The 288,358-nt window shown below is 37.8% G+C and overlaps 2 protein-coding genes across 14 annotated transcripts; one reads left to right on the top strand and one right to left on the bottom strand.

Annotated features, from left to right (window-relative positions):
* The first annotated feature begins 9,639 nt into the window (after nucleotides 1–9,639).
* On the top strand, nucleotides 9,640–223,347 carry DNAH11 (dynein axonemal heavy chain 11). Of its 4 annotated transcripts, XM_070727462.1 has the most exons (82): nucleotides 9,640–10,101; nucleotides 12,991–13,131; nucleotides 22,376–22,572; nucleotides 24,927–25,116; nucleotides 29,048–29,147; nucleotides 30,004–30,215; nucleotides 31,478–31,711; nucleotides 34,438–34,605; nucleotides 36,310–36,426; nucleotides 41,987–42,124; nucleotides 42,217–42,341; nucleotides 43,208–43,403; nucleotides 43,947–44,051; nucleotides 48,431–48,826; nucleotides 50,096–50,428; nucleotides 50,550–50,804; nucleotides 50,910–51,079; nucleotides 53,036–53,258; nucleotides 53,981–54,097; nucleotides 54,193–54,279; nucleotides 55,131–55,289; nucleotides 59,732–59,815; nucleotides 60,543–60,701; nucleotides 61,893–62,015; nucleotides 62,964–63,086; nucleotides 63,482–63,706; nucleotides 67,193–67,284; nucleotides 67,812–67,938; nucleotides 68,064–68,213; nucleotides 71,347–71,580; nucleotides 72,055–72,186; nucleotides 73,130–73,290; nucleotides 74,604–74,760; nucleotides 75,580–75,725; nucleotides 77,348–77,464; nucleotides 79,203–79,341; nucleotides 81,919–82,011; nucleotides 82,812–83,006; nucleotides 85,971–86,048; nucleotides 89,133–89,265; nucleotides 90,591–90,718; nucleotides 92,591–92,739; nucleotides 94,128–94,278; nucleotides 96,132–96,263; nucleotides 97,008–97,181; nucleotides 98,798–99,002; nucleotides 100,948–101,113; nucleotides 104,380–104,482; nucleotides 108,385–108,624; nucleotides 113,158–113,319; nucleotides 114,430–114,623; nucleotides 115,732–115,894; nucleotides 120,226–120,349; nucleotides 121,523–121,665; nucleotides 123,557–123,718; nucleotides 138,046–138,279; nucleotides 143,101–143,247; nucleotides 146,887–147,000; nucleotides 149,526–149,669; nucleotides 153,180–153,362; nucleotides 156,585–156,686; nucleotides 166,868–167,002; nucleotides 172,329–172,502; nucleotides 172,957–173,192; nucleotides 174,841–174,963; nucleotides 185,425–185,629; nucleotides 186,474–186,638; nucleotides 193,008–193,148; nucleotides 193,800–193,970; nucleotides 196,475–196,597; nucleotides 197,043–197,236; nucleotides 199,356–199,504; nucleotides 201,811–201,938; nucleotides 205,616–205,843; nucleotides 207,372–207,563; nucleotides 209,146–209,265; nucleotides 215,662–215,904; nucleotides 216,614–216,796; nucleotides 216,943–217,058; nucleotides 217,593–217,705; nucleotides 219,015–219,155; nucleotides 222,247–223,347. In XM_070727462.1, exons 1-82 carry the CDS (start codon nucleotides 9,868–9,870, stop codon nucleotides 222,492–222,494), a joined length of 13,413 nt encoding a protein of 4,470 aa, XP_070583563.1. In that variant the 5' UTR covers nucleotides 9,640–9,867; the 3' UTR covers nucleotides 222,495–223,347. The 4 variants fall into 4 exon arrangements, with proteins under 4 accessions (XP_070583563.1, XP_070583564.1, XP_070583565.1 ...); XM_070727463.1 differs by lacking the exon at nucleotides 153,180–153,362; XM_070727464.1 differs by lacking the exon at nucleotides 48,431–48,826.
* On the bottom strand, nucleotides 222,707–233,824 carry CDCA7L (cell division cycle associated 7 like). 10 transcript variants are annotated; one of them, XM_070727468.1, is made up of 10 exons: nucleotides 233,677–233,770; nucleotides 232,991–233,041; nucleotides 231,367–231,443; nucleotides 228,648–228,779; nucleotides 227,680–227,973; nucleotides 227,049–227,219; nucleotides 225,902–226,030; nucleotides 224,977–225,126; nucleotides 224,652–224,788; nucleotides 222,707–223,192 (listed from the first exon to the last, which is right to left on the bottom strand). In XM_070727468.1, exons 3-10 carry the CDS (start codon nucleotides 231,376–231,378, stop codon nucleotides 223,168–223,170), a joined length of 1,050 nt encoding a protein of 349 aa, XP_070583569.1. In that variant the 5' UTR covers nucleotides 231,379–231,443; nucleotides 232,991–233,041; nucleotides 233,677–233,770; the 3' UTR covers nucleotides 222,707–223,167. The 10 variants fall into 10 exon arrangements, with proteins under 10 accessions (XP_070583569.1, XP_070583570.1, XP_070583571.1 ...); XM_070727469.1 differs by having other exon boundaries at nucleotides 233,488–233,770; XM_070727470.1 differs by having other exon boundaries at nucleotides 233,646–233,764.
* Nucleotides 233,825–288,358: the final 54,534 nt, after the last annotated feature.

Consider the following 288,358-nt stretch of genomic DNA (forward strand, 5'->3'; position numbering starts at 1 on the left):
GCAGTTTTTTTCCTCCCAAAGTAGGATGAAAAATCAGCCACGTCTTATGGAGCGAAGATGCAGGCAGGGAGGGGGGGGGGAGGCGCTGGAGCAGAGGGGGGCGGCGGCGATATACTCATCTGGAGACCGCCGCCTCTGTCGCCGCCTCTCCCCTTCCCAACCCCGAAGAGAGCCGCGCCTTTCGGCCTCTGGAAGTGCTGGGCCGGGGGACGCCTCCACCCCGCAGGTTTAGGAGGCGAAGCGGCACCGGAGGAGCGTTGGCGGTTCCGAGCCTTTGGGAAGGCTACGGGAATCGCTTCAGGAGGCGGGGAGGTCTCGAAGACCCAAAACCCAGCCAGTCGCTCGCAGCCGGCCGCCGCCTGTGCAAAGTTTGGCTGCGAACTCGGCTGGCTAGCTGCTGCCTGGCCCCCTCCCTCCCGGAGGAGGGTCTCCCTTCGCACCACCAGCGGCGCTCCCCCCGCCAGCCAGCCAAGCCCCGCGCCCGCCGGAGCCGGCTCTTCGCTCTTCCCCCGCTGCCCGCTGCGTTTGCAGGAGGTGGGGAGGGTCGCCAAGGCCAGGAGGGACGCCGCTGCCCCCCCGGAGAGAGGGAAGGGGGGGCAGCGGCGTCCCTCCTGGCCTTGGCGACCCTCCCCACCTCCTGCAAACGCAGCGGGCAGCGGGGGAAGAGCGAAGAGCCGGCTCCGGCGGGCGCGGGGCTTGGCTGGCTGGCGGGGGGAGCGCCGCTGGTGGTGCGAAGGGAGACCCTCCTCCGGGAGGGAGGGGGCCAGGCAGCAGCTAGCCAGCCGAGTTCGCAGCCAAACTTTGCACAGGCGGCGCCTGTCAGAGGAAGCTGCCCTGTCCCGGCCAGGATCCGGGGGCGAGGTCGTCAGGGTTTGAGGGGCCCTAAACCACCCACAGCAGAAAAACAGAAAAAATAAGGGAGAAAGAGAGAGAGAGAAAGGAAGAGGAGAGATAGAAAGGGGGAGAGAGAAAGAGGGAGAGATAGAGAAGGAGAGAGAGAAAGAAAGAGAGAGATACAAAGAGAGTGAGTGAGAGAAGGAGAGATAAGAGAGAGAAAGAAAGAGGGACAGTGAGAAAGAAAGAGAGGGACAGAGAGAAAGAAAGAGAGGGACAGAGAGAAAGAAAGAGAGGGACAGAGAGAAAGAAAGAGGGACAGAGAGAAAGAAAGAGAGGGACAGAGAGAAAGAAAGAGAGGGACAGAGAGAAAGAAAGAGAGGGACAGAGAGAAAGAAAGAGGGACAGAGAGAAAGAAAGAGAGGGACAGAGAGAAAGAAAGAGGGACAGAGAGAAAGAAAGAGAAGAACAGAGAGAAAGAAAGAGAGGGTCAGAGAAAGGGAGAGGAGAGATAGAAAGGGGGAGAAAGAGGGAGAGATAGAGAAGGAGAGAGAGAAAGAGAGAGATACAAAGAGAGTGAGTGAGAGAAGGAAAGAGAAGAGAGAGAAAGAAAGAGGGACAGAGAGAAAGAAAGAGAAGAACAGAGAGAAAGAAATAGAGGGACAGAGAAAGGGAGAGGAGAGATAGAAAGGGGGAGAGAGAAAGAGGGAGAGATAGAAAGAAAGAAAGAGAGGGTCAGAGAAAGGGAGAGGAGAGATAGAAAGGGGGAGAAAGAGGGAGAGATAGAGAAGGAGAGAGAGAAAGAGAGAGATACAAAGAGAGTGAGTGAGAGAAGGAGAGATAAGAAAGAGAAAGAAAGAGGGACAGAGAGAAAGAAAGGGACAGAGAGAAAGAAAGAGAGGGACAGAGAGAAAGAAAGAGAGGGACAGAGAGAAAGAAAGAGAGGGACAGTGAGAAAGAAAGAGAGGGACAGTGAGAAAGAAAGAGAGGGACAGAGAAAGGGAGAGAGAGAAAGAGAAAGAAAGGTAGAGAGAAAGAGGGAGAGATAGAAAGAAAGAAAGAGAGAGGGGGGCTTTTTTGTATATTTTCCCAATTCCCCTAGGGCAGTGTTATTGTAATAAATATTTTAGCCTACTTTTTGGCTCAAAATATTTTTTTTCTATTTTCCTCCTCTAAAAACTAGGTGCGTCTTATCAGCAGGTGCGTCTTATAGAGCGAAAAATACGGTAATAGGAGAATAGAACCAGTAGAAAATTAGTTCCTGTTTTCAGTGTTTGTTCTACTGATGACCTCTATAACATATTCCTACTCGAAATGAAAATTATTATCAGACTTCATGTACCTCTAACATGTACCACAAACAAAAAAAATAACCTCCCCATCTCAATAAGAAAATTACAAACAAGAAAAAAATATCTCTGGAGGAAAAACAAAAAAGGACAAGTTTCCAACTTCAAAAGCCGATGTAAAAGCATTTGCAATCCAATAAAAGCAGAATGCCTTAACTACTACAGCAAACGAGGAAAACCTCCTACGCACCAAATCTAATAGAGCCTTCTACAACTTTGTCAACAATAAACTCAAAGACTCTAGACCTATCCCACCTCTCAAAAGACCCAACAACAAAGAATACCACGAGGATTCATCCAAAGCTAACCTTCTCAACTCTTTCTTTGGCTCTGTCTTTGTTAACAGCAATGGCTCATCCCCCAATTTCATCAGTTGCACCTCAAACTCCCTCAACGACCTAACCCAAGTAGACTTCACTGAAGATTGAGTTGAAAAAGCATTACGTGACCTTAAACCTTCTCTATTTCCTGTTCTGTCGGGCTCTCTGGTAGAATCCTCCCAAAAATTCACAGGTACAAATTTCAGACACACACACGTTTGAAAATTCAAAACAATGTTCTTTATAATGAAAATTCACTTAAACTAAGCCCTCTTTTGGTATAGCAAAGAGCACTCCTCTCCAAACAAACTGGTAATTTGTACAAGTCCCTTATCAGTTCTGTGATACTTAGCTTGCAGCTGTGAGGCAATTCACAGTCCTTTCACAAAATGAAACACACTTTGCTCTGGTTTAGTTTCAAAGCGGGGAAAAATCAGCACACAAAAGGTCAAAGTCAGTAAAGCAGTCATGAAACACAACAATCAGATAATCATCCACAATGGCCAAACCCACAGGCTGCTATTTATAGCAGCCTCACTAATTACCACAGCCCCACCCAATCACAGGTGGCCTCATTTTCTTTGATAATAATCTCTCAGTTGTTGTTGCCTATGCATCGCTCTCCGCATGCATGGCTGTATCATTAACTCTTGTTCTGAATCCAAGGAGGAGCTAGATAATTGATCTCCTTCTGAGCTGTCTGCCACTCTCCTCCCTGTCACTCATGTCTTCTTGGTCAGAGGAGCCTTCATCAGCAGATTCCACTGGGGGCAAAACAGGCCTGCAACATGTGGATGTCTCCCCCACATCCACAGTCCTTGGGGCAGGAGCAGGGCCAGAGCTAACCACAACATTCCCTAAAAAAGCTTTCTTCTGCCATAGCTGAACCACTAAGCATAATTTTCGAAAAATCCTTCAGAACCAGGGCACTTCCTAAGCTATGGTCGAAAGCAATGGTCATCCCCATCTTCAAAAAAGGAGACCCCTCTCTTGTTGATAACTACAGACCAATATCACTGTTGCATCCCATGCAAAGTCATGGAATCAATTATTCTCCATCTAGAAACATAATTAGTTCTCAAACAAACAATTTGGATTCAGAAAAAAACTATCCTGCAACCTGCAGCTCCTCCATTGCAAAAATATATGGACAACTCATCTAGATCAAGGGAAATCTATAGATAAAATTTATATCGACTTCTGCAAAGCCTTTGATTCAGTGGTCCATGACAAACTACTCCTAAAACTCAAATCCTATGGCATCTCAGGATCCCTCCACAGCTGGATTACAGCATTCCTGTCAAACAGACAACAAGTGGTCAAAATAGGAAGCACCATATCTACCCCCGTCCCAGTTAAAAGCGGTGTTCCCCAAGGTAGTGTACTGGGACCAACGCTCTTCATTCTCTACATCAATTACCTTTGCGATTACATCACAAGCAACTGTGTCCTCTTCGCCGATGATGTAAAACTCTTCAACACCACCAATAACACAACTACTCTCCAAAAAGACCTGAACTCTGTTTCTGAGTGGTCTAACACATGGCAATTTCAAATCTCAACTAGCAAATGCTCTGTCCTACACATTGGGAAAAAGAATCTGAACTCCAAATACGAACTAAATAATCAAATTATCACAGATAATCCCCACTCGTTTAAAGACCTCGGCTTACTAATAACAAAAGATTTAAGTGCCAAAGCCCACTGCAACAACATAGCCAAGAAGGCTTCAAGAGTTATAAACCTAATCCTACATAGCTTCTGCTCTAGCAATCTCTCACCACTTACCAGAGCTTACAAAACTTTCACCAGACTCATACTCGAATACAGCTCATCTGTTTGGAACCCATATCGCATCTCAGACATTAACACTCTTGAAAATGTCCAAAGATACTTCACCAGAAGAGCTCTTCACTCCTTCACTCGAAACAGAATACCCTACGAGACTAGACTTTCAATCCTGGGCCTAGAAAGCATAGAACTAAGACGCCTTAAACATTATCTAAGTATTGCCCACAAGATCATATGCTTCAACGTCCTGCCTGTCGGCGACTACTTCAGCTTCAACCACAGCAACACAAGAGCACACAACAGATTTAAACTTAATATTAACCGCTCCAAACTTGACTGTAAAAAATATGACTTCAGTAACCGAGTTGTCGAAGCGTGGAACTCATTACCGGACTCCATAGTGTGATCCCCAAACCCCCAACATTTTACCCTTAGATTATCTACGGTTGACCTATCCAGATTCCTAAGAGGTCAGTAAGGGACGAGTACAAGTGCACTAGAGTGCCTTCCGTCCCCTGTCCTATTGCTCTCCTATATCTCCTATACCTTACTTCTATTCCTATATCTCTTCTATTCTTTAATTGATACGTTTTATTTCTATATCTTCTATTCTTTCTTAGATATATTTTACTATGGGTATATCCTCTATAACCTTCATTATGTTACTATCTTGTCAGCATCACCTAAGTATCACTTCTTTAGACTTCTCTTCATCTTGACCCACTCGTCTTCTTTGAAATGTTTGTTTTGCAATGTGATGCTTATTCTCTCTACAAGATACTTCATTAGTCCCTTGATATTCAAGCTACATTCATTCACCACCTAGTCCAGTGATGGCAAACCTTTTTTGGTTCGCGTGTCAAAGGGGTGTGTGTGAGTGTGTTAGCATGTGTGCACATGCCCAGGTCTTTTCCATCTCCCCCACACATGTGTACATCCCACACACACACTATTCCCCATGCATGCGCACAGGCCTTTCTGAAGCCTGGTAGGCAGTGGTGGGTTCATACCAGTGTGGTCCAGAGAGGCACATCGGTGTGAACTCACTGATTTTTGGTGGGTTTTTTTTCCTGGCAGAAAGAAGAAGCCTTCCTGCCCCAGTGTCCCCCCGCCCCATACATTTTAATGCTGATCTTTATTCTTTGTCCGAAGCACAGCTGAGGGCTACTTCCACATGGACATGCCGGGGTGAGGGGGAAAAAATCACCAAAAATGCCTAACCTGGCAAACTGGAAGTCGGTTTTTCCTACTTCCAGTTTGTCTGTTGGGGGATATTTTTTTTGCCTCTGAGGCTTTAGGGAAGCTTCCCTGAAGCGTCTGGTGGAAAAAACTGTCTTTCAAAGTCGAAAAGTCAGCTGGATGCGCTGGAGCTAAGACATAAAAAAGTCTCACGTGCCTTCCCATATGGCCCCATGTGCCAGCTATGGCACAAGTGCCATAAGTTCGCCATTATGGACCTAGTTATTTCAGTACCTCGTTCCTTCTGCATCTTATTTTTATGTTTTGCTGAGCAATTACTTCTAATTTCCATTTAACAAAATGGATGGAAGTATGATTTAATAAGCCTTTGTTAAACCATATACTATCTATTACTTTTCTGCCACCATTTAAACATTTTAATATCACCATCTCCAACAAACATCAAATCAAATTCCACATTTTTATTTCTATTCCATCATGTATGTATAACTTGTGCTAGTTCACTGCATTAGGAAGGTGCAGCTATTTATGCAAATATACCATATTTTTTGGTGTATAAGACGCACCATTTTCCTCCCTAAAATAGGCTGATAATTAGGCTGCGGCTTATACACTGAATGTAGTTTTTTTCCCCCAGCCCTAACTAGCTGCTAACGATCTTCCCAGCTCTTACCATGCAGGCTCTCTCATTGTTTCTCTGTGAAGAATGTTTTCCAAGCCCTAAGTCTTTGCAGGGTTTGTTTCATTACTCTAACGTGCTCTGAGGAAGGGTGGGGGCGGCTGCAATCCCGGCAGCTTCGGGGGGCTCCTTTCCTCATTGCTTCGTCTTATTACCTGTAGGCAGCTGTACCAACTTTCTCCTTCCCGGCGGCAGGAACGGCGGCGGCTTCCCTTCGAGTAGCAACAGCGCCGGGAACGTCACGTGATGAAGGGAAACCGCCGGAGCCATCTCAGCAGTTGCCGCCACTCCAGCAGCTTCCCTTCATTACGTGATGTTCCCGGCGCTGTTGCTACTCGAAGGGAAGCCGCCGCCGTTGCCGCCACCAGGTTCTTTTCTTTTGAAGAGAGAGAGAGAGAGAGAAGGGGGCGGGTGAATAACCAGCTTCTCTAGAGAAAGAAATGTATATCTCCCATCATTTGCAATGTAAAGACAGAAAGACAGAATTACAAAGAAAATTAAATATTTAGGAATAAATTTAACTAACAGATACTCATCAATAAAAGAAGATAACTATACAAAATTAGTAAATCAAATCAAAGTAGAATTAGGAAAATGGGGAAACCTACAACTATCATTGATAGGAAGAATAGCATCTATTAAAATGAGTATACTTCCTAAATTTATATTTCAAACCATCCCAATAAAACTGGACTCCAAATTTTTTACTGAATTAAATAAAATAATATCTAAATTTATATGGCAAGGTAAAAAACCTAGAATAAAGATAGTAGATTTACAAGATGAAAAGAGTAGAGGGGGATTTGAAATGCCAGACTGGAAAATGTACTATAAGGCAGCTTCATTGATATGGATAAAAGAATGGATCAATCTAGACAATAAACAAATTTTACAATTGGAAGGCAATGATTTAGAGAAAGATTGGCATGTTTATCTATGAGACATAGGAGATAAAACACCAAAATATTTCAACAGACATTTAATTAGACAATCTTTATTGAAAACATGGAAAGAAGCCCTCATATACCCAAGTACAATAAAAATGACAAAAAAAATTGAGTATAAAGAAATATTAGATACAACCTGGCAGGGGGTGACCCAGGGAGGAGAGCACAGAAAATGCGAAGCAAATTGTCGCCCCAGCAAGCGACACTGGTAAGGTTGTAAGTCGAGGACGTAACAGTTCACTTGAATGATGATGATCATTTAAGCCATTCCCACCTGATCACATGGCTGGCAAGCCACTCCTTCCCAGTCACATGACCATTAAGCCACACCCACAAAATAAGCCACACCCACAGTGTGGCAGTAAAAATTTTGACTGCCCATTACTGCCCCCTCCCATTTGCTAAGTACTCAATGCCTAAACTAGTACTTGTCAGTGTTGGCTGTGTACTTCTACCCTCAAAACAATGCTATAAAGCACTGCACACCAGAACAATTAGACACAAGAAATGTTTTTTGCCAAATGCCATTACTCTGCTAAACAAATCATTCCCGCAACACTGTCAAAGTATTTACTAAGTCTGCACTACTATTAATCTTTTCATTGTTCCCATCACTCATCTCCTCCCACTAGTGACTGTATGACTCTATCTTTGTTGCTTGTATCCTTACAATTTATATTGACTGGTTCCTAATATAATTTGATTGCTTATTTGTACCCAGACTATCATTATTTTAGTGACAATGGCAAAAGTGGAACGTCAAAATCAATGCAGGAAAGTTGAACACAGTGAAGAATGAAATCCAACTACTACAAATTGCCATCTTAAGCATCAGCAAATTGAAATGCACTAGAGTCAAGCACTTTTAGGCAGATCACATTGTTTACTACCACTGGTGGTAGACTTTAGGAGAAACACCTCTTACAATACTAGACAGTAGAGAGCTTCAATTTTTTAGGTTCAATATACTGCAAGATCTAAAATGGATACCTAACATCAAAAACATGATCAAAAAAGCACCAGCCCAGGAAGCTCAAACTGCCCAAGGAGCTGCTGATACAGTTCTATGGAATTACTGAGTCTGTCATCTGCACCTCTATAAATCTCTGGTTCAGTTCTGCAATCCAACAGGACAAATACAGATATCACAGGATAATTAGAATTGCAGAAAAAAAATTGCTACCAACCTGCCTTCCATTGAGGACCTCTATACTGCACGAATCAAAAAGAGGGCTGTGAAAATATTTACAGACACCTCACATCCTGGACACAAACTGCTTCAACTCCTACCCTCAAAACAATACTATAGAGCACTGCACACCAGAACTAGACATAAGAACAGTTTTGTCCTGAAAGCCATCACTCTGCTAAACAATAATTCCCTCAACACTGTCAAAGTATTTACTAAGTCTGCATTATTATTAACCTTCTCATCGTTCCCATCACCTATCTCCTCCCACTAATGACTATATGAGTGTAACTTTGTTGCTTGTATCCTTACAATTAATAATAACTGGTTCCTAATATGATTTAATTGCTTATTTGTACCCAGACTATCATTAAGTGTTGTATCTCATCCATCTATCCATCCATCCATCCATCCATCCATCCATCCATCCATCCATCCATCCATCCATCCATTGGATTTATATGTTGCCCCTCTCTGTGGACTTATGATTCTTGACAAACCTATCTTTTCTTTTATGTACACTGAGAGCATAAGCACCAAGACAAATGCCTTGCATGTCCAATCACACTTGGCCAATAAAATTCTATTCTATGTGACTTACTATGTTATTTCTTATGGCAAGGATGTCAAACTAGCAGCCTTTGGGCCAGCTGCATCACACGGAGGCCATACGAATCCATACGAGCTGACTCAAAATAGCAGTAGGATGGGGATTGTTTGAATCTCAGGAGGAAGAGTTTTCCAGAGAGAAGGCACTGTTACAGAGAAGATGTAGTATTTAATTGAAAGAAGCTGGAGCACACCGCAAAATCAGACTATGCATAAAATATAATTTAATTTTAATATTCCCAGCTCCGTGAATGGGGAAAATGTTGCGAAAAATCACCTGACGGCAACTTGTGCCTTATGGGGGGAAATTATTTAGGATTCATGGGTTTTGGTACTCATTGCACCTGCTGGAACCAATTAACACCGAGTACTGAAATGCCATTATAGATAAGTGAAAACAGATCATATTTTAAGTCATACTGTATTTATGCAGATATATTGAAAATTCAAAAGGATTCACACATTTTTAAGCACGACATTGCATTTTGCCACTTCATCAAAAGCTTAACTGCATTCCCTTCCCCGACTTTTTTTTTTTTTTAGGGCTGGTGTTTCCTTTATCAAAAAAGAGTGGCTCTAATTGGCTAAAAGCAGTGATTTGTTTTCCTTCAACCGCAACTTCGGGTGGCCTGCGTGTGACTTAGTTGGTCCCCGGGGCAACAGGACGCGGCTGTCGCCGCGGTAATGGAGGGAAACTGAAGGAAACTCCTGCGCTGGTCTTGGAGGAAAAAAAAGAAGACTCGTGTGGGAGGGGCGGTCGCGCGCAGCGGAGGTAGGTGAGCTGTCCGGAGTCAGACTTCGGAGGACAGGAGAGAAAGCCAAGGTGTAATTAAGGCGTCAAAGCGTCCGGAAGGGATCCCAAAGGTACGAGGCGCAAAAGGGCCCCCGCGATAAGCTTCGTTGTAAGGAGTTTCACTCGACTCTCCCGCTTGTATTGCTCCGGCTGGCCATGGAAGACGAAGAAGATGAGACAGTGCAGGAAAAAAGTTTTGCTGAGGACGAGCGTGTGCAGTTCGTTGGCCTTCGTCTGGCCCATTTGTTAAGGCTCAAAGAAGACAAATGGAGCAAGTTTCTGGAAGAGGAACCAAACCAAAAGCTCGTGACGGACTTTTTAGAGAGTAATCGTCCGGCTTTCTTGGCCTTCTACATCTCTGTAGCCGGAGGATTGACTGTGGAGACAAAGGTAAAAGGAGGGAATGTAGCTACTGTTCTTAAACTAGTTTTTCGGTTTCTGTTTGGGGGCTATTTCGGCATCCAATCACATGGATTTAAAAGGGCGGAGGAATGGGGAACTTAATAAATAAGCAAATGCATAAATTCACTTGCAGGCACTAGCTACTGAATAATGGGATATAATGTCCCTACAATTAGAAGGGCAATTACTTCTCCCTATGAAAGACAAATTATCACTGATCGGACACTGCTAGACTTGTTGGTGTGGACTTGTCCACTTGCAATCTTTCTTTTACAGTAACAATAGGTAATAAGTAGAAGATTCTTTTGTGGGAATCCCTCCTAAAATATTATCTCTTATTTGTTTGATGTATTTAACCTCAATCCCTTGAACTCTACTGAAAATAAATCATATACAGTATTTTTATTTGGTTATTTTAATGTTATAATTTCTTGATAGTAAAACAATCCCAGTTTCCCCAATTATGGTACATTCAAACCTTTAGCCCAATCAACTTTCTCAAATTTTTCCACCTTTAAACAAAACAGTTCATATCTAATTGTTTTGGAACATTTTGTAAGACTGCTTGCTGTGGCTTTCCTATTACACATAATTCAGGGCAAGATTTTAAACAATTTGTTTAGGTTGGTATTGGCATTAGATTACATTGATTACATAAATTCAGAGTGCACAAAATTCAAAGAAATGAAATTCAAAGAAGTGGGATCGCTATGATTTTTGAATAGGTAAAACCAATCAGTGTCCAATAAATTTATTAACCCGGTTTGCGTTTTACATTTAAGTTGTTTATTCCAAAGGTCAGTCTCAAAAAGTTTTATTCTACTATCACTTCCCCATATTCTGTACAATTCTTTATACTAGAAGTTGTGGTTCATTAGAAAGTTATTACTTTACAGCATTAGTTAGTTTATAGAGTAAAATTACTTAAATAATTAAAATGACAAATTTCCCAGTTTGGTCTGCAAAAAGATAAAAGGTATTGCTAGCTTCTTGCAGTTATATTGAGACAAAAAGTTGAAAATCAGATGTTCTTTATGTTATGATTAAATGTCATGCTTTTTAAAAAGCCAAGAAAATTTCTGGATACCCCACAATCATTTTAGTTACCCTTGATTAGTTCAACTTTGGAATTTAAAATTCCTTGATTTTTGTGCCTAGCATATTAAATCTTTCTCTTCCTTAGAACAGACAATTTCCATCCATTTTCCCACTTTCTCCTTTTAGAGAAGGTGGTGGAAATAGTGATTTAGTGCAACTCCGGAACATCCTGAATGAAATTGATTATTTGGGCCCTTTTAGGCAGGGGTCAAGCCTGATTATGGGACAGATACAGCATTGATCCTGCTTGTGGAATGATCTTTGGCAAAAGTAGGGTGGGGATAATGAATCCATCCTTGCTTTCCATGACTTTTTGTCAGATTTTGGGACCATCAAGTATGGTATCCTTTTGGATGGCAGAATATTGTGCTGGTCACACAGTATTGCATGGCCACTCCCTAGTGAGATGCCACAGGCCTTTCTCATTTTTAACATCTACATGAAACCACTGGATGAGGTCACCCAACACTATGGGATGCTGTACCATCACTATGTAGATGACATTTAGGCTTATATCTCCAACTGTGGTGATCAAAGTGACACTATGGCTTCACAGTGCCTAGAGACTGCAAGGGTCTGGATATGAGTCAATAGGCTTCAGCTGAATCCTGGTAAAGTAGAACAACTGTGGGTGTAGGAATCCAGTTTTTTATTATCTTTAGTTCTGGATGGGTTGCACTACCCCAGAGAGACCTAGTGTGAAATCTAAGGGTTCTTGTAGATGCCTGGTCGAAAAGCAATATACTTTGCATGGGGCTACCTTAGAAGAACATGCAATAGGTTCAGCTGGTGTAGTTAGTGGCGTGGATAGTTCAGAGGGCCCCTAAGATGATATATATAATACGACAGTTGCATGTTACCAGTTTGCATCTAGGTCCAATTCAAGGTGTTGGATATTATATATAAATAATGATTAGCCTGCCTCACTCACTCACTCCAGGAGAAGTAGCTTCCTGTATGCACTTGTACCCAACAGCACCCGTTTTGTAAGCCCTACACTAGTCCCACAAAGTTCAAATTGTATGGGGCCAAAATCTTTGGATTTTTTTAAGAGCTAAAGGAGTTTAAGGCATCTACCACCACCACCACTCCTCTCACAAGATTCCACTTGTAATGAAATGTTTGGATGATCTTCAGGAACAAAGAAAAGAAATGTTCCCTAGAAAACTGACAAGAGAGGCAAGATCCTACAGTAACTTAACAATCAAGAAGGCATGTCATAATGGGTCAAGCAGTTTAAAATGGTTACAGTTAAATAGTGAAGTTAAAGTTTAAGCAGTTAAAGATTATATGAAACAATTCTGCTAATTCTATAATAAGTAGGTTAATTCATCTAGTTGGGCTTCCTGTCTGGTTATCTGAGAGGTCTGATATCAGTCTTTCAAATCTAAAAGTACCTGAGTCTTTTCTAAGTTTCTTTCTCTGACCATTAAGCCACTGTAGGTTCTCCCTCTCTCTTATCTGATTGTTTCCTAGGCAGCATCTCTTCCCCTCATTCTTCAAGGTCATTCAGACATTTCATTACACACCTTGATTTTAGTTAACAAGATCTACAGCACTTGGACCGACTATGAATATAACAATAAATCAGCCATTGTCCCACCTCCAATCTGTGAAAATATAAAATTCTAGTGTCTCATGTAGCATGAATCATTTTCTTTCTAGAGTAAATAACTGAAGGTACTGGCCAGAGCTATAATGTAAAACAACAGCGATGCAGTGGGATAAGTCATGGGTTTATTTTCATTATTATTAGAACTATGTCTCTTTCTGATTTAGATACCAAGTGTTATAAAACATAAACTTGTATGGGTTATGAAGACTGAAAATTGCATTGGAACAGAGAACTACAAGGAAGACCTCAGATTGTCAGAATTGTCTGGGATACCCTTGGAGCATGTAATGGTGTTCTTAGAGAAGGTACTGTTTGTTTGCTTTGTTTTGTTTACAGTTAGCATTTACAGACCATGTTTTCTGTAGAAGCTCAAGGTAGTACAGATAAGGATCTCCCTTCATTTTATTCTGTGAAATAGATTGCTGGGAGTCAAAATTTGGCCCAACATCAAGCAGTGAATTTCAGTATTTAGCAAGGACTGAAATCTAGATTCCCTTTTTAATCATTATTTCAAAGGATTTCTATTTTTTAAAATCTTAATTTTTATATAGAGTGCAAAAGTACTTTGGAGTAGTCTTGTACTCTATATATTTAGTACAGTACTAGACAAATAACTATAAAGTTAGTTTAAAGAAACTTTAAAAAGAACATAGTTATTTTGCAATATGTTATTGTCACATCTGTTTTATTAGACATATTGTGAAAAAGGTTCTTTTTTGGGGAATACTAGATTTCTAATTTCTGAAAATATTTTCATTTAAAAAAAAATAGTCTATGGAAACTCTTGTTTAGCAGCATTATAAAGACAGCATTTATAATGACGAGAATTATGGTAAAAAGATTTTCTTTTAATATGTTGAATTCTGTAGACCACTGAAAGACACAATGATGAAATCAGCAAGTTCTTTTTCAGTCTGACTGGATGGTGGGGAATGCAAGGTTATTTGCATTCTTTTAGCAAGTTGTTAAGGTCACCTGCAAGTTTGTCTATGTCATCAGGGTTAACTGAATAGTTCAAATGCGTGTGGAGCCTTCTTGGAACTGTTGAAAGGATTGCGTTGTAGACTTAAGATAGATGATGTCATATCCCTTCCCCTTTGTTGAGAGAGAGCTGTTCAATTTTGACATAGGTCACCGATGGCGAACCTTTTTTTCCTTGGGTGCCGAAAAAGTGTGCGTGTGCGCTATCACCCATGCGTGAGTGCCCACACCCATAATTCAATACCTGGGGAGGCCGAAAACAGCCTTTCCCGCCCCCTAGAGGCCCTCTGGAGGCTGGAAACGGCCTGTTTCCCAAATTCTGGTGGGCCCAGTAGGCTCGTGTTTTACCCTCCTCAGTCTCCAAAGGCTTCCCTGGAGTTGGGGGAGGGTAAAACCGCTCTTCCCACTCCCCTGGAGGTTCTCTGGAAGCCAAAGACGCCCTCCCAGAGCCTCTGCCTGAGCCAAAAATCATCTGGCTGGCACACAAATGCATGTTGGAGTTGAACTAGGAAAACGGCTCGTGTGCCAGCAGATATGGCTCCGTGTGCCCCCTGTAGCACCCGTGCCATAGGTTCACCATCACTGAGATAGATGGTCTCTTTGATCCCTCTTTCAAACCAACAGTTCTCTCTGTCCAAAATGTGGACTTTGCTGTTTTCAAAAGAGTGGCTTTTGCCTTCTAAATGCAAATGGACTGCTGAATCTAGTCCTGATGGGTTTGTCCTCTTAGGTTGTAATATGTATTTATGAAGTGTTTGTTTTGTTTCCGCAGTGTACAATGTTTTATGCTTGAGGTGGACAATCTCCTACCTGATAGAATTTTTGGATTTAAAGTGTGTATGTGTGTTGTATTGGCTAAAACTCCTGAGCTTTTCTATTATTCCTGCAATGTATAGAATGATAAAATTGCTTCTCTTTCACTCTGCTGCCCCAGCTGCTCAATTAACAGTTTATAGTTCTCTTCATGCAGTAAATGCAGTATATAAATGCTGAAAAAAGTAAGATAGGGAGTAAATCAATACTTAGTTATGGAAAGTTAAACAGCTTAGTGCTAGTCATAGTCTCCCAGTGCAACCTGCTATACTTACAAGGATAGTGGAGGGAAAATGGAAGAATGCTATGTACATGGCTTTGAACTTCTGCAGGAAGTTAATAATTCCCCACAGAGTATTTTGAAAACTGGGACAAATTATACCACTCCTAGGAAAAGAGGGAAGCTAGGATTATGAGTTAGCAAGAATGTTGGAAATATTTTAAAAATTAATTATTATCTTGTTTTATACTCCAAGAAAGATAATGGAAAAAGAAGTAATCAAATGTAAATAAGTAAACTGGATAATCCATCATGTACTTGTTTCTATGTTTTATGTTTTGTATTTGTATGTTTTGTTTTTAACTATATTATAAATAAAAGCCTTTTTTATATATAAAAAAGATATAGGATGATAGTATAGTGTTGTCACTAGTTAATATGCTTTGAAAGTATTGATTACTGTCAGACTATAGGGTAAAACACATATTCACATGATTAACAAAAGTTTTTTTGAAGCTTCTATAAACAGAGTGGAACATTTCTAGAAGATATGGACTTTAGTTGCTATCTGTAATGTACATTTTTTGATGTGTGTGTGTGTGTGAGATATATATATCTCCCTTAATTTTCAAATTCAGCAAAATAAACGTGACATATATATGTCACGTGTTTTTTTGCTGAATTTGAAAATTAAGGGAGACTAGGATAGATCTATTTCGGCCTTCTTTTGGCCTCATCAGCTAGCCATACCCACTGGGACTTGAACCTGCAACCTTTGCCTTGTAAGGCAGAGAATTATCCTCTAGGCCAGCGTTTCCCAACCGGTGTGCCGCGGCACACTAGTGTGCTGCAAGACACAGCCAGGTGTGCCGCCAAGCTCCTAGGGAAAAAGGAGAGCTTAAGGAGAGCCCTGCCCAGCTGGAGATTCCCTGGCAGCACCAGGTAGAAGCCGGCAATGCAGCACCCTTTTCCAGTGCCGCGCAAGGAGCTGGGCGTTGGAGTTTGGGTTGGGAAGCGATGAAAGTGCGGAGGCCGGCGCCGCAGCTGCCCCCACCCCCCAGTGCCTCCGTTCCCCTCGCGCCCCTGGCTTCTCGCCGCTGACGCCCGCCCACCCACCCGCCCGCTCGATCTGCCCCTTTCTCCAGCTCCTCCGGCGAGCGCTCGGAGAAAACCTTCTCACAGCGGAGGTTGGAGAAGTTTCTTTGGAACGTCGGGGGTGCGTGCGCGCGCGCGCCCTATCCCCCAGCCAGCCTACCCGGAAAAGCTTTGCCGGCCTCCGCAGAGAAGGAAGAGAGAGAACAAGAGAGAGAAAGAAAGGAAGAGAGAGAAAGAGATAGCAAGAGAGACAGAATGAGAGAGAGAGAGAAAGAAAAAGAAAGAGACAGCAAGAGGGGGGAAGGAGGGAGAGAGAAAGAGAGCCAAAGAGAGAGGAAGGAAGGAAGAGAGAAAGAAAGAAAGAGATAGCAAGAGAGACAGAAAGAGAGAGAGAAAGAGAAAGAAAGAAAGAGACAGCAAGAGGGGCGAAGGAGGGAGAGAGAAAGAGCAAAAGAGAGAGGAAGGAAGAGAGAAAGAAAGGAAAGAAAGAAAGAAAGACAGCAAGAGGGGGGAAGGAGGGAGAGAGAAAGAGCAAAAGAGAGAGGAAGAAAGGGAGAAAGAAAGGGATGGAGAGAGAGAGAAAGAGGAAGGGAGAGAAAGAGGGAGGGAGAGAGAAATAGAGCGAAAGGGAGAAAGAGAGATTTTTTTTGTCCAAACTTTTTTGCGCCCCCCCCCCCCTCAATGTTCCCCAGGATTTTGAAAATGTGAATAATGTGCCGCGGCTCAAAAAAGGTTGGGAAACACTGCTCTAGGTTACAGTATCCAATTCCTTCAGCTCTACACCAGGGAAGGGTTACATATTTTTGTGTCGAATCACCCTGGTGTATTGAAGGAACATCACAGCTCCTTATTTGCTTCTCGGCCCAATCCACGGCCATTTCCAAGACAGTTAATTTTATTGATAGCCAACAATTCTATCTATATGTGTCACATGTTTTTTTTTCTGAATTTGAAAATTAAGGGAGACCAGAATAGATCTATTTCGGCCTTATTTTGGCCTCATCAGCTAGCCATATCCACTGGGTATATACACTGTGTTTCCCTGAAAATAAGACCCTGTCTTATATTTTTTGGAATGCTGAAATAAGTGCTTGACCTTGTTGCCATGTACTCAAAAGCCCGATTGGGCTTATTATGTGTGTGTGTGTGTGTGTGTGTGTGTGTGTGCCTGCCTGCCTACCTGCCTCTGTCTGTCTGTATATATATTTATATATGTATATATGTGTGTACATGTGTATGTATATTTGTGTGTATGCATACAAGATCATAATAAAAGTTTGCCTACTTAGCGACCTAATGCAACATTAATATTGCATACTAATTAGAGCCAAGAACTCCCCCTCTCAAGTATTTTCATCATGATTTACCTATTTTGTTGTTTTAAGAGTTACATATTTAAAAAATCCTTTAGCTTGGCAATCTGTTGTGTACCAGTTTATTTATTCTTAATTGACATAATATTTGAAAATAACATCACATCAGAAATTGTGCTAATAATATGTAGAGTATTATCTGCAAGCACATTGTGTGTAGCAGGATGGCATCTATGTGACATACTTGAGATTTCTGATTTTATTTTTGAGTACTCCTTTGGTCTTACCTTACTTCTAAATTGCATATTTATTTAGAGTACAATTTGTTCTCAAGCTGACGTAAGTTTGCATTTATCACTATGGAAGGTGTATTGCAACAAACAAACTTTTGGAATGTTATAGTTACAGATCTATAACACTCTAACTGAAGTCTAACTGAAACTGTTTGATTGGTATATGACACAGAGATCAAACATTTCACAATTCAAATGTGCTTGATCAAATGTTTAACATTTCTGATGATCATTGAAGAACAATCTTGTAGTAGAGACAAAATAATTTTAAAAACATAATTCAATTTGTACTAGTATTAGGCTTAATCAGTAGTGGGTTCCTGCCGGTACAGCTAATTGCCACTGATCCACATGGGCCGAAACAAAAAACTCGCTGAAATACGCGCGCATGTGCTTCCCCATATGAGATTTGGTTCCCTGCACAGGTGCAGGAAGCAAAATTTCACTCGAATGCACACTTGCGCACCAGAGCCGCAGAGCTGCGGCAATTAGCCATACCGGCGGTAGTAGCCCACTACTGGGCTTAATATTTACAGTTCTTAATTTAACTCTCTCTTTTTTTGACAGAGTATCAGTATCAGACATCAAAACCAATGTAAGGAAGTTGTTGAATTAATTAGAAAGCTAATTATTTAGAATCTATTACTTCATAAGCTCATTCAAATTTCATTTAAAATTTAGATTTAAAATTTCATTTAAAATTTAGAAAAATTAATAGCTGTTCATATAATTAATTTGAATCTTAGCTGGTATCATGGAATTTGCATGGCAAATAAAATACAGCTTATTCCTCTAGTTTGAATCCTAAAACTGGCTGGGTCTCAAGGAAGGTGTTCCTCTCTCTGAGATATGCCCAGTCGGGTTTCAGGTATGGCACCAGCCATGACCCCAGGGAAGGAGGGGGAAGAATGGCTATTATAGACCAGAAGACCTTGCACCTGAGATAGTTGGCTATGAGTCTCTCCTCATGAAATTGGACCTAGGAGTTCAGGTGGGCTTGTTGCTCACATACCTGCCTCCTAGTTGCATGAAACAGCCCTGCCTGCGCTACTCAAGGAGGTAGATGGGTTAGCGGTCGAGTTCCCTAGATTGATCATCTTGGGGGATCTCAATGTACCATCACTTGGTGAATCCTCAGAGTTGGTGCAAGAGCTCATGGCTTTCATGGCAACCATGGACCTGACCCAAGTAATACAAGGTCCAACTCAAGAGAGGGGGCACACACCGGACATGGTGTTTCTCTTGGGGCAGTTGAGTAATGATCTGAATTTAAGGGGCTTAGACATCTTGCCTTTGTCAGGGTCAGATTATTTTCTACTATAACTTGATTTTAGAGCTCCTATCCTTCCTTGCAGGGAGGTGGAACTGATTAGGTGGTTCTGCCCCAGATGCCTAATGGACCCTGAGAGCTTTTAGAGAGTGCTTGGGGAAATACCGGATTTGCTTATATACAATTCATCAGAGTCCCTGGTAACAGCCTGGAATACAGCTGCAACAGGGACTAGAAACCAGATTGCACCTTTGTGATCTCTCTGTAGCAGTAGAGTGCTCCTTGGTTCAGCAAGGAGCTCAATGGGATGAAACGCCAGAAGAGATATCTAGAGGAATGTTGGAGGGCCAGTAAATCTAGATCTGACCAAACACTGGTAAGATCTTATATTAAGACTTAATCAAGTGGTATCAAGGCAGCAAAATGCTCACATGTTGCTGCCTTGATTGCATATGCAAAATCCCACCCAGTTGCCTTGTTTAGGGGGACTCGCTCCCTCCTAAACATGAGGGGAGTGGAGGAACCCTTACAGGGCAAAGCTGAGGACTTTAATAGGTTTTTTGCTGATAAAATCGCTCCGATCCAGATAGACCTAGTCTCTGACTGAGCAGTTTCAACTGAGGTGACAGGGACCCATCTTAGTCCAGTTGTATGAGAAGAGTTTGAACTGGTGACACCTTATGAAGTGGATAACAGCTGTGAGCTCCTCCACCTATTTATTGGACCTGTGTCCCTCCTGGCTGGTTTTGATCAGCAAGGAGGTGACATGAGGCTGGATCCAGGTGGTGGTCAATGCTTCATTGATGAAGGAGTCCTTCCCATCTCCCTTAAAAGGGGCAGTGGTGCTTTCCCTCCTCAAAAAGCCTTTACGGTGGTTCTCCTACCTCTGCTCAGTCACAGTCAGTGTTGGTAGGGGTTCAGAAATTGGCCCCTGGGCCCCTCCTTTGTGGGAAGCCTCAGAAGTTGGTTCTTTCCTCCCTGCTGTTTAATATCTACATGAAACAGCTGGGTGAGATCATCCGATAACAAGGGGTGAGTTACCAAGAATTTACAGATGACACCTAGCTGTACATCTCCACCCTGTGTCAATTCAGTGAAGAAGTGGAAGTGATGTGCCAGTGCCTGTGAGGGTCTGGATAGGTGTTAACAGGCTTAAACTCAACCCTGACAAGACAGTGTGGCTGTGGGACTTGCCTCCCAGGGACAATTCTATCTGTCCGTCAGTTACTCGGGGGGGATCTTTATTCCCCTCAGAGACAGTCTGCAACTTGGGAGTCCTCGTTGACCCATAGCTGAGCCTTGAACAATATCTCTCAACTATGGCAAGGGGGCATTTGCATAGGTTCTTCTAGTGCACCAGTTGCAGCCCTATTTGGACAGGGAGTTTCTACTCACAGTCACTCATGCCCGTATCATCTTGCAGCTCGATTATTGTAATGCTCTCTATATGGGGCTACCTTTAAAGAATGTTTGGAGACTGCAGTTAGTCCAAAACACAGCTGCGTTAGCAGTCATGAGCCTAGCGAGGCATAACCATGTTTTACCATCACTCCATGAGCTGCATTGGTTGCCGATTGGTCTTTAAATGCCATTTAAAGTGTTAGTTATAACTTATAAAGCCCTACATGGCTTAGGACCAGATTACTTATGGGACTGCATACTGCCTCATATATCCCAGCAAACAGTTAAAGTCCACAGAGTTGGCCTTCTCTGGGTCCCATCAGCCAAGCAATGCCAAAAAAGGGCCTTCTCTGTGACAGCTCCAACCCTTTAGAATCACCTCCCTCCAGAGATTCGTGCTGCCTCCAGCCTCTGGCCTTTTGTAAGGCCCTAAAAACACATCTTTGCCAGCAGGCCTGGGGCCTCATGCTCCAGCCAACAGTATGATCAATGATTGTGAATGAATGTTAGTTGAATGTTTTTATTACCTGGGAATAAAATAATTAAATAAATAGATAGATAAATAAAATGTACAGCATGAAATTCAATTTAAGAGACACACTGCACACTGCATACAACCCGCCATTACTCCAGTCTGTGCAGGACTATGAGGCTGCCCAGTCCATATCACCCCACTCACCTGCTGGCCACCACCCTTTGGCTGAGCACAGAACTTACCTTCACAAGCCCTGTGGGCTGGAAATGGAAGGTAAAGCCTCTCTCTTCCTTCATCTCCTCTCTCTCTCTCTTTTGCTTTCTTTCTCTCTCACTCACTCTCTCTCTCTCTTGCTTTCTTTATCTTTCTCTCTCTCCCTCCTTCTCTTCTTCTCTCTCTATTCCTCACCCCTTTAACTTATCAAGTTATTCCTCACCCCTTTAACTTATCAAGTTAAAATACCACCGAACAATCTGGAGTAGAAAATGTGTCAATTTTAACAGTAACCTCCAGTAAAAGAACCTGCGAGCGGCACTTGAAGTAGTAGACGGTCTCCTCGCTTTCCCAGATGGTGGCCAGCAGTGAGCCCAGGAAGTGGCCCAGCCGGTCCGGGTCGCCCGCCTGCAGCAGCGCCTTGCACAAGCACGAGACCTGCTTGACCGAGAAGCGTGGCAGGATGGCGGGTGCAGGAGGAGGAGGAGAAGCCGCTGCCAAAGCCACTGCTACCACCACTGCCACTGTAGTCGCCACTGCAGGAGGAGCCATGCTGGGCTCCGAAGTTGGCAAAAGTTTGTGTAGCTCCTCTGCAGATGCAAGGCTCAGCAGGAAGGAGGCCATGTTCGGGCGCGGGAGTCTGGTCCCAATCTTCTGCGGTCAGAGGGGAGGTGGGCACGCGTGACGGCAACCCCACACAGAGCCAGAGAGGCCGGGGGTTTCTCCCCCGCCGACAGCTGGGGAGGAGCGGATCCAGCTCCTGTGCGCAGGCTTTGAAAAGGCTGTGCCGTCTTTGGAATTTGCTGCGCTACAGCACACTGCGCAGGTTAGAGGGAACAGTGACAGTAATCCCTCACTACTTCGCGGTCCATCTTTCACGGATTCGCTACTTCACAGGTTTTTCAAAGGGGGCTTAAATCCATTAAAAATTTTAAATCATTAAAATTCATTAATTACTCTATTAAAGAAACTGGCAGGATATCACATGTAGTTCCAGCTGAGAAACATTATAGAATGACTGTTTAATGCAAAGGGTGAGTTTTAAAAGTCCAAATACTCGTTAAATGCATTAAATATATATTTCCTTTACTTTGTGGAAATTCGTTTTTCACGAGTGGTCTTGGAATGCATCCCCCGTGAAAAACAAGGGATCACTGTACTGTACTTCGAAGCCACAAGTTTATCATTGTATGTCTGTATATAAGAAAAAAAACAGAATACAAATGAACAAAGGTAAGTCTTTTTGGTGTTAAGTTATAAAATACCTAATGCAATAATATCCTATTTTTAAATAGTCTTCCTGTGAGTTATCAATGCATAATATTTCATTTTAAAAATTAACATAATTGTTTGAGGTTGTTTATGAAAGAAAATCTAGTTTATGTGAAATATAATAATAAAACTTAAACAGGACTTCAAAAAGAAGGTTTTAAGGATTATTTATATCACTGACATCTTGTTTTTTCTGCTACCAGGTTGTAGTTCCTGTTCTTTCCAGTAAAAAAAATAATGGATCTTGGCCACATGTTATTTCCCAGGATATGGAGCGGCATATAGAGATAATTAAAAATAAGACCTATGTTATGAATGGAATTGTGTCTGGGAAAATTCTTCTTCCTCTTCCAACAATTGCAACAAAGACTGATTTGCAGGATATATGCACTGAAAATAAGTAAGGAGTGTACTTATATGTGTGTGTGGGGGTGTGTGGGGGGGTGTAATGGAATGTGGGAATGTCTTTGGGAATACCTAGGAAACAAACAGACTAAAGAAACAGGAGCCCTCCAGTGGCTTAATAGAGAAAGAGACTTGGGATCGACCTGGTTTAATGGATCAAGCAGTTAAAATGTAAGCAGGAAATTTGTGCATGCAAAATTTCAAGATTCTGTTAATATAACATTACAAGAAGGTAGAAATAATTCATCTAAAACAGAATCATAAGGCTGGAAGGGACCTTGGAGATCCTCTAGTCCAACCCCCTGTTCAAGGTAGGAGCTTTAATTGACTCCCAATCAAATAGTTTGTTCTGCTTTTGAAAGTCTCAGTGCATCCATTACTCCAGGAGGCAAGCTGGAGACTAATCGTTCTCACTGTCAGAAAATTCCTCCTTATTTCTAGATTGGATCTCTTTTTAATGAGCTCCCAGCCATTACCATATTTTTAGAGTATAAGACGCACCTTTTTCCTCCCTAAAAAAGCATGAAAATTCAGGTGCGTCTTATACTCTGAATGCAGGTTTTTTTAAATGCTTTTCTTTCCCCAGCCCTAACTAGGTGCTAACGATCTTCCTAGCTCTTATCTTGCAAGTTCTTTCATTGTTACTGTCCGTGGAGAATGTTTTCCAAGTTCTAAATCTTTGCAGTTTTTTCATTACTTTAATTTGCTCCAAGTAAATTTCTTCTCAGCCCTAAACAGGTGCTAAAAATGTTCCCAGCTCTTACTGTTTGAAAGTTCTTTCATTGTTACTCTCTTCTAAGAATGTTTTCCAAGCCCTGTCTTTGCAGTTTTTGTCATTGCTCTAACTTGCTCCAAATGTTTCTTTCTCGCCCTAACAAGGTGCTAATGATGTTCCCAGCTTGCAAGCTCTTTCACTCTCTTTTACTCTCTGTCAATAATGTTTTCCAAATCTGTCTTTGTAGTGTTTTTTTACTGCTGTATTTGCTCCAAATGTTTCTTCCCAGACCTACCAGGTGCTAACAATGTTCTCAGTTCTTACAGGCTTGCAAGATATTTCAAATGAGAGCATATGCACCAAGACAAATTCCTTGTGTGACTAATCACACTTGGACAATAAAGAATTCTATTCTATTGTTACTCTCAGCTAAGAATGTTTTCCAAGCCCTAAGTCTTTGCAAGTTTTTTTTCCATTGCTCTAACTTGCTCCAAATGTTTATTTCCAACCCTAACCAGATGCTCACAATGTTCCCAGTTCTTACCTGCTTGCATTGTTATTCTCTGCGAATAATGTTTTCCAAGCCCTAAGTCTTTGCCGGGTTTTTTCATTGCTCTACTTGCTCAGAATTTTTCTTTCCAGTCCTAACCAGGTTCTAACAATGTTCCCAGCTCTTACTGGCTTGCAAGGTCTTTCATTGTTACTCTCTCCAAATAAGCCCTAACCAGGGGATAAAATAATGTGCTGAAACTGACCAGGCTAAGGACGCTAGCCAGATGAATATCTGGTAAGCAGATTCTTTTCCCTATTTTCTTCCCCCAAAATTAAGTATTTCTGGTATTTCTTGTCTGGTACCTTAGAGATTAAATCAATTCACCAAATAGAATCCTAGTTGATTGGAGTGGTAATCAGCCTTGATGCCTTGAAATATCACAAGTAAATAAGAAAATATTTCTATACTAATCCAATGAATGCAACATTAATAATGCTTCATTTTAATGGTTAGATTATTAAAAAAAATAAGAAAACTTTGTAGACTATGATATAATTAGAAAATTTTAGTATCGTTTGCTTCTTCTCAGTGTCAAATTTTGGATACATAAGTGGGAATGTGCAGTTATACCTACCCTTTCTTTAGCCAGGGTGGCAGAATTCCTCGTTGACTTATTCTTTGATCAAAACCAGTGCATTTCTTGTTATATTTTTATAAGAATAATAAAAATAGGGCTATATTGAGAATAAATAAAAAGAAAGCCTTTGTTATATGAAAGAATGGCTTGACTACAGAGTTTTTATATCCACATCACAAATCCAATTGTCAGAAGACCTTGACTTTTAGCTTGATTTTCAAAGTGCCCTTCTAATGTTAATATCACCTCAGAACATATACTTTATTTATTACTGCAAACAAAAATTATCTTTATTCAGTGAACTTTTAAAGAAGAAAACATTGAAAATTGTTTAATTTGTCAGTTAAACATGTAATTTGTCAAATTATGTTAAGCAATACCATCTGTCATCAGATCAGAACCAAATAATAAAAGTGCAGCCAAAATATAGAGCAATTAGTTTAAGGGTAACTTTAAGTATCTCTAAGCACGGAAAACCCATCCTTTATTCTTCCTATTTTTCAGGGAAAGTTCCGAGATAAGGTCAGTACTTCATGAAATAGAATCAATGGTTATCAAGTGGTCACATCAAATAAAAGATATTTTAGAAAGGAATACAGCTAAACCACCTTTTAACCAGGTTCACCCAGATCCTGAGGGTGAACTTAAGTTTTGGAAAGAAAAAAAAGACAATCTCTTGTGTATATATGATCAAGTAAGTAGCTTCTACTCCAATGATAGTTTGTGGCTATTTTTCAATAATATGTGCTGGAAGGGAAAGTGAACATATTAATTTCTAACCAACAGATGGAGCATCAGATACAAATTGGTCTAACAATGGTTAAGAACATTCTATAAATTAATTTTCTCTTTTTATTGCAGCATACTTAAATTTGTACATAGCCTCACAATGTATTTATGAATAAATTATATATACATTTAAAAACTGCTTCAGTCAGGGTGATTCTAAGCAATGTGCAAAAGCAAGAATAGTAAATAATAATTATAATAAATAACTGATATAAAATAAACAACTTTATAAATAATTATGATTAAAAATATATTCTTGGCACCAGGAGTTCTACAACACCAGTAGCAGCACAGTTTTGATAATTTTATAGTAGGCATGGTCAGCTGCTGCGGCAACACAGAGTTCTCCATGCTCTGCACGGGAACCCCGAATCCCTGTCGTCCAGGGTTGTTGATTCCAGTGGAATCAGATCAGATCCTCTCTGAAAGGGAGGTGAAGAGGGGATTTAGTCAACAATCTGTTTTGGGGTCAGTATACCCCACAGAGAGCTGGCTTGAAGCCTTCACCAGCGGCAGTGTGAAATTGGCTTTTTAGACGACCTAGCTGCAGAGACTGCATTAGAGAATGATTGAATTGGAATGTTGAATGACATTTGGGAAGGAACAATAACTAAGTGTTGTGCTGGAGGATGAAAAGAAAAAGAGCCTAAGGTCATGGTAAGCTATTTTACTGTGGAAAAACCTTTTAGAATTTTTTACTATTGATTAACAAAGAAAAGATGAAGAAAAGGTGGGGGAAGCAACTAATTAGCTATTGGAAGTGTTCAATTAACACTGAGGACTTTGAAAGCTACAATAAAAACCATGATAATGAAATTTATTTTTATTATTGTTATTATTTTATTATTATTATTATTCATTATTATTATTATTATTATTATTAATTAGATATGTATGTGGCCCCTCTCCGTAGACTTACTAAAAATTACTAAAAATTAGGACTTAGGACGGAGTGGCTGTGAATTTTGCCTCCAAGGACAATTCCATCTGTCCATCCATTATCCTAGTGGAGTGAGTTATTGACCCCCTCAGAGAGGGTCTGCAACTTGGGCATCCTCCTTGATCCACAGCTGACTTTAGAACATCACCTTTCGACTGTGGCAAGGAGGGTGTTTGACCAGGTTCGCCTGGTGCACCAGTTGCAGCCCTATTTGGACAGGGAGTCACTGCTCACAGTCATTCATGCCCTTATCACCTTGAGGTTTGACTATTGCAACGCCCTCTACATGGGGCTACCTCTGAAAAGTGTTCGGAAACTTCAGATTGTGCAGAATGCAGCCGCGCAAGCAGTGATGGGTCTTACCAGATATACCCATGTTTTGTCAACATTCCGTGGCCTGCATTGGTTGCTGATTGGTTTCTGGACACAATTTAAAGTGTTGGAGATGACATATAAAGTCCTACATGGCATCGGACCAGATTACATGCAGGACTGCCTTCTGCCGCATAAATCCCAGGGGCCGATCAGGTCCCACAGAGTTGGCCGTCTCCAGATTGTTCTGTCTGGGTTCCCCCAGACCTCAACACCAACTGGAAAAAACAGTCAGACACTCTGGTAAAAGCCAAAAGTATTTTATAACTGGAAAAAATAAGCACAGAGGAAAACCTGTTCTTCCCAACAGACAGGATATAATACGGTACAGCAGGGTCCTGATGTCCAGACAATACAGCAAGCTTCTTGCTGGCACACCCCCCCAAGGTTTCAATAGTCAAAGGCACAAACCAGGATTCCAAGACGTCAAAGTTCACAGTCAGGTCCCACGACTCTCAAAGATAAAACTCCACAAGCCAGGAAGGGTGGGTCTGCCTTTTAGCCTTTCCCAAGAGCACCACACCCAAATCCAGCTGTTGCCACTTTAATGCTGAAAGTATTTAGCCAATTGATTCCGTCTCTGAGTAGCTCTTCGTTGTCGCAGATCAATTATGGCTTGTGCACTTTCCTCTAAGGAATCCAGGCTGCTTGCTGGGGAGAGCTCCCCCTGGTGGGACTCTGGCTGTCCTCCCTCTTCTTCAGCCTGGGATTCCTCCTCCTCGTCTGTCTGCACCTCCTGTTCCTCAGCCTCTCCCTCTGAGCTGGAAACCGACAGAAGGTCAGCCGTTCCCGGAGGGGCCTCAGACGGAACCACAACACAGATAATGGGTTTTAGTCATAGTTTTGATTATTAGATTTGTACCTATATTGTTTTTATTGTTGTTGTGAGACGTCCCGAGTCTCCGGAGAGGGGCGGCATACAAGTCTAATTAATAATAATAATAATAATAATAATAATAATAATAATAATAATAATAATTATTATTATTATTATTATTATTATTATTATTATTATTATTATTATTATTATTATTATTATTATTATTATTAAATGAACTTCCAAAAAAAAGAGACCAAGAAAGCTATATTATATACTAAAAATGATCCTTGAATATAGAATAGATTAAAGTAACATTTTTCAGGCTGTTGGAAAAATACTAGTAGACAGCTGGAAAAAAGATGCTTCTTCAGATAAGGCAGAGATGGAAATGGAGATTCAGAAGTTAATGTATATCTAGATGATCTTCAAAGAATTTTTTCCCCTAGTATTAATTTCCTAGTCAATATTCATAAACATCCTATCTGTTCTATACATTAAAACATAGCATTAGCACTAGCACGTAGACTTATATACTGCTTTACAATCCTCGCTAAGTGGTTTACAGAGTCAGCATATTATCCCCAACAATCTGGGTCCACATTTTACTGACCTTGGAAGTATGAAAGGCTGAGTCAACCTTGAGCTGGTGATGAGATTTGAACCGCTGACCTTCAGATCTACAAGTCAGCTTCAGTGGCCTGCAGTACAGCACTCTACCTGCTGCGCCACCCCGGCTCATTGAAAAACTCACCCAATGCCTTATCATGTTGAATAAGTGAATGGCCACTACAGTTTTCTGCATTGGGGATGATAGATTTGAAATAATAGGTAATGGACAGATAATTATGGAGAAGAATCTCTCTAGGTGGTTGCCAAGAGCCAAAAACAATTTGATAACTCATTATCAATTAACTACTATTCTCAGTTGTATTCTAGAAATTGGCTAGAAATATTATCATTCCAGACATTTCTGAACATGTAGCATGGATTAATTGGCTTCAGTTCATCTAGTGCAGGGTGCCAATGCACAGCCCACAGGCCGGATGTGTCACTCCCTTGTCACACCCACACCCGGTTTAGCAAAGGGGGGAAAGTCACAATATGTCATGTGACGACTCCATGACAGCACAAGTTTGACATCCCTGATCTAGTGGCTTTCAGCCATACAGTATGGCACAGATAAGAATCTTAACTGAAATTTCTTTGAATATTAGTCTTTATACTTATAGAGATAGAAATACAATTGATTGTCCTTTATGAAAGTTAGGATGTAGATTTCCTCATATATTCCATGAATGCTCAAATCAGTTACCAGTAGTTGATTGCAATCAAACTGTCTGGTTCATGCTAGGACTTGAATAATTTTGATAAAACTAATTATGTCCACAGGGGCTAAAACAGGTGAAATTGCATGCTTAATTAATTGATCAATTGACAAATAAGACTTGCAGGAGCAAGAATTAATGCAATAACAATCACTCAACCTTTTTGAGGGGAAAATAAAGCCTTTGTGGCCATTTCCAACTATTTCTGTTTGAGAATAGTCAAAGACTTGAGCATGCTAAAATGACTGAGTTTTCATTTTAGATTTGTGTTGAGCCATTTATGAAATATGATTGTTTGACCTTTTCAGAGTCTTTTTAAAATTCATATTGTCATGTGGCAAATATAAATATATTTATTAAATCTCTCTTAAAACTCCAGCTTAAGAGCCCTACTATCCAAAAATTGATTGGAATCTTAAATATCAAGAAGAGCAGTTATTATCCAACTTTTCAGGATATTTATAAGGATGTAGAAAATGGTAAAGTTTATTTGAAATAAATTTATATTTTATATAAATGTATAAAATGTATCAAATCCATATTCTTTTTTACTGTATCACAATAATTTTGTATGAAAATATTGCTTTGGGAGATACTCTCATTAAGTCAGTCTTATGCAATATGCCACACTTCACTATGTTGCATTTAGTTATTTCCCTATATACATATAAAATTAAATTAACATACAATGTTTCTTGTAAACACTATTTTGAAGCTGTTACTTGCAGGCAATCTATTTCTAACATTAAAATGGTTTTAAAAATTTTGTCTCATTTTTACATATTAATTACATGAAATGTCAATGGAAAATCATTAAAATACATGTTATTTTTATAAGATACTCTGTTCCAAAAGCAGATGATTCATTTTCATATTGCTCTTATTAAGCAGAACATTACATCATTGTCTTTTCTTTTTCTTTTTTTCAATTTGAAAAAAAAAGTACACTAGTTTACAGCTGCAAGTTAACCTTTCATCAGGAAAACTGCATTTAAAATTTTGAATGCATTGTCATATAATGTTTGGCAAGCAGTTGGGCCAACTACCAAACTTGCATTATCAGAAGAAAAAATATGGAGGTCTTTGGTTGTACCAATAGGACAGTCTTTATGATTCCAGTTTAACAGGATGCAGACAATTTTATTTTCCTGTCTCCTTATGTTACTGGAACATAGACCCTAATTGTCTCTGAATAACATCTATGACCAAGTTGATTACTATCCTTAGAAGATCATAATTTTCTTTTAAAAGTGAGTATAGATAAGTACACTACATACTCTAGATTGTTTAGGCAAATACACTACAAAGCATTTTAATTCTTTCTTTCTTCTATAGCACTTATTGAAGCTGAAGATATTGAATTGTATCTTAAAAGTTTAGAAAGATATATTCAGTTTTTTGAAGAGAGTGAATTTCCAGAGATACATATTTTGATTCCTCCTCTGTTTCATACCATCTGTCTGATCTGGAGTCATTCCAAATTTTATAACGTGCCAGCACGAATCATATCTCTACTGCAGGAATTCTGCAATCTGTTCATTCATCAGGTAATAACATTTTAAGTACAAATAAATTGAATGCAATGCACCCTATTTTTATATGAAATTGCCTGAGAATTAAAGTCAAGGAAGGAGCTTTACTTAAACATATCCTTGCTTTTAGAGATCTATGCGTACAGCACAGTAGTGGATTTTAAAACCCTTTATTACTGGTTTACGAGCGCATCCTGGGCAGGGGGCCGGAGCCTCAAACAGCCAGCACTAACAGTTCTTAGAACCGGGCTGAACTGGGAGCAACTCACCGCTGGTACAGCGCCTAGAAAAGGGCTTTCCCCTACATTGTTGACAGTATCTACTTGTTTAAGAGTTCTATCCAGCCTACACTTCCTAGACACCTGCAAGGTTGGAGAAGTAAAGAAATGTGCATTATGATACATACTATGTAATTTAGGAACTTGGTTTAATGATGAGAAACATAAGGATGGCGAGCATGAAAGATGAAAGACTAGAAACTTCAGATCGTGCAGAATGCAGCTGCGAGAGCAGTCATGGGCTTACCTAGGTATGCCCATGTTTCACCAACACTCTGCAGTCTGCATTGGTTGCCGATCAACTTCCGGTCACAATTCAAAGTGTTGGTTATGACCTTTAAAGCCCTTCATGGCACTGGACCAGAATATCTCTGAGACCGCCTGCTGCCGCACGAATCCCAGCGACCGATTAGGTCCCACAGAGTGGGCCTTCTCCGGGTCCCGTCAACTAAACAGTGTCGATTGGCGGGCCCCAGGGGAAGAGCCTTCTCTGTGGTGGCCCCGACCCTCTGGAACCAACTCCCCCCCGGAGATTAGAACTGCTCCTACCTCCTTGCCTTTCGTAGGCTCCTTAAGACCCACCTTTGGCGTCAGGCATGGGGGAACTGAGACATCTCCCCCGGGCATATACAATTTATGAATGGTATGTTTGTATGTATGTGTGTTTAGAAAATGGGGTCTTTTAAATATTTTTAAATAGTAATTTAGATTTGTTGTAAATTGTTTTCACTTTGTTGTGAGCCGCCCCGAGTCTGCGGAGAGGGGCGGCATACAAATCTAAATAATAAATAAATAAATAAAATAAAACTGGCAAAATGAAATTGAAATCTATTTCATCACTTTTTTGTGATAGATGTTTAAAATTATTCTTTCCGATTTTAGGATGAATTATAACCAGGTATTTTAAGAAGTATACGAATAATAATGCATTGTTGCATTAGCCATTTATATTTTATATAGATACATATATACATCTGATTGCATTATTCTTCACCCTAGGCTACATTGTATCTTTCACCAGAGGATATTATGAAAAGAGAAGCAGAAGAAACTTTGGAACAAGTACAAAGTGCTCTTAAGACTTTAAGAAGTTTTAAGGATGCTTTTTTTAACGAAAGAAAACAAATGGCAACTTATTTCACTAGCAGTCAAGAAGTTAGATTTTGGGATTTTAAACCACAGATGGTATTTGGCAGATTTGATATGTTTTTAAATCGCCTGGAGAAAATAGAGGTACTATTTATCTTTCTATCCACTAAAACTACTGTTGGAATACATTTCTGAAAAATTATGTGGAATTTTCTGTAACAATAACTTAGCAACCTTTACACAATAGCAAGGGAGAAACAGAGAAAGAGAAGAAAAATGATTTACAATTACAACTCCCAAATTTATAAATTATCTGTATATATTTTCTTTTAGTGCTAGAGTCAGGGCTTTTTTGAAAAAGTCCATTAATACTCCTCCACTCGAAATAGAATACCCTATGAGACTAGACTTTCAATCCTGGGCCTAGAAAGTTTAGAACTAAGATGCCTTAAACAAGATCTAAGTATTGCCCACAAGATCATATGCTGCAATATCCTGCCTGTTGGCGACTACTTTAGCTTCAACCACAACAACACAAGAGCACACAACAGATTTAAACTTAATTTTAACCGCTCCAAACTTGACTGTAAAAAATATGACTTCAGTAACTGAGTTGTCGAAGCGTGGAACTCATTACTGGACTCCATAGTGTCATCCCCAAACCCCCAACACTTTACCCTTAGATTATCTACGGTTGACCTATCCAGATTCCTAAGAGATCAGTAAGGGGTGAGTACAAGTGCACTAGAGTGCCTTCCGTCCCCTGTCCTATGCTCTCCTATATCTCCTATACCTTTCTTCTATTCCTATATCTCTTCTTCTATTCTTTCATTGATATGTTATACAGTGATACCTCATCTTACAAACGCCTCGTCATACAAACTTTTCGAGATACAAACCTGGGGATTTAAGATTTTTTTGCCTCTTCTTACAAACTATTTTCACCTTACAAACCCACCACCGCTGCTGGGATGCCCCGCCTACGGACTTCCATTGCCAGCGAAGCACCCGTTTTTGCACTGCTGGGATTCCCCTGAGGCTCCCCTCCATGGGAAACCCCACCTCCGGACTTCCGTTGCCAGTGAAGCGCTTGTCTTTGCAATGTTGGGATTCCCCTGCTGGGATTCCCCTGCAGCATCGCAAAAACACAGAAGTCCGAAGGTGGGGTCTCCTATGGAGGGGAACCTCAGGGGTATCCTAGCAGCGCAAAAATGGGCGCTTCGGCTGGCAAAAGGGGTGAATTTTGGGCTTGCACGCATTAATCGCTTTTCCATTGATTCCTATGGGAAACATTGTTTCGTCTTACAAACTTTTCACCTTAAGAACCTCGTCCCGGAACCAATTAAATTTGTAAGACAAGGTATCACTGTATTACTTTATCCTATTTTCTATTATTTCTTAGATATATTTTACTATTGAGTATCTCCTCTATAACCTTCATCATGTATTTTACTATGTGTATATAGATATATACCCACTAAAACCGTCATTGTGTATTGGACAAAATAAATAAATAAATAAATAAATAAATAAATAAATAAATAGCAAAAGTATTAGTGTTACATAGGGTGTAGCTTTCTTTAATTAAATGTTATTTTTATGATATCTTTACCACCTTGAGTTATTCGTAAAAATAAGTAAAGAATGGATCCCAATAAACAAACAAACAAACAAACAAACAAATCAGTGAATAAACCAATGAATGAATAAATAAAATTAATACATAAATAAATAGTTTCTAAGCTGATTCAGGGGTCATGTGGCTGGCATGAGTAAATGCCAAAGGCACATGGGACACTATTACCTTCCCATCAGGATGGTCCCTATTTTTCTACTTACATTTTTACATGTTTTCAAACTGCTAGATTGGCAGAAGCTGGGACAAGTAACGGGAGCTCATTCTGTTACGTGATGCTAGGGATTAGAACCCCAAACTGCTGACCTTTCTGATTGATAAGCTCAACATCTTAGCCACTAAACCCCCACATTCCTAGAAGATCTTAGGTGGACACAAAATGCAGAAGATGCAACAGGGTTCATAAAAGCTTGATGGATAACAGGTTAAAGAGTTCTTCCCTAGGACTGTCCTCTGCCCAGTTTTATTTCACCATCATGCATACATATACCTTCCATGTTGTATCCTGTTTGTAGGAGAAATCTTGTCGGATTTGATCCCATACAGCCAGAATTATAGAACAATTTCTTAAAGCCAAAGTAATGGTGATTAATAATAATAATAAGCCCTGCACAGCAAGCATTTAGCCATTGATGCCAGAATGATTCTATTCTATCCCAGGAAGTCACGCAGATTTATATGATCCTGGTCAAAAACCAATTTAAAAAATGTGATGGTAGTCCCATTCAAGGTTCAAAGAAAAGGCTCAAAGCATTCTAGGCAGGTATCAAAGACTTTGTTTCAGAATATGACAATCAGGTTCTTGGCTACAAAATAAACTGGCACTCTGCCATTTAATCCTGTACATAACTTTAAGACACCCTTGCAGATTTTAAAGTCTGAATATTGATTTGTCAGGATCTAAGGTTGTAAAATTGGTACTGGAGAAGACTCGTTTTTCTAACACTTGAGGTTTAGAACCTGGTATCTCAGATCAGACTCACTTCTTTGATTTTGTTCTAAAGAATGCGCTCTCTCTTTTTATTTATTCTGTAATTTCCATCTCCCCTATACACAAAGATAAGCTGTAATAATCAAGTTCAGAGATCAGAAAACGGAAATGTAGTAGTTGCCTTCTAAACGACACATTTATTCCAATTTATGAACCAATCGACATGGGTCAAAATATTGCGTACTTCAGTAGGAGATAAACTCATTAAATGAGTATTGCTAATGATTATTTTTATCTTTTCAGAATATTTTTGTTACCATGCTTGAGTTTGAAAAGTTGGAGAAACTAGAATTTGGTGGAATCAAAGGAAAAAGTTTAAATGCTCAAATATGCAAATTGAACGAAGAATTTATTGAGTCTTGTAACACTTTTAAAGAGAAAACGTATGACCCCTTAGACTACAACAATATGGTAATCTCTCATGTAGCATATTGTTTGTGCCATTTTTTTTAAATTTAAGAAAGTCAAGTTGTGAGATATATTGTAAAAATAAAGTTGATTATATTTAAAAACACAAGAAAAAGTGTGAAGAATTTGAACTTGGAAATTCCTATCAAGCTGAGCTTGAATTTCTTAACTACCTATTTCTGCTGTTTATTGAAGAACAGTCTTTCTCTATTTGATGCCAGTGTTATAATCCAATATTTTTCAGATAATGGAAGATTACTTAAACTTTTAATAGCATTTTCTGTTAATAAAAGGGGGGAATTTTCCCTGAGCAGCATTGGTGGGTTTCTCCTAAGCCTGACTCTAAGAACTGGTAGCACCAGTGGCTGGAGGCTATGCTCACCCACCCAAGAATGCTTTTGCGCATACGCAGAAGCATTGCACATGTGTGCAAACTGGTAGCAAAGGATTTGAAACCCTCTACTACGTATTTCATAGCCCATATACTACCATAACTCCAATTTCTATTATACATAAAACTCACATATAATATTCTGCCAATTGCAATTTTGATGTTATGGCCTATACTACCCAATGTTTCTCTCTACCTTCTAGTGCCAAATATTATACCTTGAATCCAGAGGTAGGGGTAGGATGGGTTTCAGTCACAATCAATCTGCACTGGGCTTCCAAGTTCACTGCACCCAGTTGATGGGGCAAATGATCTTCCCAAAATGCAGGTTTGCACTACACAAGCTTCTCGTGGTGTCCCAATCTTCCCTTTTATCTCTTTTAAAAGGTCAATACATCGGATTGCAACTTTGATTGAAATTGTTTTTTTTCTTCTCTAATGTAATTATTGGATTGCATTTACATATTCAGGAAAATCACTTCTGTGATCCAAAGTTTTTGATGCTGCTGTTCTTTTATTAGCAAATCACAGCAATTTTATAATATACTCAGGAAGATTTTTTAAGGGAGCCCTGTTTAGTATAATTTATTAATTTGATATAGTATAGCACAATTACTCTTATGCGACTTGTTTGATTTAAAAGCTAATATAAATGAACATAAGAATGGCTGCTACAACTTAAATTAGAATATTAAATAATAAAGCGTGAAAAAATGGCTGGAAAAATAACTTGATACTGAAAGATAAGCAATGTTTATCACTGCTTGACTAGTTCAGGTTATTTCTCCAAGAAGAACTGCTCAGATGTCATTCAGGTATACACAGTGATAAGCCCCACCCAGTATGAATAGGATTGGTGATCCATTAGGACGTTTTGATGGGCTCTGGAGTTCGGCGCAGGCGGGCTTTGTTTAAAATGAGACAAGCCTGACTTTTGAATTTGGGGATCCTTCTGTTTCTTTTAAGAGAAACTCAATACATGATGTTCCAAAATACTACAGCTGTAGTCAGGTATCTGATTGCCAAGTACAGCTTTTTCCTCTTTGTGAAAAGATCAGGGTAGTACAAATATTTTAAGGCCTTTGAATCCTGGATACTGTTCTTTTTGTCTCCTAAAGTTGTGAACATTACAAACTTTATTCTCCCTTTGTCTGCCATTTCTTCTCTATTCTTGTCTGATAGAAAGTTAAAGGAAAGAGAATCATTAGCATGTTGGCACTAACTTTCTAATTTATAGTGGTTATTTCCTTTCTTGATAATATAATGTAATTATTTTTAATCTTAAACCTATGTGCTATGGATTTTGTCTTCTACAGGAATTTGAAGAAGACTACGCTGATTTTAAACATAAAAATTTGGAATTTGAAAGGCATCTTGGAGCAATTTTTTGTGTGGCTTTTCTTGATTGTTCAGGTTTGGAGTCAGCATTTAAGGTAATTACATAAAGCATAATAAATGAATGTCATATTTTGACTGTCAGATTTATATTAGATTATTATTTTACACACACACAGACACAAATATGGAATAATATGCTCTGAAAATGTTTTACATTGAAATGGTGCATTGGGTGTATATTTGCAATAATTAATTAGAATGGCAGCAACATTTTAACAAAAGAAATGTCAAGAATTATCTCAGGTAAATGATAATGTACTTCATCATTTACCTTAAGGTACTTTAATGTACCTTAAGTTTATGTAGACTTAATTGAAATTTCAGCATTGAAGGCACTACCTGTACTAGCAGGAAAAAACTAATTTAATGGCAGAGGATTCTTCCATATATCCTGCCATACATCTTCCCTAAACTCTTCACCTTACAACTGATCATGAAAACTATCCTCTATGTATATTTAAGTGAACAGATTCTATTTGTTGTGTTGATACGTATGGAGGAAAAGTTCTCAATCGTTTGCTGTAAAAGTATTGTTTATTTTTGACTTAAAAGATGTGAACAACGGAAGAAGGGGGAGATAATACTTTTAATTTTTTTGACATCTAAGAACTGTTATCTATAGTCAATGGCCAGCTGTAATTTTTTTGTTCTTGTTAAAGAGTTTAACCTTGTGTTCTGTTCTGGTCTATTTGACCCGAAACAAAATTTGAGATCCTGTAAAAAATTTTCCCTGCAATATCTGAAACTTGAAATTACATGGCTTTGTCTCACTTGAGAGTTTTTATTTTGTTTAGTTTTTGCTGGACGCAATTACTATACACTTGTACTGTTCCCGGGTCTATTTGACCCGGTCTAAAAAAATGTTGATTTTAGTTACTGTAAGTGTTTTTTTTAATACCTATTGCATTAGTAAACTATATGTGAACATGCTTGATCATAAACAAGTGAAAAACGAAATTAATTTTTTTTCCAGAAAAAGGTAATTATACACGTGTATTGTTTCGGGTCTATTTGATCTGAATAGTTTTACAGGTCTGAAACTTGTGATTAATTGATTTTTACAGGTTTGAAACTTGTGATTGATTTACTTTTCTTCATTTGAGGGGTTCTTACTATGAGTGTGTTTTTTGGGGGGTGGGGGAGATTTTTTGGTTTACCTGTTGCTACCTGCTGATTATTACACTTGTACTGTTTGGGTAAATATTGACTTTTATAGGTCTGAAACTTGTGATTGATTTACTTTTTCTCATTTGAGGGGTTCTTTTTATGAGTGTGGTTTTTTGGGGAGAGGGGATGGGGTGGGTTTGGTTTACCTGTTGCTATGTGCTGATTGTTACACTTGTACTGTTCGGGTCAATATTGAATCAGCATGTAGCAACAGGTAAATCAAAAAAACCTCACGCCCAAACACCCCCCCAAAAAACCCACACTCATTGAAGGGAACACCTTATTTAAGCCTGTTTGAATATCTATATGTCAAATTCATTGCTCTTTGACAGCATCCCAGCGGCCGATAAGGTCCCACAGAGTTGGCCTTCTCCGGGTCCCGTCGACCAAACAATGTCGTTTTGCGGGCCCCAGGGGAAGAGCTTTCTCTGTGGCGGCCCCGGCCCTCTGGAATCAACTCCCCCCGGAAATTAGAACGGCCCCCACCCTCCTTGTCTTTCGCAAGTTACTCAACACCCACCTATATTCGCCAGGCATGGGGGAATTAAGACATCTCTCCCAGGCTTTCTTATATTTTATGTTTGGTATGTATGTGTTGTATGGTTTTTTAAATTGTTGGGGTTTTTTAATGTAATTTTATTATTAGATTTGTTCCATTGTTATACTGTTTTTATTGTTGTTGTGAGCCGCCTCGAGTCTTCGGAGAGGGGCGGCATACAAATCTAATAAATTGAATTGAATTGAATTATCAAAATCGAGCGAGGTAAGACATTCAATAGAAAAATCTAGCTGTTGAACTTTACCAAGGGGTTTTAAAGCCATAATAATTTTGAATGGTCATTGTTGTACGTACTCCTGGTCAATTGGAGGATGCTGAAGAACTTGAGGACTCTGATACAGATAGTGTTTATGAATTAGTGGTGGGCCCGGGGTTACAGGTAGTAGAACAGGTGGCAGGCCAGCCACAGGTTGTTGCTATGAGTCCAGAATCTAGCGAGGAAGTATCAGACATTCACTGGGTCAATGCTAAATTCAGAAGGATCCAAAAACATAAGGAACAGGTGTTTGGAAGACGATATTAAGGGCAGGAATGGGTTAAATACTGGAGTGATGTATTTGGTAAACATAGAAACATAGAAGTCTGACGGCAGAAAAAGACCTCATGGTCCATCTAGTCTGCCCTTATACTGTTTTCTGTATTTTATCTTAGGATGGATATATGTTTATCCCAGGCATGTTTAAATTCAGTTACTGTGGATTTATCTACCATGTCTGCTGGAAGTTTGTTCCAAGGATCTACTACTCTTTCAGTAAAATAATATTTTCTCATGTTGCTTTTGATCTTTCCCCCAACTAACTTCAGATTGTGTCCCCTTGTTCTTGTGTTCACTTTCCTATTAAAAACACTTCCCTCCTGGACCTTATTTAACCCTTTGATATATTTAAATGTTTCGATCATGTCCCCCCTTTTCCTTCTGTCCTCCAGACTATACAGATTGAGTTCATTAAGTCTTTCCTGATACGTTTTATGCTTAAGACCTTCCACCATTCTTGTAGCCCGTCTTTGGACCTGTTCAATTTTGTCAATATCTTTTTGTAGGTGAGGTCTCCAGAACTGAACACAGTATTCCAAATGTGGTCTCACCAGCATTCTATATAGCGGGATCATAATCTCCCTCTTCCTGCTTGTTATACCTCTAGCTATGCAGCCAAGCATCCTACTTGCTTTCCCTACCGCCTGACTGCACTGTTCACCCATTTTGAGACTGTCATATATTATCTGTTTCGCCTCCTTCTGTCTAATTTTATACACCTCCCTATCAGCTATACTTCCAGACTCTTTATACCTCCTATAGGCAGCCTTTTTTTCATTGACTATAGCCCTTACATCATTGCTAAACCATAGCAGTCTCTTCTTCCTTTTACCTTTAGTTATTTGTCTTACATACAGTCCAGTGGCTTTTAAGATGGCCTTTTTTAATACCGTCCACTGGGTGCTCGCTCCTGCCATTTTATCCCTCCCCTTTAATTCATTATCTAAATATTCCCCCATTGCATTAAAATTTGTTTTTCTGAAATCCAATACTTTGGTTGCATTATAGGATTGCTCACAATGAGTTTTTACATCAAACCACAAACATAGATGGTCACTGCAACCTAACATCAGGGTGGAGTTTCAATGTTGTAGGGCTAAAATGAAAGGTGTTTCTGTTCAGCTCCCAAGCAAGCAAATGCATTCTGTGTTATTTTACAGTCATTTCTGCTGTTTTTGAATCATGCTGTGAGTACATAAATCTTGTTAAACGGAGGAGGCTGGGAGGAATGCATGTGGAATGCAATTAAAGATAACGGGAGGAAGAGGAATGTGCTAGTATGAACTGTATTTTGAATACGGAAGGGAAGAGAATAAAGATGGAGTTTCTTTGTTTATGAAATACTGCATTTAGTAAGAGTTATTTGTAATAGCTAAAGTTCTACCAGAAACCAGAACAGTCATCAGCTTAACAAATGTGGGTATATATCTGAGACTGGACTCTATGTTAATAGTTCAGACATAATTTTAGCTAGATCTTGATATGAGTGCTCTATATTCATTCTATGCTTTGTTTTAATGTTATTGGGACAATGGATTACTTCTAATAAATCAAGGTTTATTTTAATCAAAAAGTCAATATGAAGTGGTCACTTTCAGGGTGAATTGTAATATAGACACAGGCTATATGTACAAAATTCCAAGAAATTATAATATGATTGACTACACTGGTATCAGCTGGGGAACCAGAATGTATGGGTTGCATTTTTCATTGTTTACCATATTAAAAATTAAAATTGAAACATTCACTTCCTTTACCATCTTAAAATTGATGGGATTTAAATATTGTATTGTTTTTTTATATTAGCTGGCAGATACCTGAGAGGGTCTCTTATAACTACCAGTTCCAGGCAAAAATCTATTATCTGTGTCTTCATTATCGGTTTATCCAAACAAAGTTAGTTAAGCAAAAATAAGTACTAAAAAGCTAATTACATATCAAATAATAAAACTGAGTGGAATTGCTGTAAATGTGTGTTGCTGGGGTGAAAACTCAGTCTCCTCCTCCTCCTCCTCCTCCTCCTCCTCCTCCTCCTCCTCCTCCTCCTCCTCCTCCTCCTCCTCCTCCTCCAGAACAAATTATTTGAATACAGGTAGTCGTTGTTTGGTGACTGTTACACCAGAATTGAAAAAGCGACATCTTGTTTTTTACACTTTTGATCATTGCAGCATTCCCATGGTCACGTGATCAAAATTCTCGTGCTTGCCAACTAGTTTATATTTAGGATGGTTGAAGTGTCCTGAAGTCACTGTAATCACATTTTGCGACTTTCTGACAAACAAAGTCAACAGAGAAGCCAGATCCATTTAATAACCATGCTGATAACTTAACTCTTGCAAGGAAGGTCATAAAATAGACTAAAAATCATTTAACAACTGTCTTAACAACAGAAATTTTGGGCTCAACTGTGGTCATAAGTTGAGGACTACCTACATACTCTTTAGTCTCTCAAAACATCTTGGGCATGTATGGTCATTCAATACCATATTTCAATGCCTAAATATAATAATACATTCCAAGCTTTTGAGTTTAGAGAGAATTAAATTAAGCAGTTCCAGTCTGATGTTTGATATCTTGCATAATTTCATCATCTCGATAGCCATTTCATATTTTTCAACATAAGAGTAGCCTTTTCTGCTATTGATTTTGTACGTGATAATATTTTAAAGCAAGCACTTGCTATGTTTAACTTATTAAGCCTATTTTATGAGAAGATATTTGTTAATAAGTTCATTAATGTTAGTTATATGCTTTAAAAGTGCTATGCATTCATAATATGAATGATGTATTACCTCTATTGACATATAGCATATGAAATAAAATCTTGGTATTTTATCTCTTTGTCCTTAAAATGATTCCAGTTGTGGAATGACTTTAATTGTTAGTTGTTATTATCTCTTTTTATTGTATGCTATACGGAGTCACATTCTGTGAGATCCGATAAATAAATAAATAAATAAATAAATTTCCAAGTAGCTAGTGCTGCTTTGTAAGTAATTAAAATGTCTGTTTTGAAGAGTTACTAATGTTTAGGTAGAAATGTAATTTAGATGGAAAATGTAATAAATTTGTTTTTTATATATAGCAGTTAAACTCAAAGAATGGGCAACAAACACTATGAGTTCTCGTCCCATCTTGGGCCCAAAGCCAGCTGTACTGAAAAATGGGCATACCATTCCTAGTTTAATTAAACACAATTCATTAAGCAAAGGACATATGTTGAATGTGAACAGTCTCCTCTTGTGCTCCAACTTCCATGTATGATATTTTGATACCATTCTTTCCAAGCTGGGAAAAAGGAAGATTGACATAATCACGTCCTTTATTTATACAGCTTATAACCATTCTTGGATCTTTTCTGGAGAAACCAGTGATTTCAGAAATGTTTAGCACAAATTATAAGATCTTGCTACAGATGTTTGATGAAGAATTGAGAAATTGTAAATACTTGTATGATGAACACATTAAACAGGTATGTGGCAGTTTAAGAGCAAATGAGTCCATTTGCATGTCTCACGAGATATCTTTTTAAAGAATTACCCACCTGTCCTTTAATAATTACAGGAGGAAAAGGGGAATGAAGTCCTAAACAAAAACATGTCATTTACATCAGGAAACCTTAAATGGTCTCGAGAAATTAAAGCCCGCTTGTTGTCATTTTGGTCAAGCTTCTCATTTCTTCCCCAACAGTAAGTCAATCTTTTCGGCAATATGAAATATTCAGGCTGGCTGGGGAATTCTGGGAGTTCACACATCTTAAAGTTGCCAAGGTTGAAAAACACTATGATAGAGCAGGGGTCCCCAACCACCGGGCCGCGGACCAGTACCGGGCCGCGGGGCATGTTGCACCGGTCCGTGGAGTCAGCAGCTGCCGGCCCTCATGCCGCCACCCCCTCCCTCCAGCGCTTCGCCTCCCGCCGGGCAAGAGGCCTCGGGAGGCAGGTTCTGCCGGCCACAGGACGATGGATGGGACAGAGGGGCGGGAAGGACCAAGAGGCTCAAGCCTCTTTTGGCTTCTGCCGCGGGGCGCTTTTGCGTTTTGGCTGGGGGGAGGCAGGAGGGCCAGCCTGACCCCCTCTCTCCAGTGCTTAGCTCCCGCTGGGCAAGAGGGCTTGGGAGGCAGGTTCTGCCGGCCACAGGACGATGGCGGGAAAGAGGGCCGGGGAGGACCAGCACCCCCATGCTTAATCCCGCCCCCAACCACGCCCCTTTCCGCCCCCACTGGGCCATAGAAAAATTGTCTTGCTGAAACTGGTCCCTGGTGGAAAAAAACGTTGGGGACCACTGTGATAGAGGATATTATGTTGAAGTAAAAAGCAATTGAAATTCAAAATGGAAAAAAGGTGAGAAGATGGTACATTTCTTGCTTTTTCAAGATATTTTCAAATACCTTGAGCCAGGCTCGAGTGGCACAATTAAATACTTACTACAAACTATTCATGGAGTCATGTTTACATTCATATTTTCATTAAACAGCATACATTTTGCAGATACAAATCAACAAGTTTATTTGACATGACCATTTGCTAGTGTGATATTATGTCTTCCTTTTTAGAATCCTGGAAAATTTTGAAGCTACTTTAATTTATCAGAAATATATAGAATTTTTGAGATTACTTGACCACTATGAAGATCAGATCTATTTTAAATGGAAATCCAAGGTGGATGATATTTGTCTGTTTAATTTAGACCAACCTTTGATTAAGCAAAATGGTAAAGATGGTCTCCTTACTGTGAATTTTGATCCTAAGGTATGACAAGATATGGTATGGAATGAATATTTTAATTTTCTAGGTATGGTAGCCTGATGAATAATACTGTAAGCAAAAAGTAAAGTCTATTGAATTCTATGCAATTCAATGCGGGTTTTTTAAAATGCATGTTTAATTTTAAAAAACAAAGGAAATCTGTTTACTAAGATTAGTTTTTGAACTGCTATAGGAAGAAAAAAAATATATATATATTCTGAGTACCTATCCAGAAAGAGTACTATATGCATTTAAAAGTATTGGCACTTTTATTTTCTACATAAATTAGTCTTTTCAATAACAACTAAAAGGAAGTAAATTCTATGTGATTCAAGAAAATTATGGGACTCTCATTCAACTCTATTGGCCTTTGGGGGGGGGGAAGCAGGATGTCAACATATTAAAAATTATAATTTAATCTAACTCATAATTGAAATATTGTAATAAACATAAAAATTAAAATTATCACAAACTTTCTCTGGAAATATAAACTGAATATCTAACAATAAACTATTTAAAACTAACATAACATATATTTTGTTTCAGCTGGTAGCTGTTTTAAGAGATGTGAAATATCTCTTGCTGATGGACCAGCCCAATATTCCAAGTTCAGCATTAGAGTTATATAAGAAAAGGAGAACATTTGCTAATGTATGTACTTTTAAAGATATGTAATTATTAGTTTAACAGATTAACAGAGTTGGAAGGAACCTTGCAGGCCATTTAGTCCACCGACTGCCTAAGCAGGAGACCCTACATCTGTCTCTACCTAGGATCGAACTCACAACTTCCTCATTGTGAGGCAAGAGCTCCACCTGTAGGCCACAGCAGCTGGTTGTAGCTTACATTATTTAAGTTATTTTCCTTTCTTATTATTACAAATGAAATGGAAATGTTTATATTAGCCTTTCCCAATCTTGGTGTCCCCCATTTTAGAGAACTTAATTTGTCAATATTTTCAGTACTGAAAATGCTGCTTAGGAAATTTTGAAATCTTAAATTTATATGGAATCTAAACAGTAGAGAAAATTGGTCTACATGCTGGTTTCTTTCACTATTATGGTGTAAGTCAGGGATAGATAATGTCTGGTACATGGATCCACTTCAATACAAAGCTGGCTGGGTCAAACCATGTCCATGTCTATGTCCCTCTTCAGAGATGTTTACCCTTATAATACTAGTTATAAACTATCCCTGCACTATTTCTGAAACAGCACAAATAGGATTGGATCTGTTCCAGTGATACAATTCAATTGCCGTATTTTTCAGAGTATAAGACTCATCTCCCCACACCCAAAAGAGAGTAGAAATGTCACTGTGTCTTATACACCAAATGCAGTCATTTTGTTTGCTGTCCTGAAGCCTTTGCAGAACGTTCTTGGGTACTGGGGATGGCAAAAATGCCCCAGTTTTTGCACAAAAATGGGGTTGGCAATGGGTCTGGACAGCCTGCAGAGAGCTCCTGGGGACTGGGGAAGGCAAAAGTACCTTCTGTTTTGTGAAAAAATGGGATAAAAATGGCTGATTTTTTTTTAAAAAAAATCAGGGATATTTTTGCCATCCCCCAGCACCCAGGAGCTCGCTGCAGGCTTCCCACCTAATTTTGGCAAAAAAACCATAACAGCCTGTATTTTGCAAAAATGGGACTGTTTTTGCCTTCTAATTACTCCATCTAGCATGACTAGAGGAGGAATTCTGGGGGTTGAAGTCCACTAGTCTTAAAGCTGTCGGATTTGAAGACTCCTGGGTTAGGGATTAGTGGAGAAACGGTATTCAAACTTGGCAAATGTAAGACTTGTGGACTTCAACTCCCATTCCTGAGCTAGCATGACTAAGAAGAAAATCTGGGAGTTGAAATCCACAAGTCTTAAAGCTGTTGGGTTTGAAATTTGTAAAAAGTGTACATGGTTGTAAACAGTAGAAATCTTTGTAAAAATTATACTTCTACACTGGTATTTTATTAAATAATATATTGCTACACCATTTGGTTCAGAATACCTTTCCCCTTGTTTTCCACCTCTAAAATCTAGGTGCATCTTATACTGCAGTGCATCTTATACTCCGAAAAATACAGTAATTTAACAACTGGTTCTCCCTAATGACCATCTGGGTAGATGTGGCTGTGGGGCGGGATCATGTAACTGAGTGGGCATGGCCAACTTGACATCACTCATGGCAAGGTGAGCCAGTGTAGCCAGCTCAAGCGGCAGTGGCAATGTCTAGAACCTTAATGCAGAATGCAGCAACAGCAGTCTGCTTTTGTCACAGTACATTTGTGCTCAAGGCAGCCGTTGCTTGCTTCGGGCTCAGAGCTGTGAGCCACATCCGGGAAGCACTGTGGTGGAGAGAAGCTGTTCTTGCTGGATCTCGCTGTCAGACAGTCAGGGTTTTAAAAAGATTTTTTTTCAGTGGGAAACAGCAGGTGGCTACTTCCGCCCTTTGTTTGTACAGCTGGGCATGCCTTGATTGTTCCAAGAGAGGCGCGACCGACCACTATGGCCCTCGTGGCCTGCCCATTGACCTACCCATGCCAGGAGTGAATGGAGCAGGGTTGCATTGTGGCTCTGCGTCCTAATAGGCTTCAGGAAGAAGAGGGGACCCCATCTCCCCCATTGTGAAGTGCACTAAATTTCACTGTGCAGAGCAAGGCATTGCAAATGGTAGGCACGCCACTTCAGCCATGAGGTGGCAATACAGTGATAGTGGCAGCAGGAGTTGGATCAGCAAACAGGCCATGAGGCAGAGACAGTGAATGCAACAGGACAGTATCTCAGGACAGAGAGCAGGTCATCTGTCTCCCCAAGTGACTGTGGCATGCCCAGCTACACTAACAAAGGCCAGAAGTAGTCACTCACCATTTCCTGCTCCAAAAATATTTCTGCTTCTTTCTGCCCAGTACTTGCTGGATGTAGCTCACAGATTAAAACCCAAAGTGACAGGAGGCAGGGCTACCTTGAGTGTAAATGTACCACGACAAAAGTGGAATGCTGATCCATCTTTGTACAGTACAGGGACACTTTGCTCCTGCACTAAGGTTCCCATAACTTCAGCTGCACCTTGCTGCAACAGTACCATTAACTTGTTCTAGACAGCAACGGCTGCATTACTCTTTGCACCACTTCTTGTACCACCCTTGACGGTGGAGATTTCCAGCCACCTCTGATGTGAGTCTCCCTCCCCTGCTATCGCCCTTACCTTCACAGGCCAGACAAGGAATGCCTGGGAGGAGACGGATGAAGAGTGGGGCGGGGGCTAGCCAGTGGTAAGATTAGCTGGTTCACCAAACTGCACAAAAATGTAACGACCAGTTCGGCTGAACCAGTGTGAACCAGTTGAATCCCATCACTGATCTGTTCCAACCACTTCATGCCTTTATCCTCAAAAGAAAGATGAAAATGGGAGACTGGCTATTGAAACAACAGTGGTACCCCTACATAAGAACGCCTCTACTTAAGAATTTTTCTATATAAGAACTGGATGTTCAAGATTTTTTTGCCTCTTCTTAAGTACCATTTTCTACTTAAGAACCTGAGTCGTAAAAATTTCCCAGGAAATTTGAGAGCGGCATGAAGGGCCAGCCAGTTTCCTGCCATTCCCCCTGGGTTTCTCTCTCTGGTGCAGTGTACGGGAGGCAGCCTCATGCCAGGTGTATGGGAGGTGCATCTCCTCCTTGCCACCTCAGAGTCCGTCTTTGTTTTTTTAAGCCTTAAAATTTTGGAATTTTTTGATTCCCCTCACCTCACCTTCTTCCTTTGGCAGCGACTGTCCTCTTCCTCTTTTTCTTCCTCCTCCTCCCACCCAAATTCCGAGCTTTTATTTATTTCCTAATGGGTTTTCACGCATTATTTGCTTTTACATTGATTCCTATGGGAAAAATTGCTTCTACTAAAGAACGTTTCTACTTAAGAACCTGGTCACAGAACGAATTAAGTTCTTCAGTAGAGGTACCACTGTATTGTGGTAAATTGATGGCAAGAGCCATGTGCCAAATGAAACTTTGTCATTTCTTTTGTTATGGGAAAAACAACTAATGAAATATTGTTAGATTGATAAAATTTCCTTCTGACATCAACTCAGTTTGGAGTGAAACTAGGGATTGCCAAATCTAGTTCTGTCACGAATATTTAATTTTCTATAATACATCGTTACTAAATAAGGGTTATGCAAATGTTAGAATCCTTTATCTCTGGTTTCGCTTTCCATTAATATGAGTTGCTTTTGGTCTTCTGTTTTTGTTAACAGCTGTAAACTTTATCTGATAGGCAATTGTTTGAAAAAATATTGGGTACTTATTGTTATGCATATAGCAATACTAATTTTAATTATATTGGTAATTATAGCATGAAATAGTCAAAAGGTTAGAAACAAACTTAATCTTCAGCAATAGAAGGAAATGCTGTAAAAATGAAGTAATAATTCAATAGTGTGAGTAACACCTTCAAAAAAATCTTTTTTCAGAGATGTCTGCCGCACGAATCCCAGCAACCGGTTCGGTCCCACAGAGTTGGCCTTCTCCGGGTCCCGTCGACTAAACAATGTCGTCTGGCGAGACCCAGGGAAAGAGCCTTCTCTGTGGCGGCTCTGACCCTCTGGAATCAGCTCCCCCCTGAGATTAGGATTGCCCCCACCCTCCTTGCCTTTCGCAAACTCCTTAAAACCCACCTCTGCCGTCAGGCATGTGGGTTTTAGATTGATTGTATGCATGTTTTTAATATTCTGGGGCTGTTTTTTATGATTTTTTTTAGTTTAAAATTGTAATTGGATTGGTGGGTATTGGATTTGTTATTATGTACTGTTTTTACCTTGTTGTGAGCCACCCCGAGTTTGCGGAGAGGAGCGGCATATAAATCCAATAAATCTAATCTAATCTAATCAGTCATCCAGGTCATGATTGTCCCAAACTGCTTTTTTCCGAGAGGCAACTGGACTTTTGAAGAAAGCACACTTGGGACTTTTATCAGACAGGAATTGGTGTAGCCTTTATGAGAAACATTTAAATTTCTTTTTTCCCTCTCTTTTTATATAAACAGTACACAGGAAATCTTGAACTTGTAGTCCAATGGTACAACAAAATTAAACAGACTGTTTTGGAGGTAGAATATCCTCTGGTTGAAAAAGAGATTATAGCTGCTGATAATCAGCTAAAAGAAGCAGAAGAAAATCTCACCTGGCAGAAAGAAAATTGCTGGGAATATATTGAGTGTATAAAAGCCAAAGTTCATGACTTGGAACAGAGACTTCAAAAGTCAAAGGACAATATTAAGACTATCCAACAAATTATGAAGTCTTGGATGGAACAGCCTTTCTTTTCTAGAAAAGATAATAGAAAAGAGGCTTTGTTAAATCTAGAAGACAAAGAAAACAAAGTTACTAAAAAATTCATGACATTCCAAGAAGATGGTTGCAAGATGCATAAACTTGTAGAGGTAATATCTAGCACCAGTTTTCATGAGAATACAGTGGTACCTCTACCTAAGAACGCTTCTACTTACAAACTTTTCTAGATAAGAACTGGGTGCTCAAGGGTTTTTTTTTTGCGTCTTCTCAAGAACCATTTTCCATTTAAAAACCCGAGCCTCCAAAACTGTAACTGAAAAAGGCAGGTAACTGTGGGGTCTCTCTGGGAATCTCCTGGGAGGAAGCAGGGCCACCACCCTCCCTGTGGTTTCCCCAATCGCACACATTATTTGCTTTTACGTTGATTCCTATGGGAAAAATTGCTTCTTCTTACAAACTTTGCTACTTAAGAACCTGGTCATGGAACAAATTAAGTTTGTAAGTAGAGGTACCACTGTACAATAACATTTGATTTCTTCAAGCTTTTATAGACACCTCTATGCTAATGTGTACATCTGTTTAAATATGACTATCAATGCAGTGTGAAAAAAATTGCTTCAACTTTTCATGTCATTTAACCCATAAACAATTATCAATGGGTGTTGTGATTCAGCCTGAGGCTCCTCAGGGAACGGCTGGAACTCTGCCGGATCCATGCTCAGAGGGGGAGGACGATGAACAGGAGGGGGAGGACCAGGCAGAAGAGGAAGAGGAGGAGGGAGAGCAGCCTGAGACCCCCGGGGGGGCTCTCCCCAGCGAGTAGCCTGGATTCATTAGATGAAGACGCCCAGGCTATCATAGATATGAGGCAGAGACGGGCAGCCCAAAGAAGGGGCCAATTAGCAAGGTATTTCCATCCCTGAATTGGTAACAGTTGGGTTTGGGTGTGGTTCTCCTCAGCAGGGTTGAAAAGGCAGGCCCGCCCTTACTGTATTGTGGAGAGTTATCAATTGGGAGTCCTGTGACCTTGCTTCGATTCTTGGCGTCTCTGATCCTGGATTGTGGCTTCGAAGGCTGAAGACTTGGGGGAGGCGTGGGTTTTATTACCTCCAGTGTTGTTTTTGCCAGCAAGAATCCTGTTTTATTGCCTGGCCGTCGTGAAACCTCTGTGAAGCTTCATAACATTCCTGTCTGTAAGAACAGTTTTTGTTACCTGTGTTTGCTTTCAAATATATAAACTGCCTTTGCTTTTTACCAGTGTGTCTGGATACTCTTTTTAGTTGGTGTTGGCGTCTGGGGGACCCAGACAGAACAATGGGATTGACTAGTAACAGATTGAGAATTATCCAATTAATTAACTTTTTGAATGGAAATTGTGACAATGGTAGACTTAATCTATTTTGGGGTATGTATTTTAGGAAAACCTAAAGCTCCTTAAAGCTGACCCAGATTCAGATTCTTGGAAGATTTACCTGGAGTTTGTTGATGACATCATTGCAGATGGCTTTTTTAATGCCATAAAGTATAATTTAAACTTCTTCTTGGAAGACACAGAGAAAGCCTTAAAGCCAGCACCATTATTTCAAGTTCAAATGATCTTAAGTGCTGTAGATATAGAATTTAAACCTTCACTGGACAAAGAAGCTGGTGATGGCTTTTATGATTTAATAGATGAACTTTTAAGCAATATTTTCAAAACATCTGCTCAAGTGAAAAGAATGGCATTACACCTTGAAATACAGCATTATCAGGTAATATATTTTATTAAAATAAAAATAAGGTCCATGATTGTATGCATTACACATGTAGTTGAAGGACGGATTAATCATATTAAGTATGGAATATAATTTTATCCCCTTTCCCCCCCTTAAGAATGACATGGATGATATATCAGAGTTATCCACTATCAGGGAAAAAATTATGAACAGAGTGGCAGATGTTATTACTGAAGCCATCAACTTCAAAAACTCTCTCGATTGTTACGCATATCTCTGGGTAGATGACAGATCAGAATTTATGAAACAATTTCTCTTCTATGGTCGTGTATTGACTTCTGAAGAAACAGAGATAATTACAGATGTTGGCACATCTGATCAACACCCAACTGCTGAGCAGTTTAAAGAACAGGCAAGAAGTGGATATTTTTTTCTTAATTGATATTTGAAAACTTTACTCCCTACTCTCCCATATGAAATTAAACTCTTGCTTTTTTCCAATATTTATTTATTGTAGATTGACATATATGAGCATCTTTACATTCAGATGAGCAAATTTGAAGATTTCAGAATTTTTGAAGGTTGGCTTAAAGTGGACTTGAAACCTTTCAAACATAGTTTGCTAAATCTTATTAAGAAATGGAGCTGGATGTTCAAAGAATACCTTGTGAAATTTGTCATTGATAGGTAAAATATTTTTTGGTGAAATTATTCCATTGATAGGCTGGGGTGGCATGTGTAAATGAAAAGTTAACTAAAGAGAAAATAAAGATGTAAGTCACAATTCTAACTTCATCCTTGTGAACCTTTTAAGCTTGTATAGGTACCGTACTCCTTCTTTAGTAACTACCTCATTTACTAACCGTTCACATGATGAAAAAGTAACTTTAAGAACAATTGTCACATTTACAAACTTTGCAGGTCTGTAAAGCACACCAAATCTGAACTAAGATTATAAACTCAGTCCCTTAGTGACCACTTCCCTTAACAACTAAATTGCCAATTGTGGTCACCAAAGGAAGACTACCTATTTCTAAATCCTTCCAGGACTTGCCATTATATGTTAATATTAATGCAGTAGTAGAAAATATTAAATAAAAATTAATAGAAATTAAATAAAGGAAGTAATTTGGCTAATGATTCAGAATGAATTAAATTTCTTCTCCGACACATGCCATTTTAAATATAGAAGAGGAACTTTTATAGCAGGAGGTAATATATAGTCTCCAACCTCTAAATCCATTCCTCCAGCTTTGGGACTTTAGAATCCAAATAGGCACCTGCTACATCCCAAGATGTAATAATCTTTACAATCTAAAGTATTCTGTGCAAGTGCAATTTACTTTTGAAGATTCAAAGCCAGCTAGGTGAGTTTGGATTTAGCCCTTTTCTCTACACTCTAAGAAGAAATAGCAATGTCAAATTATTTTTAAACATGCTGCCAAGAAGGCAGTTTATTTATTTATTAATTATTTACACTTATAGGCAGTGTTCCCTCTAATTTTTTGGGGGGGTGGGCGGAAAAGTATAGTGTCTGAGCAGCAGTCCCTTTGGGACTGGGCGGCACAGAAATAATAAAGAAATAAATAAATAAACAAACAAACAAACAAACAAAAAACCCACCCTGTTTTGCCTCAGAGAATTTCAAAATAAAATACTGTACTGTGTGTCTATAACAGTGAGCTCATAATAGGGCAACTCTATCAATATCAAAATGCCACTTAAATAGTTGAGCTAGTTTCAAACTAGATTTTTATTTTCTTTCTCTCTTCCTTACTCCCATTCTTTTTCTTTCTCTTTTCCTTCCTCTCTTTTTTCTATCTGTTTCTCTCTCTTCCTCTCTCTCCTTCCCTCTCACTCTTTCCCTCTCGGCTTCTGGGCAGGTTTGAAAAACTCTGAGTTGATGATGATTTTTAAGTGAGCCATTGCTCACTGCTCAGCTTAGAGGGAACTATGCTTATAGGCTGCCCAACTCCTTCTGGGCTCTGGGTGGCATACGACATGTAAAAGCCATATAAAATAATCTAAAACCCCATTTAAAAACAATCATCCAATGGCCGGATCAGATTTATCCACGGCCCCAGGCCTGCCGGCAAAGCCAGGTCTTAATAGTCTTCTGAAAGGCTAGCAGTGTGGGGGCAACATGGACTTCAGGAGGCAGCTGGTTCCAGAGAGACAGAGCCATGACAGAGAAGGCCATTCCCCACAGTCTTCAACCGACAATGTCTGGCTGACGGGCCACTGAGAAAACCAACCCTGTAGGCCCTTACCAGTCACTGGAGTTATTGGCAGGAGGCGGCTCTGAAGATAGTCTGGCCCTAAGCCATGTAGGGCTTTATAGGTGATAACCAACATCTTGAATTGCACCCAGAGACTGATTGGAAGCCAGCACAGCTCACGGAGTGTAATGTGGGTGTGACTGCATTCTGGATCAATTGTAATCTCTGAATGCTTTTCAAGGGTAGCCCCATTTAGAGTGCAAAGTATCAAGATTGCAGTCTTGATACTTTGAGATAAAAGTGACTCAAAGGCACCCATCTCCATTTGTTTACAAGCAATTAGTCAAAATAATTGAAAAAGATATTCATATATGGGGGTGGGGGAGAGACTACTGCAAATTTATCTCTTTTTTTCTTCTTCTAGCTTATCTGATCTGGAAGAGTTTATTAAAATGACAAACCTTGGACTCCAAAAACAATTGTCAGAAATAGATTATAATGGACTCATAGACATTATGTTTCATCTCTTGGCTGTCAGGCATAGACAGTCAGCTACTGATGACCTTTTCGAACCTTTAAAAGATACCATTGTACTCTTGGAAAACTATGGACAGAAGATGCCAGATCATATTTACATTCAAGTAGAGGTATCCCGAAATTTCTACTTTTGATTCTGCTTAGAAGCTTTGAATTTTGTTGAACCTAATGTTCAGTCTTCCAAAATATTACTGAGATGTAGAAAAAAGATCTTACTGAATTGTACTTTTAATGTTATCTGATTGCCAAGATGGTCATGTAGAAATACCACATATTAAAAGATGAGGGTGATTTTTTGACATTTTAATTATTTTTTTTTTTAAAGTAGCTTTTTACTTTTTCACAATTTTCCATTTTCTTCTCCTGAAAACCATATCAATTTTTATTTCTTTTTATTGGCGCGTTTCTATTCAAATTCAGTGGCATCAATTGGAAGCTTTAAAAAAAAGATTCAGGAAAAATATGCAGGCTACAAGCTGTGATCGCATCCCTATTTTCCAGCATTTACTTTCCAAGATATTGTTTGGTCTCCTTTTCTTTCAGGGAGTGAGGAGGAGATTGGCATTATTTGTCAGTTATTCCATATTCCTATATTGAAGGTGTTGTGACTTGTTTTTAAATGAGTTTTCAAAACAAGTGAAAAATTAACATTAATTGTAGTTGAGTTTGAGCCAAGTAGTTTTATATGCTTTATGTACCTGTCATCATTATATTTATGGCAAAGGATTCCAGCTTGTGGGAACAGCCGTGAGCATCCCCCATGCAGTTGGCAGAATGTGAAAAGGGAATCTAACTGAGCTGTCTTTATATGGTTTGTTCTTTGATCTTTTAGGAATTGCCTGAAAAATGGAATGCAACCAAAAAACTTGCTGTGTCCGTGAAGCATGAAGTGGCTCCTTTTTTGACTTCTGAGGTCACTATTCTTAGAAAAAAATGTGCTGCTTTTGATGTAAGCTGAAATCATTTTTAAAGCAACACCCACAGACATACTTTTATGGGGCTGAGATTGTTGACGTAAATTTATTGCTTACTTTCTTTCAACAGGGAAAGCAGATAGGATTCAGAGAAAGATTTAGAGCAGATGCTCCCTTTCATTTTGGTGCCCAAAACCCATATGCACTTCTTGATAAGGTAATGGAGAAATATTAAAGGGGCATGTGATGCTGATAATCTCTCATTACAAAATGGAGATTTCTATTGACATATTGTGCAATTCTTACAGAGCATTAATTTTTTTTTTCTGTTGAGCTTGATAAGTGCTATGTTGTATAAACTGGGCAGCTTAAAATGTGTGTGATTGTTTCCCTGAAGGTACGCCAAAACGAGGACAATATGTCTGGATTATAAAACTGCATTCTTTTTCTAAAAAAAGCCTGTTTTACAATATGTTTGTGATTTCCATATATTTTTTTAGGTGTTCGCTGAAAATTATGTTAAATTGAACATAATTTTCTACCTGATCAATCTGATCTTCAATTTTTTAAATCATAAATCAAAGCAGCCTCCCTTAATCTAATGCATTTCAGATATGTTGAAATACAGCTCCCAGAAGTCTTAAAGTTGTCTTGCATCAGTAGGCAAAAGATACTTAAATAGTGTTATGTAGAATAATAATAATTTGTTCATTCTAGCTTTATTCATAATTAAATGAATAACCTAATAAATATTAAAAATAGATAGTGATTTTAACTATGATTTAAATGCTTATCTTTAACATTATATGCACAAATTCCAGGGTGTATTGATATATAGCTACAGCTGTTTAATTCTAAAGAGGTAGAAATTTAAATGAAGGAAATTTAGTAGTTCTATGAATTTGCTTATAAATGAACCTTGTTTGTATTTTGGAACTAAAATAAAATGAAATATAGACTAGTTAAAAGTAATACCCATAGAATATCTACAGTATGTAATTATTTTTGCCTTCAGTTTCTACTGCTTTGAATTACAAATGAAATGTTCTAATATTTTCCCTTTTGTAGGCAAATCTGGAACTAGAAAGAATGGAAGAAGAAATGTTGCACTTACAGGAATCTGCCAACCTTTTTGAAGTGGCTGTTCCAGAGTATAAACAAATAAAAGAATGTCGCAAAGAAATAAAGTTGCTAAAGGGAGTGTGGGATATTAATATTTCTGTGACAGTAAGAATACATTAAGAATATTATTTAATTCTCCAAAAGCAGTGTAAATGAACTAGTTATTATTATGTTATTAATATAATGCTTTGAAACACTTTGACATTTCAGAGTCCAATATGAATAGTGAAGTGCAAATATCAAATTGTCATTTTAGAAGCAGATTTTAGGGTTTGTTTTAAACAACTTGTTCTTAGACTGAGTTACTAAACTGAAAAATGCATTTTAAAAAAGTAATTTAATTTTAAAGTAAAAAAATTACCCATAAATGTAATTCCTTTGAATTGAAAAAAGAAATTAAAAAATTAGGGGAAAAGACCAGGATATAATAATAAAAAAGAAATAATAATGCTTTTCCAGCAAGAACTTGTGGGTCCATAAAATAGAAAAAATCATAGAAAATGAAGAAGATGAATTGCTTTGGGACTTTAGAATCCAAATAGGCACCTGCTACATAACACCCTAGACTTAACAATGGTTGTTAAGAAAGACAAAAAAAAGTCTGGATAGTAGATGTGGCAGTGCCTGGAGACAGCAGAATAAAAGAGCAAGAACTGGAGCACATAACAGAATATAAAGATCTACAAATAGAAATAGAATGACTATGGAAAAAGGCAAGCAAGGGTACTACTAATAGATGCTTTGAATGCAGTCTAAAATAACTAGGGTACCACCTGAACATCATTGGCATTGACAAATTCGCCATCAGTCAATTGCAAAAGGTAGCTTTACTTGGAGCAACTTCCATCCTGCGATGATATCTGCCAAACATCAAGCATCCACATCTGCTTAAACCAAGTCTTTGGTAAGGATCAACAGGTAGACAAAAATGCCAAGCTCAGTCTGAACATCTGTCTGACTGTGCGATGAAAAATAGCAACAACAATAATAATGATAACATAATCAAGAAATTAGAGCTTCCTGCAATAATGTCAGAGAACCACAAAGCACTTCACTGCTTAGAACATCGTACATTTTAAGAAGTTCCTGGTTGATAATTAGCTGAAAGCAACCCATATCAACCATCAGCACCAGTTAATGATATTTGTGATATATTTTTAAATGTTCAGTTGTCTGAGTTTCGTGTTTTCATTATGGTCATCATATCATCATCATTGTCATTATTGTTCTTGTACAATGAATTTGGAATCTAGTTCATAGATACAGTACATCTAGTCCAGCATTCTGTGTTATTCCAATCAGATGCATTAAGAAAACAGAATATGGGATGATAATCCTCTTTCAGTGCGACTTCCTAGAAACTGATATTTAAATATTTGTGCTCCATGATCCAGAACATAGCAAGTAGTCCTCAAGATTAGTAGCCATTGGTAGTCCTTTTCTTTGTAAAGTATCTAAATGGGTAGTGTTGTGAGTACTCCTTGTCCATCTCTGGTAATGATATATTCTGAAGAGGATGAGTCAGGCCCATCTTGGGACCCTGAGCCAATGGTGTTACCAGCTGATGCAGAGTGAGAGTGAAGGAGAAATAGACCTGAATGAATCTGAAGGACCAACATATGTGGCAGATATTTCAATGAGGGATTGGTCCGAGTCAGAGGATGAAGGGGACATTAGAGATAATGAGCCACTCTTAGATGCTCAATTCAGGAGATTACAAAGTAGACACCAACACTTGTATGGTAAAAGGAAGTAGTTTGTAGTTTTAACTCTAGGGCAGTAGTTCTCAACCTTTCTAATGCCGCGATCCCTTAATACAGTTCTTCATGTTGTGGTAACTCCCAACCATAACTCTAGTACCAATTCTCCCAACAGAACTTTTGATTGGTAGAAGAGTCAGAAGGACATCCCCACTGTAAACGCCTGATTGGTTGGATTATAAAAAGGCACCAGAATAGAAGCTTTAATTCCTAACACCATGGGAAATTTCTTTTTTCCCATGATCTTTGGTGACCCTGGTGAAATGGTTATTCGACCCCTAAAGGGGTCCCGACCCCCAGGTTGAGAACCACTGCTTTCGGGGTTTGCTGACCACTCCCAGCAGGTATAAAATGGAGGCCTTCTGGGTAATTCTGGGTTAAGTTTCATGGATACTGTGATAGATCTGGGGTTCCAGAAATGTTCCCCAAAATACCTGATTTCTGCTCTGCAAACTTCATGTCATAGAAACTGCCTGTTCTACCAGAATGTACTACTATGTACTACTATGACAATTAGCCCTATCCCTGGCGTCTTTCCCGGAGGCCTATCTGATAACTCTGCAGCTGTGAAAACCTATTTCAGTGAACTTTCAGAGACTGACTTTTGCTTGTAAATGTAGCCTTTTCATATAAAGATTGTAATTCAAAGCTTAAATTGTGGTTTTTCACCTTTTGTTTCAATCTGAATAAACCCGGACCAGAACAGGTAGCAACATCACATGCAGGTACCAACCTCTATAAGAATTCAATTAAAAGCAATAGCAATACCACTTAGATTTATACACTGCTTCACAGTGTTTTACAGCCCTCTCTAAGTGGTTTACAGAGTCAGCATATTGCCCCCAACAATTTGGGTCCACATTTTACCCACCTCGGAAGGATGGAAGGCTGAATCAACCTTGAGAAAAGCTTTATTAGTCCTTAATTTCTCCACATTCTGGTTTTAGTGGGTGATCTTAATTCTGGAAAAAGAATAAAAATCTTCCCTCTGACTCTATTATCCTTACCTTGTATAATATTTTCTTTTATTAGTCTTCAAAATCCTTAAATTCTGACATATTGTTAGGAAAATTCTAGCCCCCCCCCCATTTTTTTGATTGCCTTTTTTCCTAATTTCCTAATATTATATAATGTGCAGTTATAATTTTTTTAAAAAATGTAACTATAAAATAGATTTTTGGATTGGGTATTTACAAAAAGGAATAACTAGCAATTCCATAAATGTTTTCAATGAATTATACAAGATACAGTGGTACCTCGAGATACGAGTTTAATTCGTTCCGGACCTGGGCTCTTAAGTCGAGCAGCTCTTATCTCGAACGACTTTTCCCCATAGGAATTAATGTAAATAATTTTAATTGGTTCCAGCCCTCAAAAAACTCACAAAGTTAGTCTAAATTATGCAGAAAGACATGTTTTTAATGAAGAAATGTACATGTACATATAAATGAATAATGAAGTTTCTTTCACTTAACTTGTAAACTTTCTTAAACTTTTAAATTTACATATGTTCAACTTCTCTGCCACCCAATCCTGTAGGACAGAGGTCCCCAACCCTTTTTGCACCAGGGACCGGCTTTAAGCGATCAAGAGAGGAATGGGTGAATGAATGGACGGAGGGTGGGAAGGAAGGAAGGAAAGAGGGAAGGGACAGGAACAGAGGAAGGAAGCAAGGAAACTTATGAAAGGGGAGAGTAAGAGAGGAATGAGTGAAGGGAGGGAGGGAGGGAAGAAGGTGGGAAGGAGAAAGAAAAGAAGAAATAGAGGAAGGGAAGGTAAAAGAGAGAAAGAAAAAGAGCAAGAAAGAAAGCAAGCAAGCAAGCAAGCAAGAAAGAAAGAAAGAAAGAAAGAAAGAAAGGGGGAAGGGACAGGAACAGAGGAAGGAAGCAAGGAAACTTATGAAAGGGGAGAGTAAGAGAGGAATGAGTGAAGGGAGGGAGGGAGGGAAGAAGGTGGGAAGGAGAAAGAAAAGAAGAAATAGAAGGGAAGGTAAAAGAGAGAAAGAAAAAGAGCAAGAAAGAAAGCTGCAAGCACCACCCCGAGCCCCCCAGGCCGGCTGCAACCTTTTAAAACACGCGCGCCGCTTCGCAGCTGTCTCCTGAAGCCGAACGCGGAAGTTAGCATTTGGCTTCAGGAGACAGCTCCTTGGCGCTTGTATCTCGAATTTGGGCTTGTAAGTAGAACAAAAATATCTCTCCCCTCCCAGCTCTTATCTCGAGTTGCTCTTAAGTAGAGCAGCTCTTATGTCGGGGTTCCACTGTATCTCCCAATCATTTTGGGACTACTCACTTTGAATTTAGACCTGACTAATAAATAGCAACTACCACCTCCACTCTTGTCCTCTTTCTCTTTTTCCTCCTTTGCTTCCTTTTTACCACTTCAAATAATTTGACATTAATCCTTCTCAATGCTCATTCCTAACTTCATGGATAAGATAGTTAAAAACATATAGTGATTTTTATAGTGATTTCCCAATACAAATCAGTGACGTACCCTATTTTTTAAAAAACGTCATTATAAGGGTCATTGAATGTTAAGCTTGTTCATGACTTTGTATAGTGGTTGCAGAATACTCAATATTGATATTACTTAATGTAGCTTTGGAGGGGAGTCGCAGATGTAAAGAGATCATAGAAATTATACTAGCAATTTGCCATCATGGAAGCAAATAAGACAATGTAAAATTTCTGTTCTTCAAGCCCCTGCAGCATTGCCAACTACATGGCTATGGAAGTATTTTAATCTTTGTCAAATGTCACTGACATTTCAATGTTTCTGTTGTTTTAGAGCAGCATTGATGACTGGACCAAAAAGCATTGGAGAGAGAGTAATATAGAACAGATGGAGGTTGAACTCAGAAGATTTGCAAAGGCAAGTACTACAACTATTACTACCCTTCCCCATTTATTCTACTGCTGCTTTACCTGCTGTTCACATATATGATTAACATCTGTGTCTCTTACAAACAATTTTTTGCTGAATTTTCATACAAGATTACCAAATCTGTACAAAGGTTTGGCATTCTTTTAAGCTTTTGAAAGATTTTATTTAGAAAAATGGGGAAGCTTGGTTAGTACCTTTTAAATGCATGTACTATGATGCCAAGCATTTGCAACATTTTCTTACAGGTCATTATCGTTCACTCATTTAGCAATCATTTGAACTTACAGGGCAACTGAATAAGTCCTATATATAATCAGTTGTCCAAGTTTTAGCTGTTGTAATGCCCCTATGGGCATATGATAGTAATCTGTGTACTGGATAACTGGTCTGGATTTCTGATTGTTGCTGTATCTTATGTGATTAGGATTTGTGATCTACTCTGCTGCCCATCAAGCAAAGTCAGTGGTCGTATCTGGTCCTCACTTAACAATCTATACTGATTCATTGAAGTATTGGTAACGAGATTATTAGAAATTCCATCGCTAAGTAGCAGGGCCACATGAATGTCAGTTTTCAACCACTTCGTTTGGTGATGGAAATTTTAGATCCAATATTAATGGAAATTTTAGTTCAAAATTTAGTTCATTGAGACTAAAACATAATTGGATTAACAGGAGCTAAAAGACACAAAATGTTTTATAATGTTTTCTCTTAGGAGATATGGACATTGGATAAAGAGGTTCGTTCCTGGAATGTATACACAAGCTTAGAATTAACTATTAAGAACCTTTTGACATCTCTGAGAGTTGTAATAGAGTTGCAGAATCCAGCAATTCGAGATCGACACTGGTATCAGCTCATGGAGACCATAGGCGTAAGTATTTTTCTAATTTCATTGTAAAGATTCCTAGATCTTTGATCATACCTGTCATACAAATAAATTGGAATATTTTTTTTTGAAATTATTATTTTTAAAATGTCCTTTAATATTATAATTTATATTAATAATTTTGAGCCTTCTTTCTCATAACAGGTACCTTTTAGCTTGAGTTTCCTCCCAGGATCTGGAGTAGACCTGGGCATTTTATGGGTCTTGGGCTATACTTTACCCTTTGGCTGTCCCTGTCCAGCCCTTGTGAGAGTAATAGGAAATTAGAAATCAAATATAAATAAGTATACATCATACACACAATACAACAACATTTAATTTGAAAGTTGCATACCATTGGTTTTTTTAAATTTAGATATGTGCATGCATGCATGCCTATGCACCTTCATTACCCTATTGGTTCAATCTTCTACAACAATCCATGTTTTTCATGTGTCTCCCTGGGAAAATTAGTTGTCCACCCCTAATCTGGGTGGTTTCTACTCTATTTGTGTTTCATAAGGCCTTGCTCTTTATATAGGATCTACAAACAGTGGGTATATAATTTTGCCATTCCTTCTTTCCGGAATATCTCCTTTTATGCTGACATTATTATTTTAAAGTTCTCTTATTTTTTTGGTAAAGATTCTAGAATTGTTTGGAGTAGGTATTGTACAGTTAAATTGAAAGATAAATAAAATACCACTGCTTAGAAAAGAAAATTTGTAATTCAACTTGAAATGCTGTTACTAACTACTCCTTTGCAAATGCTACAGAAACAATCAAAAGACAGAATATTATGTTTCTGACTGATTTATTGTATTGATTTTATTGTCTTTTCTGGGTTTGTTTAGCTTTTTTGATGCTAATACATTTATAACGGTTCCTTGGTGCTCTTTGAGCTAAGTTGTTTTCTTGCCAATGCTTCATTACCCAAACTAGATAACAACCTCAGTGCTCATCAATGCACTGATAATGTTATGTAGTTTGGGTAATGAAAAAAACAAAGAAAACAGCTAAGCTTGAGGGCATCATTTCAACCTTGAGCTACAAATATTCTTCATTGGTAGTACATTTATTTTAGACTTTTGATATCTTTTGCTTCAACAAGATGAAAATTGTATCACCAACTAATTTTTCAGCATTATTTCTTTCTTTGCTTATACTGGAATGCACAATATTTTATTGCCTTTTCAGGTTCAGTTTTCCATAACTGAAGATACAACTTTAGCTAATCTACTGGCACTGAATCTGCATAATGTGGAAGATGAAATCCAAAAAATCGTTGACAAAGCAGTAAAAGAACTTGGAATTGAGAAGGTTAATCCTCTTTCTTTTCAGGATTCTTTCCAAAATTTTATTCTGAATGTCATCTTGGATTTTAAAATTATTCAATTCTTAGTTTAAATAGAAATGAAGCATTAGAATTTTATCTAGAACAGTGGTGAAATCTATGGGTGTGGCTTGATGGACACAGTATGGCTTGGTGGGGAAGAATATTGCAACATTCCCTCCACATTCCTGGGAGAAGGATATTGCAAAATATCCATTTCAACCCCACTCTGGGACCAGCCAATGGTGGTATTCACTGGTTCTCTGAACTACTCGAAATTTCTGCTACTGGTTCTCTATAACCTGTCAGAAACGGTTGGATTTCACTCTTGATCTAGAAAGATAGACAATATTATTTATTGTGACTTCTATTTATGATTCCTTTACATTTTCAGTTGTACAATTTTACCGATGCACAGTCGAGAACATTCTTAAGTGGACCTGGTGAAATTTTACATTTAAAATTTTAGATATAATATAAAATTTCCTTACAAATGGTGATTCCTATTATGAAAGAATATACATAGGCATGTTGCTGTATTGCTAAATGAAACTGTTGTGATCAAATGTATAATCAGATTAATACTACTTTTTGCAATTTTATTAATGCATTCACTTACTAGTATTATAAGATGCATGAAAGATGGAATTGAATAAAATTTTGAATTTGAATTACTTTGAATTTGAATTCAATTTCACAATATCCCATTCCCAACGTAAAAAAGTTGCTATAAGTGCGTATTTGAAATATTTAGTAAATTTGAAGTATTATCAAATGTTGATCACTTGAGTAATGCACAAAATCTCTGATATCAATAGTATATAAATTTCATAATTCATGGCAATTCATCACAGGTGAATTGTATAAATATTGATTTAAATAAACATTGCTTTGGTCAAACTATTTCTAATCAAATTTTGCATTATGTTAACTAGATTCTGATAGAAATTAGTCAAACATGGGCTGCTATGGAATTTTCTTATGAAGAACATTTCAGAACCAATATTTTCTTGCTGAAAATGGATGAACAGCTTTTTGAGACTTTAGACAATAATCAAGTAAGATCTGGTTTACTAATGAATAAATGTGCTTGTTGCTGAATTACTCACATCTCTGTTTTCACAATTTTATTTACAGTGAATCTTAGCTGTCCCAGATGTTAGTCTGTAAAATTATATGTGTTCTTGACTGTATATGGTTTAACAAAAATTCCTGTCTGTGTAGGAGTTTGCAAAATTACAGGTCCTTGGTGTTTCTCTTATTCTCCTAGATAGTATGGAATCATTTAATAATATGCTGTCCATTTGCAAGGTTTGAAAATGTCTTTTGCTGTGATTTACTGTAATAATAGCTTGCAGGAGATTTTTTGTAAAACTTTCGTAGCTATGATTCCAGTGTCTCTTTGAGTAATTTTCTATATCCTTTAATTTCATTTCCTTCTCTTTTTCTCAAGGTTCAGTTGCAAACAGTTCTGCAAAGTAAATATGTTGAATATTTCATTGAACAAGTAATAACTTGGCAAAAAAAGCTGAATGTGGCAGACTCTGTCATTTATATATGGGTGGAAGTTCAGCGTACATGGTCTCATCTTGAAAGTATTTTCATTGGTTCAAATGACATCAGAGAACAGCTTCCTGAAGATTCAAAGAGATTTGATTGCATTGATATGGATTTTAAGGTTAATGAGAAATAAATGACCTACATAAATCATAATCGAAATTTCATTTTCTTTTTTTTTTACATGCAGATACCAACATTTAAAAAAAAATATTCCCATGAAATTATTTATATGCACACACACACTCTCTGTGTGTATGTGTGTATATATGTATATATGTATGTGTGTGTATACTGTATACTATATATGAAATAATGTATATTGTTTTAGGTAATTACTGTAACTATAGTAGTCTCTCCCAAGGATATCAATCCAAAAAAATTCAAAATAAAATGATGCCCAAATCACACATATAAAAATATTTTGTGAACTATTTATTATTTTTTTCAAACGAAATAGTATAGAAATAGTAAATAGCATTTAAATGTATTTGTCCTGCCTTCTTCAAAATGGTTATGTCATATTTCATGTACAAGTGAAACTGCAGAGCAATAGATATTTAATGAGCATGGCATTTGAAGCCTTACTTTAATTTCTGAATTATTGTGAAATATCAAGTTTGGGTGATTTCTCTTGGCCTTAAGTAAGAGTCTTTCAGCATTGCTGTATTGCCATGAAGTTTCAATACAAGTTGACATTGTCAAAGAGATAAACATGTAATCAATGTTTATGGATTCCATTCAAATGTTAATAAATCCATTCCTTGTAACTTGAAATGTAGAAAAGGGCAAACTATTGTAAAGTGGTATTATTGAATTTTCAGCTTTAAAACCAGAGTTGGTTAAAAAAAGAGAGAAAGCAGTAAAAAAAAGCAAACTGTATGAGCTGTACCATTTATTCCAACTACCCGCAGGGGGAAAAAAATAAAAAAATATCTTTCCTGCAGGAAAACTTACCCCCAATTTTAGCTGATATTGGAAAGAAAGAAAGCAGAATCAAATTATGATAGGATATCCCAAAACATAAAGCTAAGTGGACAATTGAGAAAAATGTCCTAAAGAAGACAATATAAACTATTTCCATAAAAACCATGTGGATATGTGCATCTCCTGTTGAAATTGACTCAAAATATTTTTATTATATGGATAGTCCTTAACTTAACAACCATTTGTTCAATGACCATTCAAAGTTACAACAGCGCTGAAAAAAGTGACATGGTTATTTATTTTATTTTTTTATTCAATTCGACTTCTATGCCGCTCAATCCCCAAGGACTCAGAGCAGTTTACAACAACAAAATAAATACAAAATGATAAAAAAGAAGTCAAGTTTAAAATATAAAAACTTATAAAACCCTAATTTAAAAAACCTATAAATTAACCAATCACAACAACATGCATACTAAACATTCATACAATTTGGCCATGATTGTTGTTAATTCATGGCCCCCCCAGGCCTGCTGGCAAAGCAAGGTATTAGTAGCCTTACGGAAGGACACTAGGGTGGGATTGTTTTTCACACTTACGACCATTGCAACATACCCATGGTTACATGACTAAAATTTGGACGTTTGGCAACAGGTTCATATTTATGAGAGTTGCAAAGTCTCTGATATCATATGATAACCTTTTGCAATCTTCTGCTTGGCCAATCTTCTGCTTAGTCAATGGGGAAGCCAGATTCACTTAACAACCATCTTACTACTTTAACATCTACACCAATTTATTTCATAATTGTAGAAAGAAAGATAATAAAATTGAATAAACAGCATTTAATAACTTGTCTTGCTTATCCACAAAAAATTTGGGTTCAGTTGTGGTCATAAATCAAGGGCTTCCTGTACAGGAAAAAACAAACTAATTAGCAATTATGAAAACATTTATCTAGAACTGCAGGTATCTTTTTTGAGGAACAAAGAAGGACATTAGGAAAATGTCCTTGTAAAGAATTTTTTTTAAAAAATATATCCATACCTCTTTTACTATATGTATACTATCGATTATATAGTATATTCAAATTATTATCTGGACATTGATGAAAACAGAAATGTGTATTAGTAGGAATGCAGGTAGTCCTCAACCTTCAATCTCAGCTGAGTCCAAAATTTCTGTTGTTAAATAAGACAATTGTTAAGTGAATGCTGATCCATTTTATGATATTTTTGGCCACAGTTATTACATAAATCACTGCAGCTGTTAGGTTATAACATAGTTGTTAAGTGAATCAGGAATTCCCCATCTGACTTTATTTGTCAGAAGATTGCAAAAAAGTGATCACATGACCTTGGGACACTGCACATCATAAATATTAATCAGTTGCTAATAGTCTGAATTTTGATTACGTGGCCAAGGTGATGTTACGAAAGTTGCCAAAGCTGCTTTTTTCAGTGCCATTTAACTTCAAATAGTCACTAAATGAACTGTTTTAAGTTGAGGACTTCCTGTGCCTTGCTACCATTTTTGAAGAATATGGAATTTTATTCCTTGCTGTCTAAAGTATAGCAGTTTAGCGATCTAAAGTATAGCAGTGATCTTCAATAAATTATTAATAATACTTTCTTCAGGAAGATAGGGGGGAAAGTCAAAATATCAGTATTTACTGATATGAAATTATCATTGTTATTTGATTTGATTTGTGTAACACTTTGATGTAGCAAATGTGTGAGCAGGTATTGTTTTCCAGCAATAGTTGTCTTTAAAATCAGTACCACCAGGCCAGGATTTTTTCATGCAAATTTGAGGATAATTTATAATTTATACTTAGCATTCTGGAGAAAAGAGAAATACAGTGATACCTCATCTTACAAACCCCTCGTCATACAAACTTTTTGAGATACAAACCCGGGGTTTAAGATTTTTTTGCCTCTTCTTCCAAACTATTTTCATCTTACAAACCCAAGCTGCTGCCACTGGGATGCCCCGCCTCTGGACTTCTGTTGCCAGCGAAGCGCCCGTTTTTGCGCTGCTGGGATTCCCCTGAGGCTCCCCTCCATGGGAAACACCACCTCCAGACTTCCATGTTTTTGCGATGCTGCAGGGGAATCCCAGCAGCACAAAAACAGGTGCTTCGCTGGCAATGGAAGTCCGGAGGTGGGGTTTCCCAGTGAGGGGAGTCTCAGCAAAATCGCAGCATCACAAAAACATGGAGGTCCAGAGGGCTTCTATGTTTTTGTGATGCTGCAATTTCGTTGAGGCTCCCCTCGCTGGGAAACCTCATCTCCGGACTTCCATTGCCAGTGAAGCACACATTTTTGTGCTGCTGGGATTCCCCTGCTGGGATTCCCCTGCAGTATCACAAAAACACGGAAGCCCAGAGGTGGGGTTTCCCATGGAGGGGAGCCTCAGGGGAATCCCAGCAGTGCAAAAATGGGTGCTTCGTCTGGCAAAAGGGGTGAGTTTTGGGCTTGCACACATTAATCGCTTTTCCATTGATTCCTATGGGAAACCTTGTTTTGTCTTACAAACTTTTCACCTTACAAACCTCGTCCCGGAACCAATTAAGTTCATAAGACGAGATATCACTGTATTTTATTTTCCTCAAAAATAAGGAATCAGATAAATCTTTTTCTTCACAAAGTAAAAGAAATATTTTTGCTCCTGAACCTAGGAATTAATGAATGATTCAACAAATACCAGAAATGTATTGGAAGCAGCAACCAAGCCTAATTTGTATGAAAAACTTCAAGATTTGCAGCATAGGTATTGTTGAGCCAGTTGTTTTTATATAGTTAAATATATAATAGTTAGCAGCAGTTATGTATTATTATTTGATAATTTTTTAAAGTTTTATTTAAAATAATATTGATTTTTTAATCATAGATTTGCAGAGCTTAATACATGAAAAAAACCTCCCACATTCACATTCCATAAATACAGTCATTCAAATAGCATGTAATGTTTCTTCATGGGTATGGACATCTCAATTTGCTCATTAAACAGTTTTATTCATAAGTGTCTCATCTTTGACCCTGCAAAAAATACTGTACATTTAGTAGATTTTAATTACTACTAATTAACCCAGAGGTCTTCAAACTTGGCAACTTTAAGACTTGTGGACTTCAACTCTCAGAATTCTCCAGCTAGCATAGCTTTAGCCATAGCTGGCTGGAGAATTCTGGGAGTTGAAGTCCACAAGTCTTAAAGTTGCCAAGTTTGAGGACCCCTGAATTAACCCATAATTAGCCCATGCATTCTTAAACAGAAATGTTTTCTTCCTCCATTTTCAGATTCTCGCTTTGTGAAAAGGCTCTTGCTGAATATTTAGAGACCAAACGTTTAGCTTTCCCCCGGTTCTATTTTGTTTCATCTGCTGACCTCCTGGACATTCTTTCAAAAGGAACACAACCTAAACAGGTATATTTTATTATGTCTAAAGCATTAACTATTAAAAAATGCTATACAACAAAGAGAAATAAAGGAATGATTAAAATCTGGGTAAACCTACAGTTTTAAAATTGTAAATTGTTTTATAAATGCAGGTGACTTGCCATCTTATTAAACTTTTTGACAATATCGCTGATCTTAAATTTCAAGACAATGAAGATGAACAGAGCAATATTGTACTAGGGATGTACAGCAAAGAAAAGGAATATGTCCCATTCAGTGGACAACTTGAATGTAGCAGTCAGGTATGTGATGCATTGAAGTGTTCTAAAGTCAGAAAATAATAAGCAACGCTTAACAGACACCATTTTGACTGGGAATACGCATAAAAACACACATGTATTAATGAAAAGTCTCCTTGTCTATAATTGTAGATATATAAATAAAAATAAAAATATTTCAGATTCTATTTATTTTTTAAAAAACGAAAATGCATTTTTAAAGAACAATTTCTATTTACCAAAGTATTCAAATAAAATGGTCCTTGAAATAAATGTGTTATAATAGTTATGTTTTGAAGTTAGCATGCTTAGCAAAATACTTGTTAATTTACAACAAACTTTTCAAGACTCCCAATAAAATCCCACATGGCTTTCTATTCATGCATGTTTTAAAAACTTCTTTTTAAAATTTTCCCTAGATTCATCTGGATACTATGTCTACTTTATACCGAACAAATGTGTACTTTGAGTTATCATTATAAATTTTGAAGAAATTCAAAATGTTCTTATTCATCTCATATTTTACTGTAGCCCTTCATTTGGGAATGATCAATGAATGTTCATGTTTATCAAACACATTTAATGATGAGAGATTTAGAAGACAAGCTGTGTTTGTCTTTGACAATGATAAGGCAATTTAGGCTGCATTTTCGACTGCTAAAATTAAATTTCATGCTATGAGCTGTCAAAATAAATATGTCAAATATTTACAAAAATCTGTATGAGCAATCAATGCCATTATAATAATCAAGGTTTAAATCCCAAAGGCAATAAGGAAATGTTGATTATACTTGCTTAGGGATGATGTTGTTTTGGATCAAGTTAATGTAGCACAGTTTAATGGAAGGCATAAGAAATCTCAAGCATATTAAATTATGATCATAAAATTAACTCTGCAAAAGTTTGAGCATTTCAAAAACACATGCATTATTATTTTAATTTTAAAGTTTGAGCTGATGCCTTCTGCCGCACGAATCCCAGCGACCGATTAGGTCCCACAGAGTTGGCCTTCTCTGGGTCCCGTCGACTAAACAATGTCATTTGGCGGGACCCAGGAGAAGAGCCTTCTCTGTGGCGGCCCTGACTCTCTGGAACCAGCTCCCCCCAAATATCAGAGTTGCCCCCACCCTCCTTGCCTTTCGCAAGCTCCTTAAAAGCCACCTCTGTCTTCAGGCATGGGGGAATTGAAATTTTTTCCCTTCCCCCTAGGCTTATAGAATTTATACATGGTATGCTTGTTTGTATGATTGGTCTCTTAAATTGGGGTTTTTTTAGATTATTTTTTAATATTAGATTTGTTACATTGTCATTTTTATTGTTGTTAGCCACCCCGAGTCTTTGGAGAGGGGCGGCATACAAATCTAATAAATAATAATAATAATAATATAATAATAATAATAATAATAATAATAATAATAATAATAATAATAATAATACCTCTTGGCAAGAGTTACCATTGTCACACTGAGGTGACAGTGTACATCTCAACCACCATCAGTAGATGCCAATGCATGAAAGTAGCCATTATTTTATTGTCAGCAAATAACAGAATGAAATTTGGCTGTAAAAGTTTTTATAAGGGCTTGAACAATATTATTAGTGAAAAGCTTAAATTACAAAAAGGCCTTAGGAGTTGGAATAAGATCAGTTAGTTCTGCACTATTGAATACTGAACTTGAACTGTAGTCCCTTCATTCATAACTGACTGACAGAAAAAAACCTGCTGTTTGATGCTATAGTCTTTCATGAAAGCACCATGACAGAACATTGGTGTACTATGCAGAGATGGAGTAACATATTGACCAGAAACAGAAAAAAGTATAGTGTTGGAAAGACATGGGTATATCTAGAAAGATTTAATTTGTCTTCTCCTTGCAAATCATCAAGGAATTGCATCTTTATTCTTGAATTCTTTATTCTGCTTTACTTGGGATTTTTCTTCTTTTTCTTAATGGCTTCTATAGTGCCATTCATAAAATAACTCTTTTTCACTCTAGGAACTTATCTTTGCTCTGGGTATCATTTAAGATAGAATTTGAATTCCATTTGAATTCCATTGCAGCATGACTACTGATGCAAAGATCATCACTTGCTCTTCCATTCTAATTATTTCTGTCAACACCACCCATTCTCAGATTTTGTTCATTAATATAGCTCATAAGTCCCACACTCATCTTGTTTTCTGATTCAGATTATTGACTTCTAAAACAATTTCCTTTTATGTGATCACCCAATCTATAACTGGACAGAGCACACAATTCTTTAGAAGATCTCTGTGGTTAGAGCCAATCGACTATAGGATGGCAAACACTCTTGGCCTTGAATTTCAGTTGCATTCTCAAATGCTAGAGGACCTAGAACCAATAAATTAATTCCAGAAGCTTTTGCTTCATCCTGCACTAAAGAATCTCAATACTAGTTTATTTGGACAAACTTAACACCAGGGTATTTCGTTTGCAGTTCTCTCCCCAATTTATTTCCTTACCATAAGTGTGCTACAATACATTACCAAGCTCAAGTGTTTCATAGTTTGTAAGGTTCATCAATTGTCCTAGAGTTCTCTTCAGAACCAAATATTATTGTTCATTTAATATTAGTCAAATTTGCAGCAGTTTGGGATATAAACAAGGAAGGTGACACAAGATTTGCCCCTTCCTGCATCTTACCTTACTGATATAGAAGTTATTAGTCTGTTGATCATCTTCATTTAAGTCAAAGATAGGCAAAGTTTGCTCTTCTGTGACATGTAGACTTCAACTCTCAGAATATCTGAGCTAATATGATTGGCTCAGAAATTCTGGGATTTGAAATCCACAAGCCATAGAAGAGCCATGATTTAAGTGATTCGTGTGCCTTGAATTGACAACACTCTTTATCCATTAAAAAGGAAAAACAGTCACTTGTGAGTAAAACTACAACCATCAGAAATTTTGGACACAAAAATCCAGTTGTTGCAATCCCAAGGCCAAACTGTCACATTACAACATGATAGGCAATGTCTGATCCATAGGTTCAGAGGTGGGTATAGTGCAGTGAAAAGATAGGATGAAATGTGGAATATATTGTATGAGCAAGAAACTATTCACATAGTGACAAGTTCATTATAAGTGCAAATTGCTGTGAATGAATCCAATGTGCCCAATTGTTACCCGAAAAGGTAGAAACCTGGTTAAAACGCCTGGAAGACACCATGCATGAATCAGTGCGTTATCACATCACAGAAGCTATCACTGTTTATGAGGAAAAACCCAGAGAACAGTGGATCATTGATTATCCTGCACAAATAGCACTTACTGGTTCTCAAATCTGGTGGACTACAGATGTGGGAATAGCATTCAGCAGGCTTGAAGAAGGATTTGAAACAGCTTTGAAGGATTATCATAAAAAGCAGGTATTGATGTTATCTTTTACATATGAGCTACCGAATCATATTTAAATAGAGTTTACAATTGTATGTAAAACGGGAAAAAGCTGTTTGCCATGTAGCAAAGCTATAAACATTTTTATTTTTACTGATTTATATACCACGTTAATTATTTTTGCAAATAACTCAAGACAGCAAGCTTCCTTTTCTGATTTTCACACCACAATAACCCTGTGAGGTAAATTGGGCTGAGAGTGATTGGCACGAGATCACTCAACTGGCTTCCATAAATAAGGTGGGACTTGAATTCATGGTCTCTTGCTTTGCTGCCTGGTGCCTTAATCACTAGAACAATCTGACTCAATTGGTGAAACAGGTGGATATATAAATCAATGTATTAAATAAACAGATAAATCAATCAATAAACAAATATAACAGAGGAATGTCAATGATTTGGTATATAAAATAAACTATAAAATTATTTATGTGTGTCTTTCTTAGATTGCTCAGCTAAATACTCTTATTGCTCTGCTATTGGGTGACCTGACACCGAGTGATAGACAAAAGATCATGACTATTTGTACAATAGATGTACATGCAAGGGATGTGGTAGCAAAGCTTCTTTCTCAGAAGGTAAAATCACTATTCATTGTTTTAAATTTAGCCCACTATTCTGAATCTGGACTCTAGCCACAATTTTGTTACCTTTGGACTCTAGCTGAGATCCCTGTTTGCTTTATGGATTAGTATTTCTTGAAAATTCACTTTCTGTTTATACATCATATCTGTCTGAATGGGGGAATGCATATTGAGAATAAGATCAAGCAATTTAGAGTTAAAAACCGCAAAAAATGAATTTTACAAAACCGAGACTAGAAAATATTAGAAAAAAATGATTTATTATGTTTTATATCTTCCTCTGCATGAACCTTCTGCAGAGGAGAATTAGTGGAAATAAAATAAGGAATAGTATCTATATAAACTGTTATATTTAACATTTCTTCTGATAAGACTCCCAAAGGATTTCGTTGACATTCTTTTGAAGATGTTAAAGACAATAGATACAAGTTTCTGTAGCTTTATTTTCTTAGTTTTCACTGACATCGTTGATATTTTAAAGACAATTAGGCAGTGTGTGATGTTGCAAATGCTAGGAAAGAACCAAATGTGATATAGAAATATAATTGTTTGATGGAATCCAAGGACTGTCAATAAAATCAGATCTGAGAAATAAAATGATGTGAATGATGCTGAAAGGCATATATGAAATTGACTCGTGTCAAATACTCATGGTTTGTTTCTTGTAAATGTGAGCATGGAAGAGAAAATTATCTTGGCAGAAATTCTAATATCTGTTGCAACTAAAACCTCCATTAAAAAGGCAATCCTATATTGGATTTAATTTGCTATGGTGCAGAAGTGCCTGGCAATGAATATAAACACAGTTACAGACGCTGGAGGAATGATTGTGAATAAGGATGGTGATGATAGCATAGGCATTTTGGCATTGACTGGGTTCTTTATTCTTTTACTGCATCTGCATAAATAATCATTTTATAATATGATGTTTTTATAGATTGTTAGTTCCCAAGCTTTCCCTTGGCTGTCGCAACTACGCCATAGATGGGATTGGACCCTGAAACACTGCTTTGCCAACATCTGTGATGCTCAGTTTCAGTATTATTATGAGTATTTGGGAAATACCCCTCGGCTAGTTATTACACCTTTGACTGACAGGTAATATTTGTCTAATAGTGGCCTTCCCTGACTTGTCTTGCAGAATTTACTATTATACAGAAAATCACATATTGTCCTTCCCAGTAAAAAAATAAGACAAAATCCTTGTGTGTCCAATCATACTTGGCCAATAAAAAATTCTGTTCTATTCTATTCTATTCTATTCTACTCTATTCTATTCTAGTCAAAAGTCCTTTTATTATTATTTTTAAGTTCACTTATAAGTTGGGATAATTGCATTAGGTTACAAAAGGTCTCTATCAAATCTCTTAAATTATATAGAAATGCTTGGGTTGGCAGTTTCAGAAGCTTATGTCTCTAGGATAAATGAAGAACCTTTGCTTGGAAGATTAAAGCAGAAAAGCTTTTGGAAAAAAACCAGAAGTATTCCAGACAGCTACTCCATCACCTGCAAAATAAAGGTGGGTTGCTACCAGTTTGCATTATATTGGGCAAACTGGTAGCAACAGTGGTGAGAGGTTCTGCCCACCCATCCGAACATCTCTCTGCATGCATAAAAACCTATGTGCAGGCACATGCATGTGCGTGCATGCTCCCAATAGTGAACTGGTAGTGACGGAATTTGAATCCTACTACTGCTGCAAACTTTGCACAGTTCTATTAGGTTTATTTCTAAGAAATTAACTAAAAAAAGTTTGGAATAGAAGAAATAATCAGACTGATTATACGAAAGTGAGTGTTAGATTTATAGTATTTATTTGTTTTAATATCATAACTACTGAGCTGAAAAAACATGTAAATATTAATGCAAGCAAGATTCCTACATATTAATCTATAGAGAAATATGTATGTTGTAATTCTGCACACAATAACTGAAAGGTTTGTTGAAAATGGGCTCATAATTTAATCAGTTATACATGGAATAACTTATAACTTCCAGTTATACATCTGGAAATAAGCTCACGCATACATTTTTGTATGTATATATCTACAAATGCTAATGGATGGATTGTTTGATAGAAAACCTGCATAGCCATGATAATGTGGAAGGATCAAATAAATTTCCAAAACATATCTTTTTCTTCCCAATATGCTACCCCCAATCCCCCTTTCTATTGTATGCTCATACTCTTCCTACATTCCTCAGTCATTGATTTGCCATACTGTGAATCTGTTTGCAGTGTTAAAGATAAATAATAACATCATGAAATATATTTAAGAGAAATATTCTTTTCAAAAAACTGCAACATAAATTCCTGAATTCACACTGCTTGTGGTTATAGCTTGTGGTTTTCCACCCTCCATCATTAAAGAAAACTTATGTTATTGTCATTGTGCTTGTATTGTTAAAGGTGCTACATTACTCTTACTCAATCTCTACACCTAACAATGAGTGGGGCACCTGCAGGTCCAGCTGGGACAGGCAAAACAGAAACCACAAAGGATCTTGGACATGCACTTGGAATGATGGTCTATGTTTTTAACTGTTCTGAGCAGATGGATTACAAGGTGCTTTGGTTATTTTCAACCCTTTATCTTCAAAGAAAGATGATAAGGATGGTTTTCTCCTTTTTTCAGTTGGGACAAACCACTGTTAAAGGAGATTGAGTCATACAGTAGCAAATCAGACAGACATTATTTCAAAGGAATATTTTCATTAGTGGATGGATTCTATTCCTTGGGTGATAGAAGATAGAAATACTGAAACATAGAAAACCGATGGCAGAAAATGATTTGATAGTCCATCGAGTCTGCCCTTTGAGGGTTTTTTAAAATTATTTTTTAGAATTTTTGTTAGATGATGGACAAGTGTTTATTCCAAGCATGTTTAAACTCAGTTATTGCCACTACCTCTGCTGGAGTTGGTTCCAAGCTTCCATTAGTCTTTCTGTGATATTTAAAAAGATTTTATTTGGCATTTTTAATGCTTAAACATAATGTATTTTTAAATGGAGCAAATGAAGCATTGCTTAGTTTTCCCCAAAGTAATCAATTCAATTATCATTTTTAAAAATAGAAATACTACCGGTATTACTGGGATAGGACTAAACAATGCACCTTTCTTAAAAAATTTCCAAGTTTCAAGCTTTGTACCATAGTTTATTTCATTGAACTCAATGACACTTTCTGATACTAGTATTTATTTTTGATTTATTAAGCAAATGTATATTAGCAAATACATTAGTTCTTATATCTAGTATCTATATAATATCTTGAGCTTAGTAGATCAAGAAATTCTTAATTTAGTGCATTCACAACTGAGAACAATAATGCAAATATGTGTTGTTGTTTATAGGAAATTATTATTATTTTTAATTCCTCATATAGTCTATAGGAAACATCTATAAAGGTTTGGTTCAAACAGGCGCTTGGGGGTGCTTTGATGAATTCAACCGAATTTCAGTAGAAGTTCTTTCAGTGGTGGCAGTACAAGTAAAAACTATCCATGATGCCATCAGAAATAACAAAAAACAGTGAGTATTAGCTACTTCATTAAATATTTTAAGGGATTAAATATTGGTGAGTTATGGGAATAGAGTGATCCCCCGAGTTTCGCGATCTCGATCTTTGCGAAATGCTATATCGCGATTTTTCCACCCAATGACGTCACTCCCTTCCTTTCTCATCTTTCTTTCTCTCTCTCTTTATCTTGCTTCTTCCTCTCTCACACTCTCTTCCTCCCTCTCTCATCTCTTTCTTTCCTTCTCTCTCTTTCTCTATCTCTCCCCCTCTTGCTCTCGAGCGGCAAGCGAGCAGCCGGGCGGGCGGGTGAACGGGCAAGCGAGCAGCCGGGCGGGGCGGGTGAACGGGCAAGCGGCAAGCGATCTTGGGGTTTCCCCTTTGCCTGGGCGGCGGGAAGACCCAGGGAAGGTTCCTTCGGCCGCCCAACAGCTGATCTGCTCCGCAGCGCAGCAGCAGCAAGGAGCCGAAGATGGGGTTTCCCCGTTGCCTGGGCAACGGGGGAAACCCCATCTTCGGCTCCTCGCTGCTGCCGCGCTGCGGAGCAGATCAGCTGTTGGGCGGCCGAAGGAACCTTCCCTGGGTCTTCCCCGCCGCCCACACGCAAACTCCACCATCTGCGCATGTGCGGCCATGGAAAAAGGGGCGCGCATGCGCAGATGGTGTTTTTACTTCCACACCACTACATCCCGAAAAATCGATTATTGCGAGGGGTCTTGGAACGGAACCCTCGCGATAATCGGGGGATCACTGTAATGACAGTAGACAGACTTCAAAAGGAATGTCTTTACTAGGCAACTTCTCTGTACAACAGCAACTTGCAGTCTGATACCTAGCCCTTTTATAGGGAAAAAGAGTTTAATACATAACAAATATATTATGAAGTTACTAACCACTGTCTATCTGAATTCAAAATAACCAGACCTTTTATGACATATGAACATATTTTAAAAGATCCCCAAAGAGGTTTCTACTGAAAATTAGATAATTGAATAGCTTGAGTGGTATTTAGAAGCAGTCATGTATATTTTCATATCCTAGCTATAGACTTTCCCTGTGTTTTGAATGCAATTTCCAAGGAAACAGAAACCAGAAACAATTACTTCCTAAAAAAGCTCTCCACATGCATAGCTGAACTACTAAGCATAATCTTTGAAAAGTCATTCAGAACCAGCTCACTAGAAAGCTATGGTCACAAGCAAACGTCTCTCCCATCTTCAAAAAAGGAGATCCCAGTCAGTTGAAAACTACAGACCAATCTCATTTTTGCTACATCACATGCAAAGTCATGGAATGAATCATGAATTACTCTCCGCCTGGAAACTAAGAACGTACTCTCTAACAAACAATTTGGCTTCAGAAAAAAAATTATCTTGCAACCTGCAACTTCTCACTGCAAAAACATATGGACTACACATCTCGATCAGGGCAAATCAATAGATGCAATTTACATTGATTTCTGTAAAGCCTTCAACTCAGTGGTTTATGACCATCTACTTCTAAAACTCAAATCCTACAGCATTTATATATCATCAATATATACTTGACAAAACAAAGACACAAACAAACAAACAAACAAACAAACAAATACTTCACTTTTAACAAAGTTGGCCGATTTATTTCTTTAATAATGCAGATTCACTTTTCTTGGAGAAAACATCACATTGAAAACATCAGTGGGAATATTTATTACCATGAATCCAGGCTATGCTGGTCGAACAGAATTACCTGAAAATCTTAAAACTCTATTCAGGTGAGTATGAAGGATAATAAATTTATGCCCCCGGACGTTAATTTTTTGATTTCCAGTAGTTAGCAACTACAGCTTGTTAATATATTGATTTAAAGAAAGGGGTCTTCAGTGTTGCAGATTTAGCCCCCAATAGAAATATCAGAGATGAAATATTGTTTTTTAATTTTTTTGTTAAAGGTAAAAGAGAATTTTATTATTGGAAATAATAACAGTTAAAGTTAAAAGATAATCTTAAAATAGCTTCACTTATAATTGCTGTTGCACTAAACCATATTCCCCACTTCAATTTTAAAAAGTATCTATCATGTATTTTAATGAAGAACTTTTTAAAAGAATGTTTCATTAAATATACACTTTAAATATATTAAAGTAGAAATACACAACACAGTCACAAGATATTAGTATTTTTCTAGTAAAAAATATGAGAAAGGGAACCATTCTCTTTAACAACATTTTAGGGTTTTTTAAAGCAAAGAAATAGTTGAACAAAATATTTTTTAACTTGTATTTTAGAAAAAAAGACGAGCTTGGATATTACCCACTAAGTGTCCTCTTATTATATTTATTTTCTCTAACAGAAGTGATTATATGCAAAGAATTGTAAAAACTAATGAGAAAATTAACATTTCAGTTTTGTTTGAAATAGTGATACTAGAATATGCTAGCAAGCAGCCCTTGCTCATATACAGAAAGGAAATGTTTGTCAATATATAATTATTAATTTCAGCTCTGGCAGCTACATTTGTAAAAATCATTGTCTTGAATTGGGATTTCTTTATTTTTGTTTGTTTGTTGTGTATCAGATTTATGCGCTGCCCACCTCAGAAAAGATGATACAGGTAGCAGACAATAAACAAAAAATATAAATCAAGTATTACCTAAAACTTGTATATAATAATTGTTTATAATATAAAAAATTATAAAAGCAGAACTAAATAATAAAATATAATAATAGGCCGAGGGATATTGAAAACAATTGAACTTTGTCATAAGATCAGCCATTCCTGGGGTTCCCAAATCAGCTTCAAAATCAGGTCTTGATAGATATTCAAAAGTTCAGGAATGACGAGAGGCTGATCTAATCTCTGGGGGAAAAGCCATATTGGCTTTCTCCCAGAGGTGAGATCATGGACCATCAATGTGTCTCCTTACATTATGGAATCCATAACATTTCCATTCTACTAGATCAAGTAAGACAGATAGGTGAAGCAGTTAGTTTTCTGGTTCTCATTATGTTCATGGTGTTTAGAAAGCTTAGGGCTACGTCGCCTTAAACACGACTTAAGCATAGCCCATCAAATAATCTGCTACAACATCCTTCCTGTCAATGACTACTTCAGTTTCAATCATAACAACACACATTCACACAACAGATACAAACTTAAGGTAAACCTCTCTAAACTCAACTGCAGGAAATATGACTTCAGTAACCGAGTAGTTGATGCATGGAACTCCCTACCTATGGTATCATTACCTAACCCCCAAAACTTTACCTTTAGACTATCTACTGTTGACCTCTCCCGATTCCTAAGAGGTCAGTAAGGGGCATGCATAAGTGCACCAGAGTGCCTTCCGTCCCCTATCCTAATTTTTCTCTTTTACTAATATCATGTATATAAATATTATTATATCTTTGTATACCACCAATACGTACTTGACAAAACAAACAAACAAATAAATAAATGCTATAGTTTCTGATTTTGGTTTAATATTTTTTGGGTTTTTGTTTTGTGTTTAGACCCTGTGCAATGGTGGTCCCTGACATTGAATTAATATGTGAAATAATGCTGGTTGCTGAAGGGTTTATTGATGCACGATTGTTAGCCAGAAAATTTGTTACTCTGTATACTCTTTGTAGAGAACTTCTCTCTAAGCAGGTAAGTGAGATCGCTTTGACCTTGCGTTTCAACAAAGCTAATGGGTATTTTTGAAAAAGAATTTCTTATCTTTATAAATCCAGCTGGTATCAACAAGTCAAAAAAGTCCTATAAAGCTATCAAAATACTTCTGTTAAAACTATTTGGATTTGTTATTTAAATGTTGATATTTTTTTCAATTATGGTTAACCTATGGCACTCATGCTACTTTAGGCATGCAGAGCCATGTCACCTGGCATATGCGCCATCACCCATTTCCAGGTTTCTGGCACACATTTGCGTACAATGATCAACTGGCTTTCATGCACATAGCAGTGCTGGAAACTGGAAGAGCTGGTCCTCTGTTTCCCTGTGAGAGCATGCATAGTGGCGAGCTGATTGTGTGTGAGTGAATGCATACCAGAAGCCTAGAAGACTTGCTGGCTGGCGCGCTGGAAACAAAAAGTTCATTTTGGGACACGCGCACGGACCCGGGACAGCTCTTCTTCCGTGTCGCAGACCAGATGAGCATGTGCACTCAGTGCTGAAAAGGTTCGCCATCACTGACATTGAAATTGACCAGAGATTTTTTCCTCTTACTTTCATATACAATACTAGAATGTCAATGTTAATTGTAGGCAATTTAGTATAACTTAAGGGAAAATATTTCTTCATAACTCTGTTTGTAATGTTCTGAACTTGACCACCAAAAAGTAGAATGATGACAATCAATTTCATAAAATATTCAGGTCATCTAAATTTTTATATTTGATTGTCCAAATGGGATATTATATTAAATAAGCTCTTGGTGTGCCACAGTATGGCTTCTCTTTTTTTTAATCTTTCTTTTCCCCCCTGATTCTTGGAGACATGTGCCCCAGTTTTCTTGAAAAGATTTTTCAAAAGTGGTTTTCCATTCCCTTCTTCTTAGGGCTAAGAGAGTGTGAGTAGCCCAAAGTCACCCAGCTGGCTTTAAGCCCAAAACAGGACTAGACCTCACTATCTCCTGGTTTTTAGCCCGATGCATTAACCAATACACCAAACTACTCTCGTGCCTTCCCTATACTAACAAAAGCCTATGCAAAGAATAATATTATTTTGTTCTGGCTTTCATAGCTAACAAATAAAATGTTAATTTAGAAAACAATGTGAATGTTCAGTATGAAATCATATTTTTCGGAGTATAAGACACACTGGAGTATAAGACACATCTTAGTTTTGGGGGAAGGAAAATAGAGGGAAAAAATTGCCTACCAGATATTCATCATCCTTAGTTTGGTCAGCTACAGCACATTTTTTTATCCCCTAGTTAGGACTCTAAAAAAACCTTAGAGAGTAACAGCGAAAGAGCTTGCAAGCCGGTGAGAGCTGGGAATATTGTTAGTACCTCGTTAGGGCTGGAAAGAAACATATTCAGAGCAAGTAGAATGATGAAAAAAGCCTGCAAATGATGAAAAAAGCCTGCAAAGACTTACATTATCCACAGAGAACTTGCAAGCCAGTAAGAGCTGAGAACATCGTTAGCGCCTTGTTAGGGCTGGAAAGAAACATATTCGGAATAGGTGGAACAATAAAAATAAGCCTGCAAAGACTTACGGTTAGAAAAACATTCTTCACAGAGAGTAATCATAAAAGAGCTTGCAAGCCGGTAAGAGCTGAGAACATCGTTAGCGCCTTGTTAGGGCTGGAAAGAAACATATTCGGAATAGGTGGAACAATGAAAATAAGCCTGCAAAGACTTACGGTTAGAAAAACATTCTTCACAGAGAGTAATCATAAAAGAGCTTGCAAGCCAGTAAGAGCTGAGAACATTGTTAGCGCCTCATTAGGACTGGAAAGAAACATATTCGGAATAGGTAGAACAATGAAAATAAGCCTGCAAAGACTTACGGTTAGAAAAACATTCTTCACAGAGAGTAATCATAAAAGAACTTGCAAGCCGGTAAGAGCTAGGAACATCGTTAGCACCTGGTTAGGGCTGGGAGGAAAAGCTTAGAAAAAAGCTACATTCAGAGCATAAGACATATACAAATTTTCAGCCTCTTAGGGAGGGAAAAGGTATAATCTTATACTCAGAAAAATATGGTAAGCAGAGTGTTTGTAACCAAAATTATTTAATGTTCATTCATGCATTTTTGTTGTTGTTGTTGTATATGCAATACATATTTTTTATTCTACCTGTCTTCTTCCTTCTTTTCTATGTGTAGAAATGTGGTGTGCATTCATTCTATTTTTTGGAATGGAAAATAATTAGTTTGCTGATAATTTTATTACATCTTATTCAAAATCAAACTGAACAGAATAAGAAAGCATTATCTTCCAGTTGCTACTGGAAGATACTGCATCTATATTTAACTATTGGTAAATATTTTATTATACCTAACTATAACTATTACTTTATTGATTAATCTGAATCAATTTAGAGCTGAATAACGAAAGATTTCATATAAAAATTTTATCCCATCATAGATCACTGGTATATAAATGTATGATATGAAAAATAATATAACTTAGTTTCTAGTTTTAAGATATAATATGGACAAGCTACTAGATTTGGAAAATGATTTTTTAACCTTTCCTGAATATATCTCATCATAGGATCACTATGATTGGGGTCTTCGGGCTATTAAATCTGTCTTGGTAGTTGCTGGTTCTCTGAAGCGAGGAGATAAGACTAGACCTGAAGACCAGGTATGCAATATGATGCAAAGATTTACTTCATAAATCTGCTTCCCAAACTCCAATCATCTTGGCACTGAGGTTCACAAATTCCCACACAAGCATTTTGCCATGGCTATTCTCATGGGGAATTCTTTCTCCTGCACATGGAGATAACGCCAGATTTATCTTCCAATTTGTCTTTGGTTATTTATTTTTTTATTTGATTTGATTTGATTTGATTATTTGATTTGTATGCCGCCCCTCTCTGAAGACTCGGGGCGGCTCACAATAGCAATAAAAACAATATAGCAGTGGAACAAATCTAATATTAAAAACATATAGAAACCTATCATTATTTAAAAAACCAAACAGCACATTCATACCAAACATAAAACAAAATATAAAAAAGCCTGAGGGAAAGGTATCTCAACTCCCCCAATGATCTCTCTGGTGTCTGTCCTAAAGATAACATGGCGAAATCCAGTCTAGTCCAATTCTGTATTTATTACATTTAATAGGCAGAATCTCACTAGATAAATTTATAACTCTCTGCCTAATAGATACACCTCTAGGATGTGGCTACCCTGTGGGTTTTCCTCTTTCCCCAAAACTATCTTTAGCCCATCACTGGAATATGCTGCCTCCCCCTTAGGAAGTTGTAGTGTAACTACTGAGATTCTCACATATGCATGCACATACTTCTCCATTGCTAATTGCATCACAATTTCCTTTTAATTGGGTTTTAATTGGGTTTTTTCCCCAAAGTATATTTTGATGATGAAATTGATCAGAAACTTTCTAAGTACGATAATGTTTCCTGCCTTTTCCAGATACTTATGCGAGCCTTGAGGGACTTCAATTTGCCTAAGATAGTGACAGATGATATGCCCATTTTCATGGGCTTAATTAGTGACCTCTTTCCAACTTTGGATGTTCCAAGGAAGAGGGACTTGCAATTTGAACAGATGGTTAAACAGTCTACCCTGGAGCTTCACTTACAGCCTGAGGAGACCTTCATTCTGAAAGTAAAAAATAATAAAAAAACCCATTGCTTTTAATTACAGTCTGTAAAAAAAATTAAATCGAAATAATTGCAGACAGGGTGTGCTGGGTATGAAGTTAATCTTATTGACCTTACTGTGTTCGCGTAGTGTCCTTAAAATGTTAGTCATTCAGTAGCAGTGCTGTATGTTAGTTATTCAGTGTGAATTAGAATATAAGCATACAGTGGTACCTCGAGATACGAGTTTAATTCGTTCCGGACCTGGGCTCTTAAGTCGAGCAGCTCTTATCTCGAACGACTTTTCCCCATAGGAATTAATGTAAATAATTTTAATTGGTTCCAGCCCTCAAAAAACTCACAAAGTTAGTCTAAATTATGCAGAAAGACATGTTTTTAATGAAGAAATGTACATGTACATATAAATGAATAATGAAGTTTCTTTCACTTAACTTGTAAACTTTCTTAAACTTTTAAATTTACATATGTTCAACTTCTCTGCCACCCAATCCTGTAGGACCCTTTTTGCACCAGGGACCGGCTTTAAGCGATCAAGAGAGGAATGGGTGAATGAATGGACGGAGGGTGGGAAGGAAGGAAGGAAAGAGGGAAGGGACAGGAACAGAGGAAGGAAGCAAGGAAACTTATGAAAGGGGAGAGTAAGAGAGGAATGAGTGAAGGGAGGGAGGGAGGGAAGAAGGTGGGAAGGAGAAAGAAAAGAAGAAATAGAGGAAGGGAAGGTAAAAGAGAGAAAGAAAAAGAGCAAGAAAGAAAGCTGCAAGCACCCCCCCGAGCCCCCCAGGCCGGCTGCAACCTTTTAAAACATGCGCGCCGCTTCGCAGCTGTCTCCTGAAGCCGAACGCGGAAGTTAGCGTTTGGCTTCAGGAGACAGCTCCTTGGCGCTTGTATCTCGAATTTGGGCTTGTAAGCAGAACAAAAATATCTCTCCCCTCCCAGCTCTTATCTCGAGTTGCTCTTAAGTAGAGCAGCTCTTATGTCGGGGTTCCACTGTATTATAATAAAATGTGTCGCATGCACTAATTTGTCATAGAAATGCAATTCCTGCCCCCTATTCTGTTTGTTTTAAAATAATTTAGTACTGCTGATTCTTAGCTACAATATAAAAATGGAAACATTCCTCCATTAAGGATTGTCAGTTGTCTGCTTTGTTCCTTTGCTTGATGAGAAAAAAAGAAAAAAGCAGAATGAACTTCTGACATTGGAGAATGTGTATCAACATCAAAACTCTTTCCCCCAATATATACTGCGTTCTGCTGCTTGTTGTGCCTGTCTGAGACAAAACATTCCGGATCTTTGTGATTGTGGCCAATGCTACTACAATAGTTGCTGTTGAATTCCTTACTCCATTCTTGATATAAATCATGTACTGTGTTGAGAACTGTGATGGTGTTTCCAAGTAACAATATAAAAAAAACAATGATTAGGAAGGGAATTGTCCAAGAATTTTAAAAAGCACTGATTAGAATGGGATTTATTATTTCTATCAACAAATATTTTTTGTGTCTATTATGGGGAGCCTGATTGAAATCAGGTGAAAATATAAGAAATTATAAATTTCCAATATAGCCTGCATAGGCTAATGGTCTTCCAGGCTATAATAACCACTCCTCTCCCTCCTTCCCTGTGGTCGCAGCACTGATTAGAATGGGATTTATTATTTCTATCAACAAATATTTTTTGTGTCTATTATGGGGAGCCTGATTGAAATCAGGTGAAAATATAAGAAATTATAAATTTCCAATATAGCCTGCATAGGCTAATGGTCTTCCAGGCTATAATAACCACTCCTCTCCCTCCTTCCCTGTGGTCGCAGCACTGATTAGAATGGGATTTATTATTTCTATCAACAAATATTTTTTGTGTCTATTATGGGGAGCCTGATTGAAATCAGGTGAAAATATAAGAAATTATAAATTTCCAATATAGCCTACATAGGCTAATGGTCTTCCAGGCTATAATAACCACTCCTCTCCCTCCTTCCCTGTGGTCGCAGCTGGTACCACACCTGGAACTCGGCTGGGCACATCTTAGAGAGAGGAACATCTCCCTCAGGATCCAGCCAGGTCTCAGTCATACATGCAAGCTCGTCTTCCTCATCCAGCAATAAATCCTGGATGAGGGGAGCTTTATTCATAACCAACCTGGCATTAAGCAGCAATAGCCTGAGCCCAGGGTTCGGAATTCGCCTATCACCAGAACCACAGGTTGAGTTCGAGGAGACAGAATGAAGGATCTTTTCAAGCAGCAAGCCCACAGCTCCCACCATATATATCTGCCTCTCCCCAATATATCTTCAGGACAATAAATTTTGCCTGTAGTATGAATAGATAAGTGTCTGTAACAGAAGCGAAGCAGCAGAATTAACATCCAATTTAGATCTGGCGCTTGATTTGTAAAAATAAATCCCATAGAGGTAGCAACCATTATATTGTAGAAAGCACCTAGAGCGCAGTAACTTGGCCACTAGTATAATTGACGCAGGATTCATCTTCTTTCGAATAACTCAGTAAAAGGGAAGCCACAGGAATCCCAGGAGTTTGGTATTGTCACTGAGATGCTCTGATTGATCTCACATTTTTACAGCAACTCTCCTAATTCAAATGTATAAATGTATTTGTTATGCCTTTCATTTCATTTATTTATTTAATATTATATAGTTGCTTATCCTATCTCAAGAATCAATTCTGGCCAGTGTACAAATTTATTAGAAATTAAAACCATAAAACATTTTGGTGACTTCATTGGCCAGGGAAACTAATTGGTGCTGTTCTTCATTGAGAGATCTGGGGCCATTATTGTACAAAGCATTATTTTCATTTCTTGAATACAATGGAGAATGTTTTACTATGGGAAGAAAAAATAATGTCTTCTTGGTTGATGTGGAAGAAAAACCGCTTAAAATTATTCCTGTTGTTGTTGTTGTCATCTTCCTCTCCCTTCTCCTCCTCATCTTCATTATCATTGGCAGGTTGTTCAGCTCGAGGAATTGCTGGCTGTGCGTCATTCTGTCTTTGTTGTGGGAAATGCAGGAACAGGAAAAAGCAAGGTATATTCTTCTTAATATCAACTATAATTTCGTTTAAAATATTATTTTCCAGGTAAATTGGAAAAACATCACTTGCTTTCACCTCAACTTTGCCCATCCATATTTTTGTGCTAATGTGAAATTCTAGTAGGTAAATATAGTTATGACAAAGCTAATCAGTAATTCTTTTTTTGCTCTTTTGGGGATTAAGAGTATCTAGGGAATAATCAAATAAAAAAAGTTTCTTGGGGGGGGGGGATTTTTCTAACATCTTTTGAATCAAGTGCATCTTATGACTTGTTCTTTGTAAGGCATTGATCTAGCTCTTGACTCAGGCATTGGACCAGAAGGTTAGATAAGTCTGTTTTAAATTATTTATATAATTATTTGAGCGTAGACTTTATTAATTATGAATACTAAAATATTGTATGTTTTAATTGCCATTTGGAACTATATTGATTTTTAAATGATTGTTAACTATTCACAGGTGTAAGGTGAATTAATTAATTAATGAAAAATGCAAGGGCAGAGATAATATCAGGGATAAAATTATTAACAATTTAGGGTTACTTTTTAGGGAAAGTGAAAACTTACTAAATTCTAATATATGGGTTCTCTTTGATTTTTCTGGAGGACAAATCTCTTTATGTATGTCATTTCTCCATTATTCTTGCTTATTCGCAAAGTGAAACTAATACGCAGAATTGTTTTTGCCCCTTTGCAATTTTTAACCTTGCAAATTATTGAATCACATGGAAGTTGGAAATCTAAGTGAGAAAAGTAGGAGAAAGGTAGGAAAAAAGCTTACTCCATTATAGTTTAAAAGCTGGGGATGAAGTTACTGGCTGTTTAAACTCACAAAAGCTGGGGGTGAAGTTGCTGGCTGGGAGTTGGATGTCTGAGTGAGAGAACCATAAGAAAGGGAGGAAAAAACCTTACTTCATTGCAGTTTAAACTCACAGAAGCTGAGGGTGCTGTTACTTCTTCCAACATATTAAAAACAAGAAAAAAGTCAATGAAACAGTTGGTCCATTACAGGGAGAAAGTGACAAGAAGGTGACAAGCAACAGGAAGAAAACAGAGCTACTTACCATAACTCATTTTTTGCATCTGTCTTTACACAAAGGGGAAAAACCAGTCCAACCTATCAAAAACAACATCACAAAAAAATCCCCATCATATCAGGAACACAAGTTAAAATAGGGAATAAAATATTAAGAGAACACCTGTCTATCCTAGATGAGTTCAAATCAGTAGGACTAGCTGGATTACACCCCAAAGTTATGAAGGAACTGGCAGACGAGATCTTTGAACCATTAAACTATATATTTCAAACATTCTGGAGGACTGGGGAACTTCCAGAGGACTGAAAAGGAGCTGATTTAGTTTCCATCTTCAAAAAAGGGAGAAAAAACAGATCCAGGAAACTACAGATCTATCACCCTGACCTCAATACCAGGGAAGATTCTGGAAAATATAATCAAGCAACAAATCAACGAATACCTAGAAGCAAACAAAGTAAAAACCAAAAGTCAACATGGGTTTGTCAAAAACAGATCATGCCACACTAATCTTAACTGCATTCTTTGACAAAGTGGCAAAATTAGTGGACCAGAGGAATGCTGTCAATTTAATTTACTTGGACTTCAGTAAGGCATTTGATAAAGTAGACCATAACTTACTACTAGATAAAATTGAAAAATGTGGATTAGACAGCAACAACACCAGATGGATTCAAAACTGGCTAAGCAACTGCATTCAACATGTACTGCTCAATGGAACTGCATTTACAAGGAGTGAAGTATGCAATGGAATATCCCAAGGCTCTGTTTTAGGCCCAGTACTCTTCAACATATTCATCAATGACTTTGGCAAAGGAATAGATGGGGAACTTATCAAATTTGCAGATGACACCAAACTGGCATGAATAGCCAACTCTCCAGAAGATAGGCTCAAGATACAGAAAGATCTTGACAGACTTGAAAATTGGGCGCTATCAAATAAAATGAAACTCAATGGTGAAAAAAGTAAGTTTTTATATTTAAGCAATAAAAACAAAATGCACAGGTACAGTATATGTGGTACCTTGGTCAACAGTAGTAACTGTGAGAGGGATCTTGGAGTCTTAGTGGACAATCATTTAAATATGAGCCAGCAGTGTGCAGCAGCTGCCAAAAAAGCCAACATAGTTCTAGGCTACATTAATAGAGTGATAGAATCAAGATCACATTTTATAAGGCCTTGGCAAGGCCACACCTGGAATAGTGCATTCAGTTTTGGTCACTGAGATGTGAAAAGGATGTTGAGATTCTAGAAATAGTGCAGAGAACAGCAACAAAGATGATTAGGGGACTGGAGGCTAAAACTTATGAAGAACTGTTGCAGAAACTAGGTATTAATGAAAATAAGGACTTGGGGAGACATGATTGCAATGTTCCAATATCTCAGAGGTTGCCACAAATGAGAGGGAGTCAGGCTATTCTCCAAAGCCTGAGGGTAGGACAAGAAGCAATGGGTGGAAACAAAACAAGGAGGGAAGCAATTTAGAACTAAGGAGAAAATTCCTGACAGTTAGAACATTTATTCAGTGCAACGGCTTGCCTCTAGAAGTTATGAATGTTCCAACACTGGAGGTTTTAAAGGAGATGTTGGATAACCATTTGTCTGAAATAGTGTAGGGTCTTTTGCTTGAACAGGGGCTGGACTAAAAGACCTCCTAGGTCCCTTCCAACTACAGTTATTATTATTATTATTATTATTATTATTATTATTATTATTATTATTATTATTATTACTAATATTAAATTGTGAACTGAATTAATTTCAGTAGATGTGAATGAAAAACAATCATGAGAAAAACTGGAATGCGTGGAATTAATAATCCCATAATTCTAAATTTTCCTAGGGGAAAGTTTTAGAAGATCCTTTCATGTGGTTAAGGTCTCTTGAAGTGCTTAAAAACCAGCCTCTGAAATACAGTGCAAAGATGAAAACACTATACTTTATAAAAATGTTCATATTTACTTTTTTTTTTAAAAAAAATGCTTTTCATCAAAATTTAAGGTTCAGTTTCTTTTTCCTTTCCACCCCTTTTTTATTTACTAGATTCTGAAAACCCTGAATAAGACGTATATGATTATGAAACAGAAGCCTGTGTGGAATGATTTGAACCCCAAGGCTGTGATTACTGATGAGCTCTTTGGATTCATACATCATGCTACAAGAGAATGGAAAGATGGCAAGTGAAATACATTACAATAGCTATTATTATGATAATTTGATAAGAACATGAGAAGAGCCATGCTGAATCAGGCCAAAACCCATCGAGTCCAGCATTCTGTGTCACACAGTGGCCCACCAATTGTACAAGGGGATCTTGAATAGAAATAGAAGGCAAAACCCTCCCTTTCCCTTGACCCCCAACAAATGGTACTCAAGGGAATCCTGCCTGCCTCAACCAACATAGAGGCGGCATATGGGCATCCGTTTCAATAACCACCAATACACTTGGCATCCATGAATCTGTCTAATCCTGCCTTGAAGCTATCAAGGCTGACAGGTGTCACCACCTCTTCTGGAAGTGAATTCCATAAACCAACAACCCTCTGGGTCAAGAAATATTTCCCTTTATTTGTCCTCAATTTCTTACCTATGAGCTTTAGGGAGTACCCCCTCATCCTAGTATTATGTGATAGAGATAAGAATTAGATGTGTTCTCTAGTTGTGTTGCATCCCAACTATTCTTAATTGTTAGCCAGTATGATATGTTGAGTAAAAATGAACCCCAAAATTCTGCCCGGATGTACTTGTTCAAGGATAAATATTCAAATACAGATTTCTAAAATTTCTATTTCCTACCACAGATCAATAGAGACTATGAATATATACGTATATTCTTTGTAAAGAAAACCATATTACTTTTGTGTACATAAGTCGCACACTAAAAGGCTTCACTTTGTGACATGCTATTTTTTTATTTTCCAGTTGTTTTTTTTTTTTTTGCAATCAATCAATAAAAATCAAGCAAAGTATTATTTGAAACAACTGGAACACTGATAACACCAGTGTATAGAAAACAGTTACTAAATTCTATTTATAAATGATGATAAAGATAAAATGGTGTGTCCAAACATTATATATTATTAAATACTTCACATAGGAAAATACTGTCTTTCAAATATCAGAAATTTGTTTTCTTCATATGTAGATTATTAGATTTGTTATCTGATACTTTTTGCATATTCCCCATATGTTATTTCCTTGATGTCAGTTTTACCTGGATGTATCCACATGCTAATATAATTTCATTACATTGTGATTCACAACTACACAGGAAATATAATTTTATTTCAGCCAGTATAGAATTAATCTAGACATACAGGATTACATTTTTTGATCTTGCCCCAAATAAAGTATACATGTATAACAAACCTTTAATAAAACTCATATGCATGCATGAAAACAGTTATGTGCATTTTCAGATTCTTTTGCATCAGATTAAGAAACTTTTGCTTTTTGCCATTTAAACATTATTATCAAAATCTATTTACATACATTTCACAGGACTCTTTTCCTCCCTTTTGAGAGAGCAAGCAAATATGAGCCATAATTGGCCAAAATGGATTGTCTTAGATGGGGACATAGATCCTATGTGGATTGAATCACTCAATACTGTTATGGATGATAACAAGGTGAGCATAAGAAAATGCATTTTCCTTTTTTTTATTTAACATTTATTTCATTTTCTTTTTTCTCATATGAAATGGTTTCTATATGTGCCTGAGATTCATTAAAACATTTTAGCTCTTTTCTGTGATGTACCAATAGATCCAGTTAGAAATATTTTTGATAATGGTCTATCATTACACTAACATTTGAATAATTGCATGTTTTTTAAAAAAATCAATTTTATTTAATAAACTAGGAAATTGTGCTCTTTTATTCTGCATTGAATAAATAACTAAACTAGAAGTAAAACAAGCCTGAGTTTTATGAGCCTTGTGCTGGAAACTGAGCCTGTTAATGAAGCTTATTAATATTAACTTTTTCAATTAAATTATATCCTAGTATTGGTACTAGTCGGAAAAGGATTGGAGATGTAAATATGTCCAAATCCTCTTCTCATTTGTTGAACTTGTAGGAATTCAAGATTTTCTATGACTTGTTTTAAAAAATAATTGTAAATAGTATAATTGCAATTCTAAAAAGTAATACAAATTAAAAGAATAGAAAGAAAGAATGCAAATTAAAACAAAAATAGATCTGGATAGAAAGAAAAAGTATGGATATTGATTAAAAAAGGAAAAGAAATATATAACAAAGTGAATTGCAACTTTCATCTCAAGACATGTAAACAAAAATTGTCTTGATATCTTTATCTTGTAAATGATCTCTTATCAATAAATAATTCCATAAAACATCATAATTTCAGTGTCAGCAAAAGCCAGTAGAGGATTAGGGAAATGGTTAAGCTAAGTGCAACTTAGTTGTGGCTAAATTCTCTTTATCTGAAAAAGTTCAGGGTTGATCTACTCATTGGCTCCTCATTGTTTACATTGTTTCTGCTTTTTGCAAAGGCATCGTCAATCCATCATTTTTTCCCCTCTGGAAGTTATCTTGAAAATCAATCTTTTAGCATAGATCAGGAATCTATGTCAGAAATACACCAAAGATTTAATACATTTGTTCTTACTTATTTTAACCAATATAATCAAACAGAAGAGATTGCAAGCGATCTGAAGAACATCTGGTTTGTCTATTGCTGGTATATATCTATATCAGTGATGGGGAATCTTTTTTTCCTCAGGTGCCGAAAGAGAATGTGTGTGCACTATCTTGCATGTGCAAGTGCCCACAGCCATAATTCAATGCCTGGGGAGGGAGAAAACAGCTTCCCCTGCCCCGAGAGGCCCTCTGCAGGCCAGAAATGGCCCGTTTCCCAACTTCTGGTGGGCCCAGTAGGCTCACGTTTCGCCCTCCCCAGGCTCCAAAGGCTTCCCTGGAGCCGGGAGAGGATAAAAAGGTCCTCCCCCATCCCTCAGAGGCTCTCTGGAAGCCAAATATGCCTTCCCAGAACCTCTGTGTGAGCCAAAAATCAGCTGGCTGGCATACACATGCAAGTTGGAGCTGAGCTAGGGCAATGGCTCGGGTGTCAGCAGATATGGCTCTGTGTGCCACCTATGGCATCCGGGGTATAGGTTCACCATCACTGATCTATATGCATAGAGGCTATATATTTTATGTAAATTAATGGAGACTGGCAATATTTCAAATTTAAAAAATTGCAAACCATGTACAACTAATTCTGTTTTTTCAAATATTTAATCATAACCTTAAATATGAACTTTTGTTGTATTCTTCCTCCCTTAGAATTTGATATCATTCTTTGTAATTGATTTGGTCTTTGTTTATGAACTCACAATGTATTGAATTTATTAATGGATCCTTAAATATGAACTGAGCAATATAAAATAATATCAGAAATAGATTTTTAGTTTATTATAAAAATGAATGGAGTGGGTTTTATTGTGAGAGTAACATTACACTTTTTGTCACATTCGTAGGTGCTGACACTTGCCAGCAATGAACGGATTCCTTTGACTCCATCAATGAGACTTCTATTTGAGATACACCATTTGAAAACAGCCACCCCTGCTACAGTGTCAAGAGCAGGAATTCTGTATGTAAATCCACAGGATCTTGGTTGGAATCCGTACGTAATCTTTATTAACTTATTCTTGCATAAGAGCTTTTCATTTTAATGTGAAATATGCGGAAACGTTCAACCGCAAACTGGGGACATCTGAAATGTTGACACTTATGGCAGAGATACTTAATAAAATTGCAGCCATAGAAGGTATTATATGTTAGCAAAATTATTCCTCTGCTGAATGTGAGGAAACGTCCAACTATTCTCTCTAATCTTCCAGGATCCCAGTTATCAGATGAACTTTCTCTTATTTTTGGGCAAATGAACAAATGTACTTTTTGTAGCCATTGATTGTTTTTTTAGGAATAACCAATAGGACCTGTAAGCCAAGAAGACACTGAACAACTTCCAGAAGACACATGAATACTTAGTGCTGAGTCTTAAAATATTCTGATAGGAATTAATGGTTATTCTTTAAGAACTAGGTAATATTCAATTAGTATAGATCAGGGGTGTCAAACACAAAGCCTGTGGGCTGGACCTGGCCTGCAATCTGATCAGATCCAGCCCACGGGACCATTTTGGAAAATGTAATGGGCTGGCCCTTGTCACTTTGGCCCAGTCTACTCAATTTGAAGAGGAAACATGCCAGCAGTTTTGGGAAATGGATCAAGCTGGCCACGCCCACCCAGTTGACCATGCTTACCTAGTCAGCCACACCCAGTGAGTGGTGTCAAGTTGGTCACATCCGCTCAGTCAGCCACTCATGGCTGCCCCCGCCCCCCGAGGTCAACCACAGTCCCGATATAGCTCTCAATGAATTTGACACCCCTGGTATGGATAATATTAATACCAGAGGTGGGTTGCTCCTGGTTTGCAACAGTAGCGGGAATTTCCGCATGCTCGCTGAACCAGGAGTGATAGCCATCTGGCTATATCCCCGAACCAAAAGCATCTTGTTTTTGGCTTCAGCATATGTGCAGAAGCTGGGTTTTTTGCTTCTAAACATATACAGAAGCTTAGTTTTTGGCACTGCAAATGCAGGTGCATCAGCAAAGCATACACTCGTATGTCACACAATATACGCACACCCACACGACACAGAAGGAAGCAAACCAGTGGTGGGGTAAGTTAGAACCAGTGATGGGCTCCTACGGGTACGGTCAGGAACGCAGTACCAGCAGCAAAATATGGAGCTCCATCCCAGAGCACCCAATTTGTACAGAAAGACATTGAAACAAAATGCATAAGCCATGCCCACAGTGTGGTAGTAAAAATTTTGGTAGCCCATCACTGGTTAGAACCCATCCCTGATTAATACCTATCAAATATATTTATCACTAAGCTAGTTGAACAAATGTCTTCCTGCCTTCCTAGTAAAGCAAATTGTGCTAACCTCTGTATTGTGACATATGGATCTTGGGAGAAATCACTGTGCTTTTCTTTTCCAGATATGTTGCAAGTTGGATAGAATCAAGGACAGATCAATCTGAAAAAGCAAATTTGACTATTTTCTTTGATAAATATGTTCCTCCATGTTTGGATCAACTCAGAACAAACTTTAAAACTATAATTCCCATATCTGAGAATAGCATTGTGCAGGTATGATTTTCACTGTATCAGATTTAATTAATGAATTTATGCACAGTTAAGTAATAAATATATTTACAAATAGGGAACTGTCCTATCCTAATAGTTATGTAAAATATATAATAAAAGACAACCATACTACACTCATGTATAAAGTATCTATTAATAAAAAATTATAAAAGTCCAGAATCAATTTGTTTTTCATTTTAAACAAAAAAGTGCCCTTCATGATATCCCCCTTAGATGTCCAGGTGCCTTCCAGTTATAATGTTTATTTTCTTATGTCATTACTATGACTCAGAGGTTTCTCTTTTGCAATGTTCATATCAATACCCATGCTATGTGGTCCTACCATGTCCTTGACTTTCTCTTCTGATGACTAATACCGTGGTATCTCTACTTAAGAATGCCTCTACTTAAGATTTTCTAGATAAGAACCAGGTGTTCAATATTTTTGCCTCCTCTTAAGAACCATTTTCTACTTAAGAACCCAAGCCCAGAAAAATTTCCCTGGAAATTTGAGAGCGGCACAAAGGCCTGGCCAGTTTCCTGCCATTCCCCCTTTAATCCCGGCCATCACGGGCTTTTCTGGGCTGCCAGAGGAGCCTTTTGGTGGTGCTTAAGGAGGATTTGGCAGTCCAGAGCGAATGAAGCATTTTCCTTTCTCTGGGCACTTGGAGAGATGACTCCCTCGCACTGCCTCCCATAGAGCCGGTGTGAAGTTGCCCCCAGAGCGTCTGGGCGCAGAAAGGCAAAAGGGGGCACTTCGCCCCAGCTGGATAACTCGGCTTCAGCCAAACCAAGGAGTCACCACAGTGAAGGAAAGGCACTGGTTACATAGTGAGCGAGTGAAAGGAGAAGGGAGCCCTTCAGGCACCGCCTTCATAGTGAGCGAGTGGGTGAGAGGAGAGGGGAGCACTTCAGCATGGGAAGGAAGAGCAAGCAAGTGGCAGAAGCAGAAGCAGCTGCCTTTCGGTGAAAGGAGCAGGAGGTTCCCCCCTCTTTCCCGCTGGGGTTTCTCTCTCTGGTGCAGTGTATGGGAGGCAGCCTCATGCCAGGTGGAGGGGGGGCGCATGCTCCTCCTTGCCGCCTCAGTGTTCCTCTTTTTTTTTTAAGCCTTAAAGTTTTGGATTTTTTTTTATTCCCTTTACCTCACCTTCTTCCTTTGGCAGTGACTGTCCTCCTCCTCTTCTTCTTCCTCCTCCTCCCACCCAAATTCCAAGCTTTTATTTCTTTCCTAATGAGTTTGAGCGCACTATTTCCTTTTACATTGATTCCTATGGGAAAAATTGCTTCTGCTTAAGAACCTGGTCACGGAATGAATTAAGTTCTTAAGTAGAGGTACCACTGTATTTACATAAAGCTCTTGAAACGGTAATCCATAAATTTAAACTATGGTGTCTTAAATCCAAAGAAATCCTTTAAATTGTCAATCATGCATGTAATTATTTATTTATTTATTCAATTTTTATGCCACCCTTCTTAGACTCAGGGCGGCTTACAACATGTTAGCAATAGCACTTTTTAACAGAGCTAGCATATTGGCCCAACAATCTGACTCCTCATTTTACCCACCTCAGAAGGATGGAAGGCTTAATCAACCTTGAGCCTGTGATGAGATTTGAACCGCTGACCTACAGATCTACAGTCAGCTTCAGTGGCCTGCAGTATAGCACTCTACCTACTGCGCCACTCCGGTTCTTTAATTAATTTAATTAAACTCAACGATCTACTTTGTTACAGTATAATTTCTTTTTTTTAAATAGGCCATTGTGCTCACCTTATCATTCTGAGTGGCTTAATTTACATAGGATGTATGTCTCCATCTAGATCAATGTTTTGCATTTTGCTCTATTTTTTTTTAGACTCTTTGTACTCTCCTTGACTGTTTATTGATCCCTGAAAATATGTCCACTGATGGACCTAGAGATGTATATGAAATATACTTTGCCTTTGCCTGTGTGTGGGCATTTGGTGGGGCTCTATTTCAAGACCAGGTATATCAAAAAATCAGCTTGTTTAAATTCCAGATTTGGGGATAGGGGCTATTCAGATAAGCAAACTGTTATATATGGTCTTTCACCAGTGCAATAAAAATAGAGTCAACAGAGACAGTAAAAAAGGATGAATTAAATTAAGGAATTAAATGTCTTATTCATGCTAGAGGCAGTCCCCGTGTCATAAATAATATTACCAATTTCAGAGTAGATCATGATCCTTGAAAAAATGCTAAAAAGAATTGAATGGGCTTTTATATTCTTCATATATCTTGGCTGGAGGTCGAAGAGAAATAAATTACACAATAAAGGTCTTAAGTGGCACAAGATGGTTGTTTGCAGATAAACTGAATAAAGACAGCAAAGATACATCAGATATACTATAAGAAATAACACAGATTAGATCCTTATACAGCATGTTAGCTTTGAAAGCATGATAACTTTGATAGCTAGGAGTGGGATTTGGGGGTCTCCAAATTGCTCAGAATCTTAACTAGAGGGTCTCCTGAACCCCTGCAAACCTCCAACAGTCCATCCCTGGTTTAATTTTTAAGGATAAAATAATCTAAAGAAATGCTCCCCAGTAGAAATATTTTCCAGTTTTGAATTAATGAAAGTGTTTAATAATATGCCATTTAAATTATTTCACAATTTGATGTATGTTTACAAACAATGTACACTTAATAGCTAAATGGTTGTACAAAATAATGTATACAGTTAGATAACAAAATCAATATTTTATAGCTTTACAGTTACCAAGCTGAATTCAGCCAATGGTGGCTTAAAGAGATGAAATCTGTGAAGTTTCCTACTCATGGTACAATATTTGACTATTATCTTGACCCCCAAACTAAGAGATTTTTCCCTTGGAATGATAAAATTAGCAGTTTTGTTATGGATCCAGAAACACCCTTGCAGGTATTTTAATTTGTTTTCTTGTTAATAAAAATAAGAGATGAATGTAGTGACTTTGAGGTTTTATCTTTATTTTCATTTTTTTCCTTAAAAGCATGCCTCTTTTAAAATCTATATACAGTACACATAAGTGCTGCTTTTATATTACATCTAACAACAGGGTAAAGAAACTAATGGAAACAAATTGCAGCAGAGGCGGAATAACAATGCGGACACAGAGCTGGATTTAAAACTGGGTCATTTTTATTAATTTAATTAATTAATTTAAATCAACCTAACATGGACCTGCAGAGGTCAACTGAAATACTTCCGGGGCGGAAATGACATAATAAAAATTTCCGGGGCATCTTAGGGCGTAACTCCATGCTGATCTAGGTGAAGGGGCCTCGCCCTCACTTGTATCCCAGCCATGCCATGCATGTGGGAGGTCTCGCCATCCAATCCCTGAAAGGGAATTGAAATGGGCGAGACCCAGAGGCAGGTTCTCCCCAATTGCTCAGGGCGGTTTAAAAGCCACCATGAGCCCTTGGAGAGAGTCTGCCAATCATCCCCAAAGATGCCCAATGGAAAACACGCAGTTACTAAACACCTCCCAATTTCCGCCCCTAACCTGCCAAACCAATGACCAGAGGTAAACCAATTAGAACTAATTGGGGAGCGAAAAACATCCCCTAACCTTCTGTCCCGCACCGCAGTGTGGAATAGGCGAAAAAACAGTCGTAGAAAAATACCGAGACCGCCAAAAATTCCTATTCGGCCCCCTAAGGGCGACCCCTATAGCACACTGACAGATAGGGAGGGAGGGCGGTGTTCGCCTGCTCATTGTCCGGGGCGAAAAGGAAGCCGATGACAAGACATGGCCAGGATCTCGTGAAATCTCGTGAGATCCCGGCCCTTCAAGATGGCGGCTTCGGCGAGGGCCGCGTTTCCCTGGCCCTGCCGCAAATCCTGGACGGGGGTAAGTCGCCGGCTGGGCATTAAATTGATATGGTGAGAACATTTAATTTTTCATTTCTTTACAAAGAAGTTCATGGAACTATGTTTCAGAGACTTAAAGCAAAGTTTCTAATTTTTTTATGTGAGTGAAAGTAGGAAAGAGAAAAACACATAAGGCCAAATCTAAAACAATAATGAATTATTATTTTTTAGTTACATATAAATGCAGCCAATGTGAATTATCATTAGCTCTTATTGTAAAATTTTCAGTGCACAATCTTATTATATTTTATAAAAATTAAGTTAATTAAAGGAAAAGTTGGTGTTCTATTGAAACTTTATTATTATTCTCTTTTGGAAATTTTATAAATGTTTTCTTTATAATAGCCATTGAAGTAAAACATGCCAGATTGGAATGGTTCAAAATTGTATCCATTGACGCTTAAAAGAAAAGAACATAATATTTAAATTCCATAATTTTTGTTTTAATATTCAAATCTTTATAAATAATCAAAAATGTTCAAACTTTTACATTGTACAAACATACAAAAACATTGACTCTGAATTCTGTAGTAAGCTTGAAATTTAACAATTTAAAATTTAAACATATTTTTCAGTAGCATATTAATATCAATATGTTGACTGCCTGCATTGGTTTGTGTATTATTGTGTGTGTGGTTTAGGCAGAGCTTGTTCACACATCTGAAACTACATGCCTTAAATATTTTGTGGAACTGCTATTGGAAAACAGCAAACCAGTGATGCTGGTTGGAAACGCTGGAGTAGGCAAAACATTGCTTATTGGGAAATGCCTTGCCAACCTTTCAAAAGATTTTCTGGTCTCAAAAGTGCCATTCAATTATTACACCACCTCAGCAACATTACAAAGTAAGCCTCCTCTATTGTTATTGCTGTTCAGGCTGTCACTTTGAGCATATATTCGCATATACAGTGGTCCCCCGATTATTGCGAGGGTTCCGTTCCAGGACCCCTCGCAATGATCGGTTTTTCGCGAAGTAGCGGTGCGGAAGTAAAAACACCATCTGTGCATGCGCAGATGGTGTTTTTACTTCCTCCGCAGCAGCGAGGAGCCGAAGATTGGGGTTTCCCCGCCGCCCATGCAAACTCCTCGCTGCTGCCGCGCCCGCCGCTTGTCCGCCGCCTGCCCGCCCGCGCGCCTGCCGCTCGCCCGCCCTTCGCCCGCCCACGCCGTTCGCTCGCGCCGCTTCCCAGCTGAGTCCTGAAGCCAGAAGGCAAAGGCGAACTTCCGCGTTTGGCTTCGGGACTCAGCTGGGAAGCGGCGCTGGGGTTTCCCCACCGCCCATGCAAACTCCTCGCTGCCGCTCGCCCGCCCTTCGCCCGCCCACGCCGTTCGCTCGCGCCGCTTCCCAGCTGAGTCCTGAAGCCAGAAGGCAAAGGCGAACTTCCGCGTTTGGCTTCGGGACTCAGCTGGGAAGCGGCGCTGGGGTTTCCCCACCGCCCACGCAAACTACTCGCTGCCGCTCGCCTGCCCTTCGCCCGCCCATGCCGTTCACTCGCGCCGCTTCCCAGCTGAGTCCTGAAGCGAACTTCCGCGTTTGGCTTCAGGACTCAGCTGGGAAGCGGCGCTGGGGTTTCCCCGCCGCCCACGCAAACTCCTCACTGATGCCCGCCGCTCGCCCTCCCGCCAGCAAGCGGGGGAAGACCCAGGGAAGCCGCCCAGCAGCTGATCTGCCCGGCGCCATCTACGCATGCATGGCCATAGAAAAAAGGGCGCGCATGCGCAGATGGTGTTTTTACTTCCGGGTTGAAAAATCGCCATATAGCCGTTTCGCAATGATCGGGATCGCAATACCCGGGGGATCACTGTAGTCATCTGAGCTTTTTATTATTGACCTTGTATTTGCTTCTTACCTCTTTTGATTTGAGTGCCATTTCCTTTTATCATGTCTTTATCTTCCCTTTTTAATTTTTTCCTGCACGTAATAATTATTCAGCAACTAAGGATACTATACTGCATTCTTCACCCTATCCCTTCCTACTCTGCAAGAGTCTTGCAAAACGTATGCTCTGATTGATACTGTACATTTCCACTCAATGTGGAGATTCAAGGCAACTAATAATCAATAATGAAAAATATTTGTTAAAATCATACATAAAGGTGAATCAAAATTAGGGGTTATTATTTTGGCTGGTCTTATAAGGAAGTAAAACGGTGGCAAAAAGTTGAGAAACTACACTCCACAGTTTTAGAGCCAATGGTGAGAACCCTTCTACAGAACTCTAGAATAGGGGTCTCCAACCTTAATAATTCATTCAGATTACATTATAATTATATTTCAAATTATGACTATGTTTTTAAATAATTTGTTGCTGGTAATAAATAAATGTCTGTCAATATTTCTTCAAAATATGATTAAAATAACTAATAAAATGCCTTATAAAGTGAAATACACTTTTAAATATGTTAACAAGTGCTAGGTTACACATGTCAGAAATGAGAACAACTTCCAATCAATCAGAGCATAGTTTATGTTCAGTGCAAATTATCTTTAAGTCAACATCTTACAGTGTTATAAATGTGCAGAAAACATTTCCAATCTGGAAAGGATGAAGAAAGCACTGTTGCTCTAACAAGAGCAACTTAACTCAAATACAATGTTCTCTTCTGTTTTGGTATTGTAGCTTAAGCACATTTTTCATGATTATTTTTTATCTTTTTGAATGCCCTTGTTGGAAAGCTACTCTGTACATTTTTAGTAGAAAAGCTGGATATAAATGTATTCAATAATTGCATTTTAATTCTAGTTCTATTTTATATTATTAAATAATCATACGCCATAACCAACTTTAGGGATTCTTGAAAAATCCTTGGAGAAAAAAGCTGGCCGTAATTATGGTCCTATAGGAAACAGAAAATTGATTTATTTTATTGATGACCTAAACATGCCCGAAGTGGACATTTATGGGACAGTTCAGCCTCACACATTAATTCGGCAGCACATAGATTATAGACATTGGTAAGTCTTTATTATTATGGTTGATTGTGCAGTCAGCCAGATGTTTAGACAGGATTTAGTATTTTTGTCAACCTGTCATTCCCCAAGGATTTGGGATAGGCAGATATTGTTTTGTGATATAAATTTTCTGGTAAATAAAGCTGCCTTTTGCAACTTTTGCAAATTAAGTGATGGACTTGCACCTGAAATACCTATTACTATTGGTACTACTTTTGCTTTCTTTAGCTAGACCTGTTCTGTTTCTGTTTGCAAATCCTTGCCCTTTATTATTTTCTCAAGTTCTTTTTCTTCTCCTCTGCTGCAATATTCTCTATTCAGATTTAAGTGTTATGTGATAACATGTTGCCCCAAAAATGTGCTATTGTGAAAATAAAAGTACTATAGTGAAAATAAGCCCGAGCTTGATTTTTATGTATGACCAAAAATAAGCCTTAGCTTGGTTTTTACATATCCCCCAAAATAAGACGTATGCCGAAAATAATCCTTAGCTTGATTTTTGTGTATTTTGTAGTAGATAACCTCCACCCCAAAATAAGGCCTAGTTAAGACCCCACTCACTCTGTCCCTCAGTCTGGTTGTACCAGATTGGGTGAGGCACATGGGTAAAAATCAAGCTAGGGTGGGGGGGTTAAGCTGCCCCACGTGCCCCCCACTTGCTTACTTTAGGAGTGCTGTAGCCAGACCTCCTTCCCATGCTATGATACCTGCTGTACTGCTGCCCAACCACTTGGCACATCATGTTGGGGTCACTGCTTGTGGCCGATGCTGCATAATATCTTGCGCAGGTGTTACTGCTCACAGACGGAGGCCACATGCCATGTCACATCAGTGCCACAGCTTGTGCTTACAATGTGCAACATAGTCTCTTTCCATGAGTGGCAGCACTGGTGCAGTGAGTCATGTAGTGTCCTGCCGTGAGTGATGGCACCAGCACAATGTGCCGCATGGCATCTGGCTGCAAGTGGCTTTAAGTGGCCACAGAAGATGTTGGGCAGTGGTACAAAAGGTGTCAGAGCATGGGAGATCTGGCTGCACTGGTCCTAAGATAAGCAGGTAAGACATCCCACGAAAATAAGACCTGGTACTTATTTTGGGGCCCAAATAAAATAAGACTGGGGGAAATACGGTAGGTTGTCTGTTTGAATTCTTAAGTTCCAGAGCACTTTAACTTTTTTTCATTTTTTATTACTTTGTCTACTTTGTGGTCCTACCAGTTCCTGCATGTAGACAAGTACGGTATCTATCCCAGATTTTACAATGCACCATTGTTGTTATTTTGCTATGACATTATTTGTAGTCAGTTTGTGTACTCTTCTTGTATCAGCTATCTAGGTGGTCCACTGTGTTCTCAGCTTCTTTACAGATGCAATATTTATTGTCTATTGCTGCCTTCTCGATTCTGATTTTATATGCATTTGTTTTTAAGGCTGGATCTTAGCCTGAATTAAACCTTTCCTCCATTTTCCTGCTCTTAGCCATTGCCAGGCCTTCTTATGAAATTACTAAATATTCTGAACTCAAATACCATATTTTGAAGAATATAAGATGCTTCAGAGTATAAGATGCACCTTAGTTTTGGGGGAGGAAGACAAAGAAAAAAGGCCTTTGCCTCCTAGCAATTTGCCAAACAGCAAACAGCACAGATGATATAGACTGTTTGTTGTGTATTCTATGCATGTGTGCCTGACCCATAGAAATAGCAAAGAATTGGAGAAATGTACATTATGGCAGCATATTAATCCCAGAATTTTTTCTTAAATGTAATCACACTAACTCCTTCCCCCAATTATTTAAATAGATCTATTCCAAACATGACTAGGTCAGGATTTAACTCAGATGCCTCATCTTAATATTAATACTTAATACTGATACTTAATACAAAAACAGTACATTGCAGATTATAGTTTTACAAATCTTTAAAATTGATGTGGCTTTCTGGAAACTTTTTCTGCTATTTAAAAAAATACAATACCACTGGCCTCTTCAGATCAAGCATTTAGATTAGATTAGATTTATTGGATTTATATGCCGCCCCTCTCTGCAGACTCGGGGCAGCTCACAACAATGGTGAAGAAAAATACATAGTAACAAATCTAATATTTAAAATCTAGGTTACAGTTTTAGACTAAAAAGTCCAAAAAAAGAAACCCCAGTATATAAAAAACAACACACAATCGAATCATACACAAAAACTACATGGGCAAGGGGGACATGTTTCAATTCCACCATGCCTGACAGCAGAGGTGGGTTTTAAGAAGTTTATGAAAGGTAAGGAGGGTGGGGGCAATCCTGATCTCTGGGGGGAGCTGGTTCCAGAGGGTCGGAACCACCACAGAGAAGGCTCTTCCCCTGGGTCCCGCCAGATGACATTGTTTAGTCGACGGGACCCAGAGAAAGCCAACTCTGTGGGACCTAACCGGTCGCTGGGATTCATGCGGCAGAAGGCGGTCTCGCAAATATCCTGGTCCGATGCCATGAAGGGCTTTATAGGTCATAACCAACACTTTGAATTGTGACCGGAAACTAATAGGTAGCCAATGCAGACTGCGGAGTGTTGGAGTAACATGGGCAAATTTATTTTAAAAAGCTTCCTCATTTTGTTAAGTTGTCTAGAACAATCATAAAGCTGTCTTTAAAAAAATAAGTCTTATAATTTGAATATTCTATAGGCATTCATAGTTATTGACTTGTCTTTTTGCAGCAAAAAAACAAATAGCCAGTTTCACCAGTTGCCTCTCCCTGCAGCAATTTGCCTGTACAGTTTTAGTTTCACTTGCATTTTACCATGTGGGCTTTCCAACAACTTCAATCCATCAGCTGAGTGTTGGGAAGCAGATAATCAGTGGCTTGTGCTAATTAGGCTCTGCTGCTGTTTGCTGCAAGGAGGTAAATTACTGCAAGGAGGTAATTTACTATTTGGAGATGGTGGGTGGGGCTACGTTCAATATATAAGACACACCCAGGTTTTCACCCTCTTTGGAGGTGGGGTAAAAAAGGTGCATCTTATACTCCAAAATATGGTGTGTGTTCTTTATTATGAAAATACTTGTTTGAAATAACTCATCTTGTGTAAGCTTTTCCAAATTTCTAGGGAATTTCAATTAAATAAGTGTTTGTTTTCTAGAGTTTTAAGTTTGATTAATTACTAATAGAAGCTGATGGCCATATCTATTGTGTGAGACCAACATGATTATTATTTGGGAGGATATTCTCCTACTCATTTTTAAATCAATCAAAAAAATTAAACACACTTCTTGTCTCCTTAGGTATGATAGACGGACATTATCTGTGAAAGAAATTAATCATTGTCAATATGTTGCCTGCATGAATCCCACTGTTGGTAGTTTTACCATCAACCCGCGACTTCAAGTAAGATTACGAATATGTCTTTTTAAAGGTGTATTAGTTGTTCTTGAGTTGCCAACTTTGGACCCTATGAACCATAGCTATCCTTATCCTTTTATCTCTTCTCTTTTTGCTTTCAATCTTTCTAATGGTTTATTTGGTCATCAAAACATTTGAGCTTTATTTTCAGTATCTATCCTTCCAAAGAATAGTCAGGGTTGACTCCCTTTAGGGTCAACTGATTTTATCTCCTTGCAGTCCAAGAGTTCTTAATTTATTTATTTATTTATTTATTTATTTATTGGATTTGTATGCCGCCCCTCTCCGGAGACTCGGGGCGGCTAACAGCAATAATAAAACAGCATATAATAACAATCCAATACTAAAAACAGTTAAAACCCCATTATTATAAAAAGCAAAGATACATACAGACATACCATGCATAAAATTATAGAGGCCTAGGGGGAAAGAGTATCTCAATCCCCCCATGCCTGGCGGCAGAGGTGGGTTTTAAGCAGCTTACGAAAGGCAAGGAGGGTGGGGGCAATTCTAATGTCTGGGGGGAGTTGGTTCCAGAGGGCCAGGGCCACCACAGAGAAGGCTCTTCCTCTGGGTTCCGCCAAGTGACATTGTTTAGTTAATAGAATAGAATTCTTTATTGGTCAAGTGTGATTGGATGCACAAGGAATTTGTATTGGTGCATATGCTCTCAGTGTACATAAAGGAAAAAGATACATTTGTCAAAAATCATGTGGTACAACACTTAATAATTGTCATAGGGGTCAAATAAGCAATGAAGAAACAATCAATATTAATAAAAATCTTAGTATACAAGCAACAAGTTACAGTCATACAGTCCTAAGCGGGAGGAAAAGGATGATAGGAATGATGAGAAAAAACTAGTCGAAATAGAAGTGCAGACTTAGTAAAAAGTTTGACACTGTTGAGGGAATTATTTGTTTAGTAGAGTGATGGCATTCGGGGAAAAACTGTTCTTGTGTCTAGTTGTCTTGGTGTGCAATGCTCTGTAATGACGTTTTGAGTGTAGGAGTTTGAAACAATTTGTGTCCAGGATGTGAGGGGTCAGTAAATATTTAAGAGTCTTCTCCATCACCACCATAATCCAAAAGCCCCAATTCTTCAACACTCAGCATTTTACTAATGAGAAAAAAATCATACTCTGATTGTTTGAACTTTTGTCATGTAATAACATACTGTATAATATAATAATAATAACATCATCATATAACGGGAAACAACAGAACAGCACACCATAGCATACTATAGCATACCCATAGTGGATTGCTACTGGTACGTTAAAGGATTGCGTACTGGTAGCGATTGCTGTGCTATGCTGTGCGCGCAGCTTCAGATCTTTTGTGAAGGAGGAGTTAGGAGGCATACACATATATTATTACTTTTTTTTGCCCATCCACACAAGCAGACAATTCTGCTGCTAGATATTTTGAACTTTTGAAAGTATGTGGCAGATATTACGGCTTTTGAATTTTATTTTTTTTTGGCAGGTGAATGAAAGAATGCAAAGACCATTATTTTTTTTCAGGGCAACTATGAAAGGCATAATTAGAAATAAAGATAAATGTGGAGCATGTCATTTTCTATTCAGGTGGAAACAGGAGATTGACAGATAGCAAAGGAAGGTCGGCTGGCATGGTAGTACGCATAGTTTGGCTGTGGGTTTTGCCTCCCAAGGACAATCCCATCTGTCCGTCCATTACCCTGGGGGGGGGAATTATTGACCCCCTCAGAGAGGGTCCGCAACTTGGGCGTCCTCCTCGATCCACAGCTCACATTAGAAAAACATCTCTCAGCTGTGGCGAGGGGGGCGTTTGCCCAGGTTCGCCTGGTGCACCAGTTGCGGCCCTATCTGGACCGAGACTCATTGCCCACAGTCACTCATGCCCTCATCACCTCGAGGTTCGACTACTGTAATGCTCTCTACATTGGGCTACCTTTGAAAAGTGTTCGGAAACTTCAGATCGTGCAGAATGCAGCTGCAAGAGCAGTCATGGGCTTACCTAGGTATGCCCATGTTTCACCATCACTCTGCAGTCTGCATTGGCTGCCGATCAGTTTCCGGTCACAATTCAAAGTGTTGGTTATGACCTTTAAAGCCCTTCATGGCATTGGACCAGAATATCTCCGAGACCGCCTCCTGCCGCACGAATCCCAGCGACCGATTAGGTCCCACAGAGTGGGCCTTCTCCGGGTCCCGTCAACTAAACAATGTTGGTTGGCGGGCCCCAGGGGAAGAGCCTTATCTGTGGCGGCACCGGCCCTCTGGAACCAACTCCCCCCGGAGATTAGAACTGCCCCTACTCTTCCTGCCTTCCGTAAACTCCTTAAAACCCACCTTTGCCGTCAGGCATGGGGGAACTGAAACATCTTCCCCTGGGCATGTTTAATTTATATATGGTATGCTTGTGTCTATGTCTGTTAGTATATGGGGTCTTTTTAAATCTTTAAAATTTAAAATTTAGATTATTTATGATTTGTTTCCGCGTGTTGTGAGCCGCCCCAAGTCTTCGGAGAGGGGCGGCATACAAATCTAAGTAATAAATAAATAATAATAATAAATAATTTTCAAACCCGTTAAAACACCTCAAAATTTTGGCTCATTTCTACAAGAACAGAGATGTTGATAAACATGAGGGTTATCTGAGTGGAAGCATGTCTGAAAAGAAAGCTTAAACAAATAGGGTTGTTATTTTATTTTCTACCACTTTAAAACTTGAAAATCGGCATAATAATCGAGGTACCCACTAGAAAAGTCCATATGACAGCTAAAATCATGCAATTAAAGCCCTACTTCTTCCTGGAGTGCAGATTAGGTATTTGGACCATGAAAGGAACTCAATTCTCTGTCCCATCATATTTTAATAGCATTTATTTCTGTTCTCTAAATACCCTCCAATGCAACTATAATAGATCTAGTTGCTATTAAGCAGGTGTAGCTATTCCACATGCATTTGTCTAAATAGGGATAGATTTTTGTAGTGCAAAGTTCTGGAAAATAATAGTGTGTAAGCAGATCACCTTATATCCTTAGATAATGGACTAGAACAGTGCTTCTCAAAAAGTGGGGTGGGGGCCCCTGGGGATATGCGGAGCAATGCCAGGGGAGGAACATGACCCCGGGGAATGTAGGGGGTTTTGCTGCAGGGAGTGGGGGGATGCACTAAATAATAGCACACAGCACAGAGCAGGAGATATGAAGTGCAGATAACAAACCCCTAAGAGACACCATGGAAAAATATTTAACAGGGATGAAAAGAAAGGAGGGGAGAGATGGAGATAATGAGACAAATGTAAGTCTCCCTAAAGCTAAGATGAGGAAATATGATGAAGTGTATGTAGTGCTTCATTTCACTATGACTATGGTGGGAGATGAGTATGTTTACTGTGCCTAAAAATATTGGCAGCAGACAGCATGTAGCCAAATAAATTAAGGCGTCATTTAAACAGATCCTCCCCACCAATCCCTTGAGTTTTTTCAGCAAAAATGTGCCAAATATTGTAAACAATTGTCCCGGCAGAGAGTTTGGGGGGGGGGCACCAAGTGTTTCCTGGGGGGGGGAACAGAAAATAATTGAGAAGCATTGGACTAGAATAACACAGTTTACTTGACCTTGCAATAGGACAGTCAACTTTTATGGTAATATACAAATTTACATACTTGGGTAGCAATACCTAGATTTTCATTTCTATTGTTTATGAGAGTGTTATATGGAATTGTTTACTTAGAAATAGTTCTTTTGTAGATTTGAAAGTAAAATTGCATGAGGATTCTTATTGCCAAGTGTATCTTATTAACTATTCTCGTTTGTTCACAATTATGTTCTTAAGTAGCTATTGATATAACAATATCACAAACACTGAAACCTAATATCTTCTTTATATTTTAGAGGCATTTTGCTGTGTTTGCTATGAATTTTCCCTCTGCTGATGCCCTGAGCACCATCTATGGCAAGATTCTTGATTTCCATTTTCAGCTGCATAATTTTAACTCATCTATATTAAATCATGGACCTTCCTTGATTCAAGCTGCAATATGGCTTCACCAGACAATGGTTCAGAGCTTTCTCCCCACAGCTATTAAGTTCCATTACATTTTCAACCTTCGAGACCTTTCTAACATCTTCCAGGTCTGTAAGGAGTAATACTCTTATTTGAATTTATTTAATATAATAATAGATAAGAATTTATAAACGCTTTAATTTTTTTTAATAAGGCCACACCTGGAATACAGCATCCAATTTTTGTTACCACATTTAAAAAAAAAAAAAGATATTGACACTTTGAAAAAATGCAGAGAAGAATTACTAAGATGATTAAAGACCGGGAGACTGAAACATTACAATCCCAAATTACAGTATTTGTGATTGACTTGTCTAGAGAAAAGAAGGACTTGGAGGGACATGATAACAGTATTCTAGTATTTGAAAGACTGCCACAAAGAGGAGGGGGGTCAAATTATTTTCCAAAACGCCAGCGGGCAGGACAAGAAACAATAGATGGAAACTAATCAAGGAGAGAAGAAACCTGTAATCCCTAACAGTGAGAACAGTTAACCATTATCATCAAAAGTTGTAGTTGCTTCATCACTAGAGCTTTTTAGAAGAGGCTAAACAGTCATTTATCTGAAATTGTATAGGGCAGTGATGGCGAACCTTTTTTTCTTCAGGTGCCAAACGAACATGCACAAGTGCAATAGTGTGAGTGTGTCTGCCCACACCCATAATTCAGTGGTCCCCACATGCCCCACCCTCATGCACATGCACACATGAGGCCCCACACACACTGCCCCACCTTCTGTGCATGCGTACATGACCCCCTCCCCATTTCCCGATTTCCGGTAGGCCCAGTAGCCCCATTTTTGTCCTACTCAGACTCCAGAGGCTTCTTTGGGGCCTGGGGAGAGCAAAAGTGGCCTTGTCTGCCTCCCTGGAGGCCATCTGGAGGCCAAAAATGGCCAATTTCTGGTGGTAGGTCCATTTGTCACCCCAGACTTCAGAAGCTTTCCTGAAGCATGTGGAGGGCAAAAATGTCCTCCCCTGCCCCCCAGAAGGCCCTCTGTAGACCAAAAATGCCCTCCCAGAGCTTTCATGTGAGCCAAAAATCAGCTGGCCAACACACATGTGCACACACAGGTGAGCTGAGCTAGGGCAATGGCTAACGTGCCGGAGATATGGCTCCATGTGCCACCTGAGCCACCGTGCTTTAGGTTCACCATCACAGATATAAGGTCTCCTGCTCCTCCTTGAACAGAGAGTTAGACTAGAATACCTCCAAGGTCCCTTCTGATAGACTGAAGAAATCAATTTATTGCATTAAAAACAAATATGATTCTATTTGAAGATAAGGAGAAATATGGGTTGAATAATGTCAGATTTGAATTTGAGCCATCATTCATGTCCTAAGAATGTATGTATTGGTGTCCATTCTCACCATAGGTGGGTTTCTCCCAGTTTGGACTGGTTTGTCTGAATTGGATCAGTCAGTGCCAGTCCATGGGCACCACCATATTTCTTTTAAATTTTTTGTTAAATGATTTTTTTCCCTTCTGAACATGCACAGAAGCTGGCACTGTGTCACAATCATTTTTTCAGCTTTGTTTTTATTTATTTGTTTATTTTTCGTTATTGCACATGCACAGCCATGTAGTGCAGGGGGGAAGAGAACCAGCAGCAAGGTAAGTTGGAACCCACCCCTGACTTTCACCTTGGTAGTATGATATAATGGCATCATTGGAAAAAATGGAATTGGCAAATGTAACAGCAATGGCCTATTACTACTGAAGACATGTGCGGCTCACAATCTGATCATCACCAATACCATCTGTTGACTGCCCACTCGCAAAAAGACATCCTGGATGCACCCACACTACGAGCTCTGGCATCTTATTAATTTTGTCATTGTGCATTGTGCAGGGGAAAGAAGACAGGATGTAAGGGTGACCAAGGTAATGCTGAGCGCTGACTGTTGGACTGACCATAGACTTATTAACTCCAAATTAATGAAGCACCAGCAACTTTCACATCAAGCCAAGGAGATGCCCACAGGGAAACAAAGCTGTGATGAAATGAACCAATGTCAGTAAACTGAGGAACCCCAACACAGCAGCTTCACTAGCAGAAGATCTTGACAACCAACTCTCAGAGCTGCAATTAGAGGGAATCCTGAGAAGGACTGGGAACCCTTTCAGGATATTGTGCAGTCTTCTGCACTAAAGGTTCTAGAACCCTCAGCAGGACTGGTTTGACAAAAATGATGAAGAGATCAATGCCCTACTTTCTGAAAAACACTGCCTTCATCATGCTTATCAGAATGACCTATCATCAACAGCTAAGAGAAATGTCTTCGCAGGATCGTACAGAGAAAGCTTCACAAGATGAAAGACTCCTGGCTGAGTACCAAAACAGATGAAATTCAGAAGTTTGCCAATAGAAACGGTGTTAAATGAGTCAATGAAACCCTCAGACCCATGTATGGACCTCAGTTCTAAGGGCGCTCGCCTCTACTGATGCAGCTGGTGCAATTCTCAAAACTGAGAAGATCCTGATTCTACAGTGTTGGGCCGAGCACTTCCAATTTGTACTGAACTGCCCATCTTACATCAACAATGAGGCGATCAACAGAATAGCCCAGATGGATATCAACCACAGCTTGGACTACCCACCATCAAAGACTAAAACCCAACAGGCCATTAACCATCTGTCCAGTGGCAAGGCGCCAGGATCTGTTACAATACCAGAAAAGATCTATAAGGATGCTGGTGCAGTGCTTGTTAACAAACTCACTCAACTGTTCCAGTCTTTCTGGAATCAAGGAACCATTCATCAGGAACTGAAAGATGCATCCATCATACACCTTTACAAGAGGAAAGGGAATCGACAAGTCTGTGATAATCATAGAGGAATATCGCTGCTTTCCATCTCAGGCAATATCCTTGCACAAGTGTTGCTGAACTGCCTGACTGACCATCTGGAACAGGTTCTATTACCTGAAGCACAGTGTGGTTTCCACAAAAAGCATGGCACTATGGACATGATCTTCGCATCCCAACAACTCCAAGAGAAGTGTCTAGAGCACAATTGTGAATTGTACACCACCCTTGTGGATATCACTAAGGCTTTTGACACTGTCAGTTGTGAAGGTCTGTGGCACATCATGTCAAAATTTGAGTGCCCTGATAAATTCATCCTAATGGAATGTCAATTTCATGATGGTATGATGGCCTGTCTGCTAGACAATGGAGAAACTTCAGAGGCCCTTTCTGTCACAAATAGCATCAAGCAAGGTTGCATGTTGGCACCAACCTTGTTCAGCATAATGTTTTCAGCCATGCTGTCAGATGCCTTCCAGAACAGTTACTTGGGAGTTAGTCTGAGATACAGGATCAAGGGGAAACTGTTCAACCTGTGCAGACTCCAGGCTGTCACCAAGATAAAGGTCACTGTGCTACGTGACCTACTCTTTGCTGATAATTGTGCCCTGAATGCTGGATCACAGCAGGAAATGGAAGCTAGTGTGGATAATTTTGCAGCAGCATGCAACAGCTTTGGTCTCCTTATAAAGAAGATCGAAGTGATACCTCAGCCAGCTCTGAAAGCCAAATACCAAGAGCCCACCATAACAGTAAATGGACAAAAGCTACAAGAGGTGGACCAATTTACATACTTTGGAAGCACCCTCTCCTGTGCAGTGACAACTGACATTGAGGTCAACTGTAGAATCACCAAGGTAAGCTTTGCATTTGGCAGACTAATGACCAATGTGTGGAACCGACGTGGAATAAGCCTTGTTATAAAGATCAAAGTCTATTGAGAAGTAGTGCTAACTACACTATGGTATGCCAGTGAGACTTGGACTGTATACAGGAGACATGCTAAGAAATTGAACCACTTCTACATGACCTGCCTCCATAGAATTCTGAGGATCCGGTGACAGGATAAGGTGCCTGACACTGAGGTTCTCTCCAGAGCAAGCCTGCCATCAATTCCCACGCTGCTGATAAAAGGCAAGACACACTGGGCAGGTAATGTTGCTAGGATGCCAGACCATCGCATCCCTAAACAGCTCCTCTATGGTGAGCTGTCTAAAGGAAAGTGATCCCATGGGGGAGAAAGGAAATGATACAAAGACACTTTAAAAGCCTCCTTCAAGTCCTTCGATATCGACACCACCTCCTGGAAAACCTTGGCACAAGATCAACCAACATGGTACATGCTGATCCATCAAGGCTGCCCGACATCTGAGGTCAGAAGAACATTCATAGTGGAAGAGAAGCAAGCACTCCACAAAGCCAGAGCTGCAAATGCTGCAACAATGGTGCCCACACATGTCTGCCCAACATGTGGCAGAACATTTCGTGCCCTTATAGGCCTATCCAGCCCCCTGTGGACATATCGCATACAACCTACAACCCATTAAATGTCAATGTCCACTTCAAATATTAGACAAACATCACCATCATGGCATAATCACAAAGAAAAAAAAATACTTTGAATGTAAATAGGGTTGGAAAAAAACCAGTTTCAAAATAGCTGGATATGTAATTGTTGGAAAGTAAGGTTTACATGCACTTCTCATTTTAAAAAGCAAGCTGTTGGTACCATTTCATATGTTCTACGTATCTTGATAATTGTGTGTTATTATACTTCCTTTTTTCATTTAAGGGGATTCGGTTTGCTAAACTGGAGTGTTTGAAGCATCCACACGATCTTGTTCGTTTGTGGCTTCATGAATCTTCACGTGTCTATGGAGATAAATTGATAGAAGAAAAAGATTGCAATTTGTTTTATAAAAGGTTGATAGATACTGCACATAAATATTTTGAGGTAAATAACTAGTATTTATCACTATTTGTAAATTCTTTTAATCTTTTAAATTCCAAGAAAGAGAAAGTAAATACAAAGAAATGCAAAGAAAACTATAATGTAACTTTCTTTCAACTTTCTTTGATAACCACCAGCACTTAAAACCACATTTACAATAAATAAAGACATAGTGATTACTGTTTGGTTTGAGTGAATTCATTAGGAACACACACTTATCCTCTTTTTTTAAAAAATGGCATCTGGTCAGATAGTGAGGTCTCTAGAGTGTTAAACAGGGTGGGGTTTTGTTTGTTTGTTTATAGTAACATTATTTTTTCTAACTAAAAGAATTTTTAATAATTTGTGCAGATCCCAAACAGCATGTCTTTTTAACTTTGTGATATATGGTTGCCTTTAATATGAAACAGCATATTCTTTGATCATTATAAAACGAATATATCCTTATTCCACATATATTTATAGTAAGAAAAAATATTTTTTCTAGGCAGTTCTTCTACATAGGAAATATATTGTTTAACTATATAGTTAAATTAATTTCTTGCTGAGTTAACCGATGAGAGAATTTGAAATACAGATTTGAGCACAATTTTGCTTCCTGCACCTGTGCAGGTAGCAAAATCTCACACAGGGACGCATGTTTGTGCGTGTTTTGGCAAGGGTTTTTTTTCTTCCGTGCATGCTTGGGTGCTTTCAAGCACAATTTTGCTTTCTGCACCTGTGCTGGTGTGTGTTTCAGTGAGGTTTTTTGCACAGAAGAGCATGCTTCCGTTGAATTCACAGGAAAGGTGCTACAAACTAAGAAACTAAGAAAATCTATATCACAGTGTACATTGGGAAATAAAATATTTTTAAATGGTCAATAGTTTAGTTGTTGAAATTCTTGTAACCTTTTTTATCTGAATAAATCTTGTTAAAGAAAGTTGCGTGGGATTAAGAATTAAACCTTTAGTTGCAGCAATTGCCAAAAGTGTTCACCTTTAAACATTTTGGGGAAGATACTTGATGTGGTCTTATAGTTAATCAAGAGTAAAAGACTGATTAGCAAATAAATTGCAAAGCATTTCAGAATATCAACTTTCTCTTTTCCATGTCATGTTGCCAACTTGCCAGGATGTGGAAGATCAAGTTCTTCTTCAGAAACCGCTTATTTACTCTCATTTTGCAAATGGTGTGGCAGACCATAACTATATGCCTGTCACAGACTGGGAAATGCTTAGAAAGATACTTCTCGAAGCACTGGAAAACTACAATGAAATAAATGCATCAATGAACTTAGTTTTATTTGAGGATGCTATTCAGCACGTGTAAGTAGATGCTTATTTGAGATATTTTAATTTGGATTTGTTTATTTATATAGAGAGAAACATGAATAAGATATAAAAGTCTGCTGCTGCTGAGTAGCAATAGCAATAGCACTTAGACTGATATACCGCTTCACAGTACTTTACATCGCTCTCTGAGTGGTTTACAGTCACAGCATATTGCCCCCGACAATCTGAGTCAACCTTGAACCTGGTGAGATTTAAACTGTCAAATTGCACTAAGCCAGCAGTCAGCAGAAGTAGTCTGCAATGCTTCCTTCTAAGCACTGCACCACCACGGTTCTTGCATATTCATTGGTATAACAAGTCCTCGGAGAGGGGCGGCATACAAATCCAGTTAAATAAATACCAATAGTGTGATCGGGGGGGCAACTTTTAAACATATGCTTTGTGATTTTTCCAAGCACCAAAGAGGTTTCCTTTTTATCTTTAAGGCATTCTAAAAAGAAAATTGGTTTGAGTAAGCCTTACACTTTGACCTTTAGAAATTTGGCCCTCAGTATTCCCTGTAGCCTCAAGTCTAATTTATTTTTATTTATTTATTTATTTGTCCAATAATCTTCTTAAGAAAATTATATCCGCAGCTAGAATTATTTCCTTACTGATATGTTTCTTTTCTATTTATGTATTTATTCTATTTATATGGGGGAGGGGCCAGTCAGAGGTGGCGTTTATCAGTTCCCCAAACTACTCAAAATTTCCGCTACCGGTTCTCCAGATTGGTCAGAATCTCCTGAATCGCACCTCTGGTATAAGGGATATTTCCTAGCCAGTCTCTATTGTTCAGGTAAATCTCCTTTACAATAATATAAGTATTGTAAAGGAGATTATACTGCTATTATAATGCTATAAGGCTAAAATCATCTGTAGATCCTTCTTTGAGTTCCCACAGAAGAAATGAGATACATTACTAGGACAGTTATCATCATAATGTGTCAAAATCTTTCAAGATGTTTATCAGGAAAAATTGTTAATGTGTCTGAGGTAAATCAAATATTTCTGTTTTGCATAAGCCGGATGCAATATCCCCACATGAGAACTGCAACATTATTCTGCAGCTACCAACGTGTTGTTCTTTTTTTACTGACAGATGTCGTATTAACAGAATCTTGGAGTCCTCTTGTGGTTACGCACTTTTGATTGGAGTGGGTGGCAGCGGGAAGCAAAGTTTATCAAGACTAGCTGCCTACCTTGGCTCTCTTGAAGTATTTCAAACCACACTGAGAAAAGACTACACAATAGAGGATCTCAAGGTATGCTCAGTGTTATTGTTCAATCATCTAGAGCAGGGGTCCCCAACCCTCAAGCCATACCCCACTACCAGGCTGGTGTGCATTCAGAACTGAGCTGTGAAAGTGGGGGTAAGACATGCATGCAGTTACATTTGTACAAGCAGGTGCATGCTCCTTCCTGCTCTCTGCTCTCCCGTGCTATAGGCATCTCTCGGCACAGTGATGCTGCCTTGAGTGAGCAGGTGAACCACCAGAAACTGTATTGTTAGGGTATAGTCTGAGTCAGAGGATGATGAGGACTTTGAAGACCCTCTCTTAGATGCGGGGGTCAGAAGAATGAGAGCCAGGCATGAATATCTCTCCAGCAGAGGTTCACATTCGCCATAATCAGGCTGAAGTTATTGGCTTTGTGCTGCTTCGAATATGGTTATATATATATATATATGACAGGCTGCTGGGGAAAGATGCACGGTAAGTAACATTCATTTTGAAGATGGTGCTTAGATACTGTTCCTGAATTCCTGGATTTTGGTTCCTGCTTTTACAGAAGCAGGTCCCGTCGACTAAACAATGTCGTCTGGTGGGACCCAGGGGAAGAGCCTTCTCTGTGGTGGCCCTGACCCTCTGGAACCAGCTCCCCCCAGAGATTAGGATTGCCCCCACCCTCCTTGCCTTTCGTAAGCTCCTTAAGACCCACCTCTGTCATCAGGCATGGGGGAATTGAGACATCTTCCCCAGGCCTATATAATTTATGTATGGTATGTTGTGTATATATATATTTAAAATTATGGGTTTTTAGCTCTTTGAAATATTAGATTTGTATTTTACAATGTTCTTTCTCATTGCTGTGAGCCGCCCCGAGTCTATGGAAAGGAGTGGCATACAAATTTAATGAATGAATGAATGAATGAATGAATGAATGAATGAATGAATAAGCAAACTCCAAACAGTGAGTGAAGTGAGAAATACCAGACACATCTAATTAGTGAAGATATATGGCTTCAGCTGGCACGCATCCTGGAGAATTATCTATGCTCTCTAGAGGAAAACGCTATCAGCCTGAAAATGCTTTAGAGTTTTACTTATTTCTTGCTGGACTTTGTTTAATAATAATCCTTTTGCTTCAATTGAATGTTTCCAGCATGTGTGGATTTGCTTTCTAATTGATTGATCCAGCCAGCCAGAACAGTTTGTGGCATGTTTCTGGATTGCTTGCTTCTTACTAGTTGATCCTAAAGGCAGAAGTTGTTGTTTTTTTAGGATCGTAGGAATGGATTTGTAATATCTCCCATTTTCAATTCTAAAACTGCCTGTTGCTTTTATTGTATCTGAATTTACTTGAAGAGAAAATTTGTTTTCTCAAGTTCAGATCCAGCCTGGGGGTTTGAGTTTGACACCCCTGTTCTGGACTGCTCTTCCATTTTAAAAAGTATGCAAGGATAAATGTGCATATTCTTTCATTTAACTGAAGAGTTGTTCATAAATTATTTCACTGTCAGTTATCTGTAGCAATATTAAATACAGTGGTACCTCATCTTACGAACGCCTCTTCTAACGAACTTTTCAAGATACGAACCCGGTGTTTAAGATTTTTTTGCCTCTTCTTCCGAACTATTTTCACCTTACGAACCCAAGCAGCTGCTGCTGGGATGAAGGGGTTTCTTTTTTTCCCCTTTTTTGAAGAAAGAAAAGGGAGGGGCAGCTTGGAAGAGTAAAGATTTTGCATGCTTGCAAAGGCACTGAAACGGTGTCTTTTGAATAAAGAAAAGGGAGGGGCAGCTTGGAGGAGTAAAGATTTTGCATGCTTGCAAAGGCACTGAAACAGTGTCTTTTGAAGAAAGAAAAGGGAGGGGCAGCTTGGAGGAGTAAAGATTTTGCATGCTTGCAAAGGCACTGAAACGGTGTCTTTTGAATAAAGAAAAGGGAGGGGCAGCTTGGAGGAGTAAAGATTTTGCATGCTTGCAAAGGCACTGAAACGGTGTCTTTTGAAGAAAGAAAAGGGAGGGGCGTCCCCCTTGCCTTTCTTCCTCCCCACTCACCCTTTAGCCTAGCCTTGCTTCTTCCACCCGCCCCCTTTAGTTGCTCCTCCCTGCCCTCTGTTCGCCTCCGTTCTAAAGTTTGGGATTTTCCTGAAGGATTTGCGCGCATTATTTGCTTTTACATTGATTCCTATGGGAAACATTGTTTCATCTTGCGAACTTTTCACCTTACGAACCTCCTCCTGGAACCAATTAAGTTTGTATGATGAGGTACCACTGTATTATGAAACTACACCTAAGTTACCTACTATGGACTTACTAATTATATGAGTCTTTCTCATGGAATTAGTATACTCTTGAGAAGATTTTTTAGGAAAACATTATAGTAAAGACCCTTGAAATCAACAAAGTATTTATCACAATGACATAGCCTTTTACAAACTGTAAGAAATCTACTTCGTTGAAGCACACGACTTAATCATACAACCATTGAGAGATCCTTTCGCAGGCACATTTCTTCTGAGTCTAAGTGATTTTTCAAGATATTTCAACTATGTACTTAAAACAACACAAACATGATTAGTGCTGTCTTAACATAATGAACAGACACTTTTGAGGTAAGTGAAAGAATAATAATGAGATGTTCCATCTTCATCCAGCAATCAGATAAGAATTCTCTATTTCTATTATATAAAAAAACAAATCAGTGATAGATTTCAAAAATATCACTGGAAAGTTTTGAATCACATTAAGGCAGTGGTTCTCAACTTTTCTAAGGCCGCAACCCCTTAATACAGTTCCTCGTGTTGTGGTGACCCCCAACCATAAGTCTAGCACCAATTCTCCCAACAGAGCTTTGAGCTGATTGTCAGGAAGGTCAGAGAGATGCCACCACTGTAAACGCCTGATTGGTCAGATTGTAAAAATATGTTCCAAGATGCCAGAATAGAAGCTTTAGTTCCTAATGCCAGGGGAAATTTGTCTTTTCCCAGGGTCTCAGGTGATCCCTGTGAAATGTTCAATCGACCCACAAAGGGGTCCCGACCCTCAGGTTGAGAACCACTGCATTAAGGGATACAAATTATGAGGAGATGCAAAAACAGTATATTCAAATTACCCTATTTTTCAGAGTACACCAGAATATAAGATGCACCTTAATTTTGGGGTAGGAAAACAAGAGAAAAATAATTCTACCTCTGCCTACCAGCATCAGGATTAGCGGGGTCCTCACTTCCACTAGGATTTTGATAACAAGCAGCACAGATCTTTTATCTGTTCTAACAATAAAAATGATTTTTGCTTTCTAAGATTACAGAAATGTGAAGTGAATAAGCAATTACAAGTAGTCATATATGATTGTATAATTTTCTGTGTTTTTATATTATTAATAAAATATAATATTAGCAGATATTCCTTGATTTTTCAGAATCCACTTTTGTTACATAAGGTAAATCTCAAATTTCTGCTATGGAAGCAGTCAGTTTACTTGTATAAAGTAACTAAATTTCCCAAGAAAAGCCTCCTCGGGTAATACTAGGAAAACTTAGAAGACTAAGGAGATTTCTTTAAAGCACATATTCTTCAAATCTTTAATTAGACCTTCTGCTTTATTATGCATGTGTTGACATTGTTTTCTGCAGAAATTGGGATCGAATATAACTGGAGTGGGTGGGGTGGGATATGATTTTCTTTATGGCAGAAGACAGATTTGGCTCCACTCCCAAAATGCCCCATTCTTCTTATCTATAGCCATAGGCATTGAATGCTGGGCTTCCTCTCAGAAAGTCCCAATAGAGACGTAGCATTGAGAGTCCTTTAAATTGGTTTTCAGGTGGCAGATACCCCTCCATTTTTGGGTAGGAGGAATCTGCCCCCTGATATCTTTCCTCCAGATTCTCTCATTTCAGGCACCCTTTCTGCAATCGGAGAGAGGAATGCTTCCATTTAAAAGGCTTTCAACGCAGGCTCTGACCGAGGCAGCCAAGCCACAGGTGCTTGCTGGAAAGCCCAGTAGCATATTTACGAAATGGCAGGTTCAGGAGGACTAATATGCTGCCTCTCTATCAGGACTTTCTGAAATGAAACCTGGCTTTCAATGCACTTTCCCAGGATGCTTCAGGAATCAGTCTCCATGTAGAACTGAGAATCCCTGCCACCTGGAACTATCCAATAATGCAACGCGTGAAGTGTGTGTGGGGGGCTATATTTGGAGTATAAGATGCACCCAGATTTTCACGCTCTTTTTTGGAGGGCGGGGGGGCGGAGCGCCTTTGAAAAATATGGTACTAGCATTTTCCCCACTGATTGTGGCTTCTCTCTTCCTAGTTTCTTATTTTTTAAGTTAAGATGAGTAATTGCCTCCTTCCCTTACAGGTAGATCTTGCCAGTTTGTACATCAAGACAGGTGCCAGGAACATTCCCACTGTGTTTTTGCTGACAGATGCTCAAGTTCCAGATGAACACTTTCTTGTACTGATTAATGACTTGTTGGCATCAGGTGATTATACCTACGCATTTCTTGAGAGATTCTCTCAATGACAAATTATCAGGTGTTTCAATGAACTTTAAAAGGGGGTTATTTATCTGTGAGATGTTTTCCAATGTGGGTGGGGTGTCCTTTGACAAAATATCTATTAAGCCTAGTAAGCTCAATATTGTGCATTGTTTGCTTGAAAACTAGCCATGTTGTAAATCACATTCACCATCATCAGGCTGAAGTTCCAATCTTTGTGTTGTTGTAAAATTTTACAACAACACAAAGATTGGAACTTCAGCCTGATGATGGTGAATGTGATTTCGCCGAAACGTCGCATAGACATGCAAAATATTACACAGGGCAAAACCCGAACTCAGAACAATCTACATACATATACCCGTGAAAATTTACGAAAACATATATATATATATATATATATGTTTTCGTAAATTTTCACGGGTATATGTATGTAGATTGTTCTGAGTTCGGGTTTTGCCCTGTGTAATGTTTTGCATGTCTATGCGACGTTTCGGCGAAATCACATTCAACCTCAGCCTGAAGATGGTGAATGTGATTTCGCCGAAACGTCGCATAGACATGCAAAACATTACACAGGGCAAAACCCGAACTCAGAACAATCTACATATATATATATATATGTGTGTGTGTGTGTGTGTGTGTGTGTGTGTGTGTGTGTGTGTGTAGGTTAAACATTGCAACTCTGTTGGAATGAATACTAGCTGTTTAAATACTTGTATTAATTGGTTACACAGAAAAAGTAATCCTTGTAGTGATGTTAGCCTTTAAGGACAGTTACAAGAAACCATGTTTTAAAAGCATAAGAATATATTAATGTACACACACACACACATATGCACACACACGTATATAAATATATATACATGTTGCAATTCCAAATAGGTTTCCAAAATAAAGAAGGAAAAGAAATTTTTAAAAAATCATTTATGTTTAGGTCAAATGAATGTGTCTTTGCAATAAGTAAATATTTTATTTGGAATCTGTAAATATTTTGTGTATATAATTATAACTTTTTAAAACTAAACTAGTAGCCCTCATAACTGTAAGGAACATTATAGCTGAAATTAGAAATTCTTATTAGATATATATGAAAAATAATACATATATATTATTTTTTATATTTATTCCTCGCAACACTTATCTCTTTTAATAAAGGAGAAATTCCAGATCTGTTCACTGATGAAGATACAGATAGCATTATTGCAGGAATGAAGAATGAAATACATGAACTTGGTCTTACTGACACTAGAGAAAACTGTTGGAATTTCTTTTTAAATAGAGTACAACTGCAACTCAAAGTAAGAAGTAATTCTTTCAATATTTCAAGGAGAGTATATATTTACTTGCATCTCTCAGTAATTCCATACGAATATATTGCTGCTTTCTGATCCAGAGATAACTAGATGATAACCTAACCTGTGGTTTACAGCATAGTTATCAGCCAATTTACCAATTTCAGGCTTCCACCTAATGAGGCCTGCAGAGTTTATTTTTCTTTTTTAAAATTTGCATATAAAGTATTATGAATCAAGGTCTGAGAAGGAAAGATAATCCTTTCACCATCCATTTGCCTCCATATACTTCCTATACAGAAAATTCAGTTGCAAGATTTACCAATAATCTGATATGTATATTAATCAGAATACAATATTCTCTAATCACTCTGATGCAATGGCAAAATGGTTTCCATGCACATTGAGATGTTTCTCATTCCCCAAAGTTGATGACTCATTAAATTAATTTTTTTTAAAATGATCAAAATGTTCATTGGTCACTGAGTCTTTCATGGTTTAAGTGGAGAATCTTTGATCCCATGCAAAATTTTAGGAGTGCTCAAGATGAGCTAACAAAATCTCATAAGCAGGGGTGAAATCCAGCAGGTTCTGGAGAACCAGTAGTAGAAATTTTGAATAGTTCATAGAATTGGTAGCAGAAATTTTGAGTAGTTCGGAAAACCAGAAAATGCCATCTCTGGCTGACTCCAGAACAAGGTGGGAATGGGGATTTTGGGGTATCCTTCCCCTGGGATGGGATGGGAATGGAAATTTTACAGTATACTTTGCTTGCCATGCCCACCAAGCCACACCATACCCACCAAAAAAATGGATTTTACCACTGATCATAAGCATTAACATCTTGTAAGTTTGGTAACAATATTTCCCGGAGATGATCTTGAACATTTCTCAAGATAGTGATATGTTACCAAGAATTTGAAAAGTTTTCATTATATCCCATCAGAGGATAAGTTCTTATTTGGTTCTCAAATGTTCTAATTGTTCATAATTCCAATGTAAAACATTGTTTTTACAGTTTTTGTAAACTCTTAAAACATACTTTTCTTGCTGTTACTTACTTCTATGCCCTACTGTGCAAAATTAGTATTTCCAGAGGCAGCTCTATCAGTGCAGACTTCCAACAGGTCATAAGTAAAACCCTTAGACTGGAGAATATGTGTCACTAAATTTATTCAAAACTTACTTTGGTAAGTTTTTTCAGAATGGAAAAGGAAAAATAAAAGGGGATAGTAGCATAGGGAGATTTTTTTCAAATCGTTATTGGATAACAGTCTCTTTTAAAATATAATGCTCTTTCAAAATAAAATTGTTAGGATTGAAATATGTGGATAGCTAAATATAATTTAAGGGTTTTTTTTTTTGAATAGCTAGGTAATTATTTGCCTATGCAAGGTTTTCTAATATTGCTAGGAAGCTTTGAAGAATGGCAATATCTGCATTAAAATATAGCCAAACATGAATGGACATATTGCATTATATAACTTTAGTCACATGGAACCATCACAGAATCAGAAGTCTAGAAGTGATTTTTGTCAAATGGGTTGCTCTGATGACTGAATGCTACAATTAAGTTTTAGCATCACTGATTAACACAAATGAGCTTATTAACTGATACTGCTATGTACCAGGAAGCAACCCACAAATGCATCAAATCCAGGATTTGTACAAAACCCAGTTCAAGTGAATAAAACACCATTTTCTGAAGTTAAAATCCTAATTTGCCTAAATTCATTAGCTGCTACAGTAGGTAAATTGCATTTTTGTTTGTGACTCTCATGGCAGTGGTTCATTGCCACTACAGTTGACTGCATTATTCTCTTTGATTACCATGTTATGCTTCAGTCTCTCTCTCTCTCTCTCTCCCTTTCTTTTTTGCTTCTCTTCATCTGTACAGATCATTTTGTGTTTTTCTCCTGTCGGTTCCACATTGCGAGTTAGAGCTCGGAAGTTCCCAGCCATAGTTAACTGCACAGCTATTGACTGGTTTCATGAGTGGCCGCAGGAGGCCCTGGAATCCGTCAGCAGGAGGTTCATTGAGGAGATGCCTGGGATTAAGGTACAGAATTTCAAGCTCGTCAATCATATGCAAACGCAACACAGCTCTCTGGGAGATCAATAATAAGACAAGCTAGGAGAGGAAAAAACTTATTGTTTCTTCACATATTTGCCTTCATCTAAAGCTGCAGTGTTCACTATGGTTACAATATTTCTGTGTTACAATGCAGCCAATTTCTTCAACATAGCTTTGAAAGTGTGAAAGAAGAAGTAAAGGAATTGAAAAGGAAGCAAATATGCAAAGGTCCTAATAGCCCTTTTGAGCTTTTACAGTATCATCTAAAATTAAAAAGCTTGTCCGCTTCAGTAAAAGCATTTTCTTAAAATTATATGAGTTTGGTTGTACATATGAATACAGAAGAAACAAAACATTATCACATAATTGCAATTACCCACTCCCAAATTTTAAAAGAATAAAGAATTGTGCTCAAAGTTCAATTAGCAGAACATTTTTATCATCTTTAAACGTAGACTCTTGATATCGGAACATTTTCAATCCCCTTTCCTGTCAAGTGAGATAGTAAAAGTGCTTTTAACTTTTTGTTTCATGGTAGTAAAATTAATTAGAAAATAATCAGCATGAATTCATGCTAACTTGTAATATTAAGAATAAGAAGTCAGAATTTAACTTCAATGAAAACTTACAATTGAGCTGCTTTTTTATGATAATTTCCTGTATAATTTCTTAAAAGTAATTATGATCGGTGATGGGCTCCTACGGGTATGGTCAGGTACGCAGAACCGGCAGAAAAATTTTGTCACGTACACAGAACTGGTACAAAAAAAATTGATTTTTTTTTCTTTTTTTCCTTTTTTGGGTTCTGGGTATGTTTTTCCTATCGCAGTAAATGAGGTTGAATGTGTATAATATTAGGAGACCTTTGTGTGTGTGTGTGTGTGTGTATGTATATACATATACAGTTTATATAGTAGATAATGTATATTTTTGTGTGCCTATGTATGTTCACATATGGCATATATACATAGAATTAAATAATATATTTTGGATATTCAGTAATAGTAAATAGATAGGGAAATTGTATCTCTTTGAGGAGAGGGGAGGCCAGGCACTGTAACCCTAACCCAAACCCTTGACGTGAGTGACGTCAAGTTGGCCACCTTTAAGCCTATCTCTTGACCTTTAAGCCACCTCTGGTCACATGATTGTCAAGCCACTCCCATCTGATTACATAGCTGACAAGCCACACCCACAAAATAAGCCACGCTCATAGTGGTAGTAAAAAAATTTGCAGCCCTTTACTGATTATGATCCAGCTAGAAAAATGTTCTACTATGCCAGATTTTTAGTTAGATTTAATATTTGATTTCTTCCTGGACCAAATGAAATAAGAAAGAAAGTACTTTAAATAACAATGTTGATTAAAAACTAAAGAAAAAATAAAGATGTCTTCATGTCTGGTCTGATGACAGGGTAATATAAGAATTGAAGATTCATTGCCGTTACAACCAAAAGATGTAATCTATTGTAAAGCCAACAATTGTAAAATAATGAAGTGTTTGTTTCTTTATTTCTTTATGATAAACAAAACAAAAAAGAATCTAATTAGAAACACAGTTAATGTTTTAACTTGATAGAAGAATGATACACCAGATTGCATACAAGTTCTATTCTAAAGCAAAACAGGAAGGAATTGGCTAGGTGGAATAGTGCTAAAATGTGTGTTATAAGTGACAAGCACAATCAATAGAGATAACCCATGGCAAATCCAACAGCACTCCTCAAAATGTTAAAAGCTGTTTCTTGCTCAGTAAATTCATTGTAACCTTTTCCCTTTGCTATATATCAGTTCCAACTAATATAACTCCTTCTTTTGAAAAATGCTCAACAGTGCTCAAAACTTTCATTTTTACATAGAAAGAGTTAGAAATCATTTAAACAGAAGTTTTGTTTGGTACTTAGATCTTTTTCTTCTCCCCCCCCCCCAGTCCTATCCTGCCAATGCTACAACTGAACAGATTCTGTAAGATTAAAAAGAGTGACCAATGACATCTACTGGCCATAGAGAGACTTGTCTTTCTTTTCCTATACCATACTATGCAGATAACCTTTGAAAGATTCCAGCATAGTATTGTAGTCCTATCACTTCTGGGTCTGTTCTGCTCTATTTGGTTCAAATTTATAATCCATCCAAAGTCAGTGTGTGTGCATGCGCACGTAAAGTTAATTTTGTAGAAATGAGATTAGAATTACATATTGTAACATCTGTTTCATAAAATAGATGCAATGAGTAGCAAGGTAATTAGCTGGTTGTTCCATGTAAAATGAAAGAAAATATTATTTAAAATTATGACACTTATAGAACAAATTTGGCTAAAATATAAACAGGATATCTAAAAGTACACTTTTTGACTCTCTAGATTTTAAAGGTAGCTTGAACTGAAAAATAAAACTATTGCATGAGCTGTTAGAACTAAATTAATACAACAAAGATCAACATAATGTTAATATGGTAAATGCACACATAATATTGCATTGTTTTTCATTCTATACATCATTATTTGTGGCTGTTAACCAAGGAGAAACTTCAATTCTACGAAATGTAATACAATAAAATTTTGGCCAAGAATGCAGCTAATGCAAAGAAACTGAATTTAACAGAAACGTTACAATATCAACAAAATTGCAAAAGACCCATATTCAGAATATTTCTGTCGACTGCATCTTTAAATGATATTTCAGAATCATGCAAATACAGATAACAATATTTGACAACATAAAGCAGTTATTTGAGGATGTTATTATTATTTGTGAAAGATTGGATTTCTTAGTTAGGAAAATCAAGCAATATATGCATATCATATATGACTAATAGGGCATTTTCTCCATCCTCCAGGCTTTATAATACAGTACTAAGTGCAATAAAATTAAAAGAAAAATGATAATTGAAGATTCTAATAAATAAAGGAAAATATTTTTTTAAAGCCTATTCACATAGCATATAGTTAAATTACGAATATGTGCTGGAGGATATTATAAATAGTAATAGTGACAATTAAAACAAGAATTATACCAATTCACAAAAGAAAAGTGTAACAAAACAAAGTTTTGCTTCAGATTCTTTGGCAAAGGTGGAATTTCTACTTGTTTACAACAACTTAAAGCAGTTTTTCCTGAATTTGTGCTGCTTCTCTGCCACATGATCTTGGGCAACATATATTGAAAATACTGTTACAATATTGTGTATGTTATAGTTTTGGTATAATCCAGCAGACTTTATCCATATTGTCCACATGTACAGCTTTGGGAATATATCAATAATTAGTCAGACTATACATGTTTTGATGCTCAGACCTTTTTCTTGCTAGTATTACTTTTTTGCTAAAGAGGGGAAGGATGTGTCTATATGTATGTGTGTGTACATAAGCTTTTCTATGACTGAGAAAATAGTTAATAAGTGCAGATGGAGGGATCAATTAATTTTATAAATGAAAACTTTACAGACAACTAATTTTAATCAATATATATTAATCCAAAAAATACATTATTTCTTAGAATGTGTGTTCTGCTGAATATGCACAGAGATCTGGATGTTAATATGTACATATGTAGTGCATGTCTATACCATGTATTTTTTTATATATGTGTCTTTATCAGTAGTGGGTTCTAAATCCTGTTGCTACCAGTTCGCTCGTGCCTGATGCTTCTGTGCAGAAGTGTCCCAAGTGAGTGGGTGGAGCCTCCTGCTGCCATCACTACCAATTCACAGAACCAGTCTGAACTGGTAGCAATCCATCACTGGTCTGTATGTGATGTGTGTTTGTTTGTACATTATAGTATATATGAATTTAATTTTAATTGATCAGTGATGTAATTTATTCTAAACATGTTTTGGGAATAAAAGAAATACAGTTTAAAATCTTACTGTCCCAATCCTAATATGTTAAACTTAAGAATTCTCTTTATTTAAGCCTTCTCCTTTCTGTATGATTCTAATTGGGGAAGGGAAAGAATACAGATAATTATGTATAGACACATCCATAGTTCCCTCTAAGCTGAGCAATGAGCAATCGCTCACTTAAAAATCATCATCAACTCAGAGTTTTCCAAACCTGCCCAGAAGCCGAGAGGGAAAGAGTGAGAGGGAAGGAGAGAGAGAGGAAGAGAGGAAGGAAAAGAAAAAGAAAAAGAATGGGAGTAAGGAAGAGAGAAAGAAAATCAAAATCTAGTTTGAAACTAGCTCAACTATAGACACACAGTACAGTATTTTATTTTGAAATTCTCTGAGGCAAAACAGGGTGGGTTTTTTATTTGTTTGTTTGTTTGTTTGTTTGTTTGTTTGTTTGTTTATTTATTTATTTATTTATTTATTTATTTATTTATTTATTTATTTATTTATTTATTTATTTATTTATTTATTTATTTATTTATTTATTTATTTATTTATTTATTTATTTATTTATTTATTTATTTATTTATTTATTTATTTATTTATTGTTTCTGTGCCGCCCAGTCCCAAAGGGACTGCCGCTCACACACTATACTTTTCCGCCCACCCCCCAAAAAAATTAGAGGAAACACTGGACACATCCATTTTCTAAAATTACAATATGACTTAACAATTGTACTATATGAACAATTAATATCTAAATTGTTTTAGTTTAGAAATATAATTTTTCAACAAAACCTTTCCTGAGTGGATTAACTTTGTACATTGCATTTGATAGTCTTCTGTGACTTTATTTGTACACCCACAAACATACAGTGCTGCATATTATGCTACTTTTATCATGGTTAATATGTTTAAGAATTAAGATTAAGATGTACAAAAGTAGTAACGGAAGAGACATTGTAAAGTTGCTAACTCCCAAGCAATATCTTCAAGAATTACAATAAGATTTTATTGCTTCTTGAATTGGATACCGTCTGTTAAAAATTATATTCAGTTAGTTACTAAATTATTATTATCCAATTTCAATTGTTACTATTTTTTTTATTCCCAAAGTGGAAATTATTAGTTCTTTAGAATTTGTTCATTAATTTCTTCAGTGATGTAGGAAAAAAGCCATACTTGACTCAGCATTGAACTAGATGAGGCAACAGTGCCTGAAATATACAAGCAAACAGGATTTTCCCTATTGTTTTTAATCCCAAATTAATTTCACCATTTGAATTTTACAAGTAGGAACTGAACAGAAAGTAGCAACAGGTTCCAGTAAATCAAATGGTGGGAGAGGCAAGAAGCAAGTGGATAACCTAGAAAAATAATGGAGTACCACAAAAGAGTATGGTTTAGGGACTTTGCATGCGAGGATTTTTACTAGTCTGTTCAAAAGACAGGATTTAATTACTGCAAGGAAAAAATTATGTCTCTTCTGTGCAGAGTTTTTTGTCAGCTGAGGGTTTATTGATGTGATCTGGCTTTTTCTCTTAATTTATACAATTTATCTATTGTACACTGATTTTAAATATCTAGGGGAAACCATTTATTTCCATTTGTTAAGGACAGTTGACCACATATAATGGTCATTAGAGTGCATAAGCTATATTATCCAGTAAACTTGAGACAACAGATTCAAGAGGTATAATTACATTCATTAGTAGAACCTTCATTCAACTTCTAATTGGTCCAACCCCACGATTTAAAAGCCATAGTAACTGCATGTATTGAGAAGCTATAAAAACCAAGCAATGGTGGGACATTTAAGTGAATTAAATTGTACATAATTTTTTAAAAAGTTCCTGCAACTTTGTATTTTATCTTCAAATCAAAGAGGAAAAATGTTCCCAGGGGAACATATGAGTGTTTGGTCGTGTATGACATTGCTAGCAGAAGCCCCACATATGCAGCAGTGATACATGGATGAAAGTTATTTCAATGAAAAAGCCAAAAGGAAACTTTTGGCCTCAGTCCAGAAATTTTTGTCAGAATAGCAATTTTTCATGCATATTATTGAATGCAATGAATTTTTTTTCTTTCTTTCTCTTTCTCCCTCTCTCTCTCCTCCCTCCCTCTCTAATTAGATAGATGATTTGATGACCTTATTAACTATTAGTTCAGAAATGGTGCTCATGATGCAGACTTCTATGCCCTACATAGGACCATTTTTCTTTAAAATATATATGTGCATGGAACCATTTACATGCTTAGGGACATATATGAAAGATCATCCACAACTCTATTAAGATATTTTATTAAAATTTCATGCAAGAAAGATAGAGCCATGCAGATCTGTTTCCACCCTTATGTTCCTAACTATTACATTAAATTTAAAGGATGGTTTTGCGTGTTTTCAACTTATACAACAAATCAATTGTACCTCAAATGATTCTAACTGCTGTAGAATATGGCAAAGTGAGATACTGAAGTTGCATGGCGGGTCTGCCCAAGATTATTTGGACACTTGTCTATGACCTTGACCAATTCCTTACATTGTTTTATACTTTGTTTAGATTAAATATCTGAATTTAACATGGATATAAAATTATTCCTAAATATTGCCATTGCTGGACCTGCTCATGCTACATGGAGATGCCTGAAAAATATGTTTCATTTAAAATATGCATATTTCTCAGTATACTGATTATTTAAAAATAAAAATACAGATATTATTGATTATAAGGTTACCCACTGATATTTAATATTGTAAATTAAATAAAAGGGAGAGCACAAGACTTTACTTCTAAAGAAGGTCAAATTAGCCATAATATTATTTGCCTTTGGGTTTGATAGAGCTGATCCTGAAAAAATATAAGGTGCAATATTGAACAAAACACCACCAAAACCTTGGAGATAACTGAATAGTGGAATAAATAATTTATGCTAATGAAATTACTGCAATTAGTAGTTCCACAATGACCCTTTTAGAAGACACAGCTGTTAATGTCAGGAAGTGTTGTCACTGCTGACCTTATCATAAGAGAAAGTGACAAATTGAAAATGCAAGGAAGACCAATCATCAAAGCGGTCTGCTCAGAACGATTAGAGTTTTGTGAAAAACAGTGTGAATTACAACCAGCTGCTCTTGGGCTCAGCAGCTCAGCATGCACCCCATGCTGTGCCATTTTGTTAAGCTTGATAACAATAGTTATTTTGCCCCATTGGAACAAGTTGTCTCAGGCCACTTCCAGCTCTACCGGAACCCACTTCTTTCCTGGCTGATTTACAAATAAAAGTGTTACCAAAGGCTTTTCTAAACTGCTACGTAAATGTCTCTCATAAGGATTATGGCTGAGCAGAAGCCAGTAATTTTGGAAGAAAGTTCTCCTTGTTAATATAGGTCTATAGTGTGTGTGTGTGTGTGTGCGTGTGTGTGTGCAAAAAAGAAAGTGATAGGAGTTATTTAACTATTTAAGGTCTAGCAGATTTTGCTTGCTGTCATTTTTTTTCCTAATGTGCATAAAACATTTCCATTTAAAAGTGAGAGTTTAGTCACTTTGCATCCAAGTCATGTAATCTTTATTTCAGTCTCAATGCCATTATTCTAGTTTAAAGGCAGTTCTTATTAAAGAAGCCATGTTCAAAAATAAGTTTTGTTCCAAAGATAAATTACAAGTTGTCTAAATGAGCTTCTTTGTAATATTAATTATGTTGGCTTGAAACGTTTAGCTATATCAACAATCACTCATGAATAATTTTCCAAAAGATCTCTAAGCATTATTGACAATGCTTTGGTAAATTATGTGTGACTTTCCTAAGAGTTGCTGTAGCTCATTTAATTCATATTAATTGATTTTTAAGTTTCCCTTGATTAATTGAACTGCATACATCTTGAACTGAGTGCAATAAATAATCATTAAAATGAGGGAGATGTGATTCCACAAATTAGAAAGTTAACTACGGTAGAAGTCATAGAGGACAAAATGGAAATTGCTTACGTGTGTACCGCAGCATTTTAATGCATTACTATATAATATAATGAACATTTTAGAAACAAATAAATCACATTTTCAAGATGTAAAATGTAATTTTAGATTAAATAATCAATACTATTGTTTTGTTATTGTATTAGTATGTGTGTTTTTCTACATGGGTTATTTTAATATTTATTTATTTTAATAAAAAATATTTTAATGTGTAAAATAAAGCTAAATAGTTTGAATTAATCAGCAGTGAATGAGGTAGAATATTAAGCTCCTCTATCCCTTAGGAATTGATTAGTTAAAATATCTCTTCTGCTGATGGAATTAAGTAACAGCCTTTTCTTCTGACTTCTACTGAATCCTAGCAAGTTCTGTTTCATCTGCATCATGCTTTAATGCTTTTTCAGATGTAAACTATATTTGGAAAAACTGAGTTTTATTTAGTTATTTTATTCAAATTACATAAGTAATTAGGAGGAGGACAGTGCTAAATGGAATCAAAGCATGCAAATAGAGTGGAAACTTAACCATTTTCTTCTCTGTTAATGCTTGAAGAACATCTAGAAAATAATGAATTTTTTCCTCTCTATGCATGCTCAAATTCCATTAACATCTCCCCATTGAGTGTTGTAATTTGCATTTTAAAGCAGCTGCATATGTTTAATCCATCTATTTTGGCCCTAGCTCTGACCTCACTCCAATTAATGGGGTTACAACTCCCATCAATTATGCATTGTTTGGGAATTCCAGATGTAGCATGGCTTTTACAGCTGAACTGATGAGAAATTCTTTTATTAAAAAAAGTTTCTGTGAGGTTTTGTGACAAAACAATTATTTCAGGTTAATGCCAATGTCATTTGTTGACCACTGATTAAACATATTATTTATCAATGTCAATAAGGCCCTCATTGATTTCCCCAACTAGTTTTGGAGGTTATGTTTGGGGGAAGAGGACTTAGGGATGATGGATGGATGGATGGATGGATGGATGGATGGATGGATGATAGGTAGGTAGGTAGGTAGGTAGATAATAGATGGATCCTAGATGAATAGAAAGATAAGATAAAGATAACATAAGATGGCATTTTATTTCTATAATTCTCAGAAGCATGGCTAATGACTAGCCTGTTTTCCCCAAAATAAGACATCTCCTGATAATAAGCCCACTCCAGCTTTTGAATGCAGGGCAATAAGGCCAAGTGTATATTTAAGTATTCAGAAAAATATAAGACAGGGTCTTATTTTGGGGAAAACACGGTATATGCATATATGATGGTCTAATAGCCTAATACAGGAGTAGGCAAAGTTGGCTCTTCTATGACATGTGGGCTTCAACTCCCAGAATTTCTGAGTTAGCATGATTGCTTCAGGAATTCTGGGAGTTGAAGTCCACAAGTTATAGAAGAACCAACTTTGCATACCCCTGGTTTAACGTATATATGGGAATATCAAATTGAGATCTTTGTCTGATTTCCAAAATGGTGCCTATGAACCAAGGCCTGAACGATAATATCAAACCATCAAGTGCAGTTAGTAGAAATAAAAAGAGGACACATTTTCTTGTGGGTGACTTGACTGTTAGAGGTGTTGATTTGGGACAGAGTAAGGATGTGGTGAAGCTGATGAGGTGTCTCCCAGGAGCCACTGCCAGCAGGGAAAGGAAGCAGATTACAAATATGTACAAGGCTGCGAATAAAGGTAATAATGTTGATGTGGTGGTGCATCTTGGCACAAATGATTTGTACCAGAGAAATGTTAATGTAGTAAAAAGAGATTTCCAATGTCTAAGTGTGGAGCTGGGCAGAATAACTGATTCAGTGTCTTTCTCAGAGGTGTTACCGGTTTGTGGTCAGGAGGATAAAACACTTGTATCAGAGAGTTTAATGTGTGGTTAAGGCAGTGATGTAAAGCTGAAGGTTTTGGCTATGTAAGTCATGATGTCAGTAGGTGGTCTAATAAGGAGTTGTTTAAGAGGGATGGTTTGTATCCATCATAGGGAGGTACCCAGGGGTTCAGTGAGGAGTTCAGAACTTTTTTGGACAGGCATTTAAACTAGGTAAGGGGGACAGAGATGTAACTGATGTGAATGATTTCTGTCCCCGACCAATGAGAATAAATCAGTTTCTGGAAGCTTATGAAAAGGGAGCTGTAAATAAAATAGGTGTAGCTGTTGATGATAAGGGGCAAACTAATAATGAAAATAATGTCCTTCGGGTAATGTGCACGAATGCTGGAAGCTTGAGCAACAAGCTCTGTGAGTTAATGGCCATAATATCTAGAGATAATTTGGATCTGGTTGCCATAGCTGAGACATGGTTTAAGGATTCTAATGAATGGGAAATATCCATACCAGGATATACATTGTATAGGAAGGATAGAATAGAGAGAAGGGGAGGTGGAGTAGCCATTTATGTTAAGGAAAGTCTAAAAAGAACACTAATTCATTTTTTTTTTCCCAAATCTTTTTATTAATTTTCTTTAAAATGACAAACAAACTTACAAACATTTAACATACATTGTAGGGATGTATCATCCCTGCTCTTCTCAAAAGTATAATTGCAGATACAGAAAAAGGAATACACAATTGAATATCTAATTCAATGCTACTAATACAAAAAATATCTAGTAAAAAAATTAACTGTCATATAAAAGTTTCTAATTAATTTCAAGTCAAAAAAATCTTTAGAAAAAACAAATTTCTATTCTATCTATATAAACTAAATCTAAAATAAATCTTAATAAGAAAAGATCATCTAAAATATCTATACTTGTTACTACTCTTCTTTATTTTTTTATTCTTATCTATCCATTCATAAACATTGTTCCATGTTGCGTAAAATTTGGTTTCTTCCTGTTCATTCAAGCGTCTTGTCATCATGTCCATTTCCGCGCAGTCTAATATTTTTGCAATAACTCCCTCTTCTTTGGGGATATCTTCCCCTTTCCAATTTTGCGCGTATATAATCCTTGCCGCTGTAAAAATATGTATAATCAAGTACAAAATTTCTTTTTTATAATTTTGGTTAGTAATTCCTAGCAAACAAAACTCCGGGGTGAAATCTATTTTCTGCTTTGTAATTTCTTTTGTCATTTTTGCTATCATTTTCCAATACATTTTAGCTTTATTACATGTCCACCATTGATGGTAATAGGATCCTATTTCTTTCTTACATTTCCAGCACAAAGGTGATGTCTTTGGGAACATTTTTGCTAATCTACTTGGTGGGAGATGCCATCTATAAAACATTTTAATTTGGTTCTCTTTCAAAGAAACTGATTTAGTCATTCTCCAATTGCACATCCAAACTTTCTCCCATGTATCTAAATCAATTTCTTTACCTATGTTTCTACACCAATGTATCATGCTATCTTTTAATGTTAATTCAATATTCTTGTGGGTAATCAAATATTTATATATTTTTCCAATTACTCTGTTGTGGTTTTTAGTGATTAACTCACTTAACAGGTTTTTACTTTTGTTAAATATATAGAGTGTACTATCTTTCTGGTATCTGGATCTAATCTGTGCATAATGCCACCAATCAATTTGTATCCCTTCATCTTGTAGTTTAATTCTAGATTTTAATTTCATTTGATTGTCTAACAAGTCTTTATATCTTATATTTCTTGAGTCATTAATGGAATTTGGATGTATTATTGCGTCCAAGGGGGTAACCCAATCTGGAATTGTTAAAAAGTGGTTTTTCTTTATGTCTTTCCAGACATCAAATAAATATTTTCTCAGCGTGTGTCTTTTAAAGTAAGAATGGTTTTTATCTTTATCGTACCACACAAAAGCATGCCAACCAAGCATGAGGTCATGTCCTTCTAATATTGATGTTCTCATGTCCTCTAAAGTTATCCAGTTTTTAATCCATGTTAAGGCGGCTGCCTGGTAATATAGTTTCCAATTTGGGAGCGCAAAACCCCCCCTCTCTTTTATGTCTTCTAACATATTTATCTTAATTCTTGCCTTTTTCCCTTGCCATAGAAATTTTTTAACCACATTTGTTAAGTTTTTAAAAAAGTTAGCCCCTGGATTGATTGGGATCACTTGAAATAAAAATAATACCTTAGGTAAGATATTCATCTTAATCGTAGCAATTCTTCCCAAAAATGATATTTTTAGATTGTTCCATATTTCTAGATCCTTTTTAATTTCATTAATTAATTTTATATAATTATCATTTTTTAATGTTATTGTTTTGGCTGTTAGCCATATTCCCAAATATTTTACTTTTTTAACTATTTGCATTCCAGTAATACATTCCAAATTACTTTCTTGTATTTTACTCATGTTTTTAGTTATAATTTTTGTTTTATTTTTATTTATTTTCAAACCTGCCACCTTGCCATATTGTTCTATTGTTTGGATTAATCTTGGTGCTGTGACTAACGGATCTTCCATTATAAAAGTCAAATCATCTGCAAAGGCCTGGACTTTGTATATCTCTTTTCTAACTGTTAAACCTTTTATCTTTGGATCTGATCTTATTTTTATTAAGAGTGCTTCTAAAGTCATAATGAAAAGAAGAGGTGATATGGGACATCCTTGCCGCACTCCTTTATTTATTTTAAACGCTTCTAATTGTTCATTGTTTAATATAATTTTTGTCGTTTGTTCTGAATAAATAGCGTCTATTAAATTAACAAATTTGGGGCCGAATCTCATTTTATTTAATTGCATCTTTATAAATGTCCAATTCACATTATCAAAAGCTTTTTGCGCGTCTAAGAACATTAAAGATAATGTTTTATCTGAATGTTGCTCATAATACTCTAATACATTAATAATTGTTCTAAGATTATTTTTAATTTGTCTACCTGGAAGGAAACCATTTTGGTCTGAGTGAATTTTGCTGTTTATCACATTTTTCAATCTATCTGCGTATATTGCTATAAAAATTTTATAATCTACATTCAATAAAGATATTGGTCTATAGTTTTTAATTTTTTCTTTTGGTGTATCTGGTTTATGAATTAAAGTTATCAAAGATTCCGACCATGATTTAGGAATTTTACCATCTACTCTACATTCATTAAAAATTTGGAGCATATTATTTCTTAATACTTCATTTTCTATTTTATACCACTCTGCCGGGATAGCGTCCGGTCCCGTGGCTTTGTTGTTTTTCTGCTTTTTAATAACTATAAGGAGTTCTTCCATCGTTATTGGACTCTCCATCTTTTCTTGTTGTTCTTCTGTTATTTGTGGTAACTCTGCACTCTCTAGGTATTTAAATACGGCTTCTTCTTCAATATTATCATCTTTATACAATTCTTTAAAAAAGTTTTGAACTATATTTGCTTTTCCCTCTGGGTCATATTTTATTATTCCATCTTTATCTTCTAATTTTCTAATTAATTTAGATTGTCTCTGTTTTCTCAATTTGTATGCTAACCATCTACCTGATTTATTGGCATGCTCAAAATATTGTTGCTTAGCTTTCTTTATTTTTTCCAATAGCTGATTTTGTTCTTGTAATCTAATTTTGTGTTTAATTAAATTTATTTTTTTCCCCAAATCTTTATTTTTCACATTCAAAATACATGTAAAGATCTGGAGACTCTCTGGGTTTGCATGCAAAATAAAGAAGGTTCTGTCATTAGAATTGGGGTGATCTATAGGCCTCCAGGGCAATCTGAGGAATTTATTTATTGATTTGATTTGATTTGATTTGTATGCTGCCCCTCTTCATAGACTTGGAGCGGCTAACAACAACAATAAAACAGGGTCCCGCCAGATGACATTGTTTAGTCGATGGGACCAGGAGAAGGCCAACTCTGTGGGACCTAACTGGTTGCTGGGATTCGTGCGACAGAAGGCGGTCCCAGAGATATTTGGTCCGATGCCATGAAGGGCTTTATAGTAGGATGCTTGGCTGCATAGCTAGAGGTATAACAAGCAGGAAGAGGGAGATTGTGATCCCGCTATATAGAGCGCTGGCAAGACCACATTTGGAATACTGTGTTCAGTTCTGGAGACCTCACCCAGAAAAAGATATTGACAAAATTGAACGAGTCCAAAGACGGGCTACAAGAATGGTGGAAGGTCTTAAGCATAAAATGTATCAGGAAAGACTTAATGAACTCAATCTGTATAGTCTAGAGGACAGAAGGAAAAGGGGGGACATGATCGAAACATTTAAATATGTCAAAGAGTTAAATAAGGTTCAGAAGTGTTTTTAATAGGAAAGTGAACACAAGAACAAGGGGACACAATCTGAAGTTAGTTGGGGGAAAGATCAAAAGCAACATGAGAAAATTGGTAAATCCACAGTAACTGAATTTAAACATGCCTGGGATAAACATAGATCCATCCTAAGATAAAGTACAAAAAATAGTATAAGGGCAGACTAGATGGACCATGAGGTCTTTTTCTGCCGTCAGTCTTCTATGTTTCTATCTAGCATAATACTTTGACACTGGATATGGACATTGAGGGATATCTATTGTATCTAGTTTTATACTTAGTCATTTCAACTTTCTATATCTTTTTCTTTCAGCCACAGTTGTATGACTCCATTTGCTATTTTATGGCATATGCCCATGCTAGTGTGAATGAGATAAGTGCAAAATTTCAGTTAAATGAGAAGAGATACAATTACACAACCCCTAAGAGCTTCCTGGAACAAATAATGCTGTTTAAGAATCTTCTACAGAAGAAAATTCTGAAAATTTTTCAACATAAGGAACGCCTTATAAATGGCATTCAGAAGCTGAAAACAACTGCTTCTCAAGTAAGTCTTAGGATAATAAATAGTATTTCTACTGTTTATTTGGAATTTTATAATTTATAATTTAATATTGTATAATTATAATTTTATTTATAGTTTTATAATTATTTAGAAATGTCTAAAAACAAACTATCTTTAGATTTTATGTTAGGAATCTCTTTGAGAAATTAAAATGTTGTTTGTTTAATGTAATGTATGGGCCACCGGATCCTTTTTGGTTCTGGCCAAAACATTATTAACAATAGGTACAGAAATTGTACAAAATGAATATCCAGAAACAGAATGTCCATACTACCAAACAAATAACCCAGAAGATCTGCCTACCATTCTAATCTGGAGAAAGATTTTAAGATTTTAATGTGATTTAAATATATCAAAGGGATGGATATTGGAAGGGGGCAACATTCCAGAAGACCTAGCAAGCAATGAACCAAAGCATGCCATTTCTAAAATAGCTACTTTAAAAGCCAGATATCATGCGAAGCAGGTTTTACACTGGTAATAACCAGCATCTTGAATTGTTCCTCGAAACCCAATGACATATACCTACATGATTTGCACCTGTGTTTATTTGGAATCTATGCAATAAATGCAAGGATGGAAAACTATGATGGTCTAAATAATTTTTAATTATAACTTTTGCAAATATTTTTTCATGACTGTTAACTATATACTGTCAAAACTGATTAGATTTGGTCAAGTAATATTTGCAGAATACCAACCACTTTAAGAACTGACAATGAAGATATTGAGTATATCTGCTTCCTGTAGCATTGATAATAAATAACAATAAGGAATTAGCAGTCAAGAAATACGCTGCAGACTAGCATATATCATATCTAATAAAGTAGCAATGAAGGTCTTGGAAATGATATTCAGATGTTGTAATGTGACAATATGCATTTTTGTTATGACATTATATGAGAATGAAAGTTGGACTTTGAATTGTATTGATACTTGAGTTGTATTGATACTTTTGAACTTTACTAGTGAAGAAGCCTCCTGAAGAGATCTTAGATTGCCAAGAAAATAATTGATGAATCATTGAACAAATCAACCTAGAATGCTCATTTGAGGCACAAATAACCAGACTCAAATTATCTCACTGTGAACATATTATGTACATCATGCATGCCTAGCTCTCTAGAGAAAGTTGTATAGTGCTGGGAAAGGTAGAAAGAAACAGAAGAAGAAAAAAAAGATCCAACAGTTCGATGAATACTGTTGTAACAGCAGTTAGGTGCCAAGATAAAAAAAATATTGTAAGATCAGGTTGGAGATACATCATTCTGGGTAGCAGTGGGTTCCACTTACTTGCATACCGATGCATTGTGTGTGCCTCATGTTCATTCAGGCAGTCGCATGCCCGTGCATGCCCATGTGTGCATCCCCTCATGCGATTTTGCTTCTGCGCATGTGCACAAGCGAAAAACCACCAAAATCTCACTTGCATGAGTGTCCCCTCATGAGTTTTTGCTTCTGCGCACGCACAAGAAGCAAAAAGGACTCAAAAATGCAAAAAAAAGAAGAGATGGCGCTGCCCGCTGGACCAGCGAAGATGGCCCCAGAGCAGTCGTATGCAAATTTCGCAGTCTGGCAGCTACTACCGGAATGGAGATCCAGGGCATACTGGTAGCAATCCACCACTGATTCTGGAGAAAACATATGTGGTCACTAAGAGTCAACATCAACGTGCTAGCTACAAGTTCATTATCAGTGTTTGGAGAAGCTGAGATTTCTTATATTTGATCTAGTGCAATGTGGGGGAAAAAGAGCCTAGTCTGAAAGATGGGTTTTTTTCTTCAAAAGTCAATTGGACTGGGGGTTTTTTCCTTGAGGAAGAAAATGTTTCACTTCTCATCCAAGAGGCTTCATCAGTTGTGAAGGGGTGGGTGGGTGGAAGGATCCAGACAGCTGAGACCGGATGGTGGGAGAAGACAAAACATTTTCTTCTTCCTCAAGGAAAAAATAGTCCAATTGCCTTTTGCCTAAGAAAAAAGCACCTTTGAGACAACTATTAACTGGATGACTGAGAATCTAAAACCCCAGTCTCTAGGCTATATGCAAATATGCTAATGTGCACAGTTAATGTAATCTATATTTTATCTCTAAACATGCACATATAAAAGAAAATATATATATTACTAACTACTGAAATGATATAAAACAAAAATCTAGACATTAACAAAAATTGCATGCAGAAATACCTATTAAGGAAAATTGCTTCCAAAATTAAAATGTTAAGAAAAATATTAGAGACTTTAGCCATTAGTAATTTGATAAAAATGCAGATTTAATCTTCTACAATATTCCAGACTCTCACAGTGTAGAATATCAGCAGCATTTGTTGTACCTGATAAAGTGTAAAAGTGCATACTTCTGTAGGGGACAATGGGTGTGGGTAGCAGGGGTAGGTTCCAGATTGAGTTACTGCAAGTTCGCTCAGGAATGTGCCGCACGTGCCTGTGTGCACTACCTTCACACACAATACTAAAAAACCTCTGCGCATGTCCAGAAGCAAAAAAAACAAGATGGTGGTGTCTATGGTGCATTGAGAGAATTGGCTCAGGGGCGTGGCAGGCCTGGGTCGCTTACTACCTATTCTATAGAAACAGTCTGAACTGGTAGGAACCCACCTCTAGTGAATAGGCATATACACAGGGGTGGGCTGCTGCCTGGATGGGGTGGAACGCAGTAGGGTAGCGAAAATGAAGCTCTACCCCAGATTATCCTGTTCTGCCGGGCTCTCTGGTAGGAGCCTCCAGAAAATTCAAGGGTACAAATTGCAGACACACACACGTTTGAAAATTCAAAACAATGTTCTTTATCACAAAATTCAAAATAAACTAAGCACTCTTTTTGTGTTGCAAAGAGCACTCGTCCCAAAACAACCGGGTAGTCTGTACAATTTCCCTTAAGAAGTCATTAAGTACTTAGCTAGCAGCTGTGAAGAAACGTCACACCCCTTCTTCTTCCAACGAAGTGAGACACACACACACACACACACACGTTGCTCTGCTGTGGTTTCAAAGGCATGAAAATTCAATAAACAAAGTCCAGAAAACATCAACGCATGATTCCTGAAGAATTGCAATCAGATACTCTTTCAAAACGGCCAAACCCACACGCTGCTATTTATAGTAGCAGCCCTAATTACTGGAGCCCCACCCAACTACAGGTGGCCCCATTTTCTCTTGTAATAATCCTTCAGTTGTTGTCTCCAATGCATCACTCTACACATGCGTGGATGTGTCGTTAATTCTTGTTCAGAATCCAAGGATGATACAGATGATTGATCTCCTCCTGGGCTGTCTGCCAAACTCCCCTCTTCCCTGTCACTCATGCTTCCTTGGTCAGAGGAGGCTTCATCATCAGATTCCATCGGGAGCAAAACAGGCATGCGGCATGTGGATGTCTCCCCCACATCCACCTGCACATTCCTTGGGGCAGGAGCTGGGCCAAAGCTAACCACAACATCATCCAATTTGCACTGAAAGATGAAAGAAAATGCATAAACTACGCCCCTAGTGTGGTAGTAAAAAATTTGGTAGCCCTTCACTGCATATACACTCATGTGTACTATTAGTTCTTTACTGGATTCATGATTTCAGACTTATGCAAACAGAATCTACGAAACAAAACAAAATATAAAAACTGTTTGGTTTTTAATTTCTAAAACAATAGACGTTCATATTTACACTGCTTGCATATCTGTACAGGTAGTCCTTGACTTACAATAATTTGGTAGTGGCTGTTCAAGGTTACAACTGCACTGAAAAAAAATGACATGATCCTTTTTCACACTTAGGACTGTTTCAGCATCCCTATGGGTGCATGATTTACATTCAGATGCTTGACAAATGGTTCGTATTTATGATGGTTGCAGTGTCCTGGAATCATGTGATCACATTTGCAACCTTCTGACAAACAAAATCAATGAGGAAGTTAGATTCACTTAACAACCATGTTACTAATTTAACAACCGCAGTAATTCACTTACCAAATGTGGTAAGAAAAAGTATAAATTGAGCCAAAACTCACATAACAAATTTCTCAGTTGGCAGTATAAACTTTGGGCTCAGTTGTGATTGTAAGTTGAGGACAACTTGTATAAATAACATGAACATGGGAAGGACAGGTGTCCTATAATAGCCATTTTTGAAACAGCTAAGGAGGAGATACAGTGTTCCCTCGATTTTCCCGGGGGATGCGTTCCGAGACCGCCCGCGAAAGTCGAATTTCCGCGAAGTAGAGATGCGGAAGTAAATACACTATTTTTGGCTATGAACAGTATCCCAAGCCTTCCCGTAACACTTTAAACCCCTAAATTACAATTTCCCATTCCCTTAGCAACCATTTAGGTTATTAGTCACCATGTTTATTTATTAAAGTTTATTTTAAAAAATGTTTTTTAAAGGCAGACGAAAGTTTGGCAATGACATATGATGTCATCGGGCGGGAAAAACCGTGGTATAGGGGGGGAAACTTTTTAATTAATATTTTTGAAAAACCATGGTATAGACGTTCCGCGAAGTTCGAACCCACGAAAATCGAGGGAACACTGTACTTGCTCTGAGTGCAGCCCTTCAGGAAAGCAATCAATAGTTCTTCTTAGCCTGCTGCTAAAAATGATCAATTCTAAGATCTTATTCACAGTCTGAACCTTGAATAGTGAATTCATAGCCATGTTTCCTGAATCTCCTATCTCAGTGGCCTAATGTGTTTGCGTGTGTATCTGAAGCCTGGTGTTTAGTAACGGCATTTTAAAAAACTGCCTATGTTAAATGTTTTCTTCAAACAAATGCCTTTGCTGCCCTGCCTTAGGTAGAAGACTTAAAATACAAACTTGCTTCTCAAGAAGCAGAGCTGCAACTGAGAAATCAAGATGCCGAAGCTTTGATTACTAAGATAGGGCTTCAGACTGAGAAAGTGAGCAAGGAAAAGGCCATTGCTGATGCAGAGGAGCAAAAGGTCAGTATAATTCCACAATTTAGTCATGTTGAGCTATATTTAGCACAGAATAAACCTTTGTAGGTGAACAATTTTGAACACCTAACTCTCCAGGGAGCATAAAATCTGAAGAATTATTATACTTACTCATGTTTCAGCATTTCACACCATGATTAACACTTGACCTTTCTTTACATTATGCATTTTTCCAACCTTTTAGTTCTTTTAATGATATGAAAGAACAATAAGTATGAAGCTCATTCAAGCATATAATGGATGGGGATCTTGAGAATCAGACTAGTATGCAATACATGAAAGGTCAGAGAGTTATCTCCAAGCACTTCAGATTTTTTTAAAAAATGTTTTAGTTCAATTGAATAGTTCAATTGTTCTTGAAGTTCATCTTTGACTTACATCTTCACTTTCAAATTTTGCATTTCATGATATATTTGCTGAGATTTCATATTTATTGTTCAGATCCTTCATTCCTCGGCATACTCAATTCATCTTTCTTTTAAAAATAAGTTATTGTTAGCTTTACTAATCAATTCTATTTTAACCCCAAATTAGATACAACTTAAAAGCATACTTACAAACTAATCTATTTTTGTAGGTGTACTTTTGTTTGCTAGCAAATCACTATTTTCACCCAGGATTCCAGAAATTATTGGATCATTTATGAATGAAAGGGCATGAGCCTTGTTAATTCCTGCTTTGATCTGTTCTATTTCAATCATGAAAAAATTAAAACAAATGGGTTAAAATGTTTAGGAAGGCAAGGATCATAGTACTGAATCTTAGGCATATAAAAATTAATATACTGATTAATGTATGCATAGATATACCCCCATGTGTATATGTTTTTGTTCACACATTAACAATGTTTTCTGGTCCTTGATGGCCAATTGCCAATATTTTCTGAAAAGAACTGTGGCTTTGATAATTTGTCGATTGGGTTAAGTAGATGCAAAGAAGGGCAAATGGGAACTGACTTAATGCCAGACCTTTTGTAATTGCTTAAATCAAAAGCAAGTTGCCCCTGAATTTCATAGAATTCTTTTTAGCCAAATTTACACAGGTGAAGGGTTTATAGTACAAAATTTTCAGCAACTTTTCAGTTTAGATCCAACATTAAGCTGAGATTTTCTGAGCTTTTTCCTAACACTTTTATGATGTATCAGACTGAAAGCGACTCTCTACTGCAGTGATTTTCAACCTTTCTTGAGCCGCGGCACATTTTTTACATTTACGAAACCCTGGGGCACATTGAGCGGGGGGGGGGGGGGCTGCTAAAAAAAGTTTGGACAAAAAAATTCTCTCTCTCTCTCTTCCTCCCTTTCGCTCTATTTGTCTCTCCCTCCCTCTTTCTCCCTCTTTCTTTCTCTCTCTCCATCCCTCTTTCTTTCTCTTCCTTCCTTCCTCTCTTTTTTGCTCTCTTTCTCTCTCCCTCCCTACCTCCCTCTATGTCTTTCACTCTCTCCTTCCCTCCCTCTTTTTCTTTCTCTCTCTTGCTTTCTCTCTCTCTTGTTCTTTCTCGCTCGTTCACTCTTTCTCTCTCTTTCTTTCTTTCTTTCTCTCTCTCTTGTTCTTTCTCTCTCGCTCGTTCATTCTTTCTCTCTCTTGCTTTCTTTCTTTCTCTCTCTCTCTCTTGCTTTCTTTCTCTCTCTGAGCTTCACGGCACACCTGACCATGTCTCGCGGCACACTAGTGTGCCACGGCACACTGGTTGAAAAACACTGAGTACTTATAATAGGGAAATATATAGTTGCTTGTTTTGAATTTTTGTCGGTCTGAAAACCAGGTCTCATATCTAAGATATCATTCCTGTCATATTTCTGTCCTTTTTGTATTCTAGCATATTAATTTTTATTCATTCGTCATTTCTCTACCAGTGATTCAATTCAGATTATAAATTTGAGGTTGCCAGTCTACAATACAGGGGCAGATTAGTTAGTTTCTTGTTAGTGTCTTAATAAGAACAAGCAACTGTGAGATAGATACCATCTTATTTAAAACTTAATAATATTCCCTATGAGCTAAATTCGAAATCGGTAGAACTGAAACTATACAACTGTGGGAAAACCTGTTATTGTACAACGTGGGCTCCACACTACAGATTGTTGTAATGATTTTAGGAATGTTAGGGGATGCTACCAGCATATTTCCAAATACTTAATTAAGTAATCAGACTCAATTCATGATGTGATTACTATGAACTAATTACCATGCTGGGGCAGTTTGGAAGGATAAGACTGTTGTTTTATGAGCCTTAAGAAATAGCTCATATATTTTATTTCATCTTTTAGTTTTTCTAAAATATGTTTATAAACTGACTTTGAATTGAGTACATCTTTTTATATAACTTTAATTTGAAGCTGCTTTAAAAATGTGCTGACTAATTTACCAAGATTAATCTACATGTTTTAAACCAGTATAGAAAATATTGTTTTTATTTGATTGTATAGATAGATAGATAGATATATAGATAGATAGATATATAGATAGATAGATATGCAAATAGATAGTATGCATATATATGTATGTCTCTCTTTCTCTATCCCTCTCCCTCTCTCTCCCTCCCTCCCTCTCTCTGTCTCTGTCTCTATACATACATACATACTTGAATGATGAGGCAGCAGCCATCTCGATCACCTGCCTCATCATTCACGTATGTACCTGGAACTCGCATTTTTAGGACTATTCTTGACATACATACTTACATACATACATACATACATACATACATACATACATACATACATACATATATAGAGAGAGGGAGAGTAGCCTGGATGACCCCTGGAGTGGGGCTGAAAGGCAAAAGGAAGCAGCATACTCCATCCAATATTTATATCTATAGTATCCTTATTTCTTTATGAATTCTTTGTAAGTTTGAATATGTGTGTGGGGGGGAGGGAGGGGGATGCGGGCATGTGCCTATATAAATAGATACAGATGTCATATATAGTGTTGGGCGAACCGAACCTGCAAAGTTCGGGTTTGTGCTGAACTTTGCAGTGTTCGGCATGCCGACCTCAACCCGAACTTTTTAAAAAGAAAAGGATGCCACAGTGGTGCTGCAAGCAAAAGGAGGTGGGAAATCCCACGAAGGGATTCCGGGGGCGGGGCTTTGATGTCACGGAGACTACTTCCTGGCCAGCTGAAATGGGGAGGAAGGAGTCTCCGTGACTTCAAAGCCCCGGCCCTGGAATCCCTTTGTGGGATTTCCCACCTCCTTTTGCTTGCAGCACCGCTGTGGCATCCTTTTCTGTAAAAATAAAAGGAAGCAAAAGGAAGTGGGGAACTCCCACCTCCTGGTTTATTTTTACAGAAAAGGACACCGCAGCGGCTTGCTGCAAGCAAAAGTTTGGGTTCGAGTTCGGCGAACTCACTCGAACTTCATGGCAAAGTTCAGGTGAGTTGGCCAAACCCGAACTTCATTGGGTTCGCCCAACACTAGTCATATATGATATAAATACAGATAGATACAGATACAGATACAGATATAATGTCCTACATATTTAGAGAGCATTAGTTTGGAAAAATCTTCTTTAGATATTCCAAAGACAATTTGTAGCATTTTAGATGATACTTGAACAGTCTTAAGTTATGATGTTTTATATAATATTCAGTTAAAACGAAATATCTATGTTGTTATAGGTGGTTGCAATTCAAGCAGAAGTATCTCGAAGGCAGAAGGAATGCGAAGATGATTTGATGAAAGCTGAACCTGCTCTGGTAGCTGCTACTGCAGCTTTAGATACCCTTAATAAGGTAAATATAAAAGCATTGCATGATTATTTTTGCTTTTTGATAAGTTCTGTGATTTTTTTTCACAGAACATTTCTTTTAATTTTGGGGTTTATCATATAAAAACATTATTATTCTCATTATTATCCTCATGACACCTTTTTTATAGGAGATCAGGGTAGTAAATATATGATGTCTCCTTATTCTGTCCTGTCACTTCAAACCTATAACAAAGATTAAACTGAGATAATTATTGGTTCAAAGAGCATGGAGTGAACTTAGTGGTTAGATAGGGATTTGAAGTTGGTTCTCCCAATCACACCATAATTTTATTGAATGTTTCTTGTTCAGGTAGGGTGAATGGGTATCCTCTTTTTATGGCTTCATTTTGTTTACTTAAACTTACTTTACTATTTAAAGAAATTATCATGTTAATTACAAATTGCATTGACTTTTGAAATACTTGAACAGTATACTTGAAGCACCAAAAGAGATGTCTAGAGTGACACTGGAGGACCAGTAACTCCGAATCTGATCAAATACTTTTGAGAGCCTTTATCAGGACGACACAGGTAGCAAAATGCTCACATTTTTCTGCACTTATTATATCTGCTGATTCGTGCCCAGCTGCCCTATATAGAGTGACTCCTTCCCTCCTTAATGTAAGGGGAACAGAGGAGCCCCTTCAGTGTAAGCTGAGGAGTTTGTTTAGATTCTATAGGATAAAATTGCTCAGATTCGGATGGACCTGGACCTGGAATTCAGACCAAAATGACAGGAGCAGGTGTTAGTCCTATTATATGGGATGAATTTGAGCCTGTGTCTCCTGAGGAAGTAGGCAAGGCTGTGGGAGCGATGAGTTCCTTCACTTGTTTGTTGGACCTGTGCCCCTTCTGGCTGGTTTTGGCAAGCAGGGATGTGAAACTAAGCTGGTTTCAAGCTTTAGTTAATGTGTCCTTGAGGGAGGGGTCCTTCCCACAACCTTTAAAGAAGCCTTCCCTGGATCCAGCAGAATTAAAGAACTTCCCTCCAATCCCCAACCTTTCCTTTGTGGGAAAGTTTGTAGAGAAAATGATGGCACTTCAACTCCTACAGTCATTGGATGAAATGGATTATCTGTCAATTCATTTCAATCCTTGTCAATCTGTTTTCAGACCTGGCTATAGCACGGAAACTGCTTTGGTCATGCTGATGGATGATCTCTGGCGAGCCCATGATGGGGGCATCATTCCTCTATCTTGGTGCTACTCGACCTCTCAGTGGCTTTTCATACCTTTGACCATGGTGTCCTTCTGGGCTGACTAAGGGAACTAGGGCTGGCAGGCACCATGCTGCGGTGGTTTTCCTCCTATCTCTCTGATGGTTCACAATCAGTGTTGGCAGGAGGACAGAGGCCAACTTCTAGACCCCTTGTTTGTGGGATTCCTCAGGACTCGATCTTCTCTCCCATCCTATTTAATATCTGGGTGAAGTCATTCGACATTTTGGGGTGAGGTATCAGCAATATGCTGAGGATATCCAAGTTGTATATCTTCACCCCACATCAGTTCAGTGAAGTAGTGGATGTGATGTGCCACTGTCTTGAAGCTGTGAGGATCTGGGTGGGTGTCAGCAGGTTCAAACTTAACCCAGACAAGACTGAGTGACTGGATACTACCTCCTAAAACCTGTATCAGCTGTCCATCCTTGGCTTGGGGTGGAGAGAAATTGTCCCCCTCAGAATGGGTTCACAATTTGGGTATCCTCCTAGACCTACATCTAAGATTAGACCAACATCTAACAGCTGTGGCTAGGCGGACCTTTTCATGGGTTCGTCTGGTCCACCAATTGCTACCCAACTTGGATCAGGAGGCTCTCCACACAGTCTCTCATGACCTTATCACCTCATGGTTGGATTATTTCAAAGCACTCTACATGGGACTATTCCTTAAGAGCATTTGGAGACTACAATTGGTCCAGAATGCAGCCGTGCAAGTGGTTGTGGGTGCACCTAGGTATACTCACATTACACCAATCCTCCACAAGCTGCACTGGCTCCCGATTGGTTGCTGGGCTCAATTCAAGGCGTTGGTTATCACCTTTAAAGCCCTACGTGGCTCAGGGCCAAGTTATCTCTGAGACTGCCTTGTATCTCATAGTTCCAGCAACTGATAAGATCCTACAGAGCTGGTCTCCTCCAGGTACCAAGAGCTAAACAATGTCATTTGGCGGGCCATGGGGAAGGGCCTTCTCTGTAGCTGCTACGGCTCTCTGGACCCAACTACCCCCTAAGATCCGGATTTCTCCCACTCTATTGACCTTCTGGAAAATATTGAAGACCTTGCTTTTCAAGCAAGTTTGGGGCCATTGATCTCGCAATTTTATAAGGTCCTGCCTTGAATGATATTTATGTATGTGTTTTTTAACTGTTTTTTTTCTTAATCTTTTATGATGTTTTTAAATGTATTTTATATCCTGTTGTAAGCCACCCAGAGTCCTTCGGGAGTTGGATGGCATAGAAATACAATAAACAAACAAATAAATACTTACATCTGGTTTTTTGTTCTCAGGTGAACATTTCTGAACTGAAAGCTTTCCCTAATCCACCAGATGCAGTGACCAATGTCGCAGCTGCTGTCATGGTTCTTTTGGCAAATAAAGGAAAAGTACCAAGAGATCGAACTTGGAAAGCTGCTAAACTTTTCATGGGAAAGGTATTTGCAACATTGGTATTTGCAAAAATATATTTTTCATACCTTTTCAGGGCATGGAACTTGTTCGTTAAAAACAAAAATTCTTAGAGCTTCTGATTAAAAGGGATGAGGCTTTTGAAAGGCAGCTTAAAAGCCTTATCCTTTCCACTCTAGCAAAAATTGTTATCAACATCCTGAACAACAGTACAGTGGAACCCCGACATAAGAGCTGCTCTACTTAAGAGCAACTCGAGATAAGAGCTGGGAGGGGAGAGATATTTTTGTTCTACTTACAAGCCCAAATTCGAGATACAAGCGCCAAGGAGCTGTCTCCTGAAGCCAAATGCTAACTTCCGCGTTCGGCTTCAGGAGACAGCTGCGAAGCGGCGCGCGTGTTTTAAAAGGTTGCAGCCGGCCTGGGGGGCTCGGGGGGGTGCTTGCAGCTTTCTTTCTTGCTCTTTTTCTTTCTCTCTTTTACCTTCCCTTCCTCTATTTCTTCTTTTCTTTCTCCTTCCCACCTTCTTCCCTCCCTCCCTTCACTCATTCCTCTCTTACTCTCCCCTTTCATAAGTTTCCTTGCTTCCTTCCTCTGTTCCTGTCCCTTCCCCCTTTCTTTCTTTCTTTCTTTCTTTCTTTCTTTCTTTCTTTCTTTCTTGCTTTCTTTCTTGCTCTTTTTCTTTCTCTCTTTTACCTTCCCTTCCTCTATTTCTTCTTTTCTTTCTCCTTCCCACCTTCTTCCCTCCCTCCCTCCCTTCACTCATTCCTCTCTTACTCTCCCCTTTCATAAGTTTCCTTGCTTCCTTCCTCTGTTCCTGTCCCTTCCCTCTTTCCTTCCTTCCTTCCCACCCTCCGTCCATTCATTCACCCATTCCTCTCTTGATCGCTTAAAGCCGGTCCCTGGTGCAAAAAGGGTTGGGGACCTCTGTCCTACAGGATTGGGTGGCAGAGAAGTTGAACATATGTAAATTTAAAAGTTTAAGAAAGTTTACAAGTTAAGTGAAAGAAACTTCATTATTCATTTATATGTACATGTACATTTCTTCATTAAAAACATGTCTTTCTGCATAATTTAGACTAACTTTGTGAGTTTTTTGAGGGCTGGAACCAATTAAAATTATTTACATTAATTCCTATGGGGAAAAGTCGTTCGAGATAAGAGCTGCTCAACTTAAGAGCCCAGGTCCGGAACGAATTAAACTCGTATCTCGAGGTACCACTGTATTTGCAAAAATATATTTTTCATACCTTTTCAGGGCATGGAACTTGTTCGTTAAAAACAAAAATTCTTAGAGCTTCTGATGAAAAGGGATGAGGCTTTTGAAAGGCAGCTTAAAAGCCTCATCCTTTCCACTCTAGCAAAAATTGTTATCAACACCCTGAACAACAGTACTGATGTGTGAATAGATACTAAGTGCCTTTGAGTTTTCCAATCCACCACTATCACTTTAGTTCATTGGGAAGGTCTTTTTCCCTTTAGTCACAGAAGATTGCTTGAAAAACCCTGAACTAATTATTTGACATTTTAAAATAAAATAATTAATAATTTAAATGATATCCAATATATCACTTCTTACTTAAATATTCTGTGATTCTAAGTCATCTTTTATAGCAGGCCTGCATGGGAAAGGGCAATAAATTGAGCAATAAAAAATTGTCGCAGGCTACAGAAGAGTTGCAAGCTCACTGCCCAGCAATTGGTGTCTACTGCAAGAGCCAACGTGAGCCTTGGAGATGTTTAGCAATGTTTCTTTTTGAGTAGCAAATTTATTTACTATTTTAAAAATGTAGAAAGCTTGTGCACAAATTATGCACACTTGTTCTCTATCTGTCTTATGACAGTATTACGTTTAATGACAAGTAACAATAGATCTTCATCAGCAATTACCATTGATAATTTCCCCAAGAAGATCAGGAGTATTTTTGAGCTCCATGAGTCTTTGCCTCCTGTTTTTGTCCCCCCCACCACTGTGCTCATCCCCCCCACACTTTTCTCCTCTCTTGAGCTCCATGAGTCTTTGCCTCCCGTTTTTGTCCCCCCCACTGTGTTCATCTCCCCCGCACCTTTCTCCTCTCTTGAGCTCCATGAGTCCCTTCCTCCCGTTTTTGTCCCCCCCCCACTGTGCTCATCTTCCCCACACTTTTCTCCTCTCTTGAGCTCAACGAGTCTTTGTCTCCCGTTTTTGTCCCCCCCACTGTGCTCATCTCCCCCACACCTTTCTCCTCTCTTGAGCTCAATGAGTATTTGCCTCCCGTTTTTGTACCCCCCTCCCACTGTGCTCATTTCCCCCATGCAGTTTGGAAGGGGGGGAGTTTGTCACTGGGATTCAGAGCAGCGCTGTCAAAAATGAAGGGAATCCCAGCAATGCAAGAACGGATGCTTTGGCTGGCAATGGAAGTCCAGAGGCGGGGATTCCCATGGAAATCCCAGGGCTTTGGGGCATCCCAGCGGTGGCTGCTCGGGTTCGTACAGTGAAAATAGTTAGTAAACACCAGGTTCGTATCACGGAAAGTTCGTATGAAGAGGGATTCATAAGACGAGGTATCACTGTGTGATACTGTGTATATATATAAATAAATATATATGTTTTCATAGATTTTCACGGGTATATGTATGTAGATTGTTCTGAGTTCGGGTTTTGCCCCGTGTAATATTTTGAGTGTCTATGCGACGTTTCGGTGAAATCACATTCACCATCATCAGGCTGAAGTTTTAAGCTTCGTGCTGCTGTAAATATGGAATGTTTGCAACTGTCATTTGTTCCTTATATATAGTGTTGGGGGTGGAGATTTGGTTTGAATGTAGCAAATAGATTGGGTGACTATGTTTTAGTGATTTGATTGGTTGGTGGAATCACAATTACTTGAAGGATTGACATGGTGATTATTATGATATGTTTTTTTGTTTAAGGCTGGTTTCATTTCATATCATAATAATCACCATGTCAATCCTTCAAGTAATTGTGATTCCACCAACCAATCAAATCACTAAAACATAGTCACCCAATCTATTTGCTACATTCAAACCAAATCTCCACCCCCAACACTATATATAAGGAACAAATGACAGTTGCAAACATTCCATATTTACAGCAGCACGAAGCTTAAAACGTCAGCCTGATGATGGTGAATGTGATTTCACCGAAACGTCGCATAGACACTCAAAATATTACACAGGGCAAAACCCGAACTCAGAACAATCTACATAAATATATGTTTCATTTTTAAAAAAATACCTAAAAATCATTCCACAAAAGAAAGATGAACCAAAAAAAGATTTGTATTGGTATTGGGGAAAAGGTTTAACTTAGTTTATTTCTCCCATAGTTAGGAAGTACTTCTAGATTGTAGATATATACGCTTCAAACATACTAGTATAACCCAATGTTTTGAATACATTTATTTTGTTACTTTCTAGGCTCTCTTCAGTATTTGTTTGGATTTTTACTTTTTTTTTTAATTGTGGAATCAGCTTGTGAAGTTGCAGTGTTGTTTAATGATAACAAGTTAGGTGACTTAATTGCTACCTTCCAGGTTGATGAATTCTTGCAAGCCTTAATTAACTACGATAAAGAACACATACCAGAGAATTGTTTGAAAGTATTGAAGGAACATTATTTGAAAGACTCGGAATTCAGTCCAAATCTCGTTCGTAACAAATCATTTGCAGCGGCTGGTCTTTGTGCCTGGGTTATCAACATAGTAAAATTTTATGAGGTATAACTTTTGATTTAACTGGGCTTATAATATAATATTTAAATATGATATAATAGAAGTATTGCCAGCAGAGATGAAATAATATATTATTTACACATTGTTAAAGATGCATACTGAATTTATTGGTCACTATTATAACATAGATATCTTATTTGCCTGAAAATAATATACTTCCAAATTAAAATGTAGGTCATGCAGAGAAAAAATTATAAAAGTAGACAGAAAAACATTTTAAAAATAGATAATGCAGTGACCAATGTTTTCCATTTTATCAGCTTTATGCTGACCCCATGAATAAATATTGGTATGTGATATATTTGTGTGTGATATACTGTATATTTGTACCACATTCACCAAATCCACCAAGCAAAGGATTAATCTTCAAAAGCATCTGATGTTTCAGGTCTTCTTGGTTTTTTTAGGGACATAGTGAATGTGTTTGACTATCAGGTAAAGATGGTATCCATTTTAAATTAGAATGTAGTAGAATCATCTTAAATTGTATAGCTTCAGATCTTTTTATTTAAAGCCCTATCATCCTAAGGCTACTGAACTGAGTAAAGTAGTTGTCTTCTTCCATTAATGGACACTTCTTTTCAGCAAAACTAATGATTACACCTTGCCTTTCATACAATATCCCGTTCTTCCTCCAAAGTGAGTTTAAATTATTTCCTAATTATCTGCCACAGGTCCTGACAGGATGAAAAGAATTGTTACTTTTCACTTTGGTGATGAAAAATATGATCTGGCCCAGGGGTGTCAAACTCATGTCATCCCTGCAGCATCATGTGATGTTTGGGGACCTCCCCCCCTTTGTTAAACCAGGCGTGGGCGTGGCCAGTACATGACACATCCAGCCTGGGGGCCAAGAGTTTGAAAGCCCTGATGTAGTCTCAGATAATAGTTAAAATGGTTGGGATGATATCACTTGAGAAACCATAGAAGTTCAATATCTTTTGGATCATTGTTTCCTTTGAAGATTTGTAGCTGTCTTTTGGAAGGAAGATCTGCAGGGGATTATTGTGGGAGGGGCATCATAGAAGAGTGATAGAGAGAAGGGTAGCTGAAATATATACTGCTGTCATAAATGCAAGCAACCTGTCGAGCACCTGAATTTGTAAACAAGAAAAAGATAATTTGATTCTTTAGAATGAACGCAGATATCAGACTATAGGGTCATCTGTGTTAGTCTTAGAGATTGTTGACTAGAAGCAGTGTTTCAAGCCCTCTGTATTTGCAGGAGAGGCGGAGTAACGACACGGACACAAGAGCTGGATTTAACTGGGTCATTTTTATTAAATTAAATTAGCATAATTTATTTAAATAAATTAGCATAAATTACCATAAATTTGCATGACGAGCTATGACCCAAACAATGGACCTGCAGGGTCAAACAATTGCTTCCGGGGTGGAAAAGTTACGTCACATAAACTTCCTGGGCAACTTATGGGCGTAGCTCGATGCTAGTCCAGGTGAGGGACCCTCCCTCACCTGAGACCCTGCCATGCTTTGCATGAGGGGGGTCACGCCGGCTAACCCCTAACAGGGGACTTAAAGGTGCGTGACCCAAAGACAGGTTCCCCCCAACTGCTCAGGTCGCTTCCACCACAAGCTTGGAGAGAACCTGTCAATCATCCCCAAAGATGCCCAAGGGAGAACACCAGTTGCTAGACCACCACCCAGTTTTCCGCCCCTAACCTGCCTACCCAAATGACCAAAGGTAAGCCAATCAACCTAATAATCGCAAGCACCCCCTAACCGCACATCCATCATCCCAGTGTGGAATGGGCGAAAAAACGGCCCTGTAAACAGGCAGAACCGCAAAAAATTCCCATTCGGCCCCCCTAGGGGCGACCCACTTTAGCACACTGTAAAATAGGGAGGGCGGGCGGGTGTCTGCTCGGGGCGAGCCGGCCCCGCCCGGACCAATCAGCAGCCGGGCCTGTACAGACCCCAAATCTCGGGCGAAGTCTCGCCTCGCGAGACTTCGCCCGAGAACCAAGATGGCGGCTGCCATGGGGTCCGATGTCTTCCCGGCCCCTCCTGCAAACGCCGCCGGCGGGTAAGTCCGCCGGCGCTAATTCTCCAGTGGCATTTGAAGATTCTGGGGTTGATATCTGAGTTTCCTGCATACAAATTATTTGCTTTGAATTTTAACCATGGAGAGGGTGCTGCAGTAGCCATACCTTTAAGGATCAAACACAAATATAATGTTGTAATATCAGACAGTAAGCTACTTAAGCCTGGAATAATATACGTCTCTCTCACTATTGCTATTAACAAAACATGATTACTTATTTCATATGTATAGATGCTATCTACACTCATTCATACTTGTTATGTTCATACTTATAAGTAAATTATTTCCAGTTACACTGAAATTTATTACTTAATAGTAAATATGAGTGAATTTTTAATCTTAAATACACAAAAAAGAATACAGTAATCCCTTGTTTTTAGCTGTGAATGCGTTCCAAGACCACCCGCGAAAAACGAATTTCTGCAAAGTAGAGGAAATACATTTTTAATGTATTTAACGAGTATTTGGACTTTAAACCCTCCCTGTATTGTTAACAACTCACCGTTGCTGACCGCTGAGAGAGACCAGCTTCTCTCAGCTACCGCAGGGGCTGAAGGAGGCCGCCACTGCAGTTCCCTCACCCCGCACGCACACACACAAACTGTCCCTGCCCCGGCATTCTTTTCCCTTTGAAAAAAACTGTGAAATAGCGAATCCACGAAAAATGAATCGCAAAGTAGCGAGGGATTACTGAAGTACCTGAATTTGATACTCCAGAAAAAAATTATACTACACTAGTTGTTTAGAAACACATTATTATAAAACACAAGACATAAAAAAGCATTATTGTAATTCGTTGAACTTGATCATCTTCCAGTGAATTACAAAACTTTAAATAATAGCTTAAAAACTTAACAAATAACCTCCCCCCACACACACACATATACAAAAAATTACTTGGAAAGTATAAGATTACCTCATTGTTGCATGTTATTTTCTGAATTTATTTTTCTGAATTTATGGTTATATCATTTATGAGAATTCTTTCTTATGACTGAAGGACATCGAGAAATCTTGAAAAGAAGCAATCCATTCCATATCAAATATTGTCTAATGAACTATGTAAATATTGCTTTCTCTTAAAACTATTTCTTTTTTATAAATCATTTTATAAAAGTTTTGTGGACTGCTTCTTTTCCTAGGTATATTGTGACGTGGAGCCCAAACGTCGAGCATTGACCCAAGCAAATGTTGAACTTACGGCAGCTACTGAAAAGCTGGAAGCCATCAGAAAAAAACTTATTGTAAGCATCATTTCATTCCTAAGCAAACACAATATTTTTATTTCTTCTTGTAATAATGATAAGGGATACATGTAAAATAGAAAATATCTTATTGTCTTATATTTTTAGAATATTATTATTATTATTTATTAGATTTGTATGCCACCCCTCTCCGTAGACTCGGGGCGGCTCACAACAGTGATAAAAACAATACATGGTAACAAATCTAATAATTAAAATCTAAAATAACAGTTTTACATTCCAAAAAACCCCCCAAAAACCCCCCAATAGATAAAATACATACACACAATCATATCATGTACAAAGTTACATAGGCAAGGGGGGGATGTCTCAGTTCCCCCAAGCCTGACGACAGAGGTGGGTTTTAAGGAGTTTACAAAAGGCAAGGAGGGTAGGGGCAGTCCTAATCTCTGGGGGGAGTTGATTCCAGAGAGTCGGAGCCACCACAGAGAAGGCTCTTCCCCTGGGTCCTGCCAGACGACATTAATATAACCTGGATTAGATTCTAAAATCTCCTTCTTCCTTACCACCTACTTGATTAGTGCCCATGGGATGGCACAAACTATCAAAAGTTTGATTTTTCTCAACAGCAACCTTAATATTCTTAACTTCACAAATGACTATGTTAGAAACGCTGACAACCCTATGCAATTATTTTGCCTTTGGACAACACATTTACCCATGCTTTGATCCTTTTGCCCACTGGGTTTTGTTGTTAGTAATCTACATTGTGCCCATATTCTAGATCTTGAATTTATTTAAAAATAATACAAAAATATTGATAGCCAACCCCACATCATGGATTTCCAATGGAATGTTTCCCTGTAACTCAGTCCTTTCTTTAGGGAAAATGTAGTACTAATTTTTCATGCAGAAGGGGTTTTTTTTCCTGGCTGGTAATTTTCTGTAATGATTAATAAATGTTGCAGCTATTACTTGGCAATCAATAATACATCAACAGTTTCGAGATACTGTGCTAACAACCCATCATTTTTAATGCCCACTAAAATACACTTCAAAATGACTAATTTAATCCTTGTCAGTACAAAATGAACATTATAGTAACCATTTTAAAATACTTTTCCTAAGTTTATCCATGAAAAGATTTTGCATTGTTAAAAAAATGGAAAATATTTCAATTTTAAATCTTTAGTTTTTAATACCTAAACATATATATTTGTGTTTAAATATTAAAAACTAGAGATTTAAATTGAAATATTTTCCACATTTTTAACAATTTAACAATATATATATATAAGGTTTCTCGATGTAATCAAAAGACACACATTTGCTTAAAATAAGCAGATAAACTATGTTTCCTAAGTAGTAGCTGGGGAGAATTTCCCTTGCAACTGCCTTCTGATATGATTCATATTATGATTTCTAAAGAACAAGATTTTGCTATTAAAAATATATTTCATAATTCAAGAGTAACCTTTACTTTCTAGCCTTGAATATATTTATTATAACAGTCTTAAAATAATACCCTTAAAATTTATAATTTCTCTACTTTTATAATTCTATTTCACATTTTCAAATGGGGCAAAACGCATATTATCCTTTTCTCAGGAAAAGGAGAAATATAAAGGAAAGTTAATTTCTAATCCTTTAACCGTATTGAGTAAAACAGACTAAATCTGTGAAATTTATTTAAAATATATAATTTTGGATATACTCATAGATGCAGTTTTAATAACTTCATTTCACATAGTTGAAATAAATAGCAAATGGCCCTTTGAATCTTTTCTTAGTCTATTGTCTTATAAAAATAAACATTTATGTACTAGCATAAATTAACAATAAAAGTATAACTTACTTCTGTAACCTGTTTTAAGAGAACTCTGTTCAGAAGTAAAGATTTTTTGTTAAGCTACCACAATCAGACAGAAAAAAAACACAGCAGGAGAAAACTTAAGATTGTGAGAAAGGATATTCAAGTTTAAGTTCAAAAACTGGAAGCAAAGAAGCAGTGGTGAGATAGATCTTGAAATACCTGAAATACTTGTACATGCGTCCTGCCCCCATACATATGCCCTATCACCGTGCATGCATCCTGTGCCATCCCCCCACATATGCACAGCAGAGAACTGAAGGACGGTGAAAGGTACATGCGCATGCGCAGTGGAGCTGAGCTGGGGCAATGGTGCACATGCCCACAGAGAGAAATCTATGTGCTACTTCTGACACGCATGGCATAGGTTCGCCACCATTGGGCTAGTATCATTAATATGCTTCCTATCTTCCTTTAAGTTGCCTTCAGATGTTATTAACCACCTCCTTCAGGTATATATACACAGGTGGGGTGTTACATGCTGGGGATGACTTGCATTTTGGGTATGCACATGCACGCTTTGGACACTCAGTGCCAAAAGATTGGCCATCACCATATTAGCCATTACCCTCCGTTGTAACATCGTAAGCAAGAATCAATCAGAACTGATCGGAAAGGATCGCATCAAAGTGGCCAAACCAAATAGTGACAGGTGAGTGTGGGTTAAAGAAAGGATCAAACTTGAGCAAGCCAAGATCAAATACAACAAGTGACCAAGAGAGGCAAACCAGAATAGTCCGTGTCAAAGAGCTATCACCACAAAGCTAAAGCCAGGAGAACCAGAGCTTCATGTAACAAGAGCTAGAACAGATTGTTCTCAACTTGTAATAGCTCACTTAGTGACCATTTGAAGTTACAATAACACTAAAAAAGTGACATGGCTATTTTTCCCACATGACTGTTGCAATATCCCCATGGTCACCTGATTTACATTTGAAACCTTGACAACTCACATTTATGATGGTTGCATTGTCCTGCGGCCATGTGCTCTCTTTTGTGACCTTCTGACAAGCAAGGCAATGGGAAACCAGATTCATTTAACAGTCATGCTACTAATTTAAGAACTGCAATGATTCATTTGACATACATGGTGAGAAAAGGCACAAAACTCACTTAGCAAATTTGTCACTTAATGATATAAATTTTAGGCTCAATTGTGGTTGGAAGGTGAGGACTCTCTGTATTAGAAGATGTGGCACTGGGCATGAGCTGGGGTGGCGCAGCAGGTAGAGTGCTGTACTGCAGGCCACTGAAACTGACTGTAGATCTGCAAGTCAGTGGTTCAAATCTCATCACCAGCTCAAGGTTGACTCAGCCTTCCATCCTTTCGAGGTGGGTAAAATGAGGACCCGGATTGTAGGGACAATATGCTGGCTCTATTAAAAAGTGCTATTGCTAACATGCTGTAAGCCGCCCTGAGTCTAAGGAGAAGGGCAGCATAAAAATCGAATAAATAAATAAAATAAATAAATAAATGATGTCAAGCAATGCTCCATTCAATCCCAGCACTGCAGTAATCCTATCTAACTGAAATGCTAAGTAGTAGAGATCAACTAGGCAATAAAGATAGCCAAGGGATAGTTGGTGTGTCTGGACTTGGGCTGGGATCATAATAGATAGAATTAAAACAGAACTTACAGTTGGAAAATAATATTGTAGAGATTAAGAATTAAAATATAAGAATATAAAAGAATCACAGAGAGAAAGTAGAAAATATTATTCTCCAATTACCATTCATTGCATTCAAGATATGTTCCTAGTTCATTAAACAGAATTCATGGCAACCTTCAGTCTAGAAAGACTATGGTATCATGCTCTGGAAAGATTTCATAGAAGAACATCTAGTGTGGCTAAAAAGGCCAATCCAAGAGTGGCAATCCTTTCCACACTGAGTGCAGATCCACTCTGTCCTCTGCCTGGCCTCTGAATTTTGCTTCTTTGCCTCAGCTTGCCAAACAAGTGTCTCCTCAAAATGGAGAAACATAGAAACATAGAAGACTGACGGCAGAAAAAGACCTCATGATCCATTTAGCCTGCCCTTATACTATTTCCTGTATTTTTATCTTAGGATGGATATATGTTTATCCAGGGCATGTTTAAATTGAGTTACTGTGGATTTACCAACCACGTCTGCTGAACGTTTGTTCCAAGGATCTACTACTCTTTCAGTAAAATAATATTTTCTCATCTTGCTTTTGATCTTTCCCCCAACTAACTTCAGATTGTGTCCCCTTGTTCTTGTGTTCACTTTCCTATTAAAAACACTTCCCTCCTGGACCTTATTTAACCCTTTAACACATTTAAATGTTTCGATCATGTCCCCCCTTTTCCTTCTGTCCTCCAGACTATACAGATTGAGTTCATTAAGTCTTTCCTGATACGTTTTATGCTTAAGACCGTCCACCATTCTTGTAGCCCGTCTTTGGACCCGTTCAATTTTGTCAATATCTTTTTGTAGGTGAGGTCTCCAGAACTGAACACAGTATTCTAAATGTGGTCTCACCAGTGCTCTGTATAGCGGGATCACAATCTCCCTCTTCCTGCTTGTTATACCTCTAGCTATGCAGCCAAGCATCCTACTTGCTTTTCCTACCGCCTGACTGCACTGCTCACCCATTTTGAGACTGTCAGAAATCACTACCCCTAAATCATTCTCTTCTGAAGTTTTTGCTAACACAGAACTGCCAATACAATACTCAGATTGAGGATTCCTTTTCCCCAAGTGCATTATTTTACATTTGGAAACATTAAACTGCAGTTTCCATTGCTTTGACCATTTATCTAGTAAAGCTAAATCATTTACCATATTACAGAAACCTCCAGGAATATCAACCCAATTGCACACTTTAGAGTGATCAGCAAATAGGCAAACCTTCCCTCCCAACCCTCCCCCTATGTCACTCACAAACATATAAAAAAGAATAGGACCCAGAACAGACCCTTGTGGCACACTGCTTGTAACCTGTCTCTGCTCAGAATACTCGCCAATACTCGAGAAGGCCATGCCATGTCTTTAGCTCCAAGCTAAATGATCAGAGGTCAAGGTTCCCCAGATGTTAACGTCTATTTCCAAGGCCTTTAAATCTCTGTTACAGTGTTTGTTTGTTTGTTTGATTGATTGATTGATTGATTGATTGATTCAATTTCTATGCTGCCCAATCTCATGGGATTCAAGGTGGCTTACAACAATATAAATACGATACAATAATAAAATAAGTCAAATATAAATGTAAAACAATAAAACCTCATATAAAACCCTCAAAACAATTCTATCAAGCAACATGCATACCTATTAAACAAAACTGAGTCATGACAGATGTTAACATTATCCTTATATCGCAGCTGTGGTCTCTCTCTGGGGTGCTTTCCCTGCACTAGTGCATCACACAGGAGATCTTTCGGAATCTGCCATCGTCCATTCTCACAACATACCCAATCTAGCGAAGACGTCCCTATTTCAACAGTGTATACATGCTATAAATTGCAGGACATTTCAGGACTGTGCTATTTGGAACTTTGTCATGCCAAGGATATTCAGAGATGCCATGGTAGTTGTTACTGTCAACCTGGTAACTTTTGTTCTTATATAGTATGAACATACAGTGTTCCCTCGATTTTTGCGGGTTCAAACTTCGCAAAAAGTCTATACCACAGTTTTTCAAAAATATTAATTAAAAAATTCTTCGCGGGTTTTTTCTCTATACCACGGTTTTTCCTGCCCGATGACGTCATATGTCATCACCAAACTTTCGTCCGCTTTTAATAAATATTTTTAAATAAACTTTAATAAATAAACATGGTGAGTAATAATCTAAATGGTTGCTAAGGGAATGGAAAATTGTAATTTAGGGGTTTAAAGTGTTAACGGAAGGCTTGTGATACTGTTCATAGCCAAAAGTAGTGTATTTAGTTCCGCATCTCTACTTCGTGGAAATTCGACTTTCGCGGGCGGTCTTGGAACACATGCCCCGTGAAAAGTGAGGGAACCCTGTATTGGCATCCTTCATGTCCTGCAGTACTCCACCTTCCCACCAACAGAGATAGAAGATTGCATGCAATTTTGTAGAGATGATCTCCTTGCAACACTTCAAAACTTCGGCAGGGGTATTATCTTTTCCAGGTGTCTTGCCTGAGGTGAGGGAGACCAGAGCTGCATTTAGTTCCTCTAAGGTTGGCTCACTGTCAAACTTCTCCAAGACAGGCAGGCACTTAATGCCATTCAAAGCCTCATCAGTTATCACATTTTTTCTAGAACATAACTCAGAGAAGTGCTGCGCTCAGCATGCCATCTGCACATTCAGTCCTGGATAACCTCACCTATAAAAGATTTCTTCTGTGTTGGTCCTAAGGCTTGCTTGATGCCGTTATACATCCCCTTGATATTATCTATGTCAGTTGCTATCTGGATCCAAGAGCAAAGCTGCAACCAATAATCATTTGTACCTCTCCTGGTGGCCTGTTGGACTTTGCTATGAGCAGCTCACAGAATCTGTAGATTGCACACACTGGAGCAGACTTTATATGCAATCAGTGCTCTCCTTGATGGCTGGTGTCATCTCCTTTGAGTGGGCTTCAAACCATCTGCTGTCTTTCTGATTTTCTTAACAACTACTGAGAGGGCGGTGTTATAGACAGCATTCTTGAAATATTTCCATCTTTTGGGTGCATTTGTTTCAGTAGAGCCTGGGAACATTTCCTCTAATACATGTGCAAATTCCTCCATTTTGACATAGTTACAGGTCTTGCTGGTGTTGATTTATGGTCTTCTTTCCTTCTTCAAGTGATGTAATCTCTTTGTTTGCAGTTGTATTCTGCTGCACACCAAGGAATGATCTGTATTGAAGTCAGACCCTGATAGCTACATGTGATTGTAATACTGGGAGGATTAGAATGCCTGGTCAGTATCAAGTCAGTACTCCAAATGTGGTCTCACCAGCGCTCTATATAAGGGGATCACAATCTCCCTCTTCCTGCTTGTTATACCTCTAGCTATGCAGCCAAGCATCCTACTTGCCTTTCCTACCGCCCGAATGTATTACTAACACATAAACCACAGTAGCAGCAAAACTCCGGCAGGCGTTGGCCATTTTCATTCATCTTCCCAATGCCAAACTGACCTAAACAGGTAGGCCAAGAATTATAATTGGCTCTGACTCTGGCATTAAAACCTCCAAGGATAAACACTGATTCTTTCTCAGGGACTTTCTTGACAGTGGTGACCAGATTATCATATTCTACTGATAAAGTTGGTTCATATGTGCTAATAAGAGTGACTGGTCCTGCTAACAAGTGGAGACATAAGGACAGAATCCTCTCACTCCCTAGGGCAGGTGGAGTGATGAAACCTAGTACGGTGCTTTTGACTGCAAAGCCCACCCCGTATTCCTTAGTCTCGTTTCATTATTTTCCTTGCCAGAAGAATGAGAAGTTTCTCTCCTTAATAGATCCTGAGTCCCAAAGCCTTGTCTCTTGAAGGGCAATGATGTCCATTTGCAGTCTTCTCAGCTAGATATCAATAACAGCAGTCTTGCATACGTCATCTATTTCTTGCAGATCGTCACAGAAAACGGGAGTCATTGTCTGAACATTCCAAGTGCCCAACTTTAGGGCCAAAGTTTTCTTACGGTTATTGCACAATGCAAAGTTATCAGTCTGCTTGTCATTATGCCAATGAAGCATATTGTCCTTTCAAAAGCAGCCCTTTTGCCACACTCTATGCCAATCAAGCAAAGACTTATAACCAGTGACTGTTGTTTTCCTTGTATGCAAAGCTGGAATGTCCTCTCCAGAGCATGAGGCATGAGGTTAATAAAGAGAATAGACTGTTTAACCAATCAACAGATCTCCTCTCTCCACTTTCCTGAAATTATCCAATACAATGGCACAGCCAATACGATTGGTTCCAGCTGCATCGAAGGAGTTACCAGAACACGGCTGTACGTAGTCACAAACTGCTTCTGGGACTCCGGCTCCAGATTTTGCATCAAGGTTTACTCCTGAAGCCTTTTCCAATAATGGATATAGCCACAAGGCAGTGGGGGTTTGGAATCAGAGTTTCCCTTCTTCTAGAATATTGTTTTGCTGCTTTATCTGCCGTTGGGATATAGAGCCTTCTTCTGCCTTCGAAACCGTTAACTGTCTTTTCCTGTAAGGACTTTACGAGGTATTACCAGCCAAGCCATTTGGACCAAGGTTTTTTAACCTCCTCCAACATGGTGGTGTAATGACAACTTATCCTTCCGCTATACCTCTTCTACTATAGAGATTCATGTGGTAATTTTTCAATAACTGAGATTATTATTATTATTATTTATTAGATTTGTATGCCGCCCCTCTCCGAAGACTTGGAGCAGCTATAGGAGATGTCTATCCCTTAAGGCAGTGATGGCGAACCTATGGCATGGATGCCACAGGTGACACGTGGAGCCATAGCTGCTGGCACACAAACTGTTGCCCTAGCTCAGATCCAACATGCATGTGTATGCCAGTCAGCTGATTTTTGGCTTGCACAGAGGCTCTGGGAGGGAATTTTTGGCTTCCAGAGAACCTCCAGGGCGTTTTTACACACCTGTGGCTCCAAGGAAGCCTTTGGAGCCCAGGGAGGGCAAAACACGAACCTACTGAGACCACCAGAAGTTGGGAAACAGGCTGTTTCCAACCTCCAGAGGGCTTATGTGGAGTGGGGGGAGCAGTTTTCACCCTCCTTGGGCATTGAATTATGGGTGGTGGTAGTCACCCATGTGCGATATTGCATGCCCACGTTCTTTTGTCACCCAAGGAAAAAAAGGTTCACCATCACTGCCTTAAGGGATCAGGAATAGGGGGAGATGGGAGCAGTCTAACTGCCTATTGATGGCAGAAGTTAGGATAAGGAATGGGCAGCAAGCTAACTGCCTGTTGATGGCTGAAGGTAGGATAAGGAATGGAGGAAGCAATTAAAAAGGATAGGATTACACAATGTTCAACATTGTTGCTGTCCAATTAAAAATTGTCAGAGGAGCTGGTGGAATTTTACTATGCAAAGTAACTCATCATTACAATCAATATCATAAACAAATCTGAACCAGATACTTAGTTACCCAGAAGAATTTCAGTCACATTTGTGCATCTAGCTTGCAAGGCCTTATAGCAGTTTAACTTTTTCCCAGTATTATAATACTGCCTTATTTTCCTCTAATTCAGTGGTTCTCAACCTGGGGGTCAGGACCCCTTTGGGGGTCGAATGACCATTTCATGGGGGTCGCCTGAGACCCTGGGAAAAGACAAATTTCTCCTGATATTAGGAACTAAAGCTTCTATTATGGCATCTTGGAACATATTTTTACAATCCAACCAATCAAGAATTTACAGTGGGGGCGTCTCTCTGACCTTCCTGCCAATCAGCTCAAAGCTCTGTTGGGAGAATTGGTGCTAAACTTATGGTTGGGGATCACCACAACACGAGGAACTGCATTAAGGGGTCGCGGTCTTAGAAAAGTTGAGAACCACTGCTCTAATTGTTTTCTGAACTATTATTTAATAATTTCTTTCTCCAGAACCTTTTTGAGATTCTGACATTGGCTAAGTCTCTAACTATGTTACTTATAATAGGGCAAAATGCAACTAATACCTGACTCAGATGGAATGGTTTGAAAAAAATAAATACTTTCCAATCATTTTACATATTGGAATGTAAAAAGTCTGTATATTTTATAAACAGATTCTTTCTTTGCAAAATATTTGGAGTCTTAAATAAATGGCTTGAAAATCCTTGATGAATTGGGTTTTTTTTAAATCCTGTGAGTGAAAAATTCAGTGTAATACAAAATTTTTGTAACACAACTTCGTCTCTTAGACTAATCTCTTCTAGGAAGTGACCTTAATTTTCCACATATATTCTCTTTGCTGAATGTGCCATAAAGCCAATAGAGAAGAGTCAATTATTCCATTCTACTTGAGGCCTGCAGTAGGCTATTTTATGGTATTTCTAATAATCAAGTTAATGCTGATGGCTTAGCTATTTATGGGTATATAAAGTATATAGTTGCTTTGAAGTGATGGCAAAACTGTGGAATTACATTCCAAATTCCATTAATAACTTTTAAAAAAAATTATGTTTTGGGCAAACAATAAGTTGTATAAAATTATCCATAAATATTTTCTCTCGTTGGTTGAACTTTATGAATTTAAAGAATGAAAGAATGAGATTATGATGATAGGTCAGAAAGTGAGCAAGGAGAAGAAACAAGGGACCTATAAAAAACCTTCAGATATTTGATGGCAGTTGTGATGTGCAGTACTGGTGAATTTACAAGTTATTGTATATGAAAATATGAAATAAACCACAATTAATCCATTCCCAATTTTAAAGGAACTGGACCACAATCTGTGCAAGCTCACATCATCATTTGAAAAAGCAACAGCGGAAAAAGTCAGATGCCAAGAAGAAGTTAGCCACACCAACAAGACTATAGACCTAGCCAACAGGCTTGTTAAAGGACTTCAGGCAAGTCAATGTTTCATTAATTCTCTAATACATATGTGTATATGAATTGGGATCCACTTTGCTTAATCATGCTTATCTGTTTAGCTTCTAGAGTAGGGGGTATCAAACTTGTGACGACTTCCTATTGACAGTTTCCTATGAATTTCTAAGCATTTTGAAATGGCTTAGTGATAACATCCACAGGTTGTCATTTTATGTTCTTTATTTGTCTAAGAGATAAAATTATTCTCCACACAGTCAGGTTACAAACATGTGTCAAAACCAGTCTTCAAACCTCTGATGTATCTGCAGAAGAAAACCTTATTCAATGTTAATCTTTTAATCTAATCAGTTTCATTACTTTTAATGCTAGAGGTTTGGAAACCTAGCAATCATCAGCTGTAGTTATTTTGGAGTGGCCATTGGTGCTACAATTTGCAGAGTAACATGCCACCAATGCTGGAAAATTCTGTTGTACAAGACTGAACAATGTTCTTTAGGACCAAGTCTTACCCAATGTTTGACTACTTTTACTCTCAACAGCAATCAGTGCAGCCTGAAATACAGAAGAGCAAATAATTCCCACGGCCTTGATTTCCCATTTCACATGTACAGTGATACCTTGTCTTACAAACTTAATTGGTTCTGGGATGAGGTTCTTAAGGTGAAAAGTTTGTAAGATGAAACAATGTTTCCCATAGGAATCAATGGAAAAGCGATTAATGTGTGCAAGCCCAAAATTCACCCCTTTTGCCAGCCGAAGCACCCGTTTTTGTGCTGCTGGGATTCCCCTGAGGTTCCCCTCCAGAGGAAACCCCACCTCTGGACTTCCGTGTTTTTGTGATGCTGCAGGGAAATCCCAGCAGAGCAAAAACGAGTGCTTCGCTGGCAATTGATGTCCAGAGGTGGGGTTTCCCAGTGAAGGGAGCATCAGTGAAATTGCAGCATCGCAAAAACACCAAAGTCCTCGAAACCCCACTTCCGGACCTCTGTATTTTTGTGATGCTGCGATTTCACTGAGGCTCCCCTCGCTGGAAAACCCCACCTCCGGACTTCCGTTGTCAGCGAAGTGCCCGTTTTTGCCCTGCTGGGATTCCCCTGCAGCATCACAAAAACACGGAAGTCCAGAGGTGGTGTTTCCCATAGAGGGGAGCCTCAGGGGAATCCCAGCAGCGCAAAAACAGGTGCTTCGCTGGCAATGGGAGTCCGGAGGTGGTGCATCCCAGTGGCGGCGGTGGGTTTGTAAGATGAAAATAGTTTGTAAGAAGAGGCAAAAAAATCTTAAACCCCAGATTTGTATCTCGAAAAGTTTGTATGACAAGGCGTTTGTAAGATGAGGTATCACTGTACTGTATATCTTTCTATAGAAGATCAGAAGTCTTTTCTATGTCACAAATTACTTAATCATATTTACAATAACTTTTTTGCTATGCAAAAGTTTGGGGTTAGATATTCATCACAGTAAAGCATATGTGGGTGATTCCAAATTTTCAATTCATTTATAATTAACTATGTTTATCTGCTTACCAAAACAGTTTTTCAATTAGCTATAATGCTTGGAAGTTCCAATCTCCATTCTGCTTGCTTACATTAAAAAGATACAAAAAACCACCCATGACTTAAAAGGAAAATTATATTTATTTCTCAATAGACGGCCCTGAATTAATTGGTAGTGGACGCTGTCCTGATGAAACAAAATATATTCACAACATTCTGTGTAATATTTAATACAAATAGGTCAGTCGACTTTGCATCACATTTTTTTTAATATAGGCTGAATTTAAACTCTTACTTATTTACCAGATCTCTATTTAGACCTCAACACTTTCTGACAGCATAGTCAGTCTCCTGGTAATAAACACTGAGGCTAAATGAGGCTCAGTTCAAAACTATTCACATAGAATATACTTAATCTTTGGATTTGCATAAAAGCTATTAATTTTCTACTAAGAACAGAGTGAATATCTAACAAAAACGTTGATATGATATTTGGTGTTTTAATTACTTCTGTAGTAGAAATTGTAGAAATGCTATATCAAATAGATGATTATTTAATACCAAATTTCTATGCAAAAGACACACAATGTATATTAAATAAACACAAATCTATTCAAAAAAGTTTCTTTTTTGTATCTAATACATATTCACAATAACATCATGAAACTGAAAAGTGGTTTGTGGTTTGGCGTGACAATTGGCCCATGTATATCGCAGGATTTCAGTCAGTGGTTATCATTTATTATATATTAATTCAGAGATAACGAATAGTAATGCTGCATGCAATAATACAATACTGGTGAAGGATGGGTGTGTAATTGATATAGCTTTTGTTTACAGTGGAAAGAAAGTTATCTTTACAAAAGCTCTATGTTTTTTGGTACAAAATTAGTTAACATTGGAAAACATACAAGGAGTTGAAACAAACTTAGCTAGAAAATCAGGCTGGACTTAAATTAAAAATAGCACTATGTCTGTGATGACCTGTTAATTAAAAATCATATTCTCTAGATAATATATTTAAATTACTAAACTGTAGAATTTATCATTAGCATGTAGCCTCTGCTTAAAAGGTTCTGTTGTGATTCAGCCTGAGGCTCCTCAGGGACCGGCTGCGTCTCTGCTGGATCCAGGCCTGGAGGAGGAGGACAGTGAACAGGAGGGGGAGGACCAGGCAGACGGGGGAGAGGAAAGTCAGGAAGAGGATGAGGGGGAGCAGCCTGAGAGCCCCGGGGGGGGGGGGCTCTCCCCAGCCAGTAGCCTGTCCTCATTGAATGAGGAAGCACAGGCTATAATTGACATGAGACAGCGATGTGCAGCTCAGAGATGGGACCAATTAGAAAGGTATTGGCATCACTGAATTGGCAACAGCTGGGTTTGGGTGTGGTTCTCCTCAGCAGGGTTTAAAAGGCAGGCATGCCCTTTCAGCCATGTGGAGCGTTATCAACTGGAAGTTCTGTGACCCTGCTTTGCTTCTCGGCGTCTCTGATCTTGGCTTGTGGCCTAGAAGACTGGAAGACTTGGGGGAGGCATATGTTTGTTATCTCCAGCGTTGTTTTTGACAGCAAGAATCCTGTTTTACTTCATGGCCTTCGTGAAACATCTTTGAAGTTTCAGAGTGTTCCTGTTTGTAAGGACATTTTCTGTTACCTGTGTTTGCTTTGAATTCTATAAACTGCCTTTGATTTTTACCAGTGTGTCTGGATTCTCTTTTTGGGTTGGTGTTTGCTGGAGGGACCCAGACAGAACAGGTTCTAGCCAAATAAAAGCTAATTTCATGCTTTTCATCAGGTCCTGCAATGTTCTAAGGCATCTTACAGGCTACTTTTTTTGAGCCTTACTTATTTATTTAAGCTGATAAAAATATTTATTACGCAATAATGGGATATGTTTTCTCCTGTGGAGTACTGTTCAGTAAGCAAAGGAAAGAGGAAATTAATTGAGAGCACCAACTCCCTTCCTTGGAGATATTTTTTTTTTACTTAAACAGGAGATAGTTAACTTCTAACAAGCATCAAGACTGATGATTTTGTCTATATAGAATTGACCTGGAAGCTCAACCATTCAGCCTAATAAATCAGGCAATTTATATTTAATCATTAACTAACTCCCGAGCTGAACAGCTGTTCAAAATTAGAAATGGGTCACCCCGGCCAGGATGATATTACAGGCAATCTATAATGCATTATAATAAAATTATAGTGATTTTTAACTGTCTGGAAATTTATTACACTGCATGTTCCAACTCTTAAACTCTTGTTAGCCAATGTCACTTGTGATTTATGATAGTGGAATAGAACTGTAAAATTACTGAAGATTTTAATAGACAATCATTCTATATTTAGTAAATCTTCAAATTTCAAAGCTAGTTTGGGAATGAGGTGGGGAGCATTTTATTGTTTATGTATTACCAGCCAATGACAACCAGGGGAGAAATGGATAAATCAAAAGTTCCTTGCAAATTAATGAGTTTGTTTTTTTATTTGGTTCAGTTGATGGTTTAAGGAAGAAACTGTTGTATTCTAAAGAGAGTAAAAATGCTTCAAAATTAAATAACATACATTTCAAAAAATAATCTATCTGTTTTTTAATTTTTGGTTATACCTAATACACAACAGTTGTACTTAGATGCTGAATTTTAGTAATTTCTTCAGAAAAATATTGAATAAATAGTTGCTATGTCATTCAATTGAACACTATTATCAATTTCTGCATTCCAATTCCCAATCATTGGTGGTCTTGAAGATACCACTTTTAGCCTACTTGTCTCACAATACAAAAACAAAATTTAAAAATTGTAATCATGCTTTCCCTTTTTTATTATATCCCCACCCCCACCCAAGAAGCTTAAGGCATGGATGTTGAAGACGTTTTAGCATGTTGTACTATTCACTGTAAAGTAGGCTGAGAATTAGATACATAGAATTCTCAAATGAGGGGACTATTGGCTCCAGGTTCGAGGTACATAAGTGTACTGGTGTGCCTTTCGTCCCGTCCAATTGTCTTTCCTTTCTCTCACTTATCATATATATTTTCTTTCTTTCATATATCCTCTCCTCTAAGTTCACTTTACCCTTATATATATTACTACATATCTATTTTTCTTCCTATGTATTTGTGTATTGGACAAATGAATGGATGAATAAATAAATAAATAAATAAATAAATAAATAAATAAATAAATAAATAAATAAATAAATAAATAAAAATTGACTAGGATTATGATCCTGTTTCTTTCTGATCCATCATACGTACTACAACTTCATATTGGTAACTTTAGGATAGATTAATTATTTTATAAAATATATCAAGTGTTAACAAAGCAATGTAGTAATATTTGAGCAGATAGATGTAATTAAGATAAACTTTTATTGTTTTATATTGTTCTATTGTTTATTTCTTGTTATACTATGTGATTATTCATAGCAAGACTTTTTCTCTCTAATGTCAACATTTATCACCATTGAAATGCCTGTATACTGTCCACTATTGTTCAGAAATCAGACTTTCTCATCCTTAAAGCACCATAAGTATCTAGTAATAATAAAACATAGAATAATAGAACAATTGGCATTCCTCACCTGGAACCTGTCTCAGGAGAAGAAAAAAACTATCTTTTTATTGGAGCCAATAGTCCTTTCATTTGAGAATGCTATATATATAATTCTCATATTAAATTTTTTTACCTGAAATCTTTGTATTCTTGCTTCTTTGATTATGGATTATTGTACAAGCTTGACATTATAGAAAAATATGTTTACTTGGGTGCGAGGGGGGGATGTATGAGATATACACCTCATTTATATATTCCTACATAGAAGGTGACCCTCTCCTATTGCTTGTCTTTTAGTCTGAAAATATTCGTTGGAGTCACTCAATTAAGTCCTTTGAAGAACAAGAAATAACTGCATGTGGTGATGTTTTGTTAACAGCTGCTTTTGTTTCTTATGTTGGTCCCTTTACTAAACTTTATCGTGAAGAGCTAGTAGAACATATGTGGCTTCCCTTTTTGAAATTGCAAAAAGTGAGTCCTTCCAATTTTTCTTCTTCCGTATCTTGCAGGCATGTTTTTAATGATAATATATACAAATAATATATGGATATATTACTACCCAGCTGTTTTGTTTCATGTTTTCTTGTGGCCTTAGTAAACATTATGCAACAGAGTGTGAAAAATTTGAGAAATAAACAGCAAGATCTTTAAAGAAAAATAGCAGATGGGAGAGCTTGTTATTGATCAGCAGTTCAATCTGTGCAGAAAGCTCAGGAAAAAAGTTCTAAAACTTGAAATAGATTCCATATTAATAAACTTACTCATAAATTAGGACTGAAACTTCCTATTGCAGATTGCAGAATTCTGTGTCTTGTGTCTAATTCTCATATTAAAATTTTTAACTGAAATCTTTGTATTCTTGCTTCCTTGATTATGGATTATTGTATAAGGTTGACATTGTAGAAAAATATTTTTTTTATTCAAGATTCCTATTCCAATAAGTACGGAGTTAGATCTGGTTGCCATGTTGACTGATGACGCAATGATAGCAACGTGGAATAATGAAGGATTACCCAGTGATAAGATGTCAATAGAAAATGCTGCTATTCTAACAAACTGTGAACGCTGGCCACTTCTCATAGATCCTCAACTACAAGCAATTAAATGGATAAAGAATAAATATGGAACTGATCTTAAAATTATGACTGTAGGAGAGAAGGGGTAAGTACAGATTGTATAACAGAATGACATATTTCCTGCCCACCCAAAGTTATGTAGTACATGTAAAACAAAGTACATGTTGGGTGGGTGTTTCAGAAGAGATTAATCTGAACTTAACAAATATGCCACTATTTTAATTATTTTCCAATGTGTTGTTTGTTATATTATACTGTTGTAGAGGATATCTAACTTGAGCATGATTTTGGAAGAATTTTCTTGTTTTGTTTTCTGAGTTGGAAGTAAAATATGGTCCAGTTCTTATTCCAAGTTGAAGAAAGATGCCGGAGAAATTAATTGGAGGCAGGGTACAGTTGGAATGGAGGTCTCTGTAGCCAGAAACAACAGTGACAACAGTATATTTCTGGGGTGGCTGACAAATTGGGGTTGAGAATAGATGGGCTTTTATACAATTTGGAGAAGGGGGAGCTTTGTTACTGAGATATCTATTCTTGTGTAAGACTACATACATCCTTTAATATTTTAATGGTTTTTGCCAATTCCTGTGGGGTTAGATAGGAGTCACAATTGGCTCTACAGGCAAAATGGGAAATGCAAATCCTAAATGTTTTGTTTATTTGAGATAATCTTGTGAATAGAGTGGCCTGGCTTTATGACTGGATATGAAATATTAATTCATAAAGCCTAGCCCAGTATTGGCGAACCTTTTTAGTGCTGAAATGGGGGCACGTGCGCACACGGGAGAATGCCGGAAACCGGAAGAGGATCTTCCCAGTGTGCACTGGAAACCGGAAAAGCTGAGCTTCTGGTTTCTGGCATGCACATGTGCTCTGGTCACCTCGTTTTCCAGTTTCTGCATGGTCGCATGTAGATCAGCTGTCTGGTATGCATGAGTGCCTGAGAAAATCTTCTGATTTTCAGCACTCCCACCTGCATGAAGATCAGTTGAAACCAGAAGAGCAACAGGCAACGACTGGCATGCCTGGAGAGATGGCTCTATGTGCCACTTCTGGTACATGTGCCATAGGTTCGACATCAGGAGCCTAGCCTCTTCAGGCTTGAGGCTGTTCTCTTACAGCAGAAACACTGAGGCTGCTTTCTGCTTTTGTAAAGGAAATTCTTCTCCTTTAGAGGAAATATTATATTCTGCCTCTTTTAATATTCCTTAGATTATTTTATTCTATGGGCTGGCTGGCTTCCTACATCTATTTTCAACAACTCAATAAGATTTTTCTAAATTTTCTATAAGCATTTTATTCTTCTTAACTTTGTAGTTATTGAAAATGCCCCAGGTATGTTATTGAAAATGCCCCAGGCATGTTTCATATAAAATTTTATTATCTGATTTCAATGTTATATTACGTTTGAGGGGGGAAATATAGAAAAATTAATTTGGCTTCCTAACAAACATGACAGGTGAGACCATGGGAAATGAAAGAATTGTGCAATTAATTTCACTTGCATTGATAATGGACATATAGAGTGGTAAATTTATCTATTATTGAGTAACAAATTGCTCAATTTATTTCCTCTTGAATCACTCAAGATATCTGGTGAGAAGGAGATTAGCAATGCTTGAATTTTTGCTAGTGCTGTTTTTAGGAGTCCTATGGAGAGAATAAATAATTGTGTTCTGTTATGCTTTTCATAGATTGTTTTGAACAAATTCTTTTTTATTATTTTATTTAAGATTTTTGAAAACTATTGAAAGAACTTTGGCTTGTGGTGATGTTGTGCTGATTGAAAACTTGGATGAGAAAATAGACCCTGTACTTGATCCTTTGCTTGGAAGAAACACCATTAAAAGGGGAAAGTAAGTACATTTTGAAGAACAGAAAAGTACAGTGGTAAATGTGATTGTTTTAAGAACAATGTTATTTTCTTCTCATTCCATTAGTTTTTCATTGTAGTTTAAGGTGTCATTATAAGATATTTATATTAAAGAAAGTATATGGTTAAATGAAAACATTAAAAAAATATAGGAATAGTTGAAGAAGAGGAGGCAATTGTGCTATGAAAGAAGTGAGAAATTAGGGTGTTATATATAAGGCATAAGTGGTCAGTTTATGGCCCCAGGCCATAAGGCTGTCTCTGTCTGGCCTGTATGAGTTCAACTGGAAATTAGAAATCAAATATAAATAAGGGTACACCATACATGTAATGTCAATGTATGCTTTATTTTTTAAGATGACTGCAATTTTTTTCTATTTATTTATTTATTATTATTATTATTATTATTATTATTATTATTATTATTATTAATTTATTGGATTTGTATGCCGCCTCTCTCCGCATATGTGTGTATGTGCCTATGAACCTTCATAGTAATGTATTGGAGAATAGATATTTAGAAGAGTTGCTGAGCACTCAAAAATGTCAGTTCACATTAAAAATAGAAAGATTGATACCAAATGTAGAGTATTTCAAGACATGGACTTAATATGTTTTTACTTTACTGAAGTCAGAGGTAAAGTCATATATTTAGTTTGCGGAATATAGATTGTCATGTATTTAGATTGCCACTATGTGAAATGGTACAGAGCACTGATGCTTGTTAGATAAGCTGCAAAACCAACAAGAACATTTTACCAAGCTTCACACATTTAGGAATAGGGCAGTCCAAACAAGTTATGTGATATCTCACAAAATTGAAAAAAAAAACAATAAGCCATTTTTAATGGAGAATTTATCAAAGAGAGTTTGGTGGACTCTGCTGTGTTAATATGTTTTAAGAAAAAAAGTGGCATTTGAGACAAGCTGTAACCAAGAAAGATTGAGGACATGAAAGGAAATCTGGAACTTCAACTGCAAAACAAACACATAATTTTTACTTTTTTTCCTTGGCTTTGGATGAGAGCTGCAATGTCTGTGTCACAACAGTTACTCATCTTTGTATGTGGGATAATGAAGGACTTTAAAGATTATGGAGGAATCTCAAATGCCATCAATGAAAGTGATGATAACAGGAAGTGATTTGTTCATAGACATAAATGCATACTTGGGACTAAAATGGGACAAGCTGGCAGCATTTACTACAGATGATGGTCCCAATTTGATCAGGAAAATGTCAGACTTTTGACGCAGATGTAAAATAAAATGACTGAAATGAACCCGGAATAGAAATTGGTGTTTTTGTATTGTACTGTACATCAAGAGATGTTGTATAAGTCAGTGCTAAAAGTTAACCAGGTTATTGATGTTGTAATTAAAATATTTAACTTTATTGGGGCAACAACATAGAATCACAGACAATTTGTTGCACTTCTGGAGGAGCATGAGACTGGTTCAGCTTGGGGAAAAAAGCTTAAAAGATTATGAGACGTAAGAGTAGAGATTCAAACGTTCTGTGAGAAGAAAGGAGATGTTATCCCAGAGCTCTTAGATGAAGAATTGATGACAGATTTTGGATTTGCAGTTGATGTGACGGCACTAAAGAATGAACTAAATGCCAAATTGCAATGCAATAATCTTTTTGTACATGAAAAGTACAACTTGTGAAGGCTTTCATAAGAAGTTTCTTTCAAATCAAATGGAGAACAGCATTCTCATCCATTTACCAGCATTAAAGGAAGCCATACCATAATGGATCAGTTCTGCATATACTTATCCCTGTTAGGTGCATAGCATGGTGAGTTTTCAAGGTGATTTGAAGATTTCAAAACAGTTGAGAATGAAATGGACATGATTTTGGTTCTCCCTTTACCTGCAGTGTGAATAATACACCCATTGATATTCAACTAGAACTTAATCATTTGCAGATTGGCAAAGTACTTTAAGTCAGTATCACTGCTGGATTTTTACTCTACTCTAACAAGGAGAACTTTCTACACATGAAGCATGCTCAGATGTTATTTCTCCTTGGATCTTACATACTTACATATGTGAACAAACATTGCTATGGACGCCGAATGATACATGGACACATGAGCTGGGTAAAAGGGTCACTTTATTAAGACATAAACATAAAGACCTGCAAAGGTCGCTAGATGGGGTGGAAAACCCTATGAATAACATACTTGGGCAACTAAATGGGCATAACTCCTTGCCTGGGCAGTTCGAGGCTATCCAAAGCCTACGTCCAGCCCTGAAAGCCATGCCCACCCCCCATGACCCTGTCACGCTGGAAATTGCCAGCCCCCATGACATTGAGAAACATCCAGTAGTTAGAGAGTTAATTCTGTCTAGTAAGGTAGCTCCTCCTGTGTGATGTAATTGTTTGCTCACATCCTGTCCTTCTCCAAGAAGAAGGGCCGTCCTTATTCAGAGGACATATTCTTTTTCTATACATTCTATCTAGAGGATGTGCTTTTCATGTCTCTCCAGACATTTATTGTTTTTATACTTTTCTAATAAAAAGTAACTTGTTCATTCGAACATGCTTGTCTGTACTTCACTATTCATCACCTCTGGAAGCTCCTGGCTCACTCCTCACGGGCTGAGCGCCTTGTCTAAGGTAAGGGGGTCTTCTAAATCCCGACAGACCCGGAACCAGAAATGACGTGAGCGAGCCCCAAGGCCACCCCCCTTTCCACCACTTTAGTCGTTTATCGCAGCTTGAGTTGTGGAAAAAGGGTAGCCAATCATATTGCAAAAGATGCCCAAGGGAGAACACACAGTTGTTACTGATACCCTTTTCCGCCCCTTTACTGCCAAAACAGTGACCAAATGAAAAGATTAACAAATATTAGAAATTGCCTATTTAAAAACTTTAGACACCCAGTAACTCTGAACTCACTTCTCCAACCCCCTCCAGGGTGGAGTAGGTGAAAAAACAATCACAACTAAAAGTGTGCAGTCATTGCAAAAAAACCCGGTCCCCAATCGGGCGACTCTTTTAAACACCCTGGATTGAGTGGAGGGTGGGTGGGTGTCTGCACTCCCTCGCAACAAGCAGGAAAAAGGGAAGAGCTGGGCAGCAGCAAGCCTTTAAAAAGACTGCTCGCCCCACCCAGCTGGCTTCCCAATTTCAGGGCTGTGTAGGCATGCTGGGAGGTCTCGCGCTGCAGCGCGAGACCTTCCAGCAAAACAGGAAGCCATGGCTGTGCTGTCAGGACCGACGCAAATGTTGTCCCGGCGCTGAAAAGCACCCGGCCTCTCAATTCTCAATGGTGAAGTTCAACAAAACCATCTTCAGATCCTCTGTCTCTCTAAAGGTTGCCTATTAGCTGTCCTTCATGTGTTCACCTCAGACATTCAACCAAACTTCATTGTACTTGTTCAAAGACTGGATTTTTCTCACTGACCAAGAAAAAAGAACTGAAAAATATGCATACATGTACAAAAGACCTTATTGCTTTTTGTATAAATTGCTGATCTTTAACCTATTGCAAAACGTACACATTTTCAGAATTATTTTTCTCAAAATTAAAAGTATTTATATCAAAATCAAAAGAAATAGTGATATGATTGGCATTTTTATTTTTTTTACTGCTGTATTTGATCTACTCCACATTTTCATAGCCTTACCAAATATACTTTCCTTTGAGTAGCCACTAATCAAAGCAATATAATTTACTGCTTTTTAAGAAGCATCAGGCTTTAAGAACCATTTAACCAGTTAACGTTTCCAAGAATCATGAATTCTTCCAGCATCTTCAGATACTGAAACATGGAGTTCTTTGCCTATAAGGTATATTCAGTGTCATTGAGATATCACCCACACCATCATCTAGGACTATTGCTGTTGTCAATTTCAAATAATAAATTATAGTGCACTACTACCATATTGCATTATCCTAAGGTGTGTTTATTAAATGAATTATGCTTATGGCTAATGTTAAATTAGAGTTTTCTAAATATATTGATACTGTTTAATTAAGCAATTTATTACTTATTACAAAGAGTTAAAACTTTTTTCACTATATCTCCCTGAGATCATTAAGACTCATGTAAATTTAATAACCGAGCAGGATTTTTATTGTAGTCATTCATCTCTGATTCTTCAGTTGGGAAAATAAACACTATTTAAAGTAATAGAAGTAAAAGTTGCAGTTTCAAATAATATATATGCATGCAAAGTATATGCATGTCTATTAAGTTGAACATTCAAAGATTGGGTGACATTAAAACGAACAAATATTTGCTTTTCTGAAGCGGGATTAATTATTTAATATTTATGTGATATACTCTCAGTCTGGATGTGATGGACAGATACACTGCTACATTTTATACAGATATAGAGAGTGATAAATTGTCATACCAAAAAGGTTAGAATTAGAAATAGAAATAGTTTTTGGAATTGTTAGAAATAGTTTTTGGAAATGAGAATGTGTCTGAAAAGCTCAAACATATACAAAGTAAATATAATTCTATTTACAATGCAATCCAAGCCCGTGAAGTACATAAAATATAATTTATTGTCATTTCATGCAAAGCTTAAGTGTAGATAAGATAATAATTATTTATCATAATCCTAGTTGACAATAAATGATTAATGTTTTTAAAAAATGGTATCTGTATGTGTGTGGATTGTCATTTGGAAGCTGGCACAAAAAGACTATTTAGTTAATCTGAAGCAAGTTATCACAATAAATACAAGCATCTCTTAAGTGCTGCTTTGCTGCAATAGACTAGACTTATTCTGTCTGAGGACTCAAATAGTCTCCAATTGTTCTATCCTGAAGCTCTTTCCATCTGTTCTTTTCAATCTAGTCCATGACTAGTTCATCGGTTTTGAATTCAACAATTGATGACTAGTCATGGACTAGTTGTGAGGCTACAGAGAGCAAAAACATGCAAACCATATTTACAGCCTTTTAAGCAGGTTGTACTTTTTGTTTATTTCAGTAATTTTGTTAGTATTTCTTTTACTCACACTCACACTTCTCCAATTCCCTTGTAATAAAGAAAGATGCTTATGATAGATTTGATGCAGATCAACAGTTTGAAGTTCATTAATAATTGGAATGTTGCACAGTATGAAGTAATGAATACTAATTACTCCTTTCAAGTCTGACAGCACCCTGTGGACCAATACATCAGCTCAGACTTTAATTTGGTTCTAGTAATGGTTTTATCAATAGTACATTAATCCTATGTTTGAAAAGATATACAGATGAACCTGACCTACTACAGCTACTGCTGTCATAAAAGGGCCACATACTGACAACAACTAGGTAATTACAAATAATTAGATCTACTGAGCTTCAGACAATCCTAATTTTAAATAAAATATATCTTGTGATATCAATCGACAGAAAGTATTACTGGAAAGATTTATCAGCCTATGCACCTTCCAGAACAAATTTACTGGCTTTGCATATTAGCAAACCTCATGATCTGTGAAGCAACTTCTTAAAATTATATCTGGCCTTTACTTTTTGGAAGTCATTGCAACATTAAAAAATATGAAGGAAAATCCTGAAATACCAGATTACAATGTTTTCAGCATCCAGATTTCCATTAGTACTAATTAAAGTCTGAAAACATGGAAACATCCCCAAGCCCCTTGACTCAAAGGCGTAGAACCATTATGTTTATGTAAGGATAATATGCCTCAATAGTGGTGCAGTAGCAGACTGCGCACCAGTAGCAGCCACCAGATGTTGCAGTCCTATGGGTGCTGCCATCTTTTTTCTTCCTTTTTTTTTAGTATTTTATTTTTGCGCATGTGCAGAAACAAAATCTCATGATGGGATGCATGCGCGCAAGAGATTTCAACTATTTTTTTTTTTGCTTCCCCACATCTGTGGTGTCCTGTCAGGCTCTCTGGTAGAATCCTCCCAAAAATTCACAGGTACAAATTTCAGACACACACACGTTTGAAAATTCAAAACAATGTTCTTTATAATGAAAATTCACTTAAAATTCACTTAAACTAAGCCCTCTTTTGGTATAGCAAAGAGCACTCCAAACAAACTGGTAATTTATACAAGTCCCTTATCAGTCCTGTGATACTTAGCTTGCAGCTGCGAGGCAATTCAAAGTCCTTCTTTCACAAAGTGAAACACACTTTGCTCTGGTTTAGTTTCAAAGCAGGGAAAAATCAGTACACACAACAAGTCAGTCAGTAAAGCAGTCACGAAACACAAGGATCAGATAATCCTCCACAATGGCCAAACCCACAGACTGCTATTTATAGCAGCCTCACTAATTACCACAGTCCCAATGAGATGGCCTCATTTTCTTTGATAATAATCTCTCAGTTGTTGCCGCCTATGCATCGCTCTCCGCATGCGTGGCTGTATCATTAACTCTTGTTCTGAATCCAAGGAGGAGCTAGATAATTGATCTCCTTCTGAGCTCTCTGCCACACTCTCCTCCTCCCTGTCACTCATGTCTTCTTGGTCAGAGGAGCCTTCATCTTCAGATTCCACCGGGGGCAAACCAGGCCTGCAGCATGTGGATGTCTCCCCCACATCCACAGTCCTTGGGGCAGGAGCTGGGCCAGAGCTAATCACAACATGTGGAAGCAAAAAAAAAAAATCGCTGCAATCTCATGTGTGTGTCCCCTCATGAGATTTCAGTGCATTTTTGCTTCCTGCACATGTGCAGAAGCAAAAACACACTGGGGAGGCATGTGCATAGAGCGCTCGCATGCAGGACCATCCAAGCTGTGCGTGCAGCACACCGATAGTGACAGTAATAGCAACCCAATCCTGATATCCATCCTTAGGCATAAGGGTTTGTGGCCAGGGTGATGCTTTTGTGCCGTTGTGGTTCAGCAGAAAGAAATAAAAAATGGGGAGGAGAAGCTCAAATGTGACCTTGCAATGCAGCTGTGCATTCTGAGGGCAGATGAACAGCCTTGAATACCAGCCAGGACTATTGTGAGAGAATGGGACAACATTTCGATTGGCATTCAGCATAAATCGTGGGATTTAAAGCCCTGCGGCACTACCACAGTTGTTGGGGCTCATGCTCCAATTTCAGTTGTAAAAGGGAATGGAGAAGACAAAGTATAGAGACCTTACTGCAAGGAAGAGAAAATATTGAGACCTTACTACATTTAGGTCTGTACACTTTGAAGCATCAAAGAAGAAAACATCTTTGGAAAAACTGTTGAGGAAGTTGATGGCTGGAGAGAGATAGCATGGTGTGGTAGTTTCCATTTTCTTATTCCAGAGGGAGAAGAGGATAGAGATGTCAGCTGGAGCCTTTTCTTCAGAAGAGAAGAAAAAAAATCCAGATAGAGATATGCATCACTCCGAAATTAAGGCAGGCGGGGGACAGAAGGAACAAGATAAATCAGTCTTATTTTTTCCTTTAATCAATTGCTTGATCAATCAAATAAACTATTTTTGATTAGTCGTCTGATCAGTCAAACAAGATCAAGATCAATCAAGAAAAACTAAGGAAAGAAGCAACCTAGAATTAAGCAGAAACTTCCTAACAGAATATTTAATCAATGGAACATCTTGCCTTGAAAAGTGATGGGTACCTCATTACTGGAGGCTTTTAAGAAGAGATTGGAAAAGGTGAGGTCTCCTTTTGAACAAAAGGTTGGAGGAAGACCTCCAAGGTCCCTTCCAGCTCTATTCTGCAATTGTATATTGAGACCTCTGCAAACTCCAGACCAGGAAGGCCTAGACAGGAGACCCAGTTAGATGTATCACACAAAATCTATGAAGAAGTACAGCATACAAAGTCTGAAAAAGCAAGATGAAAGCTTTAAACACAGCCCAAAGGGACTCAGTCAATTTCTTCTCTATCTCTTTTTTGTAGTGAAACATGAGAAGGATGGAGGAAGAGAAAGAAGGGAATTTGGTAGCTAAGCAACAGAGCTGGTGATTGCCAGAAAATAGCCCTGGGACAGAGTTAGACAAAGTTAGACTAAGAAAGTTTGAACAATACTATAAATAGTGGAGGGTTTTTTTTCCATTATTCCTCTAAATCGGCTTATATGTAATCAAAGAAACAAAATAGGCCCTAGTGTCTCTCTGAAATGTCATCCTTAAATACACTAGCATAACTCTAAAAGAACCTCGGTCATGCTGTGGAAATACCAAATTGCCAGATAGAAAAATGCATTCTCGCTGTCAAGACTGCTTTATCTGTGTTCTTGCTGAAGCTTTACTGATAAATACATTAGGAATCTTTTTTAACCTTCATGTACGTCCCCTAGATCACAGATATGTTGTCATATGATGGAACCAGACAGTTTTGTTTCAGTTCTGTTTTTTGCAGCTGTGTTACAGGTTGGTTGGTTTGCAGTTTATTTTGGTGTGAAGACTGATGCAAAGAATATGTTGAGCAGTTCTGTTTTGTCTCTGTTGTCTATTATTTCTTTGCTGTCTTCTCTTTTTAGTGGATCAATTGTTTCTTTGATTTTTTTTCCTTCTTATTTATGTGATGGAAGAAACTTTTCTTATTGTCTTTAACTTTTGTTGCAAGACTTTGTTTGTACTGGGTCTTTGTTGTCCTGATTTTTTATTTTTTTTTTGCAGATTCTGGCTGTCTGTTGGTACTTTGCTTTCATTATGTGTCCCTCTTTCCATTTTTTGTATTTGTCTTTTTTTCATTCTGTTTGTCTGTGAAGACTTTGTGAAGCCATGCTGGTTTCTTTTTGGTTTTCATGGGGGTTTTTTCCCATCGGAATTGTGTTGCTCTGGGCTTCTATGATCTTGTTTTTCAGAATCTCCCAAGCTTCTTGTGTAGTTTTGCCCTTTAGGACTTCCATCCAAGAAATCTTTCCCAGGTGTTCTCTGAGTTTGGTGAGGTCTGCTTTTTTAAGTCTGGGACTTTGGTATTGTTGGGTCCAATTGTTTATGTTTGCATTATGTTGAATTTTAATATGACTCTCCCCCGGGGTGTCCTTGTAATTTTGATTCCTTTTATCACTTCTTCTCTGTTTGTGAGTATTAGATCCAGTATGGCTGTTCCTCTAGTTCCCTCTTCCACTTTTTGGACAACAAAATTGTCTGCAAGACTGGTTAGGAATCTGTTTGATTTCTCACTTGATGCAGAGTTAGTTTTCCAATCTATTTGTTCATACAATTTAGTTTTGCATTTCTCATCCTGCACATTCATATGTCACACAAGGTTACAATGGAAGTTATAATGATTACCATACCTTGAATTCCAGAGTTAACCTCTACATAAATGTCTTTTAATAAATTGGATGAATTAATTTTGTCATCCTTTTCCCCTCTACTTCTTTGGCTGCTATCATAGCAAAACCATAAGAGAGCAATAGTACAAACATTTATTTTCCCCAAATCTGCAATTAAATAAAAACCCCTACATAGCTATAGTGATAAAACTCACTGAATCATTGTGCAATGCTTGCCTTTCATAGCTGATAACCACAAAAATTGGTAATAATTTATTACTTCTGAGGATTGAGCACATATAAAGTACAATTTTAGTACAAGGCTCCAGATCTCATTTTAAAATGAGCCATTTTAGCATCGCAATAGCATGAAATTGTTCCCCAGGTAGGTTTCTCTGTAAATAAAGAAAAACAGTGAGTTACAAAATTGCCCTCTTTGTTCTATTGCCAATTTCTGAAATCATTCTTCCATTTTCCCTTGCAGCAGAATGCTTATTGAAGTTCAGCATATGTTCCGCAAATAGACATTTTATAACATATTCAAACTGTACAATAATTTTTAAATTATTATTTTAAAAAATCTGTCCACACAAAGAGAACAATATTTCAAAATATAGTTTAGTACCAGATCTTAGGATTGGCTCTAGCATATTACTTTCTATTTATGAAACCAGTTTTCTTAGTTTCTGTCTGATCAAATAGGCATGCTCTGAGGTGCAAAAAATTAAATAGTGCCATCTAGTGTGATCCTGCAGTTATGCCTTCTTTGTAGTTGCACCCACCTACTAGATTACTATCCTTGACAAACTTTCTTGGCCTCAAATATGCTGTCTTTTGAGGCTGTCCTTCAAAACAGATCTGAAAGCCTAGCTTTAGGTTTTTAGATCTGTTCTAAAGATTAGATCTAACAGATCTAAAAACCTAACTCTAAAAACTGGCTGAAAACTAAAATGATTGGTGAATGACAGGTTGCTCGAATGTTATTTGTATTTCCCCCCAGTACATTATATTTGTATATTTGCTTTCCCTTCTCCTGTACTTTAAATAGCCCATGTACCTTAAACGAACCTTACAAGATTTTAAACAGGGATTGCATAAATCCCAATGTGAATTTAATTTTTCTTAACTGTTTTTTTAGTCTTATGGAAAGCTGCATGTTGAAAACTAAAGCACAGCACCAGCCTTATTTATAATAATGTGAGTCATGCTTAGCCTCCTTTGACATGCTTTTTGCATTTTTTGAGGACTAAATATTGTAATGATTTTTGTTTTAATCAATCCCAGATATATCAAAATTGAAGACAGAGAATGTGAATTCAACAAGAATTTCCGTCTCATTCTTCACACTAAGATGGCCAACCCCCACTACAAACCAGAGCTGCAGGCTCAGACCACTTTAATTAATTTCACAGTCACCAAGGATGGATTGGAAGACCAGTTGTTGGCCGATGTTGTTAGTATTGAACGACCAGAATTGGAAACAGTCAAGGTAAACATACTTGATGCTATGGTATCATGCAGTCCATGAGATTCAGTTATTTATTTATTTGTTAATTTTTTAATGAGATTATAATCACCATGTAAACCATATAAAAGGATAAAGATACAAACTCAAATTAATGATAAAAATAGATATTAAAATAATACAGCAGTTAAATAGCTGACAAAAGAGTGGAAGTTCCATAGTTGACTTTCCCCATTGACTTAGCCTGGGAGGGTCACAAATAGTGACCCCCCAAATGGTGACCACATGACCCTGAGACACTACAAATGTTACAAATATATATGCCCATTTCCAAGTACTCATATTACTGAGGAATTCTGCACTAGTCATACATGCGAGATCTGGTCGTAACTTAATTTTTTCAGTCCTATTATAACTCTGAACATTTGTTAAATGAAAGATTGTAGGTGAGAATTAGCTGTACTTCTTGAATGCAGCCTTTCTGTATGAAACCAATATACTCATCGAATATCATCGAACATCACTGATGCTGTCCATCTATCATGTTCTAGGCAAGGTAGGCTGCTTGTTCAATTGTCATCCTGTCAGTTATTGCAAATATAGATATCATCATCATCGTTGTCATCATCTTCATCAACAAATCTTTATTTGGTCACAGACCAGCATGTTGAATACAGAAATCACAGTTAATTGAAATAAAATACTAAAGATAAGTAATGTGTTTATATACGTAACTAAAAGACCTAATAGAGATTAGAATAAATCCTACAGTGAAAAGTGTAGATTACTGAACAGTATATGGCTGTGGACCAAAAAATAGAGTCAGATTGATCTGATAATAATTCCTATTTTCCATTATGTTTTCTAGTCTCTGCTGACAAAACAACAAAATGATTTCAAAATTCAATTGAAGGTCTTAGAAGATGAACTACTTTTTCGCCTTTCTGATGCTGAAGGCAGCTTCTTGGGAGATACTGAACTTGTGGAAAAACTTGAAAACACAAAATTAATGGCGGCAGAGATAGAATTCAAGGTACTGCAGCTTTAGGCTTTGATTTTGCTAACTGCAAGTACATTTTTTATCTGAAGACAAATCCAGATATACTATGAGGATCTTCTTCTTTTCTGTGGCATAAATAGCAGTTTTATCCCCCAATATAGGAAATAATAACTTCTTGCTTCTTGGAATGCAATGGCCTCACTATAGTGGGTAATGGTGAAGCATCTTCCCATTTTTAAATCCATGAATCCCAGCGACCGGTTAGGTACCACAGAGTTGGCCTTCTTCAGGTCCCATCAACTAGACAATGTTGTTTGGCGGGACCTAGGGGAAGAGCCTTCTCTGTGGCGGCCCTGGCCCTCTGCAATCAGCTCCCCCCAGAGATTCGTACTGCTCCCACCTCCTTGCCTTCCATAAAAGCTTAAAGACCTATCTGTGCCGTCAGACTTGGAGCCATTAGACCCTTGCCCCCCGACCAACAAATGTAGTATGTTTTGCAATGTGAATGGGAATACATGATTTTAAATGTTACTAGAGTTTTAACGTTTTTCTAGTATAATTAATTGGATTTTTAGATTTGTACATTGTATATTGCTTGCTATGTTGTGAGCCCCTTCAAGTCCTTGGAGAGGGGCAGCATACAAATCCAATAAATAAATAATAAATAAATAAATATTGTGATATTGAAAGCACTTGGCCCATAACATTTAAAAGTAGATTAATGGAGAAAGGTGGAGTCACAACATCGCAGGCATTTTAGGGATCAGTGTATGGTCCTTCAACAAGTGGCAGGCAATTGTTCTTGTGTATGAAGCTCCATTCACACAAATGGAGCTTCGTTTGTGAGTGCAAGGACCCTCTGCTCAAGAAAGTGGAACTTCAAATGAGTGCATGCTTCCCTACCACTCATGTGCATTCATTTGATTAGATTAGATTACAGTGATCCCCCGGTTATTGCGTCCCCGACCATTGCGAACAGGGTAATTTACGATTTTTCAACCCGGAAGTCAAAACACCATCTGCACATGTGTGCCCTTTTTTTCTATGGGCACGCATGGGTAGATGGGGCCCAGCAGATCAGCTGCTGGGCGGCTTCCCTGGGTCTTCCCCCTCTTGCTGGCGGGAGGGCGAGCAGCGGGCATCAGCAAGGAGTTTCCCCACCGCCCACGCAAACTCCTCGCTGCCGCCCGCCCTTCGCCCGCCCACGCCGTTCATTCTCGCCGCTTTCGAGCTGAGTCCTGAAGCGAATTCGCTCCGGGACTCAGCTCGAAAGCGGCGACAGCCAGCGCGGAGAAGCCGTTCGCTGGCGCTGGCTGTCGGCGCTTTGGAGCTGAGTCCCGGAGCGAATTCGCTCCGGGACTCAGCTCGAAAGCGGCGACAGCCAGCGCAGAGAAGCCGTTCGCTGGCGCTGGCTGTCGGCGCTTTTGAGCTGAGTCCCGGAGCGAATTCGCTCCGGGACTCAGCTCGAAAGCGCCGACAGCCAGCGCGGCGCGGCTGTTTTAAAATGTCGCCGCCGGCATGGGGGGCTGGCCAGCACCCCCCGGACCCCCAACCCGGGTTTGGGGGGCTGCTAGGAAGACCCCCATGCCGGCGGCGACATTTTAAAACAGCCGCGCCGCCCACAATCTTCGGCTCCTCGCTAGCGCTGCGGGAGTAAAAACACCATCTGCACATGCGCAGATGGTGTTTTTACTTCCGCAGCGCTACTTCGCGAAAACCCGCTCGTTGCGGGGGGTCCTGGAACGGAACCCTCGCAACGAGCGGGGGATCACTGTAGATTTATTGGATTTATATGCCACCCCTCTCCGCAGACTCGGGGCGGCTCACAATAATGGTAAAAACAGTACATAGTGACACATCCAATACCCACCAATCCAATTACAATTTTAAGTTAAGAAATTCATAAACCAACCCCAATATATATAAAAAACAAGCACACAATCAATCAAACACCAAAACAACATGGGCAAGGGGGAGATGTTTCAGTTCCCCCATGCCTGATGACAGAGGTGGGTTTTAAGGAGTTTACGAAAGGCAAGGAGGGTGGGGGCAATCCTAATCTCAGGGGGGAGTTGGTTCCAGAGAGTCGGAGCCACCACAGAGAAGGCTCTTCCCCTGGGTCCCGCCAGATGACATTGTTTAGTCGACGGGATCTGTTTGCCCATTTTTCCCACGGCCGGTTTCAAAAGGCCACAACCTGGCCATGGCCAGGGTGGTGGCGACCCCAGTTTACAGTGTCAGCATACTGATCTCTACAATCTGGGTCCTCATTTTACTAACCTCGGAGGGATGGAAAGCTGGGTCAATCTTGAGCCCCATTAAGATCAAATGCCAGGCTGTGGGCAGAGTTTGCCTGTAACACTGCACTCAAACAATTGTGCCACCAGGCTTTATTGCGTTGTCTTGTGTTGTACAGTGATCCCTCGAGTATCGCGAGGGTTACGTTCCAAGACCCCTCGCGATACTCGGTTTTTCGCAATATAGTGGTGCGGAAGTAAAAACACCATCTGCGCATGCGTGCCCCTTTTTCCATGGCCGTGCATGCGCAGATGGTGTTTTTACTTCTGCACCTGGCCCAGGGAAGGTTCCTTCCGCCGCCCAGCAGCTGATCTGCTCGGCAGCGCCGCAGCAGCGAGGAGCCGAAGATCGGGGTTGCCCCGCCGCCCACGCAAAGGGGAAACCCCGATCTTCGGCTCCTCGCTGCTGCCGCGCCCGCCGCTTGTCCGCCCGCCGCTTGTCCGCCCGCCGCTTGTCCAGCCGCCGCTTGTCCGGCCGCCGCTTGTCCGGCCGCCGCTTGTCCGGCCGCCGCTTGTCCGGCCGCCGCTTGTCCGGCCGCCGCTTGTCCGGCCGCCGCTTGTTCGGCCGCCGCTTGTCCGGCCGCCGCTTGTCCGGCCGCCGCCTGCCTGCCCGCCTGCCCGCTGCTCGGTGCACGAGAGAGGGAAAGTGAGAAAAAGAGGGAGAGCAAGAGGGGGAGAGATAAAGAGAGAGAAGGAAAGAAAGAAAGAGATGAGAAAGGAAGGAAGAGAGTGAGAGAGAGGAAGAAAGAGAGAGAGAGAAGAGTGGAGTATTTTTTAATTAATATTTTCTGAAAAATCGCGATATAGCGTTTCGCGAAGATCGAGATCGCGAAACTCGAGGGATCACTGTATTGTATTCAGGGGTGGATTCTAACTTACCTCGCTGCCAGTTCACTTCCTTCAATACCGTGTGACCATGACTCACGTGAACATGTGTGCATGCACAGTGGGGGGGGGAATCTCCCCCCCCCAAAAAAAGCTGATGACAGATGGCAACCTCATACACAGGGCCAGACACTCAGCTTCTGCACAGAAGGAAAAAATAAAAAACTGGGGGTAAAATTAAAAAGAAATTCAAAAAAATTTTTAACCTCCCCCCCAAAAGCTGAAAACAAGATAGCCATAGCATACCCAGTGCTGGAAACCCAGCTTCTGCGCATGTGCAGAAATAAAAAACCCAGGAATTTCTTTTTTAAAAAAAATATTTTTAAAAATTATGATTTTTTTTTAAAAAAAAAAGATGGCAGCACTGACGGACCAGCACCAACTGACCTGGGTCCATGACATCATGATGATGTTACCAGCAGGTCCATACCAGTTCAGATGAAACTAGACTGAACTGCAAGGAACCTACCTCTGACTATATTGTGTTGGGTTGTATTGTACTGATTATATTACACTGTGTGCACAATTATTAGGCAAGTGGTATTTTTTAGGATTACTTTTATTATTCAACAACCACAGTGCTCTCAGTCAATCCAAAATGTTAATAAACCTCAAATCTGAATATTTAAAAAAGTAAAAGTGAGATTATGGCTTCCTTAGGAATATATCTATGTGTGCACAATTATTGGGCAGTTATTACTGTACATAATTATTATGCAACTAGATGAAAAATGAAGATTTTCCCATTTCACTTAGTTTCATTGGTTAAAGTTAGAATAACAAACAATTCAAAAGTTTCAAATAAATATTTCTGACAGTTCAAAAAATGTATCAGTGACTATGAGCCAGGGTGGCGCAGCAGATAGAGTGCTGTACTGCAGGCCACTGAAGCTGACTTGTAGATCTGAAGGTCAGCGGTTCAAATCTCATCACCGGCTCAAAGTTGACTCAGCCTTCCATCCTTCCGAGGTGGATAAAATGAGGACCCGGATTGTGGGGGCAATAGCCTTGCTCTGTTAAAAAAGTGCTATTGCTAACATGTTGTAAGCCTCCCTGAGTCTAAGGAGAAGGGCGGCCTAAAAATTGAATAAATTGAATTGAATTTAATTATTATATCCTCCTTCTTTTCAATAACAGTCATAAGCCGTCCATTCATGGAGTCTGTCATTTATTTATTTTTCTTTCTTAGATATATCTTACTATGAGTATATCCTCTATAACCTTCATTATGTACTTTACTATGTGTATACCCACTAAAACCCTTATTGTGTATTGGACAAAATCAATCAATCAATCAACCAACCAACCAATCAATCAATCAATCTAATGATCAATTTTTTGTGCCCCAACAACCACAGCCTCCCAGACATTGTTCAGAGATGTGTACTGTTTTCCTTCATCATAAATCTCCTGTTTAAGGACTCACAAGTTCAAAATAGGGTTTAAGCAGGGGTGAAATGCTCCTGGTTCGGACATGCCTGTCAGTCGTTGGAGAGTTGATCCCAAAGGCAGCATGAGGCTGCACCCACCCACCCTGACACTGCCATTTGGGTTCTTTTAGCCTCATGCTGCCTTCACAACCAGCTCTCTGACGAATGGCAGGTACACCTGAATTGGGAGCATTTCACCCCTAAGTTTTGGTCAGGTCAGAAAGGGGGAGCATGTCATTCTTTCATCTTTAAGGCCTTTATTGATTAGCTCAGGGGTAGGCAAAGTTGGCTCTTCTTTGATATGTGGACTTCAACTCCCAGAATTCCTGAGCTAAGCATGATTGGCTCAGGAATTCTGGGAGTTGAGGTCCACAAGTCATAAAAGAGCCAACTTTGCCCACTCTTGGGCTAGCTGCACAGTGGAGTACTTCAATGCATGTAATGGAGCTTTGTCCTGCATAAAAATCACTGTCTTCTTGAAAGATGCAGATTTTTCCTGAAAGTATCTTCTAAAAACTGGTAGTAGGTTTGGGAGTTGATTTTTAGTCCATTTTACTATATTATTTATTGTTATAAGCCGCCCTGAGTCCCATTGGATTGGGCGGCATAGAATTGAATTGAATTGAATTGAATTGAATTGAATTGAATAAAATAAAATTATAATATAATATATAATATAATTAAATTTAATTTAAAAATTAAATGAATTAAATAAAAAATTAAATAATTAAATCAAATTAAATTAAATTAAATTAAATTAAATTAAATTAAATTAAATTAAATTAAATTAAATTAAATTAAATTAAATTAAATTAAATTAAATTAAATTAAATTAAATTAAATTAAATTAAATTAAATTAAATTAAATTAAACCTTATCTTCAATACCAACTCATACCAGTACTCCACCTTCACCTTGCTGGCATCTGAGTCAACCTCCACCTTGCTGGCATCTGTCATGGGCCTATCTATCCAGCCATGGGCCTATCCATCTGGTCTGTCAAGGATCATTATAATCACATATCAGTCTGTAAAACCTTTGTAAAATCTGTCTTCTGATATTTCTTGGCCCAGTTTTGTCATTCAACTTCAGTAGTTGTAGGATTCCAGCCTTCCTTACCTTGGCCATATCTCTGAGCACTGAACACCATGTACGTCTGGGCACTACAGGTAGGTTGCAGTTCTGAAATATGACAGCACTGGAGACTAATGGGAGGAGGAAAATATGCATAAAAATGATATCGTCAAAACACTCACTTGTCTAATAATTGTGCACATGTTGTATAATATTAAGATGAAAAAAGCATGAATTTAACTTTCATCATTTGACACTGCTATTTCTGTGTAAGTAGTATTATTATCTACAGAGAGGGGCGGCATATACAAATATAATAAAGATAAGATAAGATATTTGAGAAACTGACCTGTATAGTCCTGTATCTGCTTATTTATAGTTTTCATCTAATCATTCTTATCTTCCTTGGCTTTAGACCTTTGTATCGCTCATAATTAATATTATTATCAAAACAAACCATCAACAGTCCTGAACACTGATATGGATTCATTATAGATGCTAGCATTTTAGTTCCCATTTTAAATCATCCTTTAAAAAAAAAAGATTTAGCAGCTCAACAGTTAACCACTGCAAATTATATGCTACTACTTCTCAACAGTTCTCATTCTTAACTCAATGGGGATTTTGCCTAAGTAATTTTGTCTAAGATTGAGGCTTAAACATTACTGTGAATTTGCTCTAACAATAATTATACTTTTTTTGTTGTTATCTCGCAGGCTGCAGAAGCCAGAGAAAATGAAGTTAATATTAATGAAGCCAGGGAGTATTATAGACCAGCAGCTGCAAGATCTTCTCTTCTTTATTTTGTCATTCAAGATCTAAGCAAAATCAATCCCATGTATCAGTTTTCACTGAAGGTACTTTAACCTTTTCTTGCTTTATTTCCAAAAGTAAAAAATAAATGCAGAGCTGCTAACAGCTTAGTTTCCAGCAAGCACATTCCCAGAAAATAGTGAAGTGAAATGAAAATTTTTAAGCTGAAACAGCCACAAATGATGCTTCTCTTTCTGAATTCAGGACTATTCTGGCACCAGAAAAATCAAATTGCCCAAACAGTTTCTTCCATCCCTGGCAACAGAAATGCAATAATAGCAAATTAAAGAATTAGATTATTTTACATGTCTGAAGATCCACTTCCTTTTTCCTAATAATTGAACCATTTAAGTTCGTAAAATATTTTTCCCAAAACAATATCGAGTATTGTAAAACATATCCGTTTATAACAAAATCATCACATATCACATCCAGATCATTACATTACGTTTTATATACTTCTTGGTCAGCTAAAAAAACTGTATGACATTCTGGAACTTATATTTCTATATTTCATTCATAAAAAGTGTATTGTTGTTGTTGTTGTTGTTATTATTATTATTATTATTATATCCTTAATTTGTGCTATAATATCCTTAATGTTTATGCCTATAATAACAAAACTTATTATTAAGTTGCCACCTACACTACCAAGACAAATTTTTTGTGAATGGTTTCTTGTTTTGTTTTGTTAGGCTTTCAACAATGTATTTCATAAAGCTATTGAGAAAGCTGAGGCATCAGATGATATCCAGGAACGCATCTCCAACTTGACTGAATCCATAACATATTTCACCTTCATTTATATCAGCCAGGGATTTTTTGAGAGGGACAAACTCATTTTTCTTGGCCAGACAATATTTCAGGTTAGAAAAGTTTAATTGTTATTATTTGCATTGGCATTTAAAGGTTGAGGATGCATTTATTGATGTAAATCAGCAGTTTTAAAAATGTTCTATTTGAGTTGAGGTTAATAATACATACAAGGGTCACCAAGAAAGTAATGCATTTTTTTTCTTCAACAATTATTTATTGAAGACAATGAAATGTATACACAAGAAAGAATGATGTTTCTTCTATACTCCCTATTTTTCCACGTAATCTGTATCCCGTTATATGCCCTACCTTCAGCGAGTCACAAGGCATATATTCCCTTTCGGTACCACTCCTTGTTCTAATGACCTCACCCTCTGTGCCCAGTGTCTAACCATACTTCTGTTGACTGCAGATTCTCCATAAACTGTAAACAAATGTTTGTGAATATTCTCAACAGTTTCTTTCTCCACAGTGAGAAATTCAATGATGACATGCTGCTTGTAACGTACATCACTTACAGACGCCATTTCAAAACACTGCTGCAGCTACGCTATCTGCCTGAAGAAATGTAAAATTTACACATGCACTCCTGACAATTCAAATAATGTATATCTAAAGTTTTGCATTTGTACCATTATTGTAGGCTGAGAAAAAAATGTGGTGCATTACTTTCTGGGTGACCCTCGTATTAAGTTGCAGGATAGATTTGGTAACCAAATGATCAATTGCTATTTGATTAAATATACAAAATGGAATGCCATGAACTTGGAACAAAACAGTTGCAGTCAGAATATGTCATTGGGTGTTTCAAAGTATATTCTGATAGAATAAAACTTGTAATGGTTTTAATGGTTGAATGTTCAAAATTTCAGTGAGGAATTTTTTTTACCATTTTTGTCACAGGAAATAATGTGGAATTGGCTTAAACTTCATTTATGGTCATTAATATTATATACTAAATATTTTTGTCTATGATTATATCCCATTAATATTAGTGCATGTAGAGAGAAGCCATAATGGAGAAAATAAACCTAACCAAACTTCAAAAATGCCTATCCAGATGCTTCATTCAACTTTAAGTAGTCCTGCTTTCATATAAGAATGGGGATAGGCACACACTAAGGAATTTGATAAATATGTCTTCAGAATTTAGACCAAAAAGACTTAATTTTTGAGAAACTAGAATACATAGCTATTGAAGCACAAGCAAACTGGGCATCAGTAGCATTCGAAACATGCACACTAATGTCTACATAAATACATTTTTGCTTTATCTATCTTGCAGAATAAAGCATAGAACAAAATATGGACAGAATAACCCGTCTATCAATCCCTGTCAGTTATAACTTCCCTGTAACAAAAGGATTTCTTTTTCTTTTAATTTCTTTACCTTACTCCCTTATATACTCTCTCTGAGTAAATGGTAAATTCTATCTTCCTTTTAGCTTTTTCTTCCCAAAGCAAAAAGGGTTAGGGTTAGAGTTAGGTCTTCTAGTCCAACCCCTTGCTTATGTAAGGCATCCTAGCTGCCCCGAGTTCTCGGAGAGGGGCGGCGTACAAATTTAATAAATAATAATAATAATCGTAATAATAATAATAATTAACGTGGGACCCAGGCCCCACAGGAGGCAATTTCATTTTTAATGGGGGAAATTGGAACCTTGTTAAACCTAGTTAATGGCCTTTTAGGCTTCCTCCTCGTGAGTAGTTCACTTTTTGAATAATAAGAATTATATGTCATAAGGGAGGGGAGGCCTCAGGACTTTAGAGATAATTAGGTGGGGCATGGCCAAAAGAAGTTTGGGAACCACTGTCCTAGATCATTCCAGACAAATGAGATGAGGCCATCCTTTTATGAAGAAGTAGTTGGAAAGTACAGCAGGCAAAGGATGGATGGACATTTTACTTTGATGCTCTGTTTTTATATTAGAGCAGAAATAAATGTCTGTCTAAGGAGTCAGATATATGAAGGTGTTATAATAAAAATGGTAGTTTTACCTATACCTATTTACAAAGATACGTTTCTTAGATATTGACTGTTATAACAAATTAGAATACAGTGTTCCCTCGATTTTCGCGGGTTCGAACTTCGCGGAACGTCTATACCACGGTTTTTCAAAAATATTAATTAAAAACTACTTCGCATTTTTTTCCCCTATACCATGGTTTTTCCTGCCCCGATGACGTCATATGTCATTGCCAAACTTTCGTCTGCCTTTAAAAAACATTTTTTTAAATAAACTTTAATAAATAAACATGGTGAATAATAATCTAAATGGCTGCTAAGGGAATGGGAAATTGTAATTTAGGGGTTTAAAGTGTTAAGGGAAGGCTTGGGATACTGTTCATAGCCAAAAATAGTGTATTTACTTCTGCATCTCTACTTCGCAGAAATTCGACTTTCGCGGGTGGTCTCGGAACGCATCCCCCGCGAAAATCGAGGGAACACTGTAATCTATAAATTATATAAAATAAATACATGGATAAATAATATGTTTTAACAGACCAAATCTAAAATTTCATTTTATATTTTTATTTACTCTTTATTTCCCAGATTTTGTTGGAGAATAAAGAAATCGAACCTACTATGCTAAATTTCTTGCTACTATTTAAAGTTGAACACGCCTATAAAAGTCCAGTTGACTTTTTAACAACTCAATCATGGAGTGCTATTAAGGTAAATATAGAAACACTTTTTCTGATTTTTTTAAAAAAATCTTCAGATACTATAATAACCTTCCATGTCTGAATGAGTTTTAACTTAATTATGTGCATCTATATTTCAGAGTTCTAATTTTACAACATTTAAATGAAGCGTATTCTGTACACTAATCTAAATTGATTTGTTCTGAAGTAAATACAGTTTTCAATTTAGAGACTACATTTTATATGTTACTTTTCTTTCTTGGCTTTAATTACTGTTTCAAAAATTTTAAATAAGAAACATATTGAAACATGACTTAGTATTTTCTCTAATCATTGGGGTCTTTAGAGGTGGGAACATTTATCTAATATTAGCTTGTAGACTGAAAATCATACTTCATATAGTAACTTTATAGTAAAATTCTTGATCCTATTAATCTGAAAGCCAACAATTCATGAGTTCTATTAATGCATTACAGGCCATTGCCTTAATGGATGAATTCCGAGGATTAGATAAAGACATTGAAGGTTCTGTTAAGAGATGGAAAAAATGGGTGGATTCAGAATGTCCAGAAAAAGAAAAATTACCCCAGGAATGGAAAAATAAAACTTCTTTTGAGAGACTGATTATACTACGAGCATTGTGCCCAGATCGGATAACTTATGCTCTCAGGTATAATGTCTGATTTGGGGAAGAGGAACAAAATTTCTATGGGTATTTGCACATGTTCTCTACATGTTTGGGTATCCTCATCCTATGCTATTTAACATTCCAACTGATCTATTGTAGCAGCCCTCAATCATTTTGGCTCCACGGACTGCCGGTGGCAGTGAGGGGAAGGGATTTATTTTGCCTGCATAGCTTGGTTTCCAATGGCCCATGTACTGGTGGTGGGTCCACAGGCCTAAAGTGAAAACAAAGCCTCATTTTAGACCCAGGTCTGATGTGAAAACAAAACTTCATGAATCTGATTTAAAAAGCTTTATATAAGGTAGCACTACTTTAAAACCATATTTGAAAATTGTTGTTCTATTCATATCTAGATATGTTTATCCTGCTGATCTGTTTGCCCCATCTCATTTTTTTTTCAATTTTTCTTATTATGATAGAATGTGGAATGTTATATAAATTCCATAATTCATAAATAAATATTGATTTGATAGTATTAACATCAGGAGGGAAAAGAGTGTTTTGAAAGGATTCTATGTTTTTATATATCTTTTTTTAATTAGGATAAGATGGTGATTAAATAAAATTCATTATGCACAGCCTAAAAGGGGGGGGGGGTATAATTTTAGAGGGAATGTATTTTGTTTTGGAGAATATCTGGTTTGAGGAAAGGGGAATTATTTAATAAATAAAAAGCTTTTTATGTTTTATATTATACGGGTTATAATGAGGCTTTGACAGACTCTTTGTATTTTTTTCTTTTTGTAATTTTTTTGTTAGATCTTTTTCTTAAACAAAATTACTATTTGGGAAAATTTAAATTTAAATCTAGAATTTAGGATTAGGGAAGGTTTTTTTTCTTTTTTATTCACTGGAACCAACAACTTAGATTAGGGCATAATGATACAGCTGGGTTTGCAATGATAAAACTAGACTAGGGCATGATGATTCAGCTGGGTATGCAGCTTTATATATAAAAGTTGATCCCAGTGGGCTATCAAGGACATTTTTTTCTTTTCTTTTCTTTGATCAGGTTGGAGGATTCTGTTGGGTATGTTTTTTAAAAAGCAATTTTAAAACATTGCAAATTTTGGAAAATGCTATAAGGAGATAGGTGGAGAAGTCAATGAGAAGTAGAGGAAAGTTCTTCTTCGCTCTTTCCTCCTCTTCTTTCTTTTTTTGTTTTGCGCTTTTCTTTTTCTTTTCTTTTCTAGCTTTTTTTTATTCTGCTGCGTCTTTACACCTATATTTATCTTATCTATTTAGTGCAATTTTCTATTCTCTGTCTCATGTTTTTTTTATTTCTTAATTTCTTTAGAGACTTAATTTCATTTTATTTTTATAGATTTAATTTTATTTTGATTCTATTCTTTTCATTTTTAAATTTTTATATAAAGCATTTAGTAATTAGGTTGGTAATTTAATTAATTAAGCAATATTTGGTGATATTATTGGGTTTATTTTTTCCCCTTTGACTACGCTACTGTAAGAATTTTTCAAAGGGTATTTTATTAATAGGTGTTAACTATTTGTAAGGGTATTTTATTAATAGGTGTTAACTATTTGTAAAGGGTATTGATTATATAATGAAAATTGATATGGAAGTGATTAGGAGAGATTTGAAACATTTCAGCCTATTCAATGTGAGATACTAGAATTCAGAACAGCTTAAATGGGGTCTTAGCTAATAGTATATTTCTATTGCATTAAAAAATTGGGCAGCTATTTTTATTCAGATGTCAAAAGTGAAGGTGGTAGCATTGTATTCTATAACTTCCTGAAATTGATTTATTGTAAAACAATTTGATGTTGTTATAATTTTTATTGTACTGTGATTGGAGAGAAAAAAATTAAAAAAATATTTGCCGAAAATTGTTGATCTATTCATATCTAGATATCTAGATGCTTATCCTGCTGATCTGTCTGCCCCATCTCACATTTTTTTCAAACTTTCTTATTAGGATAGAATATGGAATGTTATATAAATTCATATGGCAAATAATTCATATGAAGGAAACTTTTCATATTTAAAATTGCAATTCAGCCAGCTCTTCCTGGTTGTGAATTAAGACCTAGATTAATAGTTTCTAATTTTGACTTGTATGTGTGTGTATTACTCTAGAGACTTTGTTGAAGAAAAGCTAGGTTCGAAGTATGTGGATGGCACAAGAATAGACTTGGCCAAGTCTTATGAAGAAAGCAGTCCAGCTACTCCTGTGTTTTTTATTCTTTCTCCTGGGGTGGATCCTCTGAAAGACATGGAAACACTTGGTGAGCCTTATTTTATTTAATGAATATTGTTTTACTTTAAAATTATATACATTTGGAAATTCAGTAGAAATATGTGTAAAATATATGTAGTATTTAAAATATCAGAAAGATCAATATTTTGAATTCAAGACCCAAAGTTCATATGTTAAAATATAATCCTGATATTTATTTATGTGTTCAAGTAATCAAATAATACTATTTATTTAAATCCATTGATTTAAATAGGCAAAAATTGATAGGGATTTAGGGGACAAGACATGAAGAAGCATTTTGGCCCTGTCTCTCAGAGTCTTTTTTTTTTTTGTAAATATTTTTTATTGATTTTTAACAATTTTAGCATCACACAAAAGGGAGAATAAAGAAGTATTATGGAGGGAGGAGACAGGGTTAGAGAAAATAATAAGAGAAAAAAGTGAGGGGATAAAGGCGCAAGCAACTAATATATACAAATTGCTAGTGCAGTCAGAAGGGGATACGATTGATGGATTGACTAAATGGTGGCAAAATGAGATATCAGTAGAGGTACAAGAAATGGAAAATATAGTAGAGGATATAAGGAAAATTAAAAATACAAGAATCAGGGAAATGAGAAGGAAAATATTACATAAGTGGTATTTTACTCCCGTTCAATTCGCACATTTTCAGCAGAATGTCAGGGGGAATTGCTGGCATGGATGTCAAGACAAAGGAGTGTTTATGCATATGTTTTGGGAATGCCCGATAGTGCAGGAATTTTGGCAAAAAGTGAAAGAGGATATCAATAGAATGCTAAATATACAATGGACAATCACTAAGGAAATGGCAGTACTACTAGTAAAAAGTAATGCGATGGGAGAATTTAGAGAAATAAAAAAAGCAGCAATAGAAAGCGCTCAGGCAGTAATAGTTCTGGGTTGGAAGGATGCGACAAAATGGACAATGCAAAATTGGTATAGGTACATGGTGGACCATATTCAATTTGAAATTATGGAAAAAAGGATAAATTTGGATAATGAAACTGAGTTGGGACAGCTGATGGGACGGTGGGACAAGGTAAGACGATATATGACAAGCAGAATCCGAGACCAAGCTATAAGAAATAAATTGGAATCACTCTATAATATGTAAATAGATATATTGCTCTTGGGTCAAGTGGACTATACAAGAAACACCCCCAATTTGGTGGTGGGGAATGTGTGTGTGTCGGGGTGGTGGGCACAATTCACTACGCACTGTTCTATGTCTCTCAGAATCTTAGACCTTGATTTTTGCCACTCTGCATTTTGTTATACTGGTAAGTGGTAACAAAACATTTCTCCAATTGTTGTTGGATTGCAAACTCCACAGAATTCTCCTTAATTTGTGATTGGTAACAATGGCAGCTCTTACTCTAACTTAGAACAGCAGTTAGTCTTTAATTAATACATGTTAAGCCCACCATCACCACCACCACCCAAAAAAATTCCACAAACAGGCATTATCCTGATATAAAGCAGACTTAAATTTGCAATTGTTTTCTTCAACAAGAGTTAAGTTTTTAAAGACTTCCTCCTCTCTGCCTTAAGCCACCATTCACCATGGAAGAGTGAATAAAAAGTGTGCAGCTATTAACGCTGCAGTATGAAGAAATTTTTAGATTGAGCATTCCTCTGCTTGGCATAATACAGGCTCTTTTGTGCTGTTTCTTACCTTTTGACTAGATGAGGGCCAGAGGGCAATTTTCTCTATGCTCATGTAATCTTGCACCCCCTGTGACTAAATAATGGTCATTATACAAACTATATTCATTGTGTAAGAAACTGTCGCATTGTACTTAGGATTACTATTCCCCACTGACTCTGCTGAGAATACCAGGTTAATACAGCTGTGACCTGACTGTGCTCAATTTAGACCCTGGCCTCACAAGGTGAGAAACTAACACATTTTCCTCCTGAACCAATCAGTTAAAAAACTGATGTGATAGCTACCACATGTTGCTCCCTTTTTTTATAAGGGAAATGACTAGCACCCCCTGTAAGACTTTATAAAGCTTGGTAACAATACCTAGCATCTATCAAAATGTCAAAAGGTTCATTATCTTAAAACCAAGGGAGCAAATTTCTGCAGCTTTCCTTCTCTAATATTAGCCATAAGGCTGCTCTTGAGAGCTCACAATTTTGCTTGTTGAAATGGGGCTGACTGAAGTACTTCACAAAAAAGCCCATATGTGCATTGTTCCAGTGATAGAGAAATTATTGGTGCATTATCCTCTTTTCTCCTCCAACCCTCTCCCTTTTTTTCTACTTTTATTTATTTCCCCACTCCCATTTCTGTCGCCCCACTTGCAGGCAAGAAACTTGGCTTCACAATTGACTGTGGGAAACTTCATAATATATCTTTAGGACAAGGACAAGAGATTGTGGCAGAGAAGGCAATAGAAAAAGCTGCCAAACATGGACACTGGGTTATTCTCCAGGTAAGTGTGAAACAATACAATTGATGTACCTCCTCTGCTTCATTTCTTAGCAATAATGGAAGTGATAAAAAGGGGAATGGCTTTCTGAGAAATTCTAAGAGCGAGAGCAATTTTTCCCTGTGTTAAACAGATTTTTTTCCCCAGCCTTAATTATTGCAGGAAAAAATTGAACTTACTTGGGTTGGTTTCCCCCCACCCCCACCCCGCCTTCTAACTAAATTAAGCTGTCAGCTATAGCAAACTGCTGATTAAGGCAGGAAGCATGAGGGGAAATTATTGTATGTCAAAAAATTTGAGGTAGTATTGTTCCGGAGAAACTTCTTTTATTTTTGTTCTTGTCCTCTATCATTTGAGTGGACAAACTTTGTTAAGGTTTGGTTTACATTACATTTGGTTTACAAATGTTTACATTACATTTGGTTTACATAAAAAACCAACAACAACCTGAAGTTTGAATTCTGGACTTAGGCTGTACTTTTCAAAAGTTTATTCGAAAAATAAGTTAGTTAGTTAGTTAGTTAGTTAGTTAGTTAGTTAGTTAGTTAGTTAGTTAGTTAGTTAGTTAGTTAATAAACTATATTACAAATCCCTCCTTGCCTTTCGTAAGCTGCTTAAAATCCACCTCTTCCGTCAGGCATGGGGGAATTGAGACCCTCTTCCCCCTAGGCCTTTACAATTCTACGCATGATATGTATGTATGTATGTTTGGTTTTTTATATTAATGGGTTTTTAATTGTTTCTAACATCAGACTACTATTGTACACTGCTTTATTGTTGCTGTTAGCCGCCCTGAGTCTCCGGAGAAGGGCGGCATACAAATGCAATAGATAGATAGATAGATAGATAGATAGATAGATAGATAGATAGATAGATAGATAGATAGATAGATAGATAGATAGATAGATAGATAAATACACTGCATAACATAAGAATTACTGCTTGGAAAAGGTCAAGATAAGCAATTTGCAACCACTCCTTACTGAATTCCTTAATCTATATAGCAATGATGAACATATTTCAAAGGAGTTCAAGGAGAACATCACACAATAAAATGAAACACCCTGCAAATGAAACATCAGTTGGTGCCAAAGTAGTCCTTCTATTAAAGAATAGATGCAATTTTTCTATGATTATTCAAGGGCAAATCCATAATTATATCAGGCATCTAATGCCATGCCCAATTAACAACCCAATTGTGTTTAAATTTACTTCATGGATTCATAAGACAGTGTAGAATTGAAAATTAGTATACTCTACAATGATAGGATTCAAGATGAGATTGTTGAATTGCTGAAAAAGAGAGGAGTGGGAGGGAGGTTTTCAATATTCCCTGGCAGCTTCCTCATGGAAAATCAATGCTCTCATTCCCATTGCTTTGTTGCCCACTTGGGGTCATTTTGTTTCTTTGTTTATATAAGGAAACATGTCTGAAATAATGGCCCAATGGACCATGGGTTGTCTAGTAAAATTTAAAACAACTGTACCAATCATTTTCTATTTTTATTCTATTTTCCTTTAATTCTATAATCCAGTGCTTGCTGAATTTGAAAATAGAGATTGTAAGAACATACAGATAGTCCCTAGTTTATGACCACAGTGGGACAGGTAATTCCTTCACTAAGTAAGGCACCTGTTAACTATATCAAGCCCGATTTTACAACCGTTTGTGCTTTAAGTGAATCACTATAGTCATTAATAATAATGATGGTGATGATGATGATGATGATGATGATGATGATGATGATGATGATGATAATAATAATAATAATAATAATAATAATAATAATAATAATAATAATAATTTATTAGATTTGTATGCCGCCCCTCTCCGAGGACTCGGGGCAGTTCACAACAACATAAACAGTGTACAAATACAATTTTAAAATACAATTTAAAACCCTTATAATAAAATAAAATAATCACACAACCAATCAAACCATACACCTGCTTTGACAATTGGGATGTGTGTTAGTTTCCCCATGCCTGGCGGCAAAGATGAGTTTTTAATAGCTTACGAAAGGCAAGGAGGGTAGAGGCAGTCCTAATCTCTGGGGGAAGTTGGTTCCAGAGGGCCAGGGCCACCACAAAGAAGGCTCTCCCCCTGGGTCCTGCCAGACGACATCGTTTAGTCGTTGGGACCCGGAGAAGGCCAACTCTGTGGGACCTAATCGGCCGCTGGGATTTGTGCGGCAGAAGGTGGTCTCGGAGGTATTAAAGTGGATCATGTAATTGTTAAGCAAATCTGACTTCCCTATTGACACTTGTCAGATGCTGTTTGGAAGATTACAAGTGATTGTGCAATCTGAAGATACTGCAAACCATTGTAAATACATGCTGGTTGCCAAGCACCAGATTGCTCAAGGGGAATGATGCAATTGACATAAGTTTAAAGACCAGTCCCAAAGTTACTTTTTTCAATGCCATTGTAACTTAGAATGCTCGTTCCATGAATGATCAATGTAATTGAAGACTACTTGTCTTCTATAGAAATACAGTGTTTCCTTTTCCAAAATACATAAATATATTGGGGGGAAATATGTAAAACAAAATGCCTTTTAATGCATATTACTGAATATGTTAAATCATTTTTAAAAAAATAAATAGAATTAAGATAAAATGCCAATGATAGAATTGATAATATCACATTACTTTCATGGCTCCTTGTTTCATATTTTTGTTTGAGCAATAAGAGTATGAGAGGGCAGAGCTATTTATGTAGTGCCACTGGCAAAATCCCAGTTAAAATGACGTATTATTATCATCTTAGTTGTCACTGCAAATGGAATGCACTTATGATTGCAATTCTGTAATCTTGATTGTTAAAGAATCTGCGAAATATTTTATGCCATTTTGTGTATAAATCTTGGCAAAATGATTTCCACAGCTGGGATAAAAAGAAAGATGTCCAAGTACTTGGGACATTATGGTAAATGGGAGAATGGATCCAGATTTTAGTGGGTTCTAAAACCTGTTGCTACTGGTGTGCACGGGCAATGCTTCTGCACAGGCAAAGAAACATCCTGGGTGGATGAGCCGAGCCTCCCGCCACTGCTACCAGTTTACAGAACCAGGCCGAAGCAGAAGCAACCTCCAGCACAGATGCATTACCTATGCTGGCAAATAGCCTTGCTTTACAAGCAAAGGCTATAAAATTCATTCTCAGCATTTCAAGTTCAACGGCAAGGTATGATTCCAAGATCTCTTTAGTCCCCATCTCCTGTTTCTCACCCATTGTGTCTCAGATATTGTTTGACATCACATTAATCATATATAACAGTTGGTACAAGAAGATACTGTTATTTGTAATACTGTAGCCATAACCTCTTGAAATGTCTCTGACTGCCTTCTCAGAACTTTGTAGAGAGGCATCATTCTTTTTCCGTCATTCCTTACAAAATTTCTTAGCTTACTGAATATTTGGAGATTAGGACGTTCTTGTTAATATGAAAGATATCAAAGTACAGTGTATGAGAGTTTTAAAAAACTAACTTTCTTCTATTCATTATGTTTATAATTTGAAATTACAGTTGTGAACTTACCAAAGGCAAATTTGTTCTGGGTTTTTGTTTTTGTAATTACTACCTATGTTTGCCAGGACTTGGTAATATTATTAGCTGAGGCCATTTCTAAATGATAACTGTGTATTTATAATGAATGTTTTGCATTTTCTTAAACAGAATATACATCTTGTTGTCAAATGGTTGGGGACCTTAGAGATCTTGGTGGATAAATACAGTAAAGGAAGTCACTGTGACTATCGCCTTTTTATCAGTGCTGAGCCTGCTCCAACTCCTGAGGAGCATGTTATACCTCAAGGAATTTTGGAAAACTCTATTAAACTTATTAATGAACCTCCTACAGGAATGTTAGCTAATCTTCATGCTGCTCTCTACAATTTTGACCAGGTAACAATATTACAGTTGTGTGTGTGCGTTTCTCTTAAAAGTCAGCCAATAGAACCAAAGAATAATCTATTCTGGAATTTAAGGAATTACATAAACGATTACATAAATGAAGTACAGTGGTACCTCAAGATACAAACCCCTCGTCTTACGAACAACTCGTGATACGAACCCGGGGTTCAGAAAAATTTTGCCTCTTCTTACGAACTTTTTTCGAGTTACGAACCAGCGTTCGGAGACTGCTGGGAAGCCGCGTGGCTGTTTTAAAAGGTGACAGCCGGGCGGCGGGGCTTCCCAGAAGCCTCCCGAACGCCGGTTCGTAACTCGAACAAAGTTTGTAAGAAGAGGCAAAATTTTTCTGAACCCCGGGTTCGGTTCGGGAGGTTGCTGGGAAGCCCCCCAGGCCGGCTGCGACCTTTTAAAACAGCCGTGCCGCTTCCCAGCTGTCTCCTGAAGCCGAACGCGGAAGTTCGGCTTTGGTGTTCGGCTTCAGGAGACAGCTGGGAAGCGGCGCGGCTGTTTTAAAAGGTCGCAGCCAGCCTGGGGGGCTTCCCAGCACCCCTGAACCCCGAACCCGGCTTCGGGGGGGTGCTGGGAAGCCCCCCAGGCCGGCTGTCACCTTTTAAAACAGCCGCGCGGCTTCCCAGCAGTCGCCGAAAGCCGTTTTTTTTTGCGGGGGGGTTTTGGTTGCACGGATTAATTGACTTTACATTGTTTCCTATGGGAAACAATGTTTCGTCTTACGAACCTTTCGTCATACGAACCTCCTCCTTGCACCAATTAAGTTCGTATCATGAGGTATTACTGTACTTTGTAATTCAAAAGAGAAACAAGTGTCTTATTATACAATGTATTTTACAGCATTGAGAATAACATCATTTGGGCAGGAATCACGTAGATCCATTGTTTCTTCTCAGTTCATGACAAATAGCTGCATCTAGTGTAGCTTTATATATACATTGTTACACATAAGTTGCATATTATGTTTGAGGCTATAGCCATTTAGGATGTTACTATATTTATAGTGCTGTGCTAAATGCCTTTAGTCAGCCCATTTTTGCAGTCTGATGGGCAGCAAACAGAATAGGCTTGATGGGCCTATTGGAATAATTGGAATAAACAGCCTGTCCATCAAATTATATCTGATCTATTCTTAAATTCTTAAATAGATAATATGGAAGAATGCAGTGTAAAAGGTTGTCCTAAGCTGCATACAGTTTTGAGTAATGTCTAATCTGTCAAATAGTTCAGTGAATGGTGCCTATATTAAAAAAAATAGGAATATACTGGTAGCTCTTACATGTCATTAATGCATAGGTTGCTGTGGTAACAATTCTATTGTTTTTTAAAACAATTTTGCTAAACTAAATATGCTTGCACATTTTTGTTCATAGACTATGCATAGTTTATGTGCCACTTTGTGAAAAATGTAATTAGTGCTTATACAGAAAACACAATTGTAAACTCTAAAGCCTATTGTTGATATGTGATTTGATACAAATACTCTGTTTTCATATTTCTTTCTTATCAGGATACACTTGAATTGTGTACACGAGAACAGGAGTTTAAAAGTATTTTCTTTTCTCTGTGCTATTTTCATACCTGTGTTGCTGGGAGACTCAAATTTGGACCTCAAGGATGGAATCGAAGATACCCTTTTAATATGGGCGATCTCACTATCTGTGTTAATGTGCTCTATAATTATTTAGAGGCAAGCACTAAAGTAAGAACTAAGAGATTAAGCAATTTCTTGACAAACCTATATATTTTAATTTGGGATTTTAAACATGAGCAAACAAGAATGTAAAATTTAAAAGCAGCAGATGGAAATTTGCCTATTGTTGATCAGGCAGTTCAAACAATTCTCACAGAGGATATGTAAACTTACTAACATAGGTTGAAGAGGTTCAATGATACTGGCTTAGCTAAAGTAAACAAACAAGCAAATAAATAAATAAAATTGTCCTTCATTATATTAGCAAAAACAGTAGTTTGTACATGCATATGTGCCAGATTCATTAGGCAGGTAATGAAGCATTTGAACAACTATAATTACATACAGCAGACCTGACAGTTCATAACACTGCATTAATAATCACTACAATTAGTTCTGATCATTGAAACAATTTAGAACACATTATATATATAAATAATGGTGCATTTCTTTCATGTGTCATTATTATGTATTAAGAAGGCCACCTTGTTGTGACTTTCTTAGACATGTTCCTGCTGAATTTGGGTTTAAAATTAGATGACTTGTGATTGGGTGCCAATTAGAAAAACCATTCATGTAGCTCAAACTTGGTTGTGTCACATGATGTATCGTGACATATCAGGACATTTTTTGCCTTTGTGGAGCTGGGATGGGCATGGCCTACACATGATGCATTTGGCCCGTGGGCCACTAGTTTGACAAACCTGACATTTGCTGGACTCATGTACCTTCAATGTAATCTTGCCAATCTTACTACAGAAACCTCTAGCCTGGGAGTTGAAATTTACATATGGGTAGGACATTGACACATTGACACTATGGAAGATTGATGTAAGACTGCTGTTGTCAAGTTGTCTTACACACCACATGAACAACTTTGTCCCTTTTTTAAAGCAAATTTGTGTTGCTGCTTTACGTATAAAATTATAGATTTGGGCATTAGTATAGTTTTATTTTTAGTTTTTTAATTTTCTTGCTGAAAACATTTTGTATTCTAAATTTTGAAGAATTTAGAAATTTACAGGACAGAATATAAATGTGATTCATATCAAAACTCAGGAATTTATTCTACTCGAAACAAAATACCAGTAGTATTTTCAAAATATTTTTTCTTAAATATAGAAGCCTCATGTTAATAAATCACACTGACTAAATTGCTGCAATACCAACATGTCTGGTTTTTGCTGAAACAGCACATTACCTATCATGTCGTGTTCATTGTTCTACAGAAATGGAAATATTTCAATTCATTTTAAGGAAATAATAAAACATTTGAAAATTTCACAGCTATTTGGTTCATATGTTTTTTCTATGTTTTATGTGCTGATTCCAATAATAACTGAGGAAGATAATCCATTAGTATACAACATTTTGCCATAACAGGTTGTTCTTATAGTCCAATTATAAATCTAGTTTTGTGAAAAGTAAGTATAGTATAGCACAATAATTACTGAAATGTTAAAGTACTAGAGGTTGGGGTTTTTTTGTGCTGATGAAGTCATCAATTTTGTTGCAACATTATGATCACAAATAACATTATTTTGTTCTTTAGAAAACACGTTTACTATTGCTGATTTTATTATGTCCCTAGGTTCCATGGGAAGATTTGTGTTATCTCTTTGGTGAGATTATGTATGGTGGACACATCACTGATGATTGGGATCGTAGACTGTGTCACACATATTTGGAAGAATTTATGAGCCCTTCACTGGTAATAATTTATAGCAGTGGAAGATTTCATTGGCTTCATTTTGTTGACAAAGTTAAACTTTAACTTTATTGATACATAGACAGAAATGTATACAGATGATTCTTTAGCTGCATATTATAATGGTCAACTATTTGGCTGCCTTTTATTAATTTGGAGATTTCAAAATAGAACTATTGCTTGTTAAACATAAGAGAGATGAATAACCGAGCCATTCCATTTTCTAAATAATTTTTCCATTTGCATCGAAATGTGCTGCAGCTTCCAAAACAGCCAATTCAGTCCTAGGCTCTATTAACAGAATGATAGAATCAAGATTATATGAATTGTTATACCACTTTATAATGCCTTGGGGTAAGACCACACTTGGAAATTTCATCCAGTCTTGGTTGCCTTGCCATAGTATTAAAAAAAATGTTGGGACACAAAAAAAATGAGAAAAGAGCAACTAACATGATTATGGAACTGGAGACTAAAACATACCAAGAAGAGTTGTGTGAAGTGGGTATGTCTAGTTTAATTTTTTTTAAGGACTAGACATGATTGCAGTGTTGAATATCTCAGGGGTTGCCACAAAAAAGAGGGACTCAATATATTTTCCAAAGCACCTGAAGGCAGAATAAAAAGGAATAGATACAAACTATTAAAGAAGAGAAGCAATCTACAACTAGAGATAAATTTTCTGACAGAACAATTAATCAGTGGAACAATTTGCCTCTAGACGTTGTGGGTGCTGCAACATGGGAGGTTTATAAGAAGAGATTGGACAACTGTTTGTCTGAAATGATATTGAGCAGGGGTTAGATTAGAAGACTTCCAAGGTCCCTTTCAATTCTGTTGTTCTGTTAAAATATTGATAAGTGATTTTGGTGGAGTGTTTGGAATGGCAACAGTAAATTGCAGTAAGAAGTGATCTTCATATTGGGGGTCATTATTAGATAAAATAAAACTAATTTTATTTAGAAGAGTATATGCACCAAAGACAAATTCCTTGTGTGTCCAATCACACTTGGGCAACAAAATAATTCTATTCTATTCTATTCTATTCTAAAATACAAATGTATTAAGTAATTCAATTATCTTGTTTGAGGAAGCACTGATTGCTGCAGTTGAGAAGGTATTCAGTGGATAAGATGCACAAAAGGCATCCGGTCAAATTTTACCAAGGGGAAACTAGAGTGACTCACTCCTCTACAAAGGAAGGTTATAACATATAAGGACTTCATAGTTTGTGAAAACAAAAAGGTTAAGTAGGAACTAGAATTTTAAAAAAGTGGTTACATAAATTACTTTTGCTTTCATACTTTTAAAATCTAAGTTTATATAAGGTAGCTCTCAAGTTACAACCACAATTGAGCCTAAAAATTTTATTGCTCATTGAGCCTAAAATTTTTATTGCTCATTGAGACACTTGTTAAGTGAATTATGACCTGACTTGGCATAGTTGTTAAGTGAATCACTGCAGTTCTTAAATTAGTAGCACAGTTGTTAAGTTAATCTGGCTTTCCTATTAATTTTGCTTGTCAGGAGGTCACAAAAGGGAATCACATGACCCTGGGACACTGAAATAGTCATAAATGTAAGTCAGTTGCCTAGTATTTGAATTTTGAATATGTAATCATAAGATTGTTGCAGCAGAAGTAAGTGTAAAAAAATCATAAGTCATTTTTAGTGCAATTGTAACTTTAATCAGTCACTACATGTGTTGTAAGTTGAGGACCACCTGTAATTATTTTGAGCATCTAATAATATCATTTATGTAATTACAGTAAAGTCAAATAATGGGAAATGTTGATTAAAAAAGAAAGTATTTCACGCAGAAACAAAATGCAGAACTTGCTATAACAAAATACTAATTCTTCACCAAATGGACAGACTTTAAAGAGTATAGTTAAAGTTGAATAATATTACATCAGGATCTATTAGTGATGAAAATAATATGTAATATTCACAAAGTCACTATATGTCTAAATACCAATTTTGGAGAAAGTTGTTGTGTTCTTTAGCCTTTGTCTGCTAAAGAAACATGATATTGAATTAAACCTCTTTTGGTCTATTCTAAAAGAAGTCTTACAATTACAGCTTAAGACCAAATCATGTCTACTGAAACTGCAGTGATGCTAAGGGGATAAACAATGCCAAATTGGTATATACTGTAGCCTTACACACTGTCTTTTCCTAGTATTAGGCACATAGTTAGAGGTGACAGGGGAGGGCAAGTCTAGCACCAAAGGTTCATCCATGATATGGAATACAGAGAGCCTTGAGGCCACTCCATCATCACCATCTCATGTTGGAAGTGTCTCCTGTGATGAAAGCAAAGTGAGTTTGCTTGCATTTATTCTCTCCTTAATGAGTAGGTTTTCATATGTCAGAAAGCCACATTCAGTTTAACACAATTGGAAGTCAATTGGAAAGCTTAGGAGTGAGTTACCATGGAGATGGGGAAAGATAAACACTACTGTACTTCTGACCTTCACTGAAGCTGATTTCTCTGCATGACAGCTGAGGTCAAGGGGGCAGTGTGGGAAGCTCATTCCATCGGTACCTCGTCTGTATCTAGCCCAAGGGTAGGAATTGCTATTTCTAGATGAGGCAGTCCATTAACCTTCACAGCCTGTTCTTTCTTTCAAATAGGTGTCAAATATAGGGACGAACCTGAAATAAATGGTGGAAATTAGATGCCTTTGGTTAACTAAGCTTGAATGTGGGTCTATTTAAATATTCTAAAACAGAATAATATCTTTTGGTTTAATTGGCTAATGGTCTTTCCCCGCATAAAGCTTGAAATAAAAATTCTTTCAATGACAGGCATTTCTTGTTCTTGTGTTAAAGTTTCACTAATTGAGATGATCAATAAATTGGGAGGGATATGGCTGTATGTTGCATTTTCACCATGTTCTTCCTGGAATATTAGGCATATTTTGGGGCAAAAGCTTCTCTGGTTTTAGGTATAAACCAGTAGTTTTCAACCTGTCTAATGCTGTGACCCCTTAATACAGTTCCTCATGTTGTGGTGACCCCCAAACATAAGTCTAGCATCAATTCTCCCAACAAAGCTTTAATCTGATTGGCAGGAAGGTCAGAGGGACACCCCCACTGTAAACACCTGATTGGTCGGATTGTAAAAATTTGTTCCAAGGCACCAGAATAGAAGCTTGACCCTGACCCCTAGATTGAGAACTATTGGTATCAAAAAATAAATGCTGAGCATCTGAGCAAACTCTGAAATGATCTGTGACAAAATGGTTGGTAGGACTAGTGTAATATACTGTATATATTCTACTTTTCAATTGGGAGCTAAAAGCAGCATACGTAGTGCTCCTTGCTTCTAGTTTACCTCATAAAAATCATATGTTGGGCTAATAAGAGAATGAGTTTCCTAAAGTTCCTTGAGAAATGGGCATCTCTAGTCCTAATATAAGAGAAGAAACAGAAATATTGGCTTGATAGCTCAAATTGTTCCATTTTTGGATTTTCAAATAGCCTTCCATTAATTAATTACATAGCTGCCAATCTCATATGATGTTTTTAGGCAGCTCTTGACAAATCGTACAAATATGGTTAAAAACAAAATGTCTTCCCCTCCTATCCTGACAGTCTTGCAGCTTCAATCCCTATCCTAATCCAATGTTTTGGGGGAAAGACAGATCATCGTATTCATCTGGAAGGCTAAAAGGGTAGGATCACTTAGATTTGAGATGTGGGAGCTGTTCCAAAGGGCTAGTTGTTGGCTTTCTATGATATTTATGTTTTAAGTGATCTTCTTTACTTCACTTAGCAGAGTATTATCATAGCAGAATTGTGCAATAATGTACATTGGATACATAAATACACTGACTCCAATATAAGCTTATGTGTTTTATTTCTTCTTTGTGGAACTTGTTTTATGTTTTCACAAATAACAACTTGACACAGCAGAACTATATTACTCTTCTCAGGTAATAACATATATACACAGTCCTTGTACTTCATTTAGATCCTATCCTATTCTTAAATATTCTATCTATGAACATATATATATTGGATACTGTAGCCTAGAGGTTAATTCTCTGCCTTACAAGGCAAAGGTTGCAGGTTCAAGTCCCAGTGAGGGTATGGCTAACTGATGAGGCCAAAATAAGGCTGAAATAGATCTATCCTTGTCTCCCTTAATTTTCAAATTCAGCAAAAAAAACCATGTGACACATACAGATAGAATTGTCGGCTATCAATAAAACTGCCTTGGAAATGGCCCTGGGTTGGGCCGAGAGGCAAAAAAGGAGCTGTGATGTTCCTTCAATATACCAGGGTAATTAGACACAAAATGTAACCCTTCCCTGGTACAGAGCTGAAAGGATTGGATACTGTAGCCTAGAGGTTAATTCTCTGCCTTACAAGGCAAAGGTTGCAGGTTCAAGTCCCAGTGAGGGTATGGCTAGCTGATGAGGCCAAAATAAGGCCAAAATAGATCTATCCTAGTCTCCCTTAATTTTCAAATTCAGCAAAAAAAAAACATGTGACGCATACAGATAGAATTGTCGGCTATCAATAAAAAATTAGAGAATAGGATGGCCCTGGGTTGGGCCGAGAGGCAAATAAGGAGCTGTGATGTTCCTTCAATACACCAGGGTGATTCGACACAAAAATATGTAACCCTTCCCTGGTGCAGAGCTGAAGGGATTGGATACTGTAGCCTAGAGGATAATTCTCTGCCTTACAAGGCAAAGGTTGCAGGTTCAAGTCCCAGCGATGAGGCCAAAATAAGGCCAAAATTGATCTATCCTAGTCTCCCTTAATTTTCAAATTCAGCAAAAAAACATGTGACATATATGTCACATGTTTTTTTTTGCTGAATATATATATTATATTATTATGCTGAATAATTATATATATATAATTCCCTCATGAACTTAACATTAAGAGAATCTATCTGTTCTCTATGATGCAGATTCACCAACAATCAGCATACGAATCAATAGAATTCTCCCTCCCAACTGCCAAAACTGACTATATACCAATATGCAAATTCTCCCTCATATAGCATTCTACTCCCCTTTTTCCATGCTATATGCTAACACTAATGCCACTGGGAAGGTGTGACTCTGAGGTCCCCTCAAGTATCAATATTTAAAGGACAGAATCCGCAGCTTGCCCATACCAAGAATGCTGAAGTTGGAAATAAAGAAGGATGCCATAACAAAACAAGTTTTCCGTACATAAGGCTATTATGTCTGTACTGTAAATTATTCTTCCTTAGTGAAGAAAACAGGTCAGTGAGATTCAAGGGGAAAATTAAGTATTACACCAAAAGGGAATAGCCTTAGCCCCTTAACATATCCATTTCCCCAGGAATCTTGTAAACAAGAGAACTAAGTTATTAAAGTAGAAGGTAGCTTTTCCATCTCAGAAACTATTTGATGTATGTGCTTCAATTGTCAAAATTTTTAGCAATACCCACGCTGGCTGGATTAATCTAGATATTGGTCACATGTTTGAAGGAACACCAATTCGGACTGGCTGGTAAAGGAAAATTTGAGTTCCTTGCAGTTTACAGGGGGTGTGGATAAACAACTAGAACCATGGGCAATCAGTTGGAAGGGAAACATGAAAGGGTCTCATTTTGTTAATCCTTGATATTTCAAAAATGTAATATTTTTAGTGCATATTGATTTTTTAAATGTGACAGTGTAGACAGAGGTTCTCAACCTTTTCTTCATCATGGACCCCCCTTAAATATCTTGTGTGGCCATTGGCCATGGCTACAGAACACCAAGACTTAAGATTTAAATTCATAATATTTATTCAAGTATTTGTGAAACTCCCCTCCATGATGATATTGTCCATGTCCTACAGGCTGAAAACCATATCCTCCAGGGTGATGGGGGAGGCGTTTTTACCCTTCCCCAGCTCCAGGGAAGCCTTTGGCACCTGGGAAGGGCAAAACACGAGCCTACGAGGCCCACCAGGAGTTGGAAAACAGGCTATTTCTGGCCTCCTGAGAGCCTCCGAAGGACAGGGAAAGCTGTTTTCACCCTCCCCAGGCATTGATTTATGGGTGTGGGCACTCATACATGCACGACAGTACACACCCACTCTCTTTCAGCACCTGAGGGGGGGGGGAAAAGGTTTGCCATCATTGGTATAGTATTTACTCCTGATTCATTCATGTTTATTTGTTATCTAGCAGAATATAAAATTATTCTGGCTTTTACTATTTGAACATCTTTAACCAGATTTCATCCAGAACTGTTTCTATTGTACTATCATGGATAAGAGAGATGGTTTCCCACTTGAAAAAAAATAATCTATTAAAACTGCTACAATAAGAAATAAGAATTTTACACTTTCAGTGGCAGTATTTCAAAGTATTGAAGAGATTTTGCCCAAAGATGAAAAATGCTCTTTTTCTAATTACAGCTTGAAGGAGATTTTGCTTTGGCTCCTGGTTTCCCATCTCCTCCCAATCTGGATTATATTGGCTACCACAAGTATATTGATGGAATGTTGCCTGTCGAAAGTCCTACATTGTATGGCCTCCATCCTAATGCCGAGATAGATTTCTTAACAGTTCAGTCTGATAACTTATTCAAAACTTTACTGGAAATGCAACCTAGAAATCTGCTTGCTGGAGAAATTACAGGACAATCATTAGAAGAAAAGGTGAGACTGTTGTGTATTGCTAATGTTTATTCCATAACACCTTCACCGAACTGGAGTAATCCATAATTTGAATGATATCAGAATTAAAACTTTGTTCCTCTCAAAACATGTATGTTTGACAAATAGGGATGTGAGAATTGTATAAAGTGTTCCAAACAGGAAAGAATTCATTTTAGTCTAAATGGAAACATTTGTTTCAGTTATTTCCATCCATATGGAATGAAGCAGAAGTAGTGAGGTGAGAGTGTGACATGGAGACAGGAAGAAAAAGTCATGGATATTGATGATGGTTCAAAGGAGGTATAAAAAGGAAGACTTTGAGAGATCAAGTAGACCACACCAGAAACAGCTGAGGGAAAGAAGAGCAGTTCATACAACTAACCTTCATAGCCCAATAAAACCCACTCTAATTTTGTTTTATTTCAACAGCCAAAATATTTTGTTTTTCCTTTATGCTGAACTACAGTTAATTCCATCAGTTTAACACAACCTCTGGATTGTAATATCTGATCAGAGTTTGAAACAAAATGCATTTTCTGTTTCAGGCTTATTCCAAATGACAAGCAATATTTATATCCCTGTATTATTATTATTTTTTAATCCACTGTTCTGCATGTTCAACACTTATTCCAACCAGCACTTGTTTTATAGAGCAGGATTAAATGTAAGCAAAATGCATACCTGATAATTTTACTTTGTATTTTATAAGGTAAAAAATGTACTGGATGAGATTTTGGAAAAGCTGCCAGAAGAATTTAATTTAGCTGATATAATGCAAAAGTCTGTTATGCGAAGCCCATATATTCTTGTGTGTTTTCAAGAATGTGAGAGAATGAACATTCTCATCAGAGAGATACGGCGATCAATAAAACAATTAGACCTTGGATTAAAAGTAAGGAATATATTGCATTATCGTTATTAAATTTACGTTACACATATTTTACCATGGGACAGTCTCTACATACATGTACTATGGAGGGAAACAACAGATCGTATCGGATTGTAAATTTAAATGTCTCTTTTGTTTCAAATTTCTAGGGTGAGCTAACATTTTCGTCTAGTATGGAAACTTTACAATCATCGCTGTTCTATGACCAGGTACCAGATGTGTGGTCCAGTCTGGCTTACCCATCTACTTACAGTCTTGCACAATGGTAAATGCCTGTCTTTAAGAAATGAACCTCTTTAGTTACATTACATAAACTGTATTTTTTAAAGCAAAAAAAGAAGCATTATTTAAATTTCAAAAAACTTTTTGAACCTTAAAAGGAATATAACTATATTACTATGATTTTGCATGTACTATGACATTTTTAAGTCTCAAAATTTAAAAGATGAAGAGTTTCTAAAATTTACAATAGATCATGTAAAATTGTGGGGGTAATATGCTGGCTCTGTTAAAAAATGCTATTGCTAACATGTTGTAAGCCGTCCCGAGTCTAAGGAGAAGGGCAGCATAAAAAAATCAAATAAATAAATAAATGTATTTATCTTCCTAAATTTAACATATATTCCCTTGTTTATTAGAAGGTAATATCTTTATATTACAGGCTATTCCATAAAACTTGTATGATCTACTACCAATATCCAATAATATATATGTTAGTGAAACAAATTATATAATGCAAATTATTCCCTAAATTAATTTCTTATGCACCTGTGTTTATCATTGCTATAATTTTATTCAGGTTTAATGGCCTTCTTTTGCGATGCCGAGAACTTGATACCTGGACACAAGATCTTGTACTTCCTGCAGTAGTGTGGCTTTCGGGTTTCTTTAATCCTCAATCTTTTTTGACTGGTATGTTTATATTGATTCATGCTATTTAAATGTCAAGCAAAACACGCTGCATAATAGAGCTTCAATTTTGAAATAATTTTGAAGCACTTTTTTTTAACAGATAGTTTCCTTAAAATGTCACAAAGTTCAAACATCACAAATTATGTCACATAGTGAGGAGGCAGCCATATGCAACAATTGACTGAGAAAGTGATCAAATATATGAATACAACTTATTTAAAAACTTATCAAGAGTTCAGATGATGGAAATCCAACAGCCAGATAATATAAGACACACTGATGTACTGAACAGGCTTGTGCCCACTTTATTTTTCTTATAAGTTAAAAAGTAGTGTGATTTCTAATAAAGTGTGAAAAGTCATGTGGGTACATATAGGTTACGGATAAAAATTTGATATTAAACCATATTATGCCTTAGGTGTCATACAAATTGCATCTATAGAATCTAATTTTTTAGAAGAAAAGAAAAGCTGTTTCCTTTTCTTCAAATCAAAAGCTGTTTCTGTATTAAAAATATGTTAGTTTGCAATAGTTTCTAAAAAATCACATTTCGTACCAAGGCAAACATAACTTTTTAAAATGTTCTAAATTACATGGAATTGATTTATTTTTAATAAACCTGGATTTATTTCTATAAAGTTGGATTAAATAATTTTTCCTCATTAATAATGTCCTGCATTTCCCATATTTAGAATAGAATAGAATTCTTTATTGGCCAAGTGTGATTGGATACATAAGGAATTTGTCTTGGTGCATATGCTCTCAGTGTACATAAAAGAAAATATAGATTTGTCAAGAATCATGTGGTACAACACTTTACAAGGCCTTATTAGCTATTGAAAGCAAGTTTGGTGCAGTATTAAGGCAACAGGCTAGAAATTGGGGAATCCTAAGTTCCAATTCCACCTTAGGGTAAAGCTATATACCTTACTTTGAGCCAATAGCTTTCCCTCAACCCTAGTAAGAAAGGGGGGGAAAACACCCTGTCAAAAGATGGAATTTGTGTAGGTAGGCTCCAAGCATTGGACATAAAGAGAGAGGGAAATATCCATAGTCATAGTTCCCTCTAAGCTGAGCAGTGAGCAATGGCTCACTTAAAAATCATCATCAACTCAGAGTTTTTCAAACCTGCCCAGAAGCCGAGAGGGAAAGAGTGAGAGGGAAAGAGTGCCGCCCAGTCCCGAAGGGACTGCCGCTCAGACACTATACTTTTCCGCCCACCCCCCAAAAAAATTAGAGGGAACACTGTCCATAGTAATAAGTACACAACCCATAAAATAAATTGTCCTATTTCATCTCTTCTTGAAAGCCATTATGCAAACTACAGCACGTAAAAACAATTGGTCACTGGATAAGATGTGCTTGACTACTGATGTTACCAAAAAGAGTAGAGAAGATTATGGTCATCCACCAAGAGAAGGTGCATATATTTTTGGACTTTACATGGAAGGTAAGTTTATTAAAATTCGATACTAGCTATGATCTAGATAGAGCAGAGGTCCCCAACTGCTGGTCCACGGACCGGCACCGGGCCGTTGGGGGTTTTCAGCCGGTCCGCGGCGCCAGGGCCCCCTCAGCCTTTCCGCACCACCAGCGGCGCTCCCCCCCGCCAGCCAGCCAAGCCCCGCGCCCGCCGGAACCAGCTCCTCGCTCTCCCCCCGCCGCCCGCCGCGTTTGCAGGAGGTGGGGAGGGTCGGGCGGCCCGCCAAGGCCAGGAGGGACGCCGCTGCCCCCCCCTTCCCTCTCTCCGCCCGCCGCTGCGCCTCCTTGACGCCGAGAGGAAATGTCGGCAAAGGCTTTTCTCAGCGGAGGTCTTCAATGTCGGGGGCGCACGGGCGGTTGCACGCGCTCCCTATCTCCCTGCTAGCCCACTCGGAGTATTCAAAATAAGAAAAACCTTTGCCGGCGAAGGCTTTTCTTATTTTGAATATTCCGAGTGGGCTAGCAGGGAGATAGGGAGCGCGTGCAACCGCCTGTGCGCCCCCGACATTGAGTATCACCTTCGCCGGCCCCACCTCTCCTGCAAACCCCCTTGCTGAGAGCCCGGGGCGAAAGTGCTCTCGCAAAGGTGAGGCGGGCAGGGCGTGCGCGCGTCACCGCTGAGAAGAACGGAGAACGAGAGTGAGTGAGAGCAAAAGACAGCAAGATACAGAGAAAGTGAGAAAGAGAGAGTGAGAGAAAGGGGGGGAGAAAGAGATAGCAAGAGAGAGAACAAGAGAGAGAAAGAGCGTGAGAAAGAAAACAAGAAAGAGTGAGAGAGAGAGAAAGCAAAAGAGACAGAAAGAAAACAAGAGAGAGAAAGTGAGAAGAAGAGAGAGAAAGGGGGAGAGAGAGAGAAAGAGAGGGAGAGGGAGAAAGAGAGAGGGAGAGGGGGGAGAGATAGCAAGAGAGGGAGAGAGAGAAAGAGAGAGGGAAAGGGGGGAGAGATAGCAAGAGAGGGAGAGAGAGAAAGAGAGAGGGAAAGGGGAGAGAGGGGGGAGAGAAAGAGAGAGGGAGAGAGAGAGGAGATAAAGGAAGAGGAGAGAGAGAAAGGAAGAGAAAGAAAGAAAGAGGGATAGAAAGAGAGAGAGAGTGAGAGATGCTCATTGAGCCTTTCTTTGAAGTTGCCTTTCTTTCTTTCTTTCTTTCTCTTTCTTTCTTTCTTTCTTGCTCTTTTTCTTTCTCTCTTTTACCTTCCCTTCCTCTATTTCTTCTTTTCTTTCTCCTTCCTACCTTCTTCCCTTACTCTCCCCTTTCATAAGTTTCCTTGCTTCCTTCCTCTGTTCCTGTCCCTTCCCCCCTTCTTTCTTTCTTTCCTTCCTTCCTTTCCTCCCTCCATTTCTTGCTTTCCTTTTCCTTCCTCCCTTCTTTCCTCCCTCATTCCCTTCTTTCACTCCTTCCTCTCTTACTCTCCCCTTTCACACCTTTCCTTGCTTCCTTTGCACCCTTCTTCTGTTCCTGTCCCTTCCCTCTTTCCTTCCTTCCTTCCCACCCTCCGTCCATTCATTCACCCATTCCTCTCTTGATCGCCCCTTTTACGGCGCCGCTGACAGCTAGCTCCCCCCCCCCACCGGGCCATGGAAAACTGGTCTAGCTTAAAGCCGGTCCCTGGTGCAAAAAAGGTTGGGGACCTCTGAGATAGAGGACCCATCTGTAAAAAATTATCAATATCAGGCATATCAAAATGATGAATGGTATGTGTGCATGTTAATAGGCTTTTTAGTTTCTTTTTTAAATGTAACTCTTAATTTTAACTTATTTTTATCTCGATGTATACTTTTTTTATATGTTGTAAGATGCCCCGAGTCTTCAGAAAGGGACGGCATATAAATTTAATAAATAATTTTTTTAAAGAAATATATTTTATTGAATCAGTGAAAAGTATAGTAAGCTTTTTGATTACAAGCAAACCTGGACTTATTTTATTTATTTATTCAATTATTGAATCACAATAGGGACCAGACCTTCCCAAATTAATTAATTTAGCCAACCCAATACTTTATGAATTTCTTTGCTGTTGTATCATTAACTCCGGTCATTAAGTGAGTCACATAGCAGTTAAGCAGATCCGGCTTCCCCCAATAACTATGCTTGTTTTATGTCTCCTGGGAAGGTTATAAATGATAATGTGACTCTGGGACAAGGCAACAACTGTAAATACATGTCAGTTTGCCAAGCACTTCAATTTTGACCATGTAACTTGCAGGGAAATCATATGTGTGAGGATCATAATGTCACTTTTTTCAGCACCACCCTTATTTTGAATTGTTAAACAAATGCTCATTAGTCAGACTACCTGCATTAAAAAAAAAAAAAACAGTGTTCACTATATAGAAACATAGAAACATAGAAGACTGACGGCAGAAAAAGACCCCATGGTCCATCTAGTCTGCCCTTTTACTATTTCCTGTATTTTATCTTACAATGGATATATGTTTATCCCAGGCATGTTTAAATTCGGTTACTGTGGATTTACCAACCACGTCTGCTGGAAGTTTGTTCCAAGGATCTACTACTCTTTCAGTAAAATAATACTTTCTCATGTTGCCTTTGATCTTTCCCCCAACTAACTTCAGATTGTGTCCCCTTGTTCTTGTGTTCACTTTCCTGTTAAAAACACTTCCCTCCTGAACCCTATTTAACCCTTTAACATATTTAAATGTTTCGATCATGTCCCCCCTTTTCCTTCTGTCTTCCAGACTATACAGATTGAGTTCATTAAGTCTTTCCTGATACGTTTTATACTTCAGACCTTCCACCATTCTTGTAGCCCGTCTTTGCAATTAAGCACAATAGAGCAGGGGTCTCCAACTTGCCCAGAGTTGAAATCCATAGGTCTTAAAGTAGCTGACATTGCAATAGAATATTCTGTACTTGTTGCTAAAATTTTGAAATGTATGTTATCTTTTCAACAGCAAGCTCCATTATAATGAAAAATACAGAATTCATATCAATAGGTTTTCAGGCATATGACAAAGCTCAAGGATTGTGATTAATATTCTACCTAGCTAACTACACACTTTTACTCTGCAGAAGTTAAAATGTGTATTTCTTGGTGGCAGGAGCAAGATGGGACATTCAAGCAGGAGTTGTAGCTGAAGCTCGTTTGAAGGACCTGACTCCGATGCTGCCAGTCATCTTTGCCAGAGCAATTCCGGTAGAGAGGCAAGAAACCAAGCAGATTTACAAATGTCCAGTTTATAAAACTAAACTTAGAGGGCCTACCTACACATGGACTTTTAACTTAAAAACTAAAGAAAAGCCATCCAAGTGGGTGCTTGCAGGGGTAGCCTTGCTTTTGGAAGTTTAGCCCACGTTTTTCTTACCTACAACAAGGTATTCACACATTAAATGAGGGATCTCCAAACTTGGCAACTTTAAGACTTGCGGACTTGAAGTCCCAGAATTCATAGCTGGCTGGAGAATTCTGGAAGTTGAAGTCCATAAGTTTTAAAGCTGCCAAGTTTAAAGATCTCTGCCTTAAATCATGTATATTTCTATTTGAAATGATCACAGACAACCTTCAAGATAATGCTTTTATTGAATACTTGTTTAATGCAACATATATATTTTACATTTCTGCACATAGAAACAGTATATATGTACAAGTGAACTTGCAAAGGATTAAGTCACTAAATCATACATGTTAGATATGTAATATGTAGATAAACCATTGGTTCATGCCCTTTTACCTGAGGGTATGACATTTCAAGTTTTCATAAATGGCACATTTTATTTCTAAACTAAGTCTATAAAGAAAAATATTTTTAAACAATATATCCTTTTATTATGTGCAGGAAAGTATTGCTGTTCCTAATATTAATAGCCTATTTCCTTAGAAATATTTAATAAATCAAAAGTGGTTATTCCACATTTCTGAAACATAATGTTTATAAATGAAAGTTCAATATTTAAATTTTAAGTAAATATAGTATATGCCTAAATCACCAAAATCAGAATTTGCACAGATATCCTGAGTACTTTCACTCAATATGATGCACTGACATACTGCAATAAAGAAGAAGAAAAAATGTTTAGAGTTTAAGAAAGAGAATGTAACTATTACAAGCTGTAATTCAAAGAACTGTAATTCCACCAATTGTATTTGTTACAACTTCCAATGTAAATAGTAAGTCATGAGCTTTATAATAAAAAAAGAAAAATCATTAAATGCAATCACAAAATTATTTTTCAAAATTAAAAGTCTCTTAATTTTTGCAAATTTATTGGACAGGATGTTAGAATATTTAGCAGGAATGTTTTAAGACTCAAAGATCTCACTTTCTTTAGGATTCACTGAACTTTTTACTTTACTTTTTTATTTTTTTATTTTACTTTTTACTTTAAAGGCTTTAAAATTAGCTTATCCAGGCAAATCATTCTTATTAGAGAAGCGTATTCCCAGAAAATGTAAAATACCCTGGCATGGAAGGGTATATTCTTCTTACCTTGCCCACCAGTTTGCATTGCAACAGAAGTGCGTCTTTTGTACATTGCTTGCACGCATGCGCACGTCAGTTCACAGAAATGGGTATTTTTTTGCAATCTGCAGTGACCAAAGGACCGATTTGAAAGCTTGGACTGCTGGCCGTCCCTGCCGGTTCAGCAAGCAGCACCAAATTTCCGCTACCAGTTCTAAAGAACAGGTCTGAACCTACAGCAACCCACTACTAATGGGAGGAAAGAAATTCCTTATAGGGGATGATGTGAGGATGGAATTTGGTGAATGGAAAAGAAGAAGCTGATTGTGATGTATGTTAATCTGGGCTGGGAAAAGGTAGTCTTTGCCATCATCCACCTAACAGCTTGCTGTGGTTGCTCTTGGATAAAGAACATAACTGCATGCAGCTGTCTGGTAGGTTGTTGTTTAATTTCAGTTCCAAATGGACTAAGTAATCATAAGATTAATTAGGCAAAATTATTACTTGTGGAACTGCATGACTGCAGACTTTGCGAAAAACCTGTATCAACACAAATTCAAACTCTCTCTACTTACCTACCTCTCTACCTACAAGTGCACTAGAGTGCCTTTCGTCCCCTGTCCTATTGCTCTCCTATATCTCCTATTCATTTCTTCTATTCCTATATCTCTTCTTTTATTCTTTCATTGATATGTTCTATTAATATATCTTTTCTATTATTTCTTAAATATATTTTATTATGAGTTTCTACTCTATAACCTTCATCATGTATTTTACTATGTGTATATAGATATATACCCACTAAAACCCTGACAAAATAAATAAATAAAATAAAATAAAATAAATACCCCAAAAAGGCATGGGAAAAATGAGAGGAGCAGTAGGCATGCCACCCTGAAGAAAGGATGGAATATAAATCTAAATAAATAAAAATAAAATAAATATATATCAAGTTAGATTGCTACATATGGTGATTTCGTAGAACTGACAATATTGGAAATACTTCTGATTCAAATCACCGTGAAAAAGTTTAGGTATAAGCTTACCTTTCAAGATAATCTTTTACATTGCTATAACCATAAAGCTTTGCCAGATAGACAAGTGTTCCCATGGAACAGTAATCATCAAGTTTACGGCAGTGGCTGCAGTTACATTTTCCTCGGCAAGGAGGGCACAACCACTCCTTAAAAGTGGGAGAAAAATATTAGTTTACCTTACAAGTAATATGTTATCACCTAAGCGCAGCTGCATAAAGACAGTGTTGCATATGATTCTGAAGTCATGTATAATAAAAATAAACAATCAGATCACCAGTAATTTCATTGTGTCTTACATTTCATTATCTCACAATTCAAGCAACTAGAGACTTACTGGATTCAGAAGGGCTACTTTCACATCTTCTCCATAGCAATTACGGAGACATGGTCCACAGAACTGTCCCTGCACACCGGTACAGTCTTTGTTATGACAGATGGTTTTTGTATCAGTTGTCTTTCTGCGGCACTGATGGCATGTGGTTCCCTAATAGTGGGATAAATAAAAACATTATTTTTAGAAAGCCACTTCCAATACATCTGAAGATAAATATGGTGCTTTTCATCAACCTAATTCAGATAAAGAATTTAACAAAATACTATTAGCCAAAAACAAAGATAATTATACAACTCCCAATTCAAATGCATGTTTCAAACAAGGCAAGATGAATTAGCTAATGTATTGAAATGGAGTGGAAAACCAATTTCTAAAAGGGAAGTTGAAAAGCCTGCCAACATATTGGTTCTGCAAAGTTGTAGCAATATTTCAGGTTTTACAAGTTTTACTAAAACCACCCAAACTTAATATAATGTTCATAGACATTTTCTTCTGAAGATATAACCATTATGAAAAAATTAGCATTTATAAGTAATTCCAAACTTTTTTTTTTAATTCCTGGAAAGCATTTACTACTCTTTTGAGGCAGTAACTTCTGCTAATACCTTGAGAAGACAAATAATTTGTTGGTAGTTATTTTACTGTCTGTGTTCTAGGAATTGTCAATATAATTTTAGATTGTAATTAAAATATTAAATACTTCACAATACAATATGACAATAGGGAAGATTAAGTATTTATGGGAAGGTGAAAGAACAAGTAATTCAACCAGTATAAATAATACTGTGGCAGCTGGATCATTATATAAATGTAAAGATATCTTAAAACCCTTTGTGTACATAGAGAGGGTAAAAAACTGTTTTGATCTAAACCATTGCATTCAGTTCAATGTATGTCAAACTAAGCAAATTTAAAAACAACCTACCCAAATGCTATGGTGTATTTTGTCCTTATTTGTATATGCAATTTGTTGTAAGTCTTCATTTGTTATAACAACTGACCTAAATCCTCTGATTGTTGACACTTTTCTTTTTTCCAGGGCTCCTAAAATATGCTATAAGAGAAATTCACCATCTCTAAATCAAATACAGCTTCAGACTCTGTATTCAAGTGGAGTTGCAGTCTAAATAGATTGCCCACTAAAATATTTATATTTTTAGTATGTAGTGTTTATGAGAGTAAGTTTATTTTAAAGAATTATCTAGTACAATAAATCATCTATTGTATTTAATTATAAATTGTGTCTTGAACCATAAAATATAGATTTCATTAATTTACTATATATTTATTCTTTACTGACAACTGACAGGCTTCTCAGTTTTCTTCCTTGACTTATTTTTTCTGAAAATCTAATTCTCCCCTCTAATTGACTGTATACTACCACTCAATAATTGCAGAACAAAGGATGAGAAATTATTGCATTTATTTTAATTTTATGAAACTTGGTAAATGGAAGAATTAAGTACTATTCATTTGTACTTCATGTTTTTTACAGATTGGCCTCCTGCCAAATCCAAAAATTCATTCTGTTTTCTTTTATAACTCACCCATTTATATCTTGATATTATTTTAAATAGAAAAATCTGAAAATAGTGTATTCAAATTCCCAGAGGCAATTTAGTGAAATTGCTTCTGGATCAGAATAGAAATATGTCTTCCTCAATATACAGTATCTTGGATTCTTTAACCTTCAAATGGTCCACCCAGTTTACCAGTTTAATCCAAAGTCTATTTCAGATAAACCTATTGTCATTGGAACAGTGTGTAAACCCAGCAATCAATCGACTATAAACCACAAAACATGCTATTCATTACAAGGACAGACATAAGGCTACGGCTGTCAAACTCACAATCCATGAGTCAGCTGCATCATGTGCTGGCCATGCCCACCCCCATTTTAGCAAAGGAGGAAAATTTGTGATATATCACATGACAATGTGATGATGCAACTTTGACACCCCTGCACTAGGCTATTCACTTAAGCGTTTAGCTCATGCTTGGTAAGTTCCATCCTTGCTACTTGCTAATTATTCTTTAATAAAATTAATCCAAAACATAATTTTGATATGTACCTCATTTAGTTTTCTATTCATATAGTTGTGATCTGTTTCGCTATCCATCCATTGCACAGGTGGGCTTCTTTCCACAGCAAAGTTTTCTGGGGGATGAGCAGTCCTGATTGGGTTAGCTCGAAGCTTTATTGGGCCTCTTAAAGATCTCTTCCTTGGTGCTATTTTTGGTCTCTAAAACAAAAGAGAGATTTTCTTTGTGAACATGCAGTCTCGAGCAATACTTTATCAGTTGTTTTAAAAAAATAAATTGAAATGTATTAAATTGCCTTTGGGAGACTATGTAACAAGAACATATACATATTTGGACAAAATTAGTGGAAAGTTTGGAAATAATTCTTACCAGCATTAATTTCAGAATTCTTTGTCCTAAGGGAACAAGTATGTGAAGGAATGTGAAACATAGTTCTATCTTGTCAGTAATGCAGAAGGCTTATTAAATTAGGTTTGAAAATAATTTGTTCCTACTAATACAGTAGGTGGTACATGTTTTAATACCTCACTAAAATCCAATTAATTCATCTTTGTTAAATACAAATATATATTTGGTAAAATAAAAGAGGCAATAAGAATTACATGTATATCCACTCCTTTCTTTGTTTTGTTGACTATTAATTCCATCTAAGAAACTTACATTAGTTCTCACCACAGCTTTATTTTCTTTTATATTCTGATCTCTCCTCAAAAGTACATCAGAGTTTTCATCCTCTTCCTCGGATTCAGAAGATGTATCTGGATCTGCATTTCTCCCATTGGTATTTCTTCCTTGTTTAGGAAAAGAAGATTTGGGGGAAGACCTTTTGACTGATTTGTTAGGATGCTGTAATACTCCCCTAGTTTTGAATCTTCTTTTCCTAGAAGATGAGTTAATTTCCATCTCTTCTTGTTTAACTAAAGATGGGTTATTGTCTCCTCCTAATTGCATTTCCTAAAAAAGAATGAATAAACAACCTATGTTACATACAATTGCACTTCCATTATGAAAAAACTAATATTTTCCTTCCCTTACCTACATCAACCATATATAAAGTATCTTTTTAAAATATCTTGATTTTTACTTAAATAGATTCACAATTATCTGATTTGTAATCAGTAATTTCAGATGAATTGTTCAAGTTGGCTCGATACACAGAAAAAGAGCAAAAGATAGATGGCCAGGATCTACATTAGAGAACAGGGAAAAAAATCATAGTAAAATATTTTCAAATATCCAAACAAGAGCCAGCTTACAATGACATCTAGCTAATAAATTAATTCAAACATTCATCTGAAATACTGTAACGAAAAATGCACCACAGAAATTACAATGGTTATGTAGAGAATAGATTTAGGTCCACAATCATAAGCAGCACTATTAAACATTAGTAGTAATGCAACTACATATTGGAAGAACACTCCATAAAGAAATAGAAATGGAACCTACAGCTACAAAAAGAAAAAATTAGTTTACCAAGGTTTTTCACTTGATTTCACCATATTTTAGAAAGCAATTACAGTATATAAGAAAAATAAATAAGGTTGCAATTTAGACCATGAGGTTCATAAGAAATTTTATTTACTGGATGAAAATTCTGCATAATGTGGTACAACTTGTTCCCCTACCATTCTTGATGTTCCAGGCAAGTTCTCATTCCTGTCTTCCAATGACAGAAATTTCATGGGAATATCAAGCTCAAAACCAAAAAAATCGTCTTCATCACTTGGAGCATTAAATATTTTAGCCAATTTCATCATCTATCCAATTCATAAAAAATATAAAATAGTCAGATTGGAAAAATAATCATTTTGTGCTATGAATACTACCATGATGTTAATTTTCTACTCAGTTCTATTCCTTAAGTAACACCCAGAAAAGCTAATAAACAAATGGAGAGAAGATGCTAGTCAGATCGATTCAGCTTGCAAATCAGTAGATTAGTAACAAAGAAACAAAATTCAAAAATAACAGGTTTAGAAACTCTGCAGGTATAAGCAACAAATAGTTGATTAATTACCTAGAGATAGGGTACTAAATATAAAAGACAAATGGGACCCAAGTGAAATCTGGTATATAAAGCACAGGTGTCAAACTCATGGCATCACATTGCTGTCACCTGATGTATCGCGATGTTTTTCCCTTTCACAGAGCTGGGGTAGGCATTGCCTGTATATGTCACATCCAGCCCAGAGGCTGCCAGTTTGACACTTTCGATATGGAGTACTCTTACATTTAAGACCATCATACATATCCACCCAAAAATGGACAACCCCTTCCACCAAATAGAACTTAATATAGGTCAATTAAGGAACAATACTACAAGTAAGGTAACTTAGTGAAATAAATATACTAGTTGTTAGAAGAGCTGTAAGTACAAGTTAACAAGCATGGTTTGACTTAGTGGGATTTCATTTCAGGTCATCATTATATATCTGCTGCGACAGCAATTTCATTTTCTCCAGGGCTAATAGGTACATAGTCAAAACAATGGACATAATTACCAAAAGCTAAGAGCATTATCGGGAAAATTTGAAGATCTCAAAGACAAAAATATCATTGAATATATAATTCCTTAAAAAAACCAAAAACCACAGGATTCAGCATGCTCGGTGCTGAATTCGGTGGAATAGCAAAGTGCTGTTTGGTGGAATGGCTAGACAATATTGATGTGGCCAGACACTGAACAGAAGCATCCCCTGGAAAAGTTGGAAGAAGGGTACTTTGACAGCATCAATGTGAGGGGCCTCTGAACTTAATATTATCTGTCCACATCTCACTGGAATTTCATATCACAACTTTCTCTGCACAACTAAAAATACCAAGAATTGAATCATGTATTGGAAGAGCTTTTTTCCTAATATATACGCCAAGATTGTTCTATATCCGGGGTGTCAAACTCAAGGCCCAGGGGCAAGATCCAGTTTGCAGGGTGCTTAGAGCTCTTCCCATGGGGCTGTGCTGGAAACAGCAAAGCACCAGCCTGCAGTGCTTCTACCAGTGAAAACAGACAGTTCTCCTGAGTTCAGTGTGTTTGCTGGCAGAGGGTTGCAGGAGGCCATTGCAGCTGAAAACAGAGTTTGGGAGTGGTTTTCACTGGCAGACCACTCAGGCCACTACAGGCACCAGCATGAGTTATGTTGAGCTGGCCACCCCACCACCCCCAAGTCAAACACAACCCTGATGCAACTCTCAATAAAATTAAGTTTGACACCCCTGTTCTATAGTATTCTCACTTTTCTTCCAATTCTATTAGAAGTTTTTCTCTATGCATTATAACATGAGGCTTTATAGATTTTAACAATTTAACAGAAAATGTACACAAAGAGCTATGAAATCTAGTTGCAATGCATAATTGGCTTCAAGAAAAAAGCTTATTAATTCTTACCTTACTGTATAGTTGAGCTAATAACTGCTGTGGTTGTTATATGCTGAACTAACTTTATCTTTGCATTTGCACTAGAAAACTCATTACAGAGTTGCAAGTAATTATTAGCAGGAGGTTCATTCTTCAATTTCTGTGTAATGGATAGTGATTTAAAAACATATTGCAGTCCATCCTGCCTACTTTGTTCTGATTGTAAGAACCATACTCAGGCATTTCAGTGGAGCCAAATACCTTAAATTTAAATGTGAACTCTTCAATACATACCAGGTGTACAGTTAACAACTTTTATAGAAAACATAATAGTGGTGCATTATGTTCTCCATAAAAGAAAGAGTTCTTGCTACAGTTCTTCTTACTAAAGTTTTATTTTTTCCATTCCTTTTTAGCTGTTTGAGCACAATGGCTAATTGACTGACTATAGGCTTTTAAACGAATAGTTGAACACACACCCTTTCTCCGCAAGAGGGTTTTAGGCTAAACAGAGGTCTTCAAACTTGGCAACTTTAAAACTTGTGGACTTATTCCACAAGAATTCTGGGAGTTGAAGTCCACAAATCTTAAAGTTACAAAGTTTGAAGACCTCTGCCCTAAGGACACGGTGGCAATAATACTCTTCTAATTGTTGTCTAGCAACCAGATTAAGTAGCATTCAGCAATCTGAAGTTAGTTGGGGAAAGATCAAAAGCAACATGAGAAAATATTATTTTACTGAAAGAGTAGTAGATCCTTGGAACAAACTTCCAGCAGACGTGGTAGATAAATCCACAGTAACTGAATTTAAACATGCCTGGGATAAACATATATCCATCCTAAGATAAAATACAGAAAATAGTATAAGGGCAGACTAGATGGACCAGGAGGTCTTTTTCTGCCGTCAGACTTCTATGTTTCTATGTTTCTAAGAACCCAAAAGGAATCTCAAATTTTTCTAGATAAATTAAGGAAATGAATAAAATTACCTGGGCCATCATCAGTTTGGCTAAGGGCCAAAGGCAATCCCACAGTTTTTCTTTTCAGAAGAAGGGAAAACTGGATTCTAAGCATAAGGGGGGGGGACAGAAAAACTTCAGTAAGCACAGCTAAAACTTGTACAGCCCAAACTTGCAAGTATCTCTAATATTTTTTGTTCAAATAATCAGAATTTCCTTAATAAGGCCAGAAGATATTTAATAAACTTTATTATTTAGTCACTAATAGGTACCCTGATATCCTCTTGATAGGTTTCGTTAATAGTTCCTCAATCCCTGCTAATGCTTAAAGTAATGTTTGTCAACCAATATGATTTCTAATTCTCAGCTTGCATAAATTTCAATGATAGTTTTACTTTAGCTGAGTACCTGGGAGAATTCAAACACCTGAAGATTTACTCCCAATTAGAAATGATTGAGTGAAAGGCTGGCGTATCTAGGAGCGCAACAATTCGCACCATCAAGATACTGTTTAAGTTAAAAGAATGGAGTCAAAGCTTCTCCGGGCCACCCCTTTCAATTACAGTATCTCTAATGCGAAAATATTTTATAGGCACCAGGTTGCCTACCCCAGTTTTACAGCTGTATGTAACCACGGTTTCCCTACCAGAAGTCTCCTTCCTGCATTGTCAAACGCATCTTATTCCGCGGACGCGAATTTACAATATTGAACAAACTTTCTCTAAAGTGTTATTTCTATCTGCACCCAGAAAAGTTAGCCCGTTTCGTCCCAAGTCTATCTGGGTGCAGATAGAAGCTTCGCGAGGGCTAGGCACTCCAATCGCAGCCGATTAAAAAACGCGTTCTCTGGTTGTTCTCCCAGTTTCACTGAAGGAGTTTGGGGGAAAAACAGGGAGAAAGTGCAATTTTTGGCCACTGTTGCCTCCATCATCCCTTTCCCCTTCCCCAAAGTAAAGCTGCAATATCGACCTTCCTACCGCCGGGCGCAAGCCTGAAACGAAGGTGGTTAATAAAAGGGCGGCGCCCAGGGTAGAGCTCAGTCGAGTGGGCTGCGGAGAGCGCCTGGTTCCACCGGACGCGAGCACACCTGATAGATTGCCGGACGCGTGGAACGGCCAGGGGGTGGGGGGGATCGCTGCTGAGAGGTCCTCACCCAAGAAAAGCAATACTTCCCGAGGGCTACAAGTCCCTTTTAGATCCAACCGGTGTACCATTGACGTAGGTCTTAAATAAAGTGTCTTTCTTTAAGTTTGATGAACATCAGATTGTCTCGGGACATTTGACTGGGGTGCCGTTAAAAAATTCTTTTTCTTAAGTTATAGCAAGTCCCAGAAAGGATTTATTTTGCTTTGGGGTGGGACCAAGTTATAGCAAGTCCCAGAAAGGATTTATTTTGCTTTGGGGTGGGACCAAGAAAATGCTGTGGGTTGCACGTGTAAATGCAGGTATTTTTGGAAAGAGGTGCTAATAATTAAACAGAAATCTATAAAATTCAGTGAAGAGAACCAAACCTCAAGTACCAAACTAGATTTAAGAATTATAACATATAATTTTAAGACATTATACACTGCTAGAATTGCTTTTAGTCAGATAAACGATTATAAAAAATATTTCCTTTCTCTGTATTAATTCATCTATAATTCATTGACCTTACCTGGATTCCTGCTGTGAAGAATGTTGGAGTATTCTTACTCAGTTTTCTCAGCTAAGAAAAAAAAAAGAATTACTGTAAATTCTGTACAATTTATTCCAAGCCAATAAACCCTTCCCCAAAGAGAGAGTTGGATGGACCTTAATTACCATTTTCAATTCTGCCTTGTGTTCACCAGGTTTTAGATTCACCTGAAGACTTTCTAACTAATTGAGTATTCTTCTTTCTGGGCTGTCCCCTAAACAATTTAAAGATACAACCTGCCCAGTTATGGTTCAGTCATGCAACCTTTCACTGCCCTATTGAAGCACGTGGATCCCACTGGTCCCCTTGCTATTCAGGGTACTCTGGTTATCACCAACAAGGCTACCAGAGGCCTGAGGGCGGCTGAAACCAGCAGACACACAGCTTTGGTCAATAGGCGGGTTTTATCAAAGGGTATCACACACACTCACATTCACTGGGCATAAAAAAAAGAGGGGGGAAAATCAGATACTCACCAACAATGAAATGGTTTAATTTGGCCAACTATCTCAAGACTATAAATTCCCTATAAATTCCAGGTCAAATTATCAGAAAGACACCCTGTGAGTAAATGGCAGGGTGTGACTATGCTGGAAGTTATCCCTCTAGCTGAGCTCATTGCTAGCTGACTTACCAATGCTGTTGGAATATTTTTTTTCCCTTACCCAAATTGTCCTCAACCAGGTTAAGTTTTTTAAGGGTTAAAAAAAAGCAGGCAGCTATCTGAAGAAGTTCAGGTCTTCCTTCAAGCGCAAGTGCAAAGACCTCCTCCTACCAGCACAGCTTATATGCATTTCAATCAGTCCCTCCTTCTCAACACCATTCTCTTTCCCATTTGCTCAAGACCATCATCATATATCCCATATAAGGAAGTTTGCTCCTCCCGTAGTGGGTCTCTTAAGTTTTTACAGAATACATTTATCTAACAAAAGTAATCCTTGGAAGGTACATGTTATCTGAATTGCCTGGGTCAGCTACTTTCAAGGTCTATGAACAGGGTCAATAAAGGAAACAAAGCAAGCCATGGTTTCAGAGCCTTAATAAGAATCTAAATGCTCAAATAAAATATTCTTTTCAAATCCTGAAAGTGTTTTTTCAAGGGGAAATTGGATTTTCCAAGACATTTCCAAGATAAGAAGTGAAACGTCTTCAAAGAAAAACCAGAAAGTCAAGTTGCCTCTTGAAAGTATTTGGAGCAACCATGACCTATATCAGTGGTTCCCAAACTTGGCAACTTTAAGACTTGTGGACTTCAACTCCCAGAATTCTCCAGCCAGCATAGCATAGCATAGCACAGCATAGCATAGCATAGCATAGCATAGCATAGCAGGCTGGAGAATTCTGGGAGTTGAAGTCCACATGTTTTAAAGTTGCCAGGTTTGGGAACCGCTGACCTAGATGACTGACAATCTTCATAGATATTCTTTCCAAATATTCTCTTGCATTATTATGGAGAAAAAAGACACTAGATAACATCTATACCCATCTCCAGAGAGATGGACTCCCACTAGCCCTTTGGAAGCCATCCTTGGCTTCACCAGGTCTATATGTGATCTTCCCAGCCTGCCCACCTCTCATGGCACTCCTGCATATCTTATCTGATATTGCCCCCTTAATGATGTGTGCATCTTGTGTAATCAGGAATTTTGGGATTATCATTGATAATAAGCAACATGGCCCTGTGATGATGTATTTTATGCTAGGCCTCACTTAGTGACAGCAATTCTGGTTCCAATTGCCATTGTAGCAGAAGAATTACCTCTATACAAACCTACTCATCACATAATTCTGCATCCAGTTTTGGTCACCCTGCTACAAAAAAGACATTGAAACTCTAGAGAAAGTGCAGATGAGAGCAGCCAGGATGATTGAGGGACCTGAAACTATAACATCTGAAGAGTGTTTCAGGAATGAGCATGGCCAATCTAGCGCAGAGAAGGACCAGGGGAGACATGGTAGATTCCAATATTTGAGGGTCTGCCATAGGGAAGAGGGGATCAGAGTGTTTTCCAGGGCACTGGAAGGCCAGACAAGGAATAATGGATTGAAGCTGACCAAGGAGACATCCAACCTGGACATAAGGAGAAACTTTCTGACAGTGAGAGTGCTCAACCAGTGGAACAGCTTGCCTGCAGAGGTTGTGAGAGCTCCAACACTTGAGACTTTCAAAGAAAGATTGGATTGCCATTTGTCTGAAATGGTGTAAGGACTCCTGCTTGAGCAAGAGGGGGGTTTGACTAGATGACCTACAAGGTCCCTTCCAACTCTAATAATCTGTGTATAATTATCATAATTCACAAATTGTATACTTCCTACTTACAATAGGAAGCAGAATATTGGCAGGAAGCTCTTTTTACATAGAATCAAGGCCTTTTGCCATTTGTGTCAAGTAAGAAAATGGATGATACTGAAATTAAGAAGTTAGATTTCTATACTCTCAGTAAATTGGACATGGGTGAATTTCTGTTCTTCCTTAAAGGTAAAGAGTGAATTTATCTCAAAAATTGTTAACTCTCCTTTTAATAATTACATATAATACCCAAGGATATTTCATCCTACTCTCTTCACCTCTATTTTCTTCTAGTTAAACTTCTAGTTAAACGGGGTAGCTATATTTCACAAAAAATCTCTAAACCTAAAAAACATCAAAGTTGTGCAGGATCTATTACTCCCTGAAACTATTGTCTGTGATCTATCCCTAAATACCACAATTCGCTTCTTACTCTGCTACAGAGCTCCTGACTATGACATCGCACATGCAAACAAATTATCAGCTCTAATAAGGTGGGCTACCCACTGCCCACACCACATCATCTTCTTTGGTGACCTCAACCTACCACACATTAACTGGACATTAAATTAATGTAGCAGGGAACCTATCCACTCTACTATATATAACACAGTCACCAGTCTGGGACTTGACCAACTAGTAACTAACAATACTAGATTAGATAACTGTCTGGATCTCATCTTCTGCAACAGCAAAAGTACAATATATGGCTTACAAATAAAAGAACCTTTTTCCAACAGTGACCACAGCATGATAAACTTCGGTCTCAACCTAAGCCACACCCAAATAACGCGACTCCGAAATTCAACTTCAAAAAAGTGAAAAACCAAGAAAAATAACCTCCCCATCTCAATAAGAAAATTACAATCCAAAAAAAAATCTCTCTGGCGTAAAAACAAAAAAGGACAAGTAGTAAACTTTAAAAGCTGTTATAAAAGCATATGCAAACAAATAAAAGCAGAATGTCTCAACTTCCACAGCATACAAGAAAAAAACCTCCTATGCACTAAATCCAATCGAACCTTCTACAACTTTGTCAATAACAAACTCAAGGACTCTAGACCTATCCCACCTCTTAAAGGATCCAACAACAAAGAATACCACGATGATTCATCCAAAGCCAACCTTCTCAATTCATTCTTTGGCTCTGTCTTTGTCAACAGTAATGGCTCATTCCCCAAATTCATCACTCGCACCTCAAATTCTCTCAATGACCTAACCCAAATAGACTTCACTGAAGATCGAGTTGAAAAAGCATTAAGTGACCTTAAACCTTCCCTGCCAGTCAGATCAGATGGTCTCAATCTCAACCAGCAAATGCTCTGTCCTACACATGGGCAAAAAGAATGAGAACTTCAAATACAAACTGAATAAACAAATTATCACAGATAATCCCCACTCGGTCAAGGACCTTGGAATACTAATAACTAAAGATCTCAGTGCCAAAGCCCACTACAACAACATCACCAAGAAGGCCTCAAGAGTTGTTAATCTAATCCTATGTAGCTTCTGCTCCGGAAATCTCACACTACTTACCAGAGTTTACAAAACTTTCACCAGACCCATCCTAGAATACAGCTCATCTGTTTGGAACCCATACCACATTTCTGACATTGACACCCTCGAAAATGTCCAAAGATACTTCACCAGAAGAGCCCTTCACTCCTCTACCCGAAACAGAATTCCCTATGAAACTAGACTTACAATCCTGGGTCTTGAAAGCTTAGAACTACGATGCCTTAAACATAATCTAAGTATTGCCCACAAGATCATATGCTTCAATGTCCTGCTTATCAAAGACTACTTTAGCTTCAACCACAACAACACAAGAGCACACAACAGATTCAAGCTTAATATTAACCGCTCCAAACTTGACTGTAAAAAATACGACTTTAGTAATCGAGTTGTTGAAGCGTGGAACTCATTACCGGACTCTGTAGTGTCATCTCCTAGCCCCCAACACTTTACCCTTAGACTATCCACAGTTGACCTCTCCAGATTCCTAAGAGATCAGTAAGGGGCATACATAAGCGCACTAGAGTGCCTTCCGTCCCCTGTCCTATAGTCTTTCCAATATCTCATATATCTTCTCTACTACATCTCTATAAGCTTCATTGTATATTTTTGTGTATGGGACAAAATAAATAAATAAACTTTATAAGGTGCAGTTTCATGGTTTTTATAATATAACTTTCATCTCTCAGTATTTCCTTTTATCATGTTTCATGGCTAAATGCTTCTTTTTAAAAATTTCATGAATAAGGTCCTTTGGAATTCATTTGGTTCTAACTTTTCCAGCTGTATCCTATCCACAGCTGTTCTAACTCTACAGCCATAGATTTTCTAGCCATGATTAACTTCTTCCTGCTCCTTTAAAAAAAAACCCTTTAGGTTACTTCAGAATGTCCATTTTAAGACCTAGGTCTTTCTGTTATTAGTTTTTCTAAATATTACTTTGCATCTTTGCTTGGGTACTCTGTTCTTCATCTGCCACATAGTATATCATATTCAGTGCCTTTCATAACGGTTGAGCCTGAGGTAGCCTTTGACTTTGCTCATCACCCTATCTGAGTATTTCTGATGATTGCTCAGATAAGCCCTTTGAATTTAAAGCATGCTATGAAATTCATAACCATAATTCTACTTGAGGCTTATGATACACCCTATAATTGGGCTGAGGCACTTTTGAACTGCTGCTTTCTGAGCAGAATAAATGTCTCCATGAAGATATTATTATCTCCTCTAAAAACATATCAAAATCTGATCATTTCTACAGGTTCCTCCTCCTTGTACTATTATAGTGACATGAAATATAATTACACAATAAGGGCATCATCTCCACACCATGCCCTTACAAATGGAATAAGTGTGCTCTTAATTGACTAAATACAACATTCAAATGTTTATATTGGCCACATTCTCAAAATAGATCAGTAATATTAAACTAAAATCCAGCTCCATTTTTTTTGACATTTCTGATTTCAATTGTTGTTAATCTGAGTTCCCATTCTAGTAATGACTAAGAACTCAACTTCCTTCCACATTTCTCTTAGACCTGTCAAGCCTCCACTTTCCCACAGTTCTCAATGAATACTGACATACCTAAGTTAAAAGGATTGTTTGATGCTTTGCACACTATAATCCTCCTTTCCCCTAGCCCTGAAAATCAGCTAGTAAGCAGAAAAGAATGGCTGGGACCTGTTCTGCAGTTCAAGGTAATCCATGAATCTCTAAGATATAGTTGCATTTTTAGGATTGCCCTGGAGCCACACAGCCACTGTGTTTCTCTTTTTTCCTCTGCTTTTTATTATTCCTTTGTAGGATCACAAACTATATTAAATAACACTTCTTAGGGTTTTTTCCTTATTATGGGTTGTTTATAAACAGGCCACTTTTCATGTTATTTTCCCTGAAACCATGTTAGTTCATTTTCCACGGATTCACAGGAATATTAAACTGAAAATGTCTTTGATTCTATGGAAAAGCACTGTCTACCTTACGTTTTATTTAATCATAAAATGTTTCTTAGACTGTAGTCAATAAATGCATTGCTGCTTCACAAAACTATATGGTCTGCCTATTTAAATGAAGACATGGGTAGTTTCATAAACCATAGTTGGCTGATTCAGACAATGTAAGTTAAACTATGAACTATGGTATATAACTTGAACTATTCACGTTTCATAAAACATTCGAAACCAAATCACCCTGTAACCAGGTAGACAAGCCACATTATAAACAATCATTCATGCTCATAAGACTTTCTTAGAACGATATGATTTTGTTACTTTGTCTGATTCAGCAAATTTTACATTACTAAAGTTAATCAAAATTCTAGCCAACTATTAATGTTAACTTCTTTATACCGAAGTCTATCCAAGAATATGTTATTGATTGCCATAAATCTATAATCAAGACTGCTGCCAAAACTTAAGTTGTCTCTGAGATTTAGAAGTAGAATAATATCATGACATATCTGCATCAGGGAATCCAGAGCAATCAGGGGAAAAAGCTAAGGCAGTAGGCTCATATTTTCTATTGATCATGATAGCATACAAACTAGTTTACAAGCTAGTTTACTAGCATACAAGCTAATTTGCTGATTCCAACTTTGAATTTACCATTAGTGAGGATGTAGATTACACATTTAGCTATTATCAAAAATGAAAAGTTTTGTATTTAAAGATAGCATATCATTTTATTGCTAATATCTTTTTGATATTAATTTATGGCTTTTTGTAAAATATTGCAATTATAATGAATTTCTGAAAGTACTGCAATCCATTTTCCTTTTTTTGTTTGTTTGTTGACATATTTGATTCTACTCTTGCGTGGTTCCAATTTTGGAGAAGGCATCCATATGCTTCTAAGACAACCAAGAGCTACAGGAACATGAGTTAAGCAAGGCGGGATAGGGAAATGCTAGAAAAACACCCACAAACTACCTAGGACATTGATGGCGAACCTTTTTTCCCTCAGGTGCCGAAAATGCATGCATATTATTGCGCCTATGTGAGTGCCCACACCCATAATTCAATGCCTGGAGAGGGTGAAAATTTCCTCCCCTGCCTCTACGGAGGTCCTCTAGAGGCCAGAAACAGCCCGTTTCCCAACTTCTGGTGGGCCTGGTAGGGCCTGTTTTTCATCCTCCCCAGGCTCCAGAGGGCAAAAACTGCCTCTCCCACCCCCTTGGAGGCCCTCTGGAAAATGCCTTCCCAAAGCCTACATGCAGGATGAAAATCAGCTGGCTGGTGAGCACATGTGTGCTGGAGATGAGCTAGGGCAATGGCTTGTGTGCCAGCAGATATGGCTCCACGTGCAACCCGTGGCACTCTTGCCATAGGTTCGCCATCACTACCCTAGGATGTAAGAGGGCGGAAAGAAACAAGCAAGCTTGCAAGATTCTTTTACTAGTTTGTCTCAATAAATTCAATTCTTATCATCCTTGGAGACAATTTTCTAGAATGTCTATCTGGTAAGAGCTGACAACTAGTCTTTTCTCTAGTTCTTCTTGAAAGATTCAAGTCTACCTGTGTAAAATATTAAGGAACAGGTGGATGAATACAACAGGTGGATAAATACAAATCATCAGGTCCAGATGGATTACATCCCAGAGTACTAAAGAAGCTAGCAAAACGTCATTTCAGAACCACTGCTTAACAGATCTGTTTAAAAACAGATCTGCTACCAACTAGAAACAAACAAAATAATAAATAGGAGCCGACATGGGTTTGTTAAGAACAAATCATGCCAAACCAACCTTCGCTCTCGCCTCCTGATCGGTTGGATATTTTTTGGATTGCCCTCGGACCTTTGGATTGCCTTCTCCTGGAAGCAGAAGGAGGAAGTCTGGATCATCCAAGATCATCGGGGGACGCCTCGCCGCCATTACCTCGTGGCCGCAAGTAGCTGGGGGGTGTTGGGCTCTTGGGTTTTGTTTGTAATTTACAGGTTTCCCTGTGGAGCCTTTTGGCCCCAGTGGAATTCATGTTAATTTACTGTATTTATTTAATTTGGTACAGGCTAGTTCAGATTAGCCTTGTGTTTTGCTGTGGGGAAATTTGTTGAACCAGTGTGAATTGGGAATTTGTGTAGTCTGGTTGAAAATTTTATCACTTTACCTGCATAATTGTAGGCAAGAGTCACCTCTTGGGGGTTATTTTGAACCGAGCAGAAGGCACCTTGAAGCCAGTGCCTCCCCCCTTTTAGGCCAGGTTACTGGCACATTCTAGGCTGAGCCATCTTATTTTGTTGCCAGCCTTGTTGTTTTCCTGTAATTCAACAGTTTGTTCCATCCATTTTAGTGTTGCCCCTCTTTATGTCTTACCTATTTTAGACTTCATTGTTTAGTGTACCTAACAGGCATTTTCTGGTGGTTGGAAATTTATCAAGGGTCTTCTTCATTTTGGTGTATTGAGGCACTGTTCCTTAAGCTAACGTTTATTGGTTAATCTACTTATAGCCATAGTCTACATTCACGGTTATACTAAATTATATAGGGTATATTACATTTTAATTAAGCATTTTGTAGCATTAGCAATTATAGCCCCACAAAAGGATAGAGAAAGAACATGGAGCCACAGGCCACATCACGCCCCAAGCGTAGAGCAGTACCAAAGCAAAAAGCTAAGGAAGTCACTGGAGTCAAAAAGGCAGCTGGGAATAATAATGGGAGGAACAAAGGAGACGGTCTCACTAATAATGTACTTTCCAAGTTACTAGACTGTATGGATGCGATGGAGAATTGGATGAGAGCCGGGGGCAACCAAACATCAGGAGGAGGTGCTAGGCAAGCAACAGGGACATCGACGGGCACTAGTGGGACATCTGAACCAGCTAGTTCGACAGTCAGGCATCCAGGGAACCAGCAGGAAGACCAAGGCGGTGCTGCACAACCCATGGGTGAGTCCAACAGCACCACACCAAACACAAGCAACGACTCTCTCTGCAATAGGGTTTGGTCTGGTATCCAGGGCACAGGGTCACAGCCTGCGGGCATTCTTACTGGGGAAATAAGTTTGGTGGGTACTCAGGGCATCAGTACGCCGGCCCCAACCCCAGTCATGGTAACCCAGAACGGGACACAACCAAACACCCTGTCGGGGGAGAGGCAGAAGCATCACCCTTGTCTTGGAATTACTCTCCCACGATGCTCGGGTTTCATCTTCACCGCACGGTGAAGGAGAGAATTTGGAGGGGAGAATACATTGATGTGTTTTCTTTACTGAACAGGGAGGTACCCAAAAAAGAAAAGGAGGAGGAAGGGGGCACAGAAAAGCAGAAAAAGACAAACGTGGACAGAAGCATTAGCTCCTGGCTATATGGGTTCATGACTTACTTTTAGGTCAAATTAGAGAAGGAACCTAGCCAGGCCAGAGCCATGCTTAAATACATGGACACGATTGTGAAAACCCATTATGAATATGATGGCCCGGCCTGGCTTCAATATGACGAAATGTTTCGCATGTGTGCCGCAGTGGACAAAATATTATCATGGGATGGGATGGTCAATGATTTATGGACCCATGTAACACATTAATGCCCCCCCGCAAGAGTGAGCGCACGAAAAGCGGCCATCTTATGCTGGCAAAAAATAACATATCGGCAACACCCCGCCCCTGGGCGGGGCAGGGGGTTTGGACACCCCTGCTTTGCTACGAATTTAGTGACAAGGGTGTTTGCAACTGGAATCAGTGCAAATACCACCACGGTGTGCCAACTGTGGGGGACGGCATGCAACGTATGCATGTTACAGAAATAAATCAGGGAAGCTTAACCAGGACAGGTCAGCTTGACCCAGAGTTAACCCGCAAAATCAAGGAAAGGGGACCAAACCAAACCACTACAAAAAATACATTGAAACGCTAGAGAAAGTGCAGAGGAGAGCAACTAGGCTGATTAGGGGACTGGAAACTATAACATACGAAGAGTGGTTGCAGGAACTTGGCATGGCCAGTATAGCAAAAAGAAGGACCAGGTGAGATATGATAGCAGTGTTCCAATTCTTGAGGGGCCACCAAAGAAAAGTGGGGGCCAGGCTGTTTTTCAAAGCATCGGAAGGCCAGACAAAGAATAATGGATGGAGATCCAAACTGGAAATAAGGAGAAACTTTCTGACAGTGAGTGATCAACCAGTGGAACAGCTTGTCTACTGAGGTTGTGAGAGCTCCAACACTTAAGACCTTCAAAAGGAAATTGGACTGTCATCCGTTTGAAGTGGTGTAGGGACTCCTGCTTGAGCAAGGAGGTTGGACTAGGTGACCTACAACTCTAGTAATCTGTATCTGATATTTCACTTTCAAGTTTAGAGACATTTTATTCTTCTTTTGCTATTTTTCTCAGTTATTTTCTTTCTATTGGTTTTATATTGTTATTTAAAATGGGCTCTGGATAACTTTAAACTGGATGGTGGGGGGGTCAAATTAGAACATAGTACACCACGTGAAAGAGAAAATAGTCTATGAGCAACCACTGACTTTTATCTTTAGTAAAAAGCATCTAAAGAAATAATGTGCTCCAAAGGAGTGGTCATGTTAGCCTCCTAAAATATTTTAACATTAGCCTTTGAAAGATGTTTACATTGGTTAAAAAGTGTAATATATAAATTAAAATATTAATATCTGCAATAACCTATTCAAAAATGTTAAACTTGACTTATATGCTGCAAAATATTACAAATATTAATTTTTGTGGTTGAATTAAGTGCAGGGAGTCAATTCAATTCAGTTTATTATTATTATTATTATTATTATTATTATTATTATTATTATTATTTATTTATTTATTTATTTATTTATTTATTTTATTTATAGGCCATCAGAGACCAGAACAAATAAAAATACTCTGTAAATATCCAATTAAAAATTCTAGAATAAATAATAAATATATGATGTTTCTCCATTGTGTTTGAGAAGGACTTGACATCTAATGGGTTGTGGGCATACACGATGTATCCTCAAGTGGCTGGTCACGAAATATGGGCACCACTGTCACAGCATTTGCATTTGAAACCCTGGCTTTGTGTAGTGCTAATTTCTCTGTTGCTCTGAATATACTTCTGGCCTCAGATGTCTGGCAGCCATGGTAGATCAGCATGCACCATGTTGGTTGATCTTGTGCCAGGGTTTTCCAGGAGGTGGTGTCGAGATCGAGGGACTTGAAGGATCAAGGGACTTGAAGGGGCGAGTACAAGTGCACTAGAGTGCCTTCCGTCCCCTGTCCTATTGCTCTCCTATATCTCCTATACCTTTCTTCTATTCCTATATCTCTTCTATTCTTTCATTGATATGTTCTATTACTTTATCTTCTTTTCTATTATTTCTTAGATATATTTTACTATGAGTATCTCCTCTATAACCTTCATCATGTATTTTACTATGTGTATATAGATATATACCCACTAAAACCCTCATTGTGTATTGGACAAAATAAATAAATAAAATAAATAAATAAATAAATAAATAAAAGGAGGCTTTCAACATGTCTTTGTAATGTTTCCTTTGTCCCCCATGCAATCGCTTTCCTTTATAGGCCACCAGAGACCAGAATACCATAGAGGAGTTGTTTAGGGATGCAATGCTCTGGCATCCTAGCAACATAGCTTGCCCAGTGTGTCTGAGCTTTCATCAGCAGGGTGGGAATTGATGGCAGGCCCGCTCTGGAGAGGACCTCAGTGTCAGGCACTTTATCCTGCCACCAGATCCTCAGGATTCTAAAGAGGCAGGTCATGTGGAAATGGTTCAGTTGCCTAGAATGCCTCCTGTATACAGTCCAAGACTCACTGGCATACCATAGGGTAGTTAGCACTACTGCTCGATAGACTTTGATCTTTATAACAAGGCTTATTCCACGTTGGTTCCACACGGTAGTCATTAGGCTGCCAAATGCAGAGCTTGGCTTGGCAATTATGCAGCTGACCTCAATATCAATTGTCACTGCACGGGAGAGGGTACTACCAAAGTATGTAAGTTGGCCCAGTGCTTGTAGCTTTTGTCCTTTTATTGTTATGGCGGACTCTTGGTATTTGGCTTTTGGAGCTGGCAGATACATCATCTTGGTCTTCTTTATGTTGATAAGGAGACCAAAGTTGTCACATGCTGCTGCAGAAGCCTTTATCCACACTGGTTTGCATTTCCTGCTCTGATCCAGTAACCAGATCCTACATCTGAATGTAGATCATGTGACCATGGGGATACCGCAATGGTTATAAGTGTGAAAAATGGTTATAAGTCATTTTTAGTGCCTTTGTAACTTTGAACAGTCACAAAATGAGTAAGTTGTGGGCTACCTATACATTTAAGTTTTTGAAATGTCACATCAAAAATAAAAGTATTAGCTTAAAGGATTGACTTAAAGTATTATTCTTTATGTTTTCTGAACTGAGCCATAAACCCCTTTTCCTTATGTGTAAAGAGCTTAAGTCTTAATAAGGGTTGCTTATGGGATCATGCTATAAATCCCTAAGACCTGTGATTATTCATTGATCGGAGCTTCTGAGAATAAACTAGATGTATCCTAGAAGCTCAGAAATATTCTTGAATGAAATCAAGATGGTGTTGGGGACAGAACAAAATCTTCCTAGAGAAGCATTTTAAAAAATATTTAAGTACAGTGGTACCTCTACTTACGAACTTAATTTGCTCCGTGACCAGGTTCTTAAGTAGAAAAGTTTGTAAGAAGATGCATAGCAATCAATGTAAAAGCTAATAATGCATGCGATTGGGGAAACCACAGGGAGGGTGGTGGCCCTGTTTCTTCCCAGGAGATTCCTAGAGAGGACCCATGGAGGCTTCTCTCCACCTTTTCTGGCCCTGTTTCCTCCCAGGAGATTCCTAGAGAGGCCCTGCCTTTTTCGGTTACAGTTTTGGAGGCTTGAGTTTGTAAGTGGAAATGGTTCTTGAGAAGAAGCAAAAAAATCTTGAATACCAGTTCTTATCTAGGAAAGTTCGTAAGTAGAGGCATTTGTAGGTAGAGGTATCACTATACTAGATTCTTGCCTTCCTTTTTCTCTTTGCCAAGAAATCCTACAAGGGATAGGGTTGGGGTTAGGGTTAGGATTACAATTTTTGGAAAATTATATTTATTCACATACTTATTAGGTCTCCACTCACGTAAACTAGATTGACCCTAACTGATCACTGGTGGGTTCCATTTACTTTTCCTACCAGTTCTCATCATGTCTGAAATGTGTGTTTTGTGCACGCGCCCCCACTTTGCTTGTGTGCGCATCTAAGGCACATCCTTGAAATGACCCATTAATATCCACTATTAATGTCAGTACTCTTTTTTAATATATTGTAAGCAGTGATGCCTATTGCTGGTTTATGACCATAATAAACTTATATTCATTCTATTCTATTCCCACAAGGGGTAAAACAGCTCAAAAACCATATTTTTTATTTCCAAAAATGGAGATCCAACACTTTAGTGTTGTTTCTTTCCAGAAAGCTTTGAGAAAATCCATGAACAACTCAATACCATCTACTGTTAAGACTAATTTATTGCTTAGAGCAGCGTTTCCCAACCGGTGTGCCGCGGCACACTAGTGTGCCGCGAGACACGGCCAGGTGTGCCGCGACAGCTCCAGCTGGGCGGGGCGCTGCCGGTGCCTCCGACCTCCTGGCTCCTGCCCGATGCCGCGGTTTCTGGCGCTCTCCTGCTGCGCCCCAAAGAAGGAAGAAAGAGAGCTTCATTCTTCGCGCCTTTTTCCCGCCTTCCCTGGCATCGGCGGCAAGTGTCCTTTGGGGCCCGGTGGGAGGGCACTGGCAGCAGAAACAGGCTGCTGGCTGCAGCGGCCCCGGGCACCGTTCCTTGTAGGCTGCGCATGCCAATGCACCCCAAAATGCCCCCCGCGCACCCTTTTCCAGGGGCGCGCAGGGAGCCGCGGCCACCCGCCCGCCTGCCCGATTTCCCTCCGCGCGGCTGGGGATGCGGATACACCGCCCTCGCCAGCCCGATCTCCCTCCACCCGGGTGGGGAGGTGGATTCGCCGCCTCCCGCCAGCCCGATCTCCCTCCACCCGGGTGGGGAGGTGGATTCGCCGCCCCCGCCAGCCCGATCTCACTCCACCCAGGTGCGGAGGTGGATTCGCCACCCCCGCCAGCCCGATTTCCCTCCAGTGGCTGATCTCCCTCCGTGTGGGGGAGGGCGACGAACCGACGACCGGGGGCTGTCCGTCCGTGTTGGGTGGTGCAGGGCAGGCACAGGCAGCCCCAGGGGAGAACAAGGGAGGGAGAGAAAGGAAAGAGAGAGAAAGGGAGGGAGAGAAAATTGAATGAAGGAGGGAGAGAAAGAAAGAGTAAGAAGTAGAAAGGATAGAGAAAAAGGAAGAGAAAGGGAGGGGGAGAAAGGAAAGAGGGAGGAAGGGGGGAGAGAAAGAAGATATGGAGGGAGAAAAAGAGAGATAGAAAGGAAAGAGGGAGAGAAAGGAATGAGAGAGAAAGGGAGGGAGAGAAAGGGAATGAAAGAGGGAGAAGGGGTGAGAGATAGAAAGGATAGACAGAAAGGGAGAGAAAGGAAAGAGAGAAAGGGTGGGAGAGGAAGGAAAGAGAGATGAGAGAGGAAGGAGGAGACAGAAAGAGAGGAAGGAAGGAAGAGAGAAAGAAAGAGGGATGGAGAGAGAAAGGAAGGAAGAGAGAGAAAGAGGGAGAGAGAGAGAAATACAGCGAAAGGGAGGAAGAGAGATTTTTTTTGTCCAAACTTTTTTTAGCGCCCCCCCCCCCCAATGTTCCCCAGGATTTTGAAAATATGAAAAATGTGCCGCGGCTCCAAAAAGGTTGGGAAACACTGCTCTAGACATCAGATACCCTTCCCTCCTACCACTTTGCTCCTTTTGTTTTCTAAATATCTTGGAAATTTAAAAGCTTGCAATGATTATAAAAACTTTCTGTCTAATTGGATATGAATTTTATAAATAAATTGATCAAGGTCTCATTGGGTAGCCATTACTAATTCATGCTGCATAAACAGCAGAATTATAATTTTATTGGATGTTTTATTTAGAGCTGATCATTTATTTATTTATTTGTAAATTATGCCTTAAGAAATGGTTTGTAATAAATATATGGAAGCAATGTGTTAAATTCCAATTAATTCAAAAAACAATTAGCTCCTCTTGTCAATCAGCGGAGTGCTTATCTTGTTCAGTGAGTTGTCAATATTATATCCCCAATCATGTAAACTGAAAATTAATATAAAAAATATGACTTTAAAAAGCAGATATTTATATTTTTACAGTGTGTTTCTCTCTTTAATTTGATTATTTAAATTTGCAGTTGTCCTCGTCTGCTGCCATTTTTCTATCCTCCTGCTTAATTTAAGTATTTCTTTGAGATCATTCTCTCTCTCTATTTTACATGTGAGTGTTATTCAATTTTATAAGAATTAAGCTTAGTTTTATACTCCAAACCTTTTTCACAAATGAATCTAAACAGCAGCTGAAAACCAATTTTTTTTAAAAAAAATGTCTTTTGCAAATCAAAATAGAACCAAGCAAGAATCAAAATGAAGCAACAAAAAAGATCAATATATACAAACTGATAGTATAAAAACCATTTCATACAATGTTATGTATGAGTTGAAAATTACATAATCATACTATTTAAGGCTGGATTTATCAGTGGGGACATTTCATCATCCTATTCATACTGGCACATGCTTGAAGGAGAGAGAGGCAAAAAAGGAAAAGATGACCCTGACGTTCTACATAAAAATTCCTAAATAAGTCTGAAAGGCTGGAACAATTGCTGGAACCAGAGCTTACATGAACTCTCCCAAAATCAAGAGGAATTTAAACCTATTTTATTAGTAGCTATTTTAGGCCAAAGCCCCCTGAAACCAGTATGCGGCTTATACATCCACATGAAACAGAACAAACTGAGTTACAAAAAGTCCAACAAAAGAACACAGTTTGCTCATGTTGTTATAAAGTTGGATGCAGTGATGGGCTCCTACGGGAATGGTCAGGAACACAGTTCAGGTAGCAAAATTTGGAGCTCCATCCCAGAGCACCCAATTTGTACTGAAAGATGTTGAAACAAAATGCATAAGCCACGCCCACAGTGTGGTAGTAAAAATTTTGATAGCCCATCACTGGGTGGATGATAAAGGCCTACAAATAAGACATTTGACAGAAGACTTCAGAAAGTGAGAAAATGCTCTCTCCTGCTTCATTGGTTCTGACACACAAAAGACGTTCCTGGACTACCTTGACTTGCTTAAACTTTCTAATGGCTCAACTTTTGGATTCATTCAGTGTCAATGGCTCATCTTTTAGATTCATTCAATGTCTTAAGCTAAGACGCAGCTCCAAAATGTTCTGAGTGCATCTTTATGGGTTCGGAGAACAATGGATGACTACACAGACCAAGTTCCTTAGGAGTATCAATGCTAGATGAACGATAAACAAAAAGGACCCTCAATGGTATTAAGAAAAATCCTTCAGAAATTAACTGGTGCTGGTCCAGTCCAGATGACCTGGGCTTTAAAGAAATAGTTATGAAATAAATGTATTTCTTTCTTTCTTTCTTTCTTTCTTTCTTTCTTTCTTTCATATACAAAGGGAGGGAGGGAGAGAGAGGGGGGGGAATATATTTTTAAAAAGTTCAAGCACAGCATTTTGACTTGATCATTGTTTTTCTAAACAGGAATGAGCTTATCTTCTCAGAAGGAAGTGTTGATAATAAAGAGGCTCCAGAAATCTGTCAGGCTGCCCCCAAAACAAAATAATGACTAAAGAAAGTCAAAACATGGTGCCAAGAAATTTAAACAGCACTAAAATCCAGTTCATAGGGCAATAGATTGTCAGGCCTTTGCTCTTGTTTTATGATTATATTAGTCCTTTAAAAATCTAGCTCTTTTAATGGGCATAACTGGTACTTAGTCTGGAATTGGCTCAGCTCATACACCTGGTAACTTGGGGTGTCAGGACCCTGGGCTCAAGCTACTGCTGTTTAATGCCAAGTCTATTGTCAACAAAGTTCCCCTCATTCGTGGTTTAATCATGGAGGAGGGAGCCGACCTGGCATGTATAACTGAGACCTGACTGGGGCAGGAGGAGGGTGTCCCCCTCTCAGCGATATACCCAGATGGGTTTCAATTATGGCATCAGCCAGGACAGGCATGGAGGATTGGCAATTATAGCATGCAGGATCCCTTCCCCAGAGATTGATGAGTGTGAGTATCTCCTCCTGAAGTTGGACTCAGGGGTTCAGTTGGGTCTATTTCTGATGTACCTCCCTCCCATCTGTGTTACAATGGCCCTGCTTGCATTGCTAGAGGCGGTAGCCGGACTGGCGATGAAGTTCCCCAGGCTCATGGTCCTGGAGGACTTTAACTTGCCATCACTCCGCAAAGCCTCTGATGCAGCTCAGGAGTTCATGGCTTCCATGACAACCATGGACCTGACTCAAGTACATAAAAACATAAGAAGAGCCATGCTGAATCAGGCCAAAGCCCATCGAGTCCAGCATTCCTCAGTCTACGGAGAGGGGTGACATACAAATCTAATAAATAATAAAATAATAATAATAATTCTGCATCACACAGTGACCCACCAATTGTCCATGGGGATCTTGAGCAGAAAGAGAAGGCAAAACCCTCCCTTTCCCTTGACCCCAACAAATGGTACCCAAGGGAATCCTGCCTGCCTCAATCAACACATAGGCAGCACTTGGACATCTATTTCAATAACCAAAATGGGGGTGAGATACGACATGCAACCTCCTGCCCCTTTTAATATTTATTTATTTATTTATTAGATTTTTATGCTGCCCTTCTCCTTAGACTCAGGGCGGCTTACAACATGTTAGCAAGAACACTTTTTAACAGAGCCAGCATATTGCCCCCACAATCTGGGTCCTCATTTTACCCACCTCAGAAGGATGGAAGGCTGAGTCAACCTTGAGCCGGTGATGAGATTTGAACCGCTGACCTACAGATCTACAGTCAGCTTCAGTGGCCTGCAGTATAGCATTCTACCTGCTGCACCCCCCTGGCTGCATATGTGCACAATAGATATCTAAAAGGGGCAGAAATTTTATCATCAGGTTGTACCACCATTTTTATGTTTCTGGCCCTTCCCTTATGCAAAGGACAAACCAAGGCCACAGAAATAGTGTCCCATGCGTCACCTTCCCTTCAGGAGGACCAGAAACCCCAGGCAGTGGGGATTCGGAGCCCTTCCAAGGGAGAAGAAAGGCTCCTTGCTGCCGCGGCCATCAGGACCTGCCCCAAATAGTTCAGGGTCTGACTCATAAGGGGGTGGGGGTTCACATGCTTGACCTAGTGTTTCTCTTGGGGCAGTGGAGAGATGATCTGAGATTAAGGAGCATAGTTGTTTCTACCTTATCATGGTCAGATCATTTCCTGATGAGGTTAGACTTTAAGGCACCATTCCTCCATCACAGGGAAGCAGAACTGATTAAGTGGTTCCACCCCAGATGCCTGATGGACCCAGAAGGCTTTCAGAAGGAGCTTGGGGAGATACCCGAATCCCTTGAGCAGGGGTAGGCTGCTGCCCGGACATGGGGGGAAGGTAGTGGGGTAGTGAAAATGGAGCTCCACCCCATAGCATCCAATTTAAACAGAAAGATGTTGAAAAAAATGTAGGGCATCCTCTTTAGGCAGCCTCTGCGTTCTTTCTGAAAGCATTTAAACACCCCAAAGCTGGCGATTCTGCTACAAACAAAAGTGCCTAGGAAAAGCATAAGTGATAAGATCTGGAATTAATTGTATGTGATCTGAATTTCTCCCTCCTCCTCCTTTCCAAATGGCTATAGTATTCTCTAGAACAGAGGTCTTGAAAGCTGGCTGGAGAATTCTGGGAGTTGAAATTCACAAGTCTTAAAGTTGCCAAGTTTGGGGACTCCTGCTCTCAACAATTAAAATGAATAATGCTTGAAACCTAATGTTTTGCCAGAAACCTTGATTTTGTTTGGTAGTCTGCAGGAAGGAGGGTTAAGACTATTATGTGGGATGGAGTATTGGAGCAATGGAGCAATCCTTGGTCAAGTCACATGATTGTCAAGCCACTTTCACCTGGTCACATGGCTGGCAAGCCACTCCTACCCCGTCACATGCCTGACAAGCCGCACCCACAAAATAAGCCACGCCCCCATTGTAGTAGTAAAAGTTTTGGCAGCCCTTCACTGCATTTGAGTCCCTAATACAGTAGTACCTCTAGATACGAGCTGCTCTACATGTGAGTATTTCAAGATACGAGCCACGAGGGGAGAGACATTTCTGTTCTAGTCCCGAGCTCAAATTCGGGATATGAGCCGAGCGTCCACTAGGTGGTGCAAGAATCCTTGCCTTTGGTTATCTTGGAGGGGAAAAACAACGTCTAAAGTTATCTTCTATGTTTCTATGTTTCTATTTGTTCCAGATACGAGTTGCCTCGACATACAAGCTCCCTTCTGGAACAAATTATGCTCGTATCTAGGGGTACTACTGTAGTTACCTGGAATAGGGTGGCACTTTGCAACCTCTCCATGACAGTGAATCCAGGAAAGCTCCCTGGTTCACTAAGGAGCTCCAGGAGATGAAATGCCAAAAGAAACATCTAGAGCAATGCTGGGGGTCCAGTAATTCCAAATCTGACCAAATACTACTAAGAGCCTTTATTAGGTCTTATTTAGTGGTGATACAGGCAGAAAAATGTTTGCATTTTGCCACACTTATTGCATTTGCCGACTCGTGCCCAGCCACCCTTTTTAGGGTGGCTCATTCCCTCCTTTGGGTAGAGGGAGCAGAGGAGCCCTTGCAGGGCAGTACTGAGGAATATGTACAGTTTCTGTCCGATAAAGTCACTCAGATTCAGATGGACCTGGAATTTGATTGGGCAATGCAGGCAGAGATGACAGGAGCATATCTTAGTCCAATGAGTTCCTCCACCTATTTGTTGGACCCCTGCCTCACTTGACTGGTTACGTCCAGCAGGGAGGTGTCACAAGGCTGGCTCCAGGTTTTGGTCAATACCTCCTTGAGGGAGGGGTCTCTCCCACAACCATTAAAAGTGGCAGTTGTGAGGACCATCAAGGGTCTTCTTCATTTTGGTGCTACTTGACCTCTCAGCTGCTTTCAATACCATTGACCACCGGCACATCACATCCACTGCTTCACTGAACTGACATGGGATGAAGATATATAGCTGGGTGTAATCAGCATATTGCTGAAACCTCACGCCATGTTGTCGAATGTTGTCACCCAGCGGTTTCATGTAGATATTAAATAGTAGGGAAGAGAGGACTGAACCCTGAGGCACCCCACAAACAAGGGGTCTAGGGGTCAACCTCTGCCCTCCCACTAACATCAACTGCAATCGACCAGAGAGGTAGGAGGAGAACCACTGTAATACAGTACCTCCCAATCCCAGCTCCCTTAGTCAGTGCAGAAGGATATCATGGGCAGCCAAAAATTTTACTGCCCCACTGTGGGTGTGGTTTATTTTGTAGGTGTGGCTTAATGGTCATGTGACTAGGATAGGAGTGGCTTGCCAGCCATGTAAACAGGTGGGAGTGGCTTGAACTATCATCATCGTTCAAGTGAACTGTTAAGTCTTCGACTTACAACCTCACCAGTGTCATTCTCTGGGGTGACAATTTGCTTCATGTTTCATGCGCTCTCCTTCCTGGGTCGCCCCCTGGCTCAGGCTGGGTAGCTAGGTGAACGGGTGCCGATCAGCTGTTGAGAAAAGAGGGGGGAGGAAATGGGCCGTCTGCAACTCCTGCCAGTGCTGGTCTCCCTGCTGTTTTCCGAGAAGGAGGAAGAGGATGGGAGGGGGGATAGTCAGCTGGAGCTGGGCACATAGCTTCATTTCCACAAGTGGAACTGCATTCCACCCCATCCTGCCTGCTGCCCATCCCTGATCTAGTCACAGCCACATGGTAAAAGTTTTGGGGACCCACCCCTGCTACAGAGAAAGAGAGAGGGCGAGAGAGAGATGCAATCTCTGAGAGTTGTATTAGGGCTGGCTGTGGTATGCTCTCTCTCTCTCTCTCTCTCTCTCTCACACACACACACACACATAGATTGGATCATATCCCCCTCCTGCGTGGTCTCAGCCCTCTCTCTTTGCGGTAGCAGTGGTGATGCTTCAGTACCTGGCCCGTAGAGTGTTTACCCTCTTTCTTTCCTCCTGTCCTCGCAGTTCCCACCTAAGACCCCTGGATTCCTCCTCAATCCTACTTGGCCCACACAGGCACCACCCACATGAGTGATATCAAGTTGGCCACACCCAGCTAATCACATGACCACCCAGCCATGCCTATCCAGCTGGTCATTACAGCAGAGAACTGGATGTTAAATTGAATCCCACCACTGCCTTGTATGCATTATTATTGGCAACATATGCTAACTTATAGTTCTTGATGTTTGCTGACCTTGCTATGATATTAAATACCAGCTTTGCCAAGATTTGCCTTCCAAGTATTCAAGGAATTATTAAATGTGAGCCTGCCTTATTTAACAAGGAATTTTTGAGAAAGTTTATCAATGCTTTAGTGAATTCTGTATATATAATGAAACAACAGTGCCATCTGCTGGCCAGAATATCTATGTTATTATCTATGAGGTTGAAATATCTTCATATAGTCATATAAGATTGTAATCTTAGCTGTCTTCGCATTTCCAGGCAAATAAATATTTATTTATACAGAATCATAGTAACCAGTTTTGTTTGAGGTATTACCTCAAATTCCATTACCACAGTACGAGACTATCATGTTTACTGACCTGACCCTGAAATCTGTAGAGGGGACGGTGTTGCTATCATTTTTTAAAAAATCCCTAAATCTAAAAAATATTCAGGAGCTTGCTCTTCCTGAGACCATAGTATGTGAGCTGTCCCTAAACACCACATTTCACTGATTACCATCTTGTACATGCAAAACAAACTAACTTCACTACTAACATGGGCAGACTCTTGTCCACAGCCTCTTATCTTTCTTGTTGACCTCAATCTATCACTTATTAATTGGACCCTAAATGAATGTACAACAGAACCAATACATACAACCATGTACAATGCCATTACAAATTTGGGATTGGTTCAACTAGTTACAAACAACACTAGCCTCAACAACTGCCTCAATCTCATCTTCTGCAATAATTCAAACTCAATCTATAGTTTACAAATAAAGGAATCATTTTCCAACAGTGACCACAACATGATTGACTTTTGTCTCAACTTATGGCCTTACAATGATGATCATAATGACTGAATCCCAAAGTATAACATTAGAAAAGCCAATTATGATCTCATAACTGATGAGGTCTCATCTCTTGATTATTATTATTATTATTATTATTATTATTATTATTATTATTATTAATAATAATAATAATTTATTAGATCTGTATGTCGCCCCTCTCCAAAGACTGATTATCAAACTCTTTTCCAAGTTTCTGCCCGAAGTCAAAAGAATAATCAAACTGTCCTTACCACTAATAAACCCCAAAACTAGGAAAAACAAAGAAACTAACAAAGTTTCAGTAAAAAAAATAACTTTAGCATAAAAACAAAACTGGCTCCGTAGCTAACTTCAAAAGTCACTACAAAACTTTATCCTGGCAGATAAAAGAAGAATGCATCAGTGATCACACCAAACAAGAGGAAAACGTACTACGCATAAATTCTACTTGGGCCTTCTATAATTTTGTAAACAACAAACTTAAAGACTCAAGATCCATCCCTCCACTAAAAGAGCCAAACGGGAAAGACTGTATGAAACCATTAAGGCCAAGCTCTTCAACACATTTGTTAGTTCAGTCTTTGAAAACAGCAACAGCTCAGGCCCCACATTTCTTAATCATGCCACAAAGACCTACTACACAGCTCATGTATCTGGAACCTGCATTGCATATCAGACATTAATATAATCCGAGTCCAGAGATATTTCACAAGAACAGCCCTCCAATTCTCTGCTCGCAACAAAATTACCCTATGCCACCAGACTTGAAATTTTGGGCTTAAAACTTCACTGTGTTTGATCTGACCTAAGTATAGGTCAGATCAAAGGTTACCGGACTCCATAGTGTCATCCCCAAACCCCCAACAATTTACCCTTAGATTATCTACGGTTGACCTATCCAGATTCCTAAGAGGTCAGTAAGGGGCGAGTACAAGTGCACTAAAGTGCCTTCCGTCCCCTGTCCTATTGCTCTCCTATATCTCCTATACCTTTCTTCTATTCCTATATCGCTTCTTCTATTCTTTCGTTGATATGTTCTATTACTATATCTTCTTTTCTATTCTTTCTTAGATATATTTTACTATGAGTATCTCCTCTATAACCTTCATCATGTATTTTACTGTGTATATATAAACCCTCATTGTGTATTGGAGTGAATAGATAGATAGATAGATAGATAGATAGATAGATAGATAGATAGATAGATAGATAGATAGATGATAAAATTATCAGCTACAATGTCCTACCTCTCAATGAATATTTCAGCTTCAACCACAACAATACATGAGCACACAATAGATACAAACTTACGGTAAACCACTCCAAACTTGATTGCAGAAAATACAACTCCAGTAACAGAGTTGTCAATGCCTGGAATGCACAACTGACTCTGTGGTTTCTTCCCCAAACCGCCAAGGCTTTAACCTTAGACTGTCTACTGTTGACCTCACCCCATTCCTAAGAGGTCTTTAAGGGACATGCATAAGCGCACAAGCATGCCTACTGTTCCTGTCCTAATACTACCTTTTATTCATATCAATTTCATGTATTCAAAATAATGTTTATACGTATATCTATTATCTAATATATGCTTGACTAAACAAACAAACAAACAAATAAATAAAGGTATTAGATTGCACAATGGTGTAATGTCCTATAAGCAGTTAATTAAATTAAGTAGTTATTTAATTCTTCTAGTTCCTGTTTAAAAAACTATAATTCATATTTTAATGAACAGAAAGTGTGCATGGATAAGCCATATGCTGAATGGAAGCAATTTTGATGATCATATCTATGATTATGAATTCTCATGTCACATACAACCATGAGAGAAGTTGCATTGATCTTGCATTGCAAGATAACAGAACTGTCTTGTTTTATGGCTTGTTTGCATGAGGTTTGCTTGCTCTGAAAAAGTAAACTCTTCTTGTATGTAACTATAATTACTGAGGTTTTCAAAATAAACTATGAAAGCCTTGGCACGGAACTATTGCTTGACTTATAGGGACCACTGCAACCAATGACAAAATTCCTTTAGCACTATATCTCTCAACTTGGCAGCTTGAAAATGTAGGAACTTCGACTCCAAAAATTCCCCAACTTACTCTCCTGTTTGAGTATTCTGAGCTTGAAGTTCACATATCTTCAAGCAGCCAAGTTTGAGAAACATTGCCTTAGCAACTGGTTATGGACAATTATGCAGGGGAAAAAAGCATTAAGGAATCCAGTTTAGAGATGTCATTCATGGCATCTTCCCAGTATTTTTTTTTCTATAACTGAACACAGAATTGTCCTTTTTCAGAAAATATTGAACAGTCTTAAGAGGGTGTGCCAGAGTTACAGTGAGAATTTTTCAGTCACAAAAACAGAACTGATCTTATATTTGCAGTTATTATATATAGCAATGGCAGGGGCACTTACTGCTATGAAGTTTCATTTATGTTTTGCTTGAAAAATATTTTAAATTCAGTCACAGGTTTCTCCAGACAAAATCAGAAGACATTCCCTGAAAGAAAACACAATCACCCAAGGCTGGTGAAGATAGATATGTCAATAGTCTGAATCAGAAAAAAGGTATTGTGTATTGTGCGAGGGAATAGCTAAATTGACAAGAAAAATTGGCAAGCTTTCATAATAATAGTTGTTCTTTCAGTTATAAGAAAGCCTTGAAAGTCTTTCCAGAGATGAATTGACTGATTGATTGATGGACTGACTTACTGATTAATTGATTGATTGATTGATTGATTCCATAACATGCCCAATATTTCAGCCTGGTCATTTGTTCCATAAGTAAGAATTCTGGAGTGATGCATTCTATAGTCCATTTGCTGTGCATGGTATCCTCAAAAATCTCCAATACCAAAGTTCAAAAAATATCGATGCTCTTTCTGTCAGATTAAAAAACACCCAACTTTCATTTCTATATTGTGTTACAGAAAAAGTCATTGCTTTCATAATTCTGATTTTTGTTAAATGAAGATAAAGTACAGCATTTGAATATCTTCATCCAAGACTTTCGTTGTTCTGTGTTTCTTGATTTCTGATTCTTTTATTGCTGGTACATTGCCTGTGTTGTAACATCTTGATTGGTTGTTTGAGTAACATCTTGATTATGTTGATGGAAGCCATTGAAATAAACACCCCCATAACATGAACAAATGTGACAAAACCTCCTGCCTACCAGACATCTGGAAAGTAGTATTAGTCAACAGACAAGTCACAGCCACAACTCCATCAACTCTATCAACTAATCAAGATGTTACTCCATCAACCAATCAAGAAGTTACAACACAGCCAAACAACCAGCTAACAGAAGCTGAGTCAGCATTCCATATACCCCCACCACTATTTATAGAAAAAGAGCAGCTAAGACAACACTTTATTCACACCAACACAAAACCAAAAACACCACCTGAAGATGATGAATGTGACCTCATTGAAACATCACCAAAATATTCTCATTCTTACACGGGGAAAGACCTGAATACACCAAGACCTACACGGAGGCGAGGGGTTTTACAAATAAATAAATATAGGAATCTCCCATTCAAATACATCCCAAATTCTTTGGACCCTCTTGATTCTAGAGTCAATCAAGACTCTTGACTTAAGAGCATTGCAAGGCAGAAGCAGGTGATCCTAACTTTTGCAAATTCTGTCCATCCATAAGATTATGCTTTTAATTTACAAGAAAGAGAATATCAGCAATCTGCTATCCATATTAGATACTAGTGTTTTTACAGTTCCTTCTTAAAGGATGTTATTCCTAAACAAATTTGCAAGAATCTCTAAAATCCAGAGGGCAACAACAAATAAAATGCATAAAAATACTGATTGGTTAAAGTCAATATAAATTATGCCACTCACTTAATTCTAGTAAAAAACATAAATTTGATATCTGTTCTGGAAAATATGCTACATAAAATATTGGGCCAATAAGGTTTTTAGCTTCAATGCAGCCACTTCGTGAAGGCTGAATCTTAAAACTTTATGGTCCTCATCACAAGGCCTGCAAAGTTCAATTAGAAATCCTAAACTTTTAATTGTAAATTCCCTTCTCCCAATTTCTTCAAAATTAATAATTTTCAATCTAGCAAATTTATCAGACTTTTTTTCTTTTCTACCTCCCTTTTATGAGATGTTAATCAGGTAAGTAATTTTGGTCCATATTTTTCACAAATAATTATGACTTCTACTTTATCTCATCTGGTATTATCCTGAAAGTGATATGAGGTCTAGAGAAGTTTGTGACAGAGTGATCTCACTAAATATTCTATTTTTCTCCAAAATGCATATTACATTTTTAAAAGACAACAATAGCTGCTTATCTATCAAGGACATCACACAATATCCACTTCAGTTTGCACCCTACTCAGTATTAATTCCATATCCTTTTCCACTTGAATAACATTTTCAATCAATAATCCAGAAATTAAAATTGTCATAGCAAGTTAAAACCTAGAGATTTAGAAATACTTCAAATCGAGATCACATATCTATTAATCTGTGCAAATTCCAACTATCCAGTTGTAATTAAAATCAATATAATTTCTTATCAATGCTCCTCTCTTCTCTTTTCTTATAGTTTAGCTCAGTTCTACTTAATTCAACACTGTCATTTTAATTATAAGTTATACACTTCTAAAGGAAATAAAGAAAAATTCATTTCTGATCATATGCCATTCTTTCATCTATAGACTAAATGCAAAAATATTCCTACTTTCTGAGACTTTTGTATATGTTGATAATACTTGCTTGCTATTCCCTTTATTTGCATCTCCTGAATATAAAATAAAATTCCAATTACTTGAAATTAATTTCTTATTTAATCTTACAAGTGTTCCTTATTGTTAAAATGTTATCTTATTATTTTGCATTATGCGCTAAGTGTCAATCCATTTAAATAATTTAATTTTATCATCTTCTATTTCTTTTCAGGTATTACAATTTTAAAATATACTTTCTGGATTAATTTCAGTGTTTTTATTCAGTGAATTTCTTTATTTCACAATTTCTGTCCCTGTTATTTTTTAAATATACATTAATATATATCTCTCTCAATTTTGCCATCTTCCTAGGACTTCTGAATATTTTTAAAAATAAAATTCTAATTTAAATCTATTAGAAGGTATTTTAAGAAATTGATTATTTCCCATTAAATCTGTGTTTACTGTGAGATTTTATGTTTTAACATCTGTAGCTAGCAAAACACATTCAGGTTTTACAATATGATGCAATTTTGTCGTTAAACAACAAACTAAACAAGGGGGTATACTGAAAAATGTTTATTCATATATTGTGAAGAATGGTAAATACTCCTTGTGTAAAAGTACTTGATTTTTTAAAAAGAAAGGATGAGCCTTACTCCTGAAACCAAATCCTACAATTTTAGGCTAATGCAAAAAATAACTGTAGGGTGGTCTTTCTCCCTTTATGACCCCTACTTGAGTACTCAATTTATGTGAGCCTCCAAAGGACATCATTCTTTGTTCAATAGCCACAAGTCTGGAAGACCAGGTAGCTTCATCTGAGCAACTAAGCATCCCAGTTCCTACCTTCTACAATTTGAAATAATCCTGTTCCAGAAGTGCTATGGATTCAGGAAACTACAGAGCCTGCAGGACTGATCCAGCAAAAAGCACCAGCAATTGGTTATAGATTGCTAACTTTAGTTTCTTCACTTTCCATGAAACCTTGGAAGCTGTGCCAACAATCTTTGAGAACCAGGGCTGGGCAACGAAAGGATAAACAAGAGCATCTTCTTTTTTCCATCGCTGATTGATCCATTATCTGTCTTGGAGTTATTGGGACTTTTTTCTTTCCTTTCCTTTGTTTCTTTGTCCTTTCTCTTCATTCTCCCTCCTCCACATGATTTTCAGCCCCCTTTATCATTTTCATTCCCTCTCCTTCAGCTGAACTCCAACTTCCAAAAGCTAGAGAGACCACCTTCCCTTTTTCTCAAAGCCACACCTCCCCCGCCTATTCGTATAGAGCATGTTTCGGACTTGTTTTCTTTCTCCAAATCTGCACTGGATATATTGACCCATAACTAACACCAAAAATTGTCCATCCTTTAATATGGTTTTAGGTGCTTTCTTCCCATTTTCATTGTCTGTTACATCCCATCTTAAAGTGTCTTGTGAATGTTCTTTATACTTTCACATAAAACCTATTAATGGTTTTAAAGAATATTTTAAAGAATATTTTAAAAGAATATTTATCTATTGAACGTTAGTTCTCCACTGATTTCTACTTTCTCCTTCATTGACATTTCTTACTGATAGATTTTTATTGTTTTATGCCTTAATAAAATCCCAGTTCAAGGATATGTATGGTCACATTTCTGAGTTATAGAATGCTAGGTTTGTTTATATGGTGTTTTAAAAAATAAAATAAAATCTTTAGTTAAAAGATCTCGGTTGTATTCTGACCCCTGCTGGACAGTCCCCGCATAATACAATATTTTTTTTCATAGACACAGTATTATGGAAGGTTTCCTTTGATTTTATTTTTATTTTTATTATTATTTCAAAGGCTTATTATCCTAAATTTATTATTATCCTATTATCCTGCCCTGCTGAAATTCCCTTATCTAGCTAAGTTTTCCTTTCATTTTCTTGGATTTTTTCAGCCAAATTTCTCTCATTAAAGCTAATCCTTCATTGCATTTTAATGGTCTTGGCTGAAGAACCTATTTTGCCATTACTACCTGTTGATTACAATTTCTCTTGATGTAACGTAAGTGCTACTAATTGTTCACTAATGAAAACCTTATTAGAATAAAGGCCTTTAACTGATAAAGGGAAAAAATGGGGATTGCTTTCTTTCAACACAAAATTTTAGACTTTGTTTTTTTTAACATTAGAATGTAAACTTTAATTGCAAAGGGCACATGTTTAAGTGGTAAGGGATTGCTCCTAGACACTGTAAAGTAAGAATGAAGTTATAGGAAGTCCCCTAGTTGTGTTAAGCTTTAGATCCTAGAGATTACATTAAGTTTGTCACAGCTACTTTCACACAACATCCCATGACTGACAATTGAGTATTGCCATGGAATCAGTCACATAAATCAATCACATAAATAGATTTTCTCCATGATAGTCTGTACTTAAACTATTCAGTCTACCAGCATACTACAATTAATATACTGTACTTAAGATTGCTATTGTCCTTCTTTAATTTCTTTTTTGAAATTACTAGCTATCCTATAATTCAAAGCACAGAACAAAATCAAGTCTTGTTTGCTCTTAAAAACAAGGAATACAAGTAAATTTTTATATCATCTTAGCCAGTGAAAAAGCTATTTAAAGTTCCTATCCCTTCAGCAGATTTAAATTCTAGTGTTATCTACCATTATTTATTGCTGTTTTAAACTGGGATTTTAAAAAATTAAATGTTACAGAATCATTTTTCTGCCCTCTGAGAAGATTTTGTGCAACTACTTCATAGTGAGACAGTGTTATTTATTAAGAAAAAGCAACTACTTCAGTTTCATTTGTTAAAATGAGATAAGTTTTATAATTTTTTGTTTCTTTGGAAAGAACTACTGCAATTAAGCTGCAGGTGAATTTTTGTCAAACATTGTCAATTAGGCTGCAAGTGAAAATGAGTATGTATATCAATCAATAATGTTGTGGATTAAGTGACGGGATTACGATGCTGCCACTTTTTATAGAGATTGTCAAAGTCAAAATGTCTGTCTCTTTAGTCGCTGCCATTAAATATGCATTTTATGTTAGACACCTGATTCTAAATATGTGCCCTCCAGTGGTGGGCTACAAGCAGGAACGCCTAATCAGGCTCGCCTCTGCGGCTCTGGAGGTCCTGATGCGCGAAAGCAAAAAACTTGCCAGAACATGGGCGTACCTGCATTCTGCATGCATGATTTCACTACCTGCAGGGGTGCAGCAGCATAACTCTGCTGAAACTCACGGGACCATCAGAGCCATGGAGGCAAGCCCAATTAAGCGTTCCGGCTAGTAGCCAACCCCTGGTGCCCTCTGAGAAGCAAATACTGTCCTTAGTGGGCTGTAGATAACTAGTTAGACACATGAAAGACTTTGGCAGATACCAATGACAAAGTATTGTTCCATTGTTGCTGTTTTTCCTCTGTCTTTCTCCAGTAGGTTATTCCTCAACATCAGGAACTCGATTTCATTGAGAGCCACATCAACATTGTGTTTGACCTCAGGGGGCAGGAGTGGGTATAGCCAGCATGGATAGGGCCAGCTCGATATGATTCATATTGGGGGCACCTCTGACGACCCAAATGCTTTGCCAGCCAAAACAGGCTTCTGAGCTCCATTTTCAGCTGTGATGGCCTTCTGTGACATCTGCTAGCGAAAATGGAGGTTGGGTGGGCTGCATACAGCCCTCCCAAAGACCATTTTCGCTGGCAGAGGCACACAGATTGGTCCTTAATTGTTTCTAACGCGGCCCCATGAGCCAGATGTAAGCATCCATGGGCCAGATTCGGCCCCTAGACCTTGAGTTTCACACACATACACACACACACACCGCTTAAGATGGTTCATTCTCTACTGATCTGTTATTATTTTTCATCCTACTATCGTTGGGTTTTGTAATTATAAAAGTGGCTGATTATTGAAATCCTTCAAAAGTGAATCACTATTCAAAAAATACATGCCAGGTTAAATTTGTTAGCACATTATTTTCTAAGTGCTGTTGAAATCTGCATTTTAATCATTGGATCCAATTCTTAATCTGCATATACCTAATGAAAATGTGCCAGGTTTTAAATGCACAAGCAAGTGCTAGTTTGTGATATGTCTATAAAGCAGTAATAGGGCTACAATGCCAAGTCTATTAATGTTTCAGACTCATGCCCAATGCTCTGCATTGTATTATAAATATAAAGCCTGAAAATCTTTCTTTTGCTCCAGACTCTTTTCAGGAATATTTACCACTATGTCACATTAAAATCAAATGGCAAGTTGGAGCATGATGGGAGTTATAAAACTAAGGGTAGACAATTATGTTTTAAGCCACCTAGAGTTGTGTGAAAACAAGATGGGAAGCATACATTTTAAATTAATTAAAATGTAATTTAATAAATAAATAATACGAGATTGACATGCGTGTTTATTGAAACAATGGCACCTTCACAAAGAAAGCTGTACTTTACTAAACTAATGTTCTTTCTGCGCCAGCTCAGGAAGCTCAAACTACCCAAGGAGCTGCTGATACAGTTCTACAGAGGAATCATTGAGTCTGTCATCTGCACCTCTATAACCGTCTGGTTTGGTGCTGCAACCCAACAAGACCGACACAGACTTCAGAGGATAATCAGAACTGCAGAAAAAACAATTGCTGCCAACCTGCCTTCCATTGAGGACCTGTATACTGCACGAGTCAAAAAGAGGGCGGGGAAAATATTTACTGACCCCTCACATCCTGGACACAAATTGTTTCAATTCCTACCCTCAAAACGTCGCAACAGAGCACTGCACAGCAAGACAACTAGACACAAGAACAGTTTTTTCCCAAACGCCATCACTCTACTAAACAAATAATTTCCTCAACACTGTCAGACTTTCTACTAAATCTGCACTTCTATTCTACTTTTTTTCTCATCATTCCTATCACCCATTTCCTCCCATGTTGACTGTATGACTGTAACTTGTTCCTTATATCCTAAGATTTTTATTAATATTGCTTCTTCATTGCTTATTTGACCCCTATGGCAATCATTAAGTGTCGTACCACATGATTCTTGACAAATGTATATTTTATTTTATGTACGCTGAGAGCATATGCGCCAAGACAAATTCCTTGTGTGTCCAATCACACTTGGCCAATAAAAGTCTGTCTATCTATCTATCTATCTATCTATCTATCTATCTATCTATCTATCTATCTATCTATCTAAAAATTTCTAAATATTTATTTAGATATTTATTTACTGAACTAAAAATTTCTTAATATTTATTTAGAGATATTGCTTTTGAGGTGGACGCGGAAAGAACACACGGACAATAGAGCTGGGTATTAATGGGTCACCTTTATTATCATACAAATTATTTAGACTTGCAGAGGCAAAACCTAAATGGGGTGGAATTCACTATCAAATAATATTTTTAAGCAACTATGGGCGAAGCTCCTTGCTAAGCAAGGGGAAGGTTCAATGACGCTTCCCTTGCTCTCCACCACACCCCCATGGCATGTGGGAAGGCTCACCCCCCAAATCCCTTTCTGAACATCATCCAAGGGCACCCCCTCCTCATCACTCAGGCCCTACATGCCTGAAGCTTATGGGGACAGGAGCCCATCACCTTCCAAAAGGTCAATAATAGGAGATTGACATGTGTGTGTTACTGAAACAATAGCACCTTCACACAATGAAAGCTGTAATGTGATAAACCTTATTGAAATAAACATTTCTAAATATCTATTTAGAAATATTGCTTTTCGGTGAAGTAGAGATGCAGCCTCCAAGAACCTGCTTGCTGTCCTGGAACAAAAATTATGCCCCAGATATTCCTGGAGCTGCATATTCCTCCTATAAAGGGGGAAAGCTGAGCTTTTCCATGTTCTCAGGCAGATATATGGATTTATAACTCGAGATATACGTAGTTGGGCTGTAATCAGTCCATATGTGATTATATGCATAATTTTATATTTACTTATTTACATTAGTTATGTAGTGTATATTGGAGATGGTGATCCTTTGAGAGCTGTTTTGCAATGAATTTTAATTTTAGTGCATCCCAATCGGTGTACAGTGTTCCCTTGATTTTCGCGGGGATGCGTCCCAAGACCGTCTGCAAAAGTCGAATTTCCGCGAAGTAGAGATGCAGAAGTAAATACACTATTTTTGGCTATGAACAGTATCCCAAGCCTTCCCTTAACACTTTAAACCCCTAAATTACAATTTCACATTCCCTTAGCAACCATTTAGATTATTACTCACCATGTTTATTTATTAAAGTTTATTTTAAAAATGTTTTTTAAAAGCAGATGAAAGTTTGGTAATGACATATGATGTCATCGGACGGGAAAAACCATGGTATAGGGGGAAAAACCACGAAGTATTTTTTAATTAATATTTTTGAAAAACCGTGGTATAAACATTTTGCGAAGTTCGAACCCATGAAAATCGAGGGAACACTGTACATTCAAAGTGACAATAAAGCTATTTATTCTATTCTGTTCTGTTCTGTTCCTGATTGATACACACACAATGCTATTTGGTGAACTGTGTTTCAAGCAATCCCTTGAAGTTCATGCTTTCTCTACACTTGCTGAAATGAATAATAATTCATAAAATTCTAGTAGTCCTCTGTGTCTTTCTTCAAGAGGTCTAACTCCAAACCATCCTGATCCAAGTTGTCTTCTAAAGATTCATAGAAGGTACTGGTGGGGCATCAATTGTCTTCTAAAGATTTATAGAAGATGCTGATAGGGTACCAATTGCGTGAAGTAAGGTTGATGGTACATAGGCCACTTTTGGCCCTCTCATTGACAGACTTTCAGAAGACTTTCAGGGAATGATTGTATTCATCATTGGTGATTTTTTAATTACATTATATTTTTATTACATTTAATTTCAGTTGTCAATTATTGTTTTTTTGTTTTTTTATGAATGTTTTTTGCATTATGTTGTTTATGGGGTTGGTTAATTTTATTATAGACATTTTATTATTTACACACTGGTGGCTCCAGTTCAGTATGAAAGGATTTTCCAGCAGACACATTAAAATAACAACAATAACAATAATAACACATCCAGTAACTACTGGGTGAATGCTACATTAAATACATACTAGTTTGTGTATGTTGTTCAAAGAATCCCTACAGCAAAACCCTGGCAATATCATAAAAGTAATACAGACAAAATGTATTCTGTGAATGTGGATATATGGCAGACACAGCAGTAAATTCCAGTTCCCTATAAACTTCACCCTGTATTCAGGAAATTACTTAAGCAGAAACTTCACAGACACAACATGGTTAGATAAGTTGTTTCACTCAGACAAGATAGAAATCATACTTGGTCAGAAAACATGCTTATTACATAGGACAAAGAAAGGAAAGCGAGGAAGCATATCTACAGGCAGTCTTTAACTTACAACCACAACAGAGCCCAAATTTCTGTTGCTAAGCATGAAAAGTTGTTAAATGATTTTTATTATTTATTTATTTAATTATTTAATTTGACTTCTATGCCGTCCAATCCCGAAGGACTCAGGGTGTCTCACAACAGTATAAAATTACAAAAACAATAATAATATTATGGCCTGTCTTCTATAGTTGTGAATTTTATTTATTTTTATTGATTGATTGATTGATTTTGTCCAATACACAATGAGGAATTTAGTGGGTATACACATAGTAAAATACGTAATGAAGGTTATAGAGGATATACTCGTAGTAAAATATATCTAAGAACAAATAGAAGAGAAGATATAGGAATAAAATATATCAATGAAAGAATAGAAGAAGAGATATAGGAATAGAAGAAAGGTATAGGAGATATAGGAAAGCAATAGGACAGGGGACGGAAGGCACTCTAGTGCACTTGTACTCACCCCTTACTGACCTCTTAAGAATCTGGATAGGTCATCCATGGATAATCTAAGGGTAAAGTGTTGGGGGTTTGGGGATGACACTATAGAGTCCGGTAATGAGTTCCACGCTTTGACAACTCGGTTACTGAAGTCATATTTTTTACAATCAAGTTTGGAGCGGTTAATATTAAGTTTAAATCTGTTGTGTGCTCTTTTGTTGTTGTGGTTGAAGCTGAAGTAGTCGCCGACAGGCAGGACATTGCACCATATGATCTTGTGGGCAATACTTAGATCATGTTTAAGGCGTCTTAGTTCTAAGCTTTCTAGGCCCAGGATTGAAAGTCTAGTCTCGTAGGGTATTCTATTTCGAGTGAAGGAGTGAAGGGTTCTTCTGGTGAAGTATCTTTGGACATTTTCAAGGATGTTAATGTCTGAGATGCAATATGGGTTCCAAACAGATGAGCTGCAGTTGTTAAATTAGTAACTATTATTCAATTAGTAACAACTATTAAGTGAATCTGACTTAAGTGTCTTTGTCAGAATGTTACAAATGGATTCTGCAACCTTTATAAGTATGATTCGATTGCTGCTTTTCCAAATTTTGATCACATAACTATGGGGAGGCTGCAATGGTCCTAAATGTGAAAATAGTCATAAGTCATTTTTTCAGTGCTCTTGTAACTTTAAACAGTCGGTAAATGATGGGCTGTAAGTTGGAGATTACATACAGGTTATCTTCAACTTACAGCCCATCATTTACCGATTTATATATGGATATATCTACGGTATGTCTTCTCCAAAAGTCTAAAGCTTTTCCTCTCACCTTTTTGAATCAATAGATATCTGGATGTTCTTCCTCTAGCCTTGGATTGTGATAGATCTGTTATATTGATGTAATGGTTGTCTAGCTTAACAATAACTAGTTTTGCTAGTTGGTCTTTATATTTGACAGCCCCAATGTAGATAGAATGTGTGATACACTATTCTTTTGATTAGCCATTTCCAGGATACCTTGAGTTTAAATTTGGATTCGAGCATTTGCAAACATCAACCAACATTCTGAAAAAGTTACTTCTGAGGAAGTTATCAAAATATTGTTCCCATTTTTTCTTCAAATTCTCTAGTAGATGGATGAAACCATTGCAGAATTAATATAATGTTAAAAGTTAACTTTTTCAACACTTTCTTACAGCTATGAATCCACAATCATTTTGCAGCTTTATATACTTAAAATTTTTACTTTTCTAGTCAGATTAATTTCAAGTATATATATGATATAAAACAGGGAGTTCTCAGCTTATGATCAAATTTGAGCCCAACATTTCTGTTTGTTTATGACCTTTCTTGCTTTCTGTTTCTAAGTGAATTTTATAATAATTTAATAATTTAATAATAATTTATTAGATTTGTATGCCGCCCCTCTCCGAGGACTCCTTTCTTGCCACAGTTGTTGAGTGAATCACTGCAGTTGTTAAGTTAGTAATATGGTTGTTAATTGAATCTGGGACCCCATTGACTTATCTGTCCCCCTCCCCCTGCTTATCTGAAGATTGCAAAAGGTGACCATGTGATCCTGGAATCCTACAATTATTATAAATATGAATCAGTTGCCAAGAATCTGAATTTTGATCATGTGACTATGGGGATGCTGCAACTGTGAAAATGGTCATGAAATATTTTTTCAGGTTTGTTGTAACTTTGAATGGTCAATAAATAAACTATTGTAAATCGAGGGCTATCCCTATTATTTAACTGATATATCTGTACATGTACATGTACAGATATATCTGTACATAAAGTAAGGCCACATCCACACCGCAATTTCATCATGTCCCAATTCTGTCCTGAAGCTAGCCAAAAATCACTCCTCTGAATATTTTTGCCTCCTCTAAATAAGGTAATAAGGAGTTAAGGACTCCTCTAAATAAGGACTTCTTGAGGATGAACTGATCACGCTGCATTGCTTTTAGTGCAATTTTTACACACAACATTCTATGATTGATAACCTCCTTTGATGAAATTCCAACCATGTCTGATTTTATTCATCATGTAAAAAACCATTTCTCTGATTATCCTTCAGAATCCTGCAATTATTCTACTTCTTACACATGAGAAACATTTTATCTTTCTTTCTTTCTTTCATTCATTCATTCATTTATTTATTTATTTATTTATTTATTTATTTATTTCCTATTGAAATCTCAGCAAATCATTTTTTTTAAAAAGTTTTATAACTCTGGATCAGCCCGTTGTTTTTCTGCCTTCTGGCAGTCACCTAAACAATGCAACCAAGAATCAGAGGCTAGAGATGCTGTAGAAGAGCTAAAATTTGAAAAATGGGTTTGGCTGTGGCAGATTGATGTGAGAGCTAGAAACTATTAAGGAACAATATGTAAAAAGAAGTGGAAGCAGTGCCACCGGTAGAAGAATTTTACAAATGCAAGACATTGTTCCTTTCACTTATAGTGCACTTTCAAAAACATGTGATAAGCTGATAGGCTAGACCAGGTTCTTCAAACACATCATCATTAATCACCAATTGATTACTTTATTATTATTAATCACCAATTAATATTAATTAATTAAATATTAATAATTAAATAAATTAATTAATATTAATATTATTAATCAAAAATTAATATGGCTAAAAAAGACTTAAAAAGCTCTAATATAGTTAAAACATTCATCACCATTCACTTAACAAAACATACTAATACACTCATAGATCAGACTATCCACGGTTGACCTCTCCAGATTCCTAAGAGGTCAGTAAGTGCACTAGCATGCCTTCCGTCCCCTCTCCTAATGTCTCTCCTATATCCCATATATCTTTTCTTCTATTCCTATATCTCTTCTACTTCTATTCTTTCATTGATATACTTACTAAGAGTATATCCCCTGTAACCTTCATTGTGTTTTGGACAAAAAATAAATAAATAAATAAATAAATAAATAAATAAATAAATAAATAAATAAATAAATAAATAAATAAATAAATAAATAAACAAACAAACAAACAAACAAACAAACAAACAAACAAATGGTGGCATCATGTGATGTATCAGGACTCTTCCCCACTTCGCTAAACTGGACTTGGGCATGGCCAGCATGTGGTGCATCTGGCCCGCAGGCCATAATTTGACAGCTCTGGGCTAGACATTTAAGAAAGGGAAGGGAAAGGGGCTAGGTTAGGGTTAGGTTTTCATTGCCACCAGCTGCCAAACTCAGGGATCAATTGAAGAAAGTCAGCTCCCCAGCAGACCTGTATATGCTCCTCATATATTCTTCACTGCTCACCTCCTCACATATGCGCAGAAGTACTGTAGGGACTGTAAGTGAGTGAATAGACGCAATATAAATTTAGTAAATAAATGATAGATAGATAGATAGATAGATAGATAGATAGATAGATAGATAGATAGATATAGAATCACAAAAGAGGCTCCAGGAAATTCCTTTATTGCTGTTAGATAGAATAAACTGTTGAAGCTAATTAAAGTTTTGTCTACCTCAGCTTATGCTAAAGAAAATCAAGGCAGATTTAATTTTGATTTTTTTTCCCCCTTGTGTTATCCTCTTTCTCAACATCATGTAATGTCTCCTGAAAGTTTTCCCTTAACAGGTTGCTAATTGATTCCCCATTCCCAAGGCCAGATCTATATTTTTTCACAACTTTGGGCTGCCTTAATGCAGGTTGACCTTAAAGAGGTAGAGGAGACAATCTCTGTGAACCATGGGTGGCATTTTAGATAACATTTTCCAGGATGCTTTTCCTTATCTTCTTCTGTAGAGACTGAGGGTAAGGTTACTGGTTGGGTTTATTTCATGAGCTTTGTAATGTCTACCATATTTTAGTTTCCCAATATACTATTTACTACCTTGAATGTTTTTAGAAAATAATATAGAAATGTTGGTATGTAACCAAAGAAAGATGGTAAAAACTAAATAAAACTTAGTGTAAATTAAAAAAAACAAATACAGTACAACCAATTTCTTCCTATACTAATTTTTTAAATTAAAAAAAAAACACTAGCCAAGGCTGGAAAGACTACTCCTGTATTAAAAATACTGATCTATCAAATTAGAGAAAGCTACTTCTAAATTAAGGTTCCTGACATTATGATTATAAATGATGATCTGCAGACAGAAATGTGGGGAGGTAGTGATGTAGAAAATACAATCTGGCTAATTTTGAAAATTTAATCACATATCTGCCTTTCGTACATTAAAGTGTCAAAGTAGAGGGTTTCCATTTTAGACAACAGTAATATTGTTGCTATTAAATCTTATTTTTCTCACTTTCTGTTCAGTTTTAAATGAGTGTTGGGAGAAACATGTCTGGCTTTGTGAATTTGAGTACTTAGACCAGATGCCTGCTAAATAGAATGCCAAATAAATGGGCTGGCATTTCGGAAGGATGCTTAGATGAAGATGATTCCATAGCAACCTGTTCTGTAGGAACTTGGAAAATAATGTTACAATCTACAGCATATTCTTCCCATATTCACCCCATACACACATCCCCATATATTCCATGCTGTATAGCTAAAGCAGTATCACTTTCCCATACGTAGCAGCCGCCGCCTTATGAACCCTTGAAGTTGCTTCCAAAAACTTAAATTTTGACTACTTTTAAATCCATGCAAATGCACATACAAATTATAACTGTATTTTTTTCACAAACACATACTTCATAATGACTTAAAATTATTTTACACTACTTCTTGGCACTACTTATTGGAAGTATTCGACATTCTAGAAATTTTTTAGCAGATCATCTGCATCCCTCTAATAAATGTTGTCAAACTAAAGTTTTGAAGTGAACATAGCTTTGTACAACAAAGTTAAACAAAAAGAAATGAATGGATTTTTAAAATTAAAATCGAGAAACAATATCATCATTTCATTCTTATAATGGCCTTTTTGCACTTTGATATGAAATCTTATGTATGTTTTCTCAAAATAACTCTAGCTTTATTCTAATGGGATTTACTACTGTAGAAAAATAAAAAAAAACCTTGCATTGCTTTATTAGCACATACTATGGAATAAGCTTTCATGGACTAAATGTAGTCATTTATTTTCAACAGACATATTCTTGCCACCACTGAAAAAGACCTAAAAGCTATAGGATCATATAAAAATAAAGTGGGGGAAATTAAATACTCTTTACATTAGAGATTGCATAAAATAAATGTTAATTAAATTAAATGTTAATGGAATTGATACAGAATGTAACACTACTGGCCTCTGGGTTTAATTGCAAATAACATTTATCATAGCATACAAAATAAAATAATTCTACCATATTAGGTTGGTTAGTTTTTGTGAGTAAAGTCTCTAAATTCATTTCTTGTTAATATTATCTGCTTATCCCTCCCATTCCCATTCCTGTAAATGCCTAACATAGCTAGCTGAATTACACAGAAATAGCATTCCATGATAGAAAAGCAACCATATGCAGTAAATAATGCAATGACATTGATGGAAAAGGAGAACTATGGAAATATTATGGAAATAATAACTTTGTATCTTGCCATGCTTTTCCTTCTTAAGAAAGATTGACCTAGCTAGCACTAACTGTAAAATTGTGTTACTTCCACAATATTGAAACACTTCTCACCTTTGTGGGTGTTTATATTTTCATATGCAGAGTAAGGAAAAATTCTTGCTTATCAAGGTCAGAGTCTGGAATTATAATATTCCAGACACCCACACTATTTAACATTTGGTAATGGATCTGATATACTTAAGAACGGTAGTTTAGCAAGATCTGAAAATCCAGAAATTTCTCAGTCCTAATCAAAGTTTGAGCTTGAGTCAATCAGGTCCCTTCTAGATTTCTGGGCTTCCAGACGCCTGGGATAGGAACAATTATAGGAATTGTAGTCCATACAGGTTCCAGTTGCTTATCCCTGCCTTACAGGGTGAAACGAGGACTAACTGGCAAGGCTGGCTTTCATTTAGTCACAGAGGGATTAAATTACATTCTTTACTTCAGTTTAATGCATTTTAATGTTTATTTCTATATATGCAAGACTCCTTAATTTAGCATAATTATTGAGATGAACTTCAGCTAACATTACAAGAAAATTGTAACTTGTCATAAAACAAGAGTCCCATATTGTAGCTGAGCTGTTAACACATTGAGATACCCTGTTAGAATATCTTAATAATGCAAATAAGTCCTCTTCGCTCCCCACTATGATACTCCTTGGGTGACTTGATTAATTATTATGAAGCCGAATGGCTAACAAAAGAGGATATAAATAAAAATATCTTCTCATGTCCAATAAAAGAGTGTAAATTTTAACTACGGTGCATGACAGCAAGTGTAAGCAAGAATTAAACACAATGCAACTCACTGAATGAATTAATATGCTTAGGGCCTTTGTTTTTAGAAATAGTTGGCTCTGTATTATAATCATCCATTGTAGTTGTACTCAGCTGCAGTTTCAGTTTTTCCTTTCAGTACGTATTCAATGACATTTCTAACAGTATAGGCTTCCAATTCTAGCAAGGTCTGACACCATAGGATTCTGGGGCACCTAAATTCTTGGAGCAGAACATTCTGGATCAAATCCAGTCTCAATCCAAAAGTCACACCATCTAGGAAGAAAGACTTCCCATTAGAAATGATGTCACAGTGTTCAAATATCCAAGGAATTTATATTAATCGGGATCATACAACAATTATACCATATTCTATTGTATCCTAAGGTTTTTATTAATATTGATTGTTTCTTCATTGCTTATTTGACCCCTATGACAATCATTAATGTTGTACCACATGACACTTGACAAATGTATCTTTTTCTTTTATGTACGCTGAGAGCATATGCACCAAGACAAATTCCTTGTGTGTCCAATCACACTTGGCTAATAAAATTCTATTCTATTCTATATTCTAAATTATTGTTTATGGGTCAATATATGTGACCCATTAAGACTATCAGAAAATTGTAATGTGTGAATCATGGCACTGTCACTCAATGATTCAGTAAATATAAGGTGAGCTGATTTTAACCTTGGTAAAGCGGGACACCATTGATGGGCAGGGGGAGATGGACTTCAATTTCCAGAATTCTTCAGCCAGCAAAGCTACAGGCTATGGAAGGAAGCAAAAGACCCTTCCAAAAGCAAATTGCCTTTCTCCTCTCAACACTCACCGTTGCTGCGCTCAATATTAATAGACAAGCCAGGCTTAAGGCGCTTGTAAATATTGGAATCCATACTAGAGTATGCCTGCTTGAGAAATCTCAAGACACCTGCGAAGTATGACGAACCCCACTTTGAAAACCCGGAGCTGAACAAGAGTACTGAAACCAACCGCCGCCGCTTTGAATGGGGCATGCTGAAAAGACTGCCAGGAAATGACATCACGTCAGGAGAACTCAACATTTGCAGAGCTACATCTCTGAGCATGAAAGTGGGAGGTCCTCTTGTCATCCATCTTTAAAAACTACATTTCCCAGAGAGGCCTAGGAGTGGAAAATGGTTAAAGTCGATTCAAATGTGATGCAGACAGCACAGGAACTGGTATCTCCCCCCCTAAGAAATTAAAGCATTTCATTGTTCTCATTGTATTTGTAAATCATATCTTCTATATTCTGGGGAATGCATTTGATGGCTGGCCATCTGTAACGTGAAATAAAATGGGGTTTTTTGTAGAAATACCTGAGGTTTTACCATTATTATTCACATTTTATTGGTTCTAAAGCGTATACTTTCTCTGGGCGCTGGGAGAAATTTATTTCTTCTCCCAGTGCCCAGAGAAAGGAAGCACCTTATTCTCCGTGGGCAGTCGAGAGAAAGGAAAATTGGGAGTTTTTAAAAATCTCGTGGGACATGGGACAAATTATTAAAAATTGGGACTGTCCCACCAAAAGTGGGATATCTGTTGTTAGCCGCCCCGAGTCTACGGAGAGGGGCGGCATACAAATCCAATCAATCAATCAATCAATATATATATATATATATATATATATATATATATATATATATATATATATATATATCTGGTCACCTTAAGTAAATACCCTAATAAATATGGAGTGGGGGGATCCATCTTTTTGTTTACTTAGGTAGCCTGATAACTTCTAATAACACATTGGGTGGGGAAATTTTCTTCGAAAGTTGCTCAGAAAATGAAAGAAGTTTAAAATACTTGTTTGATTCTTACTGGATGTGAATTATGGGAAAATATTTTGCCATTAAAATGGCTACACTGCATCCTGATTTATTTTATTTCACAAATGTTAGAAATTCTGCTTTATTTTGAAGCCCGGCATATAATTGCAAAGCACTTACAACAACTGTAAGTGGATAGACCTGCTTATTACACACTCCTGCCTGCATCTTAAGTCTTTTAATTTCTTATTAATCTCTGTCCCAATTTATATTATGGGAGGCTATTAAGTTACTACAGGGTAGCTGACTTAATCTGAGTTAAAAAAACTTTAGCCCCAGCAATCATACCGAACTTTAATTGTGTACTATTTATGTGTGCCTACTAACCAAGATTTTTTGCTTTACATATTAACTTTGGGCCTGACAATATTCTTTATTTTTATTATTACATATAGCCAGGGGTGGGTTCCACTTACCTTCGCCACCAGTTCGCATTGCGACATTTTGGGTGTGCGTGTATGCTCCGTTCGCACACGTGTATTCTCTTGTGCAATTTGGCTTTTGTGCATGCTTAGTAGCTGGAATTGGCCCAAAACACAGCTGAGGAGCTGATCAGCTGTGCTTTGGGCAAAGGAATAAAGGTCAGTTTAAACCCCAGGGTGGGCAGGAAGTCCCTTTTACAAGCAGCAGACAAACCTTCAAAACAGCAAAAGGTCACCAAAAATTCCAAAAAAAGATCACGGGGCCCACAGACTCGCACTGATCAAACTGGATCCGTGATGCCATCATCAAGTCACCAGTGGGTTGCTAACATTTCAGGTGATCTGTTCCAAACTGGGAAGAACCTATCCCTACATATAGCATAATGTAACACATAATATTACAGGTGTATACAGGTATACTATAGCTGATAGATAGATAGATAGATAGATAGATAGATAGATAGATGATAGATAGATAGATAGATAGATAGATAGATGATAGATAGATAGATAGATAGATAGATAGATGATAGATGGATGGATGGATAGATAGATAGATAGATAGATAGATAGATAGATAGATAGATAGATAGATAGATAGATAGATAGATAGATTTGAAAAGTGTTTGGAAACTTCAGATTGTGCAGAATGCAGCCGCGAGAGCTATTGTGGGGTTGCCTAGGTTTGCCCACGTCTCTTCAACACTCCGTGGCTTGCATTGGCTGCCGATCAGTTTCCGGTCGCAATTCAAAGTGTTGGTAATGTCCTTTAAAGCCCTACATGGCATCGGACCAGAATACCTCCGGAACTGCCTTCCGAATGCCAGCGGCCGATAAGATCCCACAGAGTTGGCCTTCTCCAGGTCCTGTCAACTAAACAATATCGTCTGGCGGGCCCCAGGGGAAGAGCCTTATCTGTGGCAGCCCCGGACCTCCGGAATCAACTCCCCCAGAGATCAGAACTGCCACCACCCTCCTTGTCTTTCGCAAATTACTTAAGACCCACCTATATCTCCAGGCATGGGGGAATTGAGACATCTTCCCCAAGCTTTTATAGTTTTATGTATGGCCATGAGTGTGTTGCATGATTTTTAAATGATAGGGTTTTTTTAGATGCTTTTTTAATATTAGATTTGTTTACATTGTCACACTGTTTTATTATTGTTGTGAGCCGCCCTGAGTCTTCGAAGAAGGGTGGGATACAAATATAATAAATTGTTGTTGTTGTTGTTATTGTTATTGTTGTTATTATTGTTATTGTTGTCATTGTTGTTGTTGTTATGTTGTTGTTATATATTATTATTATTATTATTATTATTATTATTATTATTGATAGATAGATAGATAGATAGATAGATAGATAGATAGATAGATTCAAGTTCTATGACAACATTCCCAATTTGAAATTGGTTGAAAAAGGTTGAAAATTGGAAGAACAAAATCATGTGGTGCCTTGACTTATGACTGCAATGACTTATAATGAAAATTCTGCTCCCAATTGTAATAGTAAGCTGAGGATTACCTGTTTGTTCTTAGAACATCCAAATCATCTGTCTGTTTGCTTACTTTGTGTTGATACTGGGCAATGTAGGGAAAGTGTCTTAAGATAAAACCCGATCTGCAGAAAAATGGTTGCAGCTTTAAAAAGAAGGCTTGCAAAGGAGCTTAGAATAACAAATTCTGCTTAATGAAAAACAGTTGAAAATATATAATACCCACTTAGCCAACCATTTCTTGCTGAGGTTCATTCTCCTGCCAGGATGACTTATTAAAACATAAATCCACAGGAGGGAAACTCTAACTTGGGGTCAAATACAATGGATCATGCAATTTTGACAAACAATTTGCTCTGTTGGAAAATCCTTCTCTCACTACAAGCATTTTTTTCATTGAGACAATTTTATTTTTCTTTGCCACAGCAGGAGCAAGAAATTTCCTTTCACTTTACATCAAAGCAACCTTCCTACTACAAACAAGAGACAAGCATCCCTCCTTCCCCTTCAGGAGGAAAAGGATGTCTTCACTCATAAGACTACACACACACACACACACACACACACACACACACACAGGACTTTTTAAATTTTTTTTATTTATTCTTATTTATTTATTTATTTATTTATTTATTTTTGTATGCCGCCCCTCTCCGCAGACTCGGGGCGGCTCACAACAAAGTGCAAAAAACAATTTATAACAAATCTAAATTTATACTAAAAAACATTTTTAAAAATCCCATTTTCTAAACTCACATACATACACACATACCATTCATAAATTATATATGCCCGGGGGAGATGTCTTAGTTCCCCCATGCCTGACGACACAGGTGGGTATTAAGGAGCTTACGGAAGGCAAGGAGGGTAGGGGCAGTTCTAATCTCCGGGGGGAGTTGGTTCCAGAGGGCCGGGGCCGCCACAGAGAAGGCTCTTCCCCTGGGGCCCGCCAACCGACATTGTTTAGTTGACGGGACCTGGAGAAGGCCCACTCTGTGGGACCTAATCTTGGTCCAATATACCTAATCTTGGTCCAATATACAATACATATGGAATGAAATAGACATTAAGTAGTATATATAGGGATAGTAAGTAAAAAAGAAGAGGAGTGGATGAGAGGGAGAGAATATATAGGATATATGAGAAAAGGAAAGGTAATTGGACAGGGGACGTTAGGCACATCAGTGCACTTATGTACGCCCCTTACTGGCCTCTTAGGAACCTGGAGAGGTCAATCGTGGAGAGTCTAAGGGAGAAATGTTTGGGGTTGGGAGTAGACACTATAGAGTCCGATAATGAGTTCCACGCGTCGACGACTCGATAGTTAAAGTCATATTTTTTACAGTCAAGTTTGGAGCGGTTAATGTTTTTCTTTCTTTATGTTGTTTAGAAAGCCACAAATGACAAATGAGGAGGACATTGGGTTATAGGGAGGGGGAGTAAGAGGAAGGAAAGTGAAATTAAGCAGCACAGAGATTATAAGAAGCAGCTTTCATTCACGCCTGCCCTGTAGGTTTTTGTTCCCAACTGGTCAATTTAGTTATTTTCCCTGTTACATCAGAATTTTGCATATCAATACATTTTGAAATATCACTGAAAACCAGAAATTAACATGATGCACAAGCAGTTTTTTTATATGGCCATATAGCTCTTGGACCAGGACACTGTGGTATATTTTTGGTTGTACTCTCAGTTCCGCTGAAAATGCTCTCCTACTTCATTCTCATTTCCATGCAACAGAACAATCTCCTGGATGGTTGTTAGGGTTGTGTTACTTGGAAAGTGACTTGGAAGGAGAAATTCAAATCTGCAGGGCTGCAACACTTATCATCTGTTCAATAAATAGTTGGATACGTTCTGAACCCAAGAAAAGCTCTTTAATAAATAGTAAAAATAAAATATGCACTTGTGCAAATCTGAAGCACTTTTTTTCATATGGTTTTCGAAATATGCCTGGCCCTCTTGATTAACAGAGAAAGAAATGTTCATAAGTGCTTAGATCAGGCCATGTGATCAGCATATAAGCCAATTACCTCCTGCCTGCCGTGTTCATGGAAATGAGATATTCTTGCACTTGTCAGACATAATTATACATGTGATCCATGCAGACAAAAAGAAGTTCATCAAAAATCAGAAGAGACCCATCTTGTGGCATTTAAAATATACATACAATTGTGGCTCGCTATAACATTTAAAAATTGAAATTAGTCTATGATAGTGTTTCCTGGCTCTAGATTGCAATGTTTTATAATGCTTAACTTAAATGTATTGCATATTATATATTAACATATTTTCATAATATTTGCTGTTGTATAGTCTCAGACAAGTCGTCCAGCACATGCAGTGTATAAATATTATGAATAAATAAATGCAACTTGATTTTTCTTTCTTGAATTTTGATGAATCAAAATAATTGTTCTCTTGATAATGGAGAGTTTTCATGCTTTCTTTTCATAGTCCAAAGAGAAGAGAATCTGATGCTTACAAACTGTTGTGCATGGTCCGCGGCTGGGCCAGTTAGTCACAGATTCTGAGGAGGATGAGCCGGGCCCGTCTTGGTACCCAAGGCCAGTGTTCTTGACAACTGAGTCAGATAGTGAGAGTGAGGGAGAGTTGGAACCTGAGGAACCTCCAGAGATTGTAGAAACCCCAATGATGGCAATATCTTAATCAGAGGTGGAAGGCGATATTGGGGATCAGGAGCCGCTATTAGATGCCCAGGGCAGAAGGTCAAGAAGAAGACAGGAATAGCTTTATGCGAAAAAGTTCAGAGAGTGAGTCTATGAAAGAAAGTTTAGACAATCATAGCTCTAGGAAACAGTTGACCACACCCAATCTGTATATAAGGGAGGGTTTCTGGGTAAAGGAACATGGAGTTTCAACATTTGTTATGGTGGAGGACTCATATCTGGAGTTCCAGAACTGCTGTGCTGAGAAACTGTTGTGAATCCTTTAACAGTCATGCAGAGATGCCAATGAATAAGGGGAAAAGAAACCTGGAGATCTGTAAGGGTATGTGTGTGATTTACAGACCTTATCTCAAGGAAGAATGTGCTAATTAACTCTGCCTCTTGGCTGCCAGCCATTTGATATCTCTTGGCTAAGTTGAGCAGGGCCTCTGCCAATATGAACTGAAAAATGTGCTCCTGTCTGTAAAAAACATCTTTAACTATATAAAAGTGTTTGAATTGAATCCTTTGCTCATGGGGGGCTTCTTTGTTCCAATCCGCTAGGCTCAAAGCAAAACACAAACTAAGAAGCTTTCTGCAGAAATGAAGATAATAAAGCTATATGAAGTCTATGGAATCATAGAAAAGTATATGCCTTATCCAGAACTTTAAAAAAACACAACCTAATAACAGGTTAGCAAAAACCACAACTATTGTGAATGGTTGAGTGAATAAGAATCCATGTATCAAGCCTGTCTATTTTTACTTTTACTTCTTCATTGTTTCTTCTCTTTCTCTATTGTTTTACATATCCAAGTTCTGTTCTTCGTCCGTAGCTTAAAACAGCATTTCTCAATTTTATCACCTTTAACTTTTGTTGAAATCTAAGAATTGCCATAAATTTTCAAGTTGACAAAGATTGCCTTAAAGGAATAAATTGTTGGGTGCTGAATTTCTCAAACATGAGTCTGAAAACCTGACCGAGGTGAAGGTTGACAGTCAAGGTCATGGTGTGGGTTGGGTTATAAGTATTGTATTGTAGTAAGGCAGTCAAGGAAAAACAGGACAACCATTCTTGACTGCATAGTGTTCCTCTTGTCCCAAGGACTCATTTTACTCTATAGAATACATACATATTTATAATATATATTGTTTTATACTTGCCCAAGTCTATGTGTGCAAAAACAAATCTAAATCTATTCTATGATTCGAAATGCTGCCATTTCCTTCAACTGGAGAGTTAATAGTTTTAATGCTTGCTTATATCAGCCAAAAGGAGAGATGGAATTGTCTTAATCCTAAACTACATTTGAGAGGCAGAAATTGAAGTTTTTCCCTTAAGCAATGTATTAGTTAGAGCAAATGAAATTTTCAAATATTGTATCTCACAAAACATAATAATGTTAAAAGATATGAACTCTGTTACTAATTCAAGGACCCAAACAGCTCTATCAGAGTGGTGAACCTCTTGCACCAAATATTATAATTCCCAGCATATGTCATTTTGGATCACCGTCTCTGAGACTTCATAAATTCCATACTTTCTTCAACATTTGGGAATCCAGGGATGTCTCAGTTCTAATATATATAAAAATAAGGCATTATTGATTTCAATTACATCATACTACTTTTTTTTTACACCTCTGATACTTCTTATAAAATATTATTTGCTCTTGAAATTTCAGTGGAATTCTCATGGAGAAAAGTGGTAGTTTTGCATTTATTGTAAGATGGCCAAATGTTGCTTATTAATGTCTTCCCCCCCAACCCCACTGTTCAGCATATCCAACAATAGACAGCTTCTCTAATTCCATATTTCAGTTAAAAACAAAGACATCAGAATTACGTTCCTCTCCCTCAGCTTGCTTTGGAAGCAGAAAATAAAGCAAAGATGTTTCAGGCTACGAGAACAGAAAACAGCTGTAGCAGAAAAGCAGTAGCAGTTTCTGAAAACTCTAACATATTTTTCAAAGTATAAGATGCACATGAATATAAGAGGCACCTTAATTTTGGGGGAGGAAAACAAGAAAAAAAGAATTCTGCCTTTGCCTACCAGCATCAGAATTAGCGGGGTCCTCATTTCCAATGGGATTTTGATAATAAGCAGCACATATCTTTTTATCTGTTCTAACAATAAAAATGAAATTTGTTTTCTAAGATTACAGAAATGTGAAGTGAATAAGAAATTACAAGTGGCCCTATATGATTGTATAAAGATTGTGTTTTTGTATTATTAATAAAACATATTAGTAGCAGATACTCTTTGATTTTTCATAATCCACTTTTGTTGCATAAGATAAATCTCAGATTTCTGCTATGGAAAAGGTCGGTTTACTTGTATAAGATGACAAAGTTTTCCAAGAAAACCCACCCTCCTTAAGTAATACTAGGAAAACTTAGAAGACAGAAAAATTTCTTTAAAGCACATATTCTTCAAATCTTTAATCAGACTTTCTGTTTGTATTATGCATCTGTTGACATTTTTGTCTGCAGTAATTGGGATGGAATTTAACTAGAGAGAGTAGGCTGGGATTTTCGTGGGGGCAGAAGACAGACTTGGCTCCACTCCCAAAATTTATTTTTTGATTTGATTTGATTTGATTTGATTTGATTTGATTTGATTTGATTTCCCTCTCCGTAGACTCCGTAGAGGAAATGCCCCATTCTTCTTGCCTATACACATAGGCATTGAAAGCTGGGCTTTCTCACAGCAAGGCCCAATGGAGAGGCAACACTGGACCTGCCATTTCGTAAACATGCTACCGGACTTTCCAGAAAGCCCTGCATCTTTGCTTCCTCAGTCGGAGCCTGAATCCTGAAGCAGCCAGGGAACTACGTTGAGAATCTTTTAAATGAAAGCATTTTCAGGTGGCAGATCCCCCTGCCCAATTGCAAAAAGAGTGCCTGAAATGCCTGGATCTGGAGGAAAGAGATTCCAGGTGGCAGATTCCCCTCCGTTTTGGGGGAGGGAAATCTGCCACTTGGTATCTCCTTCCTCCAGATCCTCACGTTTCAGGCACCTTTTTTGTAATTGAAGAGGGGGAATCCGGTACCTGAAACGCGAGAATCTAGAGGAAAGCAATATCAGGTGGCAGACTCCCCTCCATTTTGGGGGAGGGGGAATCTGCTACCTGGAATCTCCTTCCTCCAAATCCGAACATTTCAGGACTCTTTTTGCAATCGGAGAGGGGGATCTGCCACCTGAAAATGCTTTTGTTCTAAAGGCTCTCAATGTACAGTAGTTTATTTATTATTTATTTATTGGATTTGAGGACTCCTGGGCTGCTTTGGGATTCAGTCTCCAATCAAGGCAGCAAAAGCGCAGCAGCTTACTGGAAAGCCCAGAAGCATGCTTTTTAAAATGGCAAAGAGAACTAATATGTTCCTCTCTATTGGGCCTTTCTGAGACAAAGCCCAGCTTTCAACGCACTTTCCTGGGACACTTGGGGAATCAGTCTCCATGTGGAAGGGAGGATTCCCGCCACCTGGAACCACCCAAAAATGCAATGTGCAGAGCGTGTGAACAGGGCTACATTCAAAATATAAGACACGCCCAGATTTTCACCCTCTTTTTGGGGGGGAAAGGTGCGTTTTTTACTCCAAAAAATACGGTAGCTCAAAAATATCACACATAAAAAATTGAAAGAGAAGCATCTCTGAAAAACAAAGCATCAAAGAAAAACAAAGAAAATGTCTGCAAATCTGCAAAGCAGGTTTTTGAACAACAGTTTGGTCTCCTCAGGGTCCCATCAGCCAGACAATGCTGGCTGGTGGAGCCTAGGGGAAGAGCCTTCTCTGTGGAAGCCCTGGCCCTCTGGAATCAACTCCCCCCCAGAGATTCTCACTGCCCCCAACCTCCTTGCCTTCCATAAGAATTTGAAAACACGCTTAGGTCATCAGGCTTGGGGTCATTAGACCACAGCCTCTGCCCAAGGAATGAATGTGACAGTTTGATTTTAAATGTTTTAGTTTTTAAGATAATTTTTAAATTAACTATTCTATTAATTGGCTTAGAAATGTTTTATATATTGTATCTTTTTATCAAAATATCCAGTCCATGGAGAGGGGTGGCATTTAAGTCAAATAAATAAATAAATAAATAAACAACAAACAAACAAATAAATAAATACAGTGAAACTTCATCTTACAAATGCCTCGTCATACAAACTTTTCGAGATACAAACCCGGAGTTTAAGATTTTTTTGCCTCTTCTTACAAACTATTTTCACCTTACAAACCCACCGCCGCCACTGGGATGCCCTGCCTCCGGACTTCCATTGCCAGTAAAGCGCTCGTTTTTGCGATGCTGGGATTCCCCTGAGGCTCCCTTTGCTGGGAAACACCACCTCCGGACTTCCGTTGCCAGCGAAGTGCTCATTTTTGCAATACTGGGATTCCCCTGCAGCATCTCAAAAACACAGAAGTCCGGAGGTGGGGTTTCCCATGGAGGGGAGCCTTAGGGGAATCCCAGCAGCACAAAAATGGGTGTTTCGGCTGGCAAAAGGGGTGAATTTTGGGCTTGCATGCATTAATCACTTTTCCATTGATTCCTATGGGAAACATTGTTTTGTCTTACAAACTTTTCACATTAAGAACCTCGTCCCAGAACCAATTAAGTTTGTAAGACAAGGTATCACTGTAGTATCAATTTCCATCAGCCGTCATTGCAAAACAGTCAGAAGAGCTCTAGCAAACTTTGGAGGATTTACATTAGAGCTGCTTGTATAAATACTGTTGATTTGGGTACAAGGGCCAACCAGATGGCTGTGCTGACAGATCTAGCTTCCATTAATTTGCTGAATTACTTTTGCAAAGCATTAAAATCAGTGACCATCACAGCATCACATAAAACTAGACTGTATAAAATTTTAGCTGGCAGACTGTTGCTGATGGCTGACAACATTTACAGCAACGTGACCATCTTTTCCAAGTTTTCTCCTTCCCATCAAATAATTCCCCATCCAACATTTTGCCCTTTTAGAGAATTTGTAGAAACCATGGGGCATAAACAGATATGACTTCAGATTCTAAAATTGAATTTCTAACTGGATTTTGAGTGCCGAGTTATTTTGATTTGGAAGAGAATTTCAGCTATCGTGTCAAAATGTATTACTTAATACAAGGTGCACTTCTGACTTGTGGCATTTGACCGAAGGAATCTGCAAGCTCTAATTTTGCCTGTGACTCGTTTTAGAGGAGGGGGTTTGCTTGCACAGGCATGAATCAAAATGAATTATGAATCTGAACATTGTCAATTATGTGTATCATAAAATACAGAGCACAATGATCAACCACAATCCAGATTTTCAGCTTAAATAGCTTTACATTCATGCAAGCAAATTAAGCATAAAATGGGGGGGGGGGGGGGTTTGAGTTGAAGGAGAGAAAAACAAAGTATCCCAAGAAAGAATAAACTGCAGATAATAAGCACCAATCTGGTGTTGAATGCTGCCCAAGATAAAATCGTTTTAAGTCACGACAAAGACAGCTGAATGCTCATCTTGTGGATATAGAGCATGGATGATTGCTTGCCATGAGTATCTTCTCTCACAAATAACAGTTTTTTCGCTCTTAATTTTCTGCTAAATTGGAAGCTAACTGCTTCCCACATTGTCATTGGAACACCTGCAGCTGTGCTGGGTTTTTGCGCACCATTTCTTTTAGGTAAAACAGCACTCCGCTTTCCTTCAGCTCCACATTATGCTTATGTCTTCCTTTCATTGCGCTACAGTACTAATGACTCAGGCAGGCTGGTCAGTCATTAAGTGACAAGCAAATGATACTGTAGGCAACGTGTGACTAATCGGTCTGAACAAATGAAATCACAGACTTGCTTCTCTCATCATTCATTTCCCAAACAGTTGCAATGTGGCGCACAGCAGGTAGTTCAGTTAAAACCAGCCTTGTAAAACAAATTTCCTGCCACAGTTTTAAGTGTGAGCCACTGTGATGGGTTTGAGATGCTGCAGTTGGGGGACCCAAAGGAATGAAGAAAGGTTGGGGAGGAGGGGAGGAGAGGGGGCACGCAGAGAAGGAGGAGGAGGAAACTTTAGTACATACATTACTGTAATTAAGGGTTTTGTATCTTATTGATGTGGTTTCTGTTTGGATGATTCTCAAAAGTGACTGTTGCATTAGCAAACCCCAAACATGTCACACTTAACATAGAAATGATAAAAAAAAATAAAACAGGCATTTGTTTCAACCAAAATTTCAAAGATGCTTTGTTAGTATTGTTTAGAGGTGGAACTAAAATCTGAAAGTATTTCCTGCATGTTAAACCATGACATATTTTTTAAAAATAATGTAGTACTGAGTAGTTTAGTTTAGCCTTATTTTTCATGTGGTTGGCTCATTTATTTCTCTCATAATTGATTTTATTATGATTGTACCTCTCAGTTGATTGTACCTTGTCAGTGCTTTTGCAAATTTCTGCAGAAATCATGTAGACTGTGATCAGAACTGAGATTAGAATCGCGATAAATAATACAGAGATAAGACATGCACAGTCAAAATGATGAAAGAAGCATTGCAATAAATGGGACAACTTCTGTTCCTTTTAATCAGGTATGTGCTGTCTCTAAGGGTTAGAGCCTGCGAATAGATGTGCAGAGCACTTGTACAACTATGAGATAATATATAACATCATTTAGCACCAAGTGCAGAGCACTTGTACAACTATGAGATAATATATAACATCCTTTAGCACCATGTCAATCACTTGCCCCCACAATATACAAACTACATGCCACTTCCAAGTTGTTAGGTTCAATGGTCCTCATTTCAGTGGCATTTTGGAATCTGATATGGTGCCTGAAACTTTCAGTGGCTCCTTCCTCATTCTACGCTCTAAGCATTAAAAAAAAACAGAGATCAACCATACAATGATAGGAAGATCATTTTAAAGTCAGATTTAGACAATGCTAAACCAAAGATAAGCAACTTACAGATTTTCCCCTTCAGCATAGGATTTTACTCCCTGTGAGGTTTATTATAGTTATTTTGCACTTAAAAGTATTTTACCACCACCAGGTGGGGGGGAGGGAATCCACAATTTTTTAAAACAAAATTCATCAAGCATTAGATAATAGATAAACATGATTTTGAATACATGAAATTGATATGAATAAAAGGCAATATTAGGACAGGGATGGTAGGCATGCCTGTGAGTTTATGTACACTCCTTTTTAACATTTTATTTACAATTGTGGATACAGAAGAAAAAAACACTAAACCACACAAAGACAGTAAAGAAAAGGGAAAAAAGAAAAAAACAATAGGAAAAAAGAAAAAAGAAAAAAAGGAACATCAGTACATCAAAAAACAGAGTAAAATGTAGGCGAGTACAAGATATATATAGTTCAGATATTCTTCTGAACTATACAGTATATACATTTTCTTTGGCCCGTTTATGACTAACTTCGAAAATCGGTTTAGCTCTTGTGGATAGCAAAAATGAATAGAAGCACATTCCTTAAACACCTCTTAGGAATGGAGTAAGGTCGACAGTAGACAGTCTAAAATTAAAGTTTTGTGGGGTTGGGGCAGAAACTACTGTCAGGTAGTGCATTGGCGGCATTGACAACTCTGTTACTGTAGTTGTATTTTCTGCAATCAAGTTTGGAGCAGTTTACCATAGGTTTGTATCTATTGTGTGCTCATGTATTGTTGTGGTTGGAGCTGAAGTATTCATTGACAGATAGGACATTGTAGCAGATCATTTTATGTACTATGCTTAGGTCAAATCAAAGATGGCAAAGTTCTAAATTGCCTAAGCCCAAATTTTCAAGTCTAATGTCATAAGGTATTCTGTTGCAAGCAGAAAGGTGGAGGAGGACTCTTCTCGTGAAATATCTCTGAACTTGTTGGATTTTATTAATGTCTAATATGCAGTGCAAGTTCCAAACAGATGAGCTGTATTCAAGAATTGGTCTTGCAAAAGTTTTGTGTGCCCTAGTTTGCAATTCAATATTATTTGAGAAGAAGCTATGCAAGATTAGGTTAATAACTCTCAATGCCTTTTTGGCAATGCTGTTACAGTGAGCTCTGGCGCCTTGGTCATTTGAGA

The sequence above is a fragment of the Erythrolamprus reginae genome, chromosome Z (genome assembly GCF_031021105.1).
Source record: "Erythrolamprus reginae isolate rEryReg1 chromosome Z, rEryReg1.hap1, whole genome shotgun sequence".
Classification (NCBI taxonomy): domain Eukaryota; kingdom Metazoa; phylum Chordata; class Lepidosauria; order Squamata; family Dipsadidae; genus Erythrolamprus; species Erythrolamprus reginae.

Excerpts from the sequence above, each read along its gene's own strand:
- DNAH11 (XM_070727462.1), top strand. The coding sequence starts at position 9,868 with ATGGAAGACGAAGAAGATGAGACAGTGCAGGAAAAAAGTTTTGCTGAG. Across the intron at positions 172,503-172,956 it reads CCTTTTTGAAATTGCAAAAA|ATTCCTATTCCAATAAGTAC; the intron begins GTGAGTCCTTCC and ends TTTTTATTCAAG. Across the intron at positions 217,059-217,592 it reads ACTTACAGTCTTGCACAATG|GTTTAATGGCCTTCTTTTGC; the intron begins GTAAATGCCTGT and ends AATTTTATTCAG.
- CDCA7L (XM_070727468.1), bottom strand. Across the intron at positions 227,220-227,679 it reads AAGCTGTGGTGAGAACTAAT|AGACCAAAAATAGCACCAAG; the intron begins GTAAGTTTCTTA and ends CTTTTGTTTTAG. Across the intron at positions 224,789-224,976 it reads AAGTAGCCCTTCTGAATCCA|GAGTGGTTGTGCCCTCCTTG; the intron begins GTAAGTCTCTAG and ends CCCACTTTTAAG.